The following is a 284,222-nucleotide window of genomic DNA, read 5'->3' on the forward strand; positions in this document are numbered from 1 at the left end:
CCACTGCACTCCACCCTGGGCAACAGAGCAAGACCCTGTCTCAAAAAAATAAAAAAATAAAACATGACGGATTCACTCTTACAGAAATAGGCGACTTCATTGAAACCAGGACAGAAAGACACTAAGGCACACAGTGCTCAGAACGGCATGCTGACAAGATCTCTGGTGGGAGGCCATTGCCTGGACACCTGCTGGGTTTTGTCCTGGACACCATTCAGTCACTTGAGCATGTTTGGTACCCAGGGTATTTTTAAATAATAGGCAAAATAGAATGAGTTCTTCAAACCTTGTGGATTTTATACTGAAAACTTCCAGAGATATATCTTAGGTAATTATAAGACCAAGCACAACAACAACAACAAAATCCTATCTTGAATCCATCAGTTGCAGATTTCATGGCTGACTACATCAAGAGGAAGCTGCAAGCTCTAAAAGCTGGAAGGCCAGTCAATATCAGGAACTCCTCAGAAGTGAAGGAAAAGCAGTTTAAATTTGTTTAACACACCATGTTTTCAAACTAACTTTAATTTATGCATAAGGGCCATTAAATTTGTTCTTTTTTAAAAGGAAACTTCTTAATTGGAACTAAACCATTCATTATTCACTGTGATACAGGTTATATACCCTTAGTTTCCATGTGATTATTCACATGTTCAGCTGACAGAAAGGAGAAAAAGCTATTCTAAAGACTTAGCTTCGCTTTGGCTCACTGGTTTTTATCTCAATTTAACTTCCAATCTCGGTTACAGAGAGTGTTAAAGCTGGAAGAAATAACATTTTGGTAGATGGTAAAGGATAATTACGAGTCATTTCAAGTTGTTGAAGCTTTCATTAAATAAAGCAAGCTATTTGAAATCTTAAAGCTATTTAAATAAAGGACTAAGACTTCTGTTTTATTTACTTAAAAGCTTAAAAGATACTGTTGAAAATTTAACAGTTAATCTATTGTAGGGTGTGGTTAGACATTTATTTTGACAGTGCTCACTGAAAATTCAATTATACCCCCAGAGTCAAACTTGCCTGTCATCAAAATGTCTAACAATCTGAGTGTTCACGGGGTAATAACAAACCCCATACTAAACAGTTTGCCAGAAATCTCTCCTATAACATCTAAACGGAACAATTGGGTGGTTGTCTAAGACACCTAAACTCAATATGACATTTCAGCTAAAAAGAGTGAACTTATACCTAAGCACTTCATGCAAGTTACCAAAAGAGAAGATATTCTTTAATAAAAAAGTACATTTGTTGAATCAAAGAATCTCAGTGTTGTAAGAAATATTTGAGATCATTTCAGTTAGGCTTTTCATTTCTTAAATTTGAAACTGAAGCTGAGATTAAACAGCTAATAAAAAGACAAAGCCGATCCATGATATTGGTTTGGGCAATGATTTCTTAGATATGACCAAAAACGCACATACAACAAATGAGATTACATCAAACTAAAGAGCTTCTATACAGCAAAGAAAACAATTAACAGAGTGAAGAGTGACAACTCACGGACTGAGAAAAAATATTTGCAAATCATATGTCTGATAAAGAGCTAATACACAAAATATACAACAAATTCAACTCAGTAACAATAAAACAAATAACCCTGTTAAAAAATGGGCAAAAGACCTGGACAGATATTTCTCCAAAGAAGACATACAAATGGCCAGAAGAGATATTAAAAGGTGTTCAATATCACCATTGATTAGGAAAATGCAAATTAAAATGAGATTTCACCTTACTCATTTTAGAATGGCTATTACAAAAAAAATGAAAGACAAGTGTTGGTGAGGATTTGAAGAAAAGAGAACACTTGTAAAATGTTGGTGGGAATGTAAATTAGTGCAGCCATTATGGAAAACAGAAGGGAGGTTTCTCAAAAATAAAAATATATAATTACTATATGGCCCAGAAATTCTACTTCTGGGTGTATACTCAAACGAGTTAAAATCAGTATGTTGACTAGATATCAACACTTCCATGTTCACTGCAGCATTATTCACAATAGCCAAGATATGGAAACAATCTAAGTGCATATCAAGGGATGAATGGATAAAGAAAATTATATATACATATTTATAGTGTATACACACAATGGAATACTATTCAGCCTTTAAAAGGATAAAATTCTGTCATTTGTGAAAACAAAGAAAAATCTAGAGGATATTATGTAAAGTGAAATAAGTCAGGTACAGAAAGACAAATACATCATGATCTCACTTACATGTGAAAAGTAAAAAATGTCAGACTCATAGAAGTAAAGAGTAGAATGATGGTTACCAGAGGCTGGAGGAGGCAGGATAGACAGAAAAAAGAAGATTAATTTGTTAAATGGTACGAGGTTCAGCTAGATAGGAGAAATAAGTCCTAGTGATCTATTGAGCAATAGGGTAATTATAGTTAATAATAATATATTATATATTTCAAAATTGTGGAGTATATTTTAAACACTCTCACCATAAAGTAGTGATAAATATGTGAGTTGAAAGATATGTTAATTCACCTGATATAAATGTTCCACAATGTATACATGTATCTAAACATCATATTGTATGCCATAAATACACACAACACTTAATTATCAAATAAAAAGTTAAGATGGAGCTGAGCCAAGAATCCAAGACTCTGAATTTAGATTTTTCATTTTCTATTATGCCAAAGTGTTTTCTGAAAATTAAAATTGAATATGGCATGTCCAAAAGAATATGTCATAAGAAGACAGGAATGGGGGGATTGCTGCATATAATCTCATATTTTTAGTCAGTTGTGTAAGATATTATTAGGAGAAGAAAATCAGATATTTTAAGAAAATTCTTATAACTCCTGTAACACTGAAATTTTATGGCAAACCTAAAAACTTCAAAATACAGAGTTTTTTAAAAAGTGAATCATATATACGCAGTTTTTATTGAGATTATTAAAGCAAAATCTCTCAAAGTAGCAAAACATAAGTATATGTTTTAGACTGTACTATGCAGAATAGCAGAATGGTGCCAATGGCAAAAAATCTTTCAAAAGACATAAAAATTATTGAGGTCTCATCCCAGCTCTACTAATCTATGTCTTAGCAACCTAGTGTAATTCCTACAAGTTCTGAACACTGCGTTTAATGTATCTGCATGGTTCCCATAACATTTTATAAACTTCAAATATTCACACTTTATAATTGAAACAATATACAAACTTTATTATTAAATAAGCTATCGGATGATATTCTCCATCTACCCTATAAGGATACTATCTTCCTGTCAGAAAATATCTCCGATACATATTTACTCCCCAGATCTTTTCTTTTTCTTTTTCTTTTTTTTGAGATGGAGTCTCTCTCTGTCACCCAGGCTGGAGTGCAGTGGCACCATCTTGGCTCACTGCAAGCACTCCCCAGATCTTAACTGTGGAATCTCCCGACCATGTCCAGTCAGTAATCCATTATTAGTTTTGCCTCATGTGCCCTAACCACCTTCTCTTTACCTTCTATTTAAGCCCCAAATAAAAGTTACTATTCTTGGCTCAATTCTCCAAATCCTTTGAAGGTAACTGGTGACACTATAGCCTTTCTTTATGTGCCACCTTGTGATCCAGGCTTCCTAGTTATCTGTGAATATTCACATCAGGTTACCTGCACTCCATAGAGGCAGCACCAACAAAAAACACAATTGGGATATACACCACTTTTAGACTTTTGAATACATGCCTCACCTTATAATGTGTGAACTGATTATTCACTTCTAGACATTCAACTTTCAAACAGGTATGCTCTGTATTAAACACCAACATCCTCCTTCCCTTTCACTGAAGGGACATCGAGAAAACAAAAAGATGCAATGCAAAGTTCACACATAAGGATAATTATTTGTGATAATGGTGACAATGAATGCTATTTCTTTTCCTGCTCTTATGAATTTGCAAATGTCCTACAAAGTGTATTAAATGAGTCTGTGAAAGTTCATCTAAGTCCCTAGTATTATTATTTCTTAACTCTCTAGAAAGTCCTAGCCACGTAGCTCAAAGCAAAATAGAAAAGATCCAAATCATTCATAGGACAAGTGTTAAGGCAACTTTCAATTACTAAATATATTTTTAGCCATTTAAAACTAAAAGAAAAGTAACGTCTGTAATCCCAGCACTTTGAGATGCTGAGGCAGGCGGAACACAAGGTCAGGAGATCAAGACCATCCTGGCTAACACGGTGAAACCCCATCTCTACTAAAAAAATACAAAAAATTAGCCGGGCGTGGCGGCAGGCGCCTGTAGTCCCAACTACTCAGGAGGCTGAGGCAGGAGAATGGCTTGAACCTGAGAGGCCGAGCTTGCAGTGAGCCGAGATCGCGTCACTGCACTCTAGCCTGGGCAACAGAGCGAAACTCCATCTCAAAAAAAAAAAAAAAAAAAAGTAACAAAACTCTTTTACTCCTTTTTATGATTTAAATTTTATTTTAGGTTTGAAAAGTGAGATATATATCACTTAACAGTCAGGAAGCGTGTAGTAAACTCAGTCTCTGAACTGACGTTACCTAAAACAGAGATGTTCGTTTTCTCATACTCATCTCTAAAACAGAGGTAGACAGAGAAAGTGCTTCTTTTTCCGAGACTGTAATGAATTCAAACCTATTCATTAACTTTATAGCAGTTATTTTGGTTTCACAGTGAAACATAAAAAGTTCTATCTTATTGGAAAGAAAACCAAGTAGCTATCTAAGTAGTTGATGAGAAGGAATTTGTTCTACTGTTTTAAGCGCATGAGGGATAAAGCAAGACTTAGAAATATTTTTATTAGACCATTTCATTTTAATAGTATTTTCTATTATAACAGAAATGACCTACAGTAAAATAATTCAAAATACCCTTACTTCTGAAGGTTATTTCCACATAAAATTGTAACATTACTATGATCTAAATTTAAATAAAATTTTCTATTGATGTTAAAAGTTTGATAATATACAGTTTGTTAAAGTGGTTTGGTCACTATTTGGGTATGATCGACTTCAAACCATAGGTGTTTAAATGAACCAAAGTCTTTGGTTTATTTCTATAGCTTTTTGTCTAGTTTGATTAATAACTAGTATACCAGTCATTCACATATAGTCATAACTGGCCAACCAAGGTTTACTTGGTAGGAGGGTGACAGTTTACCCTTTAATACCACCTGATTAAAATACACAAGATGTTCTACACAAATAACAACAAATTGTTTATTTCTAAGAACATAATTTTCCTTTTATAGGAAGCTCTCAACATTAATCTGGAGTCACATTTTAATTTTATAATGTAATAATTCAATAAATGGTCATTAGATATTGGGTTATTTGGAAAATTGCAAAAAATCAAACTTCTGACAATGTCCTTTAAAATAATGAACTCAGCTGGAAATAGTTAAACAAGACTTAAAAATACAAATCATAATGGCCGGGCGTGGTGGCTTACGCCTGTAATCCCAGCATTTTGGGAGGCTGAGGCAGGCGGATCACGAGGTCAGGAGATCGAGACCACGGTGAATCCCCGTCTCTACTAAAAATACAAAAAAACTTAGCCGGGAGCAGTAGCAGGTGCCTGTAGTCCCAGCTACTTGGGAGGCTGAGGCCAGAGAATGGCATGAACCCGGGAGGCGGAACTTGCAGTGAACCAAGATCACGCCACTGCACTCCAGCCTGGGGCGACAGAGCGAGACTCCGTCTCAAAAAAAAAAAAAAAAAAGGAAACACAAATCATAACGTGAATATTCAAATGATTGTACAGTGTAACAACTGTATGCAAATAATTAAGAACAGTGACTATAATAAAAAAGTTTAATAGATTTGACATCAACATTTAAAGAATATAACTTACATATACGAAAATAAGCCATCAAAACTTGAAGCTGTCAAATTGTGAAAAACAGTAGTAAACAATAAAAATCACTTACTCATTGGAAACACTGCAAAATGTCATGAAATCATTTCAGAAATGAAGGTACATTAATGAAAAATAATCATAGTTTTCAATTCAGTCTCACCTCACCTTTAAGAAGCAGTGTAAAACAGCAATAAATGGGATAATTTATATTACTGCAATAAAATGCAAATATATATATTGTGTACTAGCACCCTCTCTTCAATGTATAGTTTAACCCAATAGCTTTCTACCACTGGAAATTTATCATAAGAAAATAATGGTGGCTTACACCTATAATACCAGCACTCTGGTAGGCTGAGGCAATAATGTCAGTTGAGCCTAGGAGTTCCAGATCAGCCTGGGCAACATAGCGGGATTCTGTCTCTACCAAAAAAAAAAAAAAAATGCTAGTCATAGTGGCTGGTACCTGAATCCTTGCTGCTTGGGAGACTCATATGAACCTAGGCTGATTTGAGCAGGAGTATCATTTGAGCACAGGAGGTCAAGTCTGCAGTGAGCTATGATCATTCCATCGCTGCAGCCTGGGTGACAGAGCAAGACCCTGTCACACACAAAAAAGAAAATAATTCAGAATGCGCACAAAAATATATAAATATATTTCTGAAAGCTGCATTTGTAATACTGCAAAATCAATGCCACATTGAGACAGGGTACCAAGATTAAGGTAGAGTCACCAATGACAATTAAAATCTGGAGTCAGAATGCTGTATCTAAGTGTGACAACAGTTTCTCTGCTGCAGCCTACCACTACCATGCAGCAAAGTTGCTCTATTACTTCTGAATTTTCCACATTCTGAAAGAAAAGCAGAAAATCCAGTTTCTAAGACAAAAATCAAGTTACAAGTATTGACGGAAAAATCACTTTTAAATAATTGTAAACAGTAACAACACACTATAACAGTAAATCTAATTCAGCCTGATACCAGGCTGTACCAATAGATATAATGAAACTGCATAATATTGGTAAAGCAATTGTATGGTAGAAAAATACTGGCATAAAAATGTTCATAGCAAGTTCACAAATGGAAAAAGTAATGTTTTATTTAAATAAAAAGGAGCTAAATGAATTGCAGACAACTACAAATTAATAGTTTATACCTTTCAATTTTAGAATTAACGATATATTTTTCTTTATTTTTTGAGTTTTCATTATTGTGATGTATTATGCTGAAATTAGCAAAAAAAAAAAAAAAAGAGTAACTATCTGACTGATACAGAAATTTGTAATGAGAAGTAAGGTGTGTCCCTAACAAACCCACCTATGAGTCAGTTTGAAGGTAACAAGAAAATTTTTATCACAGTCGGGGAGAATGGGAACCTGTGATATGTGGCAGTGACATATTGTTAACACTGTGCACTGAGCTGACTTCAGAAGTATTTGTGTACCTAATGATTTCCAGTGTCATCAAACGTAGGTAAGAACACTGAGTATTAGCACTGGTTGATATTTGGTCTCTACAATAGTGAGTATGGTGGTTAATTTTAGATGTCAACTTGAATGGACTAAGGGTTGCCTAGGTAGCTAGCAAAACCTATTAAAGTATTATTTAATATAGTATTGTAGAATATACATTAAATACATTATGTTACATGTATTATAATGTAACACATTATAATATATTAAAGACATTATTACGTTAATACAGCACTTAGTATAGTATTACTTAATACATTAAAATGGTAACTAAGCTTGATGAATCCCTGAGCAAAGCCAGTTAGACCTCATAAGCAACCTCTCAACCTTGCTTGCTTTGCAAACATAAACAAAACTTCAGGTATTTTTTGTAAATGCCTATATGAAAGAAAAACAGAACTTTCTTTTTCTTTCCAAATAGGAGTGTTTACTATAGTTTTCCTGTTCCTGTATCACATTACACACTGTGTGTGGGAGAGCAGAGAGATTTAACTTACAAGTTTTAGATCAAGAGAGCATAACCAGATCCCAGGTTAAGACTTAACACTACAGAATACTCATATTAGTAATACTTGTCTTATAAAAAGATATACTCTTCACTGTAATTGCTGCAAACAATACTGTAAAATAATATGCAGTGTGTTTGTGAAAGGTCAATAACATGCTTATATTTTTGCTGTTGAAAAACTACACAAAAGCAAATGACTAGAACAGTAGATCAATTAGTATCAGTAGAATTATACCATCAAACATTCCACTGAGCTTGAATGTAAGATCTGACATAACCAGATAATTCCATGGCAGGGCAATAAACTGCATTTACATTCTCTTTCTAACAATTAGTGCAAGCATATCCAGATAATCTATATTGATTCTACATTATCTTAGAGTGAAATCACCTAATAACTTCTTCAGTAGTCTTTCTTTTAATTTTTATCCTAATTATCCGTCTGAAAATGATCTTTTAAATTGGGAAAACTCTGATTACCTTACATCCTTCAGTTCAGAGTAGCATTGGGTAAAGACATTTTGGCTGCAGACAAATCACTCTTTCATAGTCATCAGCTTTCAGAACATTCTAAGGCTTCATTTTCCATCTAAACTTTTCAGTTAATTTGACTCTAACTTTTAATTGATGTTACTGAGCAGCAAAGGAGCCTGAAGGACACTGCTTTGTTTTGAAAAATGAAGAAAGAAAGGAATGTAAATCCTGTAAATGTAATTCTAATGAAATCAAGATACAATATAGTGTTTATAAAATGAAATACAATTATTTCTAATAACTGTACTTTCATTTCAAATAATTTTCAACAAGTTAGTGACGTAGAATAAATACAATTCCAGAAGAATCCAGGATTTTTTTTCTATTGCATTGCTTTTTATTAAATTATAGCTACTTGAAGGCTTTGAAAAATTGAACACCAGTAAAACTGCCCTTCTTTTGTTAATATGTTTTGTTTTCTTGTTTCATTTTTAATTCAACTAGTCATTCACCAGAAAAAATTTACTCAGGTAAACTTTTTTGATTATCCTTTCATAGCATTTAACGCAAGTGTTATTTGTTGTAGTCTTTTGTCTATGAATCTATTAATGCTAAGAAACTGAACATTCCTAGGAGTGTCCTAATAAGAAAGAAAAATTAACAATTTCAGCTGTATTTTTACTTAAATAAATATTCATATAGTTTACCTTTCAGGATCACAACAAACACTTTGATTATATAAGAAGGTCTTTGTATATACATCAGACTACCAAGAAGTCATATCTGATTTTGTGCTTTTCTACTACTCTTCCCCCAAACACTTGTTCAAAAAGTTTACTTTTAAAGGGTCTGAACTGTGTGTCAAGCACTGACATCAGCATGTTACCTGAATTAACTCATTAAACTCTTGTGATACTCATGTGGTATTAGCAGTGAAGAAACTGAAGCACAGAAGCTTCAAGTAAAATGTCCGGTTTTAGAGCAACTGAACAGTAGAGTATGGAAGCCCAGTTACTGACCTTGTACCATTGCCCAGTACTGTGAACTGACCTAAAAAGGCCTATGAGATATCAACCCATTAAGATCCATGACATAAAGAAAATTGTTTGTCCTACAATATCCCAATCTGGATGAAGGCACATAAAGAGAATATGCTTAAGCATGATGACAAAAAAATAAGAAAGAACTGTGAATGCACTTTACAAAACAGAAAAGAACACAAGGGACTTTGGAACCAAGTTGAAAATTAAATATGTTCATGTGCACATAACAAAAGAGTGATCATAAATAAACTGTGTCAACACTGTACTATGAAGGTGAAACTTCCTTTTTAGGATTAGCTAAACCTTGTATAACTTGTAAAAAAATGCAACCACATATGTTGATGTACTAAACCCAGTGTTTTCTTTTGGCTTATATACCAAAAACAGGAATTCCTTCCTGTAATGAAGAAAAAACACAGGCATCAAGGAGTAACAAAATTAATGTCTTAGAATGTAAAATATAGAAACACCAATTAAGGCTCTTTTTTTTTTTTTTACATAATACATGTGAAAACTGCATCAGAATTTACAAAAAATCTACAGCGTAATTTGTTCTGGCAATAACCAATCACATTCTGCTGGAGGTAACTTTAGTAACGTCAAGCAAAAGTCTTAAAATTATGACAGGTGGCATTCATTTAAAATACTCTCAAGAGCTCTTAGAAATCAAGAACACAGGAGCTGCGGCGGTGGCGGTGCAGGAGGCCGGGCAGGGGTGCGGAGGGACCGACGGACGCACGGGCGGGCGGCCGGGAGCCATGGAGCGCGGCCCTGGGGCCCGGGGGCGCGGGCCGGGGTGGGCTTCCCACGGCACGACATGGAGACCTGTGGTTGCGAGGCTCCCTGGGGCTCGGCTTGGACCGCGATGGGGCTGGGCCCTGGCCTCCTAACGGGGCTGCTGTCTGGGGCGGTAGCTGCGGGGGCGCTCTCCCCTCTGCCCGCGACTCGGAGCACCCCCACCCCTCCCCTGCCGGGCCAGGCCGGGCGGCGTTGTTGGCGGGGGCCCCGGTGGAGGCCCGGCCCAGGCGGCGCCCGCCATGAACGGGCTGTCGTTGAGTGAGCTCTGCTGCCTCTTCTGCTGCCCGCCCTGCCCCGGCCGCATCGCTGCCAAGCTCGCCTTCCTGCCGCCGGAGGCCACCTACACCCTGGTGCCTGAGCCCAAGCCGGGGCCTGGTGGGGCCGGGACCGCCCCCTTGGGGACCCTGCGGGCCTCCTCGGGCGCACCGCACCCGGGCGCAGGAAGCTGCACCTGACGGAGCATACCGACTTCCAGTACAGCCAGCGCGAGCTGGACACCATCGAGGTCTTCCCCACCAAGAGCGCCAGCGGCAACCGCGTCTCCTGCATGTATGTTCGCTGCGTGCCTGGTGCCAGCTTCTACATTGGCCTGGGCTCCCGCCTCCACTGCAACATCTTCTCCTACGACTACTCCGGCTACGATGCCAGCTCGGGCAGGCCTTCCGAGAGGAACCTCTATGCCGACATCGACGCCGCCTGGCAGGCCCTGCGCACCAGGTGAGGGCGACCCTGGGGGCAGCTCAGCCTGGGCACACCCAAGAGGGGACCAGGCCGGGGGCCGGGGGGCGGGCTTCCCTGGGAGGAAGGTGGGCGGCCCTGCAGGAGGGGAGCCACAGTGGATACACAGGGCCAGAGAGCGGGACAGGCGAGCTTGGGTGTGCAGGTGCCTCCTCCACATGGCTGAGGTGTGGCCAGGCGGTCCTCCCACACCCTGGCCTGTGGAGCCAGGCTCCCTGGGAACCCCTGGCCTGAGGATGGGAAGGGGCTGAGCTTGTCACAGGGGCGTGGATGCCACCCGGCGGGAGGGAGTGGGTGGTCGTCTGGGGGTCTGTGCACGTGTGGCTGGGAGCCCATCGGCCGAGGCAGCACTTGGGGCCAAGTGAGGCGAGGCTGCTGCATCCAGGTCCGGAGGCCTGGCCCATGAGGCCCTGTGGCTACGGAGCTTGGCCATCCTGGGGCAGGGCCTACAGGGTAAGGTGCAGACTCGCAGCACACATCCGAGGTCTGGGCCAGCCTCGATTCCAGATCCAGCCCTCCTAGTCATCCACGTCCCCAGCCCTGCGCTTGCCTGGGCCCTTCACCGGTGTTTGAGCACCGCCCGGGCCAGTGCTGCTTTGGACGAGGAGACCCAGGTGGGCCTCTGGTGGCTTTTCCTGCTCGCCATCCACTGGGGCTGTCTCGTCCTGGCCCAGCCCAGCCCACTGGTCTGACCTGCTCCCGCAGGGACCAGGCACAGCTCTGAGAAGTCAGAGGCCCTAGGGAGGTGGGGTCATCGTTGCCTTGGTGATATGCAGGCAGTCCCTGCTGTGGGCCTGGGAGCTGGTCCCCTGGCACCACCCTGGCTCTGGGGGCCTCCCAGCAGTGTGGGACGCTGACACCAATCACCACTTCATGCGACTTCCTTGGCCCCTCCTGTCTCTACTGCCTGGGCCACTGGCAGAGTCACACCTGCCATGGCCACCTCTGAGCTCTGTCTGCTCGGCCATCTGTCCTGCTGCCACTTTGTCCTGCAGGAACCTAGGCCCAGAGCTGTGAGGGGGAGGCCAGAGCGTGCCCAGGGCCTCCACTGGGGATGTGTCCTGTTCGTTTGAGTGGTGACATCCAGGTGGCAGCTGGGGGCTCCTGCCTGTAGCAGGTGACAGGGCTGGGCTGGCTCAGCACACTACTGACCATGGCTGCCAGGGAGCAGGCCAGGGAGGCTGAGGCAGAGCTGGAACCACAGGCACAAGCCAGGCAGCATCCTTTGGGGCATGGGTGAGTGGCGAGCTGTGGAGTGCTGCCAGGAGGCTGGGATTCCAGGCCAGGGACGGGGACAGCCCTGCTGGTGGAGTCCAAATGCCAGGCAGAGGGGATGCACACCTGCCCATGCTCCTGCCTTGCAAGAGGGCATCTGCCTGGGATCAGAGCCTAGAGCCTGTGGGAGGAGAGTTGTGGGGTCCCGGCATGGGCAGGGTGGCAGGTGGGTCCCGCGTGGTTGGGACTGGGCACGAGGAGGCCTTGTAACTGGTGCTGGATCAGCTGGGTCAGGGGCCACACACCAATGACCTGGGGATGGGGGTGGCCCTGGGTGGGAGCTGGTAGTGCTGAGGTGGCTGAGGACCTGTCCACTCCCAAGGGAAGGTGCTGGTGGGAGGACCACCTCCGCAGCCACCACCCTCGATGCTGACCTGGGTTGCACTGGCATCTCATTGGGCGTGGGGACTCCGAGAGTCCAAAATTGGGTGGAGACATTTGGGGACACAGCTGCCTGAATTCCTCATGGCCAAGGGGGTGGGCAAGGGCTGCAGGGAGGAAGTGTCCGCTGTCCTGGCCAGTGCACCAGGAACGGCTTTCTAACCCGGGCAGGAAGGCGTGAAGCATTCAGGATGTGGGGGCCACACAGTTCCCAGTGTGCACCTAGGGGTGACCAGGAGGAGGAAAGGCGCCAGGGCCTCCCCTACCCCCGCCCCAGGGGCACTCCGTAGGCGAGATCCCTGCAGATCCTAGCTAGGAAACGCCAGTGAACGGCAGCGCAGGGAACGGGGCGGGGCCGCTGGCTTCGCCCACCGCCGCGGTGTTGGGGGCTGGGGGTGGCCCTCGGGACTGGTGTGGAGCCTGGGCCTGACCCACTGACTTGGCTGAGTGGGGAGACTGGAGGGTCGCATCCGGAGCTGGGCCCGGGGACGCCCGCTGGTGGGAAGGGTGTGCGCGCGTCGGAGGCCGCGGCTGACCCTGCTCCGGCGCTGCCAGGTACGGCATCAGCCCGGACAGCATCATCCTGTACCGGCAGAGCATCGGCACGGTGCCCACCGTGGACCTGGCCTCGCGCTACGAGTGTGCCGCGGTGGTGCTGCACTCGCCGCTCACCTCGGGCATGCGCGTCGCCTTCCCTGACACCAAGACGACCTACTGCTTCGACGCCTTCCCTAAGTGAGCGGCCCGGGCGGGGACGGAGGCGGGGCGGGGACGGAGGCGGGGCGGGGCCCGGGCCGGGCGCTAAGTCTCACCCGCTCCACGCCCCTCCCGCAGCATCGAGAAGGTGTCCTAGATCACGTCGCCCGTGCTCATCATCCACGGCACGGAGGACGAGGTGATCGACTTCTCGCACGGGCTGGCGCTCTACGAGCGCTGCCCCAAGGCGGTGGAGCCGCTGTGGGTGGAGGGCGCCGGGCACAACGACATCGAGCTCTACAGCCAGTACCTGGAGCGCCTGCGTCGCTTCATCTCCCAGGAGCTGCCCAGCCAGCGCGCCTAGCGGCGGCCCCAACCGGCCGGACCTCAGCAATAAGGCGGCCCCCGGACCTCACCCCGCGCCGGCCCCCCAGGGGCTGCATGTGGACCCCCCGGGCGGCCCGGGGGACCCCGCCCCGACCCAGGGGCTGTGGACGATGTACAGGCAACAGAGCTACGCACTCCTTTCCTTTTGGAAGCAAGAAGAAAATACGTGAAAACGGAAATTAAAGATTTAAAATTAAAAAAAAAAAAAGAAATCAAGAACACAATATCTGGACCCTTGATTTGAATCCACAATCAGTGTCTTTCTAACTGGGAAATTTTGGACAAAGTTTTAAACTTTCCTGAACATAAAATGCCTAGCTAGCAATAACTTTAGAAAATACTAGGAGTTTGTAAAGTTACAAGAATCAAATGAGTTAATAAATGTAATGTAAAGTAATAACTGGCACAAAATAATTATAACATAATTCATTATTATTTTTTAATATCTAAATTCTCTAGCTTATAGTTATTTTGAACAGATAAATATATACAATTAAAATTTCTAATATGTGTTTTTGATTACTTATCATGTAGAAAAATATAGTTTTCCAGATGAAAATATAGTATCTAATGTAGAAGTCACAAATAATATTTATTAAACTGGAATGATATCATTTTAAATTATTTTGGAGCTCATTAAAGTAAGTCTGCACTGGCCAACTTTTTATTTATTAATTAAATTTTTGCCTAGCACAGTTAATCTCCTTTTCTAAGACTTAATTCCCAAATCTATAGTCTTTCTTTTCCCATTTGGAGATGAGTGGGAGTACTATTCCTTTCTTGCCCATCCCTTTCTCTATTTTCATTATAATAACCAATATGCCCTTGCCTAAGCATATGCCCCCAGTTAAAAATACAGATTCACTGTACTGTTTCACCAAATTTAACCTGTTATTTCTGGAAATAGGGTGTTTAAAAATGGGTTTGTTATTTCTTAATACATGCCAAATGTCATCAGTATATCGTGGTCCAGATGTATTCTAAATACCAATTGAAAAACATTCGTAAAGCTAAGAACACACAACATATTTCACTGAGTGAACAACTGTGAGAAGCCTGGGGATTGTAGGCATTCTTGGAAAACTATTATTTTTTTTTGCATGTGTGTTACAAGCATTTGCATAGGTTATATGTTTTATAGCTCTAGTTATAAAAATAGAGAATAAATTACATTCCCTCACATCTGTACAAAATAGCAAGAATACACATCTACAGAAGTTTAAAGTATTTACTTTTTTTAGTTAATACGTTTCAGAACCTTAAAGAGAGCAAATCATAATACCCATTGATTATAATGTCACATTTTAGTTATTACATTATTACATTTACTTATTATAACTTTTAGAATTTTAGGAGGAAAACAATAATTTTGAGTGTGAAATTTGAATATTTGCACCCTAAAAATTTCCAATTCCGTTTTCAATAATTTAGTAGAATGTTTCTTAGAGAAATAAGAAGACAATTAAAAACATGAAGTACTAGGTTTTCAAGTATATTGCAAAGCCATAAATAATATATAATCTATCAGTGGTACAATAATTAATATATTTTTTCAATTATATTAAGTTGTAAGAACTCAATGCTCCTAAAATTTTTAAATAATACTATATAAAATCAACTCAAATGATATCAGCTCAAATTCATGCATGCATCTTTGCAGCTAAAGTCCTTTAAAATTAAAAATAATTTAAAATTTTGTCATATTTATGAACCCATTTTAAAGAACATAACATGTCATACAAATGTTAATTTAATACATAATGCATTAGTAAAAACTGTTCTGTATACATATGTTTATGTTAGAAAACTATTTTTAAACAGCAATTAGATTCTATTGTTTCATCAAATTACTAAATCACAACATTGCTAAACTCAATTTTTACTCTCCTAAACATATTGGAATCTATGAGAATATACAGTAGAGATAATAATTTGAATAGAATTTAACTTATATGTTTTAGCAAAGAAATAAAAACTGGAATATTATGGGTTTCTAACATGCCTATTTGTTTGTTAGTTGTCTTTTTAAAAATTTCTTTATAGAAGCATTTTGAGTGAAGCCCACAGATTATTTAATAACTTATTAGTTATTCAAAAAAGTCTGTCCTTGTTGGCAATGTGGAAAACACCATAGAGCAGGGGTCGCCCACCCCAGGAGCTGCAGACCAGTTACCTGCTCATGGCCTGTTAGGAACTGGGCCTCACAGCAGGTGGTGACCTGCGGGACAGGTAATGCTGGGTGGCATTACCACCTGAGCTCCGCCTCCTGTCAGAACTCAGAGCGGCATTAGATTCTCATAGGACCAGGAACCCTACTGTTAACTGCGCATGTGAGGAATATATGTTGCACACTCCTTATGAGAATCTAATAACTAATGCCTGATGATGTAAAGTGGAAGAGTTTCACATACCCCCATCCCCACAACCCACTCACCCAGCCATCCCTGGTCTGTGAAAAATTTTCTTCCACAAAACTGGTCCCTGGTGCCAAAAAGTTTGGGGAATGCTGTGTTAAGGTGAAAAAGGGTACATGTGGTAATTGTAAAAAAAAAAAAGTTCGATAAATATAGGAAAAAACTCTAACATCATATGTATATGTGGACATATATACTTACATATACATGATTTTCTGATTTGAAGAATGTATAAAAAATGAGAAAATGACATTGAAAACCTTTTTAAGGATCATTCATAGTTAAATATACTCTCGCTCTCTCTATATGTATATATAATATATATAATATATAATATATGGTATATATTTATTATATACATATAATATATGGTATATATTTATTATATACATATAATATATAATATAGTATATATTATATACATATATGTATATAAGTATATATTATATATTTATATACATATATTATATATTTCATATAACATATATTTATATATGTATATATTATATATAATTATATATTTATATATGTATATATTATATATAATTATATATTCATATATGTATATATAATATATAATACATATTTTATATATATTATATATATACATTTTATATAGACAGGGTCTCACTATGTTGCTCAGGCTCACTCTAGCTCAAGTGATCCAGTCTTGGCCTCCCAAAGTGCTGGGATTACGGGCATAAGCCACTGTGCCTGGCCCATAGTTAAATATCTTAAGTCAAAACTGATCATTCTACTTCCTTTCTCTTCCTCGCTTCATTCTTGAAAGGAATTCAACACTGAAAAAGAGGTGGAGACTTAACTGAGTCATTCACAAATAAGAACTTTAGAAAAGTGAAAAAACATAGTTATATAAATCATTTCCAATGATTTGTTCATCTTTAAAACATAGGCCAATATTTCTACTTTACCCAACTTTACTCAGCTGTAGGATGCAGTCCAGAAACATCTTAGTGTAAGAGTATTTTTTCATAAAATGTAAGATAATTTATTTAAATTGAATGGCTGATCAACCATAAGAATTCCACTGTAAAGTAACCAAAGAAGTACAATTCTTACAAAACAATCATGAAATACTTTTAAGAATTAAAGAAAAAGTAATCACTTTTCACCAAGAATCAAACTTTTAGTTGGCATAGCATAAAATAATTTCTCACACTGGCAAAAGAAAAACCTCCAGAAACCTGCAGGCAAATGTCCTCTCCCCACTCCCACTCCTAAAGAAAATACGGGCTGAACCGAGGCACCATGATCTCTCTTGCCTCTTGGATTTGCTCTCTGTACCACAAAGCTGTCTTCTAGTCTAATCCCACTCATAAAGCTGAGCAAATGGCATACCAAGAAATGGCATACCAAGACAGAGGATCTAACATGTGTTTGACCTTTCTGAAGCATCTCAAGTCCCTGGATTCCACCTCCTGTTCTCCGTATTTTCAAACATGTTCTCGAACATGGGTTTGACCTTTCCGAAGTATCGCTAGTCCCTGGATTCCACCTCCTATTCTATATATTTTGTAATGTTAATGTCCAGTTTCATTGTTAAAATGTGAGTTTCTACCCAAGTTGTTTCTTATTTGTACCTGAAGACTTTGAATAGGCTCTGGCACTCCCAGACATGGGATATCAAACAGATGCAGGCCTTAAGTAGGTCATAGGACTGGACTTACATACAAGTGGCTGTGGCTTGTGAGACTAGGTTGTAGTGGTTTTTTTGTTGTTGTTGTTCTGTTTTTTCATTTTGTCTAAGGACTTGAAAACCTTCAGGGGAGACGTGTGTTAAGATTTGTCTTCTAGTGATCTTCTTTTAAAACACAAATCAATCCTGTTAAGGAATCCATTAAATTACTATTAGTGCGAATGGACTTTTTTAGGTAGCATGGATGAATTCAATGTAAATGCAAATGTAGTATGTGGAAGAAGAGCCATTCTCATTCTATGAACATAGGACAGGGATGAGAATATATATAACCTATAGTTAATGAAAAATATATATTTCTGATTTATGTGAAATCAATTTAAGAGATTACATATATATATTCTATAGATATATGATTTTCATCAGAGCACAGAGGATGAAGAGAGAAGAGAAAAGATAGGAGTGGTGGCTACTAGATCCTCTTGGGGGATTATTTTTAAAAAGGCAGTTTTTTGCCAATAAATGGGCACTAACACCTTCCAATAGATATCCATTGGCTTGCAGAAAAAAAAGTGTCAAAAAATTTATCATTGGAGAAAAGTCAATGTTTCCATTAGTATTAATGTGGCTAAAGATGGCTCAAGGGTAAAATTATTCAAAATACTATGCATCACAATAGTGCCACCCTGTGGACTACTCTCTCTCTCACCCTATGGGGAAAGAGGCTATGTGAAAGGAAAATGAATTTCTAGAGCAGCAAAACAAAATTCTTTATTTTTTTTACATAGAAATTGATTGTGTTTGCTATCAGTGATGTAATTATTTTACAAAGAAGCCCTTGAACTATGGCAGAAATTCTGGATGCTCTGTCACTATGTGTCAATCTCAATATATCAATCATAACGCGTGTGATTTGGGGTTAATATGAAGCAAAAACAAACTTCTCTTAGGTTAAGTATATTTTCCGAGATTTAAACTAGTTTCCTAATTTTTTTCCCCAGGTTTCCAAATTCTTAGTGTAACACCAACCAAATATCAAAAGAGATTATTAGAGTTTCAATAAAATAAATAAAATTAAAGAATAAGTTTATAATTCACATTATTCCATTACATGCATTATTAGAGAGGACATTTCATTAAAGCATGCAAGCTGCATTTTTTTTAAATTTCGACATGTAGATAGTTTAAACTAGAAGCCAGCCAACACTTTGATATAGCATAAGACAACTGGGAAATGTCAGTTGACTAAAGTGGTTATTTGAAGAAAATAAGCAAACACAATATTCTTTTTGTCTATTGATATGTGATGCTGTACTGTTATTGGGCAAACTTTTTAATTAATAGAAAACTCTAATGCTTATGATGACAAAAACACGTTCTGTAAAATAGCACTGTATATGAAAATAGGACAAAAGGGGGAAATTAGAACTCTGAAACCACAGTGTCAATGAACATCACACAGATTGAAGATCACAGTAATGAATGACCAACATCTTTAGGCTGGAAAGAGTGGGAAAAATTAAGAATTTCATGGAGATGTTATTTTCAAAAATAAACTCAATAAAATCACCAAACTCACCATTGGGTTCAGAATGTAACCAATCATCTCTTTCACTTTTATGTTACCTTTGTGGAGTTTTATTAATGGAAATGAAGAAATTTACTAGAAAAACATGATTGTAGGCACTGTTAAATTTACTTTCTCTTTGTATAATTTCATGAGTGACCTGAACTGCTTTGCAGCATCAGTAGGGAAAAAGATAAATATATGAAATTAAAAGGTGAGAATAAATTTAAAAAGTTTTTATCTCTCCAGTGAGAAAGTGATAATCATAATGTTTAGTTAAAGCTATCATCTAACCAAATCCATCAGTACACTGATTTTTTAACTTGAGATTTTAATAATGCTGAAGCATTTCCGTCACCTCAGTATTAGTGCTTCCTTGTTTAAATCTCAAAGGGCCACCATCCAAGGCTGCAAATATACAAATGATAAAATTTTGGTATTTAAGAATACCCATCTTCTAATAGGACAGCCATGACAATAATAATGGCATTGATAGAAGAAAACAAGAAAATTTCAAGAAGATAAATACTAGGGAAAGTTTTTAGATTAACATGCAAGTATGATACCCTCCCTCACAAAAATCTTCATTAACACTAAGCCTGTAAATTTCATAGAATACTTCTTGAACTAGGAGAACTGGAATCACTCATCCTGTTAGAATGCAATTAATTGGAACCTCTTGAACCAGTATCTTGTGTGTTAGGAGTTGTAAATCTCAACTGTTAAGCATCTTCAGGCACTAAACAAGATCTGAATACTAACGGGTTCATTTATTTCACTGATTACTGTATGCAGATATGAAATTCCAGGCACTGATTTTTCATTAAACCACTCTCTTAAGGTTAACTTGGCTCTCTCTTTTCACCTATGAATCCATATGCTTGCCACGAAAATTGTAATATTGATTTTTAACATTTCCCCACAGTTCAAAAATATTGTTTGCAAAAAATCAAGGGCCTTTTCTAACAATTCATGTAATTCCTGTTATTAGCTAATGTGTAAGAGTAGGGAACAATTAAACATACTGTATACAAAATCTTACCATGCTGAATTGCACCCAAGATATTAGTTCAGTCATCCTTCAAATTACCTCACAACTAAAAAGGATCAGATACTTAAATAAAAACTTCAGGCAAGGTAGGAAAGAAGTCTTTTATCATCCCTGTATATTGCAAAAGTGTTCCATTCTCTCGAAATTCACATTATATTTATTAATGAGCAGCACATGGAAAGAAAGAAAATGAGAGAAAGAGAAAGAGAAGGAAGGAAGGAAGGAAAGAAGGAAGGAAGGAGAGAAGGAAGAGAAGAAAAGATAAAGAAGGAAAGAAGTCAGGATGGTAGGAAAGTGAGAGACAGAAAGAGGGCTAGAGCTAGAGATAACGATGAGAGAGATAAAAGAGATAAACTCTAATGTCTTTGATATCCCCCAATTTAAAAGAGAAGGATGTGACCCCCCCCCGTTTACATATAATGGAACAAGCCAAGTCTCCATTTACTACATGTGGACAGTAAGAAAACTTGCATGGGGAAAACTTTTGGGGGGAAATGAAGGTGATTTCCGAGCTGCTACTGCAGTTGTATATGACACTGACATTTATTTCCTATAATTCTTGCCCACAGGAAACACATCCTATAAGAAACTGAATAAAATCAAGTTTGACATTCTCATAATCTGCAAGGCATCAAGTTCCCTGAGAAGCTCACATTCCCCCAAAACACACACATATATGTAAGGAGCAAGACATTCAGGCGATGAGCTGTGAAAGGTACTTCCACATTGTGTGGGTGCCAAGGATTTGGTTATTCCTGAACCTGAATCCAAAAAGCGGGGGTGGGGTGTGCGATGACAAATGAGGGTGAGAAGAATGTTTCCATGAAACCAGACACCCTTTTGGAATCTAGGCTGAGAATCAGGATCCCACCCCCTTGCCTACCGCCAGGCTCCAGTAAGCAACCTCTGGCGTCCTCCCCTCTGCTCCTTCCGCAGCAGCAGACATAGGGATCCCGAGTAGCCAGAGAGCTTAGGTCCCGCCGAGAGCTCCTGCCAAGCGCTTCTCTCTCGACTAGTTATCAATTGAGAAAAAAAGGATCAGAGACACATAAGGATGGTGATCAAAATCCAGTGTCAGGCACCAGGTTCCCAGAAGGTTCCAGCTCCTCTTCTACGCCCTTACCCAGCTCTTTTCGCCTGGCAAAGGGTCACCCAGGGAGCCCCCAGCAGCAGATCCTTCCCTTTTATAGCACCAATCTTCGCCGCCACTGCCACACTGCGCGCCCGCTATCCACTCACCGCACACCGAGAAGGCCTGGCGGAGACAGCGCAGGGGGAGGAGGGTGGATTAAAAGGATAGATTTTTGGAAGGGTAAGGGAGAAAAACTTTGATGTTGTACCCACACACAGAACTGAGAAGAAACCAAAACAAGTTGTAGCTTCAGGAGCGGGGAGGACGCTTTCGCCAGCTCAAAAAAAAAAAAAAAAAAATTCACCCCCTACCAAATCAGGGGGAGGAAGCTTCCTGTTCCTTGAGCGATCACCGAGCGCACCTCGCAATCTCTGATCTTCGAACCCACTGAAAAAGCACAAGGCATGGGGAGTCCTGTTGGTTCACGCCCCGGGTGCGAATACCAAAAGCAACTCCCGCTGGAAAGCCTGCAGGAAACTCGAGACAAAGACAGAGGCAAACGCAACGCTGGGAAGAGCCAGGGGTGCTGCCGTCTGCAAAAGCAGAGACGCGTCTCCCTTCGGGCAAAGTGACTGCTACAAAGTCTGTTCCCTCCTGCGCAGGGACAGAGACATTTAAAGGCCTGAACGGACGTCAGCACCAGTAGAGCTCGCTGGGTGAGCGCCAGGCCTCCCCGCCCCAAGGATAGCGCGCACAGGGCGATCTGCTGCTCGCGAGGTAGAAAGTGGCTTACTTGGGGAGAAAACAGAGCTGGTGGCGCTGCTGAGTGTCAAACCCTGGAGCCCATCGTCAAGACGTTATATTGGTGGCAGTTCTGCTGTGAGTGCACTTGCCGAATTGAACAGAGCCAGAGCTGCGTGGAGAGAGGTCTGGCCACTCTGTGCGCGCACACCCAATATTGGCTTACCAAGGAACTCAACACCTGGTTTTTAGAAAGAAACACTTTTCTCTTTAGCTCTGGTTTGAGTCAGTATTCTGATTCGTTTCTCAGTTAGTTGAAATCCATCAAGATGTCTTTTACAAGAAAGGGATTAGACTTTCCCGTTCTTGAAATTCCAATCAAGATAATACTTAATCTTTCCTTAAGCCCCACTGTCTACTTCCTAACTCAGAGTCACAATGGATGAAAGTATTCAAGTGTCTTCAAATGACCATTACCCTGCATTCTAAGACGATTTGCATACTTTGACGCCCTTTAGTAACTGCAAATTATATTTTTTCAAGTTCGTTTGCCAGCTGGCTTCAGATCAGGTTCAGTCAATGAAAGCTGGTGTGTAGGAAATCGGCCGGTGCCCAAAGGGTAACAGCTAGGTTGTTCCTCCTCCTTTGCCTCTGCTATGGGTGACATCTACACCATTACCTGTCCTCTAAATGGTTCTAGTTTCCATCAGGGAACGCTGGCTCCTTGTCTTTAGTAGCTTGACCTTCCCCCTTTATACTTTCAACCTGTTTCTGATTATAATTTGATTTCTCATATAGAGTAATCAGAGGGAGACAATTTACTGATTTCAACCAATTACTATTCTCTATATTTTATTTATTTATCATACTATAAGACTGCATTTTATGTGTGTTTTAAGCATGATTCAGCCACTCAAAATTTGACAAAAGCAGCATTGGTAGCTTCCAAAAGGAAGGTCAGATCCTGCTGTGTGGTAAACTAATTAACATGAGATCTACGACCTACAGGCTTAGGGTTTTACTTTGATGACTGTTATTTTTATAATTCTGAGTATCAGTGTTCAACATATTTGATGGCTATCCTCATCAAATGATCCTAATTTATTCATTCACTTATTCATGTACTCTTTGAAAATATGTATTGACATCTTCTGTATCCCTGTCCTCATACATATCTCAGTTTTGTTGCAACAGAGGAAAGCATATGGTGAAACAAGGAGTTGGCCCCTTCTTGACAACTTGTGCAGATACAAGTGCTTTGAATGGGGAAGAGACTGGGAATGCAATTTTCTTAGTGTGGTGAGCTATTCTGCAATATTATAACAGATTCAATATTTAAAGAGCTGCAACTCAAAATGAATAAGATAAATTGAAGTGTTGTGATTTAAGTGCAAATTAAACTCTCCAAAACATCAAAATACAGGTTTTGCATGTAATTAACAAAGCAAAGAGAGACTGTAAATCTTATGTGGTAATTAGATTGGTCCATGGTAAAACTGAGGTAGCTGGTAATTTATTTTTCTATGTTGGGAAAGAAATTTAAAAACAAATATAGTAAACAGCAATTAATGTTTTATGATTTGTAAATAAAGTTATATTTTTAAGATTGAAGCCTCTCTTACCATTCTCGAAGAGCCATTTCAAGCCTTGAATCTCTCAGGGCTTCAGTTTGAATTATTATAACTTTCCAGTTTGAGAACATTTTTCATTTATTCAACACTTAAATTGTATGAGATTATATTTTCAGGAACAATTATGTTTATTTTTTATATGAAATAAAAGTGGACAAAATATTAACTCATAATTTTAAAACTGTTATTACAACAAATACAAGGCATATTATAATTGTCAATAAAAAGAGAAGTGCCTGTAAAATTATAATAAATCATTCAAATATCTTAAAAGCAAAATGCATAAAAGGTAGAATGTATATATTTTCATTTGAATGACTGTTTTTTAATTAAAAGAAATAACAGGATTCTTAAAACATTCAATTAGAAACTACGGATTTTCAGCTTTTCCCGATTCTATTAGAAATGTAAAACAAAATAAATTTAAATTCAAAAACATGACGGACCCTTCATAATGTATTCTGCCTACTCATTCCATGTCACTTCTAATTTCTCCCTTCATACAAAATATGTTGAAATCATACTAAATCTTTGCCTTCTGTGCTTTTATTGTAACACACTCCATCATCTTTGCAGTTGCAATTTTCTGTTCATATAATTTGCCTTCTTCCATTTTATGGCTTAGCATCTTTTTATCTTTCTTGGATCATCTAAGGTTTAGCTTTCTTGTGGAAATCTACATTGGCTGCACTTCCTAGATATTCCCATTGGGCGTTGATATCCTCTTATAGCACTTCCTCCACTACGATGTGTTGCCACACTTACTAACATAGCTAACCTGTTACACAGTAAGAACTGTTAGGGGAGAGTTAGGATAAAAAGACTAAAGTGGGTAGAGTTAGGGTTTGGGTTACAATACTAGCTGTATCTTGATTTGCTAGCATAGCATACATACTAGTCAACAAGTATATATGTATTGAGTATATCTATAAATAAATCAATAACTTTTAAAACATGGACCTTTGGTTTCTATCTTATAAAAAGCTTCCCTAAAATGTATGAAAGGTCTCACTGACTTTATGAAATATACATTGCTCTGATTTCTTATTTATTTTTATTTATTTATTTATTTTGAGACAGAGTCCCTCTGTCGCCCAGGCTGGAGTGCAGTGTCACAATCTTGGCTCACTGCAACCTCCGTCTCCTGTGTTCAAGCAATTCTCCTGCCTCAGCCTCCCGAGTAGCTGAGATTACAGGCACATGCCATCACACCAGCTAATTTTTATATTTTTAGTAGAGATGGGGTTTCACCATGTTGGCCAGGCTGGTCTCAAACTCCTGGCCTCGTAATCCGCCTGCCTTGGCCTCTCAAAGTGCTGGGATTGCAGGTGTGAGTCACCGTGCCTGGCCCCTTGCTCTGATCTTAGTCTTCTTAAGCTCTGGTCCTTAACATTTGAGAATGTCTGACAGGACCCATGAATTTTATTTTTTTAAAACTTGTATATGCCCAAAATTTGCATGCAGTTTGTATGGAATTTTGCAAAATGTATGGAAATCCTGAAGTCTGGTTTTTTTTTTTTTTTTTTTTGGCAGGGTCTCATTCTGTCACCCAGACTGGGATGTGGTGGTGTTATCGTAGCTTACTGTAACCTTCAACTACTGGGCTCAAGCAATCCTCCAGGCTCAGCCTCTGAGTAGCTAAGATTAAAGGCATGTGACACCATGCCCAGCTTATTTTATTTTATTTTTTTCAGAGACAAAATCTTGCATTAAAGCCCAATCTGGTCTCAAACTCCTGTCCTCAAGTGATCCTCCTGTCTAGGCCTATTAATCCCAAAGGGCTGGGATTCCAAACATCAGCAGCTGTGCTCAACCTTGAGGTTCTGGCTGTAATCTGGCTGTTATTTATCGAAACAACAGAAGTTCTTGGTATTAACAGTCATTCTTCTTCAGAGAGTCACCCCACAAGACTCAGATGAATATAGTTAAGAAGCCAAAATGAGGTCATTATGGCAGAACAGAATTGATAGTGCACATTAAAAGACATTACACACTTTGGGTGATTCAACTAAATCATAGTCTGAAATGCAGTTACAAAGTGGTAATGTTCAAACGATCATCTATTAGTCAAAGTTACAAGAAAAGTCCTGGTTATGTTGGTAAAAATTGTATCTGTGATTATCCATCTTCAAATGATTTGTTAAATGTTTATTAAGATAAAAAAGTTACATTTCAAAAGTATTTATATTATTTGTCAATTCCTCCATAACAAATTATCCCAAAATAAAGTATAATAATGAAATTTTAAAAAAAGATGAGAAACATATTCTTCACCACAAAAAAAAAAAAAACCTTTATTATCTCGAAGTTTCTGTGGTGCAGGAATCTGGGCATGGCTTAACTGGGTCTTCTATTCAGAGACTCTCACAAGTTATAATCAATCTCACTCACATGCTTGATGGTATATTCAGTACTTTGACAGCTGTTGTCCAGAATTCCATATAATGTGAGCCTCTTCAGTATGGGAAGGTTTCTTCATCAAAATGTGCGAAGCCAAAAAAAAAAGCCATTGAAAAGAGTCCAAGACAGAAGTCACATCTTTTGTCAACTAATCACAGAATCAACCTCTCATCATGTTTGCTGTATTCTGTGCAACAGCAGCAAGCCTATGGATCCAGCTGACACCCATGGGGAGGGTATTAGACAAGGGTTGGAATCCCAGGAGATGGAGACCATTAGAAACTACATTAATCTGCTGATTACAGTAGTTTGCCAAAGAATCCTGAGATAATAATTCTGGGCTCAAAGTTCTTATGAGGCACTGAGGCAGGACAATAAAGTAACAGAAAATAATACTATATTAATTTTAATGATTTACTAATACTAATATACTGGTATAATGTACTAAAATAGTATACTACATTTTTGGTAATTTGTCCAGGAGTAATAGAAACAAATCCAAATATTAAATATCAAAGCATATTATAATTCTATGATAATTAACTCTGTAATTTAAAAAGTCTAATATAGGAATATACCAAAAAAGAAAGCTTTAACAATATACGTTATTGCCTAATATATCAAAATGGAGCCTTCACATATGAAATTAGTAAAATATTTTTGACCTAATAATTTCATTTTTAGCTTTTCTCTAAGAAGTCATATTGTTTGCAAAAATGTTATGTACCAAGGAGTTTATAACATGCAGTTGTAGTCAGGAAAAATTTTAAATTAAAAATGTGCAATAAATATATGTAAAAACAGAATAATATAGGCATCTAAATAGCCCTATATAAAAAGGCAAACATAAAATTACAAATTAGCATTAACCAAAAATATGCTCTGAAGTACATCCCTTGATTGAATTTACTTAAGTTTCTTTTGGAAAAAAATAAAAATAATTGTATTTGCTAGTAAGAGAAGGTAGAACATTATTTGCCCATTTGTTTTCAGAAGTAAAGCAAGACATTTATGTTTTCAGAAGTAAAACAAATACAATATTTTCTAAGTAATAAGGTTGAGACAAGAAAAAACCAGCAATGAGTCAAAATGTCTATTTACATTCTTTTACAGGAAAACAAGACTTAGCTACTTTCTTCCAAAAAAAAATTTAAGTAGAAATGTTACTGTTTTACTAAAAGTAAATACATTTTACATACTTCTCTCATAATTTTAATCTGGAGTTCAGTTATGGTGATCATATTAGTCAGTGTTTTCCAGAGAGACAGAACCAATAGGAGAAAGAGACAGGGAGATGAAATAAGGCATTGTTTAGCATGATTATGGGGGAAAAGACATCCCAAGATCTGCAGTCAGCAATCTGGAGACTCAGGAGAGATGGTGGCATAGCTCCAGTGTGAAAGCTGGCAGGCAGGTTTGACACTCAATGAAAGCCAAAGTTTCAGTTTGAGTCCAAAGGTGGGAAGAAACCAATGTCCCATCTCAATGCTTTCAGGTAGGAGGAAGTTCCTTCTTACTCCTAGGAAACTCAGCCTTCTTATTCTATTCAAGACTTCCACTGATTGATGGGACCCACCCACATCATTGGGGAAGTCTACTTTACTCAGTCTACGAATTCAATACAGAAAAAGATACAAATAAGATATCATTTAAATTTTTAAAAAATCATTGCTAATCAAAATGTAGCATTTTAATTGTGTTTTTAGAGTTTTGTAAGTGTCCTTAATTTTTCAGCTTATTCTTAAAAAATCAATTTCACTTTATTCAAAATTCCCTTTTGGAAAACATTAAATGCTGGCCCATATAATCTTAGACTTTACATGCTTTTTGATAAATATAACATTAAAAGTAGCATGTGTAGTCATTTAAATTACACATATAAGATGTACATATATTATTCTCCAGAGGAAATAAAACTGTTAAGAACTCTGATTTAGGTAGGGTTCTCCAGAGAAACAGAACTGATAGAAGATGTGTGTGTGTGTGTGTGTGTGTGTGTGTGTGTATAGACAGAGAGCGAGAGAAGAAGTGAAGAGAAGACATTTATTAGGAGAATTGGCTTATCTGATTTCAGAGGCTAAGAAGTCTCATAATAGGCCACGTGCAAGCTGGAGAACCAAGAAACTTGTTAGCATGGCTCAGTCCAAATCCAGAGGCCTTTCCAGACTTTACCACTAATCAACGCATTATATTTAGAAAGGTATCATAGTAAGTCTCTATTTCAATTTAAAATTCTCTATTTTCAGTGACAATGAAGGACAAAGGATCAAATTTTATAATTATTGTGAAAAGAGATTATAGAGAAAGGGCCTGGATAATACCAAAAATAGAAGAACCATCCATCTGGGGCAGAGAATCAGCAGTGATATTACTTGAAATATGGAAATTAATAGTATGTATGGTTGAGTTTAAGATCTAAAACATAAAAGTTAAATCTAAATCTAAAATATGTGATTTAACTCTCTAGAATATATCTACTCAATTATATGAAACAAGCGGGCTGATTCTCAATACTTTATCAATAATAAAGGTTTTTCCAAATATTATTGAAGAAATATCAAAGTGTCTAAAAAACAAAGCCTTAGACCATGAACCATAGAGAAAAAGAAAAGGTTTGCCATAAAAAGTGAATAACCTTTTTATTCCCAGTTGTGATGTGTTCATACAAACCATTAGCACTTTCATTTCAGTGAATTATGCCAGTTCTTGCTTTACCTTGTCAAGATTATATATATGATTATATAAGCCAAACATGCTTCCAAGCTGTAACTCACACGAAAATAATAAAGACTGTGAATGAACTGACTATATTTTATACAAAACAAAATCATACACTTATTTTAGATTTGAAAATATTTGGGCAATAGGTTAATTGGATCTCTTTTCAGTGTTTGGGATGTGTGTGCATACGAATGAGTGTATGTCTTTGTGTGTCATCAGCTCAACCTACCTTGAAGAAAAAATATGATAAAGTAAATAAATAAAATATATATTATCAGAAGTCGGTAGAGATAAAAAGTACAAAATTTGATGAAGGTCTCTGTCTTGTTTATCATTACATGAGAAAGGAAAAACTTGTAATATAAGACAAAAATTATTTTTTATAGTAGCTATTTTTGAACACTGCTCTGCTCAACAATTTTGCATCCATTAAAATAAATATGAGAATCAAATATTTCAAAGCAATGCTATAAAATACTATAGGCATGGGCAAGGACTTCATGTCTAAAACACCAAAAGCAATGGCAACAAAAGCCAAAATTGACAAATGGGATCTAATTAAACTAAAGAGCTTCTGCACAGCAAAAGAAACTACCATCAGAGTGAACAGGCAACCTACAAAATGGGAGAAAGTTTTCGCAACCTACTCATCTGACAAAGGGCTAATATCCACAATCTACAATGAACTCAAACAAATTTACGAGGAAAAAAACAAACAACCCCATCAAAAAGTGGGCAAAGGATATGAACAGACACTTCTCAAAAGAGGACATTTATGCAGCCAAAAGACACATGAAAAAATGCTCATCATCACTGGCCATCAGAGAAATGCAAATCAAAACCACAATGAGATACCATCTCACACCAGTTAGAATGGCAATCATTAAAAAGTCAGGAAACAACAGGTGCTGGAGAGGATGTGGAGAAATAGGAACACTTTTACACTGTTGGTGGGACTGTAAACTAGTTCGACCATTGTGGAAGTCAGTGTGGCGATTCCTCAGGGATCTAGAACTAGAAATACTGTTTGACCCAGCAACCCCATTACTGGGTATTTACCCAAAGGACTATAAATCATGCTGCTATAAAGACACATGCACACGTATGTTTATTGCGGCACTATTCACAATAGCAAAGACTTGGAACCAACCCAAATGTCCAACAATGATAGACTGGATTAAGAAAATGTGGCACTTATACACCATGGAATACTATGCAGCCATACAAAATGATGAGTTCATGTCCTTTGTAGGGACATGGATGAAATTGGAAATCATCATTCTCAGTAAACTATCGCAAGGACAAAAAAAGAAACACCACATGTTCTCACTCATAGATGGGAATTGAACAATGAGAACACATGGACACAGGAAGGGGAACATCACACTCTGGGGACTGTTGTGGGGTGGGGGAAGTGGGGAGGGATAGCATTAGGAGATATACCTAATGCTAAATGACAAGTTAATGGGTGCAGCACACCAGCATGGCACATGTATACATATGTAACTAACCTGCACATTGTGCACATGTACCCTAAAACTTAAAGTACGATAATAATAAAAAATAAAATAAAGTTTTAAAATAAAATAAAATATTTGTATGTAGAAATTTGTTGATGCCCTCCTCAGCATCCTGTCCATGTCTTATTTTATATCAGCACAATTCACAATTGCAAAAACATGTAATGAGCCCACATGTCCATCAATAAGTAGATTAAGAAATTGTGATATAAATAAATAAATACATAAATATATGGGAATACTAGTCAGCCATAAAACGAAAAAAATAATGGGATTCACAGCAACCTGGATGGAATCAGAGACTATTATTCTAAGTGAAGTAACGTCAGAATGGAAAACCAAACATCGTATGCCCTCGCTCGTATGCGGGAACTAAGCTATGAGGATGCAAAGGCATTAGACTACTATAATGGACTTTGGGGACTTGGGAGAAAGGGTGTGGGGCGTGAGGAATAAAAGACTACAAATTGGATAGTGTATACTGCACAGGTGTTGGGTGCATCAAAATCTCACTAATCACCTCTAAAGGACTTACTCTTATAATCAAACACCACCTGTTCCCTAAAAACCTATGGAAATAAAATAAAATGAAGAAATTTTGTGTATGCATACCACATATTTTTTAACTTTTTTCACAGGTTCATTGAGATATAATTTATATATTATTTAATTCACTCATATAAAGTATAAAATTCAATTTTTTAGTGCATTAACTGGGTGAATATGCAATCACCACAATATAATTTTAGAACATTTTTATGCTCCTTAAAAGAAACCTTGCACCCATTAGCAATCTTTCCTCATTTTCCCCACTCTTTCTTTAAACCTCTCCCAGCCTTAGGCAACCATCCATCTACTTCCTAAGGATTTGCCTATTCTGGAAGGATTTGCCCATCCTGGACATTTCATGTAAGCGGAATCATAATAATATATAGTTACGTGCGACTCACTACTTTCACTTACCATGTTTTCAATGTTTATCCTTTTTGGAGCATGTATTAATACCTTTTTCTTTTTCATTGCCAAGTAATATTATATTTTATGGACAGGCCACATTTTATTACTCTACTCCTCAATTGATGAACATTTCTGTTGTTTCCTACTTTTTGTTGCTATAAATACTTGTATGCTACTTTTTGTGTAGACGTTTGTTTTAATTTTTTTAGTGTACACATAGGAGTGAATTACTGAGTCACGTGGTAATTCTATACTTAACCTTTTGAAGAACTGTTTCATTTTTCTGCATGTTGCCTGCCAATTATCTCAGCACCATATATTGAAGAGTGTCCTTTCCCCACTTTATGTTTTGTTTGCTTTATCAAATATCAGATCTGTAGATTGTTTGGGGTAGCATTGAGATTTTGACAATATTATTTTTTGAATTCATAAATATAGGATATTTTTCTATTTGTCACTTCCAAATTCTTTCATCAATGTGCTATAATTTTCAGTATACACATCTTTCACACCCTTCATTAAAATTACTCCTTAGTATTTTATTTACTTATATATTTGTTTTGTTGCTACTATAAATGTAATTACTTTATTAATTTATTTTTCGGATAGTTTGTCATGGGTGTTTAGAAACAAGAATACTATTTGTATGTTAATTTTGTAACTCTCAACTTTATTGAATGTGTTTATCAGCTTTAACAGGTTTTTTCGGTGGAGTCTAAGATTTTCTTTACATTAGGATTACATTTTCAGAAAACAGAGACAATCTCACCCCTTCCTTTCCTATTTGGATGCCTTTCATTTCTTTGCCTTGTATAATTACCCTGGCTAGTAGATTACATACAATGTTTTCAGCATCTGTAATTTGACATCAAATCCATCCATTGTAATACACTGATTTTCACTTTTCAACTTAAAAACCTGGACATTTATCACTACTCTCCCTTTCTCTTGGCCTAGTCCTTATTTAAAAAAAAAACCTACCAATCTAAACTAGGATATTTATTTTTCTATAATACAATTTCAAAGGCATTTTAAAAATTTAACAATTTTTAAACTTTCTATGTCAATGATTTTAAACTGCGGTCTCTCAAAACAAATCCAATACCTTTAGTAGGAAAAATTATGTTAATTCCTACACTATCATTGGGTTGAGCCAAGAGTTGATATTAATAGATATGCTTATTTATTACCTTGTTCTAACAGTTGTAGTGTAAGTCTTGAAAATCAAGTAAAAATTTGTAAAGATTGTAATTGCACAAACTCCCTCTCATGAGTCACACAGTTAATCCAAAATATTATTTCTAAATTATAAAGCCAACAAGTAAATACAATGTAGTGTTTAAAAATAATCCTAATAAGTATATTCTAGAAGTGAAACATTAATTGATACTATTTATTGAATATCTCCTATTTATTTACATAGAAACAAAGGAAAAGCATATTATGTAACATTCAAATGACTAAAAATACTTGAGATAGCATTGCTAAATGCTATGTAAATGCTGACAAAAGTAAAAATGCCATTCGCTACATTTGCTAAATATATTGTGACACATTATAAGTATTTTAAAGATATATCACTAATGCTTGGGTCAAGTGGGCAAAAATGATTCTAAGTATTTAATTGCGGAAAAATTTAGTACAGAGGATAGTATTCAAGTGATGGAAAAATTTAAAGTGGAACTCAGAGATTAGAAGCAGCAGGAAGTTTTAATAACGTACCAGGTGCAGTGTATAGGATACAAGACAGAACTGCAGGTAAAGTCTGACTCTTTCCAGCATAGCTAGGAGACATGGCTAACTCCACCTGTCCCCCAGGCCTTACCTAGAAGTTGAGCAGCTCCAAACCAGGTAAACAGAACAATTTTCCAAAGTCAATCAATTTATGACGTTAAAGCACTTCTAAAATTTAACCTCTGACTTAAATTAGACAAAATGGATAAATTTTGATGATTTTTTTTACCAATGATTTTAACACTGTCTTTATTTCCCAAAGATTACTGAAGTCATGTGAAATAAAAGGCATTGGAGATTCTATTTTTCTGACAAAATATTTAAGAGCCGTCCTTTTCTTCTAAGCCAAGTAATTAGGGCTCCTTTACATATCCAACACATACACAACACTTCTAGACAGGAGAAGATCTAGCAGTTGTAAGTTTTTCTTTCTCATTTTATGAACCCTAGCACAACTTCCACAGACCATCTATGACATGAACTTTCTGACTTTTCCTGTATTTCCCTCTTTCATAATTAGTCATTCTACTTTAGGACAAGAATTTGCCATACAAGATCCTCTCTCATATAACATTTCTTTCCTTCATAACTTTTTTACCATAAATACATCTTCATATCCACAACTTTCTTTAGATCTCTCTCCCCGACTGATTTCTGATGCCCAACCAAACCTAAAAGGTCAGATAACGCAAAACAAAACAGAGGAGAGCCTTAGATTTTGAGAGAGACCTGTCTGCCTGAAGTTCTTGGGGTTCCATGAGGACAACAGAGGTTTCTCCTAAAATGGGTTTTGTAGCACCTTCTGTTTTTCTTTAAGGAGTCCCAGGCTGTCAGAAATTACCGTAGATCCTCTCATGTGGGCACTGAGTGGCAACAAGACAGACTAGGGAACAGTGGCAACAAGACAGACAACTGAGCAGAAAAAGAAAAACTTACTACAGTCCCCACTGTAAAGATGGATAAACTGAGGCACCAGGCAGTTTAAAAATTCATGTTACATAGAGTTTGGCTCCACAGCTCACTCTCTTAACCATCCTGTAATTTTGCTGAATCTATGCCCAGTCACTGATGCACCTGTATGGTACCTCATGGCCCCCTTAGAGCTTAGAACCTGGGTTTCATTTCTGCTCTACAGCTATAGAATTTAACAATTTTCCTCTGAATTTGTTGGATTCTAACCCTATATTTCTAAAATTTTATTAATATTACTGAATCTTAAAGGGAGCTGTGATGTCTTTAGTCTTTAGAAATATTAAATCTATAAACAAAGGACTATATGAAGTTAAACTGTATTCAAATTTCTACATGCTTTAAAACATTGAGGCAACGTATTAAGAAACACACCTAAGAAACTGCAACCAATCTACTCTGGACAAAAATTTAGATACTATCTCTTCAAAATAAGCTACCTAGTGGTATTTATACATATTCTTCCAACAGTATCTTACATGCTCATAGCCTTAAAAATAACTAAAGTGTCAGAATTATAGGCATTACACATTTCTGTTGGCTTGAAAAATGATACAAAATGCATAAACCTCTAGAGTGATCAGTTTAATAAAAGAGTTCATACCAAAGGTAATAATACTAGGAATCAAAGAGGGCTAAACACTGCAGGTTCTTAAAGGCAAAAGTTAATAAAACCTTGTTTTTGGTTGTGAATGTTTACCTTACAACATTAGACACATGATTCTTCCCCTTTCTTTTTCCTCTTGCAAAGATGTGGTGATGAACCCTTTGCTCATGCAGATGACAATACTCTTGAAAATGGTGGCAGAAAAAAAAATGAAGGGAATATGGTTCAATTAATCATCTCATAAATTAGAACTTATTACCCCTGTGACTCTTGCATAGCTCCAGAAAAAAATATGTGAGAGAGATGAAATGGCTGTTTGCTACCAATATTTTGTGATGCTTCATTTTTTGATTCCTTGAATAACACATTAGTCCATTTATGCCAGAGGTTGCAATTTTTTGAATTTTTGCATAAGTGAAAAATCAGACCTTGCCGATGACATTTAACAGTAAGATATAAGTAATTTCCACATGCTTAGCATGGAACACTAGGCATAAGTGGGTTGACACAATTATGAAAACATGGCTATTCAAGTAACTAATTATACAACTGATTTTTTTTCCTCATCTCTAAAACATAGTAAAGGATCAGTTATTTAAAAAACACAACAGTGACAAGTATTTTATTTTTAACTCAGTTTTGGTTTGTTAAGGCCATTGCTTGGCATAAAAATACAAAAACAGGAGGAGAAACAAGAATACAAACATGAAATAGAAGCAGTAGCAAAAGAAAATGAAGAGGAACAAGAAAATGAGAAGAAAATACACAATGGAAGAAAGGAAAAAGAACAGGTGTGGGAATTAGAAGGCCTATCATATGACACTTTTTATCCCCTGCTCGATTCATAAAATTTGAGTAACTCCAAGAGTATCACAACAAAAAACAAGCAAAAGGATACATAAATAGTCACCCCCTAAATTTTGTTAAGAATGAGATAATGCTGCCACTCACGCCTAGCTCAGGCACCAGCAGGAGGAGGGCACTCTCCAGAGATTGCAGAAGGGGGAGGACTCCTCTTTGTCCTAGGTGTACCACCACCACTGCCACCGAGGCCTTCGTTACAGCACCCACAGGTTCCTCCCCACCCCAGAACGGGATGGGCCCTGCAGTGCTCCTACTCCCCCTTCCCAGCCCCCAGACTTCCTACTGCTACCACCACTAGCGCCAATGCCAATACAACCAGTCACCCTCAACGTACCAGCCCACCCTACCAGGCTCCTACCTCCAGGCCCCCGTGGGTGCCCTCCTACCGCTCCAGTCGAGCTGTGGTCTCCATCTCCACCACCAACTGCATGAGGCAAGCTGCAGAGCCACGTCATCTGCTCCACCGTACCACAGGCGACTCCTCCTTCTCCTCCTTCAGCCTGGCTTGGAGCAGCTGGGCAGGCAAAGCCAGAAAAGCCGAAAACAGGACTCAGGGATTGGAACCATTAGAGCCTCACCTCGTTATGCTGGTGACTGGGTGTCAGGGATCAGTTTCATTGAAGGCACTCACACCCACCTTCCAAAGTCCAACCCCTCCTGGCAAAAGCTGGCCAGGAACTGGGGCCTGGGGTGGGAGTGAGTGCCTTCACTGAAACCGGCCCCTGGCCAAGTCCAGCTGGCCAGGAATTGCTGGGCCCACCAAGGCTGCCCTCCTCCGGGAGCCTGAGTAGGAGAAACTCAGACCCAGCCAGCGCTCCCCACCCAAGGGCTGGTTCCCATTCCTGACACCTCCACCCACAGTGCCCTGTCTCCCACTTCCCCCATGGTGCATACTACTCCCTGCCTGGTAGTCCCAGGTGGTCTTCGCAACACAAAGCATGAGGGCAGGCCGGGAAACCACAGTGGGTGTGGAGGCCCTACCATGCAATCCAGCTCGAGTGGAGAAAATCGCCTTCTAGAGTCTGGAGTCCGAGAAGAGGAAAACCATCCCTTACTTGGAAGCTATGAGAAGAAGGAGGCCACTGCTGTCACTGCCACTGCCACCTCCTCAGCTCGTCAATGCCGCTGGCAGTGTAGCCCCCATGGCACCCCTAATCTGCCCCCTGCCACTAGCAGTGTAGCCCCCAGATAGCACATCCAATACATCCTACAGTTTCAGGCAATGTAACCCCAATATCCCCCCACAAAAGCACTCCCCCCACACCTCAGGGAGCATACCACCCAATAGTGCCCACAATCTGACCCAGCCACGGGCAGTTCAGCTCCTAATGGTGCACCCCCCAGTCACAGACAGTGCAGCACCCAACAACGCCCCTAAACCACCCCCACTGCCAGCATTGTAGCCCCAGTTAACTCCACCCAACCCACTCCCTGCTGCTGGCAGTGCAGCAGAAGATAACGCCCCTAATCCTTCCCCAGCCACCAGCAATACAAGCTAGTGTACACAATCTGCCTCCCCTCACCACCCCTGCCACCACGGGCAGTATAGCCCCAGATAGCCAAGCAACCTGCCCCACCACCAGCAATGCAACCCCGGAGAGTGCCCCCAACCAGACCACTGCCACAGGCAGGGTAGCCTCTAGCAGTGAACCCCAATAGGACACCCAACACTTGCCCCCAGAGGCACACAGGGCAGGCCAGGAAAACTCACCTACCCCATCACGTTTCTACCACTGTGGCTAAGCTGCAGTCTCCGACGTCACCACCAACCACAGCGAGGCAAGCCATGGTGGCACAGGTTCCAGCCTCCAGCATGTGGCAGTGCCTCTTCCTTCTAGTCCTCCAGCCTGGCAGGAGAAGCTCCTGCTGCTGACCGCTCTCCTACTGCTCTATCGCCACTACCAACCGCAGCGAGGTAGTGACCCAGGCTCCAGGCTCCATCCATCCTCCACCCTCCAGCAGGTGGAAGGTTGCGGCTTCTTCCAGTTCTCTAAGCTGGACACAGAGTTGCTCCTCCGCTGGACACAGAAGAGCCTGAAATGACCTGACGCCACCTCAGCATGCTTTATATATGAGGTTATGCAAATGCAGTTCCTGGACTACATGTTCTGATTGGATGAGAAAAAAAACCTCTAGGCCTACTCTGATTGGACTTTATTTTCATGCTGTGATTGGTTGTGTTAAGACTTGCTCTCATCCAATCAGAACATGATCATAAAGTCCAATCAGAGTAAGCCTGGAGGTTTTTTTCTCATCCAATCAAGACATGCAGTCCAGGAACCTCCGTGGGCATTACCGCAGTATATAAATGATGCTGAAGCGGAAACACGTTTTTTCAAGTTCCTGTATTTTTATGTGGAGTTGCTCACTGCCCAACGTAGAGGACTAGGAATCAGGAGTCGGTGGCCGTATGCTGGAGGCTGGAGCCGCGGGAGCGCGGCTCGCCTCGCTGCGGTTGTTGGCAGTGACGGAGAGAGAGCAGCGCGGCTGGAGCAGGTAGGAGAAGGAAAACAGTTTTGGGACAGATAGAGGGGAGTAACGAGGGTAGTTAGGGCCAAAGGGAAAAAAGGATAGCTTAGCCGGAGAAGGCATTGCAAAAAGATGGCAGCGAAAAGATGGTGGGGAAAAAAGTTTTTGGGTAGATGGAGGTGTAAAAACAGGGTGGGGAGCGGGAGGGAAGGAAGGTTTTGCAGAAAGACGGTGGGTAAAAAGTTTAAGGGTAGATGGAGGGGGAAAAGAGGGTGGCAGGTGGGCGGAGGAAAGAGAGGGAGGTGATGGGGGAAAAGGGGGGGGAAGGGAGAGAAGGTTTTGTGAAAAGACAGTGGGGAGAAAATATAGTGAGGGGGAAAAGTTTTTGGGTTGAACAAAAGAGGGTAGCAAGTGGCAGAAGGAAAAAGAGGGTAGCCAGCAGGAGGAAGACAAAGTTTTGTGAAAAGACAGTGGCAGAAAAGAAAGATGGTGAAGAAAGAAAAGACGGGGGGTGAAAAGTGTTTTGATAGATGGAGGGGGGAAGAGGATAATGAGGAGGAAAGAGGGTGGCGACAGGTAGCAGGGATGGGGGTTGGGAAAACAACGGAAAAATAGTTTGGGGCAGAGGGAGGGGAAAAAGGGTGGCAAGCAGGATAGGGGAAAAAAGAGCACTAGTGGTAAAGGGGGGAGACTTTGAAAAGATGGTGGGGAAAGTTTTGGGGTGTAGATGGAGGGGGAAAGAGGGAGGTGAATAGCCGTGGGGAGAAGGCTTTGTGAAAAGACGGAGGGAAATGTTTTTGGGTAGATGGAGAAGCGAAAGAGAATGGCAAGGAGGAACGGGGAAAGACGATGAAGAAAACAGTTTTTGGTTGGATGAAGCAGGGAAAGAGGGTAGTGAGCAGCAGGAGTGGAGAGAAGGTTTTGGGAAAAGACGGGGGAAAATGTTTTTGCTTAGATAAAGGGGCAAAAGAGGGTGATGAGAGCGGGACGGGGAAAAAGAGGGTGGCCAGGGATAAGGGGAAAAGAGGGTGGGAAGAAACTGGGGAAAGGGTTTGGGTAGATGGATGGGGAAAAGGGTGTTGAGCAGGAGAGTAGAGGCGGCTTTGTGAAATGAGGGTGGGCAAAAAATGATGAAGTTTGGGGGCAGATGGTGAAAGAAAAAGGGTGGTGAGAGGGAGGGGGCCAAAGGCCGTTTGGAAAAGAAGGTAGGGAAATAATGGTGGGGGACAAAGGTTTGGGGTAGATTTTTTTAATAAGATCATTTGTATGTTTGCTTTTCAGTAGTTTGAGTTCTTTATGCATTTTTTGTATGAACCCCTTGCCTGATGCATGGTTTGCAAATACTTGCTTCCATTATCTGGGTTCTTTCATTTTTATTAAATTTTAATTCAATTTAATTTTTTTTAGACGGAGTCTCGGTCTGTCGCCCAGGTTGGAGTGCAGTGGCACGATCTCCGCTCACTGCCAAGCTCTGCCTCCTGGGTTCACGCCATTTTCCTGCCTCGGCCTCCCGAGTAGCTGGGACTACAGGCGCCTGCCACCACGCCAGGACACTTTTTTTGTATTTTTAGCAGAGACGGAGTTTCACCATGTTGTTAGCCAGTATGGTCTTGATCTCCTGGCCTCATGATCGGCGCCCCTCAGCTTCCCAAAGTGCTGGGTGTACAGGGGTGAGCCACCGCTCCCTGCCTGTTTTTTCATTCTACTGATTGCTTCCTCTGCTTTGCTGAGGCGTTTTTTTTGTTTTTGAGACGGAGTCTTGCTCTGTCGCCCAGGCTGGAATGCAGTAGCATGGTCTCAGCTCACTGCAAGCTCTGACTCCGGGTTCACGCCATTCTCCTGCCTCAGCCTCGCGAGTAGCTGGGACTGCAGGCGCAGGCTACCAAGCCCGGCTAATTTTTTGTATTTTTAGTGGAGACGGGGTTTCACCGTGTTAGCCAGGATGGTCTCAATCTCGTGAACTCATGATCTGCCTGCCTCGGCCTCAAAAAGTGCTGGGGTTACAGGCGTGAGCCACTGAGCCCGGCCTGGAAACGTAACTTTATTTTTTAGTGTTGTATTTGTGCATATACTTTAATAGCCCTGAGTTTTAATAAAGTTGCTTTTAAAAAATGTATCTTATATTTCAGAAATACACCCTAAGGCATGTGATTAGTTGGGTGGCATGTTGTTTAGTTTTTACAATTGAAGGATTGTCATTCCTTTGTACAAAAAAAAAAAAAATTAAACGTGAATTTTTATCATATGCTAGAGGAAAGAAGGCAGATACTAAATAATAAATATTGTATGCTTCCACGTAAATAAAATTTGAAATTATATAAAGACAATGCATTAAACTTTTCTGGGGTTGAAGTGGGGAATTCACTGGCAAAGGTCTTGCAATAAATGTGTAGGTGAAGGGAATATTCTATATTTGATTGTGTAGGTGGTTATCTAGCTTTATAAATTTGTAAAACTGAACTGGACTAAAATGTGTGCCTTATACGCAGATTATTCTATAAAACTGATTAAAACTAGTTAGAGAATCAGTCAAGGGGAAAAGAAAGAAAAGGCACGTGAAAAAATGCCAATGCACTAGAATTATCTTTGATGACATTAAATATAGCCTGGTCTTCTCTTAATTCTTTTTAAAATTTACGTAGATTTCTCAATCCTTTGATACTTTTTCCTCAACACATCTTATATTCTCATATATGTTAATGTATGGCTACATAAGAGAGGGCTCTCTTACAGTTGGACTGGAACAGCTTGATATTTATATCTAGAGATGCATCGGAAGCATAACACTGACCCGTGAGCAAGATGAAAATGGCATGTGCTAGTTAGTGATTCCTAATGTTGCTTTAAGTTTAGTGCCAACTGGTCTACATCGTTGAGAATGTTTAGTTTGATGGTTTACACAACTTGGCTTAAGAAGTATATGACCAACAATGTATGAGGGAGCCTGCTGTAAAGACTTTTCTGCACTTCCCTTTAATTATTATAGTAAGCTCAAATCTTGAAGGTTCATAATATACAGATAAACTGTGTCCGTGAGACTGAGAAAGGATCTTTAGGGAGAAAGGCCCTGTTCCTGAAAGACAGACATTCAATGATTTCCTGCATTTTATTTCTGTTGTACTTTACCTTTACCTTTATTAAACACTAATAAGGTGGTTCTTACAGGGCCTCATAGGCCTTTTTAGTTTTCCAACCTATTCATACTTGGTGCAAACCTAGTAATTTTTTGCGTGATAGTGTTGGGATTTTACTCTGAGGCTAGGCTTCACACTGTAAAAACAGCTTTTTGGAATTGTATCATTTTCAGTCTTCCCATCGTGTTCCACTGTCCCAGCCACACACACACCAGATATGAAGACTACAAGCAACCGCGAAAGGTGTAACACATGTATAGTAGATGTTTTTACCTCTTGTAAAATCTAAGGAAAATATACTAAAAATGAAGGCATCAGTAAAACAGTATCATTTTAGGTTGACCTCGAGTATTTCAACATCAGTCTAGCTTCAGAACAATACATTTGCAAGGGGAAATGGTGTACTTTTGTGGTTTTTTTACACCTGTTATTTCAATTGAAATTGAAAAAAACTAATTTGAACTAACTATAACCATAAAAAGAAGGTTTTGTCAGTATTGAAATAAAATAAAATGCATTTGTGGGACTGACCTCAGGACGCATTTTAAATAGTCAATACTACCTCTAAATCTCATTCCCCCTTCTCTGAGCATCAGCTTTATTCTTATTCCATCTTTAATTTGGCACTGACAGATACAGACTCATTCTTACAACATATACCATCAGAAGTGAAACCTTCACTCTCTCCAACTCTTGAAAAATCTGAGATGCACTTTGACTATTCTCAGATCATGGATCTATTACTTGGATCAAAAAGTATTGCACAGGGAAGTAGATACTATGATCTCTGACATTACAGTTTCAAGGTTGGAGTGAGAAAGGGATAGCTCCCTAACGAGGGAGTATCATAGAAATGATATTTTCATGGTTATACTTTTGTGAACTAGGCAGACATCCCTTCATGTCAACTACATCTCTACTTTGAACAGATAAATATCCATGCATATACAAAATTATACAGTAACATAAGCATGACTTTTCATTAAAATTTTAACCAAAACAGTCTATTTAGGTGAATAAATATCGATACAGGAGATAGTTTTGCTTGAATGATCTTTTACCCTTGGGGAGACATACATAAAAGAATGTCATACTTTATTATGAAATGACTGTCCAGCATATTTATGAGTAAACTTTCATAATTTCTTTATTGTCTAAAATAAGCACAAAAACCCTTTTAGTTAATTAATATCCCTTTTTGATATACGGAATAAATATAAGAAAATAGCACAAATGGTATTATGCCAGCACACAGAAAAAGTTTCTGTTAAAAGTCAATCCTGTATTTTGAGAACTTGACAAAATCATAATTGAAAATAGTGTGTTGTCTTACATGCAGATGTTGTGTAGTCAGGGACATCCAAATCAACCTACATCCAAATATTTCACAATTAGTCTTATTCTGTGAAGTATTATAAAACCACGCTCTCAGGAATATAAAAGCACAAAGGGACCCAGGACTCCAAATAGCCATTTATTCATTTCCTAAGGTTAGGTACAATGAGGACTGCATTTTCAACATTATCAGGGCCATACAGACATTGGAGCTTAAGGATAAGATCCAATTTCATAGCAATCTGTTAAAGGATAAGCCAGCGTAATGACCCAGATGTTCACCATAATAATTACCATCTTGAGTGATGATGCTATGAATACAAAGGAACACTGCATCTCTAAAATAAACTACGTTTATATGACGAGACCAATTTGATGGAAAGAAGGCAAACTGTGAATGGTAATTTTGTTTTCATTGTGTGTACTCATCTGAAAATACAATACTATATAATTAGAAAACTTACAACACAAATAAGACTGGAAGCCTTAACTTTTTATATCAAATGTTCTGCACACAAATATAGCCTTTTACTGAAGATCTATGGATCCAAAATATTGGTAGCTATAATTATGCTTTGTAAAACAGAAGCTATGAATGCCTTACTACAGAAAGACACAAAGAATCATTTCCTTACTCACTGCTAGTAGACCCCGGGGCACAGCATTTCCTGCCCAGATACCTGATTATTAATCCAGTTTTTGCTAGGGGTATACTAACTAACTAACGGAGATTGGTGTTTAAACCAGTTAATGCAAAGAAATGCTGTAGGAACTGAAATATTCCTTTTAAATTAACAAAAGTGTTCTTTCTAGATAAAGTTACATGAGGACCCAAATGTATAAAAGAATGTTTTGTTATATGGTTTTAGTACTTTGTTAGTGCCAGGTTAAAGACATGTGGCCCTAGATAGGATAACTACAGAAAAGAATTTGTTTACCTGCTTCACTAGAAATCCAACAATTAAGTCAGTAACTCTATTTTCCAATATTCATTTCCTCCATTTTCTCATCTTTTTGATTGATGGTATCATTTCGTTATTTCATTTTCATTGACATGGAATTCATTTAGGCTAAAACGACTTTTTGACTATTTGTATATATATATAATTTTAAAATCAATGAACAATATTGTTTCTCTATTTCCAAGATTATCCCTCTATATTCTCTAAAGTCAATACCGTGAAACAGTCCAGATATGAGTCCAGGAATGGCAGTATGAAATACTGTAAAACTGGAAGCAACTTAGTAGGTAATCAATAGGGAAAATGAAACTCAATATAATTGACTCTAGTTAATGTAATGATGCATTTATTTTAGATTTTTCTTGCATTCCTAAGTCCTGCCTGGTTATAGTATATTACATGTTTTATGTATTGCTGGATTTTGATCGTTAGCATTTTGCTGAGGATTTTTTCCATCTATTTTTGTTAAAGATATTGTTCTGTGTTTTTGTTTTCTTTTTTTTTTTTTGATGCTATTGTATGGTTTTGTTATTAGGGTAATACTAGCTTCATAGAATAAACTGGGAAGCGTATTCTCTTTTTTTTTGGCAAGAGTTTGTAAATAATTGTATTAATTCAACTTTGAAAGTTTGGTAGAGGCATTCTTGGCTAGAAGATTTGTTGCTGTTGTCATTGTTTCCTGAGGTGGTAGTTTTGATTACTAAATCTCTTTACTTGATAAGATTTTATATTTCTCCTTGATTCATTTTTGCTAATTTGAATCTTAGAATTTGTCCTGTTCTTTAAAAAATCTAAATTTTAGATATAATTGTTCATAGGTACTTTTGTAATAATTTTTTATGTCTTTTAGTGTTCTTTTAAAAATTTCATTGATACTTGAATAGTTTCTCTTGTTGGTCAGTTTATGTAAATTGTGGCCACTTTTGATGTGTTCAAAGAAACAATTTTTGGCTTTGTTGAGGTTCTCAATTGTTTTTCTATTTTGTATTTCACTAATTTGTATATCCCTAATACTTCCTTGTGGTTGCTGTAGTTTTAATTTGCTCTTCTTTTTTCAGTGCCTTATGGTGGCAGGTTAGAGAATGTTATTTTTGAGTATGAGAACTACTTTTATTGCATCACGTAAGAGATATTATGCATTCTTAAAGTGTTTTATTTTTTTTAAAGTATTTTCTAATTTATCTTATTTCTTCTTGGACCCATTGGTTATTTAATAGCATGTTTAATTTCCACATAATTCTGAGTTTCCCAAATTTTCCTATTGCTGATTTATTATTTTACTCAGTTATTGTCTGAAAATATACTTTGTATTATTCCAATGTTTAAATTCATTGAGGTCTGTTTTATGGCCTGGGGTATGGTATTCCTGGGTAATATTGCATGTGCACTTGAGAATCTACTGTTGTTAAAGTGTTCCTTAAATATCTAATCAGTCTAGTTATTTTGTAGTATTGTTCAAGTGTTCTATTTCTTTGTTGATCTTCTGCCTAGTCATTTTATCCATTTGTGAAAGTGAGTATTAAAGGCTGCAAGAAGTATGTTAAATTGTCTAATCTTCATTTTTGGAGGTTTCTGTGTCAATAGATTTTGAAGTTTTTTATCACACACATATATATGCCTGTAATTGTTATTTATTTTTGAGATATTGGCCCTTTTATTTTTATGAAAGCTCTCTTTACCTCTGTAACCCCTTTTGTTTTAAAGTCTATTTTTTTTCTGATATTAATATAACAATTCCTGCTTTCTTGTGGTTACTGCCTGCATCATATAACTTTTCCATCCTTTTTTTCCTATTAATTTTCATGTTTGGATCTGAAGTATGTCTCCTGCAGACAACATGTAGATGGATCTTATTTATTTAATTTGTTTTTCTCCAGTCTGACAATCTGTCTTTTATTTGAATATTTAAATTCATTTTCACTTGAGGTTACTAGTATAGATTTACATCCATTTTACTTCAGTTTTCTGTATACCTTATGTCTTTTCATTTCTCTATTCCTCCTCCTTTCTTTTGTATTAGGTATTTTTTATAAAACATTTAATCTATATTTAATAATATCTATATTTTTTCAATGTTTCCCTTCATTGTTACTTTAGGGTTTACTGTAGACATCACAATCAATTTTAGGTGCATAACAATTCTAGTGGCATATATGTATATATAAATTTTACTTTTGTTCACTTTTGTGTACTTTGGCTCTCCTTTTTGTGCTATTGCTGTACACATTACATCTATATATGCTATATACCCAATAATTTATTGTTATAACTGTTACTTGATGATATGGTTTGTTGTTTTGTCCTCTCCAAAGTTCATTTTGAAACAATTTCAATGTGACAGCATTAAGAGCTGGAACCTTGAGGATATGATTAGGCTATTGGGGTCTGTCCTCATGGATGGTATGAGTGTCTTATAGAAGGGCTGGAGGGAATTAGGACCCTTTGCCTTTTCATCCTTTTCACCGTATGAAAATACAGCATTCGTCCCCTCTGGAGGATGCAGTATTCAAGGCACCTCACTAGACACCAAACCTGCCAGCAAATTGATCTTAAACTTCCAGCCTGCAGAACTATGAGAAATAAATTTCTTCTTTACAAATTTCTCAGTCTCTGGTATATATATGTATCAGCATGAACAGACTAACATACTTGACATAATTTTATGTCTTAAAAAGATAAAAAGAAACGTACTATGTATTTACGGCTTTTGTTACATTAGCAGTCTTATTTATTATTTCAGGTCTTTTCATTTGTTCAGCATTTGAAACTTCTTCCTGACACCAGAAGGGCTCTTCTTAGCTGTCTTTTTCCTGGGTTATTCCTGGTAAACTAGCTGACCTTTGTTTCAAAGCATATGTCTCTAATAAAGTGCCAGTCTCTCTTATTTGCTTTTTACCATCACTTCATTGTTTTTCAAAGTACGCTTATGGTTGAATTTCCCCAAACTCTTCTTTTGGGAAAAGCTTTACACTCTCTGCTCTATGTTCTGCCCCTTCCTTTGGGCAAAACTTCTGAGCTTTGGCTCTGGTGATTGTAGCAAAGAGAGCAGCATTCTCCTCTCGGAGTGACAGCCCTACTTTGAGACTGTCACTGGGATGGGAAGTAGCCGTTGGTAATCTCAGCTTTGCCACTCCTGGAATGAGAACTTTGCCTTACAGACAAACCAGAAAGAAGGCGATCAGGGCTCAGTGTTCTCAGTGTGTTGCACCCAAACAGTCCCCATTCCATGAATTAGAGCTGGTAGGAAGAAGTGACATCCTACTTCTTGGCCACATTCCACAAAAGCTTAATCTCAAGAACAGGTAGTGGCAGCAGGTGGGGGTTGAAATGAAAAGTTCGGATGTACTGTTACTCCCAGAAAGATACTATAGCCCCCCAGTGGGGTCTAGTAAAAGTTCTGTGTTCTTGGCTACATTGCATTGAGTAGAGTTTATGTCAAGATAGGCTATGAGAAAAAGAGGTAAGAATGGGTTGTGGATCAAATGCAAAAAACTCTTACTGTTCTTAGTGAGTTTCAGTAGATTTTCTTGAATAAATAGTTCATCATTTTCTATGTACCATTATGACTTTTCAAGTGACATAGGTGATGGTTGTTTTATAATTTTCAACAATTTTATAAAAGATCCATGGAGCTCTTCACATTGCCATTCTAGAGGTGGAACTTCTACATTTATTTCTTAGGCAAGGAAATTAAGGTTTTCTTTAATTTCTCTTCTTCTAAAATATGCTTTGGAATCTCACTCTCTACAGCAAATTGGGTCTCAGTATATTTCTTTCTCCAAGAGAAGTTTGCTAGATACTCAAATAATTTTTGTTTTATATTGTTATGTTTGAAAGGTTGTTTTGTTGTTAAAAGACAATAGGAAGATCAACATGAAACCCTCACATTCATTGTATATTATCTTTTCATTCAGAAAGTTACAATATATTTGAGTGCTCATGAAGCTTTAAAAAGAAGTGGATTAAGTAATCAATCTCCCTAGACAGATAAAAAAGCACATGATATTTTGGTATTCCCCAACTGTTGTTATTTGACTTTCATGTTCTAGCAAATAACTTTCAACAATTTGTCAACTTACTTGCACATTTATATTTTATATTATTAATTCCATTATTTATGCATGTGTTGAATAGACTTTAATATATAGAGTAGATGTTGACACACTCGAATTTGTAACAAAGTGAAAAATTACTTTGATACATATTTTTTCTGACAAAATTATGAAGTGCTTTTCCATCTCTTCTAAAACAACATAGAAAACATGTTTCTTTCTCATTATTAAATACATGACTCGGAATACAGCAAAATTAATTGGCTATAAAGCAAACCTTTAAAAGAGAATAGTTTGATGAAAAATATAAGCATTCTTAGTTATACATAAGATCCCACAGAGCCAATTTAACTTTTTTTCCAGATTTATGTCCCAATTTAAAACTTTAATTCCTACTGTCTAAGCATTGTGGCTAAAAGTATGAGATAAGTAATTACTCCTGACATCCAACTTTTGTGATCATAGTAGGTGACATTCCTTTGAAAAAAGTAACTTGAAAATTTTCTGGTAAACGTTACGTTTGTGTGTGGGTGTAGAGTTTCATTTTCAAAACAAGCTCTCACATATCAAAGTTAAGTGTTTTAATTATCTTGTAAGACTATGTCCTTGGATCCTATGCTGTATGCCAATATTTATACATGTTGAATATGCTTTCATTTAACTTACATAGCCATAATGCTTAACTTTAATCAGAGATTCCTTACTAATTCTGATGAATGTTGGTAGAAAATATGCTGAAAATAAAATATGTTAGAATAATTTTCAATGAAAGGATAAAAGGAAAGAAGCTAGCAGAAGAGCCAGCACCACAGAAAGCAAAGTCACATTCTGGATCCAAGCAACATTTCCATGAGCAAAGAACCAGCAAATTGGATTCACGAGACAGGGAGCAGAAGCAAGAGTGTGAAGAGGAAATTGACTTTTTTTTGTTTTTTATTTGTTTTCTCATGAGGAGAGTATACTAGTAGTAGAAAAAAGTTACATGACTGATTCCAGAGAGACACAGGTAGAATATCTGGACCCTCTGTATAGGATAGCTAGTGATTATATTGTGTGTTCTGGAGGTAAGATTTGTATAAATTCAAGCCTACAATAGTATCAAGGCCTATTAAGCAAACATCCATTAGACAGCATGAAAGACTAAGAGGCTTTCAAACTACAAGTGTCAATAGTTAAATGTGAAGCAAGTACATATAGACATTTGATACTATGACAAAATAATGAGAGGTTTATCATAATATAATTTAATATTTTGTTCTTCAGTTTAGTAATTATATAAAGCTACATGCTAGTTTTTCACAACTTAACCAATCCTCTTTAATATATTTTTATGAAATTTCCTGCTATACTTGGGATACAGTTTAGAGTGTAAACTCATTTTGTAGGATTTTTTTTAAAAAATCCTGAAACAACATAGTGATAAATTTAAATAGTTTTGCCAGTTGAATCATGTATGTGATAAAAAGGCTTTATATTTTTGATTCCTAAATCAGGGTATGACAGTACAAATCATAAATCAAGTATTCTTATGTCCATTGTATAAATATAGAATAATGCCCAAACCTTTTTTGAATGTGAGGGTATGTCATGAGCATCAAAAGGGGAAAAAAAAGTATGAAAATCCCTAAGAGTTTTACTCTGGAAAGTCATATAGATTGTGCATTCTTTAGCTGACATTTTAAAACAGATACCTGAAATCATTTGCTTAACCCCTTTGAATAATATACTATTGCCTTTAAGAGAAATTCTGTAATCTACTAAAGGTCCTTTTCGTATAGCCCTGACCTCTCTCCAGTCACGTGCCGTTACTGGTGTCTGTGACCCAAACACACTAGTTGTCTCTCGATTTCGCTAAGACGTTCTGCATTCTTTCTTCTCACAGCTTTTATGTCTATTGCTTCTTCAAGGCATACTTCTCTAATATTTACTAGCTACTATTATTTTGAATGAGTTTAATGGTTTATTTTCGAGGAGACAAGGGCAAATTTTGCTGCTCTGTATTCCCATAGTATTGTGGTCTTCTCTATATTAAAAACTCATCGGGCTAAAAATTGTTTGTGGTTCCCATTTATTTACCTGCTAGATTGTAAATTCCATGAGGACTGGAAATTCAACTCTTATTTACCTGTGTATCTCAAACTTTGTAACATTCTTTCTGTGAGACAGTCATGTATTTATTAAAATGAATGAAATGTTTATGTCTATAGACTACATTACCAATACCTCTTGCACTATTAAATTTTCCTTAATTTCAAAAAAGCCAAACATTATTTTTTTCTCATTTATATAGTTTGAAATTCTTTTCTAGCAATAATGTTTCACCCATAAAAAGACCTATTAAAATTTAATAATAAGGGGAGGGATAAAATAACTATGCATTTTTTGTTGAAATCACAGTTGTCTGATACTTTAATTATGCTATCTAATTTAACCTTTCATAAATGCCCAGAATATGAGAATATCATCCAAGATTTAAATACCAATTGCCAAAATTTACAGCTATCAAATGGAAGACTCAGGTTTGTGCTATGCCACATTTTCTGTTCTTTCCTTTTTGTGATGGTATGCCAAACTGTGGAGAAAGAAAGCATTTCTATTTGTGATTGCCTCTGCTAGTTATTTCTGCAAAACAAACTACTCAAATTCAGTGGCATGATGCAATAACCATTTTGTCATCCTCAAATATTCTGGGGTCGGGGTTGAAAATGCAAAGTGGGGTGACATTTCTGTGGTATACAGTATTTGGGGCCTCTGAGAAGTCCTAGATGTCTAGGAATGAATTAAACGTTGGACAATGAAATCTTCTAAAAGCTTCTTTACATGTTTGGCTCCTGCATTGGTATGACTTAAAGGCTGGGCTCAAAATAATCTCTTAACCAGAGTGTCTGAATATTGCTTCTTCATGTAACTTGAGCTTCCTCACAGCATGGAATCATACAGGTAGCTTGCCTGAGTGTTTCAGTTAATGGGTCATTGTATTGCCTTTAATAATCTTGCCTCAGAAGTCACATAGAATTACTTTAACGCTGAGTTGGTTTAAGCAATCACAGCCTGTCTGACTTCAGGGGGAAGAAACATGATGTCTACCCTTTGATGTGAGGACATTCAAAGTATTCGTAGCTATATTTTTAAAATGCCACAGTTATCTTCTTTTCAAAGAGATGCCATATCCTTATTATCAGCAATAGAATCAGGATTTGAAAATAGTTCTTTTGCTACATACGCATTTTTATAATCATTCTTGCTATTATAATTTTTTTCAGAAAGGGTGAAGGGGTAAGGATTATGTTTCATTCTTTCTCAAATTTTGTATTCTATAAGTATTTTTATTTTTTGTCCATAATAGATTATGGTACAAAGGTAACTCAAAACTAGAGTGTATAAATATAAAAAATAAGTTTTCATATCCAAGCTGTGGATAAGATATTAAAATATAAAAAAGATTTTGAATTTGTTTTAAAAATTAAGTCTTCTAATTTTGTGAAAAGAACTAAGATAATTGTCCACTAATCACTCATTAAATCTCCTTATTAACTTAATTTCCTTATTAACATTAACAAAGCCTGCATTGCCAAGACAATCCTAAGCCAAAAGAACAAAGCTGGAGGCATCATGCTACCTGACTTCAAACTATACTACAAGGCTACAGTAAGCAAAACAGCAGGGTGCTGGTACCAAAACAGAGATACAGACCAGTGGAACAGAACAGAGCCCTCAGAAATAATACCACATATCTACAACCCATCTGATCTTTGACAAACCTGACAAAAACAAGAAATGGGGAAAGGATTCCCTATTTAATAAATGGTGCTGGGAAAACTGGTTAGTCACATGTAGAAAGCTGAAACTGGATCCCTTCCTTACACCTTAGACAAAAATTAATTCAAGATGGATTAAAGACTTACATGTTAGACCTAAAGCCATAAAAACCCTAGAAGAAAACCTAGGCAATACCATTCAAGGCATAGGCATGGGCAAGGACTTCATGTCTAAAACACAAAAAGCAATGGCTACAAAAGCCAAAATTGACAAATGGGATCTAATTAAACTAAAAAGCTTCTGCACAGCAAAAGAAACTACCATCAGAGTGAACAGGCAACCTACAGAATGGGAGAAAATTTTTGCAATCTACTCATCTGACAAAGGGCTAATATCCAGAACCTACAAAGAACTCAAACAAATTTACAAGAAAAAAAAAAAACCATCAAAAAGTGGGCAAAGGATATGAACAGACACTTCTCAAAAGAAGACATTTATGCAGCCAACAGACACATGAAAAAATGCTCATCATCACTGGCCATCAGAGAAATGCAAATCAAAACCACAGTGAGATACCATCTCACACCAGTTAGAATGGTGATCATTAAAAAGTCAGGAAACAGCAGGTGCTGGAGAGGATGTTGAGAAATAGGAACACTTTAATGCTGTTGGTGGGACTGTAAACTGGGTCAACCATGGTGGAAGAAAGTGTGGCGATTCCTCAAGGATCTAGAACTAGAAATACCATTTGACCCAGCAATCCCATTAGTGGGTATACACCCAAAGGATTATAAATCATGCTACTATAAAGACACATGCACACGTATGTTTATTGTGGCACTATTCACAATAGCAAAGACTTGGAACCAACCCAAATGTCCAACAATGATAGAATGGATTAAGAAAATGTGGCACATATACACCATGGAATACTATGCAGCCATAAAAAGGATAAGTTCATGTCCTTTGTAGGGACATGGATGAAGCTGGAAACCATCATTCTCAGCAAACTATGGCAGGGACAAAAAATCAAACACTGCATGTTCTCACTCATAGGTGGGAATTGAACAATGAGAACACTTGAACACAGGAAAGGGAAACATCACACTGGGGCCTGTCATGGGGTGGGGGGAGGGGGGAGGGATAACATTAGGAGATATACCTAATGTAAATGAGGAGTTAATGGGTGCAGCACACCAACATGGCACATGTATACATATGTAACAAACCTGCACATTGTGCACATGTATCCTAGAACTTAAAGTATAATAAAAAAAATAGTAAATATCAATAGATACAACTGACTTAAACAAAAGCTCTTTGGAATCTGCAATCATTTTTATTTTATTTATTTATTTATCATTATGAAGACAGTTTAACTGAGATCCAGTCATTTGATAGAAAACTAGAGCTTCCTGTGTCAATAAGGACTGATCTCAAAAATGTGTGTCCAGACAAAAGAAAGTTGCAAAATATGTAGAGTGTACAACAATTTATATACACTTTTAGGACATGAAAACAAATTATACTTATTATTTATGACCATACACATATGTAATAAAATGTTTTATAAGGGAATGGACATGATAAATGCTTAATTCAGGGTATTGGTTACCTCTAGGCAATAATATTTAATCATATAAAAGGAGCCCCAGGCCAAAAAGTTTCAGAATCAGTGTTTTAAAAGACTGTGTCCACCATACAGTTATTAAGGAGTGATTAATTGCTTTCCTCATTTTTGATAATCAAAGATACCCCCACAATACACACACACATGATCTGCTAACCAGAATATCTGACTGGCTTTAAATCATCAGTATAGCCACACTATGATGAAACAATTAAACTTAAAGCACAACTCACATGTTGGCAAGTAAAGTTTGTCTTATATTATTTCCACCTTCCTAATACCCACTCTTCCTTTTTCTGAAGTATTATCTCATTTTACCACCCTCCATCATATCCAACTGCTTCTTTTCCCTTCATTTACTCCCTGTACTCTCTGCCTTCCACATTGTTTATTCTCCCTTTTACTCTTATCCTTTTCCTTCTATCCTGACACTGCATATCTAGGGTTCAGTACTATCCACAGTTCCAGGCATTCACTGGGGGTCTTGGAATATATCCCCATGGATAAGGGGGGAAAACTGTACATTTTGTTGTGTAGGTCTATGGGTGCTGTGCTGTGTTATATGGCAAAACATAGGGAAGAGACCAGGGACAAGGATCTTTGCAAAGACTTTTGAGCTGCCAGTGGAGAAGAGCTCAAGGGAGATCAATGTACTCACTCTCACTAATCATCTTCTAGGGCAGATGCTGGCAATGTTTACTGAGTTCTAGCTATTTTCCCTAGCACAAACAAGGCTCAAATTCACCTCCCATTTTACCTCCTATGGACAGAACCACTGGAAAGATCACTCCCATAAAGAGCTTATTCATTCTGAGCCACACCATTCATTCAGTGAGAAGCTTAAGAAGAAACACTGCCACGGTGTATGAAAAATAAATATGAAAAACTACCTGATATGAAAAATATATATGAACAGAACTATCAATCAAGCTGCCAGAATGTGCCAACAGTTGTTAACTGTCTCCGGTGAAAACAAAATTATTTTTCACTTCTTGTAAAGCAAAACACTGGTATTTCTTATGACAGAGCATCTAGTTACAGATGAGCCATGTTATAATAATATAGACTGTTTTCAAGCTCATCCCTATAAAGAAGAGAACCAGTGAGGAACATATTTATTCACCTGTAATATTCACTGCCTGATCTTCTTTTTAAGTGCAAGGTAAGTACGCAAGACTTTGTGATTCCAGTTTTATAAAGACCAGCTCTTGAGATTATCCTGTCCCATCGCTAAAGTCTATCTGGACCCATCTCCTAGAGCACGATGGTCCAGTTAGTGCTGTGGAATACTGCATGGTGCCATTTTTCCCCACCCTCCCCGTTACATGGCAAATGTCTACAGAAATCACACTTTCTCAGCACGTCAAGTCATATGTCATCAGATCCTATTCTGATGAACAAAACACGAGAAAAACAAAGGCAAGGACAAAGAACATCTAAAATGACAGAATCCAATTACTATGGAAATTTGTTGTTTAAATATTCAAAAAGATATCCACTGTTTTATTCCAACTATATGACTAGTCTGGAAAAAGCAAAACTATGGAGACGCCAAAAAGAACAATGGTTGCCAGAAGCCAGTGGAGAAGAAGAAACAAAATGGCAGAGGACAGAGGATATTTAGGGCAGTGAAACTATTTTGTCTATGATACTACAAGGGTATATACATGCCATTACACATTTGTCCAATATCATGGAGTATACTACACCAAGAGTGAACCCTAATGTAAACTGTGGACCTTGGGAGTGATGTGTCTGTCAAGGTAGATTCCTCAACTGTAACTGATGAACTCTGATGGGGGGTACTGATAATGAGGGAGGCTATTCATATGTCAGGGGTCATGGGGAATATGGAAAGTCTCTGTACCTTCTCAGTTTTGCTGTGAATCTAAGACTGCTCGGAAAATAATGTTACTAATTTTAAAAAATTACTCACTGAACTTGCTATTACCCTAAACTATAAAAAGACAGAGTCACCTTGAAAACTGCAAATCACTAAAGATCAAGGTAACAGAATATGAGTACTATCTCCCAAATTGAAGCATATAAAAACACATAAAGCAATTAATTTTAATTGCATATTTAGGCAAAAAAAATTGATAAAAATAATTGAATATCTAATCTTATTTCATAATTATAAACAGGGACTTAATACAATATGAATCAAAAATGGTCCATCCATGTAAATAAAATGAAAGACAATTTTTATTCTAATTTTAAATCAGAAATTATTATGCCTATTTTATCCCACAATTTTACTGAAAAGTTAATCAGGTAAGAAGGACAGATTATAATTACTTAATATTGCCATAGTAACTTATGCATAAATACCTGTTAAGTATTCACCAAATGTCAAAACTGTAAGCAGCCTTGCTGCTTAACATGAATGATGCAACTGAAACAAATACCATGTTATGGTCTATCATAATATTTGCTATTATATTACATAAAATTTTAAGATAACATCAAAAATTTAGTCAGGGCCATAGCTGCTGGGCAGCAAAGATTTCATATAGCAGGCACAAGACATCCATCCTTAGAAAGGCTTGCTTGCAAGGCTAGTCCTTGGCTGGTGTTTGGGACCTTGAATTTGAGAGGGTTCCCACCATTCCCTAACTTAGAAGAAGGGAATGGCTCACTGTGCCTAAATTGTTTGTGCAAATGTGGTTTACTATGAACAGTTAATCTCTTCCTGGGAGTCTAGAATTTTGTTACATGTGAGGGAGAGAAGAGGTGGCCTATGTGACTAGCCTCCGTTGAAAACATGGATGCTAAGTCTCTAATGAAACTCTGGTAAGGTAGACAACATTGCACATGTGTCGTCAAAATTTGAGGCTGGGGGAATTAAGCGCATCCTGCTAACTACACAGGAGATGACTCCTGTAGCTTGTGCCTGGCTTCCTCCAGACTTTGACACATGCACCTTTTCCCTTCTTGAATTTTACTTTGTGTCTTTTCACTGTATTAAATATAATAAATGAAAGCCCCGAGTATGACTGACTGCTGAGTCCTGTGAGTCCTTCTCAGTGAATTACCAAACCTAGGATGGTCTTGGGAACCCCTGATACAATTGCATTATACAATTTTTTTTATTGTTTAAGTTGATGTGTTATATGTGACTACAATCAGAAGGTTATTTCACAGAATACCTTTCCCTAATCTGCTTATTATTTAGTTTTTGATGTTTGCCTTGGAGATTCCTGTACTTCTATATCCACTGGACTAACAGCATTAAAAATGCATGAAACAATGATGTCAGAAAGTAATTTTAAAAATCAACAATCCTATTTTAACCCAATTAAAAAATAGAAAATCTTGATTGACAATACGTTCTACAGTATAAAAGTTTCTGGAACAAAAAATTAAAAGATCACAGTTTTCTCCCACTCGGTAGAGTTTAATTCATTTTTATTATAATTGTGCAGCAGGCCAACAATTCAGTAGCACACATCTGTTGTTCCACCTACTCAGGAGGCTGAGGCAGAACGATTGCTTGAGGCTAGGAACTAAAGCTGCAGTGTGCTATAATCACACCTGTTCAAAAAAAAGTCCAAAAAAAAAAAAAACTCCTGCAAATAGTGGAAATGATCAGTAAGGATCAATAGGAGTTTTAACTTATCTGGCAGGGAGAAGAGTCTATCTTATATATAGATGGTTAAAATTGTGGTAATCCAATTGACCATATATTCTAGTTAAATCACAGATTACCAATTTCTGAAGAAATATAATACCAGAAAAGCACTTCACATTTAAACTATGTCAGATAAAACAATTTGTATTTGATAACCCAGAAGACACTTAAAATCTTGGCAGACCATCATCGTTGTATCATTGTGGTGCAGATATAAAGAAGTGCATTTGAAATGTGTTCTAATAGTATTTTCTTTAGGGATGAAATGCAAAAGGAAGCAGTAAGAGCAGAAATACGACAAGGGGATAAAATGAAAAGGGAACTGCACTAATAAAAAGAGTCAGGCACTGATTTTTCTACTGATGTGACCAGTATTCCCCAAGTACTGAGAACTACTATATTCAGCATTTCACTTTATATTCTTCTCCAGGACATTGTATTAGTTTCCTGCAATAAAATATTTTTACAATGTCAGTTTGTCGAAACTGCTGGACTGTAAACTATTTCTAATCGAAACCTGAAATTGTGTCACAACATGGCTGTATTACGATTCCATGTCAGAGGAAGGATATATACGTGCATCTGGTAGTGGCTTCCAGTTGTTGCTGTCAGATGTTTGTTTGGGAATGCATTCAGAAGAGCTTATCAAGGACTTGAGTACAAAACAAGCATTTCCACAAAAAAGCAGGTAAGAAAGACACTTCTCCTCACAAATGACCTTAGGTTTAGACAATTCTAGGAAAATGGTGGTACATTAACTCAACGTCTTGACCATTTTCCCTGATCCTGTATAGGGAGCTGCTGCAGTTACAAAAGTTAGACAGGATCTTGGTAGGTGTATTCTTCCACATTTGAACACCGGAAGTACTGATCACATAAACAGCGAACCCCACAACTCTATGATTGTTCTTTAGAAGAGAGTGCCACCGAGAGCTTTTAAAAAGTTAACTCACTTTTCAGTAATCTTACTGGTTAGAATTGATACTCCCTCCCTGAAATTCTCACCTTCATAAATTTTTGCAGCATCACTTTATGATTCCTCTCCTTTTACTTAAGCCACTGCTCAGGCTTCTTTCCTAACTCCTCTGGGAAATGCTGATATTCCCAGGGTTCTGTCACTGGCCCTCTGCTCATTCTATACCTTTCCCATCATGGATAAGCTCACTCAGATCTACAACTTTGCCTCCGTTATTCCAAGTCTGCAACTCCAACCTCCGAGTTCCATCTCCAACCATAAAAATTTTATGCAATTACCTACTGAAAATATCCCACATGGACATTTCAGTAAACTCAGCAATGCAGAGAAAACTGTTAGTCGTGGCTGCTGACCCACGCTCTCCTCTATACACCTGAAAACTGCCTACTCCCTCGTGTCCAGGTTAAATGCTAGGGCACAAGCCAGAAACCTGAGAATCATCTGAGATTTCTCCCTATCCCCTATCTTTTTACATTCAACAGTCACTAAATCATATTAACTGTACCTCTTTTCTGCATCTGCTTTATATTTCCACTGTGACACATTTATTTTATGTTTATATTTCCTAGTTAAACATGGGCTCTTAAGTAGTGGCTTTTATAGGGAAAAAACAACTATTAATGTTATTTCTTAAAAAAAAAAAAGCTTAAGTAAAATAAATGAAAAAGGCATCATGCCAAGAAAAAGACCAACATTTTTAAAGGAATAACTGAGCTCCTTAACCTTATTGATTTCACCATGGATGGGTGAAAACCTCACAACAGACTGACACTAGTCTGAGGACAGCACAAGGAAACTATAGCTCTGATAACTGCAAATGTTTCCTTTGTTTCCCTGTCTCTTTATGTGGTTATCTTCCAGCTACCCTCCATATCAGGGGTCAGCAAACTATAGACTGTGGGGCAAATCCAATCAGCCTTATAGTTTTGTAAGTAAAGTTTTATTGGAGCTCAGTCATGCGTATTTGCTTACCTCTTATCTATGACTGTTTTCATACTTCAATGGCAGGGTTGAGTAGGAATGACATACCACATGAAAAAGCCCTGTACAGAAAATGCTTGCCAATCCCTGCTTTATACCATAACCAGAATGCCCTAATACTCAAATCTAATCATGTGACTCCCCACTCCAATGAATCCCTACAGTAAACATTGCTGTCTCCCTACCCAATAGTGAGTCCCTGCTCTGTCTTGCTGGAGGAACACATGTCTATTTGGATATTTGCCATGCCAATATCCCTACCAACCCAAAAGAAGAAATGATTATCCTAAGCTCATCATAGTAATTACATTTGCTTCCCCAGTGCCTGGTTTAGGAATGAGCATGTGGTAGGACCCAGCCAATAAAATGTTACAGGAAGTCAACTGCACGTTTCCGAGTCTTCTCCCTAACTAAAAGAAACATGTAAAGAAAAGCCACCCTTTCAGCCTTCAGATATTGTCGGTGAGACCATGATGTTTGGAGCCGTTGCTAATTAGCCATGAAAACTGACATGAACAAAACACTGATATCACTGAACGGTCAAAATAACTCTGGTCCCTACTGTTTTAGCCACTGTTAATTAGGTCATCTAGCATTTTCAGCCCAAAGCATTCCACCTGGTAAATTTCCCATGGCCTACAGGAAAAGATCTAGTTTCTTTTTTTTTTTTTTTTTTTTTGGAGACATAGTCTTGCTCTGTCACCCAGGCTGGAGTGCAGTGGTGCAATCTCGGCTCACTGCAGCCTCCGTCTCCCAGGTTCAAGCGATTCTCCTGCCTCAACCTCTCGAGTAGCTGGGACTACAGGCATATGCCACCACGCACGGCTAATTATTTTTTATTTTTTTAGTTTTTTTATTTTTAGTAGAGATGGGTCTCACCATGTTGGCCAGGATGGTCTTGATCTCCTGACCTCATGATCCACCCGCCTTGGCCTCCCAAAGTGCTGGGATTACAGGCATGACCCACCGCACCTAGCCTGAGATCTACTCATTTCTATAGTATTAAAAAGTCTGGGCAGGGACTGGTGGCTCACACCTGTAATCCCAGCACTTGGGAGGCTGAGGCGTGTGGATCACTTCAGGTCAGGAGTTTGAGACCAACCTGTCAAACATGCTGAAACCCTGTGTCTACTAAAAATACAAAAATTAGCTGGGAATGGTGGCTCATGCCTATAATCCCAGCTACTTGGGAGGCTGAGGCATGAGAATCACTTGAACCCAGGAGGTGGAGGTTGCAGTGAGCCCAGAGAATGCCACTGCACTCCAGCTTGGGTGACAGAGTGAGACTTTGTCTCAAAAAACAAAGTCTGTCATAAGCTTGCCTTAGGTATTCACTTCATTCCCAACATTCGCATCTCATATGTTTTGCACTAGCAAAACTGAACTGCTCATAAACCCTGCAAATTTCACTCAAGCATCTTACTTTCACACTTGTTGCTCCTTCTGCCAAACACACAATCTTCTGCCCACATCATCCTTCTGCCTCTTTACCTGGAAAAGTTCTACTCACTGCATGGTTACCTTAAATCTTACCCACTTTTTTACAGCTTTCATTCCTCACCACATAAAGTGTCTGGCACATATTTAACATAGTAAATGATCACTATACGGTTCCAGAGGGCATCTAACACAGTAGTAGGCACTGAATAAATAATTCATCAAATAATTAAAGTGACAATGATAATAACAAGCTCCTGGGTTTTGTTGGTTTTTTTTTTCTTTTTTGAGACAGGGTCTCACTCTGTTACCCAGACACGAGTGCAGTGGCATGATCATAGCTCGCTGTAGCCTCAAACACCCAGGCTCAAGCAATCTTCCCACCTCAGCCTCCCAAGTAGCTGGAAGTACAGGCACCTGGCACCATGCCCAGCTAATGTTTTATTGTTTTTTAAAAAATTTAGTAGAGATGAGGTCTTGTCATGTTGCCCGGGCTGGTCTCGAACTTCTGGGCTCAAGTGATCCTCCCATCTCAGCCTCCCAAAGTGGTGAGATTACAGGCATACACCACTGTGCTGGCCCCAACAGTATTTTTAAATGTCTGTATTCTGTAACATTAGAAAAAAAATGCTTAGTACTAAAAGACATTTGATAATTATTTGTGAAGTGGACAAATGAATAAATGATTTCCTTGAAAATTCTGTTGAAAAAAACACAGAAATTAAATAAAGCTCTATTCTATTATGAGCACCTCAAAGACCAAAACTATGTCTATTTCATGTTTGTCTCCCATAACGTGCAAAACCTAACTTACAGAAGTTCTTTGATTAATATGTACTAAATTAAAGGTGTCCCCTTACAGTTCAGATTGTCCAATGCATTAGGCATCACATCTTGGAAGCACAGAAGCATTTTTTGTTATTGTGAAACATTTTTATACTTTCATTATAATTTGTTGAGCCTAGAGTTGGGCTATTTGAATATTTATTATGATAATCTTTTGGCTAATGGTAACAGCATATCTTGTTCTAACAAAATTACTGTTAACAGCAATTAACCAGCAGGTAGAAAAACACATCTTGTTCTAATGAAGTAAATATACCTCATTCGATTTCAAATTGGGGGAAAGTCAATAATAGTGACACCTTGTTGGTTTATAAGTATGTAACATGACCTGTTCTTCTCAACAAGGAATTGCTTTTCTGACTTCTGCACTCAGAAGGTATCTTTAAAAAATAATTTCCCATTAGTATTAGTGCACATTGGGTATGTTTGGCAGGGTTTTGTTTGTGTTTTTGTTTTTGTTTTTTTCTGAGACAGGGTCTCACTCTGTCATCCAGGTTGTGATCATGATCACAGCTCACTACAGCCTTGACTCCCAGGCTCAAGCGAGCCTCCCATCTCAGTCTCCCAAGTAGCTGGGGTTACAGGTGTGCACCAAAACACCCAGCTAATTTTGTATTTGTTTTTGTAGAGATGTGGTCTCACTATGTCACCCAGGCTGGTCTGGAACTTCTGGACAGAAGCGATCCTCCCACCTAGGCCTCCCAACTTGCTGGGACTACAGGTGTGGGCAGCACACCTGGCCATTTCACAGTTCTTATTGCCATTTGTTTATGGTGCCAGAAAGGTATTGCTGAGTTTCCAGTTTTGAAACTAATTTCTTTTTTTCAGTGACACAAATCACTATGTAATATAGTTAGCCTTTGAACAACACGGATTTGAACTGCAGGGGTCTACTTATGAGCAGATTTTCTCCCACCTCTACCACCTGAGACAGCGAAGACCAATCTTCCTCTTCCTCCTTCTCCTTAGCCTGCTCAACTTGAAGACTATGATGAAGAGTTATATAATGATCTACTTGCATTTAATGAACAGTAAGTGTATTTTTTCTGCCTTATGATTTTCTTAACAGTTTATTTTCCTAGCTTCCTTTATTGTAAGAATACAGCATATTAATACATATACCATACCAAACATATCTTAATTGACTGTTTATGTTATCAATAAGGCTGCTGGTCAACAGTTAGCTATTAGTAGTTACGTTCTTGGGGGAGTCAAAAGTTATACACAGATGTTTGACTGCAGAGGGAATCAAGCATCCCTAAATTCCACATTGTTAAGGGTCAATTGTGATTGATATTCATTTACTAAACATAAGTCATTTATTTTAAAAATTAAATAGAAGTTCCAATTTCATAACAAGTCTAATTCATTATAATGTGACTATAAAGAAAACATACAACTTACTAACTCAAAAATATCTTTTTCTTGGCCGGGGGCAGTGGCTCACGCCTGTAATCCCAGCACTTTGGGAGGCCGAGGCGGACGGATCACGAGATCGAGACCATCCTGACTAACACGGTGAAACCCCATCTCTACTAAAAATACAAAAAATTAGCCGGGTGGGGTGGCGGGCGCCTGTAGTCCCAGCTCCTCTGCAGGCTGAGACGAGAATGGCATGAACCCCAGGGGGTGGAGCCTGCAGTGAGCCGAGATCGCGCCACTGCACTCCAGCCTGGGCGACAGCGAGACTCCGTCTCAAAAAAAAAAAAAAAAAAAAAAAAAAATCTTTTTCTTATTTATACAAAAATATCACATAGAATTTTAGGGACCATAATTAATTTTTTTTCAGACCAGATTGTTTGAAAAAATAAATGACCTACAATTAACTTTTTAAATAATTGTGACATCTAACCTACCAAGAAATCTAACCTATCAAGAAAGAAATAAAGATTTTTTAAAACTGCTCTTTCATGATCAAAACTTCCTTACTCTTACTTCTTTTTTACCCATGGTAGGACCACCAAAAATAATTCACTATCAGAAGTCTTACCTGGATTGTTATTTTGAGGAAGACTTTCAGGTGTCTGTTTTTCCTTATATTCAGGAACTAGTTGCTGAATGCTATGGATAAAAATGTAATAAATGAAATTATTTTAAAACAAATGAAAAATACCAAATATATTAAATTTTTAGAGCATTTCAAACAATATCAGAGTTAATATCAGAACTTTAATTATCCCATATACTTCAATTTGTGAGTTCTACCAACTTCTCTTTAAGCTTCTGAAGAAGAAAAAAAGATGAAGTACTCATGAATTGAAGGGAGTATAGCTCAGTAAATTAACTCACATTAGCTTGGCATAATGGAAAGCATCCTAGCTCTATTACCAGCAGCTATTTATTCTCTGACAAGTTGCTTCTCTTAGGCTCAATGTATTCTTCTAAAAAGCAAGGATTTTACTGCCTTATTTCACTAGGTTGTTAAAGATTTAACAAGAAAACGTTTTGTAAATGCTCAGAGGAACAGTGAAGCAATGAAATAATTTGTTCTTGAGGTTTATTGCGGAAATGGTTTTGGAATCACAAATAAAACCCAATGTCTATTTTTTCCAGAGGTTCTAATATTCAAATGTTGCAGTTTTCCAAAACTGTTATTAAGTTCTAGTTTTATTAGTTCTATTCTTTGTGGCTTATAATTTGGGGCATCACAGCTAGTTCATAGTTTGTAACTAAATTTACTTATAAATATATTATTTCACCAAACTAGATAACAACACTGTCCACTATTACTGAGCTCATCAATCACGCCAAGGGGAGAAAGCTAATAGATGTCAAGACCTAGCTTGGACTACTGTTCCATACAGACTCAAACTCTGAATCGGCAGATCTTTGTTAGAAGGATGCTCAATCCCCGTGTTCATCTCCAACTGACATGGAAAACAAAATTCTACTTTTTTTTTTCAGTTCCACGAAAGACATGCAAGTTGACATTCTCTCATTTCTGAGATACATACTGACAATATATTTGCACACAACATCCCACGTGTTACTCAGCTCCATTGATCACCTTACTGCATATTTTTGTAGTGAAAAATCACAATTTTAATATTAGGTGATACCCAGTTTGCTTTGACTCACACTGTCTTTGGAACTAGTCAGCAAATAGTCAAATGAACTTCTAGTGACTGCGCAAAATATGGACCACTTCAAAAATCTGTGCATCCTTATGCAGGCAGGGGCCATGCTAATTTCTCTCCATTTTGTTCCAATTTTAGTATATGTTTGCTGCTGAAGCAAGTTTTGTTTGTTTTAGACTGAGTCTTGCTCTGTCACCCAGGCTGGAGTGCAGTGGCGTGATCTCGGCTCACTGCAAGCTCCGCCTCCTGGGTTCATGCCATTCTCCTGCCTTAGCCTCCTGAGTAGCTGGGACTACAGGCGCCCACCACCACGCCCGGCTATTTTTTTTTGTATTTTTTAGTAGTGACGGGGTTTCACCGTGTTAGCCAGGATGCTCTCAATCACCTGACCTCGTGATCCGCCCACCTTAGGCTCCCAAATTGCTGGGATTACAGGCATGAGCCACTGCACCCTGCCAAAGCTCTCATTTTATACATGGATATTCATGAGTCATGGATGAGACTTAGCTCTGTTAAATCCAACTAACATACTTGAGACTCAGAATTCTGGTGAGGGCTTCCTGCCACAAATCTGGGAAAGGATAATATGGGACATTCCACGATCTAAGAAAAGGGTCCTCAGCATACAGATCTGGTAGCAATGAAAAAAGGAAACTCGTCTCTTTCTGCAACATTATTTGAACTGAACCCCGAGGGCCTAAAGGATAATTTATCATGAAGGTCTTAGCTAAGTCTAGGCTGAGACAAAAGCGTAACAGGCGGGGTTTCACCATGTTGGTCAGGCTGGTCTCGAACTTCTGGCCTCGTGATCTGCCCTCCTCGGCCTCCCAAAGTGCTGGGATTACAGGCATGAGCCACCGAGCCCGGCCAACATGAAGTTCTTAAGGATGGAAGGAACCTGAGCGACAGTAGAATATGTCTGCTGTACAATAGGTATTCAGCTTATGTTTGATGAATAAATTGAGAAAATGGATAAACACAGTTGGGAAGTGCAATATTTTTAAAGAAAACTCCTGTAAAGTAGACGAACACTTTTGCAATAGTAATAATCATTTATATTTGATCCCATCTCATTAAGAGGCCTGGGCCCCTGACCCCTCTGACGTTTCCCCATCCCGGGTGCCGTGGGGCCTGTGGGCACCAGAAAGCCAGTGTCCCTGACAGGACGGCGCGCCCGCATCCTTCACCTGGCCATTACCTCTTCTTCCTATCCCTCTTGTCCACGCCAGTGTCTCCAGGAGCCAAGACGTGCTCCACCCCAGGGACGTCGCCCGACCGGGCAGCTCTGTGGAGCTCGCCAAGATCTTCCAGGCGGACATCGTGCTGGAGCTGGTCTAAGGCGCCCTCACCGTGCTTGCTCTCGCTGCCGACGCTGTTCTTCCACCAGCTGTAGGAGAAGCCCAAGGACCACTGGTCCCCCGGGTAGTCCAAGTACCACTGGTCCTCCTGGCTCCCAACACTAGGGGTCTTCCTCGTGGCGTAGACTGCCGGCTTCGGAGACCCCCCAGCCCCTCCCCGCTTTTCTCCACCCCAGGAGGCCATCAGTAGCGAGCTACTGCCTCGGCCACAACCTCCCAGCAGGATAGCCCGCGGTTTCCAATCTGCGAAAGGAGGACCGCTAAGCCAGAAATGCCAAGCCAAGCGATCACTGCCACGCCAAGCAGCCACCGCAAAGCCTCGCGGGTAAGGCCAAGCCACGCGGGTAAGGCCAAGCCAATCCGTTACACACCAGTGCGCCTGCGCACCTTTGACGTCACTGAACCTGTGCCTTCACTGCATCTGCAGCTCCAGCCTCCCAGAAAAAGACTCCTTGGTCTGCAGGTGGTGCTGCAGCTCCAGTGCCAACCTGGGCCGGCTGGTCCTCCCTCGGAGGTTTGGGGGTGGCGGCGCCCAGCCTGCCTGTCATGAGTGCTGCTTCACAGCGCCGCCGGTGCACCTGCTCCTAGGCTTGCTCGGTTCAGGGGTATGGGCCAGTTCCGCCCCCGGCTTGGCCACTGCAGCGAAGTTGCCCTAGGGTCGGCGCTGCCAGGACGCAAGCGGAGTCTGATGGCTGGGTCAGAGCGGCCTGTCAGCCCGGCTGGAAGGGCCTGCCCAACGCCGCTGCCCGCCCAGCTCCTACTTGGCCTGCGCCCGGAGCCAGGGACCAGCTTTGGGCATTCTGCTGCCTTAGGATGGGGCCGAGCAGCCGCTCCCCGCCCTGTGCCGCAGCCGCTGCGCGCATTTGCCCAGGGTCCGTGCAGCTGGCGACCCGGGCGGGTCGGGGAATGCCTGGTGCCACCGGGATTGCTCGCCTCTAGTCCGTCCTGACCCTTCAGCCCGCGAGCACCAGTGAGTTTGAAGAAAAGTGACGGCTGGGCGCGGTGGCTCACATCTGTAATCCCAGCACTTTGGGAGGTTGAGGTGGGCAGATCACTTGAGGTCAGGAGTTTGAGGCCAGCCTGGCCAACATGGTGAAACCCTGTCTCTACTAAAAATACAAAAATTAGTTGGGCGTGGTGGCGCACACCTGTAGTCCCAGCTACTCCAGAGGCTGAGACAGGAGAATCGCTTGAACCCGGGAGGTGGACGTTGCAGTGAGCTGATATCGTGCCACCAAACTCCAGCCTGGGCGACAGAGCAAGACTCCGTCTTAAAAAAAGAAAAAGAAGGAGAGAACGAAGGACAGAGAAGGAAAGAAGGAAGGAAGAAAGGAAGGAAGGAAGCGTGACAAAGGAGAAGCTAGAGAGCACTCAAATACTAATTCTTGAGGACAATTAAGACAGATCGCATTATGAAAAACAGATTTTGTCACTGAAGGCTCAGGGCTTCAGCCTAGATCCTGCGCTGCTCACCCACAGAAAGCCAATCACTGAGATGAGTATTGCAAAGGAAGAAGGCTTTAATCAGATGCTGCAGCCGAGGAGATGGGAGCTCAGTCTCAAATCCGTCTCTCTGACCAACTAAAATTAGGGATTTTTAGTATAGCAAAGAAGAAATGTAACTATGTATAAGAAAACATGAACTAGGAAGTGGTAAGGAAGCAATCATTTACAAAAGTATCTGCGGCCGGGCCCAGTGGCTCCCACCTGTAATCCCAGCACTTTGGGAGGCAGAGGCGGGTAGATCATGAGGTCAAGAGATCAAGACCATCCTGGCTAACATGGTGACCCCTTGTTCTCTACTAAAAATACAAAAATTAGTTGGGCGTGGTGGCACGTGCCTGTAGTCCCAGCTACTCGGGAGGCTGAGACAAAAGAATCGCTTGAACCCGGGAGGCGGAGGTTGCAGTGAGTCAAGATCGTGCCACTGTACTCCAGCCTGGCGACAGGGCTAGACTCCATCTCAAAAAAAAAAAAAACAGAAAAAGAAAAAAAGTATCTTCACCCTGCCTCCTCAATCTTGGCATAATTCCCCCTGCGAGTGGTTTCTGGGGTCTCAGTTGGCATTTAGTCACACATTGCACATATCGTGTGCACAACTGCACAGCTCAGCAGTGTCCTGGGTAGGCCTTGAAGGGTGATCTTCACGTAAGCCTGTGGCCAGAGCAAGAAAGCTGCACACGGGCAGCGGAGGAACCAGCAGGAGCCCAGTCCACTGGAAAATTCCAGCACCACCCGCAAGAGCAGCTGCAGTGGAGACTGTGACCTGACAAGGATATATGCATGAAGATGCTGGTCTGAAAACAGACTCAGTTTAAGGGTGGCACTTTGAAAAATATTGATAAATGTCAGTGAGAAAAAAATAATTAGAAACAAAATGTATTTATTAGAAATATTAGTCATTTATCATACACTTTCCTATGAATAGTTAAATACATATAATTAGCATGTCATGTCCAAAAGTGCTGGGTACAATCTAGTGTGCTCTTTATAGACATGAGGCCACAGATGTATCAATTACACTCAACTAATGTAGTTAAAGTTAGTGTGCTAAAAAAAAATTAGTGTGCTACTCAGGATGTTACAGATTTAGCAAAACTCTAACCTGGATCAGAGGAATGAAATGCCCCGTGAATTGAGGCAACTGTAGAGACTCAAAATGCTTCTAAAAAGGCTGTGAGGTTGTCCTTTACTGCATGTCATTGGTAGGACATCTCAAAATGGCACTCGAGCTTTGGAAGAATGAGAACTATTGCTGGATTTGACAGTGGGTCTGCATCTATGGGCCCGAGTCCTCCATCTCCACAAGCCGCCCCTCAGTGGGGAAGAGGAGGGGGAGACTAAGGGAGTCCCCGTAATGTTCGTGGGCAGCAGGGAAGAGAACATGGCAGAGATTCCTCACCGCTGGAGGGCTTGTCCCCTGGGTATGTGTGTTTTTGTTTAATACCGACTGGCATCTACTTGGGTTGGTCTCTACAAAAGCTGTAAAAAAACAAATGAATGAAAAAGGAAAACAGACTAATATTGTTTTTGAAGTGAAAGGGGCTAGGACAAGAGAAATTCCTGAGAATGTTATCCCTGCGGGGGGCGGGGGGGAGGGGGATGGGCTACCATCAGAGAAGGAAAATTCAATCCCTTTTCAGTGCAGAGAACAGCGACTTCTCATCTTGAAAAACTCCCCCACTCTACTGAGGCTTGCATTTTGCAGCTGTCTTTCATGTAAAAATTATACATAAAAAAAGGATCTTCAGAACAACCAAAGAATTTTAAATGACTACATACTGACTGAGGGAAGATGGAAAGAAACGTGGCTGTTGTGGCCTCTGAAAGCCTCAGGACAGAAACTGGGAATGGCACACTCTGCTGAGTATAGAAAATGTAAGATGCTGACCTTGTTTTCCCAGTTTACCAACTTTCCACCTTCACCTGGTGCTCTGAGTTCTGTTAAAAACAGACCTAAAAACCCTACCTCTTGGCCTAGCTGGGGTGAGGACTGCCTCCCCCAGGTCCTGCACCTCCACACGCCAGCGGATGGCTTGGGGGAGGCTACTAGCTGCTGTGCTAGAAGGCCTATTCCTGCATCCCTGAGGCCATCAGTCACAATTCCAGGACCCCAGCAGAACCTTCCCTTCCCTGAAACACCGCCTGTATTTCTTTGTGTGTGTGTGACAGAGGCAGAGGTTGCAGTGAGCCAAGATTATACCACTCCAGCCTGGGCGACGGAGTGAGACGCTCTCTCAAAAAAAAAAATAAATTTTTTTTTTTGTGGAGTCAGAGGTCTTGCCATGTTGCCCAGGCTGGTCCCGAACTCCTGGGCTCAAGCAATCCTCCCATCTCAGCCTCCCAAAGTGCTGGGATTACAGGCATAAGCCACCATGCCTGACCACCATGTGTACTTCTAGGGATAGGACATAGCATTTCTCTTCTGTATGCACACCCACTGGCAAAAAAAAAATGGTAGTCAGGGAAACTCCTTGAGTTATAGAAATAAATTGCACATGGCCTTTCATGTTTCTTTCCTTCTTTTTAACCTAAAGAGCAGGATACAGAGAAAAATGGAGAGTTTGGCCACAGTCATTGGCAACTTGGGCTCCCATTGGAGAGGGGCTGGTATGGCCCCAGCATGGAGGGAGGGAAATTGCAACACCATTGCCCAGAGATGGTACTAGATGGTTTGCACATAATTACTAAGAACAGAGCCAATCACAGGCCAGGTGTGGTGGCTCACCCCTGAGTAAGCTGAAATCGCGCCACTGGCACTCCAGCCTGGGCAGCAAAGCAAAACTCTGTCTCAAAAAACAAAAAAAAAACAGCCGGGCTCGGTGGCTCATGCCCATAATCCCAGCACTTTGGGAGGCCGAGGCAGGTGGATTATCTGAGGTCAGGAGTTCGAGACCAGCAGGAGCAACATGATGAAACCTTCTCTCTACTAAAAATACAAAAAAAAATAGCCAGATGTGGTGGTGGGCGCCTGTAATTCCAGCTACTTGGGAGGCTGAGGCACCAGAATCGCTTAAACAAAGGAGGCGGAGGTTGCAGTGAGCTGAGACGGCACCATTCCACTCCGGCCTGGGCAATAAGAATGAAACTCCGTCTCAAAATAAATAAGTAAAAATAAAAACAAAAAACAGAACCAATGACAGAAAACACTCCCACTCCCCCCGTAAAATCAGGAACAAGGCAAGGATTCCCTTTGTCATTTGTCCTATTTAAAACTGTACTGGACTGTAATCCCAGCACTTTGGGAGGCCGAGGGAGGTGGATCACCTGAGGTCAGGAGTTCAAGACCGGCCTGGCAAACATGTTGAAACTCCGTTTCTACTAAAAGTACAAAAAAAATTAGCCAAGCGTGGTAGCAGGTATCTGTAATCCCAGTTACTCAGGAGGCTGAGGCAGGAGAATCACTTGAACCCAGGAGGCGGAGGTTGCAGTGAACCGAGACCACGCCATTGCACTCCAGTCTGGGTGACAGAGCAAGACTCTCAAAACCAAAAACAACAACAAAAAACGGTGTTGGAAGTTCTAGCTAGTGCAAAAGGCATGGAAAAGAAATAAATGACATAAAACAAATGTAATTCCAGCACTTTGAGAGGCTGAGGCAGGTGGATTGTTTGAGGTCAAGAGTTCAAGACCAGCCTGGGTAACATGACAAAACCCCATCGCTACCAAAAACACAAAAACCAGCCAGGTGTGGTGGCATATGCCCGCAATCCCAGATACTTGGGAGGCTGAGGCACGAGAATCACTTGAACCCAGAAGGCAGAGGTTGCAATGAGATCACGCCATAGCCTGGGATGACAGAGTAAGACCTGTCTCAAAAACCAAACCAAACCAAACCAAAAAAATGTATTACTTGTATGATAAGGAAAAGAATCAAATGCATGTACATGGGTGGGTTTGTTTTGTTTTTTTGTGACAGGGTCTCACTCTGTCGCCCAGGCTAGAGTGCAGTGGTACTCTTGGCTCACTGCAACCTCGACCTCCCCAGCTCAAGTCATCCTCCCACCTCAGTGTCCTGAGTAACTAGACTACAGGCATGCACCACTACACCTGGCTAATTTTTTATTTTTTTCTAGAAACAGAGTCTCACCATGTTATCCAGGCTGGTCTCAAACTTCTCAGCTAAAGTAGTCACCTCATTTGGGCCTCCTAAATTGCTGGGTTACAGATGTGAACCACTGAGCCGAGTCTCAAATTTTTTTTTTTTTTTTGAGATGGAGTCTTGGAGTCTCATATCATTGCTCAGGCTGGAGTGCAGTGGCGTGATCTCAGCTCACTGCAACTTCAGCCTCCCAGGTCAAGTGATTCTCCTGCCTCAGCTTCCCGAGTAGCTGGGACCACAGGCGCACACCACCATGCCTGGCCAATTTTTGTACTCTTTAATAGAGATGGGGTTTCACCATACTGTCCAGGCTGGTCTTGAACTCCTGACCCCGTGATCCACCCACCTCAGCCTCCCAAAGTGCTGGGACTACAGGCATGAGCCACTGCGCCCAGCCTCAAATATGTTTTAATATACATTATATTTACTTCATGGAAATTGTTATGTCATTAAACCACTTACATAAACCATTAATTTCTAGTAAACTTAGCTTATTTGGTCATAATAGCCATGGGACATGAACATTTAAGATACTCGCCCACTGAATGTCCATCCCCTGGGTCAGCCTCTCCAGTGCCACGAAGTCCTCTTTGTTGATCACCTCTTTCCCTGCACTTGTCTTCCATCCATTTTTCTTCCAACCTTGAACCCAGTTACACCATTTATCGTAAACATACTGTCTGTATACAGAACCAGTTTATTGATGTTTTGAGTCTTTGCTTGTTCAATGGCCTTGTAGGCTGCATGAATTTCCGCTCTTTGGTTTGTCTGCCACCCAGGAAGTCTAATGCCTACATTTAAAGGATAGCCCGGCCCCCAGTAAACGCGGATTCCTGCTCGTGGCCTTCTACGCCCATTACTGGAGCAGCAGCCATCAGCGTAGACGACGACGAAGTCTCCCATGTAGGAAAACGTGTCTCTGCTAACTGGAGGCGCCGGCTTCACCCTCGGCTTCATGTGCTTGCATATGGCTCTGCGCTTTCATCTCCATCTCCATCCAGTGGCTCACGGAGTCGCTTGCTGGCTTTCGTCTCTGATTCTTGTCCATGTTGATTTTCCTGCCCTTCTGAAACTTCCGGGCTTGCAGATTTCCTGACAAAGTCCCAGGTCTCATCCTCTGTGGCAAACTTCTTAAATCTGGCAGCAGGAAACCGGTCCACCTGTGCTTTGCACTCATTCCCGGTCAGAAAGACCCCGGTCTTGCCGCCCCTCCTCACGGCATAGAACATCCCGAACCCGTGAGAGCAGCGGCAGGGCAAGGCGGCCAAGGCGACTCTGCGGCCAGGAACAGAAGCCGGCTCATCGCTCACTCCCGGCACCAGGAAGCATTTCGACTCCCAAGGAACCACTAATTTTACAAAGAGAGTTGTCCTAAACTGTGACAAATTTTCCAGTACTTAATTCTTTTTACAATTCATTCGTTTTTTAAATGACAAAATTGTATATATGTTGTGTAAAACCTTTTTAGAAATAGGTAGATGGTGGAATGATTGCATTGCGCTCAGGAACATATGCATACTTACTTTTTGTGGTGAGAACCCTTCTTGATTTTCAAGAATACGATACATTAACTGCAGTTACCATGTTGTGCAATGTATCTCTTAAACTTATTCCTCCTGTCTAACTACACTTTTGAATGATTTCACCGTCTCCCCAAACCCCTGCCTCCCACCCCCGGTAACCTCCATTCTACTCTCTGCTTCTGTGAGTAGAAGCAGGAGGCTGGAGAATTGCTTGAACTCAGGAGGCAGAGGTTGCAGTGAGCTGAGATCGAGCCGCTGCACTCCAGCCTGTGTGACAGAGCAAGACTCTCAAAAAAACAAACAAACAAACAAAAAAAACAGAGAATCCAGAGGTCAGACATTCCTTTTAGTAAGGACTCCAATATGGTTTCTCACCTACTCACTCCAACAAAATTGCTCTTCTCAAAGCACAAACGATATTGTTAAATTATGAATTAAAGCATAATTCCTCAGCCTTTGTCTTAATTTATGTATCAGCAGCATTTGACACAGGTGATCTCTCCTTTTTGCAAAACTTTCTTTGATAGAATTCCAGAACACTTAACCCACTTTCCCCCCGACATTTTTGATAATTACCCCTAGTCCTTTTTTGCTGTTTTTTTCTCACCTTTACTACTTTTTAAATGTTAGAGAAGCACTAGGCTCAGGACCTGGACTTATCTTTCTTTTATTTACTTTCTTACTAATTTTTGTGTCATTAATTTCCTGATATTTCATATTATACCTCAACACTAGACTACACCCAGCACCGTCTGACTTCTTCACTTGGGTGTCAGCCAAGAATTTCAAAATGAAGTTCCACATGGAGCCTCCAATACTCCCCAGACTTGCCCTTCCCCTATCTGTTTAATGGCAACTCCCATTTTATAGTTTCTCAGCTCAATATTCTTGATATCCCCTTTTAGTTCTCTCTGTATCTGTCTGGTTCTCATTCTCTATCTCTCCATCACACACACACACACACACACACACACACACACACTTTCAGATCTGTTGTGTATGGAAAACCTGCCAGCTTTGCCTTTAAAGTGCAGTAATTCCAAATGGTGTTTTCAAATTCACCTTCCCACCCTCACCACTTGGTAACTACACTACTTCCCTCACACGGTCAGGGCTCTACTGCAGACATTTCTTGGAGGAAATAATGAGAACTATTATAAATTCTTATTTCAGGCACCCTCAAAATTATAGGCTAGCCATATTCTATATGAATTTAAGCTTTTATCATTGCCCTTTTTTTCATTCCAGTCTCTACACAGCAACCACAGTATGCAATTTTTTAGAATTCCAAGCCGCATCATAACACTTTTTTTTTTGAGACGGCGTTTGGTTCTTGTTACCCAGGCTGGAGTGCAGTGGCGCAATCTGGGCTCACCGCAACCTCCGCATCCCAGGTTCAAGCAATTCTGCCTCAGCCTCCCGAGTGGCTGGATTATAGGCATGCGCCACCACACCCGGCTAATTTTTTGTATTTTTAGAAGAGACGGGGTTTCTCCATGTTGGCCAGACTGGTCTCGAACTCCCAACTTCAGGTGATCCACCTGCTTCAGCCTCTCAAAAGTGCTGGGATTACAGGCGTGAGCCACCGTGCCCGGCCAACGCTCCTGTTTTAAAGTACCTGCGCTATTACTTCTTTTCTCCCTCATTAGAATTTAAGCTTAACAAACCTGGGTAACTTTATATACTTTTCCACTGATCTGTCTCCATGAGCTGGAGATCACTTAGTGTAAGGTAAATGATCAATAAATGTTTTCAAATAACAGAATCAATTATTAATAGTTTTCTTTCTTTGAGTATACATTTAGACTTTCAAAAATCAAGAAAATAGATTGGTCAAGAGATTTCCATTTGTTTTGATTTTGTTATCCTTTGATTAGATTAGCTGTGTTAGTATAGATTTCAGTGTGGGAAGCTATAAGCATTTCCTAAATTTTAAAATGAAAGGCATGGGATTTGAATATCCATTCCTTTTATTTAAGGAATAAAGACAAGCCTAGCTTTTAAAATATATTTTATATATGTAAACTATCTAAATTTATTTTTCTCTTTATCCCTGAATACTTTTTCAAGTTATTCATCTCATTTTAAAAAATCTACCTCGATAACATTTTAAAATACATATGCAACTTCATTAAGAATATCTTTGTTCCACTGAATAGCTTGTCAAATAATACATTAGCAGTACAATTTCCTCATAATTCTTAGACTTGTTTGATTAAATTTATAGATTTCCTACTCTCAACTAATAAATTCATTCAAGTATAATACATCCTACTTGATCTTTGTGGGGTTTTCATACCATATAGTTATTATAAAAATTGATTTTTGATATTTGAATCAACTTCATAATTGTATTGGTTAGATTGGTCGGTAGAATCCTTTTTTGTTTTGGTTCTGTTGTTTGTTCATTACAGAGTGGCTTTGCTACTGTAAAGCTTGAAGCATTTTCTTTTTTGTTTTATTTCCTTCCTTTTTTCTTCCTTCTTTCTCTCTCTCCCTCCCTCCGCTCCCTCCCTCCCTTTCTTCCTTCCCTCGTTCCTTCCTTCCTTTTTCTTTATTTCTCTCACTCTCTTTCTCTCTTTCTCTCTCTCTCTCTCTCTCTCTCTCTCTCTCTCTCTCTCTCTTTCTTCAGGTTTTGCTCTGTTGCCCAGGCTGGAGTGCAGTGGTGTTAACAAGACTCACTTAAATTTTTTTTAACAGAAATTTATCTATCTTACATTAACCAAATTTCAGTGTAACCGATATTTCTTTCAAGTGAAAAATTAAATCTTTACCATCTGTTAGCCTCAACACTTTACCTTCTGCAGCCTCAGTTTTTCTGTCTCCAGCAATCCTCCCATCTCAGCCTCTTAAGTAACTGGGACTACAGGTAGTGCCACCATGCCTGGCCAATTTTTGTAATTTTTTGTAGAGATGGGGCTCACCATGTTGCCCAGGCTGGTCTCGAATGCCTGGACTTAAGTGATCCTCCCACCTCGGCCTCCCAAAGTGCTGGGATTATAGGCATGAGCCACCATGCCCAGCCAAAAGGTTGGAACATTTTCTAAATTGGAAAACAAAGCGCATGGCATTTAAATACTTATTCCTTAAAATTTGGAAGACATGTTAACACCATATAAACCCAGAGCCTGTATTTTTAGATTAGTAATATGTAGATATTTTCAATTTCTTCTAAAGTTTAAAAAAAAATTTTGTATTCAGAAAATTCTTTATAACAGAAGGTAAACATTTTTCACTTAAAAGAAATGTGATTACTTTGAAAACAAATTTGGTTAATGTAAGTTAGATTAATTTTTGTTTAAAAAATAATTTAAGAAAAATAATGCTCAAAGAGCAGTGGTCATGGCATTTATTCCAGAGAGAGGAAGTTTAGCCTGATCTGCCTGTAACAACAAAAGTACATGGATCAAGATAATTCTATAGGGACATGGATTAAAAGATAACATACTTTTTTATTTTAAAAACCATGATAACTTTTTGTTACGTGTATTAAATGTGAGAGAACAAACAGCATAAAAAATGAACTTTTGGGGGGATATAAACAAGTACTGAGAACAGTGTGAAGAATAAAATTCTCATCCTGGCTTGGTGTGGGCAGAACCTCACAGCCCGAGAACAAGTCCAGTGTGTGGTGGTGTTAAGGCCCCTCTGTGTAAAAGCTGTCCTCATTTACCGAGAATTGAGGTCTCAGGAAAAAAAAAAAAATTACTAACCTCAACACGAAATGATTGGTTCATCATTTGATATACCCTGTGCCTTTATAACATATACAATTGTGTTGTCATTCTATCAGGTTTATCATTTGTTACATTTAAAACCAGAATAATTTCAAATTTGAAGTGAAATAAGTCCCTTAGAGAAACAAATTTCAAAATACACCCCCTACCTATCCATATCTATATCATCTATATCTGTGTTAGACCATTTTTATATTGCAAAAAGCAAAAACATCCTTCTAGGCCTTCTAAATTTTATAGGATAACACAAACATTGATGCAATGGTGATAGACAAAGATGGATGTTAATATTATTTGGAAACATTTTCATTTATAGTATTGTGAGCAAACCATCAAGGGGTTGGTGGTCTTAGGCATTATTTCCCACTAGGGTCTATACCTTTGCATGTGAAAAGCAGGTACTAGAGGAAGAGTGAAGAAAGAGCACTCATTGTTCCCAGAGAATTGGACTAGAGAAATATGAAGTCGCCTAGAGAATGATTGTGCACGCGGCGCTTTTCCCTGGGAAAGCCATCTCATCATTTCTGTTGTATATTTTACTACAATGGTAAATTATTGGTTTGAGTTTAGATGTGTTCATTAAATATGGGTTAATGTTATGGTACCGTAATGTTAGGACGATACACAGAACCTGTAGGAATGTATCAGTCACATAACCAAGGAGAAAGAGAAGACAACGGTGGGTATCTTGCATTGTGATGTGATATTGAATTGACGGATTAAGACAGCCAATGTGAGCTACCCACATGCAGCAACTGAAATTTCCAAAATAGATAATTACGATGTGCTAAGATCAATTCATATGAAACACACATATTTGACGTGAACATTTTAATTTTGCATATCTGGTGCGTATGGGCTTTTTGTTTTGTTTTGTTTTGTTTTTGTTTTGAGACGCAGTCTTGCTCTGTTGCCCAGGCTGGAGTGCAGTGGTGCAATCTCGGCTCACTGCAACCTCCGCCTCCCGGGGTCAAGCAATTCTCCTGCCTCAGCCTCCCGAGTAGCTGGGGTTACAGGAGCCTGTCACCACGCCAGGCTAATTTTTGTATTTTTAGTAGAGACGGGGTTTCACCATGTTAGCCAGGCTGGTCTCCAACTCCTGATCTCAGGTGGTCCGCCCACCTCGGCCTCCCAAAGTGCTGGGAGAGTATTTGTTTAAGCCGGCCTTGGGTCGCAGAGCGCTGCCTCTGAACTGGGGTTGCCCGTTCCTAGGGAACGCGGCACGCCCTCTTTGCAGGGGAGCCGCCAGCCCTCACGGTGTGGGAAAGAAGGCTGCTTATCTCCAGTGTGATCTGAAAAATTAGGGATGGGCCTGCGCGGTGGCTCACGTCTGTAATCCCAGCACTTTGGGAGGCCGGGGCCGGCAGATCACGAGGTCAGGAGTTAGTGACCAGTCTGGCCAACATGGTGAAACCCCGTCTCCACTAAAAATACAAAAATTAGCTGGGCATGGTGTTGAATGCCTGTAATCCCACCTACTCGGGAGGCTGAGACACGAGAATCGCTTGAACCCAGGAGACGGAGGTTGCAGTGAACCGAGATCATGCCTCTGCACTCCAGCCTGGGCAACAAAGCAAGACCTTGTCTCAAAAAAACAAAAATTACGCATGCCTGTTTTACTTGTTTTCCAGACTTGTCTCTGGCTTGATCAGGGCATATAACTATGTATTTTTTGTATCTGTGTAACAAAAAATATGTTGGTTTTTAAAAATAAAAACATAAAAGGAGCCTCCAGCCCGCAGCGGCTGGAGCCGGAGGGTGCGCTTGAACAGGCCAGGGAGCCACGAGGCGGCGCAGGACCTGAGCCCAGAGAAACGACCTGGAAAGGAAGCTTCTCACAGAATGCGGCGCGGACAGCGGCTGCCGAGCAGGGGATCTGGAAAGCACTGGCCCCTGAGCCCCAGCGCAGCGCAGGGTGTCGCAGGGGTTAGCCCGGGTGGCGGGAAGAGCCCAGGGAGCAAGGCCCCCCCCCACGCGCAGGCGCGCTGCGCTCCCCCGCGCTGTGACATCATTGATGACCCCGCGCAGAGGCCTCCTCAATGCAGGCGCCTCCCTCTCAGCGCTAGAGCCCAGGCCACTGCCAGGGAAGTGTCCCTACCAGGCGAGTGGCCCTGCCAGGCCCTCCTGCTGCTGCTCGCGGTCGCTCGCCAGGAAAATTTTATGTGGCATGTCCCCTAAAAGCGCTCGCATTTCAGGGTAAAATGTTTTAATTATGTTGCAGCCCTTTAAAACAATCGCTGATCATTATTGATTTCCTCAGGTATTTATTGTCACAATATTAATCATGATGACCTCGCTCGGTATTAATATGCATGTCCCAACTAGTTCTTGCAGTGATTAATTGCACAATTATTTTAAGGGTTACCAGTTTTCCTCATGTCTCCTACGTGGCAGGAGTTTGGGTTGCATTTTTGCAGATACAGGGTGCAGCAGGTACACTTGTCCTCTACCTTCGGGGTCAAAATCAGTCCTGTGTTTAAATCTCACAGGCTACTTGAGCTCCTTGCTCTCCGTTTTCATTCGTAGTCTCAATATGCCAACTTTATTAATCTTTTAAAGATTACTCATCCAATACAGGTGACTGTACATTAAATATGGATGGAAGTTGGCCTGTGAGGAAATACATTATTTTTTAAAAGGCAACCAACAAGTACTAGTTCTTAACTAAAAAGTGGGGGCAAGCTGAGAAACTAAAGCAGAAAAGGAAATTTTACCAGTCCGAAATAGATCCATTCTCGGAATTCACAGAATTTTCATAACATCTGACTCTCAGGGGGCATGAAGTGCATAATCTTCCCTAGATTACAAAAAACATATAGATGACGGGTTTGCCTATGAAACTTCAGTACTACAAGAAACATAAAATATTTAAATATATGAGATTTAAATATATTTAAAATTATTAAAGTAATATAAACATTTTTTAGTGACTGTGTTATGTTTTTCTGGTTATTTTGTTTTCTACTAGTATATTTTTCTGTAAAAATTGTAAAACTATATCAGCAATTTCTAATGCCAAAAAAGTAAAAACTAGTGTGTATAAATGCACGCCATATCTCTTCCTTATGCTTTTATCTTTTGTCTCCCGATGACCCTAACCCAAACAATTACATACATGAGGAGGACAGTTTCTCCATGTTTAAGTATTATTCTTCAACTCTTGGTTATCTAATTACCAAAGTACACTTTACCATATATTCCAATTCGTCAAGGATGACAGCCCCTGCATTCAAATTTTGGATTTCTGTTTGCTTTACATTATATTAGTTGAAATTTTAACCTACTATCATATAGGTTAGGGAATGTCAGATAAACTTTAGTCAACAGATAACCACCATTATTTCAGCAGATCATTTCAACCTAATATATAGCAACGGCATAGAAATATTGCCTTTTTGTTAATATTTCCACATTTGATTTATTTTTAAATAAACTTTTAAAAATATTCCTAAAATGTGCAGTATTCAGAATAAATGTTTTAAATTAAATAAATTTTAAAGATATCAGAGACAATGTACTAGGAAAAGCATGAGGCTAGAGAGAGAGAACAATACACTGTAACGATGATGACAGAATAATATAAAATGAGACCCCTTTCTGCTCTAATCATATGAAAATAGCACAGATGGCCGGGCGCGGTGGCTCACGCCTGTAATCCCAGCACTTTGGGAGGCCGAGGCGGGTGGATCACGAGGTCAGGAGGTCGAGACCATCCTGGCTAGTGCGGTGAAACCCCGTCTCTACTAAAAATACAAAAAAAAAAATTAGCCGGGCTTGGTAGCGGGCACCTGTAGTCCCAGCTACTCCGGAGGTTGAGGCAGGAGAATGGCATGAACCCGGGAGGCGGAGCTTGCAGTGAGCCAAGATAGCGCCACTGCAGTCCAGCCTGGGCGAAAGAGCAAGACTCCATCTCAAAAAAAAAAAAAAAAAAGAAAAAGAAAATAGCACAGATATATAACACCAACCACATCAAAACATAGTCTCCCTGGTTTGCAAACTGTTCACTGAAATAAAATTTCTTTTCTCCAAATTCCTTTTCAGAGACCTATTGTTCACATTAGCAACTCTAGTTAAAGCAGTAGAACAATCCAAAAGATATTTTAAAAAATCATTTTCAAGTAAAGAGCAAATGGAGAGATAAAAAATAATGGTAAATGAGCAGTATAATATAAAAATAGACTAGAAAAAAGTTGTCAATTATTAGGACTATGAGAAAGAGTAATAGGTGATGTAACAGAAAAGTAAATGATATAAATCTGAAGATATACCTAAAATGGAAAAAATACACAAATTACTTCATAATGAGCACAGAGAAATAGATGGAAAACAGGAAATTATATTAAAGTAAATAAATGATAAAAAAAAGATCGAGGCCAGGCATGGTGGCTCACTCCTATAATCCCAGCATTTTGGGAGGCTGAGGCAGGTGGATCACTTGAGCTCAGGGTTGGAGACAAACCTAGGCAACAAGGCTGGACCCTATCTCTACCAAAAAATTAGCCAGGCATGGTGGCACCTGTGGTTCCAGCTACTCAGGAGGCTAAGGTGGGAGGATCACTTGAACCCAGAAGTTTGAGGCTGCAGTGAGTTGTGATCTCACCACTGCATGGCAGCCTGGGTGGCAGAGCAAGACCTTGTCTAAAAATAAAAATAAAGAAATAAAAAGATCCAATAAATGTCTGATGAATTTATCAATAGTAAAACACTACTAACAGAAACATCAAAGGAGAAATTATGGTAGGAAGGAAATTCATCTCAGGAAAGATCTGGAATGCAAAACGAAGTAATTAGTTAATACTAGTAAATGTATTAATATATCTAAGAGAATATTGGCTCTTAAAACAATTCAATACAAATTGGACCTAAAATTTTAAACAAAAGTAGTAAGGCAGATTCAAAGAAATATTTGGTTTTACCACATATTGGGGAAAAGATATTTATTAACGTTAGGTTTTGTTAAAGTATTTATGCACGCCAAAAATTTACAAACATTCTAAAAATGTAGAAAGGAAATATGTAAGTATAAAAAATGACAGAAATAGAATTCAAAAAATAAGCAAATAAAATATTTAATTGAAAAAGAACAGAATTGGGGAAAAGCAATTTAATAGAAATCATAGTAAACAAAACTAAAGAAAAGTCACAAAATAGCAACATAACATTTCAGTAACCATAATAATTGTAAACAGGCTATACAAACCAATTACTAAAAACAAAATTCTGAAATTACTTGAAAAATTAATATCCAGCTACAATTATTATGACACAAAAAGTGAATTACATACATTCTTTCACTTCAGAATAAACTGGAGTAATAGTAAACAGATTTACTTCACACCTTATAATCTAGAAAACTAGAAAATTACATGAAAACAGTTTTCATAAACATTGTAAAATAGGACTGTGCAGGACTGTGATCTATGACATAAAGGAAATAAGAAAGCTAAGTGTGAAAATATTACCAGTTTACTCCCTGGAAACTGTTTCCAGGCCGTGAAGCAGAGAATGGCAACCCGCAACATGGCCCACCAGTCTGGTAGCATTTGGAAGCCAGCAATGAGAATTCGGGAAAACACAAAATGTTAAATTAGGGGGAAAGTACTGGAGAAAAAGAATCTGCAAAAGAAAAAATATTTTAATAACAATGAGTACCACATAAAGTTAAGAGTTATAAAACCATTATTTCATTAACCTGATTTCAACAAATGTCTTTATACTGATAATTTTTCTAGTGTTATTTATAAAACTAATAAACCATTTGTTTCCATACAATCAATAGTTCCACTTTTTTTTTTTTTTTTTTTTTTTTTTTTTTGGAGACGGAGTCTCTTTCTGTCGCCCAGGCTGGAGAGCACTGGCACGAACTCAGCTCACTAACCTCTGCCTCCCGGGTTCAAGGGATTCTCCTGCCTCATCCTCCCAAGTAGCTGGGATTACAGGCGCATGCCACCATGCCCGGCTAATTTTTGTATTTTAGTAGAGACGAGGTTTCACCACGTTAGCCAGGCTGGTCTTGAACTCCTGACCTCAGGTGAGCCGCCTGCCTCGACCTCCCAAAGTGCTGGGATTCTAGGCGTGAGCCACTGCGACCGGCCTAGTTCCACTTTTAGTTTTGTCTGAGAAAATATATATTATACACATTTGGTTTTTCTAAATTTTGTATAAAGTTATGGGGCACAATTGTAATTTTGTTACATGGATATTTTGCTGCATGGGGTGAAGCCCGGGCTTTTTGAATATCCATCACTGGAATAACATGCATTGTACCCATTAGTAATTTTGCATCTTGCACCCCCAACCCTTCCAAGTCTCCATGTTTTCACACTCTACGTCCATGTGTACACATTATTTAGCTCCCACTTAAGAGAATTTGGGGTGTTTGTCTTTCTGTGTCTGAGTTGTTTCATTTAAGGTAACGGCCTCCAGTTCCATCCAAGTTGCTGCAATAAACATGATTTCATTTGAAAATACACATATATGTATACGTAGAATTTTTAAAATTATCTTTAAAATTTTTGCTTCTTTCTGGTTATTTCCTCAAGGTCATCCATATATCTCCTGCAGCTGAATCTCTCGATATGCCTCTGCGGCCCTCTGTACCCTAATCTAAATTTTTATTTTTATTTATTTATTTATTGAGACGGAGTCTCGCTCTGTGTCGCCTAGGCTGGAGTGCAGTGGCACAATCTCTGCTCACTGCAACCTCCGGCTCCTGGGCTCAAGCAATTCTCGTGCCTCGGCTTCCCAAGTACCTGTGACTGCAGGTGTGCGCTACCACAACATGGGGTCTCACCCATGTTGGCCAGACTGGTCTCGAACTCCTGACCTCAAGGGATCCACCCGACTCAGCTTCCCAAAGTGCTGGGATTACAGGCGTGAGCCACTGGCCCAACCCCACTCTAAATTTTTAAAATTATTGTTGAATAAGTAAAAGTAATATGTATCATCTTGTACTTTTTTAAAACTTCTTGAATAAAATGTAATAGTTTACATTTCATTGACAAATTTATCAGTCCAATTCTGCTTTACAATGCCATCCCTTGGGAACCACAGCTTATTCTCTCAAGAGAGTTGAAAATACGCATTTGGTTATAATTATTTAACATGAAAAATGTATCCATTCCAAGCCTAACCTGAGAGATACAGATAATATACATTCCTATAATTGAGCTCTAAAGTGCTTTTATTCTTAGGATAAATTTTAAAAACTAGAATCTGTGGAGACCCAAGATCACATGTAAAACCAATAAATATATATATTTTTGTAAAGTATGTAAAAATAGCATTGAAAAGAATAAAAATTAGGCAATTTGTGAGTGGAAGGAGAGATGGCAAAAGTCTTTTATTAACAAAATAATCATAGTTATGGAAGTTTTATTACATGCCGGCCACATTCTCAGTATGTTAAATGTATTGGCTTATTTAAAACTCACAAGAATCTCATGAGATATTAATATTTCCCCCATTTTAAAGATGAGGCTCAGAGAGATTAGAACTTGCCCAAGCTCATACAATGAGTGACCCTTGGAGCCCAGCAATGAACCGAGTCAGTGACATTACAGACTTCATGATAAAAATGTGACTCTTGGCCGGGCGCGGTGGCTCACGCCTGTAATCCCAGCACTTTGGGAGGCCGAGGAGGGCAGATCACGAGGTCAGGACATGGAGACCATCCTGGCTAACACGGTGAAACCCCGTCTCTACTAAAATACAAAAAATTAGCCGGGCGTGGTGGCAGGCATCTGTAGTCCCAGCAACTCGGGAGGCTGGGGCAGGAGAATGGCGTGAACCCGGGAGGTGGAGCTTGCAGTGAGCCGAGATTGTGCCACTGCACTCCAGCCTGGGCGACAGAGCAAGACTCCGTCTCAAAAAAAAAAAAATGTGACTCTTTCGAAAAAAAAAAGAGCAGATATTTGTTTCCACCAGTGATGATCTTCAAAATTGTTACTACCAGTTTTAGAATCTCTGGCACGATGAGAATAATCAGGCTTATATCCATAATGTATTTTAAAGGTGAATTTGTTTTGGAGTAGTTATAAATGAAGCTGAGAAATTGACAGTAAGCATAGGATTGGCAGAAAGCAAAATGACTATCTTACATATTGATGAATGGATGCATTGAAACATAATCTGCACAAAGAAAAATATTTCATTTTGAATAAACATGCCTATCTGCGTCGATTGAAACTTGGCCAGGTTTCTGTTCTCCTTTGTTTTGCATTATTTTCACTTGAATGGAAAAACATTGTTACTAAATTGGTTAAAATTATTACAGGAAGAATGTTGTTTCGAAGTATAAAGTAATTTATACAGAATTTCTATGTTACATTATCTGATTGAGACAGTTAAGCAAAACAAAGTCAAATTTCTTCTTCTTCTTCTTTTTTTTTTCTGAGACAGTCTTGCTCTGTGGCCCAGAACTGGAGTGCAATGGCATGATCTCGGCTTACTGCAACCTCTGCCTCCCAGGTTCAAATGATTCTCCTGCCTCAGCCTCCCGAGTAGCCAGGATTACAGGCACACGCCACCATGCCCAGCTAATTTTTGTATTTTTAGTAGAGACGGGGTTTCACTACGTTGGCCAGGCTGGTCTCAAACTCCTGACCTCGTGATCCGCCCGCCTTGGCCTCCCAAAGTGCTGGGATTACAGGCATGAGCCACCTCACCCAGCCAACAATGTTAAATTTCTTGGTTTTTTTTTTTTTTTTTTTTTTTTTTTGAGACAGGATTTCACTCTTGTTACCCAGGCTGGAGCCACCGTTCCCGGCCACAATGTTAAATTTCAATAGCTTCAAGTGTACTCATTAATTATCCTCTATGAAAAATGTTTATTCTGAAATAATTAAAATTCAAAAATAAATTGATTCAATATATATTTTAATTTTATTTCACAAGTTTTTGTTTTGTTTTGTTTTTGAGATGGAGTCTTTCTCTGTCTCCTAGGCTGGAGTGCAGTGGCCTGATCTCAACTCACTTCAACCTCTGCCTCCTGGGTTCAAGGGATTCTCCTACCTCAGCCACCTGAGTAGCTGGGATTACAGGTGCGTGCCACCACATCCGGCTAATTTTTGTATTTTTAGTAGAGACGGGGTTTCTCCATGTTGGCCAGGCTGGTCTCAAACTCCTGACCTCAGGTGATCCACATGCCTTAGACTCCCAGAGTGCTGGGATGACAGGCTCGAGCCACCGTGCCTGGCCATTTCACAAGTATTTTTATGTTAATAGTGGCAAGATTTTAAGTATATGTATTAAAACTATACCTACTGCCTATTATTATTTCATATGCATGCATTTTAAATAAATAGAAATATAGCAAGAAAAACATTTAAGAAATACTATGCTTTAAAAAATCTCAATACATTGTTTATGTTACTAATGTCTTTTAAGTTTTTGGTTTTTCTTTAAAAGATGAGGTATTTCAATGCTGCCCAGACTTGTCTCAAACTTCTGAGCTTAAGCCTCCCGAGTAGCTGGTATTACAGGTGTGCACCACCATGCCCAGTGTTGCCTGTTTCTTGACTATCAGGTAGGAAGCACATTAAATAGTTTTCACTCATTCACTCAGCAACCATCATAACTAAAATTTCCACAGGTAAGAATCTGAATTCTCACTAAATGAATACACTGGAATGTTTCACTTGTATTTATCATCTAGTTTGACAAACACCATAGTTATATTGCTAGACATACCCATTAAATTATCTTCCTTAAGGTATTAATATCCTGTTGTATCATTTAGGAAATACATTTTAGAAGTACAGTATGCCATTTTATCAAGATGTTCGGTTTCACTTTCATTTTATTCTGATTATAAGAGTTCATTGTTTTGCAGGTTTGTCTTACGCTGTATGTCATAGGTTGGCCAACTTTTTCTCTAAAGAGCTGCACAGTAAATGTTCTATGTGCTGCAGGTTATAGCATGCCTGCCTAAATTGATGTGGCCATGTCCCAATTTTTTGTTTCTTACTAAAACGGGCTCAGCCTAATTTGCGTATAATCTCATCTCTGCTTGCCTCACTGCCTATCACTCAACCCCTTAATGCTTCTGTCTTAAATGACCTTTCTTTTGCTTGGGCAGACTTTAATTCCTAGATTAGATCTGCTGTGCTTTCTTTGCCCTCTGACTGTAAATATCTATCCGTGTGTTGAAATGTCACCTCTTCCAGTGGCCTTTTCCAACCAGCTTCCTCTTGTAGTTGCATACACACCACACTCTACGTATTAATTAGAGAATTGTATGTCCAATTGCATGTCCTGATTTACAATGAAAAGCCCTGGTCTGGCTGGCTGTGGTGGCTCACACCTGTAATCCCAGCACTTTGGGAGGCCGAGGCGGGAAGATCAGGAGGTCAGGAAATTGAGACCACCCTGGCCAACATGGTGAAACCCCATCTCTACTAAAAATACAAAAATTAGCTGGGTGTGGTGGCATGCACCTACTACTCCCAGCTACTTAGGAGGCTGAGGTGGGAGAACTGCTTGAACCCGGGAAGCGGAGGTTGCAGTGAGCCGAGATTGCACCACTGCACTCCAGCCTGGGTGACAGTGCGAGACTCTGTCTCAAAAAAAAAAAAAAAAAAAAAAGAAAGAAAGGAAAAGTCCTGGTTTACATGGAACAGACCTCGTTTATTTCTGCTACCCATGTATCACATCTAGTAGAGTCTTTGTTCCAGATACTACATTGTTTAAACAAATACTGTTACTTGCAATACATAGGCTGGACAGGGTTTGATAGAGCTCTTCTTTTTTTATTATTATTATTATACTTTAAGTTCTAGGGTACATGTGCACAACGTGCAGGTTTGTTAGATATGCATACATGTGCCATGTTGGTGTGCTGCACCCATTAACTTGTCATTTACATTAGGTATATTTCCTAATGCTATCCCTCCCCCCTCCCCCCACCCCATGACAGGCCGCGGTGTGTGATATTCCCCTTCCTGTGTCCATGTGTTCTCATTGTGCAATTCCCACCTATGAGTGAGAACATGCGGTGTTTGGTTTTTTTGTCCTTGCGATAGTTTGCTGAGAATGATGGTTTCCAGCTCCATCCATGTCCCTACAAAGGACAGGAACTCATCCTTTTTTATGGCTGCATAGTATTCCATGGTGTATAGGTGCCACATTTTCTTAATCCAGTCTATCTATCATTGATGGACATTTGGGTTGGTTCCTAGTCTTTGCTATTGTGAATAGTGCCGCAATAAACATAGGTGTGCGTGTGTCTTTATAGCAGCATGATTGATAATCCTTTGGGTATATACCCAGTAATGGGATGGCTGGGTCAAATGGTATTTCTAGTTCTAGATCCTCGAGGAATTGCCACACTGTCTTCCACAATGGTTAAACTAGTTTACAGTCCCACCAACGGTGTAAAAGTGTTCCTATTTCTCCATATCCTCTCCAGCACCTGTTGTTTCCTGACTTTTTAATGATCGCCATTCTAAATGGTGTGAGATGGTATCTCATTATGGTTTTGATTTGCATTTCTCTGATGGCCAGTGATGATGAGCATTTTTTCATGTGTCTGTTGGCTGCATAAATGTCTCCTTTTGAGAAGTGTCTGTTCATATCCTTCGCCCACTTTTTGATGGGGTTGTTTGTTTTTTTATTGTAAATTTGATTGAGTTCTTTGTAGGTTCTGGATATTAGCCCTTTGTCAGATGAGTAGATTGCAAAAATTTTTTCCCATTCTGTAGGTTGCCTGTTCACTCTGATCATAGTTTCTTTTGCTGTGCAGAAGCTTTTTAGTTTAATTAGATCCCATTTGTCAATTTTGGCTTCTGTTGCCATTGCTTTTGGTGTTTTAGACATGAAGTCTTTGCCCATGCCTATGTCCTGAATGGTATTGACCAGGTTTTCTTCTAGGGTTTTTATGGTTTTAGGTATAACATTTAAGTCTTTAATCCATCTTGAATTAATTTTTGTCTAAGGTGTAAGGAAAGGATCCAGTTTCAGCTTTCTACATATGGCTAGCCAGTTTTCCTAGCGCCATTTATTAAATAGGGAATCCTTTCCCCATTTCTTGTTTTTGTCAGGTTTGTCAAAGATCAGATAGTTGTAGATGTGTGGTATTATTTCTGAGGGCTCTGTTCTGTTCCATTGGTCTACATCTCTGTTTTGGTACCAGTACCATGCTGTTTTGGTTACTGTAGCCTTGTAGAATAGTTTGAAGTCAGGTAGCGTGATGCCTCTAGGTTTGTTCTTTTGGCTTAGGATTACAGCCAATATCATACTAAATGAGCAAAAACTGGAAGCATTCCCTTTGAAAACTGGCACAAGACAGGGATGCCCTCTCTCACCACTCCTATTCAGCATAGTGTTGGAAGTTCTGGCCTGGGCAATCAGGCAGGAGAAAGAAATAAAGGGTATTCAATTAGGAAAGGAGGAAGTCAAATTGTCCCTGTTTGCAGATGACATGATTGTATATTTAGAAAACCCCATCGTCTCAGCCCAAAATCTCCTTAAGCTGATAAGCAACTTCAGCAAAGTCTCAGGATACAAAATCGATGTGCAAAAATCACAAGCATTCTTATACACCAATAACAGACAAACAGAGAGCAAAATCATGAATGAACTCCCATTCAAAATTGCTTCAAAGAGAATAAAATACCTAGGAATTCAACTTACAAGGAATGTGAAGGACCTCTTCAAGGAGAACTACAAACCACTGCTCAACAAAATAAAAGAGGACACAAACAAATGGAAGAACATTCCATGCTCATGGATAGGAAGGATCAATATCATGAAAATGGCCATACTGCCCAAGGTAATTTATAGATTCAATGCCATCCCCATCAAACTACCAATGACTTTCTTCACAGAATTGGAGAAAACTACTTTAAAGTTCGTAAGGAACCAAAAAAGAGCCCGCATTGCCAAGATAGAGCTCTTCTTTATACATCCTGCTTTTGCCATAGTTGCTTCTAATACCACGTGAGATGCACCTTCAGTGAACAGAGTTCTCCCTGAAAAAGATCATCAAATGTGAAAGACAACCAGTGATAACCCACCTCTCTTTTCCCAACTCTTTCCTTCTCCTTGAAAGTAAATGTAATGAACTTTCCTTTCAAGGACATAAGGCTGTGTGTCTTGACATAATAAATCATGTTTGGATGTGAAAGCTGGGGGCGGTTTTTTTTCAGGCTCCAGGGGTGTTGGGAAAAGTTTTAGAGGCTGCTGCCCCCATGCTGGCTTCTTGTTATGCCCATGTCATGCCATAAGAAGTACACAAAAGCATCAGACCTACAGGTGACACTGATAATACCAAATTCTGGCTATGATGTTGAATGGCAGAAAATCACATTCGTTGCTGGTGGAACAAAATCATAAAATCCAGCATTCACACTCCTTGATATCTACCCCAGTGAGCTGAAAATTTATGCACACAAAAACCACACTTAGATATTTAGAACAGCCTTATTCATAATTGTCAAAACATGGAAGCTGCCAAGATGTCCTTCAGTAGGTCCATAGAGAAATAAACTATGTTACATACAGACAATGGAATATTATCCAGTGCTAAAAATGAATGAGCTATCAAGCCGTGAAAAGATATGGAGGAGACTTAAATGCATATTACTAAGTGAAAAAAAGCCAATCTCCAGAGTTACGTAGTGTATGATTTCAACTATATGACATTCCAGAAAAGGCAAAATTATGGAGACAGTACAGTGGTTGCCAGGAGTTAGGGGTGGGGTTGGGGGGATGAATAGGCAGAACACAGAGGATTTTTAGGACAATGGAGCTATTCTTTAAGATAATATAATGGTGAATACATGTCGTTTTACATTTCTCCTAACACATAAAATGTACAACACCAAGAGTGAATCCTAATGTAACCTGTGGGCTTTGGTTGGTGACTATGTGTCCATGTAGGTTCATAGATTGTATGAACTGCTCTGGTGGTAGTGTACCACTCTGGTGTGAAATGTTGATAGTGGGAAGTGTTGTGTCTGTGTTGGGGCAGAAGGTCTATGGGGACTCTGTACTTTCTGCCCAATTTTGCTATGAATCTAAAATTGCTGTAAAATATAATGTATTAGAAAAACTTTATTGAGCACTAAAGCAAATGCAATATTTGCTGGCTCACCAACAGATGATTGGCTATGTTCTCTAATTTGATGTTATTCACTTCAACAGCTTTATTGCCTTTTAAATGTTTGAAGTTCACTCATAATTAGGAAGATAGAATAGCACAGCATTCATTTCAGGATAGACTGTGATTTCACTATATTTGGAGTTGTTGTGGATAGGGATGTTGTCTCTTTGCATTCCTAAGACCTAATGTAATGTCTCATACACAGCAGGCACTGGATTAGTTATTGTTGATTGAGAGAGAAAGACTTCTTTAAAAAAGCGTTTTTGTTAAGGAGTCTGGGAATCATGGAATCATAGTGACCAGTAACTGTTATGGACTGGATTGTATCCCCCTCCAATTCAGTTATGGTGCTGCTTCAGAAAGAAAAGAGGTGAGCTGTTTTTCAAAAGCATATATCTATTGGCTTTGAAAATGCCTATATCATCATGAATAGAATGTTGGTAAAATTATGAAAGCTGGAGGCTATTCTGGTGAGGTCTCATATGGAAATGAGATGCAGCTTATTAGAAACAGAAGGAAAAGTGATCGTTGTTATAAAGTGGCAAATAACTTGGATGTATCACGTTCTAATATTTTGTGAAAGGTAGAACTTGCAAGTGATGAAATTGTATATTTTGCTGAGGAGATTTCTAAGCAAAGTGATGAATGAGTGGCGTGGTTTCCCTTTACCACTTGTAGTAAAATGCAAAAGAGATACATTAAAATAATACTTAAACAAAAAGGAATCACAGGCCAGGTGCAGTGGTTCACTCCTGTAATGCCAGCACTTTGGGAGGCTGAGGAGGGCAGATCACTTGAGGTCAGGAGTTCGAGACCAGCTTAGTGAAAACCTACCTCTACTATTTTTGTAAAAATACAAAAAAATAGCTAGGCGTGATGTCATGCACCTGTAGTCCCAGCTACTGGGGAGGCTGAGGCATAAGAATCACTTGCATCTGGGAGGAGGAGGCTGCAGTGAGCCGAGATGGCACCACTACACTCCAGCCTGGGTGATGGAGCAAGACTCTGTCTCAAAAAAAAGAACCACAGCTTGAACATCTGGAAAATCCTCAGCCTACCTATATTGCAAAACATAAGACAAATGTTCAGCCGGGTGCAGTAGCTCACGCACATAATCCCAGCACTTTGGGAAGCTGAGGTGGGCGGATCACCTGAGGTTGGGAGTTCAAGACCAGCCTGACCAACATGGAGAAACCCCATCTCTCTACTAAATATACAAAATTAGCCGGGCTGGTGGTGCATGCCTGTAATCCCAGCTACTCGGGAGGCTGAGGCAGGAGAATCGCTTGAACCTGGGAGGCGGAGGTTGTGGTGAGCCAAGATTGAGCCATTGCACTCCAGCCTGGGCAACAAGAGTGAAACTCCGTCTCAAAAAGAAAAGAAAAGAAAAGAATGGAAAAGAGAAAAGAAAGCAAATGAGAAAAGAAAGGAAAAGAAAGAAAAGAAAAGAAACAAGTTCTGAACAGAAAACAAAAGTTGTGGCAGAACAGCCATATGGTGGAGATCATGGGAGTGACTCATGGATTTAATCAGCCATCTCAGGAAAAGCCAAGAATGGAGATGGATTATATCCACAGAGATAGAGCTAGTTTGAACTAAAGAGGAATTAAAAAGTGGGATGGCATAAAGGAAGACTGTCAAACTTCTTGGATACTACAGGACAGGACAGTAAAGCTGTTAGGCTGCAAACATTTTCTTGAATGCTGTATCATTCAAGAAAATCATTCAAGAAAAGAGAATGACCATGAAGATGACTCAGTGGTCATCAGGGCTGCACCCTCCCCAGAGGCCCAGGGAGGACATCAGGACTGTCCCTCCCCAACTTGCAAAGGAAGGGTGTGGCTTTGGTTTCCTAGGCCAGGCAGCTGCTGCATAGCATCTTGGTTTTCTCTAGTAAGATTATGATTTTTCAGAGTGGATATTTTATTTTATTTATCCTGCTTGAGATGTGTTGACCTTATCAAATCTTTGTTTGATATTTTATTGATTCTGGAAAATCAAACATTTCTGAACTATTTTTCTTCAAATGTTACTTTTGTGTCACTTTCTCACCTCCCCCAGTGACACCAATTAAATACATGTTAGGCTATCTCAATGTATTCCCAAAGTTTCTACCTTCTCTTCTGTGTTTTCATTTTTAGGCTGCTTTCTGTATATTTTCTTATGACCTTTCTTCAGGTCTGTTAATTTTTTCGTTCATTTAAATAAGATCTGAAATCACTCCCATTCAATAATTGAAAAAGGAACAATTTCAGTTTTAAAGTTTTCAGTTGTAAAAATTATACTCTATTCATTTTCAAGTTTTTATGTTATTTTCTTCTATTTTTTAAGTAACCAGTTTCCTGATCAAATTTTACTATCTTGGCTTTTATTTCTTTTTTCTTTCTTTAAATTTTACTTTAAGTTCTGGGATACCTGTGCTGAACGTGCAGATTTGTTACATAGGTGTACATGTGCCATAGTGGCTTGATGCACCTGTCAACCCATCATCTAGGTTTTAAGCCCTGCATGCATTAGGTATTTGTCCTAATGCTCTCCCTCCCCTTGCCCCCCAGCCACCTGACAAGCCCTGGTGTGTAATCTTCCCCTCCCTGTGTCCATGTGGCTTTTATTTCTTAGAACAAAATCATATTTGCTTAATCATCTAAGCCTCAAGATCTAAAATGTGAACACTTTTTGAGAATATTTCTTTTGTGAATTATTTCTCTTGATTTTTCCTTATAGTATCATGTCTTGTGTGACTTTTTATCTTTATGTATATCTTTATTTATATCTGGAAATTGTATCTGATAACTGTATTCCTAGGTCTCTGAATCACACAAATGAAAATGACTTAGGTCCATGAAAATGTGATTATTGGTTTGCTTTTTGAGCTATTAGAAGAATAATAAATTATGTAACCACATTATATGTGAAAGAGAAAATATCAGTTCTCATAAAATATAAGACTTTTACTTAATATTTTAATAATAAACTCATCCTTAAATTTTGACACTTTTATGCTAGTGCTATTATTGTTTAGAGTTGACACATAAAAATAATAGATATTCAGAACTGTTAAGAATTTAAAATATTTTATTCAGTGTCAACAATTACATAACTTTTTGGTTTGAAAAGTAATCTTTATACAAATATAAACAAAGCTTGAATAACATCTGAATAAAAATGTATTTGTACTAAGGTATTTTGCATTAGATATTGAAGACTATTTTGATAACACATTTCTGATGTACTCTGCACATTGGAGTTAAGGAAGATCAATTTCTTTTGGTTATAGGTTGGGTCACTTTGACCTTGTCCCCATCATAAGAATGGGCTTCCTTAATTTTGAAGATGTTCTACACACATCATATAGGTCAGGATTTATCAATATAGTAATTGTGCTAATTTAAGTTGCAAGTAAAAGAAGATCCAGCTTAAATTTGCCAACCAATAGAGGGATATGACTTACTAACAAAAGTCAAAGTATAGGTTTCAGGACTAGTGTATTTCAGTGTGTTAATAAAATCATAATACCTGGTTTGTTTCTATTAAGTCACACTTGGTTTCTTGTTTTCAGATAGTTTCCCTTGCAAAGTTATCAAAGTGCTCCCCAGAAGACATTAGGTATTTGCTTTCTAGTCTACATACAATGAAAAGGAAAAAACGTCAGTTCCTGAAGCTCTCTCAAAACATCAACAGATGGAAAGACGTGCCCATGTCCTCCCCTCCCTCCACTCTGGGGGCTTGGAAATGCTGCAGCAGGGAGCAGGCCCCAGGCTGGACCTGCCCTGTCCTCACGACGAGTGTGTGCAAAAGTGAACAATAAATCATTTCAAAGATGCAAGGAAGAAAAACCAAAACATCAACAGAATCTTCTTTCCCATAATCTTCATGCACCTCCTGGTCCGGATGAGTTTATGTTCCCATCTCCGAGCACAGGGATTGATTGTGATGGCATTTATAGGACTGAGTGCCCCACACTCTGTGATCCAGCATGGAGTTATGATTTACATCACCACAGGAAGAGTACAGAGGCTTCAACAGAAAAAAAGGTAAATTTCCAAGTAAATGGGCAATCGGTTTGGGGAAGGCATTAAAAATTTCTGCTATATCAGAGATATGATCCAAATTACAAAGTGTTGCAAATCAAAACATTTATGCTTAGTTTAAATAGTTTTCAGAAGATGTGTGCTAGGCAAAGCCATCATCCTCTGATTAAAGTTTCACTGAGTTGCTGTCACGGAGTGAATAGGAAATATTTGTACCTGGAAATGGATTTTTTTCTGAGTTTTAAAAAGAGAAGTTTTCCAGTTCTTTGAAATTATCAAATATATTAACCATGAATAATCATTACCTTAATAAAGAGAGTTATTTTCGCTTTTTCAAAAAAAAAATCCAAACACAGAACCAACAACAACAGTGACGAAATCACAAAAGAAAAGGTCCACAACAAAAGCACTGATATGGAGCACAGAAGATCTAGAATCATACAAAGACTCTAAGCCTGACTCACACATTGACTGTTGCGACATTAGTGCAAAACTTACAATGATATGTATATACAAAACTTACAATGATATGTATATACAAAACTTACAATGATATGTATATACAAAACTTACAATGATATGTATATACAACATTTATAATTATATGTATACATAATCCATTTTACCTGGTTTTGGGTCTCATAAGAATAACAAATAATTTATATTTCAGGAGCCCCACAATGAATTAATATGTAGACAGATGTATTGATTCATTTGTTTCTATTTTATTGTTAAATAGATTTAATTTTATCACAAATGAACATATAATTTTTACCCTCTTAACCATTTTTAAGTATACAGTTCAGTATTTAGTATATTCATATTGTTGTAAATCCAATTTCCACAACTTTTTCATCTTGCAAAAATGAAACTCTGTCCCCATTAAACAACTCCCAATTTCCCCTGCCCCACCCCCTAGTAACCCTGTAGTATCATTCCACTTTCTGTTTCTAGGAGTTTGCCCATGCAAGATGCTACATATAAATAACATTATACAGTATTTGCCTTTTGTAAATGGCTACATTTCACAATGTAGTCAAGGTTCATCCATGCTGTAGCACGCATCAGAATTCCTTCCATTTTGAGGATGAATAAGATTTCATTGTATGCCAAGACGTATATCACATTTTGCTTATACAGTCATTCATTGATGGACACCTAGGTTGCTTCTACTTTTTGGCTATTGTGAACAATGCTGTTTGAACGTGGGTATAAAACTATCTCTTTTAGACCCTATTTTCAGTTTTACTCGGTATGTGTCCAGAAGTGGAATTGCTGGATTATACAGTAATTCTGCTTTTAAGGTTTGAGGAACTGACATACTGTTTTGCATAGCATCTGCACCACTTTAAATCTCTTCCAACAGTGTACAGGGGTTTCAATTTCTCCACCTCCTTGACATTTGTTATTTTCTTTTTTAAAATATAGTGGCCCTGGTTATTATTTATTCACTAGATTATCTTCTTCAGTGTTTGAGTTTTATAAGAATATCAATTCTATTTTTCTATTATCCTTTTATAAATATTTCATATAAATATCTCATCAAATAAGATAATTTATTGTTAGTTTTTATTTCAATGCTTTATAGTGAAGGCCACTGAAGATATATAAATGATACATTTTGCGTTGACTCCTTTGTGAATGGCTATCAATAAAAATTTTTCAATAACTTACTATGTGCCAATCACTCCATAGCGTTCTAAGTAGGCTTTAACATTGCCATGTTAAACTTCTCTGCTTGTGATTTCTATATCTAACCCAGCTGGCAGCAAGACAGTTTTGTTTTTTCATTGAAATGGCTCTGGCTTTATGTAGACCATTCATTCACTTTCCATGCCACTTCCCTGAAATATTTGTGGTTCATATTTTCAACTCAAGTAAACATTTTTTTTTCGATACTCTGCTGCATTCCTGATGTCATACACACTATGCAAACGGTCAAAAAATAACTCTGGTCCTTTTCAGGAGAAATATTTCATTAAAAATAACTTATGAAAACATGACCAAAATATGATAGACTATTCATTTGTCTTTTAATTAGGTAAATGCTTGTCTTTCTCAAATGTTTCACCTTCTTCTATAATTTTATCATTTTACTTTTTTACCTTGTCTTTTGATTTCTAGGTTATATTCATTTCTACAAGACCACATTTTAATTTTTATTTCATTTTCTATACATTTGGCATTCCTATCTGGCAAGCTTCCTGTGTTATTTAGTGGTATACAAGTAATTGCTTCTTTTTCATTTATATTTTACTGTCTGTGACATCTTTACAATTAGTTGATAATTTCTGTCATGCATCACAATAACTCATTGCTATAAATGTCCTATTTTTAAAATTTTTCTCAGCTCCTTTTCTCATTTTTCTTTTAATTCTTCCTGTATTCTATTTTCTGATTCTTGGGTTTTAGGCTTCGAAAATACCTTTATATATCCCTCTGGATTACTTTAGTTTCACAATTATTCTTTAAATTTTATATAAGCCTTACATACATTTAGTATTTTCTGGCTAATGATATTGTATTTGAAGCTTGAGTATAAATACAAAAAATCTTTTTTTCCAAGACATTTAATAAAAAGAAATAGTGTTAATGTAGTTAGAGCAGATGACTAGATGAAATGCACGACTTTCCCACCCATGAATAATGGTGCCTCTTTCACTTTGCCACAAAGGACATGCCTTATACAAAGGATAGTATTTTCTTTACTATCTGCATATGAAGATTTCACAAGCCTTATGCCTGTGATAATTAATTTTAACGTATTAACTTGTGTGGGCCCAGCGCCCAGATACTTGGTCAAACATTATTCTAGATTTTTCTGTGAATGTTTTTTGGATGAAATTAACATTTAAATTGGTAGACTCTGTGTAAAGCAGATGACCTTCCATTCTGTGGGTGTGCCTCATCCAATCAGCTGAAAGTTTTGTCAGAATGAGGACAGAATTCTCCCAAGCAGGAAGGGATTGTGCCAGCAGACTGCTTCGGACTCAAACAGCAACTGTTTCCTGGGTCTTCAGCCCGCCGGCCTACCCTGCGGTCTTTTAGGCTTTTAAGGGACTGGCTCACATGATTGTGTGTATCTATATTTATATCTAATCTATATCATCTGCATCACTCATTTCTCTGGAGAACCCTAATATATGCCCTTAAAGGTCATTTTATATCAAGCGTTTATTTTTGCCAGACATGATTGTGTTGCACTAATATTTGTCTCCCTTTTCTTAAAATTATGCCTTCATTTTTTTGTTGAATATTACATCTGTGACTTAGCTTTCTAGTGTGAGTGTGTTATTTGTTGTCAAGATGAAAAATACACATACACAATTTAATAAACATTAAAGGAACTGTGGTGACCAAAATGCAGATGGATGTGAGAAAGAAGGGCTGTGAGCTGCCACCTCATTAATCCACAATGGCACCATTTTCCTCTCACCTGAACTTTTAGAAACTTTTTTTCCACCTTACAATTGCTTATGCAATAAACTTCACTCTCACTTAGACTCCATAACTTATCCCAGAAACCTTAATGCCTCTAAGCAGCAACAAATAGACTGACAAAGAGATGTGTTACCTTGTTCAGACAACCCGATGATTCTGTGAAAGCACATAATGACCATCTTCACTTTACATAGTTAACCTGAACTGCCAATTAAATTGAACTGTTCTCATCTGACGTAGTTATTGGCCTAGCTTTTTCCCTGTATTCTTGTACTGGAGACATTTAATATGGTCATCATAAGTGAAGGTAAGTTATTTCAAATAAATATACTAATTGGATCAGACTCGATTCTATTTTACTTTTTATATTTCAACTGTGCATGTATACATGCACTATTAATTTGGTTTTAATTATAATTTTGATTAATAATTTGAATCTAAACTTATCCCCGTCCCTGATACTTACCCGGCCGGAGCTAGCACAATCTTTGACTGGATTATAGCAATTGACTCCAAATGACCCTACTGCGTTTGCTTTTTTGCCTCCCATTAATGCTTGCACTCAGTCCAGCGGCCAGAATGTTCCTTTAAAGATACACATTGAATCACATTACTCCTCTGCTCACAACCTTCCCATGGCTCTTAATCATATTTCATCTGAAGACTAGAATCGTTAAAATGGCCTGCAAAGTGCATTATGATTCAGTGCTCAGTACCTTTCTGACTATTTCTCCTGCTGCTTTTCCACTTTGCTTTCTCCACTGAAGTTATGCTGGCCTCCTTGAAGTTTCCTTCTCAGCTATAGGAGGTTTGTGCTGTATCCTCCTTCACCTGTAACAGACTCTTGCGGGTATTTCTACAACTCACTCCTCATATCATTTACATCTTCTCTCAAATGTTAACTTCACAGTGAAGTCTTCCTTCAATATCCTACTTAAAGGTGTACCAAGTTTACCAGCCCAGCAGGAGCTTCTGTCTCCTCTGTGATTTGTTTCCCTCCAAAGCACTTATTGCCTTCTAATAAATTATACAACTTATTTTACTTTTTCTCTTTGTCTCTTTTTATTGCTTTTTTGGTTCATTTCTTATTGTATCTCTTCCACCAAATAAATTTTGAATAAAACATTTTTACTAATTTGTCTCATCTCCATAATTTCAGCAAAAACAACAGACCTTCATTCAGCTTAGGAACATAATAAATAGGACGAAGTTGAATAAACGAAATGGAGGGGAGTGAAGTATTCCAGATGGAAGAGGCAGTACGTGGCCAAGAGGAAACAGACCATGTGCGCTGGAGAAAAAGGATGGCCAGACTTGCAGAAACCTGGAATTGGTGATTGGCTTTAGAAGTGGAGAGACAAAAAAGGAGGCATAGAAAGTGCCAACATTTGGCTACACAGGGAAGAAAGACGTAAAATAATAAAAACATTGGCATCACCTGTAGACTCAAATCCTGTGAGTGAAGGACCTGAGCAATGAAGGATGGATTGAACTCGTGATTAGCCTTCTTCAGCATATGTAAAATGATGTCTGCTTTTCTTCTCTATTTGTCATTTTACCGACTTTTTATATATAGTAGTTTCCCCATATCCATGGAGGATGTATCCCAAGACCCCCAGAGGATGCTTGAAACCACAGATAATAACAAACTCTATGTATCCTATGATTTTTCCTGTACATCCTTACCTATCATAAAGTGAGTGTATAAACTAGGCACAGGAGATTAAAAACAATAACTCATAATAAAATAGAACAATTAGTACAACCTAATGAAAGTTATCTGAATGTGATCTCTCTCAAAATATCTTATTGTAGTGTACCATGGGTAACTGAAATGATAGAAAACAAAATTGCTGATAAAGGGGGATATTGTAGTAAAATAAAGGGGGATGGGTAGAGCGTAGGAAGCATTCACAATTAGAACAGTTGGCAGTAGGGAAAGAAACATACTTTAAATTGGAATGTGGATCACATGGCTGCCTCCTGCCAGTCATGATCGCAGGGTACAGAGGCCTCTGGTATGTCAGGTCTTCTCTCCCACCACTAATACTGCCCAAAAGACTCCATCAGCAACCAGAGCTGAATCACACACAACCCAGATTGTCATTTCTGATGACTTTGACTTAAACAAACAGACATATTTTTAATCTTTTTAGTGTGTGTGAAACTAGCAAGGCCTAATGAATTGAGTATATGGATGAGGTTTGTGGCCTCTGTAACGTTTTCTCCAACCAGAACCTACTGAAATAGCACAGATGGTGATGAGTATGGTTCAAACACAAGAATTCTTGGGTAAGTGACAAGAATCTCGGTCTCCTGCCATTTCCATCTCTGCATTTACTTACTGTGTGAATTTGGACGAGTCATGTAATCTTCTGGCTTCAGTGTGTTTATCTCTGTAATTAATATGTTCAGTAACAGTTCTTCCCTCTGACCTAAAAATAACCACTTCTTCCAAAGGTATATATTAGAACTATATACATATATACTATACAAATATCTAACATTTATATACTTAATATATGTAATAAACATACTACACATGTAAATTTAATGATCTACCCTATTCTCAGCCTCTACTTTCCTCTGACAATGACATCATTCAAATACTCTAAAAAGCTCATATTATAGAATCTTTATATTTAAAAAAGTTTTGTAATGCTCTAAACTTAATTGCATATTGCTAAGTGAAAGAGGCCAGTCTGAAAAAGCTATGCACTGTATGATTCCAACTATATGACATTCTGGAAAAGCCAAAACTATAGAGACAATAAAAGTATCAAAGGCCTTTAGGGGGTTCAGGGAAATGGGTGAGGAATTAAATAAATGGAGTACAGCACACTTTTAGGGCAGCGAAACTATTGTGTATGGTACTCTAACAGTGGATATGTAACATTACACTTTTATCAAAACCTATAAGCCCCAAACAGAATGTTGTAAATGTAAACTCTGGACTTCATTTATTTGTAGAGACAGGACTTTAGTTAAAAGTCCATATTGGTTTATTAATGGTAGCAAATATACCACACGAACGCCAGATGCTAGTAAGAGCAGAAACTGTGTTGGGAGGAGGGAAGATGTATGGGAACTGGACTTTCTGTGCAGTTTCTCTCGGTAAACCTAAAACTGCTCTAAAATTTTTCTATTGAATTTTTCAATTATTCCAGTTATTCTCTATAAATTAGCATACCTATTGGCCCCCAATTACCTTGCTAATTTTAGGTTACTTATTTTTATATGGTTCTCGATTTAGTCTCCTTGGGCAAATAGTAAACTGCATGGCTTTTACTCTCTCTGACTTTCTTTTTCTGTCCTTCACAGAAATTGAAGTTGAAGTATAAGGAGAATTTTTACATCACCCAGGTTCTAATTTGGAAGGTTTCTAACAGCCCTCTGTCCTCTTCTGGTGCTCACTGTGAAAGAATTTGCACCCTGCAACACTAAGTGTTTGTGCTAGAATCCACTTCTGATGTTGGCTGCTCTGACACAGCTTCCATTCGGTATTTATGTTGAGTTCTTTCATTTTATGTTGCTCTAATAGAATACTTTAGACTGTGTAATTTACAAAGAGTGAAGTTTTATTTCTTACAGTTCTGGAGGCTGGGGAGTCCACCCCAGGTGCTGGCATCTTGTGAGAACCCTCCTGCTGTGTCATTCCATGGCAGAAGGCAAAAGTGCAAGAGAATGCCAGAGAGCAAGAAGGGGAAGAACTCAGTTTTATAACAAACTCACTCTCAAGATAACTAACCCATTCCTGCTATAGCAACATTCATCCATTCATGAGGGCAGAGCCCACATGACCCAATCACATCTTACTTGGCTGCATCTCTCAACACTGTTCCATTAGGAATTAAGTATTTAACACATGACCTTTGGGAGACGCATTCAAACCATAGCATATGTCCTCTATGCAGTTGCCTTGTCTAGATGTAGGACACTGAGAATTTACCACCCTTCCAGCATTGACGTGCTCTCTAGGTGGCTCAAGAATTCTTGGCTGTGTCTCCACCAGGCTTCAAGACCCTCCATTAGCCTGGCTTTTGGACCTCTGTGGTTCCAGCCCTTGCTAGACACGGGTTTCTCTAAGAGATCTGTATTCTCCACAGTCTGTATACAGAAAAGATAGTCTCAAATCTCCTCTGATTTAGGGCCCTGATAAAAATTACTTGGTCTTCTACTCTACAACCTCACCATACCCCTTCAGGTTTTGAACCTGGGAGAGACAGAATATGGAACACTTTCTTAAAAATAAATGCATACTTGACATTAATAAGGGATTTACAATCTATTCACTATGAAATCCTCAGGAACATGTAGGTTTTTCCAAGAAGTAAAAAACAATTATTTTCATTTAAGTCATATGTCAATTAACAATATTTTTTACACAATTAAAAATCTCATTTTTGTTATGAAATGTGAAACACATTTCCTTTGTTTTTGAGGCAGGGTCTCACTCTTGTCGCCCAGACTGCATTGCAGTGGGGTGATCTCGGCTCATTGCAACCTCTGTCTCCCGGATTCAAGCAATTCTCCTGCCTCAGCCCCCCAAGTAGCTGGGTTTACAGGTATGTGCAACCATGCCCAGCTAATTTTTTTTTGTATTTTTTTCAGTAGACATGGTTTTTTTTTTTAAATTTTATTATTATTATACTTTAAGTTTTAGGGTACATGTGCGCAACGTGCAGATTTGTTACATATGTATATATGTGCCATGTTGGTGTGCTGCACCCATTAACTCGTCATTTAGCATTAGGTATATCTCCTAATGCTATCCCTCCCCACTCCCACCACCCCACAACAGTCCCCAGTGTGTGATGTTCCCCTTCCTGTGTCCATGTGTTCTCATTGTTCAATTCCCACCTGTGAGTGAGAACATGTGGTGTTTGGTTTTTTGTCCTTGCGATAGTTTGCTGAGAATGGTGGTTTCCAGCTTCATCCATGTCCCTACAAAGGACATGAACTCATCCTTTTTTATGGCTGCATGGTATTCCATGGTGTATATGTGCCACATTTTCTTAATCCAGTCTATCATTGTTGGACATTTGGGTTGGTTCCAAGTCTTTGCTATTGTGAATAGTGCCGCAATAAACATACATGTGCATGAGTAGACACGGGGTTTCACCATGTTGGCCAGGCTGGTCTTGAATGCCTGACCTCAACTGATCCACCTGCCTTGGCCTCCCAAAGTGCTGGGATTACAGGCATGAAGTCACCACACCTGGCCACATTTCCTTTTTGAAATGTGATTTATTTTATGAGGAACTGTGTGAAATATGAACAAATGAATAAATAAATCTCATATTTTTTATGTTAATGGATTTGTGACCAGGCCAAGAAATAAACAGAAGTAGTAAATGAGAGATGTTGGCTTGGACTTATGTGAGTTCCTGTGTGTTTGCTAATTGGTAAAGGAAATGGGCCAACACCAACTTGGAATACATTGATGCTGATTTCTAATACTTCATCAGAGGCAAGCGTTTAGGGAAGTGGAGCACACAAAATCAAGGACTTGGTCAGGGCTCAGCAAGAACTGGGTTTGCTAGATGTCTGCTAGGCAGCTTTCATCCCATTAACCTCTGGGATACTGTGTCCGTGTTGTCCTTCTGGATAAACAGAGGAATCGACTCTGTAGAGCTACTATCAACAGAGTCTTAGGCCACCTTCAATATTTCCCTTTGATTCCTGTGGGTAACATGAGAGCCAAAATTTCATCCCAGCCATGCTAATCACCATTGTTTATGAGGTTCTTAGATACCCCGAGGCTTTCCAACATGGCCACTCACAAGATGGAAGCTAAGTAGCACTGAAATGTACATTTAAATCAAAAAATATTAATAGAACATTAGATAAGATTTCAACCACCATAGTAAGTAAAAGCTCACATCTAATCCATTTAGAAAGGTCTCCGGATACAGTATACAAAATCATTTGTATAAAAATACCTATACGTGCAAAACTCAGTTATATTTCTGTGTATCAACAATTAATAAAAAGAAATGCAAAGAATAAACCTGGAGGACCTAAACTATCAGATATGGAATGTGTTATTAATTTACAGTAAGTCAGGCAATAAGCACAGGGTAGAAAAACCATCAATGGAATAAAATGGAGTCTAGAAAAAGATTCAAAAGTAGAGAAAACTTGATTTATGACATATGTGGCACTGCAGTTTACAGAAAAAGCTTAACTTTTAAAAAATTTTGCTGAGTCATTGACTATCAGTTTGGAAAAACAGTGTTGTAGCCCTTACCTTACACCACAATTAAAAATTTATCCCAGTTGCATAGATCTAAATGTGAACAGCAAAACAATAAATGTTATACAGAAAAACACAGGAAATCACATCATAGTCTTTAGAGGTGGCACACATTTTTAAAACAGAACACAAAAAGCATGATCCACAGGGGGAAAAAAGAAAACTGGAGTATGTTACAATTGAGCATTTTATTCAGGAGAGCAGTGGGACACAACACAAAGTAAAAGATGTTCACTATGTATATATACAATTTAAGACTCACATCTAGAATACACAAAAAGAATGTACCAAAGAACAGAATATGTATAAAGAACTACTATAAATTGAAAAGGGTAAGTCAAGAGATCCAAAAAAAACTAGCCAAAGGCTTGAATATATATTTTCAAAATTATATATATATACATAGGGACAGTAACACACTAAAAGTGGCTCAGCTTATAAGGAAAATTAACTTAAACTTAGTGTCAGTAAATACACACTCTAGTGATTATAATGAAAATAGACCAAAAAAACTAATGTTTTTTTTTTATATAAACTACTGATGAGAGTTTAAGCTGGCAAAAATTCTTAGGAATTCTGTTTGGCGGTATCTATTACAACTGAAAAAGTGTTCAGAATCAGTAAATCCACTGCAAGTTATGTGCCCAACAGAAAATAGTACCGATTTTTACCAAGACATGTGCTAGAATGTTAATAGAAGCAGTCATGGTGACGGTCCTACCTGAAAACTGCATAAATGCCCATCCACATTAAAATTTATAAATTAATTGTGGCATAGTCACATAATGACACTTCCAGAAAAATGTGGAAGAATCCTACAAACATACTGCTAAATCAAAGCATCCAGACACCAAATAGTACATATTGCTATATTTAAAAACTGGCAAAACAAGTCAATGCTGTTAGGATTTAGGATAAGGTTATCTTCAGGAAAGGAACGGCAGGTAGAGACTAGAGAGGAGTACTAGAGAGACTTGTGGTGCAGATAATGTTCTGTTTCTCAGCCTGGGATCCTGCTAACCAGGCATGCTCAATTTGAAGAAATTCATCAACATATTTGCATTTATGATATGGACACTTAGAATCTTGAATATATTATCTGAATGAAAATTTTTTAAATAATCGATTGAAGGAGGAAACTGAATGATGACTAAGAAGAAAGGGACATGAAATTTGATACACATAAGTAGTTGAATAAGTTATCAATGTACAGAGTAATGCAGGAATAATAAAATAATTCCTCCAGTAAACAGACTTTTACAAATTTTACCAAGCAGTGTAGTATTTCCAGACCAAAAGAGAAAGAAGGAAATGATTCATGACATACAATTTGAATCTTTGTTATTTTTGGCACAACCCTGTGGAAAGCAAATGGACTTTCAAGAAGAGTTATGTTGTTTTGAATCTTCACTACCAAAAATTCCCAGAGAGGATAGTGCTTGCACAAACACGTTCACTGTAAAATGTACTTTTCATAGCAAACACCTGAAAGTAACTGAAAGGTCTCAGTGCAGGATACGGTAAAGCCAGTTGAGACTGGTTAGGGGAGCTGATAATGCTCACCTCTTCACAAGTTCACAGTCAGGGACATCATGTTGGCTGCCTTCATCTTTGAAATGCTGGTGGTTTAACATTTACAAACTGGGTGAAAGGAAATAGATATTTTTCTACCATATATTGGCAATATTAAAGAGCAATTAAGTTTAAGAGACTTTATACTATTCTGCTGAAAGTGCTTCATTACAGTTTTTTTATATTGCCATTCAATTACACATATATATGATTTAAAATGATACATGGGGGGAAAACTAAAGGAAATGCAGTATATTAATCTCAGAAGCTATGATTTCATAACTTTTAGGCTATCCTATAGTTTTAAATTATTTACAAAAGCCTATTATAAAATTTTAAAAGACAGTAAAATGCATTAAGCTTTTAAATTCATTCAGAATGGCTACAAATAATGAGTCTTTAAAAATTTGTATTTATTATGAAACGAATAAAACCTAGTGACTCCAATGCTTATATCAGCTAAAGCTTGCTGCTGTCAATGTGTCTTCATTTTTAAAGTCCTAATTTACTATATTGTTTGAAATAGCGTTAAGATATATGTTTCATTTGGAACACTTAGTTTTTCTTAAAAGAAAGACAATTAGTACAAAAGGGATTAACATCCACATAGTTACAAAATTCAAATAATACGGGTAAAATGGTACACTCTATTAGAGGATTCAACCCATAAATTACAAAAGTCTGTGAACATTGTTGTAGGACTCCAATATGTATAGCATTACCCTTTAAGACTTGTATTTCAAATGTAACTTAAAACTACCATACAAAAATTAAAAGCACAGAAACCCACGAGAGCCATAACACAATAGCCAAGTAAGCAACCAAGTATTACATATTGTTTTATTTGTGGACGAATATGTATTAATTGCAATCATATGAGCTTCATGTTTTCAGTATAAGACATCATATGTTGTAAAATCCAGGTAATCACAGGGTTAATTGGATAAAATATGGGATTTGTTTATCTGCTACTTAAGACATAATCTTTTGGCTTACTTTGTGAGTCACACTCTAAACATTTGGTTTTAACATGTGATGTAATAAATTTTAATAGGGCTCCCTTTTGAAAGGGGAAGAGCTCTGTATGCGCAGGAAAATGTGTCTGTTGATGCAGTGAAATGAAGTTATTTTAATGTATTCATTTTTACAGCTATGTAGGCAATTGTTAATTATATTTCTACCAGCAAAACAAAACTATATATGTGTTTGTGAGAATGTGTGTATCCCTGTGTGAGAGAGAGAAAGAAATAGGGATGGAAGAGAACACTAAGTCTAATGCATTACAATTCAGTTAAATTTTCAACGTAAGTCAGACTGCCCACAAGAATATCATTTGGCCGGGCGCCGTGGCTCATGCCTGTAATCCCAGCACTTTGGGAGGCCAAAGCGGGCGATCACAAGGTCAGGAGTTCGAGACCAGCCTGGCTAACATGGAGAAACCCCGTCTCTACTAATAATACAAAAAAAATTAGCCAGGCATGGTGGCGGACGCCTGTAATCCCAGCTACTCGGGAGGCTGTGGCAGGAGAATCGCTTGAACCCGGGAGGCAGAGGTTACAGTGAGCCAAGATCATGCCACTGCACTCCAGCCTGGGCAAAAAGAGCAAGACTCTGTCTCAAAAAAATATATCTATATGTATATATATACACATATATATGTATATATCATTTATAGATATATATAATTTAAGATATTGCAGAGTGTGTGTGTTGGGGCGGGGAATGACCTCTGAAAACAGGCTACAGGGGGCATCGTGTGGTTGGGCACGGACCCCGAGGTGCGAGGGGACCCTGAGCTCCCAAGGCTGAGGGTCAGAGGCAGGGCCTGGGAGCCCCAGGGAAGCCTCCACAGCCAGCCACAGACACAGTAAGCGTCCTTGTTCACGACACAGGGCACACAGTGCTCGGTGAGCCGGGTCAGGATCAGATGCTGGTGGTCTCTGCCCAGTGCGGGTCTCGCTTCCTGACGCAGGTGCGCCTTGGGCTCCCACAGGAAGCGGTCACATCCAGACTCACCAGGCCTGAGATGTTGGAAGATGGAGAAGCCTTTGCCACAGGAAAAATCCTCCATGAACACAATGAAACTTGGCCTGCACCTGGGACATCCTTCTCCACGGCTAGTCTACAATGCAGGTGCTCTGCACACGCTCCCTGGCTGACCCCAACGCAGAGAAGATGCACGTGAGCCCACCCCCACAGCAGGCGTGGACATTTGCCTCCCTTTTATAATAGCTGTATTCAAATGAGGTATCCTGGAAGCCTCGTTCTGATAGGATGAGAGCAGACTCTGTACTACAACACGGATTGGATAATAGTCTCCAACTCTGATTGGTTAAGATTGTGCAATCAGAGATGGAAATTATTATCCAATAAGAGTTGTCAAAAAGGTTCCTTGCGCAGTGGTCGTCATAGTTCAGAAGCGACCGGGAGCGTGTGTGGTGCGCGCCTGCCTTGAGGCCAGGCCTCAGAGAAGGGTGTCCCAGATGTAGGCAAAGCGTCCTCCATGTGTTCCTGGAGGACCGTCCCAAGTCCTTCTCCATTCTCCCAACCTCTTGGGCCTGGTAAGTCTGGATGCGAGCGCATCCCACGGGGCCGAGGCACAGGGAGAGAGGAACGGGGCAGAGGGAGGAAAGCGTGTGCAGGGGCCCGGAGCGCCAGGCTGCCAGGGCTTCACCCCATGGCCACCGGGGAGCTGTGGCCCCACTCGGCCCAAGGCAGAGTCCGGCCCTCCTGCTGCTGGCACTGTCACCTCCCTGGGGTCCTGCCTTCTGGGTCCCTGTGGGCCTCCTGTCATCTGGCACTGGAAATAAGCTAGCGAAGCAAAATTTCGTGAATATTGGCCTTTGCATCTTTTTCTTCATTTTCAGTGCTGGTTTTTCTGTTGGGTCATTTATGTTCTTACATTGATTTGAATAATTTTAAAATGTATTTTATAAATTAATTCTTCATGGGCTCATTTCTAGTGTAGATAGTTGTTTCCTAGTCTGGTCATTGTTCTTTAATTGTATTTTGCATTTCTTTCTTGCTGATACATAGGAATCTGATTGATTTTATGTATTCATCTTGCATCCTGTAGCCTGGCTTAATTCACATATTCATAACCATCATTTTTGGATTGTGGTGTATTTTTCATGTACATAATAGTGTCAGCCACATACAATAACAGCTGTATTGCTTAAATGTTGGTTCTTATACCTTTATTTTTGTTTTATTGTCCCAATTACACCTCCAGCACTGTGTGAAATAGAGGGGGTATGTCCAGGAAGTCTTGCTTGGTTCTGATTACAGTGGAAAAGCTTCAGTGGTCCTGTGTTGTAATTTCATTTTAGACAAGCTTAATCAGATTAAGGAAGCTGCCTTCCTTTGCATTTGCTAAGAGTTATGACTAATTGTTGAATTTGAATAAATGCTTTTTTTACATATATTCTGAATAGTAATGTTTTTCTCCTATTTTTCTGCAAATAGGATATTTTACATGATCTATTTTTTAATGTTAACCAATCCTGCATTTTTTAGTATATCCCACTTGGTATCTATGTGTTATGTTTTCATATGTGGTTTAATTCATATTATACAATTTTTCTTAGAATATTTGTATCTCTGGCCGGATGCGGTGGCTCACGCCTGTAATCCCAGCACTTTAGGAGGCCTAGGCGGGCGGATCACCTGAGGTCAGGAGTTCGAGACCAGCCTGACCAACATGGCAAAACCTTGTTCCTACTAAAAATACAAAAATTAGCTGGATGCGGTGGCGGGCGTCTGTAATCCCAGGTACTTTGGAGGCTGAAATAGGATACCTGCTTGAACCCGGGAGGCAGAGGTTGCATTGAGCTGAGATTGTGTCACTGCACTCTAGCCTGGGAGACAGAGCGAGACTGCATCTCAAAAAAAGAATATTTGTGTTTCTGTTAATGAAAGAGTGGGTCCATACTTTTTTTTTTCTAATGTCCTGTTCAGATTGTGGTATCAACGTGATGCTGGCCTCACAAAACAAAATTGAAAAATAGTCCCTATATTTCTTCTCTTTGGAAGGGTCTGAGAAATTTAGGTGTTTACTTCCTTAAATGTTTGGAATATTTCTTTAGTCTGGGCATGGAATTTTACTTGTGGAACATTATTTGTTAGCTGTTTTGTTGTTGTTGTTGTTTTAACAATTCAAATCCTTTAGTATATATGGTAGTTTTCTGGTTTTACGTTATTTCTGTGTCCAGTTTTGTAAGTGTATTTTTCAATGTGTGTAATTTCATCTCTCTTGTCAAGCTTGCAGTCCTAAGTATTTCTCAGAATTTTCGTAGTATCTTGATACACTGCTCTGTAGAGCAGGCCTCTGTTTTCATTCCTGATATTGGTCTTTTGCGTCTTTTCTCTTTGCCTTAGTCAGTTTCGCTAGTGGTGTATTTAGTATATTAACATTTATAAACCAAGTTTTTTTTTTTTTTTTGAGGCGGAGCCTTCCTCTGTCGCCCAGGCTGGATTGTAGTGGTGCGATCTGGGCTCACTGCAAGTTCTGCCTCCTGGGTTCATGCCATTCCCCGGCCTCAGTCTCCCAACTACCTGGTACTACAGACACCCGCCACCACGCCTGGCTATATAAACCAACTTTTATCCTTGATTTGTCTCCATTACAATTTTTTTTCCTATTTCATTGATGTCTGCTCTTTATTATTACTTTCATTCTGCATTGTTTCGTTCTAATCTTTTTTAGTTCTTGAAAGGTTTATGTGATTGATTTTCAATATTTTTTCTATTCTAACACATTCCCTTAACGTGTGTCCTGTTTCTCTCTAAGCGGGGATTTATCTGGCAGGCCACAATTTCCCATAGGTGTTTCCAGACCCTGTGTCTGCAGCCGCGTTGGCCTCCCACTGTCTCCACCCTGTATGCCTGCAGCCATGTCAGGCTTTGTGTGTCTCCCTCCTTGTGCCTGAAGCCTGTATCTTCTCTCCAGTATCACCATCCCATAATGACTGAAGCCCATGTCTGCCCTTGTGTGTTGTCACCTGGTCTGTCCTCTGCCTGCAGTTTATGCCAGCTGTCAAGTCTCCATTTCTTGCACCTGCAGCCCATGCCAGCCGTGTGAGTCTCCATCCTGTGTGCTTCCAACACATTACTTGCTTTGAGTGTTGCGGTCTCCTTAGCCTTCAGGCAGTAGCAGTCCTCCAGTGCCTCAATCCCTGTGCTTGCAGCCCATTCTGATATTTTCGTCTGTCTGTCCCCTGAGCTTCGGCCCATGCCAGCTTATGTTTGCTGCATTCTCTGTCCCTCTAATCCATGTCCACAGTGTTTTCATTCATGCTTTTCAGTCGTGTCTGCACTCGTGTGTCTCCTTCTGTGCCTTTAGTCCATTTCTGTCCTTTTTCTGGATCATTTCTCCCAGGAGACTATGCCCAAAACTCCTATCCCCAGTGCTTGTACCTGCAGCCAGTCTCTTTCGTTGGGTATCTCTGTCTGTTGTTACTGCAGCAGAGGCCTGTCATTGAGTGTGCCTGCTTCCCATGCCTGTCTTCCTGTGTCTCCAGCCCTTGTCCATGCAGCCCACATTAGGACTCTTGTGACTCCACCCTTCAGCTTACAGCCACATCTACCTTCGGGTGTCTTTATCTCTGTGCTTCCTGCCCACGCCAGCCTTCACCTACTCCTCTGTCCTGCCCCTGTACCCATGTCTGTCCCTGCTGTGCCTCTCTGCCATGCATCTGTAGTCAGTGAGCTCCCTTTGTATCTGGATCCCCCGTGACTGTAGCCCAGGTCTTCTCTCCTGTGCCTGCAACTCATGTCTGCCCTTGAATGTCCCCATCCTCTGTGCTTGTCGCCCATCAGCAGGGCCTAACGTGTTTCCACTCTCAGTGCCTGCACCCATGTCTGCCTCCAGGGTCTCCACTCATGGTGCCACAGTTTGATTTCCCATCTCTACTCTCCTGGGGTGGATTCTGGCATCATGACTGGGGAGGGAGAGGTGACCCATAAAAGGGAAGGCTGGAATGATGTCATGGGCAAGGAGCTGCCTTTGGCGGGGGATGCACAGTGGTGGAGAAGACATGAGCAGTCAGAATCCTCCCTGCATTGGGGCGCTCACGTGGGGCTGTGCCTGATGTGGGGAGTAAGGGGAAGCTGGAGCAGGAGGTCTGGAGCCACCTGGCCCTCTTGGGCCTGACACCCTTCCACTGCAGGGCCTCTATCACCTCCTCCTGTGGTCCTGCCTCCTGGGATCCTGCCCTGCAGTGTTTCTGCAGGGATCTTCTCACCTGGAACTTGCTGTGGCAGGTTTCATGTGAGGTAGAGTTTAGCAAATGTTGATTGGCCTCTGTGCCTTACTTTTCTTCATATGCTTTGCTCATTCTGTGCGTGTTTCTGTAGGGTCCTTTTTTGGTTCCTATATTGATTTGAAGGATTTATCTTAAATCTGTAAATTAATCCTTGATTGCCTCATTTTTGTCATAGATACTTATTCTCTAGTTTGATCGTTATTTACTTTCTGTTGATTTCATACTAGTACACAGTAATCTTGTTGATAACAATCATGTATCTAGGATGTTTTTGTAACAGTTTTGGGGTTATGGATTGTCTAAGCATGTAATAGTGTCACACACACATAATGACAATTTTTTTTGGTTAAAAAAAATCCTAATGCCTTTTATTTCTTTGTTCTTGCTGTATTGTTTCTCCAGTACAATGCTGATTAAAGAGTGATAGCAGGCATCCTCGTCTGGTCCTGCACTGGGGGAAAAAGCTTCCCATGATTCTCTATTAATTATGTTGTTTGTTACAGGCTCATATTAGACAAACCATCAAATTAAAGAAGTTGCCATCTTTTATGTTTTACTCAGACTCGTTTTTATGGTTCAGTTTTAAGTGTTATTAAATGTTTTTTTAAAAACTTAACCTAAATGATCTTATTATTTTTGCCTGTATTTTTGTGCTAATGGGATGACTTACATGATTTATTTTGAATGTTAAGGAGCCTTGCATTTTGGGGTATATTCCACTTGGTATTGATCTGTGGTTTGTTTGTTTGTTTGTTTTTTGTTTTGGTTTATGTGGTTTTTTTTTTTTTTTTTTTTTGAGACGGAGTCTCACTCTGTCGCCCAGGCTGGAGTGCAGTGGTGCGATCTAAGCTCACTGCAAGGTCTGCCTCCCGGGTTCACGCCATTCTCCTGCCTCAGCCTCCTGAGTAGCTGGGACTACAGGCGCCCGCCACCATGCCCAGCTGATTTTTTGTATTTTTTAATAGAGACGGGGTTTCACCATGTTAGTCAGGATGGTCTCTATCTCCTGACCTTGTGATCCGCCCACCTCGGCCTCCCAAAGTGCTGGGATTACAGGCGTGAGCCACCGCGCCCGGCCTAATCTGTGTTTTCATAGGTGGTTTCATTCATGTAATATTTTGCTTAGAATATTTGTAGCTTTGTTTATGAAAGAGGAGATACATACTGTTTATGAAAGAGGTGACCTAATTTTCTTCTTTTTTGTTCCATAATGCGTCCTGGTCCAATTGTGTTCTCAATCTAATACTGGCTCCACACAAAACTTTAAAAATACTATCTTTATTTCCCAGCAGTTTGGGAAATTTTGGTGTTTTTCTGCCTTGAATGTATGGAGTATTCTATAATTATGAGCTTGGAGTTTTACTTGTGAAACATTTTTGTTTGCTGGGTTTCTTTTCAAGAATTTATTCAATTTGTTTAGTAGGCAGGAGTTTTTCTATTTCATGTTATGTTTGGATTAGTTTGGGTAAGGTGGTTTTTAAAATGTGGTGCATTTTGTTCTCTGTTGAGTTTTTAGACCTACATACTTCTTCAAATCCTTAGTTCTTATTAAGGTCTACAGGCTCTGTAAAGAATGTGTCTGTGTTGATTGCTCTCTCGTGTTTGCGTTAACCCCTCTTTTCTCTCTTCATCCTGAGCTGCCTGGAGTTGGGGGAGGGATGATGCAAGCACCCCTCTGGCTACCACCACTGGGACTGCGCTGGGTCAGACGTGATGCCACCGTAATACTGAATCTTGCTAGAGGCCCGTGGCTAGTACTCATGGCTACCACTGATGTTTATTCAAGACCCAAGCAAGGGCTCTTTCATCAGCAAGTAATGAACCCTGCCAGGACTGGGTCCTTCCTCCCTTCAGGGAAGTGGGCTCCCTGCTGGTCCAGGGTGTGTCTTGAAATGTCATCTGAGAGCTAGGCCCTGAATGGCTGCTTCAGGACTCTACTTGGTGCTCTGTTTTACTGTGGCTGAGCTGGTATCCAAGTTGCAAGGCAAAATGCTTTTTACTCTTCTCTCTCCTCCTGGAGCTGTGAGCTGGGCTGCCTTCGGCTGGAGGAAGTGTGATGCGAACACTCCCTTGGCTACACCAGCAGGTGTCTCACTGGGTCACCTGCATCCCAAGTTCACTGGCTCTGAGCCCAGTGCAGCACCAGCCCTTGCCCAGCAATGGCAATCCTTGTAGCCTAGACTGGCTTTCACATTTGTCTAGGACACCAAAGCACTTTAGCCTGCAGTGGTGATGGTGGGGTTAACGGAATTCGGGTTTTGATTACTGGGATGGAAGATTCCCCTCTGGCTAGGGCTGGTCTAAATGCTGCCTCCATGGGTGCTGGCTGAATTCTGCCTTGTGTTGCTCTCCACTGTGACAGGGCAGCGCTGAGTTTCAAGGTAAAGTCCCACAATCACTGAGCTCTCCCTGCCCTGGGTGCACAGATTCCGTCTAAGCACCACGTGTGGCTGCTGCCGGGAGATGAGGGAGAGGTGGTGTAGGAGATTTGAGATTGTCTTTCCCCCTTTCTCCAGTTCCTCCTTCCTTGATACGATGTGAAAACCAGGCGCTGTGAACGCTCACCCGATTTTTGGTTCTCATGAAGATGCTTTTTTGTGTGGATAGTTGTTCCATCTGGTGTTAGTTCAGGGAGGAATAGAATCGCTGGAGAATTCTATTTGGCCATCTTGCTCTGTCTCCAGGTCTCCCCTCCCTTTCTTATTCTTTATCACAGCTTCCCAGTGAATGACCCTGTAGTGCTGCCTTCCAGTGTTCATTCATTCATTCATTCATCAGATATTCATTAAGTGCCTCCTGTATGTCTGACACTATGTAGACACTTGGGGATGCAGTGGTGAATAAACCAGACAAGGTCCCTGTCCCCTTAGAGCTTACAGTCAGGTTGTGCACATGAAATGTAACTTTAAAATATTTTCTTATACGAAGACACCCTCTGCCCCAATCTAGAAAGAAATCTGTTAGGCATCAAGCTTAGATTACTTGGTAAATATACAGCTATTTACTAATGTTAGTTAATGGACTATAGAAAAGGGACAATGATATTTATTACAGTGTTTTGTTTTTTCTTTTATTGTTTAACTTTTATTTTAGGTTCAGGGGTACATGTGCAAGTTTGTTACATGGATAAATTGCATGTTATGGGGGTTTGGTGTACAGATAATTTCATCACCCAGGTAATAAGCATGGTACCCGCTAGGTAGCTTTTTGATTCTCACCCTCCTCCCACTCTCCACCCTCAAGTAGGCCCTGGCGACTGTTGTTCCCTTCATTGCGTCCATGTGTACTTGATGTTTAGCTCCCACTTACAAGTGAGACTATGTGGTATTTGGTTTTCTGTTTCTGTGTTTGCTAACTATAATGGCCTTATAGCTCCATCCAAGTTTCTGCAAAGGACATGATCTCATTCTTTTTCATGGCTGTGTACATAGTAGTCCATGGTGTATGTATACCGCATTTTCTTTTTTCAGTCTACCTTTGATGGACCTTTAGGTTGATTCCATGTCTTTCCCACTGTGAATAGTGCCGTGATGAACATATGAACGAATGCATGTGTCTTTATGGTAGAATGCTTTATATTCCTTTTGTGTATACCCAATAATGTAATTCCTGGGTCAAATGGTAGTTTTAAGTTCTTTCAGAAATCACCAGCCTGCTTTCCATAGTGGCTAAACTCATCTGCATTCCCACCAGCAGTGTGTAAGTGTTCCCTTTTCTCTGCAAACTCACAAGCATCTGTTATTTTTTGACTTTTTGGTAATAGCCTTTCTGACTGGTGTGAAATGGTATCTCACAGTGGTTTTGATTTATTTCCATTTCTCTAATGTTTAGTGATGTTCAGCATTTTTTCATATGCCTGTTGGCCAGGTGTAAGTCCTCTTTTGAAAAGTGTCTTTTCACGTCCTTTGGCCACTTTTTAATGGCATTGTTTTGTTTTTGCTAATGAATTTATTTAAGTTCCTTATGGATTTCTGGATATTACACCTGTATTGGATGCATAGTTTGCAAATATTTTCTCTCATTCTGTAGGTTATCTGTTTACTCTGTTGATAGTTTCTTTTGCAGACAGTGGAATACTATGCAGCAACTAAAGGAACCACCTAGCATGATGTGTATCAGTATGGATACATTGCAAAAACAAAGCTAAAAACAAGCTACCAGGCATATGAAGCACAGGATGGTAGAGGACAAACTATACTACAAGGCTATAGTAACCAAAGCATGATACTCATAAAAAAACAGGCACATATACCAATGGATCAGAGTAGAGAACTGAGAAGTCTGCACATGTACAACTATCTGATCTTCAACAAACCTGACAGAAAGAAGCAACGGGGAAAGGATTCCCTGTATAGTAAGTGGTACTGGGAGAGCTGGCTAGCCAAATGCAGAAAATTGAAACTGGGCCCCTTCCTTACACTTTATACAAAAATTAAGACGGAGTGAAGGCTTAAATGTAAAACTCAAAACTATAAAAACCCTAGAAGAAAATCTAGGCAATACCATTCAGGACATAGACATGGGCAAAGATTGTATGATGAAATCACCAAAAGAAATTGCAACAAAAGCAAAAATTGACAAATGGGATCTAATTAAAGAGCTTCTGCACAGCAAAAGAAACTATCATCAGAGCGAACAGACAACCTACAGAATGGGAGAAAACTTTTGCAATCTATCCATCTGACAAAGGTCTAATATCCAGAATCTACAAGGAACTTAAGCAAATTTACAAGAAAAAACATTAAAAAGTGTACAAAATTCATGAACAGACACTTCTCAAAAGAAGACATCCATGTGGCCAACAAATATAAAAAGCTCAACATCACTGATAATCAGAGAAATGCAAATCAAAATCACAATGACATACCATCTCACGCCAGTCAGAATGGCGATTTTTTTTTTTTTTTTGAGATGGAGTTTTGCTCTTGTTGCCCAGGCTGGAGTGCAGTGGTGCAATCTCAGCTCACTGCAACCTCTGCCTCCCAGGTTCAAGCAATTCTCCTGCCTCAGCCTCCCGAGTAGCTGGGATTACAGGCATGCACAACCACGCCCGGCTAATTTTGTATTTTTTAGTAGAGACGGGGTTTCTCCATGTTGGTCAGGCTGGTCTCGAACTCCCGACCTCAGGTGATCTGCCCACCTCTCAGGTTCCCAAAGTGCTGGGATTACAGGCATGAGCCACCGGGCCCTGCCTACAACCATGATTATTAAAAAGTCAAGAAACAGTTGCTGGCGAGGTTGTGGAGAAACAGGAACACTTTTACACTATTGGAGGGAATGTAAATTAGTTCAACCATTGTGGAACACGGTGTGGCAATTCCTCAGAGATTTAGAACTGGGAATACTGTTTGACCCAGCAATCCCATTACTGGGTATATACCCAAAGGAATATAAACCATTCTATTATAAAGATACATGCACATGTACATTCATTGCAGCACTATTCACAATAGCAAAGACATGGAATCAACCCAGTTGCCCGTCAGCGATAGACTGGATAAAGGAAATCTGGTACATATATGCCATGGAATACTATGCAGCCATGCAAAGGAACAAGATCGTGTCCTTTGCGGGACATGGATGAAGCTGGAAGCCGTTATCCTCAGCAAACTAACACAGGAACAGAAAACCAAACACCACATGTTCTTACTTATATGTGGGAGCTGAACAGTGAGAATACATGGACACAGGGAGGGAAACAACACACACTGGGGCCTCTTAGCACAGGGTGGGGAGTGTGGAGAGAGCCTCAGGAGAAATAGCTAATGCAAGCCAGGCTTAATACCTAGGTGATGGGTTGATAGGTGCAGCAAACCACCATAACACACGTTTACCTGTGTGACCTGCACATTCTGCACATGTGTCCTGGAACTTATAAAATAAAATTTAAAAATATTTGAAAACCAATAAAAATCAAGATCATTATTTTATTTAGCTATTTATTTTTAGAGATGGGGGGGGGCCTCACTATGTTGCCCAGGCTGGACTCGAACTACTGAACCCAAGTGATCCTCCTGCCTCAGCCTCCTGAGTAGCTGGGACTACACATCTACCCAGCAAGATCATTATAATCACACCTGTACCCTCTGGTCACCAAAGGATGTGAATTTTAAGTGGAGGTAGAGGGAGAATAGGAAAACTAGATTTCACAGTGTTCCCTACTGAAACAGTAGTGAGGCCATTCTGGGTGGCCTCTGCATCTGCTTTTGTTTGTTTGCCTCTGTCTTGATTCCCTGTTGTCTGTCATTGGAAGAAAATCCGAGTCTGGACTTGGGTTGCTTCACATGGACGTTATTTTAATGATAAATGATAAAAGACAAGTCCTGAGTTTCCATGGTGGCCCTGAATAGATTCTTCTATGAGACACTGCGTTTCTTACGTATATTCTGAGACACAGGCCAGGTTCTTGTATGAGATGCCATGTTTCTTAGGTATATTCTGAGACATGGACCAGACCATGTAGCATGAACCTGATATTCTAGGAAATCTCCGCATGGGTCCTGGCGGTTTAGGACTCCCTATGCTGCATCCTGCATCTTCAATCTTAACGTCACCTTTTTTTTTTTTAACACAGAATGTTTCTTTTTTGATTTTCCAGTGATTTACAAACCTACCTCCCAATCTAGCAGTTTAACCCCTTACTACAAAACATTTCAAAATTTTAGAATGAACCAATGAGAACATGTCATGGTACTGAAATTAGGCTTCAGAACATTTTTGTCTGTCATTGCATTTGGCAGGAAGTCAGACAAGTACCGGTGATTGCCGGTTTCTTGTCTGATTTTTGCACTTCTCTGGCAAGCTGCCCCCTCTGAAGAGTTGACTATTTGGGAGTTACTCACTGATGGTTCAGCCACTTCCAGAACCTACCCCAAGAGCAAGACTTGAAACCAACTCGCACCCTCAAAGCTCCGGAAGCCATTCAGTGTTTCCATCTTGGCTGAGTGAGTTCTTCACTGAAACTCAATTTGACTTTGACAGTCATCTAATGAGAACTCAAAAGTCATTCTTGGTTCAGCCACAGTCAAAGAACTTGCAGAGCATTCTCTGACGAGGTCCTCAAGGACAACTGAGAGAAGGTAAGATCCAAAAAGCACCTGGATCCTGACACAGGATTGCCTGGTTCTTAAGCTCTGTTTGCATCCATGGGCACTCACCGGGTTGATTGCAGCCAGGCCGATGGGCAGGAGATGAAGTGCCCAAGCCGGAATGCAAGTCAGCATTTATTAGAGGAACCCAGTACCTACACAGGTGGAATGTGTCTAACCCATCGATGATCTTCAGTCCTGTTATATTTTCACAGATATTTTATTTCAGAGTCAGAATAACTGATGTTAAGGTACATGGGGAAGGAAGGCGGTAGCCTCATCTTTGTAGCCAACCAGCAGTATCTCATTCCCAGCCCTGCCTCCTACCTCTGTTAAAAGAGATGGGAAGAGTTGGTAGTTTTCAAGGTTCCTTGAGCTCTGCTGTTCTCTGGAGTAGTCGGCTAACCTTTCCCTGGTGGGAGAGTCAGAAACTCCAGTGTCAGCTTTAACACTTGAATTTTCTCTTCTAGAATTGGTAGTTTAGCACTTTTGCCTATATTTTCACCGAGCTGATTGTTTTTTTCTCATCAGCGTATAAGTCAGTATTTTATTAAGGAATGTGGGTTCTTTTGTTTTTTTTTCTCATCGTTTTATAACTCAGTATTTTATTAGGGATGTGAGTTTTTTTGTTATATGGAGGACGGTTTTTGTTTTTTTTTCTGAAATGGCGTCTCACCCTGTCACCCAGGCTGGAGTGCAATGTTGCGATCACGGCTTACTGCAGCCTCGACCTCCCAAGCTCAAGCAATCCTCCCAGCTCAGCCTCCCAAGTAATTGGGACTACAGGCATGCACAATCATGTCTGGCTAATCCTTTCTAATTTTTGTAGAGATGGGGCATCACTTTATTGCCCAGTCTGGTCTTCAGCTCCTGAGCTCAAGTGATCATCTTGCGTTGTCTCCCAAATCACTAGGATTACAATTGTGAGCCGCCATGCCTAGCGAAGCATGTGTTTTTGTCCTCAGTATGTTATGAGCCTTTTGGCCTTAACATCTTTGTCATAGACAATTTTATGTTGTTATATAAACTGCCAGTGTCATCTTGTTTCTGGTTTTTTAAAGATTTACTCTCCCCAATCTTATGCAAATATGCTATTAAATGTGTTCATCTATTTTATGTACACACATGCAGGTGTTTGATCCACCTCTCTTTATTTAATCTGATGTGAAGTGTGAGTCTTTCTCTCCCAGGTAGATAGCCGATCATGCCAGCGCTATTTATTACCAGAACTGTTCTTTGCCCACTGAATTGACATCTTACCTTGACACGGTTTATTTCATCTACATTCAGAGACCTGCCCTAGATAACGCCCCTATTTCTTTTTCTTTTGAGCTCTGCTTTAAAATATGTCTCATGGGTTATTAGATTGCTTATATTAATTTATCTTTTTATTTTAAGTTGTCATTCTCCGTTTATGTTTCCTTATTTTATTTATTTATATATCTATTTATTTCCTTTTTTTGAGACAGACTCTCACTCTGTCGCCCAGGCTGGAGTGCAGCGGCGTGACCTTGGCTCAGCGCAATCTCCACCCCCGGGTTCAAGCAATTCTCCTGCCTCAGCCTTCCAAATAGCTGGGACTACAGGAGTACACCACCATGCCTGGCTAATTTTTTGTAGAGACGGGGTTTCACCATGTTGGCCAGGCTGGTCTTGAACTCCTGACCTTAGGTGATCCACATGCCTCAGCCTCCCAAAGTGCTGGGATTACAGCATGAGCCACTGCGACCTGCCTTCTTATTTTATTGAATTTCAAGGTAGATGGTGTCAGTGTCAAACTCTGTTTCCAGTCATGAATTTACAAATGTCGGTTCTCTTGAGTGCAGTTTCCCCTTCACTTTGTATTATAAAATACTTGCATCGAGCAGGGCATGATTTTGCCTGTCACCTTCTCCTGCTGAAACAGATCCAGGTGTGGCAGGGCCTGATGTTTGCCCCAGGTCTGTGTCTGGATTCTGCTCAGATCCACTGCCTTTGCCTGACAGTGCCTCTGATCTTCTCATGACTTAAACGCGATGGAAGGCTCTTGAAGACGCATTTATATTACATATTGGGAGGTACAGAAGCTCAGGTAGAGAAGGGCGAGTGCCTAGTGGGAAATTCACCTGTGCCCAGTTTCTTCTCTGCTTGGTGAGCCTGGAATGCAGAGCCCGCTCTCTGAGTCTGTGTGTGTGCCCCTCCTGCCTTTTAGATGTACACTGTGGCTCTTCCTGCCCTCCCCCTTGTCACTACTGTCCTTTGTGCCTGGGGCCCATGGCCTCCTCTGATGTCAGATCTTCTTGTTCCTGATCCTTTGCCAGAACGCCCTTGATCTTCTTGTGCTCCTCTCCAGCACTGGCCCTCTAGGGTGGGGGGCGTTAGTGGAGGTTTCCCATATCTCCATTTTCTCTGGAAGGGAATTGGGGGAAAGTCCTGTATTTCCGTTTTCTCTCACTCTCTCAGTAGAAATTCTTCAAAGTCTAAGCTTGTAGATGATACCCGACTACAAGATTTTTACTGTGTCTTTGATTATTTTTGTTGGGATTTGTAGATTAAGATGCTGGTGGTCAAACTGCTGGCTTATCCTGTTTGATTTTATTGTTATATATGCTTGTATAGAAATTTGAAAGTGAAATTCAGAAGATAATTTTTTGACACCTGAGAGACAGAGTACTTCATAATTTATGTCTCATGATAGAGTGACAGATTTCTCTTAGATTTGTTTGTCTAAAACAGTAAGTATTTAGAGAAAATTGCATTCCAGGCAAGGGCATGGAATGAGCAAAGGCACAGAGGCAGGACATAAAAAATAAAAACAAAAAAACGTCAGGTGCCTGGGTGAATAGTCCAAAAACTAGACGGGCAGAGGGGAGTCTTGGGAGATCAACCAAAAGGCCTGGGCTGGGCTTCATCCAGGTGTTCAGGAAAGAGCCCGGCAGGTGTGAGCGTGTGGTTGACATGACCCACCCTTCACAAATATTAATCTTCCTGTTGTGAAGGTAGCAGCGGTGTCATGCAACGCCTCCCAGAGTTAACCATTGAATACTTTAAAAATCATCATATACCAGGAGCTCACCTGTGCCTGGATCAGAATAAATGACAACATAACGTGATGTCTTGAGGAAGGATAGGTTGGTGCAAAATTAATTTTTGCCATTACTTTTGCAGCACCAGCCTATATTTACAATAAATGCTACAGACAGTCACAAACATTTGAAGACTCTATTCTCTAACATAACAAGGAAAGAAACAAATTAGAGATGTTAAATAAAAGTTTTAAAGGAAAACAATTACAGACATATACAGACATATATGTGTATGTGCTTAAATGAGAAGACACAGAAGGCAGACTGGCGTTCAGTGAGGAGGGCCGTGCACCTTGCTGTGCTCCCTGGAGACACTGCCTGCCTGTGGGGTGCACATCACCTGCAGTGTGTGACAGCACTGGGTGGTCTGGCCTCCAACTGTCGTTCTCAGGCATGGGTTGTCAGCTCACAAGAGCAGATTACTATATAAAAATAACACTGGAATATCGGGAGTATTTTTTCTTAAATATGCTTAAAATAATTTTTTTTTTTGAGATGTACTCTCGCTCTGTTGCCTAGGCTGGAGTGCAGTGGCACGACCTTGGCTCACTGCAAGCTCTGCCTCCCAGGTTCATGCCATTCTCCTGCCTCAGCCTCCCGAGTAGCTGGGATCACAGGCGCCCGCCACCGCGCCTGGCTAAATTTTTGTATTTTTAGTAGGGACGGGGTTTCACCATGTTAGCCAGGACGGTCTCGACCTCGTGATCCGCCGGCCTCGGCCTCCCAAAGTGCTAGGATTACAGATGTGAGCCACTGCGCCCGGCTAAAATAAATTTTAAGAAGAAATACTGTCAGTATTATTTTTAGAACCTTCTATACTTCTCACAGTACACTTGCGCACTACAGAAAATTTGAGAAAACATGGCCAAATAGAGCTGGATTTGCATCCCAGATTCACCATTTATGAACCACATGACTCTTGTCAAATTTTCATCTAAAATAAAGGCTAATATGTGGGAGTTCTGTGGAAAAATTAGGTAACTTTAGACACATGGTACCATGCCTGGCATATACAGTGGAGTCATATCAGACACGTATTTATTTGTTTCAGTAAAATTACCTATTATTATTATAATTTTACATGGTGGGAGCAAGTAGAACACATGCTTCATTTTTCTTTTAAATGTGGCCCCTAAACACAAAGGAGCTATTTCATCTGGGATGTAACTAAAGAAGGAGCCAGGCCAGGTGCGGTGGCTCACGCCTGTAATCCCAGCATTTGGGGAGGCCGAGGCGGGCGGATCACAAGGTCAGGAGATTGAGACCATCCTGGCTAACATGGTGAAACCCTGTCTCTACTAAAAATACAAAAAATTAGCTGGGCGTGGTGGTGGGCACCTGTAGTCCCAGCTACTCGGGAGGCTGAGGCAGGAGAATGGCGTGAACCCGGGAGGCGGAGCTTGCAGTGAGCCGTGGTTCTGAGGTTGTGCCACTGCACTCCAGCCTGGGCAACAGAGCAAGACTCCGTCTAAAAAAAAAGAAGGAGCCAACTCTGAAATGCTGGAGGGAAAGTGAATGTGTGAGACTTACTGAGAGATGGTGTGTTTATAAACAATCGTGTTTACAAAAGCACATATTTCTGAGTGACTGGAGGGATTTTCAAGGCTTATTTGACCACATGTGTGATTGTTACTTTACAGGTTGAGTTTAGAACCTAACCTCAGCCTTACAGGCAGTAGGTAGCCTTGAACAAATGTTTAGCCAGTAGTGGTATCTTGCAGTTTTTCCTTTATTTAATGAATTTGCTAAGATATATCTGGCTATATGCTTAAAGATTTTGCAAAATATTTTTTTAAATTATTTTGAAATTCTTTAAAAAGATTTGTTTATTAATATTCTTTATAGAATACAGAGTTTTCTTCATTGGAACAGAGGAAATGTAATAACTTCATTTATTGCTAGGGCTGTTATTGATTCTAAACAATTCTATGATAGGCTTCTGCAAGGAATTTCAATCTTATTTATGATTAAAGTACATACTAATGAACACAGTAGCATTATTAATAACCATTTTCTTTGGTTATTCAATTCAGGCTTTGTTTTGTGAATCCCCCTACACACACACACACACACACACACACACACACACACACACACATCGCTGTTGTATAAGACGGTGGGTATGTAGTGGGCATTTCTCTAATGTGCTTAAATAAGACAGGGTTTTCTCATACTGACTCTTACTGTTCTAGCCAAGGAGACTCTGTTTGAAGCAAGAAGGCAGGGGTACTGGAAACTGATTTCTTGTGTCCTTGCTTTTTTCTTGTGAAGAGTCTAAATTAGTCTATTTATCATTTGATATTTTGAATTCCAGAGAAACTTAGATAACTGAAGGGAATACCTCAGCAGAGTGTAGGCTTCTCTATTTTGTTCTTATTAAATTATCAAAGAAGGAAATGAATATGAATTATTTAAAATAATCGTCCTTGGAGGTCTTGGGTACTGAGTCATTTGAATGGACTGGTAAGGAGGTGGCCCATTTTGTTTGTTGATTTCACCTTCCTGAGAGTGGCTGGCACAGACAGAGGAGATATTTTTCTGCTCAGACCTAACCCGATTTCATTATCTTTCTGCATTCACCGCCTGATTTTATTCTGTAAAGTATGAACACCGGTCTGACTTCTCTATATCTTACCTTGTCATTTAAGCATATGAATTGTATTATGTAACATAAAGGGGAAAATATGAAAACCAGTTCCTCTCAGTAAACCTTTTAAAACATTATTTAAAAGCCCAGCCTCCTACAATTTCCAAAGTTCCTGGTAATTTTTTTCAGTGGAGTTTTCAGTTTACTGATTTTTTTTTTCACTCAGAAGGGGCTGTGAAGTCAACAATTTTAAGGCAGTGTGGTTTAAGTGTTTTAAGTTCTGTTTCTGTTAAATGTATTCTATTCATGTTTACAAAGCAACAGAAGAAAGCTTAGAGAATTAAGTACACATAAATTTAATCACACAAGCTTGAGTAGCTAGATTAACTTCAAAACGATCAGTAAATAATATTTTAAACTTCTACTGACCTTATTAAAATACACTTCCAGAAACATTCTGTTTGAACTATTCTTGTAAATTAGTCATCTTGCAAAACAGCTGTGACAATATGATATAATGAAGAGAGCAGTGATTTAGCAATGAGAAGGCTGGGAGTCCTTGTCTTGGCTCATTCACAGGGAGATCACATGACATGCCAAAGTCCCCTAGATGAGGAAGCCATGCATTGAGAGGATTGAGGATTGGGTCAATGATCTATCATAGAATACTTTCTATGAGTCTGTGCTTAAACTTAGAAACCTCACAAAGAACACACTGGGGAATTTGGTGCAAGCAGGAGCTTCACCTCATGCAGAATTGCAGTGTGATTTTAGAGTGCTGTTACCATTCTTATGCTTAGAAGGCAGAGTGTCTTCAGTTAGGATTCTGTCGTGTTTAATGGATCCCACTCTCGTTGGCTTAGGCAGAAAGGTGTTAAATGGTTTGCAGAATTGTTGGGAAGGCTAAGCTTCCAGGAGCAGCTCCCAAAGTCTCCACACACAACTGGACCACCAGGGAACCTGCTCCCTCCACCAGGACAGGACTTGGAAACCTGCCACCGCAATTACCAGCACCAGAAGGATCTTGTCTCTGCTAAGTCTCTGTCGACATAGTGAATACCCTGTGCCCTGCCTCTCTCTCCCTGACTCAGGTCCCATTCCAGGTCTTGCCCAAGTCTTTCTGATTGGTGGGACTTAAATCACACCCAAAATTCCAGCTGCAGGAGAGCTCTGAGATTTCATCTTTCCAACCTCTGTGTGCTACGTGGGGGTTGGAGCACTTGCTGACAAGCCTTGCAACCACCATTGACAGTAAGTGAGATATTTATGATCAATAACATTTGCATTTTTCACAATTTACAGTATAGCTGTACATTTTATTTAGAGCTAGTATCAAGTCACTCTACAGATAACAATATTATTTCTGACCATTTTGGAAGAAAACAGCTTTTTTAAAATTGAGAGCAATATCTACATTATTTCCTAAAGAGCCAAAGCTGATAGAGAAAACAGGATGTTGAATTTTGAATTTTCCTTTCAGCTTTATCTTCTCCATGTCAGTTCTGTTTTCTTCTGTCTTTTTTTTCCATAGGGATGTCCTCCACCTTTTCAATCTGATTTGCTCTTTGCCATGCAGACCTGTGGATGAAGAGCCAGAGTCCTCCAAGGTAAATGCTCCTGGCCAGTGGCCTGGTGTCTGTGTTAACTGAACATCTCCAACGCCCTCAGAGTCCACAACCACCATTAAGTCACTTATCAAGTCATTTGACTTGGGATGCCCAGGTATTTGATCACTTTTTTTCTATAAGCAAAGCTCCAAATTCAAACTTTGGCCCAACATTTGATATGTCAACTGTCTCTACTCCACCCTGGCTCCACGTTGGCTGTTACAATCACAAGGGTGCTTTCCAGGTCCTACCAGGTGCAGCCACTGCCTACAGGAGCCTGGCTGAGGCTCCAGGGAGGCGCTGATGGAGAGCCTGGCCCATGAATAACACAAATGCAGCCTCTTCCTCTCTACCTCTTCCTTCCATCCAGTTCCTGCCTTGTCACCTTTCTTTTCTGCCTCTCATAGCCATTAAATTCAGGTCACTACTATTTGCCTTTTTGTCGTCTCATGAGAATTACAAGGGTCAGCTGGAGACTTCACCTCCTAGGAAATGAGGCATCACATCTGTGCACCTGGCCCTCTTGTAGGCACCCCTGGCCATCCCCATCTTGAACCTGCTAGATGTTTTTCTACCTGGTCTTGTACCTGAGCACCTGTGCTAATCTGTCACTCCTGATCTTGGTACATTCCCAGCTTTTCCTGGAATTGTCTGATGGACTCACAATTCCACTTTAGTCATGCTTATCTTTATATATGAGAAAGATACGTAGCTATACTTCATACATATACTGTACACATAAACATAGCAAATAGAAGAAACAGAATGTGCATCTCTCTACAGTAACATATATTTCTTCCCTGGACTGCAACAAATATGCCATTGAATTGGAAGACTGTTGTAAAAGTTAATCCTAGGATGTACCTAGTTGTCTCTGCTAAAATAGTTTGCAGCTAAATTAGATGATTAGACTGTGCATATTGAAAGACATGGAAGGGCTGGGCGTGGTGGCTCATGCCTGTAATCCCAGCACTTCGGGAGGTCGAGGCTGGTGGATCACCTGAGGTCAAGACCAGCCTGGTCAACATGGTAAAACCCTGTCTCTACTAAAAATACAAAAAAAATTATGTGGGCGTGGTGGTGCACACCTGTAATCCCAGCTACTCAGGAGGCTGAGACAGGAGAATTGCTGGAACCCCAGAGGTGGAGGTTGCAATGAGCCGAGATTGTGCCATTGCACTCCAGCCTGGGCAACAAGACTGAGACTCCATCTCAAAAAAAGAAAAAAAGAAAGATATGAAGCCGAAAGCCCAGTGAGTGAGTCTGTGAAGGTGGGAAATGAATTAACAGTAACAGTTTGTGCAAGAACTTTCCTGTTCCTTCCTCCCCGAGGCACCTCATTATTTAAACATTTGCATTTTACTCAGTTATCCTACATCTAAGACTGATCTCCACTCAGCCAACTCCTCCTGCCCTCTCATTTCTCCAATTCAGCTTTAGTCCAGAGGAGAAAAGGATAATAGAGTAAATGTTACACTAAACATCATGGGATACTTCTTAAGTCACCAAAAAAGTAACAACAAATTAAGAAGTATTATTTGCTATTTTGAACTGGATCAACATATAAATGTTCCCATCTCTTTTCTTGGCAGGTGAAGCTGGACTGAATATTTCTGTCCATAAGACTATTAGAATCCCCCAAAGTGGGATACCAGTGAGGACCTCACCAGCAGCTGCTGTCTCTCCAATGCAGGTAGATGAGCCTCAGAAATAACCGCTGCTTGTGGTTTGCTGTGTATTCCTCTAGATGTTTTTCTTTACACATATTAGTGAGTGTGGAGAGAGAGTGTGTATGTGTTCTGTAAATTTGATTACACTGCGCATTTATTCCGAAATCCATTTCACTTTACCGTTGGAACGTAAGCTCTGTGAGGGCAGAGACTTTTGTTTATTGCACTTGCTGTTAGAGCTCTTGTCTGTAACAGTGGCTGGCACATGGTCACATCATAGTAGAAGCTCAATAAATATTTGTTGAATGAATGAAAAAATACGTCCAAGACATCTTCAGATTTCAATATTTGGAGAAATGATTCATTTTTTAAAGAAAGTTACGTAATATATGGTGATTTATTTAGCCACTATTCTACTGATAGACATTTAGGTTGTTTTGAGTTTAACTTATTACAGAAACAATACAGGGAAGATCCTTGTACAAATTTTTGATGGTTAAAGGGGCTATTTCTGTATAAGGGTATATATCAGGATTCATTTGCAAATATCAGAGATCACTGTAATTAAGCAGAAAGGAATTTAATCCAGGGCATTTGGTACTAGAAGGGCTGGAGAAGGCAGTAGGCTCCACTGAGCTTCCAGGAAGGGTTCCCAGAGCATCTCAATGCTGACCCATTAAAAGACCTTCTGTTTCTGCCAGAATCAGGAAGTCTTTCTGTAGGTGCTTGCTTAGGACCACCAGTGCTGCCAAGATATAGGATAAGCCTCGGGATCACACAGGCACAGGTGCAGTCCGTACCTGCAAAACAGGCTCTGTGCCTGCCTCACACTGCCCAGATGATGGTGAAACAGACCCCAGAACCTCTGCTCCCCTGCCACAGAACAGCAAATGCCTTTCCAGCCATGCTTGCCAGGAGAAGCTGCAGACGGGCAGCCTTACACTCCCTTGCACCTTCCAGATCCTCTAAGAGGGGGCCTCTTCGACAGAAACTAGGCCACTTGATGAGCCAAGCTTTTAAGACTTTGGCAAATACACCCTTCAGGCAAATACATCCTAGTCTCTTATGATTCAGTAAATCACCCTACAAAGAGATGAGGATGGAGTCGAGTGAGCCTTTGCTGAGATCTTCCACACATTGATTCCTAGAAAAGGAAAATGGAGTCCTAGAGAAGGAAGTAGATTGACCTGTCCCGGCATGTTGAAAAACTTGATAGACACATTGCCCTTCAGTTTGCCCTCCCACTCACAGCATGCAAGGTACTGTTTTCCCAGAATTTTCACACTCTGTAAATAATTTTAAAGATTAAGTAAATGAACAATGATAACTTGTTTTGCTTTGTTCATCAGTAAGGTTGAGCACTTCTTCATATGTTTAGAGGCCATTTATGTATCTTTTGTATGTGTCTATGGAAACTCATATACTTGGCTTGTATTTCTTTTGAGGTGTTAGTCTGTTTCCTGGGGTTTTTTTTTTTTTATTATTTTAATTTTTTTGAGATGGAGTCTCGCTCTGTCCCCCAGGCTGGAGTGCAGTGGCGCGATCTCAGCTCAGTTCAAGCTCTGCCTCCTGGGTTCACACCATTCTCCTGCCTCAGCCTCCTGAGCAGCTGGGACTACAGGCGCCCGCCACCACGCCCGGCTAATTTTTTGTATTTTTAGTAGAGACCGGGTTTCACTGTGTTAGCCAGGATGGTCTGGATCTCCTGACCTCGTGATCCGCCCGCCTCAGCCTCCCAAATTGCTGGGATTACAGGTATGAGCCACCATGCCCGGCCATCTTTTTCCTGTTTATAAGAAATCTTGATATATTGTGCTTTTTAACTTTTTTTCATATGTAGTGCTATTATTTCTTAGTCATCTTTTAACTTTGTTTATAGTTATATTTTACTGAAGAGAAATGTTGCCTTTTTGTGTTGTTTTTCTTTGATTTTAAGTGTTTTGTTTCCTTCCTTAAAATGTCTTTCTAGCTATTAGTTTATTAAAATATTCTTCCTTAGCATCTTTAAAAAGCCTTTTATTTGTTCAGTCTTAAAACCCATAGAAACATGGGCTTTGGATTTTGATGATCTTCTCCTATCTTGACTGTCTTCTGGAATCAAATGGATACTCTGGAGGAATATTACATCACCTAGAACCTCAAATTATAGCCATGTTTTATTTTTATTACTGTACACAAAATAGAATGAGTTTCTGTATTCATCTTCTTTCTTCCCTTTTTAAAAACTTTTCAGTTCAGGGGTACATGTGCAGGTTTGTCATATAGGTACATTCGTGTCGTGGAGGTCTGTTGTACACATTATTTCATCAACTCGGTATTAAGCCTCGTACCGATTAGTTATTTTTCCTGGTTTGATCCCTCATCCCACCCTCCACCCTCAGGTAGGCCCCAGTGTCTGTTATTCCCCTCTATGTGTCCATGTGTTCTTATCATTTAGCTCCCACCTATAAGTGAGAACATGGGTAGGGATGTTTTTTATTAGGCAAAATGCAGGAATGGATACCAAGGTAGGGAATGTGGGCTGGGCTGTGTAGAGCACGTGGAGGGGTGGGGGGCTGCAGGTCACCATATCTGCTGGCGATGGCTGTCTTGAGTCATGGGCCACCCGGTGCTCTGACCAGTGGCAGCAAGGCTGTATGAACCAGTTCAGTTTTCCTTCCTGAGGTGGGACAGTCACAACTTTGGTTGGATATTTTGGCTCGCCTACGGCCAGTTCCTGGAATTCTTTAAGTAAAAGGCAAGGTTAAGCATTATGAGAGCACCAAAGAGCAAGCTTTTTTTTTTTTTCTATAAAGGTCAGATAAGGAATTGATACCTGATACGTTTAAGCCTTTTTGTGAAATGCCATACACAAAGATAAAAGCGAACAAAATGTAAATGACAGTTTCTTGAATGATTAGAACATGAAAAGTCATGCAGTCACCACTCCCGTCCAGAAGAGGAGCAGCGCCAGCTCCCCTAGACCTCTCCTACGATTTTCCCATCGTAACCCTCACTACTCCCAAAGGTAACCGTTGCCTCACAATTCTTCTCTTTAACAGATCTTTACAAAACTATGCAGCCCTAAACATTATGTTACTTTTCCTTACATCTGAATTTTATCACAAATGGAATTTAAAAACTATGTAATATTTACATCTAGTTTTTTTTACACATTATTAAGTTAGTGAGATGTATCCATGTTGTTACGTATACCGTAATTTGTTCATTTTCTTCAATTAAAGGCCATTGTATGAGTATACCTTTATCCATTCTGTCATTAATGGACAGTTGAGTCATGTACAGTTTGGGGCTATTGTGAATAGAACTGTTACGTTCTTATCGATGTCTCTTGAGACATGTATGTGCTCGTTCCTGTTGGTTACATACTTAGGAATGGAATTCCTGGGCCTTAGGGTATGCATACATTCTAGGATAGTGCCAAACAGATGACTGAAGTATTTGTATAACTCATGTCTTTTCAGCAATTTATGAGAGGTCTGTTTCTCTGCATTCTCATCAATACTTAGTAGTGTGTTAGTCTTTTTACTGGCGGTCATGTGGGTGATGTGTAGTAGTGTCTCACTGTGGTTTTGATTTGCGTTTTTCTTTTGGCTGGGGAGGCTGAACACTTTTTCTTTTTTTCTTTTCTTTTTTTTTTTTGAGACGGAGTCTCACTCTGTCGCCTGGGCTGCAGTGCAGAGGTGCGATCTCAGCTCGCTGCAACCTCTGCCTCCCAGGCTCAAGCGATTCTCCTGCCTCAGCCTCCTGAGTAGCTGGGATTACAGGCACCTGCCACTACGCCTGGCTGATGTATTGTATTTTTAGTAGAGACAGGGGTTTTACCATGTTGGCCAGGCTGGTCTCAAACTCCCTGACCTCGCGATTCACCCACCTCGGACTCCCAAAGTGCTGGGATTACAGGCATGAGCCACCGCCCCCCCCACTGGCTGAACACCTTTTCATATGCAAATTGACCATGTGGATAGTGCCTTTTGGGATGCACCTGTTCAGGTTTTTTTGCCCATTTTGTTTGTTTGGGGGGTGGGATTTATTGGCTCTGTAAGCAGGATATGAGCTTTTGCCCATTTATAAAATCAGATTCTCGTTGTTTTCCTTATTGCTTTAAAGAGTTCTTTATGTAGTCTCCATATAAGTCCCTTGTCAAACAAATATGTGGCAAATACCTTCTCCCAGTGTGCCTTAAATTATCTTCTTTTGATGAACAAAGTTCTTAATTTAATTAAGTCTAATTCATCAGTCTTTTCTCTAATGGTTAGTGCTTTTTGTATTCTGTGTAAGACATTGTTTATTCCAAGATCGTGAAGATATTGTCCTGTGTTTTCCTGTAAAAGCTTTATTGTTGTATATTTCACATTAAATAGATACGTTCTTTAAAATTGCCAACTCCTACTGCATCCTTACAACATTTTGCTAAAACTTCCGACAATTCCAGTGCCACAACACTCCCTTCCCAGGCTGAAGCTTTTTGGGAGGTGGGGATGGAAAATGAAAGAAGCTGGCAAGAAAAACCCAGGCTTGGCCGGGCTCAGTGGCTCACACCTGTAATCCCAGCACTTTGGGAGGCCGAGGTGGGCGGATCATGAGGTCAGGAGATCGAGACCATCCTGGCTAGCATGGTGAAACCCCGTCTCTACTAAAAATACAAAAGTTAGCTGGATGTGGTGGTGCATGCCTGTGATCCTAGCCATTCAGGAGGCTGAGGCAGGAGAATCGCTTGAACCCGGGAGGTGGAGGTTGCAGTGAGCCGAGATCGTGCCACTGCACTCCAGACTGGGTGGCTGAGCGAGACTCCATCTCAGAGAAAAAAAAGAAAGAAAGAGAAGAAAAGGAAAGGAAAGGAAAGATAAAAGAAAAACCCCGCCTCAGCCAGGACCCAGCACAGAGAGTAAATTAGCGGGGCTGGGAGTTTCTGCCATATCAGCAGTCAGATGTCTTAAAACCAGAATCTACCCAGAGTATATGTATCTTGTATCTTTTCCATAACGTTCTTTTCACTTTATGTTAAAGAAGAAAAAGAATCCCAGCACTTTGGGAGGCTGAGGTGGGAGGATTGCTTGAGCCCAGGAGTTTGAGGCTGCCGTGAGCTGTGATAGCACCACTGCACTCTGGTCTGGGTGACAGAGGGAGACCCTGTCTCCAAAAAAATTAAAAAAAAAAAAAACCTGTCAACGCTACTGACCAACAATAGAGGCTCTCAAGGTGTAAACTCACCTCAGATCCCTGTTTGTTCTTCCTGTCCACTCTGCCTCTACCCTGTTTCAAAGCTGGACCATGCCATGAAGGAAGGCTCCTCGGTTACAGCCTCCCCGAGCCCGTCAGCCACGCTGCCGAGGACACGGGAAAGAATAAGAAGCCAGAGGGAGGCGGCTGCCTGCAGGAGGTTTAGCATAAAGGAAATAGGAATGGTAATTTGAAATTGAAGAAAACATTTAAAAAGAGCTGTCATTCAAGTATGACACCCCTGATGCCACCTGTGCTGTCCCCCATCTGACAGAAATGGACTGAGGCAGCTGCCAGAGGGGATATGAAAAAGCAATTAACATTTTCAGAAGGGGTGGCCTTCTATGGTGTAACCTTGTTGTACTGAGATTGCAGGGAAGAGACACAAAGTTTCCAGTCATGATCACAAGAATAGTATTTCCTGCTGGAGTGATTTTTTGGTTTGTTTTTATGAACATCCTGGATTAGTTTGCAAAACATTTTACATTTGAAGAAATCCAAAACTCATTTTGCCTGAAGAGTTATATTCTTTCATCGTTAAATCTGTAAAATTACAAATATAAGTGTGTGTCTGCTTTACTTACTCTTCACAAAATAGTATGTGTCTAGATCTGATTGTCATAGGCTTGTTCTCTCAGAATTAGAAGCCAAAAGAAAAAAAAGAAGAAAAAAACTGGTGAAAGTCAGATGGTTCATAGTCTTTTTGAAAACCAGTAGCCATGTGCATTTTACTTAAAATAACTTTATTTCTACCTCACCAAAATACACCATGGTAGGTTATGTCTTTCCCTCTCTCTCTTTCTCTCTCCTCCCCATACACAACACACACACACACACACACATACACACAAGTTTTAGATTCAAGGGGTACATGTGCGGGTTTGTTACAGTGGTATATTGTGTGATGCTGAGGTTTGGGATACAGTTGATTCCATTACCCAGCTAGTGAGCATAGTACCCAATGGTTAGCTTTTCAGGCCCTGCCCTCCACCCTTCCTCACCCCTTTTGGAGTCCCCAGTGTCTGTTCCTATCTTTGTGTCTCTGTATACTCAATATTAAGCTCCCATTTATAAGCGAGAAAGTGTGGTAAGGTTTTCTGTTCCTGCATTGGTCACTTAGAATAATGGCCTCCAGCAGTGTCCATCCTACTGCAGAGGACATGGTTTCCTTTTTATGGGTGCATAGTATTCCATGGTGTATATGTACCATATTTTCTTTATCCATTCCACCATCGATGGGCATCTAGGTTGATTCCATGTTTTTGCTATTGTGAATAATGTGATGAATATACACGTGCACGTGTTTTTTTGGTAGACTTTTCCTTTGAGTACATACCCAGTAATAAGATTGCTAGGTTGAATGGTAACTCTGAGGTTCTTTGAGAAATCTCAAAACCACTTTCCACAGTGGCTGAAATAATTTACACTCCCAATAGTGTATAAGTGTTCCCTTTTCTCCACAGCCTCACCAGCAGCTATTATTTTTTGCCTTTTTAATAGTAGCTGTTCTGACTGGTGTGAGATGGTATGTTATCTCAACGAAGTTTTCATTTGCATTTCTCTGATGATTAGTGATGATCAGAATTGTTTGTATGTTTGTTGGCCACTTGTATGTCCTCTTTTGAGAAGTGTCTGTACATGTCCTTTGCCAATTTGTTAATGGGGTTGTTTTTTGCTTGTTGATTTTCTTTATCAATTCTGGATATTAGATACATAGTTTGCAAATACTTTCTCCCATTCTGAAAGTTGTTTACTCCATTGATAGTTTCTTTTGCTGTGCAGAAGCTCTTTAGTTTAATTAGATCCCACTTGTCAATTTTTGGTTTTGTTGCAGTTGCTTTTGGGGACTTAGCCAAAAATTATTCACCAAGGTCAATGTCAATGGTATTTCCTGGGTTTTCTTCTAGGATTTTTATATTTTGAGTTCTTCCATTTAAATCTTCAGTTAATTTTTGTATGTGGTAAAAGGTAGGCCTCTAGTTTCATTCTACTCTATATGGCTAGCCAGGTATCTCAGCATCATTTACTGAACAGGGAGTTCTTTCTCCATTGTTTGTTTTTGTTGAAGATCAGATAATAGTAGGTATGCAGCTTTATCTTCTCTTCCATTGATCTGTGTGTTTGCTTTTATATCGGTACCATGCTGTTTTCATTACTGTAGAGTTGTAGCATAATTTGAATGCCAGTAATGTGATGCCTTCAGCTTTGTTCTTCTTTTTTAGGACTGCTTTGGCTATTCAGGGTCTTTGCTGGTTCTATATGAATTTCAGAATAGTTTCTTCTAAATCTTTAAGAAGTGCAGTTGGTAGTTTGGTGGGAATAACATTGATTCTGTAAATTGCATTGGGCAGTATGGCCATTTTAATGATAGTGATGCTTCCAATCCATGACCATGAAATGTTTTTTCATTTATTTGTGTCATCTCTGGTTTCTTTCAGCCCCCTTCCATATGTTAACTCAGTAATGAACTTGTGTTCAGGGACATGTTCAGCTCCAGGTAATATTGTAGGTGCTGGGGATTCCACAGTGAATGAAACAGGCAGCAGTCCCTGCTCTCATGGAACTTAAACATCCTCATGGGGTCTGGCAGTTAACTGAAATAAAAGGTAACATATGTACCCTATTTGAAGGTTGTATTGCTGTGGAGAGAAATAAAGCAGGGAAGGAGGGTTGGGAATATTGGGTGAATGGTACAATTTATACACAGTGGTCAGGGAGATGACATTCAAGCACTTGCTCCCCTCTCTTGAAGGGCTTTGGTGTCTGCATGAAGGTTTATTTCCCACCAAGGCCTAGGTGTGGAGGGTCAGAGTAAGGAGGTCTTCACTGCCGTGACTGTGCCGATAGGATCTAAAGTGACACACGGTGGGAGCCTCAGGTCAGCAGCACTGGGAAGTGAGCACCACAGCCAGACCCACCTGCCAAGCCCCGGGCCAGCTGTGTGACGTCTTGAGTGGCCCAGGATTGAGACCCAGTGAAAGGATGTGAGTCTGCCCTTGCTATGAAGTGAGGCCCTCACTGAGCTCAAAATGGCGCTCCTAGGAGGCCCTTCCTCACATTCTGCTCAACTCAGCCATTTTCCAAGCCAAGTGGGCAGCCCTGACCCAGGGAACTCATACTCCTCCTTTTCTTTCACCTAAAAGTCTACTTTGGGCTCCTAGTTTTGTGTTCTGATGGGGAAATTTCCATCTCTAATGTAATTTCCAGTAAGAATTCTGAAGGGACAGAAAGCTGAGATGGGAATATGTCAGAAAGAATTCTAAAGATAACCCCCATGACTCTCCCTGGTAGAATGTCCTCCCCTTTATATGACACAGGGAGATGGTCTGGATGTGCCCCACCTAATCACAGAGCCCTGTAAAAGCCAAGTGATGTCTCTGGCTTGTGGCAGAAGTTGGGGAAATTCAAAGCATGAGAAGGACTCTGCATGTTCTTGGTGGCTTGAAGAGGGAGGGGCATGTGAGGAGCCGAGAAGGGCCCCTGGCTGACAGCCAGCAGGAAACAGGGACTTTCTAGCACGAAAACATTAGTGCTGAGGTCCTAGCAATGCCCAGAAATTACCATGTCAGTGCTCTGGAGTTTTGAGGTTGACAACTCCAAGTGTGGTGCCACCAGGTCCTTTGTCTCCTCCTCTGTCCTGATGCCCTCAGACCTCAGCAAAGCCAAGGATGCTCAGTTTGCTTTGCCTTCTGCTTTCCCTCAGCTGGGGGATCTTGGGCTGGAAGTCAGTCTGATGAATGTGTGGAATTCAACTCTAAGTCTCTCCTAAGTTCTCTGTCACCTCCCAAGAAGCATGATGAGGCACAGCCACCCTACACTTCCATGGGTGGCACCTTGGCTGCATTCCTTGGTCCCTGCCATACCACTGGACCCTTGGACACTGGTGAATCAGGCAAGGGCATGGATTGAGTCCCTACATCTCACCTGTATCTCCAAAGTTGGAATCCATAACCCTTAGCAAGTTGTAATGGGATGTTTAAGAGTTTTAAAGGCCGCTGGTTTCCTGAGTGGAATTAGAATATTATTAGAGCAGTACTGTAGCATTAGAGCCAGCTGCTCCGTGAGGTGGTGAGAGTCCTGACCCTGGGGGTGTGAAAACAGGAGGTAAGGAGGGACACAATGAGGGCATCCCGTAGTGACTTTAGGCTTGCTCATTTCCGCAGACAGAAAATTCCTAGCAATGGGATCTCTTTATTATATCGCTCTTAGAAACCCACCTGCCAGATCCCAGCTGTGGTTTTGTTACTATTCATTGACAGGAGTAATGAAATTTAAATGTTACAAATACAGCTAAAGGCCTCTTTGATGCAGTCCTGGTTCCCTCTTGCCTCACTTGGTGAGAGCTGGTGACGTCATGCAAGTCCTTGCAGGCTTCTTATGCTTCACACTCAGTGTGTGTGTTCACAGACAACACAGCACTGTACTGTGTGTGTGTGTGTGTGTGTGATCTGTTTGGTTTTGGTATTGTTTTACTAAAAGGGATCATACTGTAAGGCTCATGCTATAAACTACTTTTATTCACTTAGCATCTGTCCTAAGAGCTTCCAGATCTGTCTCGTTAACTGTGGCACAGACTTCTGACTCTGGCCTGTGCACCCTGCGGATTCAGGCATCCTCTGTTGCATGGACATTTACATTGCTTCCAGTTTCTGGCTGTCATTAGGGGACTCACTGAGGAGGAGAATTTCTTGGCGGGTGGGTTAGGTTTGGGGTCTACATTTAACTGACCCTGGCCAGTTGCCCTCCAGAATGCTGCTGCCAGCTCCCTCCCTCCAGCAGGGCATGAGTTTATGTTTCTGTAGATCACCCCCTGCCCCTGATGTTAGCAAACGTTAAAACTTTGCAACCTGATTGGTGAGTTACTTTTTCATTGTTTAGTTGTTTTTTTCTGATCTGAGGGACCTGGCGTTTTCTGTGTTTGCTGACCGTCTGCATCTCCTCTCCTGCTCTGTGCACCATCACCCTGCTCCAGCTGCTTCCTGGAGCCTCCCTCCTTCCTCTCCACCTGCCCGCGTCCTCTTTCTCCTTCAGTTTCTTCCTAAGGGCCCATGGGCTTTCTTTGGCTTTTACGTTCTTCTCACTCCGCCTTTGGCTGTTGCTGGGCCTCCCATCCCCTGGGAGGTTTCAGAGGATGGGGAAGACACAGGAGTGCAGTCACCATGCAGTGCAATATGGGCTGTAATGTTAATCCTCCACGGCCTTTATTGAGGACTTACTGTGTGCCAAGAACCTGCTCTGAGAACTTAACTGTGCTCCCTCCCTTCATGCTCATAACCACCTGTGAGACAGGCAATGTTCTCATCCCCTTTCACACAGAGAACATGGAGGCACAAAGGAGTTTCATAAATTGCCACTAAGGCCGTCCACTGGTGTGCGGCAGAGTCAAGATTCAAACCCAGGCTGTCTGGCTCTGGGTTTCCTCTGTTAGGTGTCAGATAGGGCCAAGGAGACACAGAGAAGGAGCACCACCTGACTTGGGCTGGGGCAGTCAGGGATGGCTTCCTGGAGGAGGTGACACCTCAGTGGAGCCTTCAAGGAGGAGCTGACCAGGCTTTGAATGTCCAGGAAGAGTGAAATGCCTGAGTGATGCTGGGAGGCTGGAGAGCTGGCCTGGCTCGGGTTGTGTGCCAGGGGGCAGGAGATCAGGACTAAGGGGTGGCCAGGGTCAGATCTAGAAGACTTGGGCCATCCCATAGTCAATACCTCATCGCAAGGCCAGGCAGGCCTTCCACTGCTCTGTTTGTACCCCATGGGACACCAGGAGCCTGGGCCGCGGCCACCCACCTGGGCCCCTGAGACCCAATGCACAGGCATGGGGGCGGGAGTGGGTGTGGCTGATTTACATCCAACAGGTTGAGGGGAAAACCCAGGAAGTGCAGCCCAGGCAATAATCAAATCTAAGACTAATAATAAGCATCCTGAGTAGTGAGTGGCCTGGGCTGGAGTGGGCAAGCTGGCCAGAGTGGATGGACCAGGAGGAGCCGTGTGAGTAGCCAGGCAGGAGGGCAGGTGGGAGGTGTGAGGAGGGTTGGGTCTGAGTGCCGTGGGGGTTGGCAGGGTCCAGTAGGTGCAAGGCCCACAGCAGATCCACACACTGGGGCAGTCCCAGCCTCCCCAAGCCCCTGCACATGGAGAGCCCCAAGTCTGGATGCCTCTGGGATGTGGGGCTTGCCTTCTGGGAGAGAAGCCACTGAGGCTACAGGGTTGGCCACACCGGCAGGAATTCCCTTTGTCACCATGGCCCCCGCACAGCCTCCATTTTCCCCCTTACATGCCCGCTGGACCATTTTAATGCTAATCTCAAATACCAGATTGTTTTGAGTTGCTGAGACTGCAGGATTTATTCCTTAAGAACACAAACTAAAAACAAAAAACTAAGCATCATACAATTCCTGCTAAAACAATTCCTAAACATCATCACATAACCCGCCAGGGTTCAAACTGCTCTGACTATCTCTTCAATGTCTTTCTCAGTTGATTTGTTCAAATCAGGATCCCAGCATAGCCCACATTAGACATTTGGCTATGTTTTAATCTATAACAGTTTCCACTTGTTTTTTTCTTGGTTGGTTGGTAAAGATACTGGACTATTTATACTGCAACATTTTTATCAGGGTAGGTTTCTAAGGCTTTATGAAAGGGCTCCAGATCCTTCACTGTGCAGACAGAATCCAAGGCTGGATGGACCTAGGGCATAGCCTAGATTCACAGCCTCTCCCTGCAGCTCTGTCCCCACACTCCAGGCAGAGAACAAATCTGTTCTCTCATCCTCTTTTGTGTCCTGCGACCACATCCCCAGAATCTACCCAGCCAGGGGCTCAAATACGTAATGTTTCTCTTTCTGAGAGAGTTAGACAAGGCAGTGACCAGAGGCTGCCTTGACACAGGATGAAATTGCCCAGAGCCCTGGGGCCGGGAGTCAAGACCCAGCTAGAACTGTGACCTGGCACTAGCAGAGGCCGCCTGGTGCTGCAGAATCACCCCTGGCCAGTTGTTCAGTGACCCACTCTGAGACCTTGGCTGAGCCACTTCCCCTCAGTGTAAAATGAAGAAGACTGTCTTTCCTACCAGATATCCCTCAAAAAAAACAAAAGTGCTTTGAACCTGTCAGATCCCCTGTTAAAGAGTCACAAGGAAAGGCTCTGAGAAGACTTGCAGTTAAAAAAATCCTTTGGCTTCCTTTAACCCAGAGATTTTTCAAGGTAATTTGACCACAGAGAACTTTCTTGGTGCAGCAGCTGTTAACTAGCCAAACGTGTGGAGGCACAAGCAGAGGGCTCAGAGAATCACCCTCTTTGGCTGCTCTCTGGTTTCAGGGTGCAGGGGAGAGTCTCTGTCCTGCATCCGAGTCTGCAGCAGCCTGGAGTATGAGCCCAGCCCACAGAGCTAGTGTCCAAGAGGAGTTCCCTTTCTTCCCTTTCCATCAATGGAGCTTCTCTCTCAAGCTTCTATTCTGCCTGGCTGGTGTCAATCTTGGGGTTTTCCTGCCCTCCTTTGACACTTGATGGTGGTTCTGGGATTTTGATGGTGGTGGAGGAGGGGGCAGGGACAGGCCCTCTGGTCAGCTTGGCATCTGCCATCTGGTCAGTCAGGCACTGTCTCTCCATAGGTCCGGTGGCTTTGGTGGCTTCTAGGCCATGAATGGGTCTTGGAACCTCTCCAAGGCTGCCCTTGTCACATAGAACCTGCTGCCCACGTTCCACTCAACCATCCCTTCACGGTGATATGTGGTGGGTGGTGGCTTTCTCCCTCTTTGCTCCCCCCACCCAAAAGGGGGAAGAATCAGGGGTCTGTCTTTAATTTTGTTTGATCCTTTGATTTTACATTTGCTTTTAAATATACAGTAGAGTCAGATGGTTTGAAACCCAGAAAGTATTGGAAGATGTATAATGGAAAGTCTCTTTCCCACCTTGTCCTCCATCTGCCCAGTTCCCACCTCCTCTAGAATAAGCAACATTATTGAGGTATAATTTACATGCCATGAAATTCACCTGTGTAAAGTGTACAAGTCAGTGTTTTAGAGTTGTGCAGCCATCACCATAAGCTAATTTTAGAACATTTTGATGACCCCAAAAAGAAACTTTGTCAGTCTTCATTCCTCCCCAACCCCAGGCTACCACTACTCTCTGTCTCTGTAGATTTGCCTGTTTTGGACATTTTCCATAAATGGAATCATATGTGGCGTATTGTGACTAGCTGCTTCCACTTGGCATAATGTTTTCAAGGGCCATCCATGTTGTAGCAGGTATCAGTACTTGCTTCAGTTTTGTGGCTAAGTAACATTCCACTTTATGGATATGTCATATGGCTTTTCCAGTCATCGGTGGATGGACATTTGGGTTGTTTCTACTTTTTGGCCACTTTGATTATTAACAATGCTTCCATGAACTTTTGTGTTAAGATTTTGGGTGGACGTGTTTTCATTTCTTTTGAGTAGATGGATACCTAGAAGTGGAATTGCTGGATCATATGGTAATTCTACATTTAGCATTTTAAGGACCTGCAAACTGCTTTCCAAAGTGGCTGTGCTATTTTATTTTATTTTATTTTTATTTTTATTTTATTTATTTATTTATTTATTTATTTATTTATTTATTTATTTATTGAGACGGAATCTCACTGTGTCGCCCAGGCTGGAGTGCAGTGGCGCGATCTTGGCTCACTGCAAGCTCCATCTCCCAGGTTCACGCCATTCTCCTGCCTCAGCCTCCCGAGTAGCTGGGACTGCAGGCGCCCGCCACCACACCCAGCTAATTTTTTGTATTTTTAGTAGAGACAGGGTTTCACCATGTTAGCCAGGATGATTTCAATCTCCTGACCTTGTGGTCCGCCCACCTTGGGCTCCCAAAGTGCTGGGATTACAGGCATGAGCCACTGCACCTGGCCTATTTTATTTTTTAAATTTAATTATTTTATTTTATTTATTTTAATTTTTGTTTTTTGTTTTTTGTTTTAGATAGAGTCTCACTCTTGTTGCCCAGGCTGGAGTGCAGTGGCACAATCTGGCTTGCTGCAACCTCTGCTTCCCTAGTTCATAAGATTCTGCTGCCTCAGCCTCCCAAGTAGCTGGAATTACAGATGCCCACTACCATGCCTGACTAATTTTGTATTTTTAGTAGAGATGGGGTTTTACCATGTTGGCCAGGCTGGTCTCGAACTCCTGACTTGAGGTGATCCACCCACCTCGGCCTCCCAAAGTGCTGGGATTACAGGCATGGGCCACTGTGTCTGGCCGGCTGCGCACTGTTTTATAGCTCATTTCATGCATGAGGGTTCTGATTTCTCCACATCTTCACTGACACTTGTCATTGACTGTCTTTCTCATTGTAGCCACCCTAGGGGGTGTGAGGTGGTATGTCAGTGTGGTTTGGATTTGCATTTCCCTAATGACAAATGATGTTGAGCATCTTTTCATGTGCTTTTTGGCCATTTGTATGTCTTTTTTTGGGAAAATGTCTATTGAAATCTCTAGCCCATATAAAAATTGGATTATTTGTCTTTTTTCAGTATTCTGTTATAAGCATTTTTTATATATTCTGGATACAAACTCCTTATCAGATACAAGATTTGTAACTATTTCCTCCAGGTTTGTAGATTGTCTTTTTACTTTCTTCATGATGTTCTTTGGAACACGAAAGGTTTTCATTTTGATGAAGTCCAATTTTTATCCATCTTCTCGTCTATCATGCACATTTGGCGTCATTGCCTAACCCCAAATCATAAAGATTTAATTCCATGTTTTCTTCTAAGAGTTCTATAGTTTTAGCTCTTACATGTAAGTCTGTGACCTACTTTGAGCTCACGTTTGTGTGTGGTGTGAGAAAGGGGCCCAAGTTCATTCTTTTGTATGTTAATATACAGTTAACCCAGCAGCATTTATTGAAAAGACTATTGTTTCTCTCATTGACTTGTCTTGGTACCCTTGTTGAAAATCCATTGATCACAACTGTTACTCTAATTATATTCTGTTGATCTATGTCTGTCTTCATGCCAGACCACCCTGCCTTAATTAGTGTTGCCTTGCAATAAGTGTTGAGGTGGGGAACCATGAGTCTTCATGTATTTTTTCTTTCGATTCATGAACATGGGATGTCTTTCCATTTATTGAAATTTTTAATTTACTTCAGCAATGTTGTATAGTTTTCACGTCTTGCACTTCTTTTATTAAATTTCTTCTTAAATGTTTTATTTAAAACGGTGTTTTTGGTTTCTTATTTTTCAACAGGATTTCTTTATGCGTATATGATCATTCACAAAATACAGATCAGAGCTTCCCCCTTTTTGCAAAAACAACCCCCGAAATAAAAACAGAGCCTATGAGCCATGCTGTTATATACCTTATTTTGTTTTTATTTTTATTTTTTTAGTCAATATGTCTTGCTGTTCTTTCCATAGCAACATATAAAGAGCTTCCTCATTACTTCGATAGCTACATAAAAATCTAGTGTATAAATATACTGTAATTTACTCAGTCAATTCCCTGCCGATGGTTGTTGGGTTACTTTTAGTCTTCTGCTATTACAAATGTTACTGCAATGAATTTATCATTTCACACTTCAGGATAAATTGCAAAGTTTAATCACTGGGTCAGTGGGTAAATCCCTCAGTAATTTTGACAAATGTTGCCAAATTACCCCCATGGGGGTTATTTCTGTTTACTCTCCTTTCATGAGGAATAAGAATGCCACTCTCCCCATGGCTCTGCCAAAAGAAGGTGTTACTAAACTTTTGGAGTTTTAACAATCTCTTAGGGTGAAGATGGTATCAGTGTAGTTTGAATTTGCCGTCTCTTTTGAATGAGGCAAAGCATCCTTATGTTGTATTTTCCTGTCTATGAACTGTGTATTCATGCACTTTGCCCATTTTTCTCTTGGGTAGCTGGTCTTTATTTTTCCGTTTATTCTTTAGATTTGAGTTGCAAAGGTTTTGTGCCTGTTTTTCATATGTCTTTGGACTTAGGTGTTTGTTGTCATGAAGAAGTTTTTTTGTTTGCTTGTTTTGTGGATTCTATATTATGCATCTTTTCTTTTATGGATTTTGGGTCATAATTAGAAAGGCGTTTCATATTCCAATAATGTAAAGAAATTATCAAATGGTTTCTTCTCTATTAACTTTACATATTTTTATTCTTTTCACATTTAAATATTTTATTGGGTTGGGTCTTGATCTGAGGGAAGTTATTTCCTGTGCCTGTTTCTGGCCCAGTCACTTTGTGCCAAGAATCCTTTCTCTGAAGTGTTGAAAGCAACAGCCAGGACTTTCCCATTTCCCCACCAGGGCACCTCTCTGGATGGAGTCCTCCCTGGATGGAGGATGGAGGAGATGCAGGCAGGGAGGGAGCTGCTGATGAAACTCCGTATGATCCCTGCCCAGCTGTCTATCAGCACAGTGCAAGAATGTGGCTTGCTTTTCCTTCCACAAGCCTTTACTGAGGACAACTATATACAAGGAATCCAGTTACTGATTAGCATTTATCCAGCAACTGCTGTGTGCATGCTATCATGGAAGGCACTGGATTCAGAGACAAATGAGACAGTAGGAGGAGGCAGAATGGCTACACCCTGAAATGTCACCAATAAGAAATGTCACCCAGCAGTGGGTGCTGGGAATTCAGGTTCTGGGAGTAGTTCAGGTTCTGGGAGTAGTTCCCTCCCACCAGGAGCACTAATTTGATGCTACTATTATTAATAATCATCATTGGCTGGGCACGGGGGCTCACACCTGTGGTCTTAGCTACTTAGGAGGCTGAGTGGGGACAATCGCTTGAACCCAGGAGTTCAAGGCTGCAGTGAGCTGTGATTACACCCCTGCAGTTTTGTAGAGACAGAGCAACACCCTGTCTCTACAAAAAATTATCGTTAATATTATAATTATTTTATATTATTATAAGATTATAACTATTGACCCATTATATTTCATACTATTTATATCACAGTAACAACTACCAGTAGTAGCAGCCGTGTCTTGGGCCAGTTACATGCTTGTCATATACACACCCTTGAGAAGAGCTAGAAAAGGAAGCCTAGAATTCCCATTTTACAGGTCAAGAAAACTGAGGTTTTGCTTGGCCCAGGTTCTTCCCAGGATGACTCAGCTGTCCTTTCCCCACCACAGGCACTTCACTCCGGCACACTCTGGGTTACTCATCCATGGTGAATCCATTTTCAACATGAGCTGACAGGAGTCAAAAATTATGATGGGTAGAAGTGGTTGTCCCCATTTCACAAACAGAAAACTAAGAAGGTGACTTGACCAGTTCACCCAGGACCTAATTAAGTAGTTCTTCCTTTAGAACTAGCATGGGGATGGTGGGCTCTCAACCCTGAAAATCTCTGAAGGTTCATTCTGGGTGGAGATAGGAGCAGGCAGGGGTGGGTCTTAGTGCCATTTTCAATATTTCAAAATAGCCAGGTGAGAAATCATATACAGCTCACAGAAACCAAAAGCATCTTTTCCTCCTCCTCCATCATCCTCTTCCCCCTCCTCATCTGTCCTCCTCTTTTTTCCTTCTTCCACCCTTGTGTCTCCTCCTCTTCATCCTTCTCCTTCTCCTCTTTTTCCTCCTTCCTCTCCTTCCTGATTAACAGAAACCAGATTGTAAAGTCGTCATCTATTCCCATGCACGTCGCCCAGGTCTCAGGCTGCAGCCTCATCCAGGCACACATGCCGTGTCGTCACACTGGAATGCTCTCCTGTGCCCACCTCATTGATGAGCTCAGCTCATAGCCCCCAACCCAAGTTTGCACTCAGTGTTTGCTTGAAGGATTGAGTGAGAAATTCCTCCTATCTGCCAAGCTTTACTGTCTTTTTCCAGTCACATCTGCAGGTTTTCTTGGTGAAATTGTAAAGGGCAAGAACAAGGAGCTGACGTCTCCCCCCAACCCTGCTCCAAACTCCTGCACAGACCCCTCCCCACCAAGGAGGAAAAGATGGAGTTGGCTCACGCCAACAGGAATTGGCCCCTAAATTTTTGTTTCCTCAGTGCAGGTGTGGGCCTTGTCCAGCACAGCATTCTGTATCACAGAGAGTGGCAGTATTGATAAGGGTAGCAGCTCAGGAGGTTAAACCTTTACTAACATGCTTAGTACCATGCTAGGCACCTGCCATGCATATGCTACTCACAATGACCCTGTGCAGTAAGCAACAGCATCCTCATTTTACAGGGGAGGATGCTGGGTCTCCAAGAGGGGAAGTTGTGCCCAGGGTCACACACACAGGAGTACCAGGCACGTGATGCACAGTCCAGGGTTCCCAAGCAGGGCTGCCCCATGGCTTTCCCCAGGCTCATCCCCAAAGGCTCAGAAACTGGTCCACTCCCCATGCTGGTCCTTCACTTGTCCATTTTAGACGCTCTGGATTGATTTCCTACTTTCTAAGGTGAGGACTTGGACGTCACTATCTGCATGCATGCAGCCTCCCTTCCCCAGGCCCCCAGTGAAGGAGGGGTGCGTGTTCAGCTGGAGTCAAGGCAGACCTGCTGGCTGCCAGCTCTGCTCCAGAATGTCAACTCCTCTGCAGTTTAGTTCTCTTCCCTCTCCTTCCTCTCTCCTAGAAAGCCTGTTTTTGCCTTCGTTCATTGACGGTGGCCTAATGGCTCATACAGTGAGTAAACAATTTTACAGAAGAAATAATTCCACAGATAGCTCACTTATTTATGATGATGTAAATACTGCCCACACCTGAGCTGTACTTTTACCATTTTAATCGTTATGATGTGTACAGTAAAGTGGCATTAAGTACATGAACAAGTACCACTATCGATACCAAAGACTTTTCTATCGCCCCAGACAGAAATTCTGTACGCATTAATAACTTCTGCCTGTGGTAATCTCTGTTCTACTCTCTAACTCTATGAATTTGCTTCTTCTACTTTCTTCATGTAAATGGAATTGTACAATATTTGTCTCTATATGATTGTCTTATTTCACTTAGCATAATATCTTCAAGTTCATCCATGTCGTAGCATGTGTAAGTATTCCATTCATTTTAACAACTGAATAGTATCCCTCCGCGTACCTGTAACACATTTTGTTTATCCATTCATGCGCTGATAAACGATTGGGCTGTTTCCACCTTTGGCTGTTGTGAATATGCTGTTCTGAATGTTGGGGCACAAGTATCTGTTCACATCCCTGTTTCAGTTCCTTTAGATATTTACTTAGGCGTGGGATTACTGGGTCATGTGGTAGTTTTATGTTTGTCTTTTTGAGGAACTGCCAGACTTTTCCACAGCTGTTGCTCTGTTATACATTCCCATGAGCAGTGCCTTCACATCCACTTTCTTCACATCGCTGAAGCTGCTTATTTTCCATTTTTTTATAATAGCCATCCTAATGGGTGTGAACTGATATCTCATTGTGGTTTCAATTTGCATTTCCCTAATGAATAATGACATTGAGCATCTGTTCATGTGCTTATTGACCACTTGAATGTTTTATTTGGAGAAATGCTGATTCAAGCCTTTTGCCCAGTTTTGTTGTTGTTGTTGTTGTTGTTGTTGTTTTTAGATGGAGTCTCGCTTTGTAGCCCAGGCTGGAGTGAGGTGGCGCGATCTCAGCTCACCGCAAGCTCCACCTCCCAGGTTCACGCCATTCTCCTGCCTTAGCCTCCCTAGTAGCTGGTACTACAGGCGCCCGCCACCATGCCCAGCTAATTTTTTTGTATTTTTAGTAGAGACAGGGTATCACCATGTTAGCCAGGATGGTCTCGAGCTCCTGACCTTGTGATCCACCTGCCTCGGCCTCCCAAAGCGCTAGGATTACAGGTGTGAGCCACCACACCCGGCTGCCTTTTGGGTAGTTTTGACTTGTGTTGTTTGGATTTTTGTTGTTGAGTTTTAAGAGTGTGGGGTTTTTTTTTTTTTTTGCTTTTGTGTTTTTGTTTTGAGATGGAGTCTTGTTCTATCTCCAGGCTGGAGTGCCGCGGCACGATCTCAGCTCACTGCAACCTCTGCCTCCCGAGTTCAACTGATTCTGCTGCCTCGCCTCCCGAGTAGCTGGGACTACAGGTGCATGCCACCACGCCCAGCTAATTTTTGTATTTTTAGTAGAGACGGGGTTTCACCATGTTGGCCAGGATGGTCTCAATCTCTTGACCTCATGATCCTCCCACCTCGGCCTCCCAAAGTGCTGGGATTACGTGCTCCTAAATTGCATGATAATGTATGCTAGTATTTGAGACTGTATTGCAATGATGCTTGATTGACTCTTTCAGTCTGGAAGCCAATGTCCTTCACATCATTAGTCAACCTTTGGAGTTCCTGAAATGATTCCATAATTTCGTATCTTTTGTCTCCTGTTTTCTGAACAATTATTCAATTACATCTTTGAGCTTTTCTACTGATATTTTTATTCTGGCTATAAAATAATTTCTTATAATTCTCATTTGTTCTACGAACGTCCTTTACAATAGTCTGCTGTTTTGTTTCTTAGATACACAATCCTCTCTTATATTTCTGGGGATCTCAACTCTTGCTGCTCTTGTTTTAAAATGCTCTTCTGTTTCCTGCGTGTCTTCGTTGGCACCAGGTGTCTGCCTTCTGTTTGGTTTGAGTTTGCTTTCCTGCTAGAGGCAGTGCTCCCATATCAGGTGACCCTTGGCCATTGGTTCACAAGTCAGACTGAGGCACTGACAGCTGCCTGGAAGTTCTGGGTAAGCAGATGGGCTCACTCGTGTAGAAGCTTTGCTCCAGTGGGATCAGGCAGGGACTTGGACATTTTCTGGAGAGAATCTCCCGCTGTCAGTGCCTCTGGGTCTTTTCCTTTGGGTCTGTTTTCCCAGAGCAGAGACTTCTGATTTCCTGCCAGTTTCAGGGTAGGAAGGCAGGTGTCTTTAAAAACCTGGTTGCCGTACTCCTTAGGTAGGGGCTGGGGTGAGTGAAGAGAGGGGAGACTGACCATCCAAGAGGAAGATTTTCACAGTCTCCCTGTTGCCAGGAAGGACCACGTTGCTACCCTCAGCTGTGTCCAAGGAGACCCCACTGTTATGCCCGGGCGGGTGGAGGGACTGGCACCTGCCTTGGAATGGGGATGTGCTGTGGTCACGCCCTCTTTATGTAAGTTTTCAACCAATCCTCTTTCAGAGCTTCCTGCCTCCTGCCCAGCCCCTGCTGTCAGAGATACTTGGTGCTTCCAGTTCTGGAGACTTCCTTGAGTTCTGTGACTCAAAACAACTTCCTTCCCCTGTGGGCATCAACAATGAGAGATCTTCAGATGCGATCAGGCACTCCAGTCCTTCCATCTCCCACAATGTTGGAGACCTGTGTTCCCTGCTGTAGAAACCTCTGCCATTCCCTTTATCTCTGAAGACAGATGGACTTGACTGTCAGCTTAGCTTGGTTTCAGGAGGAAAGGAAGATAAACCCCTGTGTTTAAGCTGCCGTGTTAAATGGGAGGCACCTGGTCTTTTTTCTTTTTCTTTTTTAAAGACTGGGTCTCGCTCTGTTATCCAAGCTGCAGTGCAGTGATGTGATCATAGCTCACCTCAGCCTTGAACTCTCAGGCTCAAGCGATCCTCCAGCCTCAGCCTCCTGAATTGCTGGGATTATAGCACCTGGCCAATTTTAAAATCTTTCTGTAGCGACAGGATCTCACTATGTTGCCCAGGCTGGTCTTGAACCCCTGGCCTCAAGGAATTCTCCCACAACCTCCCAAAGTGCTAAGATTACAGGCAAGAGCCATGGTGCCCAGCCACCTCTGGTCTTCCCTCAGTTTGCTTTCATTAAAGGACAAACACATGCCTTGCAAAATGCTTTTAAACATTTTTAAGGAGAAGTTGTTGGGGGAAGCAAATGTCATGAAATCAGAAAAGGATGGAGAAGGTGATGCATGCACACAGTGGAAGACTCACAGTAACACAAAACCAGACACACAGAGAGCACCCACATGGATGAGTCTCAGGCACCACGTGGAGGGACAAAACCAGACACGGAAGTTCCAGAAGGGGCAATATTAACCTATGGGGGTAACAACAGAACAGTAGCTGCCTCTAGGAGTGGGCATTGGGTAGGAGGGGACCCCAGGGAGTCTTCGGGGTGAGGAAATGTCCTACGTCTCCATGTGGGCTGTAAAGACACAGGTGCATACATACATCAAATTTCACCAAGCTGTATTCTTCAGCTTTTTGTGCACCTTACACACATCATTGTGGTTGTTTCATACTTTAGTAAAAAAGAAAATGGAAAGGAAATTGACATTTCTTGGTTCTTGCTGTGTGCTAGGCACTGACTTGGTCCGCACTTAAAGAAACCATTCACTTAATGAGCAGGTGCTGTGTCCTAAGTACTATCTAGGTTCTGAGGACTCAGCAATTAATAAGAAAAATTAGGCACAGTCCCTGCCAGATGGTGCTCACAGTTAGTGTAGGAGCCAGCATCAAATAACCACACGCACAGAAGGAAAGTGACCACAGCAACAGGTAAAGGGCAGTGCGAGTGTGTAGAAGAAGGACCGTGTCCTAGTCTAGGGGGCAAGTCAGAAAGGCTTCCCTGGGAGATCAGGTTTAGACAGAGGTCTCAGGTTGAGAAGGAATAAGCAGCTGAGGGGCAGGGGCTGGGGAGAAGGGCACGTCATGCGAGGGAACAGCAGGTGCAAAGACCCTGTGGCAGGGAGAGGAGCGGCACGTTAAGGAGGGCAAGGGGCAGGGCCCAGCAGGGCACTATTGATGTGAGAGAGCAGGGGGCCTGCAAACCATTTGCAGATAGGGAAACTGAGGCTGGAGAGGGGAGGTGGCTGCCCTAGGCCTCCAGCCAGCACAGTGGGAGTTGGAAGCCAGCTTTCTCTGCCCTCTCTGCTCCTGAGACAGCACTTATGTCTATGGGAAAGTGGACAGCAAGAGGCTGGGCTGCGACCACCTGCCAGCTGCCCTCACGCTTCTGGTCTCTCAGCTCCACAGGGCCTGTGAGCAGGGCTGGCTATGAGATCCTGCCCTGAAGAGCAGTACTGGGCTGCTCTGCTAGGCACCTGCATGTCCTGCAAAGCCATCTGCAACCATCAGAGCCAGCGCACCTGTGCAGCCTCCTGCGGTGAGTTCTGGGACCTGAGCCCAGGGGACAGTGTGATCACCCCCAACGCCTGTCCCCAGAGCACCCTCTGGCCCCACAGTCAGGTGGCTGAGGAGAGGATGGCAGGAGGAGATGTACAGTGTGGCACCTCTTATCCCTCCACCTTCCTGCTCTGGCCACACTGCCTCCTTTCAGTGTCGAACATGCCATGTTCTTCCCTGCCTCGGGTTCTTTGCACATGTTGTTCCCGCTGCCTGGAATGCATGCTCTCTATCATCTTCCCTCAGCTCCCTCCTACCCAACTTTCAGGTCTCGGCCCAAACATCGGGGGTCTCCTCTGACCACACAGTAGTACTGGGCCCTCCTTTGTACTGCTAGTGTTACTTTCTTTTGAAACTTTTAATTACAGAACTTACCACACATATACATAGAGAGGACTGCACAATGATGCCCTCCTCATCCATTACCAGCTTCACAAATCATTTAAATTCTGCCTTGTACTTTCCCAACCAGTTGTTTTGGCTTGTGTATTTTAAAGCAAAGCCAAGACCTCATATCATTTTACCTGCAGATACTGGGCCATAAAGATCTGTAAAACATAACCCAAATATCCTATCACTGCCAGCAATAATTTATTAACATCATCTAATATTCAGGCCATATCCAATTTTCCCTGATTGTCTTGAAAACTATCCATTGCTTGCTGTTCTTTTTCATAATCTGTCTTTTTCCTTGATAGAACTTACCACAATTTGCTGTTTTGTTCTTTTGTGTGTATGTGTTTCACATCTACTCAGCCACTGGACTGGGTGCTCCCTGAGGGGAGGAACCATGTCTGACTTGAACCTAGCACAGTGCCTGACACATAGTAAGTCCTTCATGAATACTTGCTGAGGGGAACTCAGAGAGGCTGAGTGACTTACCCAAGATCACACAGCTTAAAAGTGAAGATGTCAGGGTTTGAACCCAGGACTCTGACTCCTAAATCATACCCTGAACCGTTACCCATTAATGAATTAGAACATTCATTGATTCATCCCACAAACATAGATGGAGTGCTCCAGCCCCATGGAAATAGGAATCTGGTGTGGCCCTTCAAGGACAGTATCATCTAATGGGAGAAATGATTGTGTGTCAAGGTAGAAAGCCATAGTTGGGGCCGGGCGTGGTGGCTCATGCCTGTAATCCCAGCACTTCAGGAGGCCAAGGCGGGCGGATCACCTGAGGTCGAAAGTTCGAGACCATCCTGACCAACAAGGAGAAACCCTGTCTCTACTAAAAAAAAAAAAAATATACAAAATTAGCCAGGCGTGGTGGCACATGCTTATAATCCCAGCTACTGGGGAGGCTGAGGCAGGAGAATCTCTTGAACCCAGGAGGCAGAGGTTATGGTGAGCCAAGATCACGCCATTGCACTCCGGCCTGGGCAACAACAGTGAAACTCCGTCTCAAAAAAAAAAAAAAAAAAGCCACAGTTGGGAGAGACCACCTTCAGCTGGCGGCGGGGGGTAGCAGGGAGGTGTCCCTGGAGGAAGCACCATCAGAGGCAGATTGTTAAGAGGCCACAGAATGCAGAAATCAGTTGAAGGGGAAGGGTGCCTGGAAGAGAGGACAGCATGAGCAGAGGTGGGAAACATAGCGGGGAAGACTGAGTCCTGGGTGGGGGCGGGGTGGGGTGTGAGGTCAGGCAGGGAGGGTCAGCGGTCTGGGGCGCTCAGGCACCACCTGCAACAGCCATACTGGGACCACTGAGGAGGGGAGGAGGTCACAGAAAGCCTCAAGGACACCACTGCTGGGCTGAGTGTGCCAGGAGTGGAGGTATCAGTTTCTGTGCAGTTCACTGAGCCCTGGGATAGGGCAGGGCCAGAGTAGGGGAGGCCCCATGTGGGCCATCTGAGTTTTCTTCGAGGTTCCAACTCCGTGGTCTTTTAGGTCCGTCCTTTACTCTGTCAAAGACACAAGGACAGGTGTGTATTTACTTTGTGAAGAGGCTCAAATGAGTATTCTACTCAAGCCTTCCATTAAGTGGACATTTAGTATGTGCCAGGTGCTGTGCTGGGCACTTCAACTCTGCCAACGACCCTAAGAAGTCAGTACTGTTATTTTCCCTTTATTGGAAATGAGGAAACTGAGGCATGGAGAGGCTATGACCACACTGCCTGCAAGTGGTACAGCCAAGGTAGGCTCTGAAATGTGGGTTCTTATCCACTCTCCTGCAATGCCTCTGAAATGTGTCCTTAAAATATCTCTGTGAGCCACAGAGGGACCATCTCCTACAATTAAGAATGGCTATTGGCAGCCGCCGCCGCCCGACCGCCGGGAGGATGGAGTTCAGCGGGCAGCGGAGCTGTCTCAGTCTTTGCCGCCGCGCCGGCGAGCGCCGCCCGGGAGGCAGCGGCTGGAGGAGCGGACGGGCCCCGCGGGGCCCGAGGGCAAGGAGCAGCCGCCTGCCTTGGCCTCCCAAAGTGCCAAGATTGCAGCCTCTGCCCGGCTGCCACCCCGTCTGGGAAGTGAGGAGTGTCTCTGCCTGGCCGCCCATCGTCTGGGATGTGAGGAGCCCCTCTGCCTGGCTGCCCAGTCTGGAAAGTGAGGAGCGTCTCCGCCCGGCCGCCATCCCATCTAGGAAGTGAGGAGCGCCTCTTCCCAGCCGCCATCACATCTAGGAAGTGAGGAGCGTCTCTGCCCGGCCGCCCATCGTCTGAGATGTGGGGAGCGCCTCTGCCCCGCCGCCCCATCTGGGATGTGAGGAGCGCCTCTGCCCGGCCGAGACCCCGTCTGGGAGGTGAGGAGCGTCTCTGCCCGGCCGCCCCGTCTGAGAAGTGAGGAGACCCTCTGCCTGGCAACCACCCCGTCTGAGAAGTGAGGAGCCCCTCTGCCCGGCAGCTGCCCCGTCTGAGAAGTGAGGAGCCTCTCCGCCCGGCAGCCACCCCATCTGGGAAGTGAGGAGCGTCTCCGCCCGGCAGCCACCCCGTCCGGGAGGGAGGTGGGGGGGGTCAGCCCCCCGCCCGGCCAGCCGCCCCATCTGGGAGGGAGGTGGGGGGTCAGCCCCCCCGCCCGGCCAGCCGTGCCATCCGGGAGGGAGGTGGGGGGGGTCAGCCCCCCGCCTGGCCAGCCGTGCCATCCGGGAGGGAGGTGGGGGGGTCAGCCCCCCGCCCGGCCAGCCGCCCCGTCCGGGAGGTGAGGGGCGCCTCTGCCCGGCCGCCCTCAGCCCGGCCAGCCACCCCGTCCGGGAGGGAGATGGGGGGGTCAGCCCCCCCACCCGGCCAGCCGCCCCGTCCGGTAGGGAGGTAGGGGGGTCAGCCCCCCGCCTGGCCAGCCGCCCCGTCCGGGAGGGAGGTGGGGGGGTCAGCCCTCCGCCCGGCCAGCCGCCCCGTCTGGGAGGTGAGGGGCGCCTCTGCCCAGCCGCCCCTACTGGGAAGTGAGGAGCCCCTCTGCCCGGCCAGCCGCCCCGTCCGGGAGGAGGTGGGGGGGTCAGCCCCCCGCCCAGCCAGCCGCCCTGTCCGGGAGGGAGGTGGGGGGGGGTCGGCCCCCCTGCCCGGCCAGCCGCCCCGTCCGGGAGGTGAGGGGCGCCTCTGCCCGGCCGCCCCTACTGGGAAGTGAGGAGCCCCTCTGCCCGGCCAGCCGCCCCGTCCGGGAGGGAGGTGGGGGGGTCGGCCCCCCGCCCGGCCAGCCGCCCCGTCCGGGAGGGAGGTGGGGGGGGGTCGGCCCCCCTGCCCGGCCAGCCGCCCCGTCCGGGAGGTGAGGGGCGCCTCTGCCCGGCTGCCCCTACTGGGAAGTGAGGAGCCCCTCTGCCCGGCCAGCCGCCCCGTCCGGGAGGGAGGTGGGGGGGTCAGCCCCCCGCCCGGCCAGCCGCCCCGTCCGGGAGGGAGGTTGGGGGGTCAGCCCCCCGCCCGGCCAGCCGCCCCGTCCGGGAGGGAGGTTGGGGGGTCAGCCCCCCGCCCAGCCAGCCGCCCCGTCCGGGAGGGAGGTGGGGGGGGTCAGTCCCCCTGCCCGGCCAGCCGCCCCGTCCGGGAGGTGAGGGGCGCCTCTGCCCGGCCGCCCCTACTGGGAAGTGAGGAGCCCCTCTGCCCGGCCACCACCCCGTCTGGGAGGTGTGCCCAACAGCTCATTGAGAACGGGCCAGGATGACAATGGCGGCTTTGTGGAATAGAAAGGCGGGAAAGGTGGGGAAAAGATTGAGAAATCGGATGGTTGCCGTGTCTGTGTAGAAAGAAGTAGACATGGGAGACTTTTCATTTTGTTCTGCACTAAGAAAAATTCCTCTGCCTTGGGATCCTGTTGATCTGTGACCTTACCCCCAACCCTGTGCTCTCTGAAACATGTGCTGTGTCCACTCAGGGTTAAATGGATTAAGGGCAGTGCAAGATGTGCTTTGTTAAACAGATGCTTGAAGGCAGCATGCTCGTTAAGAGTCATCACCAATCCCTAATCTCAAGTAATCAGGGACACAAACACTGCGGAAGGCCGCAGGGTCCTCTGCCTAGGAAAACCAGAGACCTTTGTTCACTTGTTTATCTGCTGACCTTCCCTCCACTATTGTCCTATGACCCTGCCAAATCCCCCTCTGTGAGAAACACCCAAGAATTATCAATAAAAAAATAAATTAAAAAAAAAAAAAGAATGGACTTTCCCAGGCCAGCTGTGGTGGCTCACGACTGTAATCCCAGCACTGTGGCAGGCCAAGGCGGGCAGATCACCTGAGATCAGGAGTTCAAGACCAGCCTGACCAACACGGAGAAACCCCGTCTCTACTAAAAATAAAAAAAATTGGCTGGGCGTGGTGGTGCATGCCTGTAGTCCCAGCTACTTGGGAGGCTGAGGCAGGAGAATTGCTTGAACCCAGGAGGCAGAGGTTGTTGTGAGCTGAGATTGCACCATTGCACTCCAGCCTGGGCAACAAGAGGGAAACTCCATCAAAAAAAAAAAAAAAAAAAAGGACTTTCTCAAAGAAAATGTATTTAAATGTCTGCACCAATAATTCCAGCATGTGTATGAATAAATATGATATGTCCTTTACAGTGAAAAAAAAAAAAAAGAATGGCTATTGTTAGTCAAAAAACAACAGATGCTGGTGAGGCTACAGAGAAAAATGAACACTTTATACACCGTTGGTGGAATGTAAATTAGTTCAGCCACAAGAAAGCAATTTGGAGATTCCTCAAAGAATTTAAAACAGTTACCATTCAGCACAGCAATCCCATCACTGGGTGTGTATGACCCAAAGGAAAATAATACATCCTACCAAAAGGACACATACACACGTATGTTTGTCACAGCACTGTTCACAATAGCAAAGACATGGAATCAACCTAGGTGCCCATCAGTGGTGGATTGGATAAAGAAAATGTGGTACATACACACAATGGAATACTACACAGCCATGAAAAGAAAAATCATGTTCCTTGCAGCAACATGGATGCAGCTGGAGGCCATTATCCCAAGTGAATTAATGCAAGAACAGAAAACCAAATACCGCATGTTCTCACTTACAAATGGAACCGTAAGCATTGTGTACAGATGGACATAAAGACAGGAACAACAGACACTGGGGCCTACTTGGGGGGAGGCAGGGAGGGGCCAAAGGCTGAAAAACTACCAATCAGGTATTATGCTCACTACCTGGATTTTGCTCTAACACAGCCTCTCCTGAGAGGAAGCACAGATTCACACAGAGGGGGTGTGGATACAGAGGGGCTGAGCCCAGCCACAGATGCGAGGGGCCATGCCTGCCGCCCTGGTGTCTGGCCACCTGCACACCTTCCCTGCATCCAGTGATGCATTTGAAACTTCCCGCCAAACTTGGAACCTTTCTCACCTGCAGTGCAATGGATTCCCCTTTGGTTCATCCTTACCCACCTCACAGATCAAGAGACTTGAGTCTCAAATTTGGAGTGACTCGCTGACAGTCACAGAGAATGCACAGCTGAGTTGGGATTTGAGCACAGTCTGTGGGTTCCAAAGTTTGTCCCCTCTGCAACCGCAAAATGACCCAGTGGCATCCACAGGGCTAGTGTTCCTTGGGCGTGAGCTGTTGCCCCTGGGACAAGGTTAGCCACTTCCTGTGTGTGACCCCCAGTCAAGCCCCCTTCCCAGAGGGCACTGGGCAGAACATCAGATCCTCATCTTGGCTTCAGGGATGGAGCCCCAGGCTGTGAGCGTGGGGGCTGTGTGAGGACATGTTGGTGCCAGTAGGGTCGGCATTACCACACCTCACCCCACATCAGCTGCCACACTTGTGCCATGGCGTGGATTTTGGTGGCTCTGTGACTGTCACTGCCCAGCCCTGTGTTTCTCCAGGGGCCCAGGGCTAAGGTCTGTTCTGACCTCTGATGCCTGCATGGGCTGGTGGGGCAGGAGGGGAGCTTGCTGTGGATTGCAGACACGAAGTACAGAGCTACATGGCCAGGGGAGGGGACCCAGAGGTAGACCTATTTGAGGACAGGGAGCAGAGAACACCATGTGACCAAGTTGTCTAGCTGCACACGCTGGAAGGGCTGACCTGTTCCTCTGGCCCCTTCGTGGGCTCCCTGAATTCTGCTGTCCCGTCTCCAGCCCTGCCAGACCCCACCTCACCCCGACTCCAGGTTTCCCACTGAGAACTGCCACTCCTTAGTGAGACCTGGAACTGTGGTGGGCTTGTTGTGCGTGGGGAGGGAAGACAGTAAGGCAGGTCCTGTCCCAGACTGGTGGAGTTCACCACCTTGTGGAAGGCCAAGCAGTGGACGAGTTACGCAGGTGACACATTCCTCTCAGTGCACGGAGGCCACATAACCCAGCTGCAGGTGAGATGGGGAAGGGGAAGGCTTCCCCAAGGAGGACAGGGCAGGCTGTGGCAGGGGTGTGGAGTGTGGAGCCAGGCCCCTAGTTATGTCCCTTACAAGGTGTGTAGCCTGGAGCAAGTGACTGTCGGTTCTGTGAGGCTGAGGTTGTTCACCTCATGCAGTCGCTGTGAGGATAATCTGGGAGAATACATTTTGAGGGGATCACGTGCTCTGTGCACTGGAACTGCTCATTCAAAAAGCAACCATGGGCCAGGCGCGGTGGCTCACACCAGTAATCCCAGCACTTTGGGAGGTTGCGCCATGTGGATCACCTGAGGTCAGGAGTTTGAGACCAGCCTAGCCAACATGGCGAAACCCCGTCTCTACTAAAAATACCAAAATTAGCCAGGCGTGGTGGTAGGTACTTGAAATCCCAGCTACTTGGGAGACTGAGGCAAGAGAATCACTTGAACCCAGGAGGCGAAGGTTGCAGTGAGCCAAGATCAGGCCATTGCGTTCCAGCCTGGGTGATGAATAAAACTCCGTCTGAAAAAAAAAAAAAAAAAAAAGCAACCATATTGAAACCACACAGTGGGGACAGGGGGTTCCAGGCAGAGGCAACAGCACTTACAGGTGCTGCTAGGAGCAGGGAAGGCTGTGAGGGGCTCTGTGCTGAAGGCTGGGCTAAATCCCTTCCTCTGGGGCTCCCAGCCTGTGGGAGTGTGGGGTTCACTCTACATACAGAAGCAGGAGGGACCCCACCCCAGATCTCCTTTGAAGGTGGAGACACTTCCACACGCTCACCAAGAGGGCACAGAAAGACCTTCCACGCACACAGCAAGAGGGCTGTGAAAGACCTCTACAAGGAAAACTGCAAAACACTGCTGAAAGAAATCACAGATGACACCAGCAAAGGGAGACACATCCCATGCTCATGGATGGGTAGAATCAATTTTTTTTTAGTTATTCCCAAATTTTTATGAGGGATTCACACATATTATGAACACTTAATAAAACCCACCTGTTGCTGTTATTTCCAAATATTTATGAGGGATTCATACATATGAACATTTAATAAAACCCACCTGCTGTTCACACATTGGGCTTCGTGGGGAGAGCAGGGGCAGGCTCCCAAGCTGGACTGAAAATGGCTTGAGATGTTGATCAGGAGAGGAGACTGGCCTGGGGTTCTGTTGTGACGACTCCAGGCTGACGCGAGGAGCTCCCTGTCCAGGCTTGGGGGTAGGTGCAGGGAGCATCTGTGTCTCCCTAAGGGGACAGGGAGCCTGCCTCAGCGACTGGGGGCTGCTCATTTGCCCGGCAGAGGAGGAGGAGGAGCACCAAGGGCACAACACTGTTCCTCCACGTGAGGGTTGCTAAGGACTGAGTTGGGAAGAGCAAGGATTCATGGGTGGCTGGAGATGGCACCAGGAGGGACCAGGTGATGGCTCCATGTGTGAGGCTGGGAGGCCGATGTCCTGCTGGGGGGAGGGGCAGCCACTGGAAGAGGGGTCAGAGCAGGGCTGTGGGGAGAGCCCCTTGTTGCTCCTGGATGATGGTGATGGCAGCAGGGGTCCTATGAAAGGCTGTTTCTGGCAATAATGGGAACCAGAGATGACAAGGACCTGGAAGGGGGACAGAGGAACAGTGCATTGGCATGAGATTAGAACTGGAGGGAGAGGCCCTGTAGTGATCATAATGGCTGTCATCTCACAGGGCTCTTGTGGGGCCTCAGTGACTTGGGGTTTGCCAAGTACAGAACCATGCCCAGGACTGAAAGGTCCACCACCCTGGCTGGATGGGTGCCATCCTAGGACAGGCTGTATTTGCTTCCTGGGGCTGCTGTGACAGGGTCCACATGCTGGGTGCTTAAAATAACACTGATTGATTCTCTCGGGACTGGAGGCCAGAAGTCTGAGATTCCACGGTCAGCAGGGCCCCACTCCCTCTGAAAGTCCAGGGGAGGATCCTTCCCTGCCTCCTCCAGCTTCTGGTGGCTGCCCCAGGCCTCCTGGGCTGGTGGCCACTTCACTCCCATCTCTGTCTCTGTCTTCACATGGCTTCTTTCCTGTGCCTGTGTCTCTTGCCTTCTCTTCTCGTATAGGACACTTGTCACTGGATCTGGGGCCCACCCTAATCCAGGATGATCTCATTTCCAGATCCTTGTATTCATATGTCTGCAAAGAATCTTTTATCCAAATAAGGTCACATGTGCAGGGGGCATACCCTTCGGGTGAGGGGGGGCACCATTCAGCTTACTACATAGGGTGAGGGACAGGGCTGCCTGCCAGGGCAGGTACTTCATAGAAACCAGCTCTGAGTTAGGACCCCGCCCCCATGTGAGGGTGATACCGGCCTTGGGGTCAGCCAGGGCCCCCATGTGGGTTCAGAGTTCTGTGGAGCCTTTCACCTGGAGAGTTTACATTGTGTTGGCCTAGAAGGTGGCAGTTGAAGTCACAGAAATGGAAAAGGTTGTGCAGGGACTGGGAGGTGTAAGGAGAGAAAGGGATAGAAAAGAAGGTCCTATGTGGGGGAATCTGCATTTGAGGGGTCAGAAGAGGAAGAGGGTCCCACAGAGACATGGAGAAAGAGCAGGTGGGGAGGTCAGAGCAGCTCCAGCAGGGCTGTGTCCACAAAGAAAGTTCTAGAAGGCCGTACTTAACAGCACAGAGAAAGGACATCATAAGACACCTACATATGTCCCCAGCTCTGCCACAAGGAGGTCAGAGGATGCTATAAAGGGCCATTTTCAGGTGCCCCCAAGTTGAGGTTGCCCTTGGTGGCTCTGGCCAGGGGCATGGTGGGAGCTGTGAGCTCGGAGCCCTGTGTCACTGCTGGGAGGCTGGGAAAGGCTGACAAACTGGACCCTTCCTCTGCCCTGCTTTTTTCTTAGACGCATCATTTGTCCGTCCCTTCACTCTGGCTCATGGGAACCTCATCAGATACAAATGTGGCAGGGGTGGGGTGTGGGTGGACAGGACCCCCATCTGGAAGAAATCAGAAATGGTCAAGCTGATGCCTGGGGGTTGGAAGCCAGTGCACACTAGGGTCAGGCCAGACATGGGGTGAGCGTGAGCCCCATGCTCACGGGGAGGAAGGACGTGCCAGGGAGCGCCGGCGTGACATGGAGTCATGGTAGCCTTGAAAGCAGAGGCAGCGCTGTCGCCGGTAGGAGCAGGGGTCCCAGGAGCCCGCCTGGATGGCAGCTTCAAGTCAATGCTCCGCTGAGACCTTAGCTCAGCTCTGCCGGGCTGGGAGTTGAGGGATGGAGTCACACTGTTTTTGCTCCAGGAACTGCTCAAGATGTCACTTATTTTAGGTGCTAGAACTAGATGGGGTGGCCCTGGCTGCAGGTCTCCTGGTTTGCATTTCATCTGTGTGTCTTGGGTTGGAAGGGTGCTTTTTCTTTTGTCCCGACTGCACCATGTGCCCTCACAAGGGAGAAGCAGGACGCTCCGGTTTTGCTTCCCGGGGTTGAAGCCAAGGTCCAGGGACCTGCAAAGGCAGGGACAGAACCACAGGGGAGAGGGTGGGCCAGTGTCACAGGGGTGAAGGGCCACCCTAATGAGATGCTGCACAAGATGGGGGGTCCAGGGAGACTTTTTTTTGATGGGCATGATCTGGGTGCTGGGAACGGGCTGAAGTCTGTGTGTCCCTCCTGGTGTACACAGACGGCCTCCTACCACCAGCAGGATGGAGGGTCGCCTTAGAGAGGTGGCCCCAGAAAGACCCAGGGACCCCAGGCCCAAAGGAAGAAAGGAGGTGACACTCTGGAAACCACTTCAGTCAAAGGCCACACACGGAATGGGAGACTTACGCCCAGCCTGCCCTCCTGCCTTTTCCCGAACTTAATACACGTGTGCATCACGCACACACATGCAGATGCGCACACATATGCACGTGTACACACACGTGCATGCACATACGCAGACACCCGGAGGACATAGGGTCCTCTGCAGGGAAGGCCTGAAGGTGTGCACATTTGGAGGTTGTAATGATCTCACAGGAAGGCTGTACCTCACATAGAAAAGCCCCTCTTAAATATTGGCAGCCCACCATGTGTCAGGGACACACCTGAAACGTTCATGGCGCCAAGACCACAGGGAGGGAAGGAGAGATGCTTGCAGAGCAGAAGGACCAGGAAGTGGGGACCACCACGGGGACCTGCAGCCTGGGACCCCCGAGGAGGGTGGCAGAAACCTTGGCCGGGCGAGAGATCCGGCAGCCCCTGCCCGCCCGTGCCCACGTTGCCTCCAGGCTCCCCTTGCTGGCTGGGCCCCCAAGGTGTGAGTGCATGGCCACGGGCTGGAACTTTCTACCCAGGTTCTCTGCCTCCTGCATGTTTGCAGGGACCCTTGCTAATGCCAAGCCCCTCTGTGGAGAGAGAGGGGTATCAGGCCCCACTCTGCAGATGCAGACACTGAGGGCCAAGGCGACTGAATGAAACATCCAGAACCATAGCCCCCTGCCCTCCTGCCCCCTCCCTCTCCCCCGCCAGGCCCACCCCTAAATGACAAGTCCCAGTGCTGCCTAGCAGGCTGGCCCGAGCCTGCGCTGGGAAATGCAGCAGGCTGGGGCAAGTATTTTTGGGTGAGAGATGGCTTTGAAAACAGTTTGAAAAACAAAAGAAAAAGCGTAGAAATAAACTTTATGCCAGCCTGCCTGGTCCTAAGGCCTCAGAAGCTGTGGGTGCTGCCTCCTGGTGGTAAGGCCTACAAACTGCACCTCTGGGACCCTTCCCCCAGGCTTGATTTTCAGACAAGGCTAGAGAATGAGCTTTTTTTTTTTTTTTTTTTTTTTTGACAAAAGCTTGTGACTAGGCCCCTTTGTTCCCAGGAAACAGCAGACAGTGAGCCGCAGGGCAGGGCCTCTCCATGCCGTGAATTCCCGCTTGTCCTTTCTCACATAATCTCAAGTGAGGCTTATTTACAGCTCCTTGTCTGCCTTCCACCGGGGTGGCACTGGAGTGCCTCCCTGGCTATTCTCACCCCACATCTCTTGGAGATCGTTCCCTCTTAGGACACATGGCCTTGCCTCATTGGCTGGAGTGACTGCGTGGTATTCCGTCTCATGAGTGTGTCATGATGCATTTAACCCTTCATCCCCTGTGGATGGAAGGTTAGGCTGGATCCCGTCTTTTGCAACCTGAACAATGTTGGAGAGATACCATTTGTGTGCTGGGGGAGACGCAGCCCTAGAAGTGAAGCTGATGCAGCAAGGGGAGCCAGGGAGGCACATTGTAAATGGTGGCGGGTGGTTCCAAATGGCTCTCGAGAGTACACTCCACCACGAATATGTGAGGTGCCTGTGCTCCCCCCGCCCCCGACGTGACAGGTAGAAACTGATATTTTTCCTAGTTCTAATTTGCATTGATTTTCTTAGGCTAGGGATTTTGAATGACGTGTGTATCCTAAGGGCCAGGCAGGAGCTATGTTTCATTTCCCACAGAAAGCCTCAGATCACTGGCCTGGGCAGAGAGGAATGAGAAGCTGGGGCACCTTCTTCATGTCCTCAAGAGCAGCAAGTCTCTGTTCTGGTCATTCAAACTCAGTGCCCTAAAAATGACCATTATGTGACCTTGCATGGCTCTGTGGGGTGGCGGGGCTCAGCTGGGTGGGTCTTCTGCTGCTCTTGCTTGGGGTCTCTTGAGAAGATGGTCCTGGGGATGAAGCCATTGGAGGCTTGGCTCTGATGCTGTGATGGTCAGGCCTCGCTTCTCCTCCAGGTGATCTCAGGGCCTGTCCCTCTCCATGGGGCCTCTCCACCTGGACGACTTGAGTGGTGCTCAAAGCTCCCAAGGGAGCAAACACCGAGGCTGTCAGGCCTTCTTGAGGCGGAGGCCCAGAGTGGCACAGCCTCACCCCCACGGCACTCTCCTGGAATGAGTCCCAGATAGTCCACAAGGGTGTGATGTTGGGTGACCGTGCTCTGGGCGTGGTGGATCAGCTGCTGGACGGTGAGAGGCACTCCCTGCAGGGTAGGTGGACGGCTGCCCCCAGGGCCTTACACAGCAAGGCCAGGGGACGGCCACCCTGGCCGGTGAGCCCGACTTCCAGGCAAGGCGCCTTCCTTGCATCCCAGCTTGTTTGGAGCCTCCAGGACATCCCTACTGAGGGTCCCACAGGAGCCTGGGTCTGGACAGGGACCCTCTCACCTCAAGTCAGACACCTTTCATCCCCAACAGCAGAGGGACTGATACCTCCCCCTGGCTACCCTCTGTCGCCCGAAGCCAGCCCTGACTTTGTGCAGGCGCCACTCACCTTCCTGAGGGTCCACCTGCCTCCCAGCTGGCTGTGCTCCCAGCCACCCTCCCTGCACATGAATGGGCCAACGAAGTCCAGATAGCAATGTCTGCCCATCACATATCCCCCAGCCTGACCCCATATCCAGCATCCCAGCACCCACCCTGTTCTGCTGGCACCCACCTGCCTCAGCCCTGCTTCGTGGTGTCAGAGGCAGGCCTATCCTCCTGGCACCTCGACCCAGGAAGCTGCTGGGCAGCGCCTCCAGCCAGGGCCCTCCTCCCCTGGGCTGAGGCTGTGTGGTGGGGTCACTGGATGGGAGGGAGGGAGGCCTTGGGGCCCGGAGTACCCTGCCACTACCCAGCAATTCCAGCTGATGCCTCCACATCTTTGGAGTTGGGTCTGATTGGTGATGGGTTGGGGGCTTCTCAGTGTTCTACAGTCCAATACTGCCCAGCTCCGGAGGCTCCTATTGTACCAGGAGCAGGTGTTGCATAAGTGCTTTCTGAAGATCATGAGACACCTGGTGAGTGAACGAAACCCTGGGTCCCATGGGCCAGGGGAGACTCGAGCCCCTCCTGGGGCTGGCAAGAGGCCGCGTCCCAGCCATGGCCTGACCTGGGATGGGGATTCTCCATGAGTTGGAAGTTGGGTTTCCTTTTCTTGCCCCAGAGGATCCAGAGACGCTGGGACCAGGGCTGAGCTCTGGCTAAGCAGGGCTAAGGGAGTGTGTCCACCGGGCGTCGTGCACGGACGTGTTGGGAGACCCCTGGCCACCACCCAGGGTTCTGCTCCTTGAGGAAGGGTCTGCAGAGGGGCCTGAAAAGGGGGATTGCAGGGCAGCTCAGGAGGCCCTGAGTACCTCTGCCTCTCCCTGCAGGGCAAGGAAGGACTGTGCATTGAGTGTTTCATGCTGCGGTGGCTCCTCCAGTGTTTCATTGATGGGGTAAGGAGGCACAGGGAGACCCCAGCCCATGGACACAGTGCCCGGCTGCCCCAGCTCAGGGGTCCAGCTCCACCAGGAGGACGTGGCTCACCCCCAGCCCGTAGGAGGCACAGGCAGGTCCCTGCATGACACACAAACCAGGCCCTGTTTGAGAGGGGGTATCCCATGGCAGAGGCCAGGGCTTAGGCCCAGCTTTATGGGCAGACTGGACCAGGACCCGACTTGGGAGGGCCCAAGGAAGCCCAAAGTCCTCAGGAAGCCCCTCCTTCCAGAAGCAACAGCGCTGCTGAGGTGGGTCCCCCATGAGGAGCTGCAGGACCTTGTCTGACCCTGCTTTATAGGGGGCTCTCATCCCATGGAGAGGTGTTCCCAGCATTCCAGGAGACTGAAACCCCAGGCGGCCCTGCTCAGGCCTCTGAGCCCAGCCCAGAAAGGCAGGTCCTCCCACACTTCCTGTCCCCACAAAATCCTTCGGGCTCACCCTGCAACTGTGGGATATGCTCATCTTGGAGGGCGAGCAGGTACTGTTGGGCATGGCGCATGCATCATTCAAAATACATGGGTAAGTCCTGTGTGCCCGAGGGTGCCAGGGGGAATACACAGGACAGACCCCGGCTGGCCTGAGGGAAGTGTCCTTACACTGTCCCTATGACTCTCTGCTCTGTCTTGAAGGGGGTTCTGGTCTGGTGGGCTGGGCAAGGCACGATGACACTGAGCCCACCCCCCACATGACCCAGATGAAAGTCAGGAGTGTGGTGAGCACTTCCCTGCCTGGCCTTCCCCAGCTGTGGCCTCCTGTGCACAGCTGGACCCCAGGGTGGCCAAGAAGGACCACACACCACCCAGTGGGAGGTGGGCCTGGTGGAAATGGGGTGCAGGCACTGATCCCCCCACAAGGGAATCCTCCTGGCCTGATACCCGCCCTGTCCCTAGAGTGCCTCATGAAGCTTTCCTGGAGCACCATCTGGGAGTTTCAGGAGCGACTTTTTCAGAGCTGGGCCCCGGAGGACAACGTGGTCCTCAGGAACCTTCAAACCTCCGTGAAGGAACTCACAAGGAAACACTGGGACCTGCCACCCCCAGGTGGGCTCCAGCACCAAGTCTCCTCCCAAGTCACCCTCTGGGGCAGTCAGTGGTGGGGAGTGCCCTGGCCCTACCAGCCCTCCTACCTGGCCTTCCTCCTGCACCTCTTCCTCCTCTACTCTAAGAAAGTAAAATGGGTCTGCCACTCCTCAGGGCAGGCACTGAGCGTGTGTGTGCGGGACATGAGGTGCAGACAGGCAGGGGCTGTGGGCAGGACCCCCCAACTTCCCTCCCCCTCTTTCCACATTGTCCCCATCACCCCCTCAAAGGGCCCTGAAGGGCACTGGGGCAGTCAGATCCAGGTGTGGAAGACCCCACCCCTGCCTCCAAGCAGCAGGATCCCTCATTCTTGAGTGCCCCTCCAAGCCTGTCAAGACAACAAGCCAGGAGGACAAGAGAGAATCAGTGTCCCAGATCCAGAGAGGATTTGGGCAGAGGGCACGGGGGGAAGCCCTGACCCAGAGCCAGAACCAAGAGTTCAGCCGGGCATGGGATTTGTCCAGCCCTGGCATGGGGTGGACGGCCTGGAGGGCAGAGGGAAACCCGTGCCCTTCACTTCTCACCCACTGTGGAGACAGACCCCATGCGAGGTGGCAAGGGGGCTGGGTGACAGTGAAGGTCCCTTTCACCTGAGTTCTGAGTCAGGGCTGCTGAACAGCCCTGAGGTGAGGGAGGGCGTGAGGCAGGAAGCCCTGAGCCAGCCTGAAGCCTGGGAGCCGTTTCAGGACCGACCTGAGGTTCCCTGAAAGCTCCCCCACCCCAGGCTGCACACAGCCCTCACCCTGGGATCAGCAGCTTGCAGAGGTGTCCTCAGTGTCAGGCCAGAGGACACCCGGGGACCCCAGGACTCCAGAGGCCCAGGGCTGTGGGCCCAGCCCTGGAGAGGCCCCTGAGGCCTCTGACCCCACCTGTGGGTCAGAGCCTGTCCCCCAGGGCCTGAGTCCCAGGCCCAGAGGGACCTGGCTTCAACTCGAGTTGTCCTAGGAGGACAGGGGCACTGCAGATCTCCAGGTGACCACGCAGGGCACCAGGGCACTGCAAGCCCTGATGCTGTAAGGATTCACATCAGAGAACCTGGGCAAGCCAGGCCAGAGACGCTGAGCCCGTGCAGTGATGAGGATGTGGAGGGCTGGCTCAAGGGGGTCAACAGCTGTGAACACTGCTGCCTCTTCCCGGCCTCATTGTTGCAGTGCAGGCAGTCTGCACCCCGGAGCCTGGCCCAACAGCGCCCCGAGTGCCCTAGTCCACTATGCCAACATGGTACCCGGAGGCTTCGAGGCCCTGCCTGCTGCACCACCCGCCTCCTGGAGGCCTTGTTCTGCAGCCTAGCCCCTGCCGCAGCCACAGCAGGCACCACTGCCAAGTGCCTTCCAGCCGGGCTTCCCAGAGGACAGAGGCATCCTGCAGTCATTGCCTCAGCAGCTCACACTGTGAAGATAGTTTCATCCACATTCCCATGTTCCCACCAAAGAGAATCCCTGCAGAGGGTGCTCTTGATCCTGCGGTGGGGAAAACAGCACACTAGGTGGACTCAGCTCCTTTCCCTGGCCACCATGATTGCTGGATGGGCCCACAAAGCAGCCATCAGACAGGCATGTTGGGGAAGAGCCTAAGCAATCCTGCTTGTTCCCTGACCAGACCGACACCACTGCCGAGTGCCCCATCTGCTGATGAGAGATTTGGTGTCGATCCCTGGACTGGCACCATTTCCCAGGAGGAGCGGCTGGCTACCTGTGGGCAGGCTGCCCACACTGTGGAGAGGGCTGAGATCGGCCTTCACTACGGGGAGCCCCTACCTGGACATAGACTCGCCAGCCCTGCCTGTTGCCATCACAGCAGCCCACATGGCATTGCTTGTGACCAGGGTACCCCATTCACAGTGACGGACATGCAGCAGTGGCCCTTGACTAGGGAACTAACTCTTCTCGCTACGTCACCCACCGCCTGGAAGCAACTGGACTTAGGATCGCTGTTATGCTGAAGTGGTGAGGTTGTCTTACAAGATGAATTTTATCCTTTCTACTGGAAGCCAGTGTATGGTGATGACTCCCCCACAACCAGAAGGTGTAGTTCTGAGTGAAGGTGTGAAAGTGGACGATGTTCAGTGTTGCACCGAATGTCTCAGTCACAAAGTTTTCCTATTGCCTGTCCTGGAGAAATGGAACTTTGCTGGTTGGAAGGTCTTAGGACCCAGGAAGAGTGAAGCTTCCCCCAGGGGAACACAACAATGGTTCTATTTAATATGAGGAGACAGGACTAAGTCTGAAACCTCGGGGCATTCTCTGGTGTTCTTGAGTGTTTCCATGTAAAGGAAGTCAAGTAACTTGCCACAAAGCTTTGCCACAGAAGCATCTGAAAAAGGAGGGGGCAGAACTATTCAGAACTCAGAGGTTTCAGAACCAAAGATGAGGCCGAGAAGATTCCTGACCCGCTGAGGGCAAGGGAAGTATGTGGGGGCGGCTGGGAGAGGATGTTATAGAGTCCGCCATGGCCTCGTGACCTGTCACAGAACCGTGCACTTTAATAGCTGTGCACATCTTCTCTGCACTGATTATAGTATTTCTTTGCCTTTGCTACTCTCCACACAGGGAGCTTGCTACAAAATGCACATAACCACAGCCCGGGTCTTGCAATCCAAGCCTGGCAAGGATTCAGCATGTCAAGGGCTTCAGGTCTGAAGGTCCATGGCTGTCCTGAATCCTGGATATCACCTTCTTGCCCAAAAAAGGAGGGACGAGGCTCAAACCGCAGCAGGCCACTCACAGAAAGGGACGAAACGTTGAGTGCGTGGCCTCCCTGACACCCAGACAAGACTTTGGGCCCAAAGCCAGGCTGCAGCTCTGGCCACTGACTCAGACCAGGGACGCCCCCATGCAGGCCGGTGTCCCCTGGCCGCTCTTCTCCCTCCTGCCACCCTCTCTTCGGCTGCTTGTGTCAATAAAAGGAAAACTGGCCAGTTCTCAGAGAAAATGTAGCTTTATTATGACATAGGAGAGACTACAAAGCACTGGGGGGGAGGAGGAGTGACACAGCTCCTCAAAATGGAAGGGGAAAGGAAGAGTAAACATCTTGGTAAATAAAGTCTCCAACCACAGCACAGTCATTGGAATTTTTTTCTTCATTTTTATTTTCAAACTTACAGTAAACAAAACAATCACTTAAATTGTCAAAAGAACAGCAATTTTACACAATGAAGAGCATACACACCAAGCCAAAATACAATAGCACTCAGGTCTATATGTTGCAGTGGTGCTGGCGCTGGAGGGAATGCCCAGGGAGGCTGCAGTGCTCACCACGAAGCCCAGGTCCACGGAGGGAGCCAAGGTCCACAGAGGGCCCCGGGGCCAGAGGGAGGCCGCCCACACTCCCAGCACATCACCTGCCTCAAAGCACTCCCTTCAGGCATCTGAAGAGGGAAAGGCCATGTGTCTTCCTGGGAGGCACTGAAAGGCCAGCCAGCATCTCCAAAATGCAGGCCATTTTAACACTGCTGTGAATGTGCTGGGGTCACCAAGGGGGCCCCTTAGTGGTCAGATGCACTTTGTCACAATGTACACCTACATGGGGTGATTACTAGGCAACGGGAGGTTTCCTGAATTTCACAGCCAGATGGGGAGCTAAAAGAAATTCCTGAACCCAACGCGTAAATATTTTGTTCTGACAAAGTAAATTCACAAGAACACATCAAACACAAGACCTAATGCAAGGGGCAGTGCCAGGGCCGCCGCCGCCTCCTGTGAGCAGCTCTTCAGCAGCAGGCATCAGGTAACTGCTTAGAACGGCAATGCCACAGTGGAATAAGGGGGACTAACTTGGATACGAAAGTTTAGAATAATGCCCACCAAAAATCCATGTGACTCCATCTCTCTTCCCAGTTCTAATGTTCTCAGAACAGCAGCCACCCCTGAATGCAAGTGGAGACAGGAAGGGGACTAGGGGTTGGCCGGCGGGAGGGGAGGCAGGGTCTGGCCAAACCCAGGCAGCTGCCAGAAAGCCTTCTGCACTCCGCAAGACACCCCAGTAAACTGGGGCGTCCCAAGGTGGCAAGCCTTCATGAAGGCACTGCCCAGCTCACAATCCTGTGGGCCAACTTCAGTCAACTCTCCTTTCCATTAGATTTGTTCCTAATTAAAAGACCACTCATAGGCCAGGTGCGGTGGCTCACGCCTATAATCCCAGCACTTTGGGACGCTGAGGTGGGTGGATCGCCTGAGGTCAGGAGTTTGAGACATGGTGAAACCCCATCTCTACTAAAAATACAAAAATTAGCCTGGCGTGGTGGTGCATGCCTGTAGTCCCAGCTACTTGGGAGGCTGCGGCACGAGAACTGCTTGAACCCAGGAGGTGGAGGTTGCAGTGAGCCGAGACTGTGCCACTCACTCCAGCCTGGGCAACAAACTCCATCTCAAAAAAAAAAAAAAAAAGACTGCACATCCTCAAAGGAGATCTTCAAAGCACTGTCACCCAAACAGCAGAACTTGGTCACATGGGACCATTTCTGAAAATCTCGGCCCATCTCTGTTTCTCTGGTAATTCATTTTATAAAACATGCTTCCATGTGAATTCTTTAAGTGCAGAAAAACAACAGAAAATGAACAGAGCACGTGGGCAAGAAACCGCATCCCTCAGGCTTCTGCCACACATGATGGTTCTGCGGGCTGTGATTGCCAAGTCCTGTGTTTTCCACACTGAGCAGTGAGTAGCAGCTGCCACTGTCACTACCCCCTCCCCAGCCCAGCCAGCTAAGGAGCTGGGTCTGGTCCCCACCAGCTTCTCCATGGCCTGTGAGCTAAGAATAGGTTTCACGTTTTTAAATAGTTAAAAAAAAAATCTAAGTTTCTTGACACAGAACAATATATGTCATTCAGATTTCTGTGTCTAAAAGTTGTACTAGACACAGCCACATCTCTGTACTATTTATGGCAGAGACCATACAGCCCACAGAGCCAACAGTGTTTACTCCCTGGCTGTCTATGAAAACATCTGCCCACCGCTGAGACAGATGATCCTGTTCCTGCAGGACTGAAGAAGCCTCAGTTCAGATGCTGCTGGGGCTCCTGGGACAAGCACAGCCCGAGACACACTTGCTTCATAAACTGTATTTCAGTACTTTTCCTCCCCCTTGTCCCTAGTTTCTAATTTCTCAGTGGACAAATGGACAAACCATCTCTGTTTGAATTTGAATACACAGATACATGCAAGATATCTTACAAGAAACAATGCACATCCTTCTACTTTCTCTTTCAGCTCTGCTGACAAGCTCAATCACGGTGTCATTTTACTGCCACCACGCCCGAAAGTACACCAAATGTAAAGCAGAGGCAGACGAGACAAGATGCAGGCTCCACCAGAGGCCACTCCAGCTTCGCGACCAACACCCTTGGCTGCCAGGCAGCGGTAGCCAGGCAATGGGATAGAAGGCAAAGAAAATACGAGGGACAGAACCCATCAGACACCGGCAGACACTGCATTTACTCCAGACTGAGATGACAGACACACCGTATGAGCTGCAGCACAACTCTCCTCCGCTGCGCCCACTGCCAGCCACCAGCAGACACCAAGGCACCCAGAGGAGCCAGGCACACAGGGCGGGCAGCAACATAAACGGCACCCATTAAAAAGCAAGACTCGCTCTTGAGACTAAAGGAGAAGTTACCTAAATTTCTGTATAAACTCAGTAATTCATTCACTTTACTAGTATTACATTTATGAAATTCACCTTTGTGGAAAAAGGAGCGGGAGAGGGATAAGAAAATGCCTGTTTCTAGAAAACCGCGAGATGCTTCCACGTGCAGCTTGATGCTGTTACCTGCAGAACAGACACGCTTGAAAACGCGACGTAGTGTCCGTACTTCCGAAGCTAGGAGGCTGCTTCACAGCCGCTGAGAAAATGGAGGTGAAGAGTTCCATACTCTCCGTATTTTAACACTAAAACACCAACAGAAAGGCATCTGCAAGGCCCTCTGTCCCGCACACTACACCTCTGTGTCCAGCTTACTGCTTTCATGGACCCATAATCTTACAGCAGGTAGGGGCCTTTCCACACCGAGTGCTGGGGAACGCCAGGCAGCGGTCACTCTGTGCTGTGAGGCCCCCGTTGCACCCCCATGTCATGACACAAGAGATGTTCTGGTGACGGGTGTACGCTGCTCCTCCCACCCAGAGCACACCCCTCATCTCATCCATCTTCAAAGCAGCTCCAGGAGCCTCCCCGTCCGTGTGGTCCATCCCGACCCGATGGGTCCCAGGTGCAGAGGGGCCACATCTGCATGGGAGGTGGTGTCACCAGGCCGGGGAGGCGGCGGGAGACTTGGGGGAGGGGGGGGCCAGGGAGGATCACTTTGTGAGGCTTGCCAATGCATTGCCTTTGTTTTTCTGACCAGCTGCAGATAAGGCTACTCGTATTCCAGGAACTGTTTGTGATAGAACAGCAAGTACCTGTGGAGGCAGAGAGAGGGAGGAGGCTCACCTCTAACTCCTAAGACAGGAGCCAGAACAACCCACCCTACACAAAAGCCTACGTGCTCTGCGCTCTGCACAGGTCGGCCAGGCCCGAGTTGATGGTTTTGGCTTTTTAGTCCGCAAGGAGGAAAGAGTGCTTCACTGGCTGGTGGCACTGGCCCTGCCCATCTCTGCAGCCCGACCACCACCCCCACCTGCCACGAGGTCACCCATTGCCTCACCCAACCTCCCACAGCCTCTCCCCCACTTGTGACAGCCCCACCCTTGTGCAGAGCCCACTGTTTTCAAGTGGCTCCGTCCAGATCCACCTCATCGCCCTGAAGGCTGTCCTTTATCCCAGATTCTTCCAAATAAAACCTCTCAAGAGGGCTTGGCTTCCGTGTTGCTCAGAATGTGAAGTGCAAAGCCCTCAGGGAGTTCATGGCAGCTGGGGTCCCCCTGACCCCTGGAGGGTCAACAGGTTTCTCTATGCCATGAAGGAATGAAACTGGAAAGGAGAGGAGCTGATAAAGAACTGATGTGGGCCGGGCCCGGTGGCTCATGCCTGTAATTCTAACACTTTGGGAGGCCAAGGCAGGAGGATTGCCTGAAGTCAGGAGTTTGAAACCAGCCTGGTCAACATGGTGAAACCCCATCTCTACTAAAATACAAAAGTAGGCAGGCGTGATGGTGCATGCCTATAATCCCAGCTACTTGGGAGGCTGAGGCAGGAGACTGACTTGAACCTGGGAGGCAGAGGGTGCAGTGAGCTGAGATCATGCCATTGCACTCCAGCCTGGGCAACAAGAGCGAAACTCCGTCTCAAAAAAAAAAAAAAAAAAAAAAAGAACTGATGTGTTCAGTTCACGCAGTTAAAAAACAACTGCTCTGACGTTCTCTGTGCTAAGGGAATGCCTCCAGAGAGGGCCTTTGCTCAGGCACCTCTTCTCCCACCTGAGCACCCATCGAGGCTGGCATCCTATCCAGAACAGGCTTCATTACTTCGGCAAATGAAGGTCAACACCTTCGAGTGGTTCTAGGCTCAGACATGGGCTAGTCTCAGCTATACCGGAGGGGAAGCACCGTAGCCACCGTAGGGCCTTCCTCCCACCCCACAGGACGCACCCTTCGCTGTCCAGGACGTCCTTGATGCTGGCCTTGGTGATGATGGCATCGTCACACTTGAACCACTGGTCTTTGTGCTGCCGGATAAAGCTGGTGTAGTGGCCACTCTCCAAGGTCCCTTGATGGTTAACAACAGCAAACAGGGAATACCTAGTGCAGGAGCAAAGGAGAGGGAGGGCGCAGGTGACTTGATGCCGTCACTTGAGGTCATCACCATCAGAAACCAGGCAGCCCAGGCAGGGAGCGGGAGGCCTGTGGGCCTGTCAACCCCCAGGGCCTCAGGCTGATGCACAGGAGGCTGCAGGAACTAAGGGAGCCTGGTCACCCCCCTTGGCTCTAGCCCGGGTCCAGGCGCTTCCTGGAACTCCATCTAGTGGGAGTGGTGACTGCAGTCAGCAGTGGGGATCCTGGAACACCCCAGCCTTTCATACTTTCTACAACCCCAAGGCAAGAAGAATGAACACCGAGCTTTCCAGATGGAACCTCCCTCCTGCCAGAGGCCAAGAGTGGGGCTGGGCTCCTCCAACAGGAGGGAGCATTTGTGGCACCACGTGGAGCGGCCTTTCCTAGTGGAGCTGCGGGCAGCCAATAGTGGAGCTGCGGGCAGCCAAGCGGGAAGCAGGTCAGTGGCGGGGGATCCGCTGGGCGCCCTACAAGGCAGACAGGAGCCCACCCCCAGCTCTTGGCCAGAGGCCCTGGACACCCACACCGCTAAGCACCACTTACTTGTTGTCATTGTTGAGACTGTCCGTGGGCTGCTGGTACTGTCCATTCATCCTGCTCTCTTTGCTGTAACAGACAACGGCAGGATTCAGCATCATTAAAATCATCAGGCCCAGAGACACAAGGCTCTCGTGAAACCAACACTTATCCAAGCTTGACCATGCAGATGCTGCACCGAGGTGCACTTTATGCTTCAGGCAGAAATCTCCCCATGTTTCGTGAGGACACTGACGCTCAAGCTGTGGAGGCCCCTGCCTCAGAGCACACCTGGGTCCTGAGGCCACCTGGCGTGGCCCCTGGTTCTTCCAAGGTGGGTCCTGAATAGGGCTGGTAATGGGAGCTGGATCTGGAGGAATGTGAGTTTGGTTTGTGACAAAGCAGATGGTGAAGGTGCTCTTCCTCCCACATGTAAAGGGTTAGCTTGAAAGGGTACGCTGAATCCATTCTACAACCTAGGCAGGTGCCTCCTCAAAAGGGACAAAGATTGCTGCTCATTATTTCATGACCAGCACCTCCCCTGGTGAGATGGGGGAGAGGAGTGCTGGGAACAGGAAGCCATGCACATTATTTACTGCATTTTCCTACAGCTGTGTTTGGCAGGAAACACCAAGATCTTTGAGACCCTGACCTTAGAACAGTACTGTCACCTCCCTCAGTACGTGACCATCGTGGTCAGACTGATGATATGGAGCTCTGACTCTGGTCTTGTTTTATTCAGGAGGTCATCTGTGTGCCACAGGGGTGGGACAGCCATGAGAGGACACCAGGAAGAGGCCGCTAACTACCAAAAAGCAACATGCTTTCCACGGTGCTGGGGCTGGGACTGTGGCCACCAAAAAATAACACCCTGCAAATAACAACATCCACGTCTCAACCCTCAGAACCTGAGACTGGGACCTCATTTGTAAAACCAGTCTTTGCAGAGACTCAAAGTAAAGATGTTGAGATGAGATCCTCCTGGATGATCTGCCTAGGTCCTAAAGCCAATGACCACGGTCATGACAGAGAAGCAGAGGGAACTGGACACAGAGTCAGGGGAGCTGGCCATGTGACCCGGAAGCCAGGGGAGTGACAGCCACAGAAGGAACACGTGGAACCACCAGCAGCTGGAGGCGGTGAGGAATGGAATCCCCAAGACCCTTGTAGGACATGGAGCCCTGCCAACACCTTGATTTCAGATTTCCAACCTCTAGAACTGTGAGGAAATTAATTTTAAGCCGCCAGGTTTTTGGTCATTTGTCACAGAACCACAGGAAACTCCTATGTGTCTCATGCATTAGTAAGCAGCTGAATTCCAAGTACCCCAGAATAGGCAGATTTGAAAAGGAAAATGCAATCTACAACTGCAAAACCAACTATGTCTGCCTGTACTTCAACATCTGTTCCACGAACTAAAATGTTGCCTTCTCGCTGTGATCCCACCTTGAGGACTTTGCCGGTTTGAAAGTGGATTGATAATTGTTGAGAAATTCAAAACAAAAACAGGGTATCTGATGAAAAACAACTCATTAACATGTGCTGTATCTTAAGATCAGGATAAACAGATTTGGGGAAGGTGGGGTTTATATTAGTATCGACAGTCATTTTTTTTTTTTTTTTTAGACGTAGTCTCGTTCTGTCACCAGGCTGGAGTGCAGTGGCGCGATCTTGGCTCACTGCAACCTCCACCTCCTGGGTTCAAGCGATTCTCCTGCCTCAGCCTCCCAAATAGCTGGGACTACAGGTGCCTGCCACCACACCCAGCTAATTTTTGTATTTTTAGTAGAGACGGGGTTTCACCATGTTGGCCATGATGGTCTCAATCTGTTGACCTCATGATCTGCCCGCTTCGACCTCCTGAAGTGCTGGGATTACAGGCGGGAGCCACTGCACCCGGCCAACAGTCATCTTAATAGGAGCTCCGAGCTGGATTCCTGTCCTGATAGGATCACAGCCCCTCAGGACACAGAACGGGCCTACAACCCCACATACCTGGAGGCCATGAAAGGGGTCATGTCCAGCTCCAGGGGGAAGGACACATACGTGGTGATCTTCCGCCGCAGCTTGGCTGAGTGTTCAAATCGCTGCAGAAATAGGAAGGGGACAGAGGGAAGAGGAAAGAAGATCAGAAATGTCACTGGAAGCTTCAGGGCCTTCTTCTGATGACAGGTGTCTGTGTTATCTCTTTTGTATTTTATTGAACTGCCTTGTAGCTACATCTAGAATTACAGATTCAAAAACACAGTGGCAATCCACCCAAGTCCTCATTTACAGGGTTCAAGTCTTCAAATGATGGGACTGTTCAGTGGTAACACCAAGGGTACAAAAAGTAATCTTACAGCAAACCCAGCAAAGCACAGAAAACAAAACAAAGATCCGTGGCCCATGGCAGCAAAAATGAACAAATTGTTCCTTTCACCAGACAGAAGACAGTCCTTTGCCTAGATCAGGAGTCACCCATTCCAGCCAGCAAGCTAGGAATGGGCGTTTTCCATGTTTAAAGGGTGGTGAAATGAAACAAAGAACATGTAACAGAGAATCGTATGATCGCACGCAGCCTGTGGAGCTCGACATCTTCAGTTATCTGGGCCTTTAGAGAAAGAGCTTGCCAACTCCTGGACCAGATCTGCATGCTGAGGGCCTTTGTCTTAAAATAAAACAGAAAACCTGAGGAGGGGGTAGCTGGAGGAATGGTAGAAGTAATAAAAACTTCACAACCACTCTGCTCCCAAGAAAACTCACATTCTACTTTCACTGCGAAGCCACTGATTTTGTTTACCGCAGCACAGACAAAAGGACAATTCACAGATGGGAGGACAATTCCCTCACACCCTCCCTTCCTCGGTGTTCTTCCTGCTTGCTGCAATTATAAAAAATGTAACTGCACAGCAAACCAAAAGGCTGAGGACCGTACTGTGGACTAAAAACTAAGTCTGCCATTAGAGTTGGCTTTCTGGAAAACTTACTTTGAGATGAAAACAGGCTACGATGGGCAGTTTCTTCATAGTGAGCTGCTTTGTGGACTCCTGGTAGCTATGGCAACCGCTGCACTTGATCTTGGCGCTGCTGCCCAAGTGCTCTGGTCTGGTGAATCTACAGGCGTTCAAAAAAGACAGGAGCGGTAAGGGAGATGCAAGAGACAGAAAAATGAGAGGAAAGAGGTATTTTATCTCTTTCATTGGGTTGATTTCCCTACCAAAAACATACACTTACAACTAAAAATGAAACAATGAAAAAAAGAGAAAATGTTGTCCACCTTTGCTGCCTGTCTCTACAGAATATTTATCTTAAATATTTTTTTTCCAGGAAAGGCCTGGGGAAATGGTAATAATTTTCTAAGTACCATATGACCCAGCAGTTGAATTTGAGCCAGAGAAATGAAAACTAATGTTCACACACAAACTGTCCACAAATGTGCACCAGAATGTTACTCACGAGAGTCACAAAACTGGAAACACCCCGTTTCTTCCCATGGCTGAATAATTAAAGAAACTGTGGAACACTGTACCATGGAGTATGAGACAGCAGCAAAAAAGGAAGGAACTACTGATCCCAAGCTGTACCCTGGATGCGTCCCCAGAGAATTAGGATGTGCAAGAAAAGCCAATCTCAAAGGGTTCCGTTATATCATTCAGTTGACATGACATTCTGGAATTGTCAGGCGTATGGAAATGCAGGAGTCCAGGGTGACTGCGGTTACAGAGTGGGTGGTGAGGGAGGAGGCACTGGAGATGCTGGGTACTTTCCGCATGAATGTCTGAATCCTGGCCAGGGCGTCGCACCACAGTGCTGAGGAGGTCACCATCGGGGGACCGGGGTAAAGGGTACCTAAAGGCTTCTTACAACTGCATGTGAATCTACAATGATCTCAACATAAGCAGTTTAATGTAGAGAGGTGAGAGGTCGGCCAGGTGCGGCAGCTCACACCTGTAATCCCACCACTTTGGGAGGCTGAGGCAGGTGGATCACCTGAGGTTGGAAGTTCAAGACCAACCTGACCAACATAAGAGAAATTCCGTCTGTACTAAAAATACAAAATTAGCCGGGCGAGGTGGTGCATGCCTATAATCCCAGCTACTCAGGAGGCTGAGGCAGGAGAACCGCTTGAACCTGGGAGATGGAGGTTGCAGTGAGCCGAGATTGTGCCACTGCACTCCAGCCTGGGCAACAAGAGCAAGACTCCATTTCAAAAAAAAAAAAAAAAAAAAAAAAAGGCAAGAGGACTGGGAAAGGTAATTTCCTGACCGTGCAGAGGCAGGAGGTAGGAGGGCTGCATCAGAAGCGTGTCTGGCACAGGTGTCAGCTGCCACTGACAAAACCTGCAGAACAGATGATTCAACAAAGCACACGCCAAATTTTGAAGCTGAAACACCAGCAAAAAATTCACTCTTTTCACAAGCAGGTATGGAAAGCCCTTATTTATGCTCTGGAAATTCTGCCATCTTAACTAGGGCAAGACGAGGGGGCCTCTGGGCAAAGCTGCACCTGTTTCGTTGCTAGCTTTGTGATCTGCTCTCCAAAGGACTCGAAAAGGAGCCTTTGCTTGCAATACAAAGTGGGGACCCGGGTGCACTCTACCTCTCCTCCACCTTCCCGGGAGTCAGCACCACATCATGTCTCTCCTAACAACACAGGCTTCCCACACATTGTAGTTTGTGAAGTGTGGTTTCTACCTCATGGCCTGCTGTTTTGGCAAAGCTTTCATTTTATTGGAATTTATGATTAAATTTAATTTAGCTGCAAAGACTTTCTTTAAAAAGGTTTTGGTTGGCCGGGCATGCTGGCTCACACCTGTAATCCCAGCACTTTGGGAGGCCAAGGCAGGCGGATCACCTAAGGTCAGGAGTTTGGGACTACCCTGGCCAATGTGGCGAAACCTAGTCTCTACTAAAAATACAAAAGTTAGCCGGATATGGTAGCAAGCACCTGTAATCCCAGCCACTCGGGAGGTTGAGGCCGGAGAATCACGTGAACCTGGGAGGTGGAGGTTGCAGTGAGCCAAGATCGCGCCACTGCACTCCAGCCTGCACTCTAGAAAGAGCGAGACTCCGTCTCAAAAAAAAAAAATTAAAAAAAAAAAAATCACAAAATCAGCTGGGCATGGTGGCACACACCTATAGTCCCAACTACTCAGGAGGCCGAGACAGGAGACCAAGGCTGAGCCCTGGACACTGAGGCTGAGCCCAGGAGATCGAGGTTGCAGTGAGCTATGATGGCACCACTGCACTCCAGCCTGCATGAAAGAGCAAGACCCTATCTCAAAAAACAAAATAAACATGCAACTTTGGTCGTGCTGACTATGCAGCCAGACAGAAACCAAAGGCTCGTACCTCTTCTAAGGGATACTTCCACTCAACAAGGACTCTTCTGCATTACCTTTAATTGATGCAAATAAAACAAAGGCTATAAAATAATAGACAAATTTTAGGAAGGTTTTCTGCTGTCTTTACAATTGTATGCTACAGCTACTTAAATACATTTTTTTTTAAAAATCACTCACAGGTGTGGTGGCTCATGCCTGTGAGCACTTTGGGAGGCCGAGGTGGGTGAATCACCTGATATCACGAGTTCGAGACTAGCCTGGCCAACATGGTAAAACCCCCGCTCTACTAAAAATACAAAAATTAGCCAGGCGTGGTGGTGCACACCTGTAGTCCCAGCTACTCAGGAGAATCACTTGAACCTGAAAGGCAGAGGCTGCAGTGAGCAGAAATCGCACCACTGCATTCCAGCCTGGTCGACAGAGCACAACTCTGTCTCAAAAAAAAAAAAAAAAATCACTTTGTAAATATTATTACTTATCCCAAATGAAGCAGTACATGCACAATTTCAAAAACAGCCCTAAGAGTACAGAACATCACAACTAAGTTTTAATCATGTGCAGAGAAGGCCGTGGACCATGGGGAGAGGCCCGGGCGCATCTCAGCTCACACTCCGGGGTAGGTGATTAGTGCAAGGGCTAAGGGAGCAGCCAGTTTGGCTCTGGGTTCATTTACATGCGGAGGTTGGAGTAGCAGCTGCTGACACTGACACCTGGTGCTGTGCGAAGCTGGGGGACAGAAATATTGAGTCATCTGGCCAAAACAAAGGACAAACTAGCACAAGAGACTGCAGCCAATCCAGGCTCATGCTGCACCTTTGCCCAGGCTCTGTCCTGGGCATGTGAAAGAGCCCTGCTTTGGTCCTGATGGAGCACAGCCTTCTGGCCAGGAGACACGCCCCCGCCGTGTGGGTGCAGGCCTCTCACCGTCGCAGGCAGTCCGTGAGCGTGGTGGTTCCCGACACGTGGCTTTCCCCGTTTACCACGTTGCCCTCGCTCCCTGGGCTCAGGGGCCAGAATGGGGTGGAAGAGCCGGGGAGATCCAAGCTGATGTCCCAGAAGGGGTCGATGGTGGTGGAGACTCCACTGGAAGCAGAGGGAAAACAATGGCTGTGAGGACTGACACCCACCCAGCTCCAGAGGCAACCCGGGGTGGAAGCCGTTCCCACATCCCTTCCCCGCTGTGCCCTTTGTCACAGTGACACTCAGGTGGGATGGGGCAGGAGCAAGAGCAGCAGTGCTCACACCCAACGTGTCCTGGCTCCCAAGGTGGCCCTGGGGAGGGGTGTGTGTGAACTCGGAAGGCGAGGGGCGCTCCTCAAGCAAGGACTTCCCAGTCTGGAGACCATCACAGTCACTGAGGGACTTGGGAGGAGGATAAACTCATGGGCCCTGTCAGAGGCTCTGAATCCACAGGTCTATCTCAGCTGCATCTAGAACTTGGGGCCTGTGACCCTAGGCAACACTGGAGACCCCTGCACATTTCACAGAGCGTGCCCAGGCCAGGCCCGGTGGCCTGCACTGGACAGTCAATGCTGCATTTCACAAGGCCAGTTCCTTGCTAGAAATTTATTTAACAATATAAAAAATGAAAACTTGCAGACTGGGAAATTTACTCTCGATATTTATACAGGATTTAAATCTTGAGACAATCTCCTACTAATGGAATTCAGTAGTTAAGGGACAGCGAGGAGGTCCAAATTGCTCAGAGCAAACTCGGTTTCTAATACTCAGAGACAAGGCCCCAAACGGTCTATGCTCCTTATAGAAAATGGCCCCCGTGACACAGGCAGCACTGGCCTTTCCCGATATTTGCTCGTCTTATGCAGTTTAGAAGTGACAGTCCATTTCGGGTTCTGAAATAATTTCGGTGGATCATGTCCAGGGTTTTTAAACTTCAACTGAAGTAAAGAACAGAGCCAGGCACGGTGGCCCATGCCTGTAGTCCCAGCTACTTGGGAGGCTAAGGAGGGAGGATCGCTTGAGCCCATGGGTTCAAGGCCAGCCTGGGCAACATACACAAGACCCCATGCCTGAAAAAAACAAAAACAAAAACAAAAAACCTGTAGCATGCACTGAGGTTGGGTGAGAGGGTCCCCTGACCTAACAAAGCAATGGATTCTCCCTGCACTCAACACTTGAGGCTCTAAGCAGAGACCACATCTGAGAAGAATTAGGGCCACTACATCAGAAAATGGAACCAGAAACCATAAAATAATGAAAACTAACACACTTCGAAGCACGTAGAAAAACAATCCACCATGCATGATCCACGCCTTCTTGAAGAGGGCTCTTTCACTTGGTCCCTGGTCAAGGACTGTAAGATGCAAAATGGTAGGGGAAGCTTCCAAGAACACACTGCTGGCTGTAGACAACAGCCAAGACCTCAACACGAAGGGCTCGCATCCCGAGGGGACACCTGCCCTACGACCTCCCCAAGAGGAAGCACCCCCACCCCACAACCTTCGCTCTCATGGCGTCTATTAATCATTTATCTCATAGCCTCCTTAAAGACCTCTCAGAGCACACACAGCTCTGGAGACTGGGAGGATGTCAGTACGGCCCCAGAGGGTTTGATATTGCCGAGCACGCAGCCTCTCACTTACTGGCAGACTTGGCAGGTGACGTCTGACTGCAACCCGCCTGTGAAGATCTGGTCTATGATGCAGTTGCAGTGGTTGGGGTTGTTGGCCTTCTTCCCATTGTCATCACCTGGAGACAGACCACGGCTCTGGGATTAGTGTCTCCCCAAATATGGGGAGTCTCTAAGGGAAGAGCAGTTCACCCTGCAGAAGCCTGGGGGAGCCAGGGCCAACGCTTTAAAAGGCCATGTGAGGACACTCCTCATTTTAGCAGAGGGTGTCCTTGTTATTTTAATATGACGAGAAATCACAGCACTTGGATTTTCAATGCTCCTTTTTCTCATTCCCTAACAAGAGCCCCACAGCTTCAGTCTTGCCAAGAAAACCCACCTAATGCCCAGTGACTGAGCAGAATAATCGATTCCCATTATCATATAAAGAATGACTGAATCAATATTGTTCCAGTGAGACAGCTGAACATATGGTGGGCCAGGTACACCCGGGGAAGCCCCAGCAACCTCCCTCCCTGAGTAGGTATCATGGTGCCCCAAGTTCAGAAAGTGACACCGCAGGACACAGGCTGTCCTCATCAGCTAGAGCCCCCAGGGGACAGCGTGTCTTCCAGTCAGTTGCATCTGGAAGTGCCACTCCCACCCTCTCTATTCAATACACACTTCATTCATATCCATGTGTGCAGATCTGTGAAAAAGAAACTTAAGTAGCAGAACTTAATTCGTGTGTGGAATACATATTCTACATAACTTCACTAGACAGTGGGGACAGGGCACGAGGACACCTGTATATACATCACAGTTCAAAGACGTTGAATCATGACAGAGGAATAGAGAAGGGCCACTAAGTCTTCTGAGAGCAGAAGGTTTAAGATTAGAGAGAAAAATGCTTCCCAGAGGGATCTCAAATTCATGGGACAAAATTCAGAGGACAAGAATATCCATACAGGAAGGCGCAAAGAATGATGAACAGAATGGCCAGGCGCGGTGGCTCACGCCTGTAATCCCAGCACTTTGGGAGGCCAAGGCGGGCGGATCACGAGGTTAGGAGACCGAGACCATCCTGGCTAACACGGTGAAACCCCGTCTCTACTAAAAATACAAAAAATTAGCTGGGCATGGTGGCGGGCGCCTGTAGTCCCAGCTACTCAGGAGGCTGAGGCAGAAGAATCACTTGAACCTGGGAGGCGGAGGTTGCAGTGAGCTGAGATCGCACCACTGCACTCCAGCCTGGCGACAGAGCGAGACTCTGACTCAAAAACAAAACAAAACAAAACAAAAGATGAACAGAAAGATGCCGTGAAGGCCACAAGGACAAAATGCACGTAACCAAGGCCATGTGGCCAGGCCACCTCGCTGAACAGCTCTGGCAACCAGGTTTCTAAACAGAAGAACCTTACATTTCTTTTCAGACATTTCCAAGGGAATTCTGTCAGAAGCACGTCAGAGGTCACATTTTGTCATGTGAACATTTAACAGCAATGCATTTTTGAACAAGTGATTTTTAGAACATCTTTCTGCTGCTTACAGAAGGCTCTTCGTTATTCTCACTAGGTGCTTGGGGTAACAGCATAGTCACTTCCACAGTGGCTCTTTCCTCTCTTATAAATCATACTAGGACATGAAATTCTACCTAAGCTACTAAGTAACTTTCCTTTGATTTCTAGGTAAGAATTAAAAGGATCACGTAGTTTTTCAGAGGAAAAAAAGTAAGTACCAAAAGAAAACAGAACCCAAAGTCACATTTGACCAAAACCAGCCATTTTAGCTCAACTGTGGGTTGTTTCTGGGCTGTGATCTCAGAACCCATAGGTTGTACGTAAGCGCCTAGGGCCCGGGTGCACAGCCTTGAGACGGATGAGAAGCGATGGGAAGGCCAGCCCACCAAGCTGTTCAACTCGGTGAACCGTCAGAACAGGACTCTGTTCTCTAAAAGACTCCAAGTTAAAATTAACTGATAGGATATCGGCTACAACTAGCTGTGCCAGCCCAGAGACCACAGGAAACTCACAAGCAGCCAGGTGCCCTGTGACCTGAGCGCATGGGTTCTCAGAGTATGGCATCTGAACCAGCGGCATCAACATCAGCTGGGAACTGATTAAGAGTGAAGAAGCCCCTGCCCCCCACAGATCTGCTGAATCAGAAACGCCAGCACGGGCTTTAGGAAGACCTGCAAGTGACCAGCCCACACTCATCTGAGAATCACCTCTCAGTCTCTCTGCCTGTATGGATAGACTTCAGCTGCAGGTCCCTCACACTGGGATCTCCACCATGAGGAGTGGGGAGGAGCCGATCTTGGCTCAAGTCATTCATTCCCAGCCTCCCACCTCCAGCGCTAAGAGCTGCCCCTGCCAACTACCAACACCACACAACTCTGAAAAATCATCAGGGTACCACCCTGGGGCCAGGCTGTGGGACTATGTTGGGGGAGATGGCCCAGGTCCAATGAGACCCCAAGAGAAGCTTTGCTCGTCCTGTGTCCCAGCTCTCTGGCTATTTCAGAGCAACCATCAGTCCTTTTGGAGAGTCCCCAATGGGAAGGAGACAGTTGGGTGATTAAGTTGTGTTTGGGGGATGTCCAGAAGCCTCAGGCCTGATAACCCACAGGGTCCCAGAAATGCCAGGGCAGGCAGGGGCCTCAAAGCACAGGCCCAAGAGGGCTCCAAGAGTTTGCTGTTCACTGTGATCGGTCACTGAGGACCTGTCATACTGCTGGAACTACTTCCTCGCCTCTTAAAAATAAACTAGGAGGAGCCTCTCTGAGGTCATTAGTTATGGTGACTTCAGAAACAAATGACGACAAGGGCTATGATGACAAAACAATGGAATGTGTCACCTGTGCCCCTTTTTGCACGAGTGCATACACTCGCTTTGCTTCCTTCCCCTTCAAGGAAAACATCCTGCCCTGGTGGAGGGTGCAGAGCCCAGGGCCCACCTTTGCAGTGTCGGTGGAGCACGTCCAGGGCCGCGATGAGGAACTCGTGGGCGTCCTGCTGCTCGTAGCCTGCTAGGTGCCTCGCGTGGGTCCACACCAGGTGCAGCAACTTATACGGGATGTGAGGGGACCGGTGTCCAGAGTAAAACTGCCAGAGGGCGGGGAAGGAAACCTTGTCAGGAATAAATGTAGACTCTGAACACAGAGTACACACAATCAAAACCTTTATCAGATGCCTACCATTGGCTGTGGCTCATTTGACACAAATGTTTGGATTTTACTTTTCTACTTTTTGCAAAGTCTATTTTTATCTGGGCTCACTGGACTTTTCGAGTCCTCATATGAATTTTTTCCTTTCTACCATCTAGTTTTCCACATATAAGCCTAAAAAATGAATTATGACTTGCTACTATGAGATCACATGCAAATAAAAGTGACTCGATTTGCCCAATACTAGTTTCCTCAAAGCACTAGCCAAACCACTCAGGCCCATGGACACCAGCACCTCCGCAAAGGGAAGCACATCACTGTGATTATGCAGAATTCACCAGCATCAGCCACAGGATTCTCTGCCTCTGAGGCTAATGGCAATTAGCTGAGGGCTTGCCAGCCAGTCCTCTCCAACAGCTCAACTCCAGCCGCAGACCCAGCAGCACACCTTCCATCCCACGGCTTCCTCCCCAGGTCAGAACCCACAGAGGGGTCTTGCCTGTGCAAATACAGAATTCAGGGCAGTTTTATTTCTCATCAAAAAACCCAAAACCACAGACCACCCAAATGTGTCTGAACTGGGAAACAGACAACTAAACCATAACCCATCTACATAATGGAACCCAACTCAGACATCGAAAGCACACATCATGGATGCACGCAAGACACGGGTGAATCCACCCAGTATTACATTAAGTAGGGACAGCCAGATTCAGAAAGGCTACTTCCTGCATGCATCCATCCGTATGATGCGCTGGTAAAGGACACTCAAGGGACCGAAGACAGATCGGCAGCTACCAGGGTCTGGGGACTGGGGGTTGACTTCGGAGGGGCACGAGGGAGTTCGGAGAGGTAACAGTTCTTCATCTTGAGTAGCAGCAGTTACACAACTATGCATTCGTCGAAACTCATCTATCTATAGGCTAGAAGGTGGGTGTGACTGTAATTTACACCTTAACAAGCCGGAGTCTAAAAACAATCTAACACAAGTGAGCTTATCACTAAAGTCAGTGATACAACCACCCACCAACTTCCCAGCTGCACCCTCCTTTCTCCTATTTGGGCCGTGTCCCCAGCAGTTATGGCACATTGCAGGTACTTTGAGGAAATCGGTTAGGCTCGACCAGAGGCTGGCAATCTGTTTTTGAAAGGCTTGGACAGTAAATAATTTCAGCTTTGCAGGTTGGATAGCCTCTGTCCAACTGCTCAACTCTGTGGCTGTCCCACAAAAGCGACCAGTGACCAGACAGACATGAGTGAGCTGGCGTGGCTGCATCTCTCGCAGAGGTTACGAATGGGAACAGGCCAGGGCTGTTGGCTGGCTCCTGTGCAAGGCACCTGAAGAACAGGCACCAGCCTGCTTATTAGTTGAGGTAACTGAGCTGCTTCAGCTCTGAGAAGCATGTCTAGGTCACGGAGCCGGTGAGGGCTGAGGCGGCAGCCGTGAACGCCTTGCTCTGAACGCTGCCATGCTCTGATGCCGGGGACAGAAGTGGACAGGAACGCCACACGTGCAGCCCACAGGAACAGCCAACGTGCAGCGCGTAGCTCATGAGGACAGAGGCTCTGATGGGGCATGCTTAGAGAGACCTGGCGGTGGAGGAGACTCGCATACCAGGAGGACACAGGAGGGTGACACATGCGTGCCTTTCTGAGCCAGGAAGGTAGACCATGGAGGAAGAGGAAGGGGGAGAATCACCCGTCTTTAGAGACAAATGTCACCCACCAGGGAAGTCTCTGCCACAAGCCTCTCAAAGGGCTTCTCCTTGTTCTGAGTCAGCAGTGCGTCCCCAAAAATCACGCCAGGTCTTCCCTTTTTGGAAAACTGTGTTTTCCATAATAGACATGTATATTAAACATTAACTTACTACAAAAGGTTCTAAATGTATCTTCCTTTATCATGGTCCACCTTAAATTTTTTTTTTGAAGGTGAAAACAAAGTAACAGAAATGTTCCCCTGCAGAAGTCAATGGCGCTCACCTCCTGAAACAGTGAGGACATCTCACAGACCAGACAGGAGCTGGGGCTCTGCATCTCACAGCGGTGCCTGTCAGACAGGAAGAAGTCCCGCAGAAGTGGCGTGTGGGTCAGGGCCTGCACGATGCAGTTCATGAAGCATGTGTTCCCAAGGTTGATCAGCCCACGCAGACCTGGACACAAATCACCAGAGAGCAGGAGTTACCTGTGTGCTGAACCACAGGTGTCGCTGGATCCCAGCGGCTTCCTCTACCTCTACATACTCATTTTCTTTTATTCATTCATTCAAGCCAGAACACGATGAGATATCGCATTCTGCTAGTTTTTATGCCACTTTTACATGAACGGTATTGAAGAATGTCCACCACCATGGACCCCTCCCACTTCAGCCATTGTATGCTTTGACAGAATTACACAAATATAGTTTCTACGACAACAGGCCAGGTCAGAGTGAAGCCTAATGAACAAACAAAACAGGTTTTTAAAAATGTTCTAGGGCCAGGGCAGGGGCTCATACTTGTAACCCAGCACTCTGGGAAGCCAAGGCATGAGGATCACTGGAGCCCAGGAGTTCGAGACCAGCCTGGGCAACATGGTGAGATGTCTCTACGCAAAACACAAAAATTATCCAAACATGGTGGTGTGCACCTGCAATCCCAGCTACTTGGGAGGCTGAGGTGGAAGGATCGCTTGGGCCCAGGAGACAGAGGGTGCAGTGAACTGTGCTCCAGCCTGGGCAACAGAGCAAGACTCTGTCTCAAAAAAGAAAAAGAAAAAGTTTTAAAGGGTATTCCCTCAATTTGTAGAAAATTCAGCGAACACTTACACTCACACACATCATTTCTCTCCCTGAAGATTACTGTGCCCAGCCTCACCCTGGCCAAAATCAACTTGAGTCCCTTTACCCACACAGACGCTGAAGGCTGTGAGGGCAGGGCTGTTGCTACGCATCACTCTGCGCCCCAAGCCCACTGCAGGTCCCTGCAGAGAACAGGTGCTCAAGAGCTGGTTGCTGAGCACATTGATGAGTGACAGTTATGCAGGGCTTCAACAGAATCATGTGGACTTAAGAAACCCACAATTCTGTATTTACTTTTAAACCCTGGAAAGAAGCCTAGCTGAGAGTGACGACACGCTCCACCCACCTATGGTGCAGTTCGAGGTGATCTTTCTCCTTTTCGGGTTGTGCTTCAGCAGTTCAAGCTCCCGTTTGGTTGGTTCCCAAGTTGAAAACTTCTCTCCAACGCCTAAGCAGATGAAGGACAGTTCCAAGCGCTATTAGCTAGATTTTCACATCAAGTGTGTTTACACATAAAAGCTGTGGCGCTATGCTGTCTGTCAGGGTGCATTTCAGTGAGCAACATCCACAGCACCAGGGCTTTCTCAAACTCTACTGTGCTGAGAGGGGCTACACACAACACTTAAAGGAGCTTCTCACAGAGGGTATGAGGATGTGAGCTACGTTTCCTGCAAGAAAAGCAGCACCTCCAGTCAAAACTACCCCAACGCCAATGCCAAAACAGTTGTTTTTCAAATGTCTTCCATCCTTCAGCACAGAGATGGCAGCATCAGCACCAATGGGAACTTACATGAAGGATTCTCCCGCAAACAAGTGAAATTGAAGGAGAGAGCTTGCACTTTTCAGCAAACTGAAATAGCATAAACTCAGCGTCGAGTTACCAAACTAAGATAGATCCAACAGTTAAAAACGTGTGTGCCACAAAATATTCAGAGAGTGGTGGTAAATGCTAATTGGCATAGTATTCCATTCAACGCACACCCTATGCGCTCAGAAGTACTTGTTCCATGCCAACCAACATTTCTGAATACTTCAAAATACTTTAAAAGACACAGCATGTTGGATAGACAGAATTATAAAATGATTCTAGAAGAATTCCATTTTAATCCTGGACATACATTTCTTAGGCCCGTGCTTTAAGTGCTCTGCACAGAATAATACACCCACACTTAGTCACAATGTTATTAAATTTCTGAGAGGGAAAAGAACAGCGAACACAAGTCAGAGATTGCTCTCCAGAGAAGACTTGTTAAACACAAATAATTCTGCTCACTGAAAGAGCCCCTGTTGCTATTCTTCCCTTCTCAAAACACTGGGGTGTTTTCAATGGAGAGTAATCAAGGCAAGAATGTAAAACAGGTGTCAGGTTCATATGTTTCCTTTGCAAACAGTGATGGCTTTGCTACCAGGGAGATCAGATGCTCACCTGTCAACTGGGGTAAACCACACCTGTCACTATGTCACTATCACTGTCAACCACTATGAGCATCTGTCAGAATCAAAAACCAAAAAAAAAAAAAAAAAAAAAAAAAGGAAAAAAAACTCAGGGAAGCCAAGAAGAAATAAAAAATAAAGAAAATGACTGCATGTTTGCTCCTCTCACTCTGTGTAGCCAATAACCAGTGTGTGTGGCCACACGGTGGCGACGGCAAGTGCAAAACCCACACTGGTGCGAGAGCCGTGAGGGCAGCTCACAAGATGGCAAGGATCTGACTGTGCAGTGGGGCTGCTGGGAGACTCTCCTAGTTTCCTTCTGGTGGGTCTAGTTTCCATCTGGTGGGTCTAGTTTCCATCTGGTGGGTGCACGCTGTTGACATGGATTTAACATCACCCAAACAGTCCAGAGTTTTAAAAGAGATTCTACCACAACTTGATCCGAAAATAGTCTGCTCTCCTGGGAGGAAGGAGGTATGTTTACATATAACATTACTGCAAAGAGATCGCTTGCTAGAATTCGGCAGAGCTGAGGGCAAACCACTCAGGGATGTCCAGATACGGAGTCACCTGTCCCCGAGAGGTGTGACCTCGCCACACTCGTTCAGCCCCACATCTGCAGGTGCGCCCTGGGAGAGCTTAAGTAATGCTGGGGTTGTTCCCTTGGCCCAGCTGCAGGCCCATGGGGGACCTGCAAGGGAAGCACCCTGGAAGTGGTCCCAAGCACACGGGCAGCTATGCATGCCTCGACACTAGCCACCTCCCCTGTCATGCAGAGCTTCAGCTGACTCCACTGTGGGCCTTAGGGGAAGGTGGGGACGGCCTCTTCCCACCAGCCTGCCACTTCCCACCTAGGTACTTCTCTTTCTCCTACTGGGTCTGCCCTTGATGGACATGAGGGAACTGCAGGATCAAGCAGGTAAACTGAGGTGGAACCAAACCTTGCATTTTCCAAGCTTTTCGCTGCTCCTCCTTGGCGATTATTTCCATGTCTTTGTCATAGATGTAGTCCTGGCACAGAAAACAGTAGATGCCTCCGTACATCAGATCAATGGCTGAGGAGAGAAAGGAGGGAGGAGAAACCAAGTTGAATTAAAAACCACAATGGAAGGCTGGAGGGCAGAGTTAAACACAGTGAGGTTCTGTAGATACTGACTGTTCACAGCACCTTCCTATTCACAAGCAGGGAAGCCAGTCCAGCGGAGTCTCCTATCCTGAGCAGGTGAGGGGCATGCACTGTGTTTGGCAGCTCATGCCCAGGGCTGAGGTGTCTTAAAAAACAGAGGCGACCCATACATACTTTTCAAAGCAGCCAATACTCCAGGATCAGGACCTCTGCCACCTTCTCTGAATGCGTGGTATTTAAAACTGGTACAACTGCATTGGATATTTTCAGTCCTGGCCACCTGACACGGAGTGACTATGCTTCCCTCCATCTAGAATTCCTGACACCATCACCATAAAGAATGTGGCAGCAACTTGCTGTGACTTTTGTGGTTGGCGGCATTTGCTACTCTTACCTTAAGTACAGGGGGAAAATAGTTTCTCATCGGATGACTTTGATTGACATCTTGACCCAGAGCTGCCTGAAGGTGGGTCTTCTACCACAATTTCTCAACTGCATCTTCTAAAAAATGGGACTAATAGGCCAGGAGCTGTGACTTATGCCTGTTACCCCAGCACTTTGGGAAGCCGATGTAGGCAGATCATTTGAGGCCAGGAGTTCAAGACCAGCCTGGTCAACATGGTGAAACCCCATCTCTACTAAAGTACAAAAAATTAGCCAGGCATGGTGGCACACGCCTGTAACCCCAGCTATTCGGGGAGCTGAGGCGTGAGAACAGCTGAAACCTGGGAAGGGGAGGTTGCAGTGTGCCAAGATCTTGCCACTGCACTCCAGCCTGGGCAACAGAGTGAGACTCTGTCTCAAAAAATAAAAATAAAAATAAAAAAATTATAGTAATACTAGTATATTCTTTTCACAAATAAGAAGAGATACATATGTATGTATAAATTTCAATTTTCTAAAACAGTCACAAGAAACTGTTCACAGTCGTTTCCTTTGGGGAGAAGTATACATTTTCGTGTCGTTTGAACTTTCTAATCGTGTGCATGTCCAGTTTTTAATTGTCAACATAAACCTTTATTTTATGGAAATAAGATCCACTTTTGCTTTCTTTGTTAAAAGTAATAATTTGTAAAAAGTCAAAAAAATAAAATAAAATAAAATAGGACTAATAGTTTGGGCTCTTAATTATTTTATCATAAAAGTAAGTAAGATAAAGTCCTCTGAGTGCCTGAAAAAAGGTACTCTCTCCATTCAACAATTTATAAACAACTGGGGTTAACCGGGTGTGGTGGTTCACGCCTGTAATCCCAGCACTTTGGGAGGCCGAGGCAGGCAGATCACGAGGTCAGGAGATTGAGACCATCCTGGCTAACATGGTGAAACCCCGTCTCTACTAAAAGTACAAAAAATTAGCCAGGCATGGTGGCAGGCACCTATAGTCCCAGCTACTCAGGAGGCTGAGGCAGGAGAATGGCGTGAACCTGGGAGGCGGAGCTTGCTATGAGCTGAGATCTCACCACTGCACTCCAGCCTGGGCAACAGAGCGAGACTCCGTCTCAAAAAAAAAAAAAAACCAAATGAACCAGGATTACCTACCCAAAGGAAGGTAAATGGCTCTACCATAAAGACACATGCATGCGTGTGTTCATCGCAGCACTATTCACAATAGCAAAGACATGAGATCAACCTAAATGCTCACCAATGGTGGACTGGATAAAGAAAATGTACATATATACCATGGGATACCATGTATACATAAAATGAAATGAGATCATGTCGTTTGCAGGAACATGGATGGAGCTGGAGGTCATTATCCTTAGAAAACTAACATAGGAACAGAAAAACCAAATACCACATGTTCTCACTTATAAGTGGGAGCTAAACCATTAGAACACATGGACACAAGAGGAGAACAACAGACACTGCGGCCTACTTGAGGGTGGAGAGTGGGAGAAGGGAGAGGATCAGGAAAAACAAACAAAAAAAATTGTCAGGTACTACAGTACATACCCAGGTGAGGGAATAAACTGTACACCAAACCACTGAATAATACGTTTATATAACAAACCTGCACATGTACCGTTGAAACTAAAATAAAAGTTAAAATATTTTTTAAAAAACTGGGAGAGAAACCCGGCGTGGTGGCTCACACCTGTAATCCCAGCACTTTGGGAGGCTGAGGTGAGTGGATCACTTGAGCTCAGGAGTTCCAGGACCAGCCTAGGCAACATGGTGAACCCCCATCTCTACAAAAATTAGCCGGGTGTGGTGGTGTGTGTCTAAGGTCCCAGCTACTCAAGAGGCTTAGGTGGAAGGATGGCTTGAGCCCGGAAGGCAGAGGCTGCAGTGAGCCAAGACTGCACCACTGCACTCCAGCCTGGGCGAGAGTGCCAGACTATGTCTCAAAAAAAAAAAAAAAAAAAAAATTGGGAGAGTGGGGCTTAAATCCACGTGATGTCAGACACCCGGGAGGCAGCGAAGCACAGAGGAAAGACCATGGATTGAGAGTAACTGGCACCAGCCCTCACTATGCCACCTGCCAGCTGTGCACCTTTCATCAATTACTCCACACCTCTGAGCCTCAGTTTCCCCTGCGGTAAGATGCTGATAGCAACGGTACTAGTGCTTCCCAGAGCTGTGTGATGATTAGGTTAGTATATAACTTAAGTGCATCCCCGGATAAACAGGGAAGTCTTGGAACACCACAGTTTTATTCTATTTCAGGTCTTAAGCTACTACGACTTATATTGTGGTAAATCTTTGAAGTCTTCCAAAGCAGATCTGTTGAAACTCAAAACAGCAGTTTAAGATTCCCAGGGCTACCTTCTGCCCTACTCAAAAAATTCACAAAATGCCAACAACGATGTTAAAATCCTGGTGGGAGCTGTCGCAGAGCTCAGCCATCAACCTTTGCCACTTCCTGTTCATCAGCAGTACAGCCCCAGCACATGGACGTCACAGAGAAATCCTGACAGAGACAAGTTTACAATAAGGGTGATGAGAATTTACAGTAAGGCCAAGATATCCCGTGAAAAACAGCCCACACATGTAGCTGACAACAAAAACTCTAGCCTGGGAAGACGGATCACCATTCCAGTGCCTATGTAAATCCTTCTAGATTTAGGCCTTCTTTAAGACGCCTTCACACTGCAACGCTCCCACTGCATAAAACCAACCGACATCCACAAGGCATCAGGACCATTTGAGGGGATAGGGTATCTCTGTAACAAATGCTGCTGGGACAACTGAATATTCACCTACAAATCCTTACCTCATACTGTATACAAAAAATTAACTCGAATGGATCAGAGACCTAAATATGAGAACCAGAAATATAAAACTCGTAGAAGAAAACTTAAGGGCAAGTCTTCATGACCTCGGATTTGGTAAGGGATTCTTAGATCTGACACAAAACCATCAGCAACAAAAGAAAAAATAAAACCAGGCTGGGCAGCAGCAGCTCACACCTGGAATCCCAGCACTTTGGGAGGCAGAGATGGGAGGATCACTTGAGCCCAGAGTTCAAGATAAGCCTTGGAAACATGGTAAAACCCCATCTCTACACAAAGTACAAAAAATCAGCCAAGCGTGGTGGCGCGTACCTGTGGTCCCAGCCACTCAGGAGGCTGAGGTTGGGAGGATCACTTCAGCTTGGGAGGTTGAGGCTGCAGTGAGCTGTGATTGTGCCACTGCACTCCAGCCTGGGTGACAGAGGGAGATAGTGTCTTGAAAAGAAAAAAGAAACTGGACTTCATCAGAATTAAAAACGTCTGATCCTGTGCTTCAAAGGACACTATCAAGAAACTAAAAAGAACCTACAAAATGGGAGAAAACATTTGCAAATCATACATCTGCTCAGAGTCCAGTATCCAGAATATACACACACACCCCAACACACGCACACACTGTATACTGTGCATGTGTATATATAAAGAACAACAACAAAAACCAAACAACCCAATTTAAAAAAAGCAATGGACATGAACTGATATTTCTCCAAACATATACAAATGGCCCAACAAGCACATGAACAAATATTCAACATCACTGGTCATTAAGAAAATGAAAATCAAAGCCACAATGAGATACCATTTCACACTATTATGGGTATTAAAAAATAAAAGTGTTGGCAAGGATGTGAACAAACTGGAAAGCTTGTCCATCACTGGTGAGAATTAAAATGGTGCAGCCACAAAAAAAAGATGGTGTTTCACATAAGTTAAGCAGTGACCTGATGACCCTGCCAGCTCACTTCTAGGTATACATCCAAGAGAAATGAAAACATGTCCCCCTAGAATTACACACAATGTCCACAGTGGCACTATTCCTAAGCACCAAGACGATGGGAACAACCCACACGTCCATCAGCAGATGAACGGATGAAGAATGTGGTCTACATAAACAATGGAACATGACTGAGCCATACAAAGGAATGAAATACTAATCCATAATACAACTCAGATGAATCACAAATGCATGCTTGCGGAAAGAAGCCAGACACGAAGGGCCACATGTTATATGATTCCACACATATGAAATATCCAGGAAAGGAGAACCCACAGAGACAGAAGGTAGATTCAAGTCACCAAGGGACAGGAGAGAGAGCAACAGGCAGTGATCTGTTAACGACGCATTCCTCTGTGGTGCAAAAAAGTTTTGAACTAGAGAGGTGGAGGACACACAACATTGTAAATGTGCTAAATGTCACCGACTTGTAGACTTAAAAATGGTTAATAGGGCCAGGCGCGGTGGCTCATGCCTGTAATCCCAGCACTTTGGGAGGCCGAGGCAGGCGATCACCAGAGGTCAGGAGTTCAAGACCAGCCTGGCCAACATGGTGAAACCCCATCTCTACAAAAATACAAAAATTAGCTGGGCATGTTGGTGTGCGTCTGTAAGCCCAGCTACTCGGGTGGCTGAGGCAGGAGAATTGTTTGAACCTGAGAGGCGGAGGTTGCAGTGAGCTGAGACCGTGCCATTGCACAGCATGATATTGAGGTGACAGCTTCCAGATGTCCATAAGAAAACAGCTGGATCATAAACACATCATAGAAGATACAGGTATGTTTTGCCTTAAATCGTCTCACTTCTTTTTTACTTTATTTTTTTGAGTCTTGCTCTATCACCCAGGTTGGAGTGCAATGGCTTGATGACAGCTCACCACAGCCTTGACCTCCTAGGCTCAAGAGATCCTCCCACCTCCTGAGTGAGTAGCTGGGACCACAGGCACACACCACCACGCCCTGCTAATTTTTAAATTTTTTGTAGAGACAGGATTTCACCATGTTGTCCAGACTAGTCTTGAGCTCCTGCGCTCAGGTAATCTGCCAACCTCAGCCTCCCGAAGTGCTGGGATTACAGGTGCAAGCCACACCGCTCCTCCCTCATCTCACTTCTTTAAAAAAAAAAATTAGTAGGAAAAAAAAAAATCAGACACACTGTGTCCAGGCATGGTGGCTCACTCCTATAATCCCAGCACTTTGGGAGGCCACAGCCGAAGGATCGCTTGAGCCCAGGAGTTCAAGACTAGCCTACGCAACATAGTGAGACCCTGTCTCCACAATTTTTTTTTTTTTTTTGAGACAGATTCTCGCTGTGTTGTCCAGGCTGGAGTGCAGTGGTGCGATCTCGGCTCACTGCAACCTCCGCCTCCTGGGTTCAAGCGATTCTCCTGCCTCAGCTTCCCGAGTAGCTGGGACTGCAGGCGTGCGCCACAGCACCCAGCTAACTTTTTTGTTATTTTTAGTAGAGACGGGGTTTCACCATGTTGGCCGGGATGGTCTCGATCTCCAGTCTGCCCACCTTGGTCTCCCACAGTGCTGGGATTACAGACATGAGCCACCACGCCCAGCCTACAAAAAATTTTTCAACACAGGAAGTCACTCGGCCTCCCAAAGTGCTGGGATTCCAGGTGTCGTGGTGTGTGCCTGTGGTCCCAACGAGAGGCTGAGGCAGAAGGATCTCCTGAGCCCAGGAGGTCAAGGCCGCAGCGAGCCATGACCGCGCCACTGCACTCCAGCCTGGACTCCAGACAAAGCGAGACCCTGTCTCCAAAAAAAAAAAAAAAAAATCAGACACACTATCTGTGTCGTCAGCCTCAGTTAAAGCCGTGGGTCTTATCCTTTACTACGAGTACTCCTTGTAGAGAGCTGTAAGGGACGTGGGTGCAGTGACTTTATGGACTCGCATGTTGTTTCCAATAGGTCTTTCTAGGCTAATGTTTTTAAAAGAGCATCAAATTACAGAACTTCAGGGCGGGAAAGCCTAAAAATATCTTTACCTGGAATTGCTAGGCTCACATGAACTATTCCCTAAAACAGGTATCTAGCTTGGACCGCTTGAAAATGCTGTTCTGAAGGATATCCTGCCAACTCCATGAGCATTCCAAGGAAAACACTACTGTGTAGAAGAAACAGTTAATGCACGAAGTCAGAAAACAAAGCCAAGGCCGGGCACAATGGTTCATGCCTGTAATCCCTGCACTTTGGGAGGCCAAGGCAGGAGGATCACATGAGGTCAGGAGTTTTGAGACCAACCTGGCCAACATAGTGAAACCCCATCTCTACTAAAAATACAAAAATTAGCCAGGCGTGGTAGCAGGCACCTGTAATCTGTTACATGGGAGGCTGAGGCAGGAGAACTGCTTGAATCCAGGAAGCAGAGGTTGCAGTGAGCCAAGATCACACCACCGCACTCCACCCTGGGTGACAGCGCGAGACTCCATCTCAAAAAAAAGAAAAAGCCAAGAGCAAAACTGAGTTTTATGTAACTTCTAGAATGTAGAATGAGTTTGATTTTGTAAGGCTGTGAAAGGTAAATTAATCTTGAGGCCACACACAGTGCTAAGGGAGCCTTTTCAAGAACTGTGTGACTGGAAACAATGAAACCCATTGCTGAAGGCCATAAAATCACCTATGCCCACCCAACCCCACGCCAGCCTCAGCGACCTCATATTGCATGGAGCTCTTTCTTTATAAATGTTTGCCTAAGGTGATTCCTATGTGTTTCAAAGGGTCTGACGTTTCATTAGCAGGGACAGTGCAACTTTTCACAGGAAGTCAGCTGGACATAAGACAGCAGGCCATTCACTCAGAACCATCGGATGCGAAGGCAAACTGAGGACGCGATTCAGCTGAGCTCGGCTTGTCCCTTTCACTTCCAAGTGTCACCAGTGAGGGGCACGCATTACTTGAGACAAACGACAAAGTGGACTTTTGGAAGAGTGGAACTGCAAATCAAAAAATCAAAGAGTAGCAATTTGGGGGCCACAACTATCCCCCCATCCCAGAAGCTCGCCTCACCCAGGTTGTGCCGCTTCGCCTTCGCATGCTCGTGAATATGCTTCTTTGTGAAACAGCCGAAGAAGACACAGTAGAGGCAGGAATGCAGCCTGTTGAGGTGGACGCCACAGACATGGCAGATACAGGACTTGGCCTGAAATTCAGAGAAGAGGAGGAGTGAACGCTGTGTGATAAGACAGGGGTGCTCAGAGGAAACAGTCAAGCAAAGCATCCCCCCGAGACAGCTACTGGAAGAAAGGACAGGGAATTCCATCTTCAAGGCTTACTACTCTAGAGGATCAGTTTAATCCTTTCAGTTCCCCCAAACAGGACTTCATTCAGATGAAAACTAGCTCCCCATAGGAAAACTCCGTCCACAACTTCAACTGCCAAAACCCTGTAAGCTACGGGGATGTTCCCCCACCTCCTGCTCCTGATCCTGATGGGCACCCCAAGCCCAGCTCCCATCCCCACTGCAGGCCAGCAACTCACACCTAGTCACCCTTAACCTGGACATCATTTCAGATTTGCAAATCCAGGTTCCAGGACCACAGCAAATTTAGAAGCCAACAAGAAAAAGGGAGGGAGACATGAATCAAAGCAATGTACAGAAGAAAGAAAAAGGAGCAGGGCATTACCAAGAAACAGACCTCACAAACCTGAAATGTTAATCACGGCAATGATGAGCACAGTGGTAAACAACCGTTACACCCCCAACCACCCAGGAGTGCCACTGACTCACAATACTAACGGGACGTGTGAACAGGGACAGCCGCCACTGGCAATAGTTGCACAATTCGAGCACAGAAATGAGTAAGAGGAATTATTTATACTGAGTTTTAAAAGAATCCGTAAGTCCAGATTGATAAACATATACACCTACTATGTACCCATCAGATTTTTTAAAAAAGAAATTAATACTATACAAACACAAAGTCTTCTTCGCAGGAGAATTCCATCTAATAAATATCGTAAAAAGACAAAAATACAAGATCTTCATTTTATGCTTATCATAGTAGTAACTAATTCAGGCAAGAATCATCAGTAGATGCTAGAACCACTGGGTAAAAAAATACTGTGTCATTCACAACTGTGAAAATAGTAGAAAAGGTCCATATAGTCATCAACAGATGAGTGGATGAACAAACTGTAGCATATACACAATGGAATATTAATTACTCCACCACAGAAAGGAGTGAAGTACTGACACATGCTACAGTGCAGACTAGCCTTGAAAATATCATGCTAAGTGAAGGAAGCCAGAAACAAAGGGTCACGTATTCTATGAGTCTATTTACATGAAATACTCAGGATAGATAAATCCACCAACACAACTCAGGACGTTGCCAGGGGCTGGGGACAGGGAGAACAAGGAACAAATAAAAACATTTTCAAATTTGATACAGGTAAGGCAGTGACTGCACAGCAGTGTAAACCACGAAATGTTGCTGAATGATTCCTCTAAAACAGTCAACTGTATTATGTGAATTTCACCTGGATTAAAAAAATATATTAAGTTACATAAACAATTGTCCCTCGGTATCTAGGAATTGATTCCAGGATCCCCTCAGGTACCAAACTCCATGGATACTCAAGTCCCTGATACAAAATGTACTTGCAAATAACCTATGCACATCCTCCCATAAACTTTCAATCATCTCTAGATTACTTACAATACCTAATACAAAGTAGATGCTATGCAAACAGTGGTTATAATATATTGTTTCAGGAATAATGACATGAGAAAAAGTCTGTACATGTTCAGTACTGATGCACCTATCCCTTTTTTCCCCCAAATATCTTTGATTTGTGGTTGGTTGAACCCACAGAGGTGGAACTCAGGCCGCTTGTGTGTGTGTGTGTGTGTATGTATGTATGTATGTATGTATGCATGCACACGTGTACTTGTGTATTGAGGCAATAGATATATACAGTTTCAGAGTATCACTCCAGAGACTACTTCAGTCAATTAAACGGGAAAAGATTACCTCTACAACAAAGAACTCTGGCCAACGCCACCCTAACCAAACTTATCCCCACCACAGAGCAGGCAAGTGCAGAGAACAACATGGCGGCGCCTGTGGCGTGCTCAGACCAACACGACCCATCTGGAACCTGCTCCTGAGAAGTAGGGAGGTATGTCCAAATTGAAGGACTTCTGCAAAATGACTGACCTGAGCTCTTCAAAAACATTAATGTAATGAAAGAAAAATAGGCTAGGAATTTCTAGATGAACCAAATCTAAAGACACATGAAATCAAATGCAATCCATGATCTTGGATTGAATCCTATACGCCAATTTTTAAAGGCATAAAGGATATTATTGGAACAATTCAGGTATTTAAAGTTGGACAATGTATGTTAGATAGTACTATTTGAAAAATTAAACTGAGTGTGATAACTGTATTGCGCTTATGTAGGAGACTGTCCCAGTTCTTAGGAGGTAAACTACCATGATGTCTACAGTCAGCCCTCAGATGATTCAGAAAAAGGTACAGACATAAAACCAGTTAGCAAGAAGCTAACAATTGATGAATCCATATAAATGTATACAATATTCATTTTAGCATTCTTGCTATTTGTTGTAGGTTTCTTATTTTCCAAATAAATGGATAGAAGACAACTATTAAATTGAACACATGTACCCTACAGCCTAACGCTTCAATTCATAGGTTTATACGCAACCAAAGACACGTACAAGGACTTTTGTAGCATTATTACTTGCAACACCGCAGAGCTGAAAATACAAATGTTCATGACTTGTAAAAAGAATAAACTATACTACAGTTAATTGAGTAAAGTACACAGCAATGAAAAGGAACTTATGATATACTCAGCAGCGTGGATGAATCTCAGAAACCTAACACTGAACAAAACAACTAAACACAACAAGCTCCTGCTGTGCTACACACTCCATTATAGTCTATCTCTACTACACAACCTAGGACTGTGCTACACACTCCATTATAGTCTCTCTCTACTACACAACCTAGGACTATGCTACACACTCCATTATAGTCTATCTCTACTACACAACCTAGGACTGTGCTACACACTCCATTATAGTCTCTCTCTACTACACAACCTAGGACTGTGCTACACACTCCATTATAGTCTCTCTCTACTACACAACCTAGGACTGTGCTACACACTCCATTATAGTCTCTCTCTACTACACAACCTAGGACTGTGCTACACACTCCATTATAGTCTATCTCTACTACACAACCTAGGACTGTGCTACACACTCCATTATGGTCTATCTCTACTACACAACCTAGGATGCTCCCCTGCACGGGTTTACCAATCACCAGGGAAGACACATTTTACAGGCCTTATGGAGCCAACACAGCTAAGAGACAGCTTCTCCAACATTATTCAAGCAGCCAACCAACAAGACAACTGGCGCTAAATACAGAAAACAGCTGTCTCTGACATACTGATAAAACCTCAATCTTATGTCTGGTATAGTCACACACCACATAGCAATGTTTCAGTGAATGACAGGCTGCATGTACAATGGCGGTCCCAGAAGATTATAGTATCATATTTTTACTGTAACCTTCTCTATGTTTAGCTATAGAAACACAAATGCTTACAACCGTCTTTCAACTGCCTACAGTGTTCAGTACGGTACGTGCTGTACAGGTTTGCTGCCTAGGAGCAACAGGCTCCATCTCACACAGCCTGGGTGTGCAGCAGGCTGTACCATCTAGCTTTGTGTTAAGTCACTCCATGATGTTCACACAAAGACAAAATCGCCTAACAATGCATTTCTCAGAATGTATCCTGTTGTTAAACAATGCCAACACTGCATTATTATTTTTCCCCAATCTACACTGTGGAACAGCACGTCCATTGATAATACTGTATCAGATTTAAATGTAACAGAGGCAGACACAGGAGTAAGGTAGCACATGTCTTCCAGTGTCTGGAGGAGGCCAGGAATAGCCTCTGGAGTGGCTACCCTGCAAACACTTTATTTTGGACGTCCAGTCTCATAATTTGAGATGAAATTTCTGTTGTTCTAAGTTAATCGGTTTGTGGTGGTTTGTTACAGCAGGCCCGGTCACTCACATGGGGTTCACATTCATTTTTATTCTATCTCCTTTCACAGCACTGTAAAGTAGAAAACACAGCCAGGCGTGTTGGCTCACGCCAGGAATGCAGCACTTTGGGAGGCCGAGGTGGGAGGACAGCTTGAGGCCAGGAGTTCAAGACCAGCCTGGGCCAAATGGTGAAACCTCATCTCTACAAAAAATGCAAAAATTAGCTGGGCATGGTGGCACACACCTGTAGTCCCAGTTACTCAGGATGGTTTGAGCCCAGGAGGTCAAGGCTGCAGTGAGCCAAGATCGCACCACTGCCCTCTAGCCTGAGCAACAGAACCAGACCCTGTCTCAAAAAAAAAAAAAAAAAAAAAAAAAAAAAAAGTTGAAAATGCATTCCCCAGGCACCCTTGCAGCTCATGTTCCAAACATATCTTGAGACACATTTGCAGACGATGCGGTTGGTGAGTAAGCTAAGGAGAGAGGCCCAGTGGGGGCATCCACAGGCTGACATGGACCGTGGAGGGGTGGCACTGTTTAAGCAGCCCAGCACACCACTTTCTGGTGTGGTGGCTCCTGCAGAGGCAGGATTCCCCAGGCTGGCGGGTTTTCCTAGAAATTCAACCTAGAATCTACTACTCCATAGCCCTTGCAATGATTTCTGAATTAAATCCTTTTCTCCTATAAATTAATTCAAGTAGATTCAGTAGACTGCAAGCAAATCCTGAAACATAACTAGGATTTGTATGTGACAGGAATTAGAAGAGGATCAATTATTTAATTGTTGTTGATCTTATGCAGTACAGAAACACCCTGCCAAATTCATTAATTTGGTCCCGATATTAAGAATATTCCTCTGAATATCCTGTCCTCTTATCTCCCCACTCACACTACCTCCCACCCCAAGAAGGATGCGGAGGAGCAAGAGGGGCAGAGCCCTTGTAGTCAACCAGACTTACCCTATGGGATGACTCAACAGTACACTGAATTTTGAGTCCAGCTTTTAAAAGTGTGCAAACATGACACACCACCTTAAGAGCTAGTGCACTTTTCACACATTACCCATGACTTCCTACTGGTCTAAAACCTGAGCATCTTAGGAAGGTAAGTTTAATTCTTGTGCATTCTCTTCAGTGACTTTTTCAAGGACTCAAACACTGACATAAGTGAAGGGACAGGTATAATTTTTTTTTTTTTTGAGAAGGAGTCTTGCTCTGTCACCAGGCTGGAGTGCAGTGGCGTAATCTCCGCTAACTGCAACCTCCGCCTCCCGGGTTCAAGTGATTCCCCTGCCTCAGCCTCCCGAGTATCTGGGACTACGGGCGCGTGCCACCATGCTCGGCTAACTTTTTGTATTTTAGTACAGATGAGGTTTCACCATGTTGGCCAGGATGGTCTTGAACTACTGACCTCAAGTGATCCACCCACCTCAGCCTCCCAAAGTGCTGGGATTACAGGCATGAGCCACCGTGCCCGGCCTAAATATTCTATCCTTTATATGAAAAAAAAAATACGGCACTAAAAAGCTAAAGACTTTGCCAAAATTAGATAATCTTCTCAAATTAAGTTCCCCAACCTCAAAAACCTCAGCTTCCAGACTCAGGCCCCTCAATCTCGGAGCCAAAATCAATCTAAGGGTACAGCGACTCCAGACCTTTCAATTTACAGAAGGGGTAATTTCATTCAGCAAAGGCAAGACCTCAGACTGACCTCATTTCAAGGCTGGGACCCAGCAGTTGCCGGTGATGTCCTTGGACAGGTCAGGAGACTTACTTGCCAGGCCTACCTAAAAAGTGTATCCCAACTACCAAAACCAGAAGGAAATTACGTATGAAATATAAAATATCACAGCAGTCCTCCCTTACCTACAGTTCCGCTTGCTGTGGTTTCAGTTACCCACAGTCAACCTCAGTCTGAAAATAGTAACATGGAAATGCCAGAAATAAACAATTCATAAGCTTTAAACTGCCCGCCGTTCTGAGAAACATGATGAAACTGAGTGACATCCCGCTCTGTCCCATGACCATCCCTTTGTCCAGCTTCTCCGTGCCATCTAGGCCACCTGCCCGTTAAGTCACTTGGTAGCTGTCTTGCTGATCACATCAACTGTTGCGGATGTGATCACGGATAAAAGTGAACACAAGCCACTTTTATTTGGCTTAATATGGCCCCAAAGCTCAAGAGTACTGATGCTGCAATTTGGATATGCCAAAGAAAAGCCATAAAGGGCTTCTTTTACGTGAAAAGGTAAAAATTCTTAATAAGAAAACAATATCAAATAACAAGGTTGCTAAGATCTACAGTAAGAACAAATCTATCCATGAAATTATGAAGGAAAAAAGTTTGCACGTAATACAAATGGGGTTCAGTATTATCTGTGGTTTCAGACAACTACCGGAGGTCTTGGAATGTATCCCTCAAGGATGGGGGTGAGTACTCTATTATCATAAACAGGAAATGAGGAAGCCCAAGAGATGCTGTGCTGAGGGACACACACTTGGACGGAAGCAAACTGGGGCAAAATCCTCCTGGTACTGACCAGCTTAGGCTAGTCTTCCTTTAAATTGAGCTCACCTCACACAACTGTCAATTACACATGTATGGGGAGCAATCACATTATCCTAAAGCCTCATTTTAATCTACCATTCTCACTTAATTCTCTGAGTTTCTTACCAGAGCTGCTAACATATAATAATAAAACTCACACTCAATTCTATCTCAATTTCTACTCTTCAGCACCCTCTGCTACAGGTACTGGCCAACATAAAACAAGAGGCAAGAAAAAGACTCACATATCCATTAGGCGGGTCATTTTAATCCTTGAAAACTGAGTTTACTTCCTACCTAAGCTTCCATCCGCTTAATACCAAGGTGATCAAGTCTGTGTGCTAAATACAGGAAAAGCCTTAATAGGAGACCCTGCTACCAATTTGTAGGAAATAGGACAAAAAAAAAACAAACCACAACACTTTGAACTTCCACTGTTGAGTATGCAAACAGCAAAATCCAGACTATAGGGAAGTCAACAAGTCACAAGGCCCAAGTTTTTCAACAGATAAAGTAGAAGCAAAAAACTGTAAGAAAGGAATGAAGAGAGAACCTACAGATTAAGAAACTTAAACGACTTACCAGTATAGCCACATGATAAATACCATTAAAAGAAAAAGGAATGAACTTTCGGCTGGGCGCGGTGGCTCACGCCTGTAATCCCAGCACTTCGGGAGGCTGAGGCAGACAGATCACAAGGTCAGGAGATCGAGACCATCCTGGCTAACACAGTGAAACCCAGTCTCTACTAAAAATACAAAAAAATTAGCTGGGCGTGGTGGCAGGCGCCTGTAGTCCCAGTTACTCGGGAGGCTGAGGCAAGAGAATGGCGTGAACCCAGGAGGCGGAGCTTGCAGTGAGCCGAGATCGCACCACTGCACTCCAGCCTGGGCGACAGAGCAAGACTCCGTCTCAAAAAAAAAAAAAAAAAAAAAAAAAGGAATGAACTTTCAATCCACTCAATGGATACAATGGATATTGCTAGACAAAAGAAGCCAGTATGAAAAGGCTACAGACTGTATGAACCCAATGATATGACATTCTGGAAAGGGAAAAACCTCCGAGATGGAGACGAGACCAGTGGTTGTGGAGAGTTAGAAGGTGAAGCACAGGGATTTCTTGGGGCAGTGCAACTGTTCTGTACAGTACTGTAGTTGTGGATGCCTCTGTCAAAATCCACTGAGCTTTAAAGCACAAAGAGCAAACCTTAATATATGCGATTTTAAAAATAACTGATGAGGCCCTATGGAATGCAGGCTGAGGCAGAAGAAACCAATTGTATTACACATATAGGACACAACTCCGCCAAGAGGGGTGGGGAGGGAAGTACCTAAGTAATGTGGAAATGAGGAGGGAGTGTAAGACTAAAAGCAAAAGGAACTGTAACTGAGCACTGTACTGTAAGGGGGGGGGGGGTCAAGTCATTTCCCAAGGGAGTACAGGACAATTCTGAAACCTCTCTTCATGTATACCAAAGCACAACAGGTAAGTAAGTAGATTGTCGACAGTGGGAGCCAGCATTTTCTCTGCTGGACAGAGAAGTTACAGATAAACTGGAGGGGAAGGCTAGAATAATCCCTATAGAAATGGATTAGAGTTGGAGATATAAACATGAACTCATGTAGAGCTTAATAGGGATGCTGATGAATATATATCAAATTACAGACGTGTATATGCACGCATTTGTATATACACACCTGTTTCCCAGCTCTGTCCCTTGAGGGGGCCAAGAAGCCAGGATATCCCAGTAATGATGAACACACCAGTGCCCAGATCTTGAGATCTAATTCCATTCTCCCAAAAAAGAAACTAGGGATCCTTGGAAAATGCTGGAGTCTAAGGCTGGGGCAGAAAACACATAAGATGATCCCAGAACATCGTGTAGTTCCAGAAAGTAAGGAAGTGCTCAAAAACAACGAACAAAAAATAATGTGGCTATGTGAAAGGGACACCGGAGCCAGCTGAAAGAGCTCCCAGTGGATACAGCCAGATGATGGGAGCAACACAACAAACCACACAGCACTGGATGATAACCCAAAGCATACATTCAATATCCACAAGTCCATGTTGATATACACAAATGAATAAACACACGAGTGAGGATCAGCAAATCTTCCATACATAAACGTTCCAAATAATTTAAGTAGCTACTCCATCCTCAAGGAGGAGGAACAGAACTCCCCACCCCGGTAGAGTACCTATGCAGAGTGACTCCCTTCTATTATAAACAGTACATAAAGGAGGGAAAGAGTCACTCCACAGTGGAGAAACCTGGCAAACATGACTTCGGCCATTCAGTCAAGCCCAGCAACCCAAGACATCTTGACAGCATCATCCTTAATTTACGGGAATGAGAAGGGCACTTCATCTCCCTGGTCTTCCTTCCCAAAACTCATAACCACAGCTGAATCATGAGAAAAACATCAGAAAACCAAAACTGAGGGACATTCTACAAACTACATGACCGGGACTCCTCAAAACTCTCAAGGTCACCAAACAGGACAGCCTGAGAAACTGTCACTGTCTAGAAGAGCCCAAGAGGACGTGAAGACTCAAAGTAATGTGGGATTCTGAGACAGAATAAGGACATTACATAAAAACCAATGAGTTCTGAATAAAGTATGCAGTGTAGTTAATGAACTAAATACACAAACACAAATGAGTAGAAGTAAAAGCGGGGAAATCTGAATGAGATGGTGGATTATATTGAAGATAGACTGTATCAATGTCAATATTCTGGTGGTAATTGTACTCCATTTCTGCAAGAAGTTACCCTTAGAGGACTGGGGAAAGATACACAGGATTACTCTATTTTCTTACACCAGTATGTCAATCTACAATGACCTCAAAATTAAAACCTTAAACAGAAAAATGTTTACATTTTAGATCTTTTACTTAGACCCCACTTAGTATGAATGGTGTAATGTTTTGTTGTGATGATTTGAAAGATCCAGTTCACTATAAAATAAAAAGTAAATTCCTCAAAGAAACAAAGTTTTAAAGTATACTTTTAAAATAGCACATATCATCCCAGCACTGTGGGAGGCCGAAGTGAATCTCCTAAGGCCAGGAGTTCAAGACCAGCCTGGGCAACATAGGGAGACTCAGTCTTTTATTTTTTTTTAATAAATAAATAAATACAATAGCACGTATCAGGAAAATGAGCTAGACTATGAAAATAAAAACAAGTAATGAGAGCTCTCTACAATGTGCTCACCACCATCCCAGCACCTGGCTGAGCCAGTAAAGACAGACTGAGGCATTGTTGGATGGCTGGGAGAGGTGGCTCATGCCTGTAATGCCAGCACTTTGGGAGGCCAAGGAGAGAGGATCACTTAGCTCAGAAGTTCAAGACCAGCCTGGGCAACATGGCAAAACTCATGGCTACCAAAAATACAAAAATTAGCCAGGTGCGGTGGCGCATGCCTGTAGTCCCAGCTACTTGGGAGGCTGAGGCAGGAGGATCACTGGACCCCAGGAACTCGAGGCTGCAGTGAGCCATGATCATACCACTGCACTCCAGCCTGAGTGAGAGACAGACCCTGTCTCAAAAAAAAAAAAAATACATAAAAAATAAAAAATTTAAAAAAGTGTTTTGAGGACACAGTGCCATAAAATTTTAGATTCAAAGAGAGAAATGGTTTTAAAAACATTACCTGTTCTCCAAAGTGTCTATATTCAAAATATAATGTAGAATGTTAAATCATAATCACTTCCTGCCAGTTCCTATCTTTACAGACAAACCCTGAAATGGTAAGAAATTTGTTATATTTAACACACACCAAAAACACAAAGGAGACGCCACTGTGGTCGTGCCAGTCCTAAATCATGGAAATAGTTTTTTTCTTTTTTTTTGAGACGGTCTCGCTCTGTCGCCCAGGCTGGAGTGCAGTGGTGCGATCTCGGCTCACTGCAACCTCCGCCTCCCTGGTTCAAGCGATTCTCCTGCCCCAGCCTCACGAGTAGCTGGGATTACAGGCGCGTGCCACCATGCCCAGCTAATTTTGTGTATTTTTAGTAAAGACATGGTTTCACCGTGTTAGCCAGGATGGTCTCGATCTCCTGACCTCGTGATCCGCCCGCCTCGGCCTCCCAACGTGCTGGGATTACAGGCGTGAGCCACCATGCCCGGCAGAAATATTTTTATAGTCTGCAATACAAGAGTTTTATGGCAATTCGGGCCAGGCGCGGTGGCTCATGCCTGTAATCCCAGCACTTTGGGAGGCCAAGATGGGCGGATCACCTGAGGTTGGGAGTTCGAGACCAGTCTGACCAACATGAAGAAACCCCATCTCTACGAAAAATACAAAATTAGCCAGGCATGGTGGCGCATGCCTGTAATCCCAGCTACTTGGGAGAATCACTTAAACCCTGGAGGGGGAGGCTGTGGTGAGCCGAGATCACGCCATTGCCCTCCAGCCTGGGCAAAAAGAGTGAAAACCCCATCTCAAAAAACAGAGTTTTACTGCAATTCAAGCTTCTTTTGGACAGAAATTTATCAAGCCTGGTCATGTTTTTGTCATGTTCTGCCTGTTAAAAGAAGAATCAAAGTTTGGGTACAAAATGCATAATCCATCTGTCCTTAGATAACAAAACTCGTAATTCCTATTCATTCAGGGATTCATTTCTTTAAACTGTACCTGAGATGTCCATCTCAAAAAGTACCTTTGTTTGTTTACAAAGATTATAATTCAAGTTGAAGTTTGTTTTGAGATAGGTTTTGTTGTCCAGGCTGGAGTACAGTGGCACAATCATCAGCTTAAAGTACTTTTACAGTCAAGTTCATATCATTAAAACCAAAAATATGGCTGGGCTCAGTGGCTCTGGCCTGTAATCCCAGCACTCTGGGAGACAGGAGGATGGCTTGAGTCCAGGAGTTCAAGACCAGCCTGTGCAATATAGTGAGACACTGTCTCTACAAATATTAGCCGGTCGTGGTGACACACGCCCGTAGTCCCAGCTACTCAGGAGAGGCTGGAGTCCAGGAATCTGAGGCTGCAGTGATCACTGACCAGACCATTGCACTCCATCCTGGGTAACAGAGCAAGACTCTGTCTCTACAAAAAATAATTTTTAATAAAATAAAATTTAAAAAACAAAATGTCCTAAGCTTACAGATCTGATGGAAATCCTATGCAGATTGTCCAACTGTTAATCATCAGGTTTGTTAAACTATTTCCCAAACCAACTCTTCCTTAACTGGGCCACTAGAGAGTGCTAGAAATGCAGGACACCGCACATGAAGTGATACAGGTAAATAAGTCCCCCCAGTCAGAGGAAAAAGCATGGAGGGCTTAAGGGCTCCTTGCTGGCACACTGCCAACTGGCACTGCAGCAGCCCCCACCTAAATTTTGAAAGAAATATTTTTCACTACCCGACTACAGTTCAACTTCTAATTGGTGAATAACATACATGTGGCTCAACAGTTTTGAAACTAAGCAACTGACATCTGAAATTAAAAGATTAATCAGAGCCATAAGTAGCGCAAAAAAAAAAAGTAATTCTTAACTTTAGGAAATTAGGCAAAGTTAGTTAATGATGGTTTAAACTTGACTCCTTCTATTTGGTTAAAAAATACCAGAGGGGGGAAGAAAGGGAGAGGGAGGGAGGGAACGGAAAAAGAAAAGGAGGGAGAGGAAGAGTGGGGCGGTCCCCACTTCATCCAAAGTAGTAACAAATCTTGGGCGCGTCACGTCCCAATCCGGACACTACTGACCCAGAGTAGCAACAGCACATTCCCTGTAGAAGACTGGCTTCAACCAGGCCACCCTTTTTTTTTTTTTTCCGGAGGGGGTCTTGCTCTGTCACCCAGTCTGGAGTACAGTGGCGCGATCACTGCTCACTGCAACCTCCGCCTCCCGGGTTGAAGTGATTCTCCTGCCTCAACCTCTGGAGTAGCTGGGATTACAGGCGCCCGCCATCACACCCGGCTACTTTTCGTATTTTTAGTAGAGATGAGGTTTCACCATGTTGGCCAGGCTGGTCTCGAACTCCTGACCTCGTGATCTGCCCCCCTCGGCCTCCCCACGTGCTGGGATTACAGGCGTCAGCCACCGCGCCAAGCCAGGCCATCTTTTCTTAAAGACACACAATTCTACTAGCAAGACTCTAACTCCGATCCTGAAACGTTTTATGTCTGATTTTAGTTCATCCAGACATAACGCTACCTGATACCATTACAGATAAAAAAAATTTTGAGGCCGGGCACGGTGGCTCATGCCTGTAATCCCAACACTTTGGGAGGCAGAGGCGGGTGGATCACCTGAGATCAGGAGTTCCAGACCAGCCTGGCCAACATGGTGAAACCCCGTCTCTACTAAAAATACAAAAATTAGCCGGGCGTGGTAGCAGGAGCCTGTAATCCCAGCTACTCAGGAGGCTGAGGCAGGAGAATCGGCTGAACCCGGGAGGCGGAGATTGTAGTGAGCCGAAATCGCGCCACTGCACTCCAGCCTGGGGTACAAAGCGAGACTTCGTCTCAAAAAAATAATTTTTTTTTTGAATTACTGCTTAACATACCCTACAATCTCAGCGAGCCTGTTGGTATTCCCATAAATAAAAAAATGCCACTCAAGGTGGAAACTGCCCTCACAACTCCCAATCTCGGATTGTAATCTACAAAAGCGCGTGAAACTGTAAAAATAAACTTTATTCACATAGAAGAATCACGTTACGTTTTGATTTCCAAACCCTTACCAAGCCTAACTGCGGGACGCAAGACTGGGCTCCCCGAGGGGACTCACTCCTGGTTAAGGCCTCCCACAGCCCACGGCGCGCTTCCAAGTCTACTCCTCAGCCGCAACGCAAACCCGGGCTGTGGCTCCGCACCCACAGGCTCGCCCCGGCCCCAGCCCCTGCCGCCCTCCACCTCCAGCTCCTCGCGGGCCCCGAGGCAGCCGCGAAGCTCCGGCCCCGCGCCCCCCAGCCCGCCTCCTGCCCCAGCTCCCGTCCAAGGTCGCTCCTGGCGGCGGGTGACCGCTGCAGACCAACGCCCAGAACTCGACAGCCCCCCATCCTTTACTCATTTTTTTGAAATATTTCTTTCTCTGCACCCGCATCCAGCCCCGAACCCTCCAGAACCAGGAGAGTTCCCCGCAAGGACCTCGCGCAGGAACGCCCGGGACCGCCCACCGAAGTCCCAGGCTCCCCAGGCAGCAGGGCAGGAGAACACCACCCCCGGCCCGGAAGCACTCGCCCCTCCCGGGCCAAGAAGGATAAGGGAGGGGGAGGGCGGAGAGAAAGGAGGGGGAGGGGACAGAGAGGAGGGGGAGGGGACAGAGAGGAGGGGGAGGGAAAGGAAGAATGGGGGAAGGGGGGAGAGGGGAAGGATAGGAAGATGAGGAGATAAGGGAAGGGAGAGAGTTGAGGGGGGAAGGAAAGGAGGGGGAAGGGGTAAAGAGAAGAGAGGGCAGAAGGAGAGAGGAAGAGGAAGGACAGGGAAAGGCAACGGGGGAAGGGAAGAGGGCAGGAAAAGGGCCCCTCCGCCGGCCGGCCTCAGGAGCGGCAGAAGGCCCCGAGCCCGCCGCGCGGTGGGCTGCCGGGCGCACCTTGCGCTTGCGGGCCTCAGCCGTGCCGCTCCACACGAAGCACTGGTAGATGGCCCGCAGGTTCTGCTTCCAGTTGTCCACCTTGAAGCTGCCCAGGTGCGAGCAGCCCGGCGGCGCTACCGCCAGCTCGGCGTCCATGGCCTCGCCCTCGGGCTCTGGCCGGGACACCATGGGGGGCAAGGCCCGGCCGCGCGCGGGGGGCGGCGGCGAGGGAGGCGAGGACGACGCCAGCGCGGCGTGGGGGCTGCTCGGCGGCTGGCCAGGCTGGCCAAGGCCCGGGCGCCGAGAACAAAGCGCGGAGGCCGGACAAAGATGGGGCTGCGCGATCGCCGAGGGGAGGCTGCAAGGCAGGCACCGCCCCCGAGCTGCGGCTGCTGCGGACCGCCTGCGCTGCGCTCTCGCGGTTCGCGGAGGGTGTCGCGGGGCGGGGCGCCGCGGCCGCGGACGGAGATTACGTCACCCCCCCCCCCCCTCCCGGCCGGCACCGCACTGCGCAGTCTCCAGCCCGCGCCAGGCCCTTCCCCCACACTCGCGCGCCCGTTAGGCTCTGGGTAGACCCGCGCCCGAGGAAGCGTGGTAGGGGGGGGAAGCTAACGAGGGCCCGCCCCTCCCCTTCCTTTATTGGTAGTAGGCCACCCCCCCCCCCCCCCCGGCACCTTCGGCTATTGTCATAGGCTCTCAGTATAGTCCGTCTGGTACAGAGCCGCCTCCCGGGACCCTGGCGGCTAGACGTTCCCTGTCTCTTCCAGAGGACTGGGGAGGCGGGGGCGTGCTGCGGTTGGGCGGCGCGAGACGTCAGTCCTAGCACTGAACCGGTTTGCGCCGGCCTGAGCTCTGCCGCAAAGAGGCGGGGCGATGAGCTGGAGCGCCGCAGGTCGGGCCTCCATCCAGGGCCTGCGCTTTCCCACCCAAAAGCACCCCCTAATCGGGAGCTGTTTGCAGGGCCCCCGGTTGCCGTAACCTGGCTCGGGCCCTGCAGTGCCGTGGCCCGGGGCTGGAACTGCCTGCCAACTGCCTGGTAGGCGCTGCCCCCGGCCGCAAGCTGGGGCGCCTCCTGTCGGGAGCCCGCTGATAGTGAGGGCCAACCCGGCGCCATCCAGTTTAAAGAGGCATCTGCGCGCCACACGCCTGACACTTCACATTTGCTAGTGGCTACATTTTTCTAATGAAAAAAGAAAGTTACAGTAATATATCTCAACCCAATAAAGTCAAATTATTTCAGCATGTAGGCAGTATTGCAAAATCGTTAGTGGAATGTTTTACAGTTTTTGCAGCAAGTCTTGGAAATCTGGTATTTACACTTAAAGCACATCCAATTCCTACTAGCTGCTACCGCAGTGGGCGGCACAGGTCTAATCGGTATACAAATAACTGACCCAAGGCAAACTGAGAAGACATTTAAAGACGAATGCAAACGAAGTTCTGGGGGAACCAGGGCGCCAAGGGTCTGGGGGAACTTGGATAAGGTGTCAGGTGTGGAGCTGCTCCCCTGTACTCATCCCGCTGCTAACTGCTTTGCTCATTCATTCATCCACAGATTGCAGGAAACAGCAATTGCCGTCCAGAACCATCACAAGTTAAAAAATAAAGATTGTGATCTCACAACACTTAAAGCTACAGGGTTTAATGGACTGACGACTGGGATAAAGCTTTTGTGGCCAAGACAAATTGCCGAGCACAGGTTTTTGCCTCATGGCCTTCGTGCTTGCAGTACCCTCTCCCTAAAATGCTTTCCCTACCCCCTCACCCTCTGCATCCTTATATTCCATGTCTGATGCTCGCTCACCTCCTTCCAGCTTTATCACACACCTCCTTTTCCGTGAAAAGGAAAATTGCCACCCTAATGAAAATTGCAAGCCCCCCAAAATTCTCCATTCCCTTACCCTGCTTTGTTTTTCTCCAAAGAATTTATCACTATCTGGCGTAATGAATATTTACTTATTTTTTTTATTGTCTCTTCCCTTAATAGCATGAAAAATTACGAGAGGGTAATCTTTTTTTTTTATTTTTTATTTTTGAGACAGAGTCTCGCTCTGTTGCCCAAGGCTGGAGTACAGTGGTGCAATTTCGGCTCACTGAAACCTCCGCCTCCCAGATTCAAGCGATTCTCCTGCCTCAGCCTCCCCAGTAGCTGATATTACAGGCGCCTGCCACCACGCCGCTAATTTTTGTATTTTTAGTAGAGAGGGGCTTTCACCATGTTGATCTGGAACTTTTACTAGAAATGGGGTTTCGTCAGGCTGGTTTTGAACTTCTGACAGCAAGTGGTCCACCAGCCTCGGCCTCCCACAGTGCTGGGCTTATAGGCGTGAGCCACTGCGCCTGGCCTCCAAGAGGGTAATGATATTGTGTGTTTTATGTACTACTACAGCCGCAAGTTCCCAGAACTGTATTGGCTACATGCAGGTACTCGGAATTACCCGGTGAAGCCCTATAGTAGTCCCAGCTACTCCAGAGGCTACGGCAAGAGGATCGCAGAGCCCAGGAGGTCAAGGCTGCAGTGAGCTGTGATTGTGCCACTACACTCTAGCCTGGGCAACAAAGCAAGACCCCATCTCTAAACAAAACAAAACCCTGCCGAATTAATTAACCCGAAACACATTTACAGAAAAATCTAACGAGACCATTTCTAGAATAAAACACTTGTTAAGGAAAACCATGTTTATGTTAGAGGAAAGAATGTCAGCTTACAAAAAACTAAAATCCTAACTAGTAAGTCAGGAATTACAAAAATATGTGATCCATCTCTATAAATATTGATGTAAGGAGTTTTCTCATATTGTTGGGCTTATACAAATATGATTTGGCTTCACAAATGTGCACTTAGCATTCAGGCCCTAATATTTATTATCTTTTTTTTTATCAATACGATCATCTAAGCACAGAAGAATATCTGTGCTGTCCACTTGAATCAATTATAATGATTTAAATGTTCCATAATCAGAACAACCTTAGTGATTTTAAAAAATTTAAACTACAGAATATACTCTTGAGAAGCAGTCCCCAAAAGATGTATGGATGAAGTGCTTTTTTTCTAATGGGAAACAAATGGAAACGTTAATGACGATTAATAGGAGAATCATTGAATAAATGATGGACTAGCCATTCTAGGGAATAGTACACAGCTATTAAAAAGAATGAAGTCCAGCTTGGGCAATGTGATGAAACCCTATCTCTACAAAGAAATTAAAAAAAAAAAAAAAAAGCCAGTTGTGGTGGTGCACGCCTATAGTCCCAGCTACCCAGCAGGCTGAGGCGGGAGGATTGTTTGAGCATAGGAGGTCGAGGCTGCAATGAGCCCTGATCATGCCAGTGATTCCAGCCTGGGCAACAGAGAAAAAAAAAACTAGATCTGTAAGTACTAGTACAAAAAGTCATAAAACATAAATGAATACAACAAATTGCAGAAAATTACAGAAAATATGCTGACGTTTGTAGGAAAATAATGGAAGGCCTGGAAGAAAGAAACACACCCATCAATAACAGTAACTTCTGGAAAGGAAAAGGTAGATGTGACTTAATCTGTAATGTTTGAATGTTTTCTTACAATGAAAATTAATATATTCCTTTGTATTTAAAAATCACTAAAACTTAAAAAGAAATGACAAAGTGTCATGGTACGAGGGAACACACTGTTCTACAACATGTAGAAAACAGTGGCCCACATGTTCAGTATATGCATTTATTCATGTATCCAAGAATCAAGTCAGATTGCTAAATTACAGTCAGGCTCTGCCACCTACTATCTGTGTAACCTTGGGCGGATTGCCTAAATTTCTCAGCCTGTTCACTTATCTGTTAAAATTGGGAGAATATCAGCTCTGTGCTTACGTTGAAGTGTATGGCAAGGAATAAATGAGATAATCCATACAAAACTCTTAGCAAGTGCCTGTTGTTAATAAGGGCTCAAGAAACATTAGCAGTTATTGATCTGATAGTTGCTGGCAATTGAGATGATTACAACAATTTCTTGCTTCAAGAATCCCAGGAGGATGGGAGAGGAGAATTTTTTTTTTTTTAATTTAAAAAAAAAAAGGCCGGGCATGGTGGCTCACGCCTGTAATCCCAGCACTTTGGGAGGCCGAGGCGGGCGGATCACAAGGTCAGGAGATCAAGACTATCCTGGCTAACATGGCGAAACCCCGTCTCTACTAAAAATACAAAAAATTAGCTGGATGTGATGGCACCATTGTAGTCCCAGCTACTCAGAAAATCGCTTGAACCCGGGAGGTGGAGGTTGCAGTGAGCCAAGATTGCACCACTGCACTCCAACCTGGGCGACAGAGCAAGACTCTGTCTCAAAAAAGAAAGCCAGGTGGCCTATGCCTGTAATCCCAGCACCTTGGGAGGCCAAGGTGGGTGGATCACTGAAGGTCAGGAGTTCAAGACCAGCATGGCCAACATGGTGAAACCCCATTTCTACTAAAAATACAAAAATTAGCCAGGCGTGGTGGTGCATGCCTGTCATTGTAGCTACTTGGGAGGCTGAGGCAGGAGGATCACTTAAATCTGGGAGGTGGAGGTTGCAGTGAGCCAAGATCGCGCCACTGCACTCCAGCCTTGGTGATACAGTGAGACGGTGTCTTAAAAAAAAAAAAGAATCCCACAGTGTAGTGTGCTTAGTAGCAATATTGCCAGCAACATTAGCGGGATGTTATAGGAATATAAAACTGCAGCGATAAAGGAAAGTCTAGGTAATATCGTAATACTCCAAGACACCTCTTTACCGTAATCCTCCCCAGACAGGTATGGTGGAGGAGATCTGGAAATGTTTTTTGATGCCTTACCTAGGTATGGAAGACAGGGTTTTTTTTTTGTTTTGTTTTGTTTTTTTGAGATGGAGTCTCGCTCTGTCACCCAGGCTGGAGTGCAGTGGCGCAATCTAGGCTCACTGCAAGCTCTGCCTCCTGGGTTCACACCATTCTCCTGCCTCAGCCTCCCGAGTAGCTGGGACTACAGGCGCCCGCCACCATGCTCGGCTAATTTTTGTATATTTAGTAGAGATGGGGTTTCACCTTGTTAGCCAGGATGGTCTCGATCTCCTGACCTCGTGATCCGCCCGCCTTGGCCTCCCAAAGTGCTGGGATTACAGGCGTGAGCCACCGCGCCCAGCCGAAAGACAGTTTTTAAAAAGGAGTGTGACCTGGTCAGGTTTTTGCCTGAAAAGGCATTTCCCACCATCCATGAGACTAACACAGCCTAAAATGTTATTTTCTAAATTTTTGTTTTCAAATTTAAAAGAAGTTAAAACACCCATGGAATTATGGTTCCTAGATGGTCAAGTAATAATCCTAGACCAATCCTCCCTCATATAACAACTATGAACTGTGGACATAATGCAAGCACAAATATCTAAAGGCTTTGGAGAGTGAACCAAAGCAGGCAGACCTAGTTAGGTGCAGACACATGGAAAAAGGGACCTGCCCAATAGGAGTAACCCGATGTCGATGGTTTATAGACTGAGGACAGGACATACTTGGCATCTAGACAGGAAGCCTGAAACTCTGATAGAAAATCCATGGTATTTCTGGACTGAAGAAGCAGAAGACAGAGTACAGAGCAACCAAAGCCACTGAAAAGTGAGAAGAGATTCAGAGATGTGAAGCCGCAGAATCTGTGCATAAACTACATCCAGGGGTCCAGTTGACCACCAAACCACTCCTATGGGGCAAATTCCAAGCAGCCAAACTAGAACAAAAAGAAGTGAGCGGAGATGTAAGCTACTAGTCAAGAAACCACTAAATACCATTAATTGCCTGCTAAAACAAAAATATTAACTGTCTTTGGAGGTATATAACAAAATTCATACTTTCAACAACATAACAGTAGTAATGTCCAGGATATGATCCAAAATTATTATTATTATTATTTTGAGATGGAGTTTCGCTCTTGTTGCCCAGGCTGGAGTGCAATGGTGCGATCTTGGCTCACTGCAACCTCCGCCTCCCAGGTTCAAGCAATTCTCCTGCCTCAGCCTTCAGAGTAGCTGGGACTACAGGCATGCACCACCACGCCTGGCTAATTTTGTATTTTTTAGTAGAGACAGGGTTTCTCCATGTTGGTCAGGCTGGTATCACACTCCCAACCTCAGGTGATCCACCCACCTCAGCTTCCCAAAGTGCTGGGGTTACAGGCATGAGCCACTGCGCCCAGCTCAAAATTATTTGACATATGAGGAAACAGGAAAATGTGCCCCTTTTTAAGAAATAAAACAAGAAAGATGATCAACCATAAGATATGTCAGATATCAAAATTAGTATATGAGGAATTCAAAGCAGCTATGGTAACTGTGCACAATGAGGTAAAGGAAAGTATGTTTGAAATGAATGAAAGATGGAAAATAGCAATGAAGGCCAGGTGCAGTGGTTCACACCTGTAATCCCAGCACTTTGGGAGGCTGAGGCAGCAGGATCGCTTGAGGCCAAGAGTTCAAGACCAGCCTAGGCAACATAGTGAGACCCTGTCTCTACAAAAAACAAATTCCAGCCTAGGCAACATGATGAAACTCTGTCTCTATAAAAAAAAAAAAAAAAAAAGAAAGAGCTGGGTGTGGTGGTACACACCTGTAATCCCAGCTACTTGGGTGGCTGAGGTGGGAGGATCACTTGAGCCCAGGAGTTGCAGGCTATAGTGAGCCATGATCACACCACTGCATTCCAGCCTGGGCAACAGAGCCAGACCTTGTCTCTAAAAAAACAAAAAGAAAATAGCAGTGAAATAAAAACTATACAAAAGAATCAAATAGAAATCCTGGAACTGAAATATCAATATCTGCAATAAAAAGGTCACCAAATGGGCTTAAAGGCAGAATGGAAATGGCATAAGAACAAAGAAAAAATAGTTGTAAGAAAAAAAAAAACAAAGTCTCAGAAACCTGTAGGGCAATATCAAAGGCTGAGAATATGTTTAATTCAAGTCCTGGAGGGAAAGGTGGAAGAATGAGAGAGAAAAAATGTCTGAAGGGATACTGGCCGAAATTTTCCCAAGTTTGCTGAAAGATACAAATTTACAGATTCAAAAATGCTGTTGAATTCCAAGTAGGATCAATGTGAAGAAAATGCATATAAGCCCATTATAGTTTAACTGCTGAAAACAAATAGTAAAGAGCAAATTTTGACAGAAGCCAGAGGAAAATAAGACATTATTTAAAGGGGACAATGACTTTCTTCTTATCAAGAAAATAAGAGGGCCAGGCGTGGTGGCTCATGCCTGTAATCCCAGCACTTTAGGAGGCTGAGGCTGGTGGATTGCCTGAGGTCAGGAGTTCAAGACAAGCCTGGCCAATATGGTGAAACCCTGTCTCTACTAAAAATACAAAAAAAAATTAGCCAGGCATGGTGGTGTGTGCCTGTAATGCCAGCTACTTGGGAGACTGAGGCAGGAGATAGCTTGAACCCAGGAGGCAGAGGAGGTTGCAGTGAGCCAAGATCGCACCACTGCATTCCATCCAGCCTGGGTGACAGAGAGAGACTCTGTCTCAAAAAAAAAAAAAAAAAAAGAAGAGTTGCACCAAAATCTCAGAAATCACCACTAAAGAACTTATTCATGTAACCAAACACCACCTGTTCCCCAAAAACCTATTGAAATAAAAGAAAATAGGAAAACAGTGGGTGCCAGACAACAGTGGAACAGTATTTTGAAAGTGTTGAAAGACAAAAGTTGTCAACACCTATTTCTATATGTAATGAAAATATCCATCAGTGATAAAGATAAAATAATTAAATTTCATATAAAAGAAAGTTAAGATAATGTTTCTTCAGCAAATCCGTACAAGAAATCAGGGCCGGGTGCAGTGGCTCATGGCTGTAATTTGGGAGGCCGAGGTGGGCAGATCACTTGAACTCAGGAGTTTGAGACTAGCCTAAGCAGCTTAGCAAAAACCCTACTCAACAAAAAATACAAAACTTAGCTGGGCATGGTGGCTTGCACCTGTAGTCCCAACTACTCAGGAGGCTGAGGTGGGAGGATCACTTGAACCTGGGAGATGGAGGTTGCAATGAGCCGAGATCTGTCAGCCTGGGTGACAGAGCGAGACTCCGTCTCAAAAAAAAAAAAAAAAAAAAAAAGAGAAGGAAGTTCTATGGGCCTACGGGAAAAAGTACCAGATGGAGACTTGGATATTCAAGGCATGAAATGAAGAGCATCAGAATACATATGATGATTTAAAGTGAAAATCATAACATTGTTTCCAATGGTTTATAATATATGCATAGATACAATGCATATGACAACTGTTACACAAGGGACAGGAAGGAGGTGTAAATGGACTTATAAAGTTCTAAGATTTCCATATTTTATGTGAAGAGCTACAATATTAAATTTAAATAGATTATGAAAACACACAGGTTGATATTATAATCCCTAGAATAGCCACTAAAAAATGATGCAAAGAGGTGTAACTGAATTTTTTTTTTGAGACAGGGTCTCACTCTGTCACCCAGGCTGGAATGCAGTGGCAGGATCTTGGCTCACTGCAACCTCTGCCTCCCAGGCTGAAGTGATCCTCCCACCTCAGCCTCCTGAGTAGCTGGGACTACAGGCACATGCCATCACCCCAGCTAATTTTTTGTATTTTTCTTAGAGACAGTGTCTCACCATGTTGCCCAGGCTGGTCTCAAACTCCTGAACTCAGATGATCCACCCACTTTGGCCTCCCAAAGTGCTGGGATTATAGGTGTGAGCCACCATGCCCAGCCAGAAAATAGAATTATAACAATATTCAAATAACCCAAAATAAGGCAGGAAGGGAAGAAAAAGAGGAACAAAATCACAGAGAACAAACAAAAATCAAATAATAAAATAGCAGACGTAACTACAAACATTATCAATAATTCCTTTAGATGTTACTAGGCTAAATGTCTTCCACTTCCACCTGTGATGGAGTGTCAGGACAGATTTTGCCTCCTGCTTTAAACAACAACAATGAAAACCGAGACAAACTATAAGAAACATTGGTTTCCAGGCAGGGCGCAGTGGCTCATGCCTGTAATCCCAGCACTTTGGGAGGCGGAGGCGGGTGGATCACGAGGTCAGGAGATTGAGACCATCCTGGCCAACATGGTGAAACCTCGTCTCTACTAAAAATACAAAAATTAGCTGGGCGTGGTTGCACGCACCTGTAGTCCCAGCTACTCAGGAGGCTGAGGCGGGAGAATCGCTTGAACCCGGGAGGCGGAGCTTGCAGTGAGCAGAGATTGCGCCATTGCACTCCAGCCTGGCGACAGGGCGAGACTCTGTCTCAAAAAAAAAGAGGGAGAAACATTGGTTTCCAAACACCGGAAAACAGGAAGTGCAGAACCGTGATTTGAGCCCTGCAGCTCTCCAGCTGCTGCCTGGACAGAGCTTGCAGGCTGCAGTATGAGGCCAGGCAGCCCAGTGCAGGGCACCTGAGATTCCCCAGCTTTGACGCTGAGAGTCCTGGTCCTGGGAACTCCTCAGTCCTGGTTAAACTGGGAAGGTCGGCCACTCTCCCAGACAGAGACCAACACGTTTCATGAGTTGACAATGTAGGGAGGTAACGGTGGCTAGGATTCACAGGACAAATGACCAAAGAGAGCTGCACAGAGACTGCATTTCAGAAATCTGCCACTGATCCCCTCAAGGCTTTTTGCTTACAGGCCAGTGTAGGTTGACATGTCGTGGAGGCTGCAAGTTAAGTTTTTACTGAAACTACATGAGGCAGGGGAAATAACTGCCAGAAAAAAGCAGATGGAACAGTTCCTGGAGCTTGCAGGGCTAGAAATAGTTCACATTCCGAACAGCCAGAGTGGAGACACCTGGTAATACATAGGTCATCAGGAAGGGGGCTCAGGAGGGTGTTGCCTTAGTAGTGGGAGCAAAGTAGCCCTAGAATAAGGCTGATCTACCTGGTCATTCCTTATAAAGCATAAAAGCTTAAAAGGAACAAACTGCTTCCAGTAACTTACCTGTGATCCAGAACAAAGCCTCTCAAACGTTTAAGGAACACAAAACCAAAATATTTTTCAAAGAGAAAGAAGGGGATGGGAAGGAGAAGCACCAAACAAGGTAAAAATTTCAGTGTCTAGCATCCAGTCAAAACTTACCAAGCCTGCAAAGAAACAGAAATACGCAACCTATAAAGAAGAGAAAATTCAATCGGCGGAAACAGACCTCAAAGTGAAATGCGGGACACAGATTTAGTAGTCAAGGGCACTAAAATGGCTACTGTAAATACATTCCGTCTGTTCAAAAAGCTAGAGGAGAGATTGAACATGTTCAGTAGAAACATGGTAGATATAAAAAACAAACAAAAATGAACAGAGCTGAAGGACAACTTCAAGCAACCTGATTACGTGGAATTACGGTCTCTGTAGGAGAACAAGTAGAGCCAAGTATCCAAGGCATTCCAAACATACAAGTTTTCCAAAACTGAATCAAGAATCAGTTTCTCAATTTCAATTTCAATTAACTAAAATTAAATAAAATTAAACATTCAGTTCCTCAGTCATGCTAGTCAGATTTGAAGTGCTCAGCAGCCACATGTGGCTAGCTACTACTATATCAGACATGACAGATGTGAAAACATTTGCATATCTTTTTTTTTTTTGAGATGGAGTTTCACTCTTGTTGCCCAGGCTGGAGTGCAGTGGTGCGATCTCGGTTCACCGCAACCTCTGCCTCCCGGGTTCAAGCGAGTCTCCTGCCTCAGCCTCCCGAGTAGCTAGGATTATAGGCATGTGCCACCATGCCCGGCTAATTATGTATTTTTAGTAGAGACGAGGTTTCTCCATGTTGGTCAGGCAGGTCTCAAACTCCCAACCTTAGGTGATCCACCCACCTTGGCCTCCCAAAGTGCTGGGATTACAGGCGTGAGCCACCGTGCCTGGCCCCACATATTTGCATTTTTTTTTTTTTTTGAGACAGAGTCTGGCTCTGTTGCCCATGCTGGAGTGCAGTGGCGCGATCTCGGCTCACTGCAAGCTCTGCCTCCCGGGTTCATGCCATTCTCCTGCCTCAGCGTCCCGAGTAGCTGGGACTACAGGCACCCACCACCACGCCTGGCTAATTTTTTTTTTTTTGTATTTTTAGTAGAGACGGGGTTTCACCATGTTAGCCAGGATGGTCTCGATTTCCTGACCTCGTGATCCACCCGCCTCGGCCTCCCACAGTGCTGGGATTGCAGGTATGAGCCACCGCGCTGGGCCAACATTTGCATATCTTAAGAGCGTGTCAGCTTGGGTGGGTGGACAGAAGGGATAGGTCACATGCACGACTGATCCAGAGACCTGGGCCATGTGGCCACTCCCCACTTGAAGTTATGGGATCACTGACATAATAACCATAGCTAGTGGTCAGCTCAGTCCCTCTAGTTCTCAAACCAGAACCCAGGCAGAGCTCAGTTCATAGTTGGGTTCAACCTCAGCCACACAGACTGCAAACGGCCTGGGTCCTTCCAGTTGTCAGGTGAAGATGTAAAGCAAAGTCACCGACTTTGGCTTTGGATCCCAGGCAGTCCTCTGCAGGGAGGCTGTGGGGCTTTCCATGCAGGTTCTGGGTGATCCTTCAAAACCTCTCTTCTGGCTGGGTGCGTTGGCTCACGCCTGTAATCCCAGCACTTTGGGAAGCCGAGGATGGCGGATCACTTGAGGTCAAGAGTTCAAGACCAGCCTGGCCAACCTGGTGAAACCCTGTCTCTACAAAAAAATTAGCTGGGTGTGGTGGCGGGCACCTGTAGTCCCAACTACTCGGGAGGCTGAGGTGGGAGAATCGCTTGAACTCAGGAGGCAGAGGCTGCAGTGAGCCGAGATCTCACCACTGCACTCCAGCCTGGGCGACAGAGTGAGACTCTAGCTCAAAACAAAACAAAACCTCTCTTCTAGTCCAATTTCTTTTCACGTTACTAAGGGCCTGCCAGGCCAACCCTGGATCCCACAGCAACACATCCTTTCCCGTTGGAAATCCAGAGGACAGTGACTGCTTTCCACCACATAGGCCAGCTGTGAAAATCCCTGGACCCCCCTTCACCATACAGTGCAACCTCACCATATGGGGGTTCGTGCAGCTCATTATGAGAATCACCCACTCATGGACACCCCATACAACCTCACCAAGACTGCCATCACCATGGGAGAGCCTGGCTTGTCTATCAACACAGACACCACTTAAGATTGAGAGCCTTGAAGGGTAAACAGGGTACCCGGAGGCATCCAGACTGAAGGAGTGAGGGCCACACTGTGAAGGGAGGTGTGAGGATGACCCTAGGACCACAGCTTGAACTGGATCCCAAAATGCCCTGGGCACAGTGCCACCTACAGCTTCAGAACCATCTTTATCTTATCCTGTCCACCTGGGAGTCCTCCTTCCCCGTCTCACCGTGATGACCTGCAGGAGTGTCTCTTAGCCACAGTCCTCCTCTGTGATTGTCAACCTATAGAAAATGTAAACTATAGATTTTAGAGAACCTTGTTCTGTAAAATCACGGACTGTCAGAAACTTTGCTGTTTGAAACCATGTTAGTGAGACTGGAACATTCTTTGACACAAAGAAGCAGCCTCAATTTCCAGCTGAAACAGGATTTTTCTCTTCTTTCTTTCTTTTTTTTTTTTTTTTTTTTTTTTTAGAAAAGAGCTTTTTAACTTTGGGAGGCTGACGTGGGCGGATCACGAGGTCAGGAGATCAAGACCATTCCGGCTAACACGGTGAAACCCCTTCTCTACTAAAAATACAAAAAATTAGCCGGGTGTGGTGGCGGGCGCCTGTAGTCCCAGCTACTCAGGAGGCTGAGGCAGGAGAATGGTGGGAACCCAGGAGGCAGAGCTGGTAGTGAGCTGAGATGGCACCACTGCACTCCAGCCTGGGCAACAGAGCAAGACTCGGTCTCAAAAACAAACAAACAAACAAACAAACAAACAAAGGAGCTTTTTAAGCACAACATCCTACATTTATTTTAACTTTGTAGTTTCTAAGGGAACAGGACCCTGGGTCGGCTTCTGATGTTAACCCCTTTATAGCTTTACACACATAATCCTGCTTGCTTCACGCCTATCCACAACACTGATTCATTTATATTGTACCTAACCTCCACCCTCCTCCAGATCCTGTAAGAACCCTGCCTCTATGTGGCCAGGCGCAGTGGCTCATGCCTGTAATCCCAGCACTTTGGAAGGCTGAGGCGGGTGGATCATGAGGTCAGGAGATCGAGACCATCCTGGCTAACACGGTGAAACCCCTCTACTAAAATACAAAAAATTAGCCGGGAATGGTGGCGGGCGCCTGTAGTCCCAGCTACTCGGGAGGCTGAGGCAGAATGGCGTGAGCCCAGGAGGCGAAGCTTGCAGTGAGCAGAGATCGCACCACTGCACTCCAGCCTGGGAGACAGAGCTAGACTCCGTCTCAAAAAACAAACAAACAAACAAACAAACAAACCCTTCCTCTACCTTTGTTTGAAGAGGACACCAGGTTCCTCAGGTAAGTGATCACTCTTGCTGCAAGGATGCTAAGAAATCCATTGTTTTGGGACTACAGGTTTGTCCCTGTTAGGTTGTATTACCGTCCTGGAAATGGTACATTTATAGCCTAACAAATATACAGGAATGGATTTTTACATCCACAGAGTAGAGAACAAAGAGAAAAATTGCCCCTCTGTCATCACAGAACTTTACATCATGTTTTCTAAAAGTTTAAAACTCAAAAATGTGGCCGGGCACGGTGGCTCACACCTGTAATCCTAGCACTTTGGGAGACTGAGGCAGGTGGATTGCCTGAGCTCAGGAGGTCGAGACCAGCCTGGACAACACAGTGAAATCCCACCTCTACTAAAAATACAAAAAAATTAGCCAGGCATGGTGGCGTGTGCTTGTAATCCCAGCTACTTGGGAGGCTGAGGCAGGAGAATTGCTTGAACCCAGAGGGCAGAGGCTGTAGTGAGCCGAGATCGCGCCACTGCACTCCAGCCTGTGTGACAGAGTGAAATACCATCTCCAAAAAAAAAAAAAAAAACCTCAAAAATGTTCCCTAATGTGTTATTCCCGTGAATAACTCATGTGACTCCTGTAGAGACATTCAGTAACACCCTCCCCTTTGAACTTTTGAACTGATGCTGAAGGAGAGCCCCCTTATTATAAAAATGCACGTTTAGATCTCTTTTCAGATGTGCAGCCTTTTTTTTTTTTTTTTTTTGAGACGGAGTCTTGCTCTGTCGCCCAAGCTGGAGTGCAGTGGCGCGATCTTGGCTCACTGCAAGCTCCGCCTCCCGGGTTCACGCCAATCTCCTGCCTCAGCCTCCCGAGTAGCTGGGACTACAGGCACCCGCCACCACGCCTGGCTAATTTTTTGTATATTTAGTAGAGATGGGGTTTCACCGTGTTAGCCAGGATGGTCTCGATCTCCTGACCTCGTGATCCGCCCACCTCGGCCTCCCAAAGTGCTGGGATTACAGGCATGAGCCACCGTGCCCAGCCCAGATGTTCAGCCTTTAAAAAACTGTTCTATGGAATGTTAGAATGAATATCACACTGAAGCCTCAAATAAGCACCAGCCACCCAACTGAAAGGGTGACCAACTTATGGTCATCTTGTCAGAAATTGCATCCTCTCAGCTGAACCCACAGCTAGGGTTGCGGCAAGGATGTTCCCTTGTCTGGTACCCTTGTTCCCCTGTTCCCTTGTTCCCTGGTCTGGTACCCCAGACCAGCCCTGGATGGGATTCCAAAGAAAGAAGCACCAAACGCCAGGGTGACCAGTGCAAAGCATGCATTAGGGCGCTTACATACATAGGGCTGTCACAGGCCTCAGGTGGCCTTCAGGGAAATGGGTGCCCCCCGGAGAGGAGCCCTTGGAGAGGGGCGTGGGGAAGGTGTCAGTTGCTACATGTTTAGCAAGATGTTTGATCTTGAAGTGTTTTGGACAACAACATAAGCAAGTTTATCAGTGCCTGGGAATGTTCAGGGCCCCAGCTCAGGTTCCAGCCCACAGCGGAAGCATGCAGCCAGCCAGATCACAGAGTGGCCAAGGTGCTCTCTGTGTCTCAGAAAGAAAGTGGGAGAAACTGGGAGACCCTACACATATAAGCTTCTAACCAAACTCCCCAATTCTACTTTATTTTTGACTATTTTCTAACCTAAAGAGAAGTCATAAGAATTATGCAGTGAGCACCCATAGACACTTCATCTAGATTCTCTAGTTAGCGATACGTTTTTAATCCAGTTTTCTTACCACTTTACCTTATCTCTCCACGTATATTTTTAATTTAAATTTTGTGTTTGAGTTACTTACAGACACACTTTGAGTTACTTGCAGACAAGCTAGAAGAACTAGTTTCTTCTGCAAAACCATGGTGCAATGATCATATACTGGAAATTTAACTTCAATACAATACATTCCCCTATACGCATTGCCTCATATACAATGCATTTCATAATCCATATTCAGATTTCCCCCTAATTGTACCAAAGGGTCTCCTATAGCTGTTATTAGTTTCCATTCAAAATCCAACCAAGGCTCTCACATTGCATTTGGTTTCGTGTCAATTGTGACAGCCTTGTGAAATTTCTTTATTATTTGTTTATTTATTTTTGAGACAAGATCTCATTCTTTCACCAAAGCTGGAGTGCAGTGGCGCAATCACAGCTCACTGCAGCCTCTACCTCCTGGGCTCAAGTGATCCTCTTGCCTCAGCCTCCTGAGTAGCTTGAACCACAAACCACAGCCACCACACCTGGCTTTTTTTTGTTGTTTTTTGAGAGACGAGACCTTGCTGTGTTGCCCATGCTATTCAAACACCAGGACTCAAGTTGAGCCATTGTGCCTGGCCTGAAATTTCTTTGTGTGCACAGGGCCCTCTCTTCCCTGCAGATCCCAAAGTGATTTCTGGTAGATATCTTGCGTATATTCAGATGTAAAAGAAAGTTTGTCATTTTGATGTGTTAAAGAACTTGGGGGGTCAAACAGTCCCAGACTGCCCAGTGAGCATTCTCTTTCTTCCTTCTTGCAATGCAGCAACAAAGTCTTGTTTTAAAATTATATACCTCTGGCTGTCTTTTTCCCACAAGGGGAGCTGCAGACAGAAGCTGAAGGAGCTGTGAGTCATGCAGTCAGGATAGGGCTCTCCAGGCCCCCAGGGAGGGAGGCAAAAGTGAGGAGATGCATGTTCTCTGCAGTTGCCAAGAACCTGGTGGACCAGGGTACCGAGAGGCAAGCCCTAAGCCACATGCCAGTCAAACACAGCAGAGAGGTGGCCCCCAGACCTCATTTCTACTAAAGCAGACATTGCTTAGACATGATATAATCCTTATTGCCTGACTGTCTTTCCACATAAATTATCCTGAATTTTGTAATGACATGCAGGAGAATGCCATATCAAATAGACTCTTCTTGATTTGTATCGGTCAAAGTTTGCAGTAAGAAATAGTAAGAAATATGTTCTTGAGCCAAGCATGGTGGCTCATGTCTGTAATCCCAGCACTTTGGGAGGCCGAGGCGGGTGGATCACCTGAGGTTGGGAGTTCGAGACCAGCCTGGCCAACGTGGTGAAACCCCATATCTACTAAAAACACAAAAATTAAGCTGGGCACAGTGGCTCATGCCTGTAATCCCAGCGGCTCACGCCTGTAATCCCAGCACTTTGAGAGGTCGAGGCAGGCAGATCACGAGGTCAAGAGATCAAGACCATCCTGGCCAACATGATGAAACCCCGTCTCTACTAAAAATACAAAAATTAGCTGAGCATGGCGGCACACACCTGTAGTCCCAGCTACTTGGGAGGCTGAGCCAGGCGAATTGCTTGAACCAGGGAGGCAGAGGTTGCAGTGAGCCGAGATTGTGCCACTGCACTCCAGCCTGGGCCACAGAGCAAGACTCCGTCTAAAAAAAAAAATTAGCTGGGCGTGGTGGTGGGCACCTATTATCCCAGCTACTTGGGAGGCTGAGGCAGGAGAATCACTTGAACCCAGGAGATGGAGGTTTCAGTGAGCCAAGATTGTGCCACTGTACTCTAGCCTGGGTGACAGAGTGAAACTCCATCTCAAAAAAGAAAGAAAGAAAGAAAGAAAGAAAGAAAGAAAGAAAGAAAGAAAGAAAGAAAGAAAGATGCTTTTGTTTAAGCAGAAAAGGACACCATTGCTGGGTGCAGTGACTCAGCCTATAATCCCAATATTACAGGATCCTTGAGTGTCACTTCAGCAGCCAGAAACCTCTGTGGCCAGTGGCACCTTTGTCCAAGTTTTGCTCTGGCCTGTTTGGGCTCATTCTGCCCACTCGGCCTGGCAGGCTGTGCTCAGCTTGCGCTACTGGCTTAGATCTCATACTTGCCAAGGGTGAGCCAGGTGAGGAGCGGCAAGGGGTGTGTGAGCAAGCATGGGGCCCGGCCACTGTGCACAGCCAGGCACGCCGGTTATGGCCAGGCAGGCAGTTCTAGGCACCTGTACAGGCACCAGCTTCCTGCGAGGCTGTGGCTAGACCAGGCATACCATAAGCAACTTCCACAGCTGACACTGAGGAACACAGTGGTGCCTGGAAGCTTGGAGACACCAGGAACCACAGAGCCATAAAGGGGGAGGCACAACCCTGGCTCAGGGAGCTCCTAGGTCTGGGTTCCCCAAAGGGCCACAGCTCTTCTCTCCTCTCTTTTTTTCTCCTTGTCACCCATAACATGGCAAGCAAGGGGTGTGTTTCAGCCCTGTTTGTGTTACAGCTCTCTTAGCCCTGCAATTTAGCAGGTCCTGAGTTCTTGTCCTGTGTCCGGGAAGAATGAAGTACTCAGATAAGTGAAGGGTGAGCAAGATGAAGAGGAGCTTTATTGAGCAATGGAACAGCTCAGAGGAGAGCCACGGTGAGTAGCTCCTCTCCGTAGCCAGGGTGTCCCAGTGAGTGTTCAGCCCTTAATAGAGAGGGTAGCTCCTCTCTCCTAGGCAGGTCGTCCCGATGAGTACTTAGCGCTCAGTAGAGAGGGTAGCTCCCCCGCAGAGAAGGTTGTCTTGTCATTTCCCTGCTCTCAGCAGAGAGGAGACCTTAGAGTGGGTAGCTCCTCTCCACAGCTGGCAGTCCCGACATCTCTTCTGGTCTGGCTAAGTCCAGGGTTTTTATGGGCCTCAGAAGGGAGGAAGCACATGCCAATTGGTCCATGGGCAGCCATGGGTAGGCCCAGAAAAAGCACCACAAGTTCCCATTCCAGTCCACAGGACCAGCAGCCCAGCCCCCGGGCTTCAGGCCCTCCCTAGCTTGAAGTTGGGGCTTCACTGGGGACCCGTCGCCTTCCACCCTGGGGCCTGTATGCCTCCTGCTGCCATTCATGAAGCCTAGGCTGTTCATGCCAAAGGGTGCCTGCAGACCAGCACCAAGCTGCCCTCAGCCCACTGTCAGCCTCCTTCCCATGCTCATCAGTGCCCAAGTCCAGAGGGGGCTGAGGTGGCAGGGGGCTGGTATGTCAGTGCTGCCCTGAGTGTGTGCACACCTGGCTGGTCTGTGACAGTGCCCAGGCTCAGCCCCATCCTTGCTTCAAGATTGTAGTGGGTGCCAGGAGCAGGGAGAGGCCAGATAGTGGGAGCAGACACTCCCAGCATGTGGGAGGAAGGGGGGCCATCCTGGTCCCCAAGAGTGCAGAGATGCCTGGGTCCTCAGCCACGGCTTGGGCAGCTGCAGCTGCCCCCAGGAGGGTAGGGCTCCTGCCTGCTTCCAGCCCCCAAGAGTACAGGGAGGCCAGGGTCCCTAGCTGTGACTTGGGCTGCTGCAGCTGTGCTTGGGAGGGTGGGGCTCTTCTGCTTCTGGCTCCTCCCAGTACCATGGAGCATGGCACTGCCCTGGGTCCAGCTCCGCCTAGGAGCCCCTTTCTGCCCGTCCCTCCGTGCTCTACCGTGCTGCTCCCCCACTGGCAGGCAACTCAGCCTGGCCCCATCTTGGTGGCTCCCAGGGTGGCCGGCTTTGGAGGGCTCCCAGGGGTGGGCTCCAAGGACTGCTCACCTCCTCTCTGTGTTTTCCCTGCAGTGGTGGCAGGTGAGGTGCAGGTGGCAGGGCGACCCTGGCCAACCCCGCACAAATGAACCTGATGCTCTCAGGGCTGGCCCTGAAAGCCCCAGCTGTGCCTTTGGCTCGGTGCTCACGGGCTCCCGGGATGTGGTGGGGAGCGAGGTTGAAGCCACAGCAGAGGCTCTGGGCCTGGGAGAGCGTCCTGCCTGGCTATGTGAGGGTGGGGATGATGCCATTGGCTGCCTCTGAGATGGGGCACAGGGGACCCACCACTGCCACTGCTGCTCCTGCAGCCACTCCTGCCTCCTGCCACCACTGCCTGTACCTCCCTGCTGCAGCTGGCATGATGGCAGTGGCCACTCCGGATGTCCCACTGCTGCCATCAACAACACTTTGGGAGGCCAAGGCAGGAGGAGCACTTGAGGTCACGAGTTTGAGACCAGCCTGGGCAACACAACAAGACTTCATCTCTAAAATAAATAAATGAAAAGACAAAGAAACCACCCAAATTCTAGGAGGCCACAGAGTGAGAACCCCTCCAGTTACCTCCACCAGAAAATGGGCCTGGGAAGCATGTTTGCACTGTCTCCTGCGGTCCCTCCCAGGCACGCCCATGTGGTGGATCCTGATCATGTGTTGTACCCTTGAGGAAATGGAGTCTGCGAAAGTGAATTTCTGGCCTTCCCATCCTGAAGATGAGAGACCCTTGATGTGGAACGTTCCCCAAACAGAGGGTGGCTGTTCACTAGGTGCTGGGAGGCCACTGGAGTGTGACAGAGGCCCTGTCGGCAGCCACCAGGAAGCACAACCAGAAACAGAAACTCAGTGCATTTCCCTTAGTGTTGGTGTCAGAGTCTAATTTTCAAAATGTTAAAAACATAATCCTCATAAAAACGAGTAGTGAGCATGGCATGAAAATTGTGTTTAACTCATTAGTGAGGGAACCAGCAGGAAGACATAGACAAGACAAAAGACGATATGAGGAAAAGGGAATTTTATAATCAGTAATGGGAAACGGAATACTGAGATAATATTTGCTCATCAGCTGGAAAATGTTAATGCTCCACCACAATCCTTCTCAAACCAGAGCACACAACAGAAGAAGCTTGGGGTGCCTGGCTGCACCCCGAGTTTGTGATTTTGTAGGTCCAGAGCGGGGCCTGAGAATCCACATTCCCAAGTGCTGCTGCTGGCCCAGCACCACGCTCTGAGAATCATATTCTCCAGGGAAATGCAGCTCTGGAGTGGGCTTTTCTGCTGGTGACAAAGGAAAATCACTGCACCTTATTGGTTGTCTGCTCATTAATCTTTAAGTTTAGAGAGTTGTAAATGTCTGGGTTCTAATCAGGAGTAAATGGTAGGCTAGGCAGAGGCATATCCCTCAAAGCTGTAATGTCTAGCAGGAAATTAAAAATCAGTTTACCTTATTTTCAAGCTTTGGATAAGTTTTCTTAACAGTGGTGCTGATGACACAAATGTCTTCTTTTTTTTCTTTGAGACGGAGTCCTGCTCTGTCACCCAGGCTGGAGTGCAATGGTGCAATCTTGGCTCACTGCAACCTCTGCCTCCTGGGTTCAAGTGATTCTCCTGCCTCAGCCTCCTGAGTAGCTGGAATTACAGGTGTGTGCCACCACACCTGGCTAATTTTGGTATTTTTAGTAGAGACGGGGTTTCACCATGTTGGCCAGGAAGCTCTCAAACTCCTGACGTCACGATCTGCCCACCTCGGCCTCCCAAAGTGCTGGGATTACAGGCGTGAGCCACTGTGCCCAGCCCACAAATGTCTTAATAGATTATTTATTTTGCATTAATTCCTCCAAACTGCCAAAGCAGAGATTGCCATATATCATGTTGGGTAATATTTTCCACTAAGAAGAAGGAAAAAAGAGTAGAGAAGAAAAATACCATTACCATCCATGTGCATGACTCTTTGTAGGTTTTTGTTGTTGCTGTTGTTGTTGTTGTTTCTGAGACGGAGTTTCACTCTTGCAGCCCAGGCTGGAGTGCAGTGGCGCAATCTCGGCTCACTGAAACCTCCGCCACCTGGGTTCAGGCAATTCTTCTGCCTCAGCCTTCCGAGCAGTTGGAACTACAGGCGTGCGCCACCACACCCGGCTAATTTTTGTATTTTCAGTAGAGACAGAGTTTCACCATTTTAATCAGGCTAGTCTCAAACTCTTGACTTCAGGTGATCTGCCTGCCTCGGCCTCCCAAAGTGTGTGGATTACAGGCGTGAGCCACTGCGCCCGGCCTCTTTGTAGGTGTTAAAGGGCTTTTCCACATCTGATCTCTTGTGACCCTTGCCATAATCCTGTGAGGTGTGTGCTTTCATCCCATTCTTGTGGACAGGTAAACGGAGCCTCTGGGAACTCAAATCACCTCCCCAAGGTGACAGTGGATACAAGCATCAGAGGGTATCGTCCCCACAGAATGCAGGAGACTACATCCTGAAGTCAGTGGAATGTGGGCTTTGGCCACAGTCCTTGTCTCAGTCTCATTCATCTTCATCATTTGGTTGTTTTGCTCCTAATTCATCTTTACTTAATGAGAGAACCTTGCATATTCACTCAATGAAAGGCCCTAGCACACGAGGGCCTGTTGAAATAGTTTGGCTATTAGAATTCTCCTCTGTATAAAAGAAAGCACAGAAGACATAATTTCTAAAATAGCTAGGAATATGGAATACATGCCTCTAAGGGGACAAAGTAAAGCATCTTGTGTCACGATTAAAGTCAGAAAGTGGCTGGACATGGCTTCAGGCCCTGTAGTAATTATTAAAGGCTAATGCCTGTAATCCCAGCACTTTGGGAGGCTGAGGAGGGCGGATCACTTAAGGTCAGGAGTTCGAGACTAGCCTGGCCAACATGGCGAAACCCCGTCTCTACTAAAAATACAAAAATTAGCCAGGCATGGTGGTGCATGGCTGTAAGTCCAGCTATTCAGGAGGCTGAGGCATGAGAATAGTTTGAACCCAGTAAGCAGAGGTTGCAGTGAGCCAAGATCACGCCACTGCATCCCTGCTTGGGCAACAGAGCGAGACTTAGTCTCAAAATTGCGCCACTGCACCCCAGCCTGGGTGACAGAGCAAGACTTAATAAAAAAATAAATAAATAAATAAAAGAGCCTAGGTCTGGGACCAGACTGCCTAGGTTCCAATTCTGTCTGCAGTGCTTACAGGCATGTGACTTTGAGCAAGTTGCTGCCTCAGTTTCCTAATTTGTAACATGGGGTAATGACAATATCCACATTATGGGGCTGTTATAAAGATTAAATGAGTTTCAAAGAGTAAAGAATTTAGGGCAGTCTGGGTGTGGTGGCTCATGCCTGTAATCCCAGCACTTTGGGAGGCTGAGGCGGGTGGATCACTTGAGCCCAGGAGTTTGAGACCAGCCTGAGCAAGATGGCGAAACCCATCTCTACAAAAATAAAAATTAATAAATTAGCCAGGCATGGTGGCATGCCCCTGTAGTCCCAGCTACTTGGGAGGCTGAGGCAGGAGAACAGCTTGAACCCAGAGGCAGAGGTTGCAGTGAGCCAACATCATGCCACTGCACTCCAGCCTAGACCATAGAGTGAGACTCTGCCTCCAAAAAACAAACAAACAAACAAAAAGAGAATTTAGGGCAATCTGGCACATGGTAACATGAGTCATACTGCAGCAGGAAGAGACACAGACAAAACCCCTCAGACACCGAGTTAAAGAAGGAAGGGGTTTATTCAGCCAGGAGCATTGACAAGACTCCTATCTCAAGAGCTGAGCTCTCTGAGTGAGCAATTCCTGTCCCTTTTAAGGGCTCACAACTCTAAGGGGGTCCGCGTGAGAGGGTCGTGATCGATTGAGCAAGCAGGGGGTACGTGACTGGGGGCTGCATACACCGGTAATTAGAATGGAACAGAACAGGACAGGGGTCTTCACAGTGCTTTTTTATGCAAATAACCGATTAGGTCAGGGGTCCATCTGTAACTACCAGGCCCACGGTGTGGCGCCAGGCTGTCTGCTTGTGGATTTCATTTTTGCCTTTCAGTTTTTACTTCGTCTTTCTTTGGAGGCAAAAATTGGGCATAAGACAATATGAGGGGTGGTCTCCTCCCTTAATACATTTGTCCCAATCATCACATGCACCACACGATGCAGAAGTCCATGGACACAAGCTGGGAGGAATCCTATGGACACCAGCATCCTCCTCAGCACCGTGACAGCATGGACTGAGCGAGCACTGTGTGCCAGGCATCATGTCGGGTGTGCGAGATGCAGCATTCCACAGGTCGGGGGGCGGTCATTAACCCCACTTTACAGACGAGGAGATCTGGACCAGGCAAATCAGACAACCTGTCCAAGCTCATACAATGTCACATCCCCAACACCAGTTCTTCCCAGTGTGCCTGCTGCTCTGCCACACAGTGGGCCAGAGATGGGTTCTTTCTGATTTTCATACTTCCTGTTAATGTCATATTTGTCTCATAATAAAGATAAACTGCCTATGGAAGGTAACCCCAAAAGCCTCAGGCAAGACAGGGAGGGGAGCTGAGTAGCTGCCTCCTAACCCAGGAGTAGGGAAAGCATCTGTCAAGGCCAAACTTGGCCAACTTCACACTTCCCGGGGCTCTAGCACCAGAGTTGTCCATACTGGGGGCTTTGGAGGGGCCAAGAAGTCAGATCCCCAGAAATTTCCAGCCCCCTTCTGCCAGGCATTCTCAATATGTGCTTGACACTTGGCTATTCAGACACTGAAAGTCTTGCTCTGTGAGGAGCAAGAACCAGACAGCACGCCACTCCTTGGTGTTTTCAAGGCACCAGTGGCCTCAGATGTGCCACCAGGGTGAGGGGGCAGCTCTTACTCTCTTCTGCCAGGGAACCACAGAGGTAAAGCCCTACATTGGGTGCCTTGCTCTCTGGCATCAGGATGCCTGAGGCCCAAGGGTGATGGCAGCTGAACAGATGCATGCTGTGTCATGAGTTTCCAGGGTCTACCCAGCTCGGGGCGGCTTTGTGGTGCAGAGGAGAGAGGAGGGAGAGGTCTGGCCACCAGTCTTAGGCCAGATGACTCAGCTGATCTCCAGAATGGAGATGGAGCACTTGGCTTTCATTTCTATCCTCCAGATGTGCCTTGCAGGTCACAGATTTTTCCTGTTCACATGATAAAGGGCTCTGTTTTCCATTCTCCCTTGGTTGCACCCTCCTCTGCACCCAGATGGCACCCCAGCAGATTAAGGAGCTGGCAGGACAGTAAGCAGAGCCGGCCACAGAGTGGAGGGGCTCGCAGAGCATGCGGGAGGCTCTCCCTGCAGGTGTCTGTGTTGCCCACCAGCTAATCCCAGTGCATCTTGAAATAGATCCAGCACCCTCGCTGCTGCCATGCTGGGCCAAGCCACCTTTATCTGTTACCTAGATGACTACTCTAAAACCTAACAGATCTCCTTCCCTTTCTCTTCTTCACTTCAGCCACGTCCTGTCCCCTCCCTGTTCAGAACCCTGCAATGTCCCCTACCTCACTCAGCATCAAAGCAAAGTCCTTAAAACAACCCAGGCCGGGTACGGTGGCTCACACCTGTGATCCCAGCACTTTGGGAGGCCAAGGCGGGCGGATCACCTGAGGTCTGGAGTTCCAGACCAGCCTGATCAACATGGAGAAACCCCGTCTCCACTAAATATACAAAATTAGCCGGGCGTGGTGGCACATGCCTGTAATCCCAGCTACTCCAGAGGCTGAGGCAGGAGAATTGCTTGAACCCGGGAGGGGGAGGTTGCAGTGAGCCAAGATCGCGCCATTGCACTCCAGCCTGGGCAAGAAGAGTGAAACTCCATCTGAAAAAAAAAAAAAAAACCCAAACATCTGTCAACAGATGAATGGATCAGCAAAATGTGGTATATCCATAAAACAGAATATCATTCTGCCATAAAAAGGAATGAAGTACTGATGCCTGCTACGACATGGATGAACCTCAAAAACATGATGCTGAGTGAAAGAAGCCAGACAGAAGGCCACACATTGTACAATTCCACGTATATGACATGTCCAGAATAGGAAGTAAATTAGTAGTTGTCAGGGACCAGGGGAGGAGCAAAGGGGCAGTCACTGCTTAGTGGGAACGACATTTCCTTATGGGGTGATGAAAGTGTCTGGATAGAGGTGGTGACTGCATAACATTATGGATGCACTTAATGTCACTGAATTGTACACTTTAAAATGCTTAATTTTATATTCTGTGAATTTCACCTCAATAAAAAAAGTTTTAAAGTATTGCATTAAAATTATAAAAAGTGGGGCGGGGCGCGGTGGCTCACGCTTGTAATCCCAGCACTTTGTAAGGCCGAGGTGGGCAGATCACGAGGTCAGGAGTTCGAGACCAGCCTGGCCAACATGGTGAAACCCTGTCTCTACTAAAGATACAAAAAATTAGCCAGGCGTGGTGGCACACGCCTGTAATCCCAGCTACTCAGGATGCTGAGGCAGGAGAAGCACCTGAACCCGGGAGGTGGAGGTTGCAGTGAGCCAAGATCACACCATTGCACTCCAGACTGGGTGACAGGGTGAGACTCTGTCTCAAAAAAAAAAATTATAAAAAGTGGTTAAAATGATAAACATATTATGTTTTGCATATTTTACCATACACACACACACACACACACACACACACACACACACACACACAACCCAGGCCCTTACAACCAGCCATTCCTCCATGGCCATCTCCTCCACTGTCCCCTTTCTGGTCCACTCCAGCCACACTCCCACTCCTTCCAGCTCCTCCAAAACACCAGGAACATTCCTGCCCCAGGACCTTTGCACCTGATGCCTGTGGTCTGGAAGGCTCTTCCCTGGATACAGCATGCTCCCTTGCCAAGTTGCTCAAAGGTCCCTTTCTCGGTGAGCTCTTCTTGACCATCCTATTAAACTTGCACCACCTCCTTATTCAGCATTCAAATTCCCTTTAACCTGCTTTCTATTTGTCCACATTAAATTACTTTTATCATGTTTGTTTTCTCTCTCCCTTTATAGGCAGGTACCTGCCCCTCAGTAAATACTTGTAACTGCTTCCCCTTTACCCCCTCACATGGTTCTCTCTGCCCTAGGAGCTCTCCCGGCTTTCATACATTTATTTCTTCTTATCCATCACGAAGTCCTGATCATTCCTCCCCCAGAGAATATCTACTTCCTTTCCTCTCCACATCCATTGCCAGGTCCACAGACAGTGACCCTGCCTCCTCCTCTGGTCCCCTGAATCCAGAGTCATCTTTTCTCTTGTGGTTTTTTTTTTTTTTGAGGTAGGGTCTTGCTCTGTTGCCCAGGCTGGAATCAGTGGCCTGATCGCAGCTCACTGCAGTCTCAAACTCCCAGGTTCCAGTGGTCCTTCTACTTCAGCCTCCTAAGAATCTGGGACTACACAATGTGTGCCACCATGCCCAGCTAATCTTTTTTTTTTTTTTTTTTTGGTAGAGTTCTAGAGATAGGGTCTTGTTATGTTGCCCAGGCTAATCTCAAACTCCTGGCCTCAACGATCCTCCCGCCTCGGCCTCCCAAACCGCTGGGATAACAGGTGTGAGCCACTGCCCCCAGCATCATTTCATTTCACTTAGTTAAATGTTAGATGTTAATATTTCTGCTTCCTTTTTGAGGAAGGAGTTCAGACAGCAGGATTGGTAAGGGGCGGAGCAAAAGTTCTCCCCCAGTTCCTGGAATTCCAAAGCCCTCCAAAGTGGCAGGCTGAATAATGGTTACGGAAGGACCACATCCTAATCCCCAGGACCTGTGGATTACAGGCGTGAGCCACTGTGCCTGTATGGGAGATGACCCTGGACCAACCAGGTGGGTTCAATGTAATCACAGGGCCTCATAAGAGGGGGGCAGGAGGAGCAGCAGCAGGAGACGTGACAACAGAGGGGATGTAGTGACGTGAGAATAGGGCTTGGTCAGGAACACAGGTGGCCACTGGAAGCTGAAAGACACAAGGACACTTGTTCTCCCCTCGAGCCTCTGGAAGGAACCAGCTCTGCCCACACCCTGACTTTTGTCCTGTGAAGCTTATTTCAGGCTTCTGACTTCCAGAAACATTCTCCTGAGATCAAATGTGTTAAGCCACTAAGCTTGTGGTAGTTTGTTACAGCAGCCACAGGAAACGATCACATGTTCCTTCTGGACCAGCCAGCCAACAGAAGGCCAGGTGGGACCCCGCAGAGACACTAGCCAGATGGACTAGCCACCAAATGCAAGGGAGCAAGGGCACCCGGCGGTTGTTCACCAACTCTTTGTCATTTTGTTCCCTCGAGAGTGACTGACTGCAAATGACCAAGAGAAGCAAACAGAATGAATGAATTCGGGAGGCTACGAGTGGGCCTGGGTGATGCTTTTGGGCAAGGCCCTGGAATAAGACCCAAGGGCACAGACCGCCCACAGCCTGGTCATGGGGCCCCAGGAGGGGAGGAGGGAGTGGCTGTGTGCATGAGGACAGCAAATGCGCTGTGTTGCTAATGCCACGGGTCAGGACCAAGAACATGGACGGCAGCCACTGCAGGGCTGGGGTGGGAAAGGCCTCCAGAGAGGGCTTCGAGAAGGGCCTCAGGACACAGATCTCTTCTTGGCTGTGCTAGGCCCTCAACTCCTGGGCTGGGAAAATCTCTTCCCTTGTCTGGGCCTCCTATGAAACAAGGGGGTTGACGAGTGAGCCCTCTAAGCCTCCAGGTCAAACCCAAATTCAAAATGTTGCAGCAGAGGGCATTAGATCAATTGGGTTAACATCAATACAAACCTTTGATCCCAAACCTAGAGTTGTAGTTTTAGATAAATGTATTTTGCATTCTTAGTCTCTAGAGGGGAAATGCTGTTCCCTATCTGCTTCAGGTGTAACTGACAATGATAATAATAATACTTCTTCCCCACAAGTTTTAAGTCCAATAAATGTAATACTAATTACTATTACTGTGATTGGTAATGATAATGAGAAGGAAGCAGAAGACAGGCTAACTATGTGCCACATCCCATGCTGAGCACTTTGCAGATTTTTTTTTTTAAACGGAGTCTCTCTCTGTTGCCCAGGCTGGATGGAGTGCAGTGGCAGTGATCTCAGCTCACTGCAAGCTCCGCCTCCCGGGTTCACACCATTCTCCTGCCTCAGCCTCCCAAGTAGCTGGGACTACAGGCACCCGCCACCACGCTGGGCTAACTTTTTGCATTTTTAGTAGAGATGGGGTTTCACCATGTTAGCCAGGATGGTCTCGATCTCCTGCCCTCATGATCCACCCACCCCAGCCTCCCAAAGTGCTGGGATTATAGGCGTAAGCCACCACGCCCAGCCATTTTATTTATTTTTTATTATTATTTTTTGTTTGAGATGGAGTCTCCCTCTGTTATCAGGCTGGACTGCAGTGGCACGATTTCGGCTCACTGCAACCTCCGACTCCCGGTTCAAGCAATTATCCTGCCTCAGCCTCCCAAATAGCTGTGATTACAGGCGCGCACTACCATGCCCAGCTAATTTTTGTATTTTTAGTAGAGACAGTGTTTCACCACGTTGGCCAGTACGGTCTCAGTCTTTTCACCTCATGATCCACCTGTCTCGGCTTCCCAAAGTGTTGGGATTACAGGCGTGAGCCACCGCCCCCCGATCTGCAGATGTTCTTTCATCCATTCCTCAGTAATTAATGCCACAAAGTAGGTACTCTGATTATCCCATGATGCAGATGAAGAAATCAAGACCTGGAGAGGTCCAATGCCCAAAACTGACAGGTGCAGTGCTGGGATTTGTATGCAGGAGGGCATGTCCTTACTCCTGTGAATACATCTGTCCTTTGATGAGGGCTACACTTCTGGGGAAGTCAAGCATTTGGTTTAGTTGCACATCAGTGGCTTCCACTGTTGGCCCAGATCTGTAGAAAGGAATACATTTTCTTTTTTTTTTTTTTTGAGACAGAGTTTCACTCTTGTTGCCCAGGCTGGAGTGCAATGGCATGATCTCAACTCACCACAAGCTCTGCCCCCCAAAGTTCAAGCGATTCTCCTGCCTCAGCCTCCCGAGTAGCTGGAATTATAGACATGCGCCACCACACCCGGCTAATTTTGTATTTTTAGTGGAGGCAGGGTTTCTCCATGTTGGTCAGGCTGGTCGCGAACTCCTGACCTCAGGTGAACCGCCCGCCTCGGCCTCCCAAGCTGGGATTACAGGCGTGAGCCATCGTGCCTGGCCAGGAATACATTTTCTTAGCAACATGGTACACACATACGTGCACACACGTGCACACATTTACATGCACACATATACCCACATACATACACGAGTGTGCCGCTGTCCCTTGAAATCTGTTGGAAATTGGTTCCAGGACCCCTGCACATGCCTAAATCTGGGAGGCTCAAGTCCCTGATATAAAATGGCATAGTATTTGCATATAACTCATGCACATCCTCCTGTGTAGTTTTGTTTGTTTGTTTTGTTTTGTTTTGTTTTTGATATGGAGTCTCACTCTGTCTGTCCCCCAAGCTGGAGTACAGTGGCACAATCTCGGCTCACTGCAACCTCTGCCTCCTGGGTTCAAGCAATTCTCCTGCCTCAGCCTCCCGAGTAGCTGGGACTACAGGCTGCTCCACCATGCCTGGCTAATTTTTGTATTTTTAGTGGAGATGGGGTTTCGTGATGTTGGCCAGGCTGGTCTCGAATTCCTGACCTAAGGTGATTTGCCCGCCTCGGCTTCCCAAAGTATTGGGATTACAAGTGTGAGCCACCATGCCCGGCTTTCTCGTGTCCTTTAAATCATCTCTAGGTTACCTACAGTACCTCATACAGTGTAAATGATGTGGAAATAGTTGTTATACTGTATTTTTATTTGAATTATTTTTTATTGTTGAAATGTTATTTTTTATTATTGTCGTTTTCAAAGGTTTTCCATCTGCCCTTGGTTGAATCTGAGGATGTGGAACTCATGGATAAAGAGGGCCGACTGCATATAACTGAAATAATGATGTCACCAAGCAATGCTTATGCCTGCTAGGTATAATACTCTCTGGTATCTTCTCCTCTATTTCACTAAAATTTGTCTCTAAATTCATTTCCTGACTCATTACTGAGTCCTGACTTGTGGTTTGAAAAACAGGACCTCAGGACCTGTGAGGCCCTAGGACTGATGCAGGGTGGCAGGGCGACCTGAGATCCAGGCCCGAGGCACCCCTGCTCCCAGCTCCTGTCCCACTCAGCCCAAGAACTGTGTCTAGGCCCACAGCTAAAGCCACTCCGGCAGCTCCTGCGGCCGTCCCTTCCATGTGACCGATGCCTGGGCTCCAAGCCCGCCCTGCCTGTCCCGCCCACCTCAGCTAAGCTCCCCCACTCCCCACATCCCCTACTCCCTAGGCCATCTGGCCTGGATTTCACACCCCAATTCCAAGTCTCTACATATGTTAGAATATAGCTTTGGCCACGTGTAATAGCAACACAAAACAAGAGAGCTTGAACAAGACAGATGCTTATTTCAGAGCCGCCTTGGGTATAAGAAGTCTGGCGTCAGGGAGGCAGTGCCAGTGCCCAGAACTCAGGCCGCCTCCATCATCCCTGCAGTACGGCCAGGTCTGCATGGTGTCCCTGCACACTGCCACCTCCAGCCACAGCCACCAGGAAGAGAGAAGGGGGAAGGGCAGGGAAGGTACCATCCTGCCCCTTAAAGGATACGCACTTAAAAGGAACACAGGATGCTTGTGCTCAAATCTTCACTGGTCAGAATTTAGTCACGTGGCAGCAACCAGCCACAAGAGACACTGATAGTTACCTGGATTTTTTTTTTAGATGAGGTCTTGCTCTGTCACCCAGGCTGGAGTGCAGTGGTACAATCACAGCTCACTGCAGCCTCAATCTCCAGGGCTTAAGTCATCCTCCCACCTCAGCCTCCCAAGTAGCTGGGACTGTAAGTGTGCAACACCATGCCTGGCTAATTTTTACAATTTTTTGTAGAGATGGGGTCTTGCTATTTTGCCCAGGCTGGTGTCAAACTTCTGGCCTCAATCAATCCTCCTACCTCGGCCTGTCAAAGTGCTGGGATTACAGGTGTGAGCCACCATGCCTGGCCTCATTTTCATCTGTGAGCCACAGCAGTTTGTGGCACCCCAGGACCAGGGCTCTTTAGGACTGAGACCTTTGCCTTGCTTTTTTTTTTTTTTGAGACGGAGTCCCCCTCTGTCGCCCAGGCTGGAGGGCAGTGGCGCGATCTCGGCTCTCGGCTCACCGCAACCTCTGCCTCCCAGGTTCAAGCAATTGTCCTGCCTCAGCCTCCTGAGTAGCTGGGATTACAGGTGTGCATCACCACGCCTGGCTAATTTTTTTTTGTACTTTTAGGAGAGACAGGGTTACACCATAATGGCCAGGCTGGTCCCAAACTCCTGACCTTGTGGTCTGCCCTCCTTGGCCTTCCAAAGTGCTGGGATTACAGGTGTGAGCCACCATGCCCGGCCTGCCTTGCTCTTATAAGTTCTTATCTAAGAACTTCCATCTGTGGGGTCAAGCATGACTCTTTTAAATACTAATCCACCATGCCACTTCTGACTAACTCTTGAGTCCAGGAATGCCTCCAAAATGTGGGGTTGACATATTGCTTTTTACGTAGAAACACCTAGTCACTGTAAGATTCACCTTTCTTCCAAAACAACCCTGGATGTTGTTGCATACATCATAGGCTGTGATGCCCATAGCCACCTACACACTCCTTCCAGAGCACTATGCTTCTTCCCCAAGACATAAGACCTGGATCTGGGGGATTGCAACGTGAGGATCTACCTGTCTTGTGGCCACCCAAGACCACGCTTCTGTCTATAAATGCCCCTAATAAATCACCCTATACCGACAACTGAATGTCTGCCCCATTCTTTGGTTTTTTGGCTCCTCTGGCATTTGGGGGCCACTTTGCACATACAGCCCTTTTGGGGAACAGCCTCCTGCATGCTGGCCCCTGCTGGAGCCTGGCCTCCCACTGACAACCCTTTCACATTGACCGCTGGAGTAGTTTCCTGTGGCTGCCATAGCAAATCAACACAAAGTTGGTGGCTTAAAACAACAGGACTTCAACAGATCTTTTTCAGAGATATGAATCTACCCACAATAGTCTACCCTCTGGTTCCCATAAATTCATGTTCTTCCCACTTGCAATGTATAGTCACCCTATTCCAACACCCCTAAAAGTCTGAACCCATTCCATTATCAACTCCAGTTACAAAATCTCATCTAAATACTGCCAACCCCAAAAGTCCCAAATTTCTTTCTTTCTCTCTCTTTCTTTCTCTTTCTTTCTTTCCTCCCTCCCTCCCTCCCAGCTTTTCTTTCTTTCCTTCCTTCCTTCCTTCCTTCCTTCCTTCCTTCCTTCTTTCCTCCCTCCCTCCCTCCCTCTCTCTTTCTTTCTGATGAAGTTTCACTCTTGTTGCCCAGGCTGGAGTGCAATGGTGCAATCTTGGCTCACCACAACCTCTGCCTCCCAGATTCAAGCGATTCTCCTGCCTCAGCCTCCTAAATAGCTGGGATTACAGGTATGCGCCACCACACCTGGCTAATTCTGTATTTTTAGGAGGGATGGGGTTTCACCATTTTCTCCACGTTGGTCAGGCTGGTCTCGAACTTCCGACCTCAGGTGATCCACTTGCCTCGGCCTCCCAAAGTGCTGGGATTACAGGCGTGAGGCACCGTGCCCGGCCGATGCAGTTCTTATAAACAGCAAAGTCTTGCTTTTGAATTACGAGTCTGTAGCCTCTTTTCTCCGCAACATTGAGCCTCTGCCAACCTTGTTAAAACTCAAGGATTCTTTTGTTATAACACTAAGAGTTGAAGGGGAGAATGGATATGGGCTACAGCTAGCCTTTTCTGCCACAATTCCACTTGTCACAGACATGTTAGTTCCCATTTGAAATTTTTCTGCACCATACAAAATTTAATCCTCAGGCCCATGTGGTCTGTGGGTGGGTCTTGTTCAGCCCCAACAAATGAAAGAAGATTAATTAACAGAAGCAGCTGCAGCTGGGCCTGGAGGCAGTGGCTCTACAGCAGCAGTGAGAGCCGAGCTGTGGCAGACACATGCTCTTCCCCTGACTCACGGCTGCCCAGTTCCCTCCAGCGAGGCTGCTGACCTATTTTTCTATTAGGAACAACCAGCCAATGTGATAATGAGGAAAATGTATTCTGGCCCCTATGAAGTTTAGTGAAGCCCGAATGAAGTGGAGGAGGCCACGGAGATGCACGAGGAAGAGCATTCCAGGCAGAGGGAACAGCGAGGACAAAAGCCCCCGGGCAGGAATGGGTGTGCAAGCCTGAGATCCAACATGGCGGAGAGCAAGCCGGAAGTGCTGCGCGGGGATCCTAAGGGAGCACTGAACAGGACAAGCTCAGTTTTGTCCCTCAAACCTCCACAATCAGGTAAGTCAGTCGGCCTCGCATAAGATATATGTTTTCCCCACCAATCTCCATTCTGAGGAGTGGAGTAGAAACTCCCTCTCCTCTCATGAAATGTTGAGTATCAGGGAGCAAGTGTGTGCTAAAAAGGGTTACCTCGGTGGAACTAGGTTGCTCAAATCCTGAACATTCCGAAGGAAGGACTGGCCCCTGACCAGCTCTGGGGAGCTAACTTCTGGGTCTTTGGAATATGCCTGAGGAGAGCACCTTTGTGACCTGAGACTTCAGCCCTGCCTACACCTTATGCTAACAGTGTGGTTTATGGGGAAGACCTGTTTTTATTTGCTGGGAGCCCTGGGCCATGCTGTATCTCTTTGACTTCTGGATGGGTGGGGAACTGAGGAATAAATTGCTAAGGCCAGTCATGTAGATGCTCCATGCCTATATGACTGACCTCCAATAAAAATCCTGGCACCAAGACTTGGGTAAGCTTTCCTCATTGACAGTAATTGGTGTGTATTATTGTCACACGTTGTTGCTGGGAGGACTAAGTGTTGTCCATGTGACTCCGCAGAGAACTCCTGGAAGTTCACCCCGGTTTCTCCTGAACTCTGCCCTATTGTCCCTTTTTCCTATGCTGATTTTAATCTGTATTCTTTTTATCCCCAAGTTCTGGCAAGTCTTTGATGTATTCTTTTCCCATAATAAACTGTAACTGTGAGCATAACAGTTTTTCCAAATTCTGTGAGCCCTCCTAGCGAATCATCAAACCTGAGAGTGGCCTGGGGGACCACAAAACAAAGTTGAATTCATCCCATCTATTTTTCCATCATCTTGCTACTCTACCTAGGTGTCAAAGCCCTAGTAGGAAGAGTCTGATTGGCTAACTTGAGTCACCCAGCCCATCTTGGCCAGGGGAGGACAGGCACCTTGACAAGCAGGCCCCACACAGCTGCACTGAGTGGGAAGGAGGATGCCCAAAATTACTTGTATCAGGAAGAGAGAGTTGGGGCCAGTGTGGTGGCTTACACCTGTAATCCCACTGCTTTGAGAGGCTGAGGCAAGAGCATTACTTGAGCCCAGGAGGTTGAGGTGGCAGTGAGCTGTGATCACTCTTCTACTCTCCAGCCTGGGTGACAAGACCCTGTCTCAAAAAAAGCCAAAACAAAACAGGAGAGTTGGGAGCTGGGATTCTGGTCAGGTCAAATAGTTAATATATGCACCAGGCAGGGAAATGGGAGTCCACGTTAGCAGGAAAAAGTTGGAGTCTTCTGGAGATACTGACCAAAAAGCCATGTGGTATCTGGGTTTGTATCCATCCAACTGTTGGCATCAAGAAATCACAACAGTCATTGGAGAGTGTCAGCTGCAGGATGCAACAGAATGTCAAAGATCCAGAGATTTTTGTTGTGGGTTGAATTATGTCCACTCCTGCCAAAATATGTTAAAGTCCTAACCTCTGGTACTTATTTGAAAATAGAGTCTTTGCAGATGTAATGAGGTTAAGATGAGGTCATACGGGATTAGGATGGGCCCTAAATCCAATGGCTGATTCCTCACAAAGAGAGAGATTTGATGACAAACAGGTGCACAGAAAGAAGACCATGTAAAGACGGAGGCAGAGGTTGGGGTGATTCAACCCAAGGAACACCAAGGATTGCTGGCAGCCAGCAGAATCAGGAAGGGGCAACAGTGGATTCTTCATGGAGCTGTCAGAGCATAACCCTGCCAAAACCTTGATTTCAAACTTCTGGCCCCAAGGACCATGAGAGAATCAATTTCTGTTGTTTTAAGCCACCAAGCATGTGGCAATTTATTATGGAAGCCCTAGGAAACCTTACAGATTTTGCCACTGGAAAGGGAGTGCTGCTTCTAAAGATACGGGTTGAATTGTCCACGCGGACGGCCAGTGCTGTAGAAAAATGATTGAAATGTCCACTCCTGTATCTACCAATCCTTTAAATTTCTTTCCCTGAATAGTTATTTCACAGGTAGGACGTTTATTAGTAATTTGATTTAGCCAATAAGCTGCTTTGCCTTATTTATTTGTGCTTCCAAATCCTCCTGTTCATTTAATTTTACTTTTCCCCATTTCCATATACGGCACAACAAGGAGCTATGCTGTATGCTCTCCTGGCTCTGCTTTCCAGGGAACAGAAGTAGTTATAACAATTTGAATTTCCCCATTGTAATCTTAATGACTCCTATATGTACTTGCACTCCTTTTAAATTTAAACGAGACCTGCCTAGAAGCAATCCTACCATCCCTGCTGGCAAGGGTCCACAGACGCCTGTTAGCACTTTTTGCAGGGGTTCCCCAGGCAGAAGGCTCACAGCTTTTGTGCAGCATAAATCTACTGCGGCACTACCGGCTGTAGCAGGGGACAGACATTGTACAGGGGTGAGGGAATGGCCTGAGCTGGAAATGCCCTGGTTTAGAACGGGGCCCAGGACAGGCCCCTCATGGCATTTCCCAAAATCACGTTCCCATCTTTATCAAACTTAGAGTGACATTTATTAGCCCAATGTTTTCCTTTTTTACATTTTGGACATATTTCAGACTCAGCAGTTTTCTTTTTTCCTCCATCTGGCAGCCTGACTCGCTGATTCTTTCTCTATTTTTTTAATATGACCATGCTTCCCATGGTTAAAACAAGCTCCAGGAAACACAGTATTTCCTTTACCCACTCTCAGTTCTGCCATAGCTTGTGCCAACAAAGTAGCTTTATGCAGACTACCTCCAATACTGTCACAGGCCTTAATATAATCAACTAAATGTGCTTTCCCTCTAATAGGTCGCAGAGCGGCTTGGCACTCAGGATTGGCATTGTTGAAAGCTAGTAACCGCAACACTATATCCTGAGCAGCCGAATCTGCAATCACCTTTTTAAGAGACTCCTGTAACCGAACTATAAAATCTGCATATGGTTCTTTTGGTCCCTATTTTATAGCACTAAAGGAAGGGTATTGTTCTCCTCCTGAAGTGATTTTTCCCATGCTCTAATGCACACTCCTCTAAGCTGCTCTATGGCATCATCCTGCATTACCACTTATGCATCTAAACCAACCCAGCTGCCGACCCCCAAAAGTTGGTCTGCAGTTATATTAATTTGAGGTTGGGCCTGGGCGTTGCAAGCAGCCTGAATGGAAGCTTCATCTGCCCACCAAGTTTTAAATCGTAAGAACTGAGCAGAGTCAGGCAAGCTCGAGTAAAAGCATCCCAGTCAGTAGAAATCATCCCACTGGAGACAGCAACATTCTTTAACTGTCACATCACAAAAGGAGAAACTGGTCCATATTGATTACTAGCTTGTTTAAATTATTTAAGTACTTTAAAAGGAAAAGGCTCAAATGTAGCTATAATATTCCCCTGTTGATCAGGTGGGTGTGTTCTAACAGGGAACTGCCAAGCATTCATATCACCCTCTCGTCTAGCTTGCTGGATTCCTGCCTGAATAGAACTGAGAGTGGTCACTCGAGGCGCTGCTCGAATAGTCACTTGGGCAACTGCTTTTCGTCCAGTGTCCTCTGGAAAAGAAAGATCTGAGGGTCAGGCCACTCTTTTTCTTCAAAATAATGAGGCGGTGTAGAGGGGTAGGGACAAACCTCTCCCTCCTTTGCCGCTTTAGCTGGCAAGCAAACCTGCTCTGTCACCTCTTCTGTTACTTCGTTATACTCTCCTTCTTCCTCTGATTCCTCCTCCTTGTCATCTGTGTGAAAAGGCTCCAAGGTGGAACGAACCAGAGCCCACACTGACCAGACAGTTATAGGAATATCCTCAGCACTATCCTTATATGCCTTTTTCAGTGAGCTGCCTACCTTCTCCCAGACCTCTACATTCATAGTTCCTCAGTCCAGAAACCAGGGGCAATATTTCTCTACTGCACTAAAAAGCTGCATAAGTTGGCTAGTGCTAACCTTCACTCCTCCTTTCTGAGCAGCTGCCGAAGCAGACTCATATAAGCCTCCTGCCTGCTGGACCCTTGTCCCATTGTTACCCGGATGCTTCCGAGCTCCCCTTACTCACCACAGGGATTGCTTAAGAGTACTCGGGTGTCCTCCAGTGTAGGTCCACATTCTCCAACCGTTGCTCCGGCAGCACTTCGACCCAGGTTCGAGCCCCACATTTGGGCGCCACTTACCAAGGCCAGCTCGGTCGTGGAGACCTCAACCCAGCAGTGCTAGAGGAATGAAGACAAAGACACAGAAATAGAGTGCAAAGTGGATCGGGGGCTGACAGCCTTCAGAGCTGAGAGCCACGAACAGCGTTTGACCCACATATTTATTGACAGCAAGACAGTGATAAGGATTATTTCTATAGATTATAGATTAGCTAAAAGCATTCCTTATGGGAAACAAAGGGACAGACTCTGGCTTGTTATCTGCAGCAGGAACATATTCTGAAGGCACAGATCACTCATGCTATTGTTTGTGGTTTAGGAACGCCTTGAGTGGTTTTCTGCCCTGGGTGGACCAGGTGTTCCTTGCCCTCATTCCAGTAAACCAACAACTTCCAGCGTGAGTGTCATAGCCATCACAAGCATGTCACAGTGCTGCAGAGATTTAGTTTATGGCCAGTTTCTCATGGCCTGTTTATGGCCAGATTTGGGGGGCCTGTTCCCAGCAACATTTTTCACAGGAATATAAAAAATGATGGTAAAATTCATATGGAACCAGATCGGGCACAGTGGCTCTCGCCTGTAATCCCAGCACTTTGGGAGGCCAAGGCAGGTGGATCACCTGAGGTCAGGAGTTTGAGACCAGCCAGGTCAACATGGTGAAACCCTGTCTCTACTAAAAATACAAAAAATTAGTCAGGCATGGTGGCAGGTGCCTGTAGTCCCAGCTGCTTGGGAGGTTGAGGCAGGCGAATCTCTTGAACCCAGGAGGCGGAGTGCAACCATTGCAGTGAGCCAAGATTGTGCCATTGCACTCCAGCCTGGGCAACAAGAGCGAAACTCCATCTTGAAAAAAAAAAATTCATATGGAAACACAAAAGACACTGCATGGTCAAAACAATCTTGAGCAACAAAACCAAAGCTGGAGGCATCACACTAGTTGGCTTCAAAATATATCACAAAGCTTAGTAATCCAAATAGCATGGTAGTGGCATAAAAACAGACACATAGACCAATGGAACGGATTAGAAAGCCGAGAAATAAATTCATGCAGTTATAACCAGCTGATTTTTGGTGAAGGTACCAAGAACACACAATGGAGAAAGGACATCTCTTCAACAAATGGTGTGGGGAAAACTGGATGTCCACAAGCAAAAGAATAAAATTAGATCTTTATTTCACTCCATATACAAAAATCAAAATGGATTAAAGACTTAAATATATCTGAAACTGTATAACTACTAGAAGAAAACAGAGGGGAAAAGCTCCATGAGCTCCACTGGTCTGGGCAATAACTTTTTGGCTATGACCCCAAAAACATAGGCAACAAAAGCAAAAGATGTAGATGAGATTACATGAAAATGAAACACTTCTGCACAGCAAAGGAAACAATCAACTGAGTGAAGTGACAATCTGTAGAATGGAGAAAATATTTTCAAACCATACATCTGATAATGGGTTAATATCCAAAATATATAAAGAACCCAACTCAATAGCAAGAAAACAACCCAATTAAAAAATAGGGGAAGGATATGAATAGACACTTCTTAAAGAAGACATACAAACAGCCAATGGGTAAACGAAAAAAAAATTATCATCACTAATCATGGGGAAAACGCAAATTAAAATCACAATGAGCTATCACCTCACACCTGTTAGAATGGCTGTTATCAGAAAGACAAGGGGTAACAGGTGTTGACAAGGATGTGGAGAAAAGGGAACCATTTTCCCTTTTGTTGGTGGGAATGTGAATTAGTACAGCATTATGGAAAACAGTATGGAGGTTCCTCAAAAAACTAAAAATAAACTAACATATAATCCAGCAATTCCACTACTGGGTATGAGGCAGGGGAATAGGGTCTGGAGGCAGGGAACCTAAGGCTGATTAGCACAGACTTCCTAGAGCTGAATCAAAAGGAAAATCCCACCTCTCCACACCAAAGTAACAGAAGGATCAGAGGCTACTCCGTTTGCACTACTTTGCAGATGAAAAATGGAAAGTACCTCTGATTGGTCGCCTCCCACAACCAATCAAACTGGTCATGGGCCTAACCTTCATATGCACAGGGGTGTAACTTTGTTACTTCACCTCAGCCTCTGATTGGTAGCCTTCCCCAGACAATCAGACTGGTCGTGGGCCATTCCTTCATTTACATAGGGTGTAACCAGGTAACCAATGGGAAACCTCTAGAAGGTATTTAAACCCCAGAAAATTCTGTAACCAGTGCTCTTGAGCTGCTTGCTCAAGCCTGCTCCCAACTCTGTGGAGTGTACTTTCATTTCAATAAACCTGTGCCTTCGTTGCTTCATTCTTTCATTGCTTTGTTTGTGCGTTTTGACCCAGTCTTGTTCAAAACATCAAGAACCTGGATGACTTGTAGTCAAGACCCTCGACTGGTAACACTAGTCCTTTTTCACACGTTTTTTTGCATATTTCCCCCACCCCCGTGTGGCTTGCCGAATTATTTTCTTAATAGTTTTTGATGTGCAGTTTTAATTTAGTAAAGTTTATCAGAACTTACTTTATTATTATTTTCTAACCTAAGAAACTTTTGTCTACCACCCCCACACCCCGCTTCCACCAATTCCTGAAGGCATAATCCTGTTTTCACCCTCTTATGTTTAGGTCTATCGTTCATCTTGACTGAATTTTGAATTTTGTATGAGATTAACGTTCATTTATTACCCCATAATGACATATAGTAATTCCAGAGCCATGTATTGAAAAGACTTATTTTTTGAGACGGCATTTCACTCTTGTTGCTCAGGCTGGAGTGCAATGCTGCGATCTCGGCTCATCGCAACCTCCACCTTCTGGTTTCAAGTGATTTTCCTGCCTCAGTCTCCTGAGTAGCTGGGATTACAGGCGCCCACCACCACACCTAAGTAATTTTTGTATTTTTAGTAGAGATGGGGTTTCACCATGATGGCCAGGCTGGTCGCAAACTCCTGACCTCGTGATCCACCCGCCTCGGCCTCCCAAAGTGCTGGGATTACAGGAGTGAGCCACCGCACCCAGTATTTTTTTTCTTTTTAAAATTGAGATGGGGTTGCAAAGGCTGGAGTGCAGTGGCTCGATCACAGCTTATGGCAGCCTCAATCTCCCAGGCTCAAGCTATCCTCCAACCACAGCAGGGACTACCAGTGCATGCCACCATGCCCAGCTAATTTTTGTACATATTTTTTGGTAGAAACAGGGTCTCACTATGTTGCCCAGGCTGGAATCAAACTCCTAGGCTCAAGTGATTCTCTCACCTCAGCCTCCCAAAGTGCTGGGATTAGAGGCATGAGCTGCCATGCCTGGCTGACTTTACTTTCTTCATTGGATTGCTTTGGGCCTTTGTCAAAAATTAAATAATATAAATATGATTTATTTATTGGCTTTCTATTCTGTTCCATTGATCTGTTTATCCTTTTACCAGTACCATACTGGCTTGATTACTGTAGTTTTACAGTAAGCCCCTTTTTTTTTTTGAGACAGGGTTTCACTCTGTCATCCAGGCTTGAGTGCAGTGGTGTAGTCAAAGATCACTGCAGGCTTGACCCCCCAGGTTCAAGCAATTCTCCTGCCTCAGCTTCCTGGGTAGCTGTGACTACGGTCATGCACCACCACACCCAGCTTTTTTTTTTTCTTCTGTTTGTTGTAGAGATAGGGCCTCCCTATGTTCCCCAGGCTGGTCTCAAACTCCTGGATGCAAGTAATCCTCCCACCTCGGCCTCCCTATGTTCCCCAGGCTGGTCTCAAACTCCTGGATGCAAGTAATCCTCCCACCTCAGCCTCCCAAAGTGCTAGAATTACAGTCATGAGCCTCCATGCCTGGCCTTGACACTCTATTTTTTCCTAAAGTTCTGGTTTTCATCTAGTATTCTTTCCCCTTGGCTGAATAATTTCTTTTAGGATTTTTGCAGTGCAGGTATACTAGTGATGAATTCTTTTAATTTTTAAAAGTATAATTTTAATTTTTTATAGTATAATTTTCAATTTTTAAAATCTGTAAATCTATTTTTCTATTTTTGAGATGGAGTCTCACTCTGTCACCCAGGCTGGAGTGCAGTGGGGTGATCTCAGCTACTGCAACCTCTGCCTTCTGGGTTCAAGTGATTCTCCTTCCTCAGCCTCCTGAATAGCTGGGACTACAGGTGTGCACCACCACACCTGGCTAATTTTTGTATTTTTAGTAGAGATGGAGTTTCACCATGTTGGCGAGGTTAGTATTGAACTCGTGACCTCAGGTGATCAGCCTGCCTCAGCCTCCCAAAGTGCTGGGATTACAGATATGAACCACCACACCCGGCCTGTACATTCATTTAATGTTCATTCTTGAAAAATCTTCTGGCTGGGTGCAGTGGCTTACACCTGTAATCCCAGCATTTTGGGGGGCCAAGGCAGGCGGATTGCCCGAGGTCAGGAGTTTGAGACCAGTATGTCCAACATGGTCCGACCCTGTTTCTACTAAAAATACAAAAAAAAATTAACCTGGCGTGGTGGCATGCTCCTGTAATCCCAGCTACTTGGGAGGCTGAGGCAGGGGAATTGCTTGAACTAGGGAGGTGGAGGTTGCAGTGAGCCAAGGTTGCACCACTGCACTCCAGCCTGAGTGACAGAGCAAGACTCCCTCTCAAAAAAGAAAAAGAAAAACAAATCTTTTTTGTTGGAAGTAGAATCTGGGTTAGAATTTTTTTCTTTTGGCACTTCAAAGATGTTTCAGTGTCTTCCAGCCCCCTCGTTTCTGATGAGAAGTTAGCAGCCATTCCAGGCTTTTCCTTCTGTTGTCTGGCACTGGTGGGTTCTTGGTCTCATTGACTTCAAGAATGAAGCCGTGGACCCTTGCGGTGAGTGTTACAATTTTTAAAAATGGTGTGTCCGGAGTTTGTTCCTTCTTATGTTCCGACATGTTCAGAGTTTGTTCCTTCTGGTGGGTTCGTGGTGTCGCTGGCTTCAGGTGTGAAGCTACAGACCTTGGCGGTCAGTGTTACAGCTCCTAAAGCTGCACATCTGGAGTTGTTCGTCCCTCCCGGTGGGTTCCTGGTCTCGCTGGTCTCAGAAATGAAGCTGCACACCTTCACAGGGAGTGTTACAGGTCACAAAGGTAGCACAGACCCAAAGAGTGAGCAGCAGCAAAATTTATGGCAAAGAGGGAAAGAAGAAGGCTTCCACAGCATGGAAGGGAACCCCAGCAGGTCTGCCGTTGCTGGCTCGGGTGGCCTGCGTTTATTCCCTTATCTGGCCCCACCCGCATCCTGCTGATTGGTCCATTTTACAGAGAGCTGATTAGTCCATTTTACAGAGAGCTGATTGGTCCATTTTGACAGAGCACTGATTGGTGCATTTACAAACCTTTAGTTAGACACAGAGCACTGATTGGTGCATTTACAATCCTTTAGCTAGACACAAAAAGTTCTCCAAGTCCCCTACCCTATTAGCTAGACACAGAGTGCTGATTGGTGTGTTTACAAACCTTTAGCTAGACACAGAGTGCTGATTGGTGTATTTACAAACCTTTAGCTAGACACAGAGTGCTGATTGGTGTATTTACAAACCTTTAGCTAGACACAGAGTGCTGATTGGTACATTTACAAACCTTTAGCTAGACACAAAAGTTCTTCAGGTCCCCACCCAACCCAGAAGCCCAGCCGACTTCACCTCTCAATGGCACTCACCTCAGGACTTTGCAGCACCTAGCCCGTGCACTCCAGCATCCCAGAGGGAGCTTGTCCCCCGATCAAGCCTAGCAGGTGCCGGCCGGCCGCCCGCGGAGCCCACGCCCAACCGGAACCCGCGCCGTCCAGCGAGTACCGCTCGCGGCCCCGGCTCCCACCTGTGCCTCTACCTCCACATCTCCCCGCCAACAGAGGGAGCCGGCTCCGCCTCGACCAGCCCCAGAGAGGGGCCCCCACAGTGCAGCGGCAGGCTGAAGGGCTCCTCGAACGCCGAGGCCGAGGAGGCGCCGAGAGCGAGGGCTGCTAGCGAGTTGTCACCTCTCACTTCCATGTGTGATAAACTGCTTTCCTCTTGCTGCTGTTGGGAGACAATTTTCCACGATTCTCCGTTTCCTCACATCTAGGCATTAACAGCAAATTTCCTCAGATATATTACATTCCAGGATAGTAAAAATAAAAGAAGGTTTTTTTTTTTTGAGACAAGGTCTCCCTCTGTTGCCCAGGCTAGAGTGCAGTGGCGCCATCTCGGCTCACTGCAACCTCCGCCTCCTGGGTTCATGTGATTCTACCACCTCAGCCTCCTGAGTAGCTGAGATTACAGGCACATGCCACCATAGCCTGGCTAATTTTTGTATTTTTAGGAGAGATGGATTTTCACCATATTGGTCCGGCTGGTCTTGAACTCCCGACCTCAGGTGATTCGTCTGCCTTGGCCTCCCAAAGTGTTGGGATCACAGGCATGAGGCACCGTGCCTGGCCAGAGTTTCCACTCATTCTCCGCAGAAAGGTCCATTCCCGTAGGTACTTACTCTGCCACACAGAACCAGAACCTCCATGAGTCTCTGCTAGTGGCGTTCACTGTTTTTTTCCTTCCTTGTAATTTATTTATTTTTAAAAAACTGGGTGCCTTCGTCCTGTAGGGGTTCCACCTTTGTGTATTTTGCTGTTGCATCCCCATTATGTCATTTTATTTTAAAAATATTTCACCATATTTGCTTCAGGTTTCTCTTTTTAAAGAAAATCTTATCAACAGTCCTGTGTTTGTTCCTTTTGTGTGTTTACAGTGAGTGGATGTTCTATAATGTATCTATCAGCCTGCTACTAATTGTTTCCATCTTTTGTTCTTGTAAACAATAGCAGGTGAAATTGACCTGGAATCTCTTCCTTTGTGCAAACTGTAACCAATTACAAATTGCCCTCCAAGAATGTATGCTAATTTACCCTGGCAGGGTCCTTCCTCCCCAAAGATTTTTGCTATATAATTATTTTTTAAAGTATGTGTATTCGTTTCCAAGGACTGCCATAACAAATTACCACAAATGGAGTATCTTGAAACAATATAATCTGGCCAGGCGTGGTGTTGTGCACCTGTAATCCCAGCTACTCGGGAGGCCGAGGCATGAGAATCATGTGAACCTGGGAGGTGGAGGTTGCAGTGAGCTGAGATGGCGCCACTGCATTCCAGCCTAGGTGACAGAGTGAAACTCTGTCTCAAAAAAAAAAAAAAAAAAAAAAAAAAAAAAAAAAAAAAAGAGAGAGAGAGAGAAAGAAAAGAAAAGACAATATAAATCTCAGTTCTGAAAACTGGAAGCCTGAAATCGAAGTGTCCCAGGGTTGGTTTCTCTCCCCAGTTCTGGAGGCTGCCATGCCCCTTGGTGTCCCTGGCTTGTAGGTAGCTCTCACCCTGTCTCTGCCTCCATCCTCATATGGCATTCTCCTTTGTCTGTCTCTGTGTCTCTAGGGCTGTTTTCTCCTCCAGCAAGGGCTGTTTTCTTATTCTATCCAAGCTGTTTCTGCTGAGATGGTTGGTTGGATCCCAGTGTTGCAGGTCTCATCTCTCCAACAAGGGTTTGGCCACCACATCTTTGGTGGTTTATTTTATTTTTAAAAATTCCTATTTTGGCTGGGTGCAGTGACTCATGCCTGTAATCCCAGCACTTTGGGAGGCCGAGGCAGGCAGATTGCTTGAGGCCAGGAGTTCAAGACCAGCCTGGGCAACCTGACGAAACCCTGTCTCTACAAAAAACACAAAAACTAGCCAGAATATGGTCGTCTATACCTGTAGTCCCAGCTACCTGGGAGGCTGAGGTGGGAGGATCTCTTGAGTATGGGGGGTTGGAAGCTGCAGTGAGCCAGGATTGTGCCACTGCACTCCCGTTTGGGTGACAGAGCGAAACCCTGCCTCAAAAAATAAATATTTCTTATTTATTTGTGGGAGGGAATCAATCAGAAGTACTTTCCATTGTTCATCTTCAAGGCAGTGCAAAGGGAGTAGCCTTTGATCCTTTTGTTACTTTGCTGTGGAGAGATTTTCCTTTTGATTCAGTTCTAGGAAGTCAGTGCTAATTGCCTTTAGGTTCCTTGCCTCCAGACCCTATTCTCGCGCCTCACTAGTACCCATCGTGTACTTTTAAAGTTCCTGCAACTCAATAATAAAACCCCAATAACTAAATTTAAAAATGGGTAAAAGATTCCCATGGGTGAACCTGGAGGATACGTTATGTGAAAAACGTGAGGTACTGAAAGATAAATACTGCATAGTCTCACTTATGTGTGGAATCTAAAAAAGGTCGAACTTGGCCAGGTGCAGTGGCTCATGCCTGTAATCCTAGCACTTTGGGAGGCTGAGGCAAGGGGATCACTTGAGGCCAGGAGTTAGAAACCAGCCTGGCCAATATGGCAAAACCCCCATCTCTACTAAAAATGCAAAAATTAGCCAGTGTGGTGGCATGTGCCTGTAGTCCCAGTTGCTCAGGAGGCTGAAGTGGGAGGATTGCTTGAGCCTGGGAGGTTGAGGCTGCAGTGAACAGAGATAATGCCACTACACTCCTGCCTGGGCGATAGGGTGAGACCCTGTCTCCAAAAAAAAAAAAAAAATTGATGAAACTCATAGAAGCAGAGTCAGATATGGTTACCAGGGGCTGGAGAGATGGGGTGATGTTGATCAAAGGATACCAAATTTCAGTTAGACAGCAGGAATAAGTTCAAGAGGCCTATTGTAAAACATGGTGACTACAGTTAATAACAATGTATTGTATTCTTGATAAAAAAATAAGTAAAAGATTAGAACAGGCACTTTGTGAAGAAGACACATATGAGTAGCCAATTAACCCATGAAAATGTTCAATATTGTTAGTCATCAGGGAAATGTAAATTAAAAGTACATTTCACATCCATCACACACCATTTTATACCCTCAAAATTGCTAAAATTAAAATAACCCACAAAGTCAAATATTTGTGAGGATGTGGAACAACCAGAGCTCTCTCACACATTACTGGTCCAATCACTTTCGGAAAAGGCCTGGGAGTTTGTCTTTTCTTCCTCTTCTTTTTTTTTTTTTTTTTTTTTTTTTTTTTGAGATGGAGTCTCACTCTGTCACCCAGGCTGGAGTGGAGTGGTGTGATCTTGGTTCACTGCAACCTAGGCCTGGGAGTTTCTTGTAAAACTAAACATGCATCTACTCTCTGACCCAGTGTCCCACCCTTTGGTGTGCACCAAGAGGAATGAAATATATTTTCACCAAAAGACTTGTACTATAATGTACGTTTCTGGTTTACTCACAGTAATCCCAAACAGGAAGCAGCCCTAGCAGCCATCCATAGGAAAATGCTCAACTGTAGTAAATTCATTCATTGGAACACTACTCAGTAATAAAAAGGAATGAGTCACTGCTACCCACAACATAGATGAATCTCAAAAGCATTTTGCTGAGTGACAGAAGCCTTAAAGGAAGCATGCTCTATGGTTCCATTTAAACAAAGTTCTAGAAGAGGCTAAATAAATCCATGTTGGAAAAAAATCAGGACAGTGAATTGCTTTGGGAGATTGTCAATGAAGACTGACCAGAAGGGGCATGAGGACAGTTTCTGGGGTTATGGTAGTGTTCTGCAAGAACTCCATGAGCCAGTCTCTGGTAGCCTCTAATCTGCTTTCTGTCAAATTCACAGAGACAGAAAATCAGATTAGGATACAAATCTACAAATTTTGTAGAGTTCTTGCCATTTATCTATTTGTTTTCTGTATGTCTTATATGGTTTTTGGTTCCTCAGTTCCTCCATTACTGCCTTTTTTGTATTTAGTTGATTTTTTGTAATGTTTCATTTTGATTTCTTTCTTCTTTCCTTTTCTGTCTTTTTTTAGTAATTGCCTAAGTGGTTGCCTTGTAAATTACATATGACATCTTAAACTTGTAACAACCTAGTTTGAAAAATACCACCTTAGTTTAAGTAGTACATAAACACTCTCGTCCTATGTCCAACAGTAAAAGTTAATGGAAGATTATAGCAACCCAATAAAAATGAGATCACTAAGGCCTCAGATCCTTCAGGAATAAAATTTTAGGTTATTCCTCCAGATACAGAACGCTGATCAGCTGAGAGGGTGGCTGAGGGCAAAGGTAGCAATGAAACAGATAGTGAAAGAAGGAAGTTATAAATATTAATGATGGTCTCTGACTAGTTATAGTAAAGAAGACTGTAGTAAATATGCATACTTTAGTCTGTTTGTATTTGTATATATGAATCAATTTCAGTTTTATTTCTCTTTTCTCCAGCTATTTTACATAAGGAAAGTGGGTGGTGATTAACCTCAGAGTCTCCAGGGACAGACTATCCAGGACTGTGCCTGAAATAGAAGAGGAATTAACATCATACAGAACTGAATACGGTGACTGAGGGGAGTTTGTGTCTCCCCTTTTAGGAAAGAAGATGAGAATAAGTATGAAGGAGAGTCATGTACTGTACATTAAGCAAAAGCATGATGCTGTTATTTGAAATGTTAATTAGAGGTGCCCACTAAAAACTGCTCAGCAATTTTCTTGGAGACCTCAGTGCTCATGTTATTCTTTCCTCTATCTTATGTTTTCCTCTCTCCTGCCCTTTTCAGAAACAGTCTACAGCAGAAGCCATTGACCCTGTTCAAATTACAGAAGAGCCCTTTTTGAATTTATGAAAATCCTGAAATATTAAAATTTATTATTTTAATATTAATATATTAAATTAATATATTAATCTACCCGCCTCGGCCTCCCAAAGTGCTGGTATTACGGGCATGAGCCACCGAACCCAGCCTCATGTTATGACTTTCCAACCATAATTTAGTGTTAACAAAGTAATCACAAAAGTAATATATTAGTTTGAAATTAGTAATGCCCACCAGATTCAATCACTAAAAAATGTGATATCATTAAAAACCATTTTTCTACATGTTAACAAGAGCCAACTTCTGTCCCAAGCAGGTTGAATTATCACAATTTCCTGATAAGCAGAGTCCAGCTTCCTAATTCAAACTCTCAAACTCATTGTTAAATAAGCCCAGAGGAGTTGGACATTTTCCATCACGCATGTGGGAAGAAAGAAGGCCAACGATGCTCTTCAGATTTAACAAGTAAACCTTAAAAGTATCTGTTAAGAATACAGAGATGCCCATGACAACACTATCACCAGAGCAACAACTATCAACTAAGGTAACCATGTAGAAATAATGTCCTTTTTGTAGGTCTTCTTTTCTTCCTTTTTCTTTTTCTTCTTTTCCTTTTTTTTTGGTGCAAGACATGGCAACAATTTCTAAAGTCTATGTTTACATTATACTTGCAAGAAAAGGCTTATTTTAATCACAGCACAAGTGGGTAACTGTTACAGATATTCACATGACTCTGCACTTCCCATTTGACAGCAGAGGGCAGGATTGTGGTGGCCGCTCTCAAGTTACCATCATCACAAATCAGCTTATTTAAAACAGTTTATTATGATTATAAATAATCTAAAATATTTTATTTAAAATAGATTATTTAGAATAAATTATTTTAAATACTTTGTGATGTAGAACATTCTCTCTGGCCGGGTGTGGTGGTTCATGCCTATAATCCCAGCACTTTGGGAGGCCAAGATGGGAGGATTGCTTGAGCCCAGGAGTTTGAGACCAGCCTAAACAACATAGCGAGACTCCGTCTCTACTAAAAATACATAAATGAGCTGGGTGTAGTAGCTTGCATCTGTAGCCCCAGCTACTCAGGAGGCTGAGGTGGGAGGATCACTCAAGCCCAGGAGGTTGAGGCTGCAGGGCTGTGATCGCACCACTGCATTCCAGCCTGGGTGACAGAATGAGACTGTCTCAAAAAAAAAAAAAAAAAAAAAAAAAGGGCTAGGCGTAGTGGCTCACATCTGTAATCCCAGCACTTTGGGAGGCCGAGGCAGGCGGATCACTTGAGGTCAGGAGTTCAAGACCAGCCTGGCCAACATGTGAAACCCCGTCTCTACCAAAAAATACAAAAATTAGCTGGGCGTGGTGGCACGTGCCTGTGATCCCAGATACTTGGGAGGCTGAGGTGGGAGGATTGCTTAAACTAGAGGCGGAGGTTGCAATGAGATGAGATCACACCACTGCACTCCAGCCTGGGTAACAGAGTGAGACTGTCTCAAAAATAAAATAAATAAGTAACATTTTTTTCTGACCTTCCCTGTTCTTTCTGAGACCCCCTTGTTAAATTTTAAGACTTGCAGTTTTTGAGGCCTGGTTCTGAAGTGAACTACTCAGCATTACTTGCAAAGGACAGACCTGCAAAGTGACGTTTTGCTGGCAGAAATGGAGAAGGAGCTGAGTACAGATTTCATGTAATAAAAGTGAAATGAAAATGAAGTGCACGTGGAAATGTTCTTCTCTGAAACGAATTAGACTATCCTGTATTTAGCTGTTTTGGGGAAAACATTCAATATTAATATCTCTTATGCTTCTTGAAACCACCCCCACCACCTTCTTCTTCTTTTTTTTTTTTTGAGACAGAGTCTGTCTTTTGTCACCCAGGCTGGGATACAGTCGCATGATCGTGGCTCACTGCAACCTCCACCTCCCAGGTTCACGTGATTCTCCTGCCTCAGCCTCCCAAGTAGCTGAGATTACAGGCGTGTGCCACCACACCCAGCTAATTTTTTTTTTTTTTTTGAGACAGAGTCTTGCTCTTGTTGCCCAGGCTGGAGTGCAGTGGCGTGATCTTGGCTCACTGCAACCTCCGCCTCCCAGGTTCAAGCTATTCTCATGCCTCAGCATCCTGAGTAGCTGGGATTACAGGTGCCCGCCACCACGCCTGGCTAATTTTTGTACTTTTAGTAGAGACGGGGTTTCACCATGTTGGCCAGGCTGGTCTCAAACTCCTGACCCAGGTGATCCGCCCGCCTTGGCGTCCCAAAGTGCTGGGATTACAGGCTTGAGTCACTGCATCCAGCCTTTTTTTTTTTTTTTTTTTGTATTTTTTTAGTAGAGACGGGGTTTCACCATGTTGGCCAGGCTGGTTTCGAACTCCTGACCTCATGCAATCTGCCCGCCTTGGCCTCTCAAAGTGCTGGAAGTACAGGCATGAGCCACTGCACTCGGCCACCCCTTTTTCATCTATGTTTGTGTGGTCTTTACAACTGCCCCATGAAGCAGGCATCAATTTCCATTTCACCCACAAGGGACTGCGGCTCAGAGGCCCAAATTCACACAGTTTTAGTGGTGGCTGAGGATGTGAAGCTGGCTTTCTGAGGCCTTGATAAGCTTCAGCAATAACAAGGCTGACTGATACTTATTAAGTAGTTACTATGTACCAAGACCTGTTCTATTGCGATACATAGATCCATCCATCCACCCATCCATCCATCCATATACAGTTGACCTTGAACAATCGGTGGGCGGGGGTGGGGGGGTGTTAGGAACACCAACCCCCTACACAGTTGAAAAACTGCATATAACATTGGATTCCCCCAAAGCTTAACTACCAACAGCTTACTGTTGATGGGAAGCCTTACTGATAACATAAAGTTGATTAGCACATTTTTTTAATGTTATATATATTCTACTCTGTATTCTTAACAATAAAGTAAGCTAGAGAAAAGAAACCATTATTTAGAAAACCAGGCTGGGCATGCTGGTGCACACCTGTAGTCCCAGCTACTTGGGAAGCTGAAGCAGGATGATCGCTTGAGCCCAGGAGGTTGAGGTTGCAGTGAGCCGAGATCCCGCCACTGCACTCCAACCTGGGTGACAGAGAGAGACCCTATCTCAAAAAAAAAAAAAAAAAGAAAGAAAGAAAGAAAGAAAAGAAAAGAAAAGAAAATCAGGCCGGGTGCAGTGGCGCACACCTGTAATCCCAGCACTTTGGGAGGCCAAGGCAGGAGGATCACTTGAGTCCATGAGTTTGAAACCAGCCTGGGCAACATAGTGAATTCCTGTCTCTACAAAAAATACAAAAATTAGCCAGGAGTAGTGGTGCACACCTGTGGTCCCAGATACTCTGAGGCCGAGGTGGGAGGATCACTTGAGCCTGGAGGTCAAGGCTGCAGTGAGCTGAGATTGTGCCACTGCACTCCACCATGGGTGACAGAGCAAGACACTGTCTCAGAAAAAAAGAGAAAATAAAATTATAAGGAAGAAAATATATTTAGTGGGTCGTCATAAAAGTCTTCATCCTCATCATCTTCATGTTGAGTAGGCTAAGGCAGAAGAGGATGAGGGGGAGAAAGAGGAGGAGGGAGAGGGGGAGGAGGGGTTGGTGTTGGGGTCTCAGGAGTGGTAAAGAAGTGGTGGAGGAGATGGAAGGGGAGACAGAAGAGGCAGGCACATTTTATTTTTTTAAATCCGTTTATAAATAGACTCATCCAGTTCAAACCTGTATTGTTCAAAGGTCAACTGTATGTATAATTTAAACCTCATAACAACCCAATGAGGTAGTTGAGACTGGCTCTGTCTGATGTTGACTCATTAGACTCTTCAACCCAGAACATATTTACACTTCAAAAAGTAAAAAGGAAGGCCAGCCGTGGTGGCTTACATCTGTAATCCCAGGGCTTTGGGAGGCCAAGATGGGAGGATTGCTTGAGGCTAGGAATTCAACATCAGCCTGGGCAACAATAGCAAGACCCTGTCACCACCAAAAAAAAAAAAGTTAGCCAAGCATAGTGGTGCGCACCTGTAGTGCCAGCTACTCGGGAGGCTATGGCGGGGGGAACCCTTCAACTCAGGAGTTTGAGTCTGCAGTGAGCTATGATCACACCACTGCACTCCAGCATGGGTGACAGAGTGAAAGCCTGTCTCTCAAAATAAAATAAAATAAAAACAAAAAGCTTTCAATTTCTAAAAACCTTGCATTCTGAGACAGGCCATGAATATAGAAGCTTCCAGGAAGCCTTGAAATACACCAAAAGCTTAGCATCTTATATAAACCATATCTTGTTTTTAATTAATCAAAGACAGAAATTTCTGGTTTTTATCAAAAGAAGACAAGCAACCTCCAATGACAATTGATGACATCTGTATAATAATTTGAACAATAAGCACCACCTTCTCTCTCTTTTTTTTTTTTTTTTTGAGATGGAGTCTTGCTCTGTCCAGGCTGGAGTGTAGTGGCGTGATCTCAGCTCACTGCAAACTCCGCCTCCTGGGTTCATGCCATTCTCCTGCCTCAGCCTCCCAAGTAGCTCGTACTACAGGCACCTGCCACCATGCCCGGCTAATTTTGTTTTTGTATTTTTAGTAGAGATGAGGTTTCACCATGTTAGCCAGGATGGTCTCCATCTCCTGACCTTGTGATCTGCCCATCTTGGCCTCCCAAAGTGCTGGGACTACAGGCGTGAGCCACCACGCCCGGCCACCACCTTCTCTTTTTATCCGTCCGTTGTTAGTTGGTTTTCTGAGAGCTAGACTCCTTTGTAATGAAACTTGTACATTAGACTTTTCTCTTTGGGAGTACCATTCTCATTCCCATTATTTCAGAAACTGGGACACAGAGAAGTTCAGTAACTTGTCTAATGATAGGGATAGAAGAGGTCAGAGAGAATGTTCGAGTCTCATGGTGTTGCCCAGGCTGGAGTGAAGCTGGGATAGGGAACCAGGCAGCCTGTCCCCATAAGCCCTGCTCTGACTTGCCCAGCCAGTGCTTGACTTGTAAGCACCAGCTTTGCTGAAGTTGTTCCCTCCGTATACTTTACTAGCCCTTACTATTTTTTTTTTTCCTTCTAGCTCTGTCCTAGCTACTGAGAATACAGATTTATTTTAAAAATGCAGTCACTGTTCACGGGAGTTTAAACTTTTAAATGAGGGCATCAGACAAGTAAACAGGCAGTGATAATAGGGCATGGTAGAGCCATGATAGAGGGATGCAAAGGACTGTGAGAGCCTGGAGGAAGCACCTCACTCAGCCCTAAAGGTCAGGGAAGGCCACCTACAGGTGGGACACTGGAGCAGTCTTGAACATCAGACTGTCTCAAAAAGAAAGAAAATCAAGTATGGGGCTGGGCCCAGTGGCTGATGCCTGTAATCTCAGCTCTTTAGGAGGCTAAGGCAGGCAGACTGCTAGAGCTCAGGAGTTCAAGACCAACATGGGCAACATAGCGAAACTCCATCTCTACAAAAATAAAAATAAAAATAAAAATTAGCCAGGCGTGGTGGTGTGTGGCTATGGTCCCAGCTACTTGGGAAGTGGAACGGGGAGGATGACTTGAGACCAGGAGGCAGTGGTTGCAATGAACCATGACTGTGCCACTGCCACTGCACTCTAGCCTGGGCAACTGTCTCCAAAAAAAAAAAAAAGAAAAGAAAGGCCAGGTGCAGTGGCTCATGCCTGTAATCCCAGCACTTTGGGAGGTTGAGGCAGGAGGATCACTTGAGGCCAGGAGTTTGAGACCAGCCTGGCCAACATGGTAAAACCCTGAATCTACTAAAAATACAAAAATTAGCTGGGCGTGGTGGCACATGCCTGTAGTCCCAGCTACTCTGGAAGCTGAGGCATGAGAATCACTTGAACCTGGGAGGCAGAGGTTGCAGTGAGCCATGGCTGCGCCACTGCTCTCCAGCCTGGGTGACAAAGCAAGACTGTCTCAAAAAATAATAAATAAAAAGAAAGAAAAGAAAAGAAGAATAGGATAAGTTGGGTGGGGAAGGAGAGGGCCCCATTACAACTGTTAATCACTCCAAAACTTAGTGGCTTAGCACGACGACATTTTGCTTTACTTTTTCGTGGTTCTGGAAATTGGTTGGTATAGTTCTCTCAGGATCTCTGATACAGTTGCAGGGAGATAGGGGCTGGTACTTGATTCATCTTAAAGGCTTCACTGAAATATCTACCGGTTGACACTAGTTGTTGGCTGGGCCCTCAGCTGGGGCTGTTGACCAGAACACTCCATGTTGCCTCTTCATGTAGCCCGGACTTCCTGATAGCACAGCAGCTGGGTTCCAACAGCAAGTCTGGGGCTACACTTCCTGGGAACAAGGAAGAAGCTATCTCACCCGGACTTGGAAGTGACATGGCCTCACTTTCACCATAGTCACAAGCCCTCCCAGATTGAAGTGGAGAGGTTCTACCTCTCAACAGAAGTGTCAAAGTCACCTTGCAGGAAAGAGGATGTGGGATGGGAGATATCACTGTGGCCATTTTGGAAAACACCATCTGCCACAAAGACCTGTAAGGGCCTAAGTACTGAAGAGATTACACTCATCCCACCACCCAAATGTATTTCAAATACAAACAACTCTAGACCATAAAATAGGGGCAATGCAGCCCAATAAAGTATGAACTTCCTGTAACTCCTTCCATGCTTTTTTTGCTGGTGGTGGAAGGGACAGGGTGTCAACCATCAAATACTGTAGCGATATATTCTTTTTTTTTTTTTTTTTTTTGAGACGGAGTCTCGTTCTGTCGGCCAGGCTGGAGTGCAGTGGCATGATCTCGGCTCACTGCAAACTCCGCCTTCTGGGTTCATGCCATTCTCCTGCCTCAGCCTCCCAAGTAGCTGGGACTACAGGAGCCCCCCACCACACCCGGCTAATTTTTTTGTATATTTTTAGTAGAGACGGGGTTTCACCATGTTAGCCAGGATGGTCTCAATCTCCTGACCTCATGATCTGCCCGCCTCAGCCTCCCAAAGTTCTGGGATTACAGGCTTGAGCCACCACGCCCAGCCATCAAATACTGTAGAGATATATTCTTTTTCTTCACTCTCTTTTTTCTTAGGGGGTTGCCTCTGCTTTGCTGGTGCCCTAAGTGTGTGCTCAAACTATATGGTGGATGCTCCAGCCTGGGGTAAGGGTGTTTTGGGCAGAGGGAGGAGAACATGAAAATAAGTTAAACAGCAAGATTAGGTACACTTGGATGGGTAGAAACCAGAGGGAGAATGGTGAGACACGATGCTGGAAGGCTGATAAGAAACAGATCAGGAAGAGCCTTGTGGGCCAATCATAATACTGAGCATCAATAACAATAGCACGCATTCTGTTGTTCTTAGTATTCTAAGCACTTTTCATAAGCACACATTTAACCACTCAACAACCCTGAGAGATAGGTAATATGATGGTTTTTTTTTTTCTGAGACAGTCTTGCTCTGTCGCCCAGACTGGAGTGCAGTGGCGTGATCTTGGCTCACTGCTACCTCTCCTGGGTTCAAGCCATTCTCCTGTCTCAGCCTCCCAAGTAGCTGGGATTACAGGCGAGCGCCACCACTCCCGGCTAATTTTTTTTTTTCAGTAGAGACGGAGTTTTGCCACATTGGCCAGGCTGCGATTATTTCATTTTATGGATGAGTTAAACTGGTTAAATACTTTCTTCAGGCTCACACTGCTAGTAAGAGGCAGAAATGTGATTTGTGCCCAGGAAGTCTGGCCCCAGAACCTGCTCCCTTAACTGCATATTACTAATCAAAGGAGTGTGCACTTCAGCCTGAAGGTGAAAGTGAGTGATTTCCTAGAATATGAAATTTGATTAAAACAAAAGTAGAGAATTTCACTAAAACCTTCTGGCCTGATTTTGGATACCTTGGGAAATACAAACTCAAGAATGAAATGTTACATCCTTTTTTTAAGGTATACTATACATATGATTGTAACTCATGCCTGTAATCCCAACATTTTGGGAGGCCGTGGCGGGAGGATCACTTGAGGCCAGGAGTTTGAGACCAGCCCGGCCAACATAGTGAAACCCTGTCTCCACTAAAAATACAAAAATTAGCCGGGAGTGGTGGCTCACGCCTGTAGTCCCAGCTACTCAGGAGGCTGACGCAGGAGAATCACTTGAACCCGGGAGGCAGAGATGGCAGTGAGCCGAGATCGCACCACTGCACTCCAGCCTGGGCGACGGAGCGAAACTCCATCTCAAAAAACAACAAAACATCAATCTTAAGAGTACAAACTTACGAGTTTTATACATGTGCACACCCATATAATCATTACTCGAATATCACAGACATGATGTTGGGTGAAAGAAGCCAGATGCAAAGCGTACCCCTTCATGAAGTCCAGGAACTGGTGATGGAGGTGCTAGAGGACAGAAGAGTGGTTATCTGGGGCTAGGCATAGTGACTGGGAGAAGGGCATGAGAGAGCCTCGGGGTGTGGAAACCGGCTTTTCGGGTCTGCAAGGGTCGCTGGGAAGTGTAGTCTTTTGTTGGGGGCGGAATGAGCTGCTAAAAGGCAGGGTCCTTTTACACCAACGTTGATAGAGATCGATATTTATTCCTGCTACACTGACAAAAAGGAATTGTACACGAAGAAAAAAGGCAGACATTTAGAGAAGAGGAATTAACGGGCAGGTTCATAGGAGGGCTGCTAGAATCTATCAATCTCACACTACCGTTTCCTTTTTCTTTTTTTTTTTCTTTTTCTTTTTGGACCTTGCGTCTTTTCGCGCCAAAGTCCTAGAGACAGAGCCTGATTGGCCCAGCCACGACCTGTGCCCATCCATTGGTGGAGACCTCTTGATTAACAATCTTTCAAATTTCCGGAGCGACCGAGGGACTGACTGACAGCCTCGGGAGCTTACGCGCATCCCTGAAGCGGGCGCCAGCAAGTCCTTGGGGAAAACGCTGCCTGTACCCAAACCATAACCACGCGCTTGTCCCCTGCGAAGTGCTTCCCGAAAGACCCCCAAGGCAATTTTAAAGTTGCGGACACCTGAACCTGCTCCAGAGCTGGCTGGAAGCAGGAGCTGCCTCCCCAGGATGGGGCAGAATTTGCATCTCTCCACTTTCAATTTAAGGTGAACAAAGCAGAAAAGCAAGTAACTTATCACGATCAAAATGCAACATCTGATTCCCTTACACCTACCAGGAGGACAGTGCCTATTCCACACAGAGCCAGAAACCTGGAGAGAGGAAACAAAGAATGTAAGTGAATTCTAGGCAGCAAGCATTTTTCCATCCCTCAGCTAAGAGCCCTGCCACCACCTGTCCGTCTTCAGTAATACACTGGTTGACACTTTTTGAGACCCCAATATAGCGCTGAGCACTGCCCAACCTAAAAATGACTATTATTTTCCAGTCACTTTTTTTTTTTTTTTTTTTTTTTTTTTTGGCAGAGTCTTGCTCTGTTGTCCACGCTGGAGTGCAGTGGCGTGATCTCGGGATCTCGGCTCACTGCAACCTCCACCCCCCCGGGTTCAAGCGATTCTCCTGCCTCAGCCTCCCGAGTAGCTGGGATCACAAACTCGCGCCACCACGCCTGGCTAATTTTTGTATTTTTAGTAGAGACGGGGTTTCACCATGTTGGTCAGGCTGGTCTCAAACTCATGACGTCATGATCCACCCGCCTGGGCCTCCCAAAGTGCTAGGATTACAGGCGTAAGCCACTGCGTCCGGCCTAATTTTTTGTATTTTTAGTAGAGACAGAGTTTCACTATGTTGGCCAGGCTGGTCTCGAACTCCTCAGGTGAGCCGTCTGCCTCGGCCTCCCAAAGTGCTGGGATTACAAGCCTGAGCCACTGCGCCAGGCCCAGAGTCACTTTATAGATAAAAAGCCCTATAACTTCAAAGATCAATACCTAAATTACAAGGGGAAATTAAGTATTCATAAACAGATTAAAATATGCTTTAAAGTTCCATGTAACCATAACCTTTCTTCAAAAGGTTATTAATGCTTAATCTGTGCCAAAAAGTCACATTGAATATACATAGAATTTATGTTCTTTGTAGCAAGATTCAGGGTGGTTTGGATAATTAAGACGAATATGTGAGTAATTGTTCCTGAAGGCTCCATGTGTTTGGAGCTATAAGAATATTCCACATTCTGAGAATGTGGAAATTACTTTCAGTCTGGGAAAGGAGGCAGGGTTAGGGAAGCCTTCATGCAGGAGGTGGTATGACAACATCATCACTTCCTCAGTATTTCTGTATTGCAGTCAATAAATGTCTGTATGAAAAGCACATAGCACCGTGGCAACAAACTAGATACAGCTCTTGCCCTCTAGAAAAAGGGGGAACATACTCCACCAAAGATGAGGTACAGTGTGTGCCAAACAATGTGCCTATACTTCCTGCTGAATTACAGTTATTTTATTTATTTATTTATTTTGAGATGGAGTTTTGCTCTTGTTGCCTAGGCTGGAGTGCAATGGCACGATCTCGGCTCACTGCAACCTCCGCCTCCCGGATTCAAGTGATGCTCCTGCCTCAGCCTCCCAAGTAGCTGGGATTACAGGCATGTGCCACCACGCCCGGCTAATTCTGTATTTTTGGTAGAGATGGGGTTTCTCCATGTTAGGCTGGTCTCGAACTCCCAACCTCAGGTGATCTGCCCACCTCAGCCGCCCAAAGTGCTGGGATTACAGGTGTGAGCCACCGCGCCCAGCCTACACTTTTTTTTGGTTGTGGTTTTTTTTTTTTTTTTTTTTTTTTTTCTTGGAGACAGAGTCTCGCGCTGTCCCAGGCTGGAGTGCAGTGGCGTCAGCTCTGCAACCTGCACCTCCTGGGTTCAAGCAATTATCCTGCCTCCCAGATTCAAGCAGTTCTCCTGCCTCAGCCTCCCGAGTAGCTGGGACTACAGGTGCACGCTGCCAAGCCCGGCTTATTTTTTGTATTTTTTAGTGGATACCGGGTTTCACTGTGTTGCCCAGGCTGTTCTCGAACTCCTGAGGTCAGGCAATCTGCCTGCCTCGGCCTCCCAAAGTGCTAGGATTACAGGCGTGAGACACCACGCCCGGCTCAGTTATTTTTTATTTATTTATTTTTTTGAGATGGAGTCTCACTCTGTCGCCCAGGCTGGAGTGCGGTGGCGCGATCTCGGCTCACTGCAGGCTCTGCCTGCCGGTTTCACGCCATTCTCCTGCCGCAGCCTCCCGAGTAGCTGGGACTACAGGCGCCCGCCACCACGCCCGGCTAATTTTTTGTATTTTTAGTAGAGACGGGGTTTCACCGTGTTAGCCAGGATGGTCTCCATCTCCTGACCTCGTGATCCGCCCGCCTTGGCCTCCCGAAGTGCTGGGTCAGTTATTTTTAACCTGTGTATTTGACCTCACTCACTAGAGCCCTGACAAAATGGTTGCTTGGGGAAAGCTATTTTTGGAAAACTTCTCCAACTATAACTCATAAGGTGTAAAACTGTCACATTTGTCCAGAACGTAATCTAAGGAAACTGTCATACAGTTCCCAAGGACATTTTCCTTTACCAGAGGCCCCTTTCAAGGTACGGCTATTGGATTACTCCAGTTGCCACCCTTGTCTTAAAGGAAAAACTCAGCTGAATTAAATTTAGCAGAGTTTATTTGAACAAGAACGATTGGCAAATCAGGTAGCCTCAGCCAGAGTAGGCTCAGGGACTCCAGTACAGCCATGTGGTGGAAGAAGATTTACAGACAGAAAAAGGAAAGTGAGGTATGGAAAATGGAAGTGAGGTACAGAAACAGCGGATTGGTTACAGCTCAGCATTTACCTTACTTGAACAGAGTTTGAACAGTAGGCCACCTTTGCATTGGCCAAAATGCAGTGACTGACACAAGAGTAGGCTACAGTCTGCTTACAACTTCATTTAGGTTATAGTTCACAATGTGCAGAGAGACCTTTAGGCCAAACTTAAAATACGTAAGGAGGCAGCTTTAGGCTAAACTTGATTTAACACTTGCAAATATACAAATATGTTCTGGTAATGATTTGCATGTTTTCTCACAGGGTAAAAGGCATTTCCGTGCAGAAAAGCAACAGCCTTAGGAGTAAGTAAAATTCCCTTAACCAATCAGTATATAAAATGTGGCCCATTCTCCAACATTTACAATGTGTTCATCATTTGTAGTTACCTGGGTTAATAAAACAGATAAATGCAGCCAGTTGTGATGGCTCACGCCTGTAATCCCAGCACTTTGGGAGGCCAAGGCAGGCAGATCACTTGAGGTCAGGAGTTTGAGACCACCCTGGCCAACATGGTGAAACCCCATCTCTACTAAAAATACAAAAATTAGCTGGGAGTGGTGGTGCATGCCTGTAGCCCCAACTAGTTGGTAGGCTGAGGCGGGAGGATAGCTTGAACCCAGGAAGCAGAGGTTGCAGCGAGCCGAGATCACTCCACTTCACTCCTGCCTGGGCGATAGAGCAAGACCCTGTCTCAAAACAAGACAAAACACAACAAAATAAAAACGCATAAATGGAATAATCAAAACTCAAGGCTGGGCAAGGTGGCACACACCTGTAATCCCAGCATTTTGGGAGGCTGAGGCAAAAGATCACTTGAGCCCAGGAGTTTGAGACCAGACCAGGCAACATAATGAGACCCCCATGTCTACAAATAATACAAAAAATTAGCTGGGCATGGTGGCATACACCTGTGGTCCCAGCTACTTGGGAGGCTGAGGTGGGAGGATTGCTCGAGCCCAGGAGTGAGCCATGATCATGCCACTGTGCTCCAGCCTAGGCAACAAGTTAAGACCCTGTGTCTTAAAAAAAAACAACAAAAATAAGCCGGGCGCGGTGGCTCATGCCTGTAATCCCAGCACTTTAGGAGGCCGAGGCGGGTGGATCACGAGATCAGGAGATCAAGACCATCCTGGCTAACATGGTGAAACTCCATCTCTACTAAAAATACAAAAAAAAAAAAAATTAGCCAGGTGTAGTGGCGGGCGCCTGTAGTCCCAGCTACTTGGGAGGCTGAGGCAGGAGAATGCCGTGAACCCAGGAGGTGGAGGTTGCAGTGAGCCAAGATTGTGCCACTGCACTCCAGCCTGGGCGACAGAACAAGACTCTGTCTCAAAAAAAAAAAAAAAAAATGGTCGGGCATGGTGGCTCACGCCTATAATCCCAGCACTTTGGGAGGCCAAGGCGGGCAGATCACAAGGTCAGGAGATTGAGACCATCCTGGCTAACACAGTGAAACCCTGTCTCTACTAAAAAATACAAAAAAATTAGCTGGGCTTGGTGGCGGGCGCCTATAGTCCCAGCTACTCGGGAGGCTGAGGCAGGAGAATGGCGTGAACCTGGGAGGGGGAGCTTGCAGTGAGCCAAGATTGTGCCACTGCACTCCAGCTTGGGGGAAGAGCGAGACTCCGTCCCCGCCCCCAAAAAAAAAACACCCACACAAAAGCTCAACTGGGAAAATTAACTGAGGCTTTTAAAATTCCTTAGCCAAAAGCTCTTCCTTCCACTGGTTCTGCTTCATCTAGGTTGACCCCCTTTTGGTAAGCACCAGCTGGGGATTTTGAATCTCCATTCAAAATCATAATCGCAGACCTATGAAATTATCTCCAGAAAACTGTACATCTGTAACAGTAAAGGGAGACAGATCCAGATATTACAATGGTCTTATGAAACAATTATAAATTACATATTAGTGAAAGAATCTTTTCATAGTGAGCTCCTGGGAAACTAAAACTGCAAGGACCACAGACTTCAACCAGCAGGTTTCGTCTATTGGAAATAACATTAAAAACAAAACTCGGTGGGGCGCAGTGGCTCATGCCTGTAATCCCAGCACTTTGGGAGGCCAAGGCAGGTGGATCACCTGAGGTCGGCAGTTTGAGACCAGCCTGACCAACATGATGAAACCCTGTCTCTACTAAAAATACAAAATTAGCTGGGCATGGTGGTGCGTGCCTGTAATCCCAGCTACTCGGGAGGCTGAGGCAGGAGAATCGCTTGAACCCGGGAAGCGGAGGTTGCAGTGAGCCTAGATCACACCACTGCGCTCCAGCCTGGGTGACAGAGTGGGACTCCGTCTTAAAAATAAATTAATTAATTAATTAAATTAAATGAAAAACACAAACAAGAAAACTCTCTTCAATCAAAACGGTATGGACCTTATCAGTTACTCCTTAGTAGCCCTTTGGGATAGTGACAGGAGGCAGTCAAATGCCTAGGCAGATAGGGGTGGGTCCCTGGTGAAACCCGACCTTTGAACTGAAGACAGTGCCACGTAGATCCTTGGATAGGATCGAGAACCTGTCTTCCCGTTTGGCATGCTTTCCTCTGATTGATCCCCACTCTTCACCTATTTTACATATACCTACCCTTTCCTAATTGTTTTTTTTACACTGCCATGCTCATCCTTTAGTGGTGTCTTTGCTGTAGCCTTTCTTTGATACTCACAAACCAATCAGTATCTACTCCCCTATTCTGAACCCATAAAAGCCCTGGACTAAGCTAGGGGGAACCACCCCCTGCATCTCCTCTCTGCTGAGAACTATTCCATCACTCAATAAAATTCTTCTCCACCCATTCTCACCCTTCAATTGTCAGCATATCCTCATTCTTCTTGGATGCAGGACAAGAGCTTGGGAACTGCCAAACATGGGTACAAGCTATAGCACAGGCAGGCCGATTGGGTGGGGCACCTCCAGTGGCTGGCCCAGGGCCAAGCAAGGCCCAGGCTAGGGGGCGTCACTGCCTGTGGAGGTCTCCAGTTGGCAAAGTGACTGAGAAAAATCCTGCATCATTTGTGAACGCAAAATATCTGAGTCAGGTCTCAGTCAATTTAAGAAAGTTTATTTGCCAAGGTTAAGGATGAGCCTGTGACACAGCCTCAGGAAGTCCTGAGACGTGCCCAAGGTGGTCAGGGGTATAGTTTGCTTTTATGCATTATAGGGAGACATGAGAAATCAATAACATATGTAAGATGTACATTGATTCCATCCAGTAGGGGAGGATAACTTAAAGTGGGGGCTTCCAGGATAGAAGTAGATAAGAGACAAAAGGTTGCATTCTTTTGAGTCCTTGATCAGCCTTCCACTGAATACACAATTTAGAATGGCTCAGTGAATATGCATTTTCACATAAGCAATAGGGCAGAGGAAGCAATCAGATATGCATTTGTCTCAGGGGAGCCTCAGAGGGATGACTTTGAATAGAATGGGAGGCAGGTTTGCCCTAAGCAGTTGCCAGCTTGACTTTTCCCTTTAGCTTAGTGATTCTGGCGTCCCAAGACTTATTTTCCTTTCATACCTTATACCACAAAATTAGAAGACAGAGACCCTTGGATTCACGTCTCAGAAGGCTGAGTCAACTAAATGTGGACTATTTCACCAGGTGATACCCTAGGATGGTTCTTTGGGTTATGCCTGGGCACAAGGTGAAAAAGTTCATACCCTTTTTTTTTTTTTTTTTTTGAGACGGAGTCTCGCTCTGTCACCCAGGCTGGAGTGCAGTGGCGTGATCTTGGCTAACTGCAAGCTCCGCCTCTCGGGTTCACGCCATTCTCCTGCCTCAGCTACAGGCGCCTGCCACCATGCCTGGCTAATTTTTTTTGTATTTTTAGTAGAGATGGGGTTTCACCCTATTAGCCAGGATGGTCTGGATCTCCTGACCTCGGGATCCACCCGCCTCAGCCTCCCAAAGTGCTGGGATTACAGGAGTGAGCCACCGCGCCCAGCCTACCCTTTCAAACTGTCAACAAAAAGAGTCAAACTCTGTAAAATATTTTAAGAGATTTATTCTAAGTCGTATATGAATGACCAATGTTCCATGACAGCCCCAGGAGATCCTGAGAACATATGCCCAAGGTGATCAGGTTTTATACATTTTAGGGAGACAGAAGACACTAATCAGTATATGTAAGATGTACATTGGTTCAAAGTCGGGGCAACCTGAAGCGGGGGTGGGGCTGGGATGCTTCCAGGTCATAGGCAGATTCAAAGATTTCTGGACTGGCAATCTGTTGAGAGTTAAGTTATTTTCTGAAGACCTAGGCTCAATAGGGAATGTGAGGGTTTAAGATAAGCAGTTGTGGAGACCAAGATTCCCATTGTGTAGAGGAAACCTCCAGGTAGCAGGCTTCAGAGAGAATAGATTGTAAATGTTTCTTATCAAAGTAATTCTCTCCTGGATCAGGAAGAATGCCCAGAAAAGGAAAGAGATTCTCTTCAGAATGTAGATTTTACCCACAAGAGGCAGCTTTGCAGGAGTATTTCAAGATACGGCAAAGAAGCATAATTTGGGGTAAAATACTTTGATTTTTTTTTTTTTTCTTTGAGACAGAGTCTGGCTCTGTCACCCAGGCTGGAGTGCAGTGGCTCAATCTCGGCTCACTGCAACTTCCCCCTCCTGGGTTCAAGTGATTCTCCTGCCTCAGCTTCCGCAGTAGCTGGGATTATAGGGGCATACCATCACACCCAGCTAATTTTTGTATTTTTAGTAGAGACAGGGTTTCACCATGTTGAACTCCTGACCTCACGTGATCTGCCTGCCACAGCCTCTCAAAGTGCTGGGATTGCAGATGTGAGCCACCATGCCCGGCAAAATACATTGATTTCTTTCAGGGCCTGCTATCTGTCATGTGATGCCATATTAGAGTCAGGCTGGAATTTGGCATCTTATTGCTACAGAGAGTCCACTTTGTCAGCCTTACGATCTGTTTTAATGTTAATGCTGGTCAGCTGGGCCTGAATTCCAAAAGGGAGGAGGGTATAATGAAGCATGTCTGACCCTCCCTTCCCATCATGGCTTGAACTAGTTTTTCAGGTTGACCTTAGAATGCCCTTGGCCAAGAGGAGGGATCCATTCAGATGGTTGAGTGTAGGGACCAGCCCCACAGGGTCGGTGGGTTTCTCCCCGTGTGTGGAGACAAGAGTGTAGAAGTAAAGACACAAGACAAAGAGATAAAAGAAAAGACAGCTGGGCCCAGGGGATCACTACCACCAAGTCGCGGAGACTGGTAGTGGCCCCAAATGCCAGGCTGCACTGATATTTATTGGATACAAGACAAAGGGGCAGGATAAGGAGAGTGAGCCATCTCCAATGATAGGTAAGGCCACGTGGGTCACCTGTCCACTGGACAGGGGGCCCTTCCCTGCCTGGCAGCTGAGGCAGAGAGAGAGAGAGAGAAAGGAGACAAAGAGAGAAACAACTTACACCATTATCACAGACTTTTAGTACTTTCACTAATTTGCTACTGCTATCTAGAAGGCAGAGCCAGGTGTACAGGATGGAACATGAAGGCAGACTAGGAGCATGACCACTGAAGCACAGCATCGCAGGGAGACGGTTAGGCCTCCGGACAACTGCGGGCAAGCCTGACTAATGTCAGGCCCTCCACAAGAGGTGGAGGAGTAGAGTCTTCTCTAAACTCCCCCGGGGAAAGGGAGACTCCCTTTCCCGGTCTGCTAAGTAGCGGGCGTTTTTCCTTGACACTTACGCTACCTCTAGACCACGGTCCGCTTGGCAACGGGCGTCTTCCCAGATGCTGGTGTTACCTCTAGACTAAGGAGCCCTCTGGTAGCCCTGTCTCGGCATGACAGAAGGCTCGCACTCTTGTCTTCTGGTCACTCCTCACTATGTCCCCTCAGCTCCTATCTCTGTATGGCCTGGTTTTTCCTAGGTTATGGTTATAGAGCGAGGATTATTATAATATTGGAATAAAGAGTAATTGCTACAAACTAATGATTAATGATATTCATATATAATCATATCCAAGATCTATATCTGGTATAACTATTCTTGTTTTATATTTCATTATACTGGAACAGCTCCTGTCCTCGGTCTCTTGCCTCAGCACCTGGGTGGCTTGCCACCCACAGTTGAAGGGCTTAGAATTTTATTTTTGGTTTACAAAACTCACAGATCTCCCTCATTTACAATCTTGTTGGATTCCTTCTGTATTCCATTGGCATTGAGGACTAAGCTCTGATTTTTTTCTTATCTTGCCCAAATTTCTATTTAAGGGGTCTGGGGAGTCATGCCCTACAAACCATAAATTCTCACCAGATGGGTTTTATTTAACCCTATATATTGTCACTTACTTTCCAACCTGACTCCGGCATAACATTATGAGACAAAATAAAATCAAAATATTTTACCCCAAAACATGTTTCTTTGCCACATCTTAAAATGGCCCTGCAAAACTGTCCTTTGTCGGGGAAAATTTGCATTTGTAAAGAATCTCTATTAACATAGCTAGATCTTTTTCTTCCAGGCCCTCCCAATCTAAAAGAGATTAAGAGTCTAGCACCTTTTAAAGGCCTGAATAGGAAACATTTGTCATCTGTTGTCTCACAGGGCAGCTACTATAAGACTTTAAAAGAACCTTGGTCTCCACAGTCTTTTATCTTAACCTGAACATTTCCTTTCTATGATCCCAGGTCTTTCGACAAACTCAACCAATTGTCAACCAGAAAATGTTTAAATTATCTATAGCCTGGAAACTCTAGCTTTGAGTTGTCCCACCTTTCTGGGCCAAACCAATGTATTTGTTAAATGTATTTGATTGATGTCTCATGCCTCCCTAAAATGTATAAAACCAAGCTGCACCCTGACCACCTTGGGCACGTGGTCTCAGGACCTCCTGAGTTACAGGCCATGGTCACTCATATTTGGCTCTAATAAATCTCTTCAAATATTTTTACAGAGCTTGACTCTTTTTGTTGACCATATGATCATTTAGCTTCTATCTTTGTACCACAACTGGGTACTAAAGATGTTATTTGGCATGTAGAGGCCCTAAGCAATTATACACAGAAGGTCCTAAATATATCTACATGGTTATCTCATTATTGAATAATAAAGTTACTCTCATGAAAAAAGCTGTATTGCAAAACCATATGGCTTTAGCTATACTCACCATGGCCCAAGAAGAAATGGTTGTAAACCAAAAACAAAATCCTAAGCACCCCCAACTGAATTAATGGCCAAGGGGACCCTAGAGAAACCTGAAAAACTGAACTCCTGCCCATGATGGGAAGGGAGGTCAGACATGCCTTATCATACCTCCTCCCCTTTGGAGTTTAGGCACCACTGACCAACGTTAACATTAAAATAGAGATCATAAGTCTGACAAAACAGACTCTTTATGGCAAAAAGATACCAAATTCCAACCTGATTCTGATAGAGCATCACATGACAGATAGCAGACCCTTAAGGAAATCAAAATATTTTACTGCAAAATATACTTCTTTAACATGTTTTAAAATGGCCCTGCAAAGCCATCTTTTGTGGTAGAAATTTCTATCTGTAGAGAATCTCCATTAATGCAGCCAGGGCTTCCCTTTCCAGGCATTTCCCAGACATAGGAGAGATTAACTGAGTGTCTGCCATCTTTTAAGACCTGAAAAGAGACATTTATCATCTATTCTCTCTAAAGGCTGCTACCTGTGAGGCTTCATCTACGTAACAAAGACCTTGGCCTCCACAATCCCCCTTTTCTGGATTAAAGCATTTCTTTCTACTGACTTCAAGTCTTTAGGCAAAGCTTAACTCTTTCAAGCAGTTGCCAATAAGAAAATCTTTGAATCTACCTACAACCTGGAAGCCCATGCCCCTTTAAGATGTCCTGCCATTGCCGGGTGCAATGGCTCACTCCTGTAATCCCAGCACTTTGGGAGCCTGAGGCGGGCAGATCACGAGGTCAGGAGATCAAGACCATCTTGGCTACCACGGTGAAACCCCAGCTCTACTAAATATACAAAAAAAATTAGCTGGGCGTGGTGGCAGGCGCCTGTAATCCCAGCTCCTCGGGAGGCTGAGGCAGGAGAATGGTGTGAACCCGGCAGGTGGAGCTTGCAGTTAGCCGAGATCGCGCCACTGCACTCCAGCCTGGGCGACAGAGCGAGACTTCGTCTCAAAAAGAAAAAAAAAAAAAGATGTCCTGCCATTTTGATCTGACCCAAAGTATACCTTCCATGTATTGATTTATGTCTTTGCTTATGGCTCCTGTCTCTCTAAAATGTATAAAACCAAACTGTAATTCAACTACCTTGGGCATACTTTCTCAAGACCTCTTGAGACTGTTCCCTGGGCCAAGGTCATTCACATTGGCTCAGAATAAACCTCTTTAAATTGTTTACAGAGTTTTGTTTTTCCATTAATGCTGTGTTATTGTAAAACTAAATGCTGTGTCTATATCCCAGATAAATCAAATAATATCACTAAGGTAATGGCTAATATGAAAACCCAAATAACCAATCTTTCATATCCAAAACGTTCTCTAAGCAACTGGCTAAATAGCTGGTTTGGCTCTTGGGAAACTTGGTGGTAAAGTCATGACTTATTCTAGAAATTATAAACATTTGTTGTGTTCTGTCTTGTTTTTGTCTAAGTTGCTGTTATAACATTTGTTTACAACTGAGTCAGTGTGGCTTGGCACAGAGTTTCACACCTGTAATTCCAGCACTTTGGGAAGCTGAGGTGGGTGGATCACTTGAGGCCAGGAGTTCAAGACCAACCTGGCCAACGTGACGAAATCCCGTCTCTACTAAAAATACAAAAATTAGCCTGGCGTGGCACACACCTGTAATTCCAGCTACTCGGGAGGCTGAGGCAGGAGAATCACTTAAACCCAAGAGGCAGAGGTTTCACTGAGCCAAGATCATGTCACTGCACTCCAGCCTAGGCAACAGAGCAAGACTCTGTCTCAAAAACAAAACAAAACAAAACAAAAACAAAAAAAAGAAACCAGCTGGGCGTGGTGGCTCACACCTATAATCCCAGCACTTCGGGAGGCCAAGGCGGACAGATCGCCTGAGGTCAGGAGTTTGAGAGCAGCCTGGCCAACATGGGGAAACCCCGCCTCTACTAAAAATACAAAAATAAGCTGGGCGTGGTGATGTGTGCCTGAAATCCCACCTGCTCGGGAGGCTGAGGCAGGAGAATCACCCGAAACTGGGAGGCAGAGGTTGCAGTGAGCCGTGATCACGCCACTGCACTCCAGCAGGCGAGACTCTGTCTCGAAAAATATAAATAAATAAATAATTGAGTCAGCGTGACTCAAAAGACTAAAATAATGATCACTTGAATAAATCACATTAATTAAAAATGTAACCAAGTAACCTGGCTCAGGTCACAAAGTCACTTCCTTCATGTTTTTTTTAAATTTGGCCTATACTGGCCGGGCACGGTGGCTCACGCCTGTAATCCCAGCACTTTGGGAGGCCGAGGCGGGCAGATCACAAGATCAGGAGATCGAGACCATCCTGGCTAACACGGTGAAACCCGTCTCTACTAAAAATACAAAAATTAGCCGGGCATGGTGGTGGCAGGCGCCTGTAGTCCCAGCTACTCGGGAGCCTGAGGCAGGAGAATGGCATGAACCCAGGAGGCGAAGCTTGCAGTGAGCCGAGATTGTGCCACTGCATTCCAGCCTGGGCGACAGAGCGAGACTCCGTCTCAAAAAAAAAAAAATTTGGCCTATACTTCATGAGTCTTATAGTTCATCCAATTCCACTTTCACCATAAGACATGGTATCTTAGGAATGAATCTTCCTAGTGACATGGGACTAAACTCCTGGACATAAAAAGAGTCTGAGAAATCCCAGCTACTTGAGAGGCTGAAGCAGGAGGATCACTTGAGCCTAGGAGTTTAAGGCTGCAGTGAGCTGTGATTGAGCCACTGCACTGTGGCCTGGGTAAGAGTAAGACCCTGTCTCTAAAATAAATAAATAAATAAATAAATAAATATTTTTAAAAAATTAAAAAGGAGTTAAAACTATTGAGTTCATCTACAATGCTTTCTTCAAAAGATCTTGATGAAAAGGGGAAAATGTGAAAATAAAACGTAAAAGCTGTTGGAACACCCAAAAAACACGTTAAGACTCGAGAGAGATGTGACTGTGATTTGAGTCACATGTGGTTACAATGTCTGCTCTCAGATTATAGATTAACTCACTTTCTTAGTTTTCTTGTCCTGTACAATGACTAGAGAGAACTAAAGGACATTAGGGACAAAACCCTCCTGCCTTCTTTTTTTTCTTTTTTCTTTTTTTTTGAGACGGAGTTTTGCCCTTGTTGCCCAGCTGGAGTGCAGTGGCGTGATCTTGGCTCACTGCAACCTCTGCTTCCTGGGTTCAAGCGATTCTCTTGCCTCAGCCTCCCAAATCGCTGGGATTACAGGCATGCGCCACCACACCGGCTAATTTTGTATTTTTAGTAGAGACGGGGTTTCTCCATGTTGGTCAGGCTGGTCTCGAACTCCCGATCTCAGGTGATCTGCCTGCTTTGGCCTCCCAAAGTACTGGGATTACAGGCGTGAGCCACCATGTCTGGCCTTGCCTTCTTAATTAATGACCCTTGTTAAATATTAACTTCCTGGCCAGGTGCAGTGGCTCACACCTGTAATCCCAGCAATTTGGAAGGCTGAGGCAGGCAGATCACCTGAGCCCAGGGTTTCAAGACCAGCATGGGCAACATGGCAAAACCCTGTCTCTACAAAAAACACAAAAATTAGCTGGGCATTGTGGCATGTGCCTGTAGCCCCAGCTACTCAGGAGGCTGAGACAGGAGGATCACTTGAGCACAGGAGGCAGGGGCTGCAGTGAGCCGAGATCATGCTATTGCACTGTAGCCTGGGTGACAGAGCAAAACCCTGTCTCAAAAAAAAAAAAAAAAACAAAAAAAACCCTGTCTCAAAAAAAAAACAAACTTCTCTTTTTTGTCCTGCTGTGCTTAGACTAGATGACAGAAACCTCATGATTATTAGACCCTCTGCAAAAAAAAAAAAAAAAATGTTAAATGTACCCTTCCCAAAAGAAGTACTACCTATAATTAATCAATTTGCTGTAACCGTGTGCTATCCTTGTATGAATAATGTTGTAATCTTGCAAAACTCCTCTGTCTCTGCCTATACAAATGAAATCGCTAAACGTCCCTATTTTGAAACGCTGACCTCATTCCTTTGGAGTTGGTGTTGGTAGCCTAGCCTTACACTTTGTGACTGAATAAACTCTCTTTAAATTAGATTCTGACCCTTTTGATTATTTTACATTGATGGAGTTTACAAAGTATAATGCACATTGTTAATTTTTTCTCAGTTACTTAAATTTTATTCACATGGTTCAAAAGCATTAAGTTAATACATTAAAATAACAATAAATAAAAAGTAAAGAATTCACTTAGTGACCTGTTCCCTCATTCTTATCCCCCCATCCCAGTTTCCATGTCCCATCCTTTGTGTGGTTTCTGAGCCTAGCTCCTTATGGATCTGTGTTTTGATTGGGCTGCAAATATTCACTCCTGTCACCTCTCCCCATTGTGGTAGAGTTCACTTCTCTTTTTGGCTGACTTTGGGCTTTGCCATATGTAGTGTACTTCGTTTGGGCACAAGTGAAAGTGTGTCATATCCAAGCAGAGGCTTTAGGAGGACTGATAAGTTCCCCCTAGACCTCTTGCACTCTTGCCATCTGCCATGACAAGGACTTGCCCCAGGTAGCCTCTGTACCTTCAGACTGGGTCCCAAAATGAGAGACATGTGGAGCACATGTGAACCTAATCGGCAGCCCAAACCACCTGACCTACAGATCTCTGAGCAAGAAAATGTTGGTCGCAAACCAATTTTAACAATGGTGGGGGGCAAACCAATTTTAACAATGGTGGGGGCAGTATTTGTTAATTTTTTTTTTTTTTTTTTTTTTTTTTGAGACGGAGTCTCCCTCTCGCCCAGGCTGGAGTGCAGTGGCGCGATCTCGGCTCACTGCAAGCTCCGCCTCCCAAGTTCACGCCATTCTCCTGCCTCGGCCTCCCGAGTAGCTGGGACTACAGGCACCCGCTACCATGCCCGGCTAATTTTTTTGTATTTTTAGTAGAGACGGGGTTTCATCATGTTAGCCAGGATGGTCTCGATCTCCTGACCTTGTGATCCGCCCACCTCGGCCTCCCAAAGTGCTGGGATTACAGGCGTGAGCCACCGCGCCCAGCCAATATTTGTTAATATTATCACAGTAAAATCAAGTCTCACTTTGCTTTTTTAAACTTTATATATGTCACTAAGATATGTAGTGACTTCTCCTGTTGGTGCATAGAGTTACTTCTTTGAGTTTCATGGTATTACAGTGTGTGGCTATACTCCGATGGATTTAACCAGGCTTCCATTAATGGATATTTGAGTTGGTTCAATCTTTTGCTATCAAAAATAAGGATGTATTACATAGTCTTGTACATACATCATTTTGCATATGTATTCGTCAGGGTTCTCTAGAGAGACAGGACTAATAGGATAGATGTGTATATGAAAGGGAGTTTATTAAGGAGTATTGACTCACAGGATCACAAGGTGAAGTCCCACAA

The 284,222-nt window shown here is 44.1% G+C and overlaps 2 protein-coding genes, 3 long non-coding RNA genes and 5 pseudogenes across 34 annotated transcripts, besides 34 other annotated features; 6 read left to right on the top strand and 4 right to left on the bottom strand.

Moving 5' to 3' along the window:
* On the top strand, nucleotides 10,000-13,792 carry ABHD17AP6 (ABHD17A pseudogene 6; annotated as a pseudogene).
* Nucleotides 13,184-13,303: a silencer, noted in NCBI's record as "silent region_8309". NCBI's record gives its function as "represses an Ori minimal core promoter by ATAC-STARR-seq in GM12878 lymphoblastoid cells {active_cell/tissue: GM12878}" and the evidence as "EXISTENCE:reporter gene assay evidence [ECO:0000049][PMID:35858748]".
* CCDC144NL (CCDC144A N-terminal like (pseudogene)) lies at nucleotides 32,708-65,476 on the bottom strand (annotated as a pseudogene). Its single transcript, NR_164128.1, has 4 exons — nucleotides 64,990-65,476; nucleotides 62,705-62,775; nucleotides 35,861-36,016; nucleotides 32,708-34,822 (listed from the first exon to the last, which is right to left on the bottom strand). The product of NR_164128.1 is annotated as a CCDC144A N-terminal like (pseudogene) (transcript).
* Nucleotides 37,529-38,419: an enhancer, noted in NCBI's record as "H3K27ac-H3K4me1 hESC enhancer chr17:20771529-20772419 (GRCh37/hg19 assembly coordinates)". NCBI's record gives its function as "activates a minimal SCP1, AML or CMV promoter by ChIP-STARR-seq in primed H9 embryonic stem cells {active_cell/tissue: H9 hESC(primed)}" and the evidence as "EXISTENCE:reporter gene assay evidence [ECO:0000049][PMID:30033119]".
* On the top strand, nucleotides 37,840-99,354 carry CCDC144NL-AS1 (CCDC144NL antisense RNA 1). Of its 3 annotated transcripts, NR_160710.1 has the most exons (5): nucleotides 37,840-37,998; nucleotides 56,905-57,162; nucleotides 61,543-61,745; nucleotides 93,672-94,146; nucleotides 98,744-99,354. It is a non-coding gene; the product is annotated as a CCDC144NL antisense RNA 1 (long non-coding RNA). The 3 variants fall into 3 exon arrangements; NR_104185.2 differs by lacking the exons at nucleotides 56,905-57,162; nucleotides 93,672-94,146; nucleotides 98,744-99,354 and adding an exon at nucleotides 71,531-74,539; NR_160711.1 differs by lacking the exons at nucleotides 37,840-37,998; nucleotides 56,905-57,162; nucleotides 61,543-61,745 and adding an exon at nucleotides 90,341-90,482.
* Nucleotides 61,800-62,300: an enhancer, noted in NCBI's record as "H3K4me1 hESC enhancer chr17:20795800-20796300 (GRCh37/hg19 assembly coordinates)". NCBI's record gives its function as "activates a minimal SCP1, AML or CMV promoter by ChIP-STARR-seq in naive H9 embryonic stem cells {active_cell/tissue: H9 hESC(naive)}" and the evidence as "EXISTENCE:reporter gene assay evidence [ECO:0000049][PMID:30033119]".
* Nucleotides 62,301-62,801: an enhancer, noted in NCBI's record as "H3K4me1 hESC enhancer chr17:20796301-20796801 (GRCh37/hg19 assembly coordinates)". NCBI's record gives its function as "activates a minimal SCP1, AML or CMV promoter by ChIP-STARR-seq in naive H9 embryonic stem cells {active_cell/tissue: H9 hESC(naive)}" and the evidence as "EXISTENCE:reporter gene assay evidence [ECO:0000049][PMID:30033119]".
* On the bottom strand, nucleotides 63,845-63,951 carry RNU6-1178P (RNA, U6 small nuclear 1178, pseudogene; annotated as a pseudogene).
* Nucleotides 65,361-65,876: an enhancer, noted in NCBI's record as "H3K27ac-H3K4me1 hESC enhancer chr17:20799361-20799876 (GRCh37/hg19 assembly coordinates)". NCBI's record gives its function as "activates a minimal SCP1, AML or CMV promoter by ChIP-STARR-seq in primed H9 embryonic stem cells {active_cell/tissue: H9 hESC(primed)}" and the evidence as "EXISTENCE:reporter gene assay evidence [ECO:0000049][PMID:30033119]".
* Nucleotides 68,310-69,177: an enhancer, noted in NCBI's record as "H3K27ac hESC enhancer chr17:20802310-20803177 (GRCh37/hg19 assembly coordinates)". NCBI's record gives its function as "activates a minimal SCP1, AML or CMV promoter by ChIP-STARR-seq in naive H9 embryonic stem cells {active_cell/tissue: H9 hESC(naive)}" and the evidence as "EXISTENCE:reporter gene assay evidence [ECO:0000049][PMID:30033119]".
* On the bottom strand, nucleotides 71,268-72,090 carry RNASEH1P1 (ribonuclease H1 pseudogene 1; annotated as a pseudogene).
* Nucleotides 77,295-77,890: an enhancer, noted in NCBI's record as "H3K27ac-H3K4me1 hESC enhancer chr17:20811295-20811890 (GRCh37/hg19 assembly coordinates)". NCBI's record gives its function as "activates a minimal SCP1, AML or CMV promoter by ChIP-STARR-seq in naive H9 embryonic stem cells {active_cell/tissue: H9 hESC(naive)}" and the evidence as "EXISTENCE:reporter gene assay evidence [ECO:0000049][PMID:30033119]".
* Nucleotides 77,711-77,760: an enhancer, noted in NCBI's record as "active region_11873". NCBI's record gives its function as "activates an Ori minimal core promoter by ATAC-STARR-seq in GM12878 lymphoblastoid cells {active_cell/tissue: GM12878}" and the evidence as "EXISTENCE:reporter gene assay evidence [ECO:0000049][PMID:35858748]".
* Nucleotides 77,871-78,070: a silencer, noted in NCBI's record as "silent region_8310". NCBI's record gives its function as "represses an Ori minimal core promoter by ATAC-STARR-seq in GM12878 lymphoblastoid cells {active_cell/tissue: GM12878}" and the evidence as "EXISTENCE:reporter gene assay evidence [ECO:0000049][PMID:35858748]".
* Nucleotides 107,589-108,090: an enhancer, noted in NCBI's record as "H3K4me1 hESC enhancer chr17:20841589-20842090 (GRCh37/hg19 assembly coordinates)". NCBI's record gives its function as "activates a minimal SCP1, AML or CMV promoter by ChIP-STARR-seq in naive H9 embryonic stem cells {active_cell/tissue: H9 hESC(naive)}" and the evidence as "EXISTENCE:reporter gene assay evidence [ECO:0000049][PMID:30033119]".
* Nucleotides 107,879-151,670, top strand: LOC339260 (uncharacterized). Of its 12 annotated transcripts, none has more exons than NR_123730.2 (6): nucleotides 107,879-107,973; nucleotides 118,416-118,754; nucleotides 125,507-125,666; nucleotides 125,947-126,022; nucleotides 127,615-127,715; nucleotides 150,800-151,670. It is a non-coding gene; the product is annotated as an uncharacterized LOC339260 (long non-coding RNA). The 12 variants fall into 12 exon arrangements; NR_160714.1 differs by lacking the exon at nucleotides 150,800-151,670 and adding an exon at nucleotides 148,997-149,662; NR_160717.1 differs by lacking the exon at nucleotides 125,507-125,666.
* Nucleotides 107,879-169,099, top strand: LOC124900389 (uncharacterized). 13 transcript variants are annotated; one of them, XM_047437245.1, is made up of 11 exons: nucleotides 107,879-107,973; nucleotides 125,279-125,666; nucleotides 125,947-126,022; nucleotides 127,615-127,715; nucleotides 150,800-150,937; nucleotides 163,403-163,654; nucleotides 164,352-164,445; nucleotides 164,800-164,865; nucleotides 165,207-165,386; nucleotides 165,799-165,948; nucleotides 166,933-169,099. In XM_047437245.1, exons 9-11 carry the CDS (start codon nucleotides 165,221-165,223, stop codon nucleotides 167,559-167,561), a joined length of 945 nt encoding a protein of 314 aa, XP_047293201.1. In that variant the 5' UTR covers nucleotides 107,879-107,973; nucleotides 125,279-125,666; nucleotides 125,947-126,022; nucleotides 127,615-127,715; nucleotides 150,800-150,937; nucleotides 163,403-163,654; nucleotides 164,352-164,445; nucleotides 164,800-164,865; nucleotides 165,207-165,220; the 3' UTR covers nucleotides 167,562-169,099. The 13 variants fall into 13 exon arrangements, with proteins under 13 accessions (XP_047293201.1, XP_047293192.1, XP_047293191.1 ...); XM_047437236.1 differs by having other exon boundaries at nucleotides 165,207-165,948; XM_047437235.1 differs by adding an exon at nucleotides 118,416-118,754 and having other exon boundaries at nucleotides 125,507-125,666; nucleotides 163,403-164,865; nucleotides 165,138-165,948.
* Nucleotides 108,569-108,863: a silencer, noted in NCBI's record as "tiled region #15661; HepG2 Repressive non-DNase unmatched - State 16:ElonW". NCBI's record gives its function as "represses a minimal TATA promoter and a strong SV40 promoter by Sharpr-MPRA in HepG2 cells {active_cell/tissue: HepG2}" and the evidence as "EXISTENCE:reporter gene assay evidence [ECO:0000049][PMID:27701403]".
* Nucleotides 111,395-111,894: an enhancer, noted in NCBI's record as "H3K27ac hESC enhancer chr17:20845395-20845894 (GRCh37/hg19 assembly coordinates)". NCBI's record gives its function as "activates a minimal SCP1, AML or CMV promoter by ChIP-STARR-seq in primed H9 embryonic stem cells {active_cell/tissue: H9 hESC(primed)}" and the evidence as "EXISTENCE:reporter gene assay evidence [ECO:0000049][PMID:30033119]".
* On the top strand, nucleotides 125,995-127,717 carry SPECC1P2 (SPECC1 pseudogene 2; annotated as a pseudogene).
* Nucleotides 138,594-138,643: an enhancer, noted in NCBI's record as "active region_11874". NCBI's record gives its function as "activates an Ori minimal core promoter by ATAC-STARR-seq in GM12878 lymphoblastoid cells {active_cell/tissue: GM12878}" and the evidence as "EXISTENCE:reporter gene assay evidence [ECO:0000049][PMID:35858748]".
* Nucleotides 138,874-138,923: an enhancer, noted in NCBI's record as "active region_11875". NCBI's record gives its function as "activates an Ori minimal core promoter by ATAC-STARR-seq in GM12878 lymphoblastoid cells {active_cell/tissue: GM12878}" and the evidence as "EXISTENCE:reporter gene assay evidence [ECO:0000049][PMID:35858748]".
* Nucleotides 138,934-139,023: an enhancer, noted in NCBI's record as "active region_11876". NCBI's record gives its function as "activates an Ori minimal core promoter by ATAC-STARR-seq in GM12878 lymphoblastoid cells {active_cell/tissue: GM12878}" and the evidence as "EXISTENCE:reporter gene assay evidence [ECO:0000049][PMID:35858748]".
* Nucleotides 167,079-167,896: an enhancer, noted in NCBI's record as "H3K27ac-H3K4me1 hESC enhancer chr17:20901079-20901896 (GRCh37/hg19 assembly coordinates)". NCBI's record gives its function as "activates a minimal SCP1, AML or CMV promoter by ChIP-STARR-seq in primed H9 embryonic stem cells {active_cell/tissue: H9 hESC(primed)}" and the evidence as "EXISTENCE:reporter gene assay evidence [ECO:0000049][PMID:30033119]".
* Nucleotides 168,909-212,732, bottom strand: USP22 (ubiquitin specific peptidase 22). Of its 3 annotated transcripts, none has more exons than XM_005256575.3 (13): nucleotides 212,634-212,732; nucleotides 197,855-197,987; nucleotides 190,426-190,539; nucleotides 188,397-188,498; nucleotides 187,255-187,424; nucleotides 185,065-185,212; nucleotides 182,143-182,248; nucleotides 180,464-180,622; nucleotides 177,183-177,309; nucleotides 176,209-176,300; nucleotides 174,241-174,303; nucleotides 173,515-173,664; nucleotides 168,909-172,386 (listed from the first exon to the last, which is right to left on the bottom strand). In XM_005256575.3, the coding sequence occupies exons 3-13, from the start codon at nucleotides 190,526-190,528 to the stop codon at nucleotides 172,344-172,346; spliced, it is 1,263 nt and encodes a 420-aa protein (XP_005256632.1). In that variant the 5' UTR covers nucleotides 190,529-190,539; nucleotides 197,855-197,987; nucleotides 212,634-212,732; the 3' UTR covers nucleotides 168,909-172,343. The 3 variants fall into 3 exon arrangements, with proteins under 3 accessions (XP_005256632.1, NP_056091.1, XP_047291659.1); NM_015276.2 differs by lacking the exon at nucleotides 212,634-212,732 and adding an exon at nucleotides 211,978-212,324; XM_047435703.1 differs by lacking the exons at nucleotides 197,855-197,987; nucleotides 212,634-212,732 and adding an exon at nucleotides 211,978-212,324.
* Nucleotides 203,215-203,716: an enhancer, noted in NCBI's record as "H3K27ac hESC enhancer chr17:20937215-20937716 (GRCh37/hg19 assembly coordinates)". NCBI's record gives its function as "activates a minimal SCP1, AML or CMV promoter by ChIP-STARR-seq in naive and primed H9 embryonic stem cells {active_cell/tissue: H9 hESC(naive and primed)}" and the evidence as "EXISTENCE:reporter gene assay evidence [ECO:0000049][PMID:30033119]".
* Nucleotides 203,738-203,857: a silencer, noted in NCBI's record as "silent region_8311". NCBI's record gives its function as "represses an Ori minimal core promoter by ATAC-STARR-seq in GM12878 lymphoblastoid cells {active_cell/tissue: GM12878}" and the evidence as "EXISTENCE:reporter gene assay evidence [ECO:0000049][PMID:35858748]".
* Nucleotides 212,010-212,609: a silencer, noted in NCBI's record as "silent region_8312". NCBI's record gives its function as "represses an Ori minimal core promoter by ATAC-STARR-seq in GM12878 lymphoblastoid cells {active_cell/tissue: GM12878}" and the evidence as "EXISTENCE:reporter gene assay evidence [ECO:0000049][PMID:35858748]".
* Nucleotides 212,010-213,094: a biological region, named in NCBI's record as "NANOG-H3K27ac-H3K4me1 hESC enhancer GRCh37_chr17:20946145-20947094".
* Nucleotides 212,145-213,094: an enhancer, noted in NCBI's record as "NANOG-H3K27ac-H3K4me1 hESC enhancer chr17:20946145-20947094 (GRCh37/hg19 assembly coordinates)". NCBI's record gives its function as "activates a minimal SCP1, AML or CMV promoter by ChIP-STARR-seq in naive H9 embryonic stem cells {active_cell/tissue: H9 hESC(naive)}" and the evidence as "EXISTENCE:reporter gene assay evidence [ECO:0000049][PMID:30033119]".
* Nucleotides 213,095-214,042: an enhancer, noted in NCBI's record as "NANOG-H3K27ac-H3K4me1 hESC enhancer chr17:20947095-20948042 (GRCh37/hg19 assembly coordinates)". NCBI's record gives its function as "activates a minimal SCP1, AML or CMV promoter by ChIP-STARR-seq in naive and primed H9 embryonic stem cells {active_cell/tissue: H9 hESC(naive and primed)}" and the evidence as "EXISTENCE:reporter gene assay evidence [ECO:0000049][PMID:30033119]".
* Nucleotides 220,728-221,314: an enhancer, noted in NCBI's record as "H3K27ac-H3K4me1 hESC enhancer chr17:20954728-20955314 (GRCh37/hg19 assembly coordinates)". NCBI's record gives its function as "activates a minimal SCP1, AML or CMV promoter by ChIP-STARR-seq in primed H9 embryonic stem cells {active_cell/tissue: H9 hESC(primed)}" and the evidence as "EXISTENCE:reporter gene assay evidence [ECO:0000049][PMID:30033119]".
* Nucleotides 231,296-231,415: an enhancer, noted in NCBI's record as "active region_11877". NCBI's record gives its function as "activates an Ori minimal core promoter by ATAC-STARR-seq in GM12878 lymphoblastoid cells {active_cell/tissue: GM12878}" and the evidence as "EXISTENCE:reporter gene assay evidence [ECO:0000049][PMID:35858748]".
* Nucleotides 236,211-236,711: an enhancer, noted in NCBI's record as "H3K4me1 hESC enhancer chr17:20970211-20970711 (GRCh37/hg19 assembly coordinates)". NCBI's record gives its function as "activates a minimal SCP1, AML or CMV promoter by ChIP-STARR-seq in naive H9 embryonic stem cells {active_cell/tissue: H9 hESC(naive)}" and the evidence as "EXISTENCE:reporter gene assay evidence [ECO:0000049][PMID:30033119]".
* Nucleotides 244,550-245,050: an enhancer, noted in NCBI's record as "H3K4me1 hESC enhancer chr17:20978550-20979050 (GRCh37/hg19 assembly coordinates)". NCBI's record gives its function as "activates a minimal SCP1, AML or CMV promoter by ChIP-STARR-seq in naive H9 embryonic stem cells {active_cell/tissue: H9 hESC(naive)}" and the evidence as "EXISTENCE:reporter gene assay evidence [ECO:0000049][PMID:30033119]".
* LINC01563 (long intergenic non-protein coding RNA 1563) lies at nucleotides 244,869-259,926 on the top strand. Of its 2 annotated transcripts, NR_110895.1 has the most exons (3): nucleotides 244,869-245,270; nucleotides 254,074-254,197; nucleotides 259,581-259,926. It is a non-coding gene; the product is annotated as a long intergenic non-protein coding RNA 1563 (long non-coding RNA). The 2 variants fall into 2 exon arrangements; NR_110896.1 differs by lacking the exon at nucleotides 254,074-254,197.
* Nucleotides 253,896-255,095: an enhancer, noted in NCBI's record as "BRD4-independent group 4 enhancer chr17:20987896-20989095 (GRCh37/hg19 assembly coordinates)". NCBI's record gives its function as "activates an origin of replication core promoter dependent on BRD2, P300/CBP, MED14 and CDK7 cofactors, and independent of BRD4, by STARR-seq in HCT116 cells {active_cell/tissue: HCT116}" and the evidence as "EXISTENCE:reporter gene assay evidence [ECO:0000049][PMID:35650434]".
* Nucleotides 268,173-268,789: an enhancer, noted in NCBI's record as "H3K27ac-H3K4me1 hESC enhancer chr17:21002173-21002789 (GRCh37/hg19 assembly coordinates)". NCBI's record gives its function as "activates a minimal SCP1, AML or CMV promoter by ChIP-STARR-seq in naive and primed H9 embryonic stem cells {active_cell/tissue: H9 hESC(naive and primed)}" and the evidence as "EXISTENCE:reporter gene assay evidence [ECO:0000049][PMID:30033119]".
* Nucleotides 268,173-269,407: a biological region, named in NCBI's record as "H3K27ac-H3K4me1 hESC enhancers GRCh37_chr17:21002173-21002789 and GRCh37_chr17:21002790-21003407".
* Nucleotides 268,589-268,883: a silencer, noted in NCBI's record as "tiled region #5958; HepG2 Repressive DNase unmatched - State 1:Tss". NCBI's record gives its function as "represses a minimal TATA promoter and a strong SV40 promoter by Sharpr-MPRA in HepG2 cells {active_cell/tissue: HepG2}" and the evidence as "EXISTENCE:reporter gene assay evidence [ECO:0000049][PMID:27701403]".
* Nucleotides 268,589-268,883: an enhancer, noted in NCBI's record as "tiled region #5958; K562 Activating DNase unmatched - State 1:Tss". NCBI's record gives its function as "activates a minimal TATA promoter and a strong SV40 promoter by Sharpr-MPRA in K562 cells {active_cell/tissue: K562}" and the evidence as "EXISTENCE:reporter gene assay evidence [ECO:0000049][PMID:27701403]".
* Nucleotides 268,790-269,407: an enhancer, noted in NCBI's record as "H3K27ac-H3K4me1 hESC enhancer chr17:21002790-21003407 (GRCh37/hg19 assembly coordinates)". NCBI's record gives its function as "activates a minimal SCP1, AML or CMV promoter by ChIP-STARR-seq in primed H9 embryonic stem cells {active_cell/tissue: H9 hESC(primed)}" and the evidence as "EXISTENCE:reporter gene assay evidence [ECO:0000049][PMID:30033119]".
* Nucleotides 268,802-269,011: an enhancer, noted in NCBI's record as "active region_11878". NCBI's record gives its function as "activates an Ori minimal core promoter by ATAC-STARR-seq in GM12878 lymphoblastoid cells {active_cell/tissue: GM12878}" and the evidence as "EXISTENCE:reporter gene assay evidence [ECO:0000049][PMID:35858748]".
* Nucleotides 277,664-278,527: an enhancer, noted in NCBI's record as "NANOG-H3K27ac hESC enhancer chr17:21011664-21012527 (GRCh37/hg19 assembly coordinates)". NCBI's record gives its function as "activates a minimal SCP1, AML or CMV promoter by ChIP-STARR-seq in naive and primed H9 embryonic stem cells {active_cell/tissue: H9 hESC(naive and primed)}" and the evidence as "EXISTENCE:reporter gene assay evidence [ECO:0000049][PMID:30033119]".

Source organism: Homo sapiens, chromosome 17 (assembly GCF_000001405.40).
Source record: "Homo sapiens chromosome 17, GRCh38.p14 Primary Assembly".
Classification (NCBI taxonomy): Eukaryota; Metazoa; Chordata; class Mammalia; order Primates; family Hominidae; genus Homo; species Homo sapiens.

Bases quoted from the DNA above. Each gene is read 5' to 3' on its own strand.
- USP22 (NM_015276.2), bottom strand. From the start codon at position 212,148: ATGGTGTCCCGGCCAGAGCCCGAGGGCGAGGCCATGGACGCCGAGCTG. The intron at 187,425-188,396 runs GTGGGTGGAGCG...ATTTGTGTCCAG, and splicing joins CACCTCGAACTGCACCATAG to GTCTGCGTGGGCTGATCAAC. The intron at 172,387-173,514 runs GTGCGTCCTGTG...CTGCCTCCACAG, and splicing joins GACGTCCTGGACAGCGAAGG to GTACTTGCTGTTCTATCACA.
- LOC124900389 (XM_047437235.1), top strand. From the start codon at position 165,594: ATGACCCAGATGAAAGTCAGGAGTGTGGTGAGCACTTCCCTGCCTGGC. The intron at 165,949-166,932 runs GTGGGCTCCAGC...GAGTTGTCCTAG, and splicing joins CTGGGACCTGCCACCCCCAG to GAGGACAGGGGCACTGCAGA.